At 40.4% G+C, this 288358-nt stretch overlaps 2 long non-coding RNA genes across 2 annotated transcripts; both read right to left on the bottom strand.

Annotated features, from left to right (window-relative positions):
- Nucleotides 1–61936: 61936 nt before the first annotated feature.
- On the bottom strand, nucleotides 61937–278292 carry LOC115659675. Its single transcript, XR_004002626.1, has 5 exons — nucleotides 278196–278292; nucleotides 200682–200782; nucleotides 96767–96930; nucleotides 96582–96635; nucleotides 61937–62292 (listed from the first exon to the last, which is right to left on the bottom strand). It is a non-coding gene; the product is annotated as an uncharacterized LOC115659675 (long non-coding RNA).
- LOC115659676 lies at nucleotides 87835–88953 on the bottom strand. The gene is made up of 2 exons (XR_004002627.1): nucleotides 88919–88953; nucleotides 87835–87890 (listed from the first exon to the last, which is right to left on the bottom strand). It is a non-coding gene; the product is annotated as an uncharacterized LOC115659676 (long non-coding RNA).
- Nucleotides 278293–288358: the final 10066 nt, after the last annotated feature.

Genomic DNA, 288358 nt, shown 5'->3' with positions numbered 1-288358 from the left:
TGTAAGCAAGCTAAGCTACAATGATATAAACAGGCTGAAGATCTAGGCATTAAAATTGGGGCTCAGGTAATGCATAGACTATATAAACAACCGTGAAATAAAGACATTTTGCTGCCAATGAAACTGCTGACTAATAAATGACCCAGGATTAGATCCATTCATAATACACTGCCTCATCTATTAAAATTAAATGAAACCGATCTGCTAGGAATTTTTTTTTGTTTTTTTAAGGTGGGCCAGGACTGATATACAGGTATCCTCCAAAGGTGAAATTTAATTATATCTCAAATTCAAAATGAGCAGAATCTTTGTCCTACAGAAGAATTGCAGAGGATAGGAGAAGGAATGACAAATTTAAAAACACTCCCTCTGCCTCAGCATTAGACCCTAGGCTAAGAAGAACCTGTCTACAGGTGCCACTCCAGCTTACAGACAGCATTGCCAGCCATTGCCAAGCCACTCGATACACATGATGTGCAGATACATCATCAAATTGAATCCAAGCAACTGGGGATAAAATATGTTTAAGTTAAAGAATGTACATGAGTGAGAGAATACAAACAAACAAGTTAGAAACAGAACTGAAGACAAGGCACCTGAGGTTTCAATTCAGGATGCTAAACACATTTTGGCTTGTGACAGTAATGGTCTGTAACTGATGGGAAGGACAGAAATTGCAAGGGCTCATGGGAATTCCTGTTAATTTTCCATCAGTCTTAGCTCCTCTGCATGTGACTGCTGCCACTGTGCAAACTATCGTCATGGTATAAACAAAGAAGGTAGAAGCAGAGATGGGCTTATAGCCCAGGGCCCCTGAGACCTATGGGGGAAGGGAGGGTGAAGATTGCTGGGGGAGGCAGGAATGTTGCTGCATTTAAGAGAAAGGAAAAAGCATCCTGTGGCTGGTCCTCCTTTTCCCCATGGGCCTGCTCTATTGCCCACTGAAGTCACTGAGAGTCTTTCCACTAAATTGAACGGGCATTGGAGCATGTCCTAGGACAGCTGAGCTGTCACTTCTCTTAGCATGTCCCAGCTTCTGCTTCATGGACCCATGATTCATTTACTGAGCTTGTCAAGGTTCCTTCCCTACTCTGAAGTTTAGGGTACAAATGTGGGGACCTGCATGGACACTTCTAAGCTTAATTACTAGCTTAGATCTGGTACACTGCCACCATCCAGAATTTCAGTGTCTGGAGCACTTTCTGTCCCCCCAAAACTTTCCCCTCCCTGGGTTGCCTTGAGGGACTTTACCAATTCCCTGGTGAACACAGATCCAAACCCTTTGGATCTTAAAACAAGGAGAAATTAACCATCCCCCCTCCTTTTCCCCCACCAATCCCTGGTGAGTCCAGATCCAATCCCCTTGAATCTTAAAACAAGGAAAAATCAATCAGGTTCTTAAAAAGAAAGCTTTTAATTAAAGAAAGAAAAGTAAAAATTATCTCTGTAAAATCAGGATGGAAAATACTTTACAGGGTAATCAGATTCATATAGCCCAGAGGAACCCCCTCCAGCCTTAGGTTCAAAGTTACAGCAAACAGAGGTAAAATCCTCTCAGCAAAAAAGGAACATTTACAAGTTGAGAAAACAAAAATAAGACTAACATGCCTTGCCTGGCTATTACTTACAAGTTTGAAACATGAGAGACTGATTCAGAAAGATTTGGAGAGCCTAGATTGACGTCTGGTCCCTCTTAGTCCCAAGAGCGAACAACACCCAAAACAAAGAACACAAACAAAAAACTTCCCTCCACTAAGATTTGAAAGCATCTTGTCCCCCCATTGGTCCTCTGGTCAGGTGTCAGCCAGGTTTACTGAGCTTCTTAACCCTTTACCGGTAAAAGAGACATTAACCCTTAACTATCTGTTTATGACAGAGCCATTAATGGACCCTGCCCTGGAAAGCACAGAGACCTCTGTCAAAACAGGAAGGAGGGTAACCAGGAAAGATGATCATCAATCAGGGAAACACTGACTGGACAAGGGAATCAGGAAAGTATAGGGGAAAAAACGTGGGGGAGAGGTATGAATCAATGACAGGGAGCAAACAAGAAGGGTGTAACAAGGGGAGAAGTGTGGTAGGGATGCCTGTAAATACCCAAGTACAAACTCTTGCTGTTTATGACCAGAACAGGAAGTCTTTAGCAGGTCAGCTACAGCCTGTGCTTGTAAGATCCTCATCTGAGATCCAGTCAGTTTATTTGACTGGAATTAAACAAGTTGCCCCCGTGGCAGGAATAGGAAAGACTCATTAAGTCAAGGAACTAAATGGTTATTTCCTAGACTTTGTTGCTGTTGATTTTCCTTATCATATTATATTAGGTTTGCCATCAGTCCTAATCAAACTGAATATAAAAGAAGAATTGGTTGGAAAACAATTTTCATCAGTATTTTTGTGCAATGTTGTGTCTTTCTTTGGTTCCTAGGAAATTTTGAAGGAAGCTTTCTGGATAACCCTAAAAACAGCCCGCCTGCCCACCCATAATGGAATAAAAGAAGAAATGGACAAGCTGAAAGATTAGTTTCTGATCTCAACTCTTCTGAGTACATCCAGTGTAGCTCTATGGAACTCAGTGGATTTACTGTGGCACAATGCAAATCAGAATCAGGTCCAAAATCCTATTGGAATAAAAACTATACAGTTGCAAAGAGCTATTTGGGGGAAATAAACCTTTCCGTTGGCTACTAGCCTTGGAACCTCCATTGAGAGGAACTGCCCAATTAACATATTAATGAAGGCTGGCCTCAGATGCAGTGACAGAATGATTAAGGGCAAATGATGTATATTAATGTGAGGGAAATATTCATGCATGTTGGGACTGAATGAACCATCATTCATTTAAAATCCAAACAGGAATGCAGTTTGTGCATCTTGGTCTGGTCCAGAACAGGAGGAAATTCTTAATCAGGGTGTCAAAGTTTTTTCCCCACTTTGAACTTTAGAGTACAAAAGTTGGGACCTGCATGAACACTTCTAAGCTTAATTACTAGTTTAGATCTGGTACCCTGCCACCAGCCAGAAATTCAGTGTCTGGCACACTTTCTGTTCCCCCAAAACCTTCCCTGGGGAACACAGATCCAAACCCCTTGGATCTTAAAACAAGGAGAAATTAACCATCCTCTCTCCTTTCCCCCCAGACTTTCCCCTCCCTGGGTTGCCTTGAGAGGTTTCACACAGATCCAAACTCCTTGGATCTTAAAACAAGGAGGAATTAACCATCCTCATCCCTTTCCCCATACCAATCCCTGGTGAGTTCAGACTCAATCCCCTTGGATCTTAAAACAAGGAAAATCAATCAGATTCCTAAAAAGAAAGCTTTTAATTAAAGAAAGAAAAGGTAAAAATGATCTCTGTAAAATTAGGATGGAAAATGTTTTATAGGGTACTCAGATTCATATAGACCAGGGGACCGCCCCCCCCTCCAGCCTTAGATTCAAAGTTACAGCAAACAGAGGTAAAAATCCTTCCAGCAAAAAGAAACATTTACAAGTTGAGGAAACAAACATAAAACTAATCCGCCTTGCCTGGCTATTACTTACAATTATGAAGCATGAAAGACTGATTCAGAAAGATCTGGAGAGCCTAAATGTATGTTTGGTCCCTCTTAGTCCCAAGAGCGAACAACACCCAAAACAAAGAGCACAGACAAAGACTTCCCTCCACCAAGATTTGAAAGTATCTTGTCCCCCTATTGGCCCTCTGGTCAGGTGTCAGCCAGGTTTACTGAGCTTCTTAACCCTTTATAGGTAAAAGATACATTAACCCTTAACTATCCATTTATGACACAGGGACTAAACACTTCAATTGCCAAACACCAATTAACCCTGGAACATAGACATTGGCTTGTACAATTAGACACTGAGCTGACAGGCAGTCACCCGGCTTTAGCCTGTGAGAGGATAAAGGTTGTTTTCTGCAAGGTAGAGGAAATAGTTCACTGCTTTGCAACTATGCTTTCTATAGTATTGGCCTAGATACGTTTACATGGATTAACTTGAACCTTTTGTTTATTTTCCATGTAATTGCCACCCCACAAAAAATTCCCCAAACATTAGAAACTTCTCAAATTGATGTTCAGAGCTGTTTACTGGGATAGCTATTAGGTACCTCAGAGAAGGAAACTGAACTCTGCCCTTGGAGGAGATCAGCCAGGAGTAGGTATAATGTCTGTAATTCTCCCTTCCCAAACAACGCTAGAAAAAGGCCATCAAATGTCATTGTGAGCACAGGGAGAGCCAAATAACCTGAAAAGCACGAGGTGTAGTGACAAGGCCTTTCTCTCAATACTTGGCTTCTCTCACACAAATATAAAATTATCTTCTGGCACAGGGGTTCTCAAACTTCATTGCACCGTGACCCCTTTCTGACAACAAAAATTGCTACATGACCCCAGGATGGGGGGGTGGACCGAAACCTAAGCCTGCCCTGGGCAGGGGGGGGGGCAGGGCCAAAGCCCAAGAGCTTCAGGGCCTGTAACCCTGAGCCCCGCCAGCAAGGGCTGAAGTCCTCAGGCTCGGGCTTAGGCTCTGGGCAGTGGAACTCGGACTTTGGCCCTGGGCCCTAGTAAGACTAATGCCAGCCCTCGCAACCCCATTAAAAAAAGGTCATGACCCACTTTGGAGTCACAACCCAGAGTTTGAGAACTGCTGATTTAGCAAATTCCAAAGTACATGCATGAAACACAACACCTGATGCCAGAGGACAGTTGTGTAATTCTATATATACAGAGCTGTAGGCTGGGCTGGCAAAAGATTTCTCTATCTTTATCATTCAGATCACAGCTGTTTCCTCACTGAGTAAACAAAATTTTGTCTGATCTGGGAAGGCTGAATTGTTAGCTCAAGTCACCAATATTTTCTTGAATAAAACAATGTGGGTTTCTATTCACACCATTTTCTGGTGTCTACGTAAACTTGTAATTCTGTAGTTTTACTTCTTCACTGGGACCTTGATTCCCTCCTTCCCACTGCATCGAAACAAATTTCTGGTAAGAGAATTAACCTCTTCATTCTGCCATTCTCTCTCCTTTTTTAAAAATTAAGATTCATAGGCTGATCTACTTTGAAGAACTCGTAAATGGGGCTATTCCATTTAACAAGACAGAGATATGAGTTTGCATTGTCCCCAAATCCAGTTTTGCTAAACCCTGAAGTTAAAAGCCATGTCCATCGTACACAGACTACTCCATGCAAGAGATTCCCAACAAGAATCTTGATCAATCTGAAACCCAAATGTCATAGATAATGTCTCTCTGGTTCTAACATCCTTATTTGTTTTAAAATTATATCCTCTTCTAATCTTGTTTGAGAGAATTTTAGATTCCCCCACCTGCATCATCAAAACACATTTAGTCATGAAATTATTTTACAAGATAGCAAAATCTAAGTCATTACAGTAGGCAGAAAACCATATTTAGAGATTCCAAAGACTTGTTTCAAATATTGTTTATGCTGTTGGTAAGGTCCTCTAATTGCAGACTTGCTAAGAGCCTTGGGAAACTTAGGCTATGTCTACATGATGAACCCTTTAGCGACAAAGCTGTTCTGCTACTGCCGTGCTGATAAAAGATACGCAGTGTAGCCGCTGCTTGTCAGCAAGAGAGAACTCTTCTGCCGACAAAAAACTTCCACCCCCAACGAGCAGCAAGAGCTTTGTTGGCAGGAGAGTTCTCCCTCCGACAAAGCGCTGCTCACACGGGCACTTTTTGTCGGTAAAACTTTTGTCATTCGGGGGTGTGTTTTTTTTCGCACCCCTGAATGACAAAAGTTTTACTGATGAAAGTCCAGTGTAGACAAGGCTTAGGCTCTGTCTACACTACAGCTTATGTCATTCAGGGATGTGAATCTCTCCCCCCTACCCACGAGTGACATAAGTTACACCAACATAAGCACTGGTATGCACAGCACCACGTTGATGAAAGAGCTTCCCCCTCCAACATAGCGTCTGCTGCTTGCGAAGGTGGTTTTATTGTGTCAACGGAAGAGCTCTCTCCAGTCAGCATAAAGTGTCTTCACCAGAAACACTGCAGAGGTGCAGTTGCATTGGTGCAGCTGTGCCACTGCAGCGTTGTATGCATAGACATGCCCTTACTAATTTAAGTTACGACATAGATCAAATTGTCCATCTTACTAGTTAGAGAGACCAGGTGGGTGAGGTTATTATCTTTTATTGGACCAACTTCTGCTGGTGAGAGAGACAAGCTTTTGAGCTACACTGAGTATCTTTTCCAGACCTATGGAAGAGCTTTGAGTGTCACAGCTAAATACAAAGTCAAACTGATAGTTTAACATAAGTAGTTAGCACATATTTTAAAGGTAAAGTGGCCTGTTAACACCTCTGTAGCTAGAGGGGGAAAAAGTGGGGAGTTAGTGGGTTAAAGATTGTTGTAATAAGTGAGCCATAAATCCAGTGTCTTTATTAAGACAATGATTTTTAGTGTCTAGCAAAGATATAAATTTAAGCTCGCAGGATTTTTTTTTTAAGGATGGGGACTGATCACTCTGACCTATCGCTTTGTGAAAAATGTTCACCCAGAAGTGATATGGTGTTTGTGTCTTATTTTCCTGTGAGAGTTCATTCGCTGCTACAGTGATCAACATCCTCCACAACACACCTTTCAAAATCCATGATCTCACACATGCCTATCACACCAGGTGTTGTACCTCATCCAGTGCACTACATGCCCTAATAATAACTATGTGGGTGAAACCAATCACTATTGTCTCGAATGAACTCACACAGGAACGTGACAAAAAAACCAAAAACACTATCACCGGTGGATGAACACTTTTCACAAAGCGATCACTCTGTATCTCACCTATTAGTCCTCATCTTCAAAGGAAACTGCAGAATACCTTCAAAAAATAAGCCTGGGAGCTGAAATTAATAACTTTGCTAGGTACTACAAATCATAGACTGAATGGAGACACTGGCTCATTACAACGTGTAACCCATTAAGCCCCCTTTTTGTCCTATGATTACAGGGGTGTCAACAGGCCAATTCAACTAGAATGGTCCCTTAGAATATGTGCTAACTATCTGTTCAACCTTGTATTCAGGTGTGACACATTAAGTACATTTCCAAGACCTGAGGAAGAGCTCTGTGTAGCTTGAAAGCTTGTCTCACGCACCAACAGACGTTAGACATAAAAGATATTACCTCACCCATCTTGTCTCTCTAATAACTTGGGACCGCCATGGCTACAATACCACTGCATACCTCTTTCTACTTAGTCATACAAGCCCAAATTTTCACAAACTGATCACTGATTTGGGGGCACTTCAGTTTTTGACACATTTTGGACCCAATTTTCATAAACTGGAATCAGTGAGAGCTGCAGGTGTTCATCGCTTCCGCAAATCAGGCCGAAGTCAATGGTCAAGTTCAAAAGTTTGGGGACTATGCTTAGTCTCTCTCAATAAGTCTGAAGTCCTTAATCACTATTACCCTTCTCTGTACCTTTTTCAATTCTAATATATCTTTTTTTTGAGATGGGGTGACCAGAACTGAACACAGTATTCAAAGTTTAGGTGTACCATGGATCTATAACGTATCATTATGATATTTTCTGTCTTATTATCTATCCCTTCCTAATGGTTCCTAACATTGTTAGCTTTTTTTTGTTGTTTTGGACTACGGTTGCACATTGAGCAGATGTTTTCAGAGAACTATCCACAATGACTCCAAGATATCTTTCTTGAATCATAAAAGCTCATTTAGACCTCATCATTTTGTATGTTTGGTGGCAATTATACTTTCCAATGTGCATTACTTTGCATTTATCAACATTAAATTTAATCTGCGATTTTGTTGCCCAGTCATTTTTGAGAAATCCCCGTGTAACTCTTTGCAGTCTGCTTTGGACTTGACTATCCTGAATTATTTTTTTATCATATGCAAATTTTGCCACCTCACTGTTTATCCCTCTTCCCAGAACCTTGTAAGATTTATTTTTGCCTTTTATCCCATGACTCCATATTTTGTATAAGAGCCTTTGATGGGGAACCTTGTCAAAGGCTTTCTGAAAGTCTAAGTACACTATATCCACTGGGGATCACCCTGGTCCATGTTTGTTGACCCCCTCAAAGAATCTAAGATTGGCAAGGCATGATTTCCCTTTCCAAAAGCCATGTTGACACTTCTCCAACATATCATGTTCACCTATGTATCTTATAATTCTGTTCTTTACTATAGTTTCAGACAATTTGTCTACTATTGAATTAGGCTTACTGGCCTGTAATTGCTGGTACCACCTCTAGAGTTTCTTTTAAAAATTGGTATCACAGCTATCCTCCAGTCATCTGGAACAGAGGCTGATTTCAATGATAGGTTACTTGCCACAGTTAGCAGTTTCATATTTGAGTTCTTTCAGAACTCCTGGGTGAATACCATCCGGTCCTGGTGACTTATTACTGTTTAATTTATCAATTTGTTCCAAATCCTCTTTTATGGACACCTCAATCTGGGACAGTTCCACAGACTTGCTACCTAAAAGAATGGCTCCAGTGTGGGAACCTCCATCACATCCTCTGCAGCGAAGACTGAAGCAAACGCGACTGACTGCAAAAGAAAAATAGATACGTTGTTGCAATACTGCGTGTGAAATGTGTATGCGTTAAGTGGGCAGAAAGAAAAATGGAAGTAAACTTGGCAAATAAGAGAAATATTAAACATTTGCATAACACATTGGAATCTAGATCCTGCAGTAATGAGTAGCATTGAATGTCTCGCTGGTAATTTTTCTGCAGCCAGGAAATGGGATATTTCAGTAACTATGTAAGCAACATGTATTATCATCATCAATGGGGAAGATACCACTTCATTGGTATCTATACCTGGGATGAAAGAATACCCAATCTGCAGTCCATTTAAGGATGGTTGGTAAATTGTGAGCCACTACTTTGTTGAGTCACACTGCAGGGAAATATAACTCCTGCAACAGCACATTTCTTTAGGGAGAAACATATCACAACTGAAGCATCATATAGGAATGAATACCTCTTCCCAGAGCCTCGTAAGATTTATTTTTCATTCTGCTGAACAGTCTTTAAAACCAAGGTAGGAAGAGAGCTCAACAAAAATTAAAACAAAAATTCAATATGTAAAATACACCAGGGGTGAGCGTTGAGTGCTGTGACCTTGTAGGACATGTGAGAGCCTTGCCAACAGACAGTCAGCATTTCACATCTTTGATGCAGTTCCCAGAAGCAGCAACTTTTGGAGCAGTACAGAGACAAACTCACTGAGAAGAGTCCTTACACACTGCACAGCTGATGTTTTGTATTATGTCGATTGATCTTTCAAACACTGGAAGTAAGAGCTTAGCACACAATCATGCAGGATTACTAGGTGACAAAAGACTGTGTGATAGGGTGGTGACAGCTAGAAAATATTGGCATTTAGGAACTATGGGCCTGCTCCTGTTCCTCTTGAGTCTCAGGCAAAGGTTCCATATTTTGGAAGGTGTGTGCTGTGGTGCTAATCTGCGGCATTGCTGGCCCACAGTGTGTCCTAACAGATGGGACACTCAGAGGATTGTCGCAAAAGGAACTCTGGGATTATCAGATAGGAAAGCTTTGGAAGTAGGGATGCCCTGTAAGAACCTACCTTCTGCAAATTATCCATTGGCCTGAGAAATTTGTGTTCCATGCAATAGGTAGCAATGTAATGCGTTTCAACAGCATAATGCTACAACTTTATTCTCCATCTATATAGTAGCCTCCCCTCTATAATAAAGTGGAAAATTGCTATACAGTGCACAAATACGCATCTATGTGAACTAGCAAGTTTTTCCAGCATTAAGCACAACTGTTATAATAAATAGTTTCATTGCATTTTTTTCCCCAGTGCAGATCTTAAAAAGAGTCAATGATGGCAGATATTTGCAGTAAAATATCAAAATTGAAGAGTGGTATCGACCCAATTGCCCTTACACAAACAAAATTCCAATTGATTTTAATGGGAATTTTGTTTTACATTGATTACAGGATTAGAGCCAATATTTGTGACTTTAAACTTGGATTTGAAAGTCAGAATAAAAAAGTTCCAATAAATTTGAGTATTCTGTGGTTTTCCAGGGCAATTATTCAATAAAACATTCTGTATCCAGGTTATCAGTATAGGGAAGGAGAGGTCCAATGCTTAGGACACACACCTGGGTCCTAGAATAAATTCCCCGCTCTTCTACTGACTATTTGTGTGTACTTGGCAGGTCAGTTAGCCACCTGTGCCTCAGTTCCTCATCTGTGAAATGGGGATAAGAGCACTGCCTACCTCACAAGGGTGTTGTGAGGATAAGCAATTCATTAAAAAAAAAGTGAGGTGCTAATGGGGGCCATTAAGTATCCAATATAGATAGTGACTGATATCAATGGATGAGGCCCCTAGTCAAGAAAGTTGTGTTATATACAAATTGACTTGCATATGGGAAATTGTAATAAAGGGATTTTTAAAATGAATTTATCTTAAGAGCTATTCTCACTCATTTGTCACAGGAAAAAAAAGATGTCTTCACATTGAAGACAATTCACTCAAATTAACTGTACTTTATTTTTTCAGCACATTTCATGAGTCTGCTAAAAGGATTCAGGAGAATTATGAATCTAAGAACATAAGAACGGCCATACTGGGTCAGACCAAAGGTCTGTCTAGCCCAGTATCCTGTCTTTCTATAGTGAGGAATGCTAGTGTGCCTCAGAGGGAATGAACAGAACAGGTAATCATCAAGTAATCCATTCCCTGTCACTCATTCCCAGCTTCTGGCAAATAGAGGCTAGGGACACCATCCCTGCCCATGCTGGCTAATAGCCATTGATGGACCTATCCTCCATGAACTTATCTAGTTCTTTTTTGAACCCTGTTATAGCCTTGGCCTTCACAACATCCTCTTGTAAAGAGTTCCACAGGTTGACTGTGCAGTGTGTGAAAAAATACTTCCTTTTCTTTGTTTTAAACCTGCTGCCTATTAATTTCATTTGGTGACCCCTAGTTCGTGTGTTATTTTCTTATTTACTCTCTCCACACCAGGCATGATTTTATAGACCTCAATAATATCTCCCCTTAGTTGTCTCTTTTCCAAGCTGAAAAGTCCCAGTCTTTTTAATCTCTCATATGGAAGTCATTCCATACCCCTAATAATTGTTGTTGATCCTTTCTGAACATTTTCCAATTCCAATACACCTTTTTTGGAATGAGGTGACCACATCTGCATGCAGTATTCAAAATGGGGGCACACTAGGGATTTATATAGAGGCAATATGATATTTTCTGTCTTATTATCTATCCCTTTTTTAATGGTGCCCAACATTCTATTTGCTTTTTTGACTGTTGCTGCAAACTGAGTGGATGTTTTCAGAGAAGTATCCACAATGACTCCCAGATCTCTTTCTGAGTGGTAACCACTAACTTAGACCCTATCATTTTATATGTATAGCTGGGATTATGTTTTCTAGTGTGCATGACTTTGCATTTATCAACATTGAATTTCATCTGCCATTTTGTTGCCCAGTCACCTAGTTTTGCAAGATCTTTTTGTAGCTCTTTGAATATTTATAATGAATATTTGTATACACAGGGGGAAAAAAGTGATCTCAAACACATATTACATTACTGCACTGAAATAAAGCTTGGCCCATAAAGAGCAAACATGCTTAACTTTGTGCTCATTAGAAGTGCCACTGAGTCCACTTACTAGCTATAATGTTTCTGAAGAAATTATGACTCCTATATCCCACCAAGCACAGGGGCATGTAACTTCTACATGTGAGCAGTCAATGAAAGGCATGTAAGTTTATGAATGTAGTTTAAATGTTTGTGGGATCAGAACCTATAGCTTTGTTTACTGTATTAAAATTACTGTAAGTTACAGTTTCATACTAAAGTCTTTTCCTGGAAAATATACTCTTTTTCTCCTATAGTTTTCAAACACAATATAAGGGAAGTCTCTTATTAGTTAGGGGTGTGATTCCCAGCTTCTGTATGCACACTTGTGCCCTCTCTCTGATCCAGAGTGCTAAAAATAGTAGTGTAGCCAGGGTAGCACAGACAATGGCAGCAACTGGATGAGCTGGCTGTTCTGAGTATGAACCCACAGATTTCAGCCAGGTTTGTATTTGGACTGGCTTGCCTGTGTCACTCTGCTGCTGTTCAGCCCACTGAGGCTACAATATTATTTTTAGCGTGCTAGCTCAGACGAGAGCTAGTATGAGTCTGTGTATGTGTACAGGAGCTGGGAACCACATCCCTAGCTCATGGTATAGACATAGCCTTAGATGCTATGCTATAATCACCCATAGTGATTATGTTGCATTAGCACCTAGAAGCTTCAACCAGATTGTACAGACCCCTAACACAAAGAGGCTCCAAACATACAGTGAATGACACTCCCTGCCCGTAAGTGAAAGCTACAGGGCTATTTTTATATGGTTCCCCTCATCAGAAAATGATTTCTGTAAAATCACCAGTAGTTAACTCCCTTCTTGCCCACCCTCTCCCTCATTTCTTTTTAAAATAAGGGTTTCCCCACATGGCCTGCGGCCGTGTTATCTGGGTTGGTGTTCGATAGCTTCCAAACAAGAGGCTTTCAAATGGCCATTGAGATTCTACCCCTACCTAAAGTTAAAGGAATCACTGAGTTTGATGACATTGATACTCCAAGGAGCCAAGTGAGCATCCCCATGTTCTAAAACTCCACAGATAATAAATCTTCCCTTTTTTTTCATTGCAAAGGTGCAGTTTACTGCTCCTGAACCCAGATACCTCCGTTTCCCAGGCCCCACTTTCTCCACAGCGGTTTGATGTGTATCTCTGGAAGTGGAATGATTTAATGAGCTAGTGAGCACTACTGTTTACATCCCCATAGTCCAAACTGCAGGGCTATGTAGACAAGTCGCAAGTTTACACTCATTGCGCCTGAGGATGGGGAGGAGGAAAAAGTCATTCTAAAGTCATCTTTCCATTCCCCAATTCAGGACCAGTCAGGGGCCATTGGTCCTCAGCATAATTTAGAGCAGCTTAAGGGAAGGGCTGCTCTAAGATTTGCAAATTGTGGTAGTCCCTTAGGGATTGCTGCCCTGGCTGAAGATCAGACAGTGCACATTATGCTTCTCCTCTACTCTGGGTTGACACATTCCCTAACTGGGGGAGGAGAGGGATGGGAGCATAGAACTGTCAAAGCCAGCTCTCCATCATTTGTGGATTCCATCTGTCAGACATAATTCTTCACTGCCCCTGCAGGGCAGCTTTCTGGCGGCATTGTACTACTCAGGGTACGTCTACACTACGGGATTATTCCGATTTTACATAAACCGGTTTTATAAAACAGATTGTATAAAGTCGAGTGCATGCGGCCACACTAAGCACATTAATTCGGCGGTGTGCGTCCATGGTCCGAGGCTAGCGTCGATTTCCGAAGCGTTGCACTGTGGGTAGCTATTCCGTAGCTATCCCATAGTTCCCTCAGTCTCCTCTGCCCCTTAGAATTCTGGGTTGAGTGGCTGATGGGGCAAAAATCATTGTCGCGGTTGGTTCTGGGTAAATGTCGTCAGTCATTCCTTCCTTCGGGAAAGCAACGGCAGACAATCATTTTGTGCGGTTTTTCCCTGGATTGCCCTGGCAGATGCCATAGCATGGCAACCATGGAGCCTGATCAGCTTTTTTTTTTTTTTTTTTTTTTTTTTTTTTTTTTTTTTTTTTTACAGTCACCGTATGCATACTGGATGCTGCGGACAGAGGCGATACTCCAGCGCTACAAAGCAGCATTCATTTGCTTTTGCATGATAGCAGAGATGGTTATCAGTCGGTCTGTACCGTCTGCTGTGGGTGTAACTTGGCAATGAGATGACGGTTGTCTGTCCTTCTGTACTGTCTGCTGCTATCATGGGTGCCCCTGGCTGAGATCGGCCAGGGGCGCAAAGGCAAAACTGGGAATGACTCCCCGAGTCAATCCCTCCTTTATGGTTTCTAAAAATAGAGTCAGTCCTGCCTAGAATTTGGGGCAAGTGTACTAGAGAAGCAGTGTATCAGAGAGCACAGCTGCTCCATGTCAGATCCTGCAGAAATGATGAGCTACGTGCCATTCACGGGGGGTGCCCCTGCAACAACCCCACCCATTGCTTCCCTCCTCCCCCAACCTTCCTGGGCTACCGTGGCAGTGTCTCCCCCATTTGTGTCATGAAGTTATAAAGAATGCAGGAATAAGAAACAGTGACTTGTTAGTGAGATAAAATGAGGGGGAGGCAGCCTCCAGCTGCTATGATAGTCCAGGCAGGACATTAAGCGGTGTGGGGGAGAGGAGCCCAGCATCCCGCTACTATGATAGTCCAGGCAGGACAGAATCTTTTCTTTACGCAGGAAAGGGAGGGGGCTGATGGAGCTCAGCCCCCAGTTGCTATGATGAGGACGGTTACCAGCCGTTCTTTACCATCTACTGGGAATGACCGAGAATCATTCCTATTTTCACCCAGGCGCCCCCGGCCAGCCTCACCTGAAGCCAGCCAGGAGCACTCACGAGTTGATAATAAGGACGGCTACTAGTCCTACTGCACCGTCTGCCACCGGGCAGGGGAGAGGAGTGGATACTGCTCTTCACTGCTGCAGCATCACGTCTACCAGCAGCATTCAGTAGACATAGGGTAACATTGAAAGAAGTCAAGAAACAATTTCTTTCCCTTTTCTTTCATGTGTGTGTGTGTGTGGGGGGGGAGTAAATTAACGATCTATTCCCTGAGCCACGCCGGACAATGTGTTTGAACCTACAGGCATTGGGAGCTCAGCCAAGAATGCAAATACTTTTCGGAGACTGCTAGGGACTGTGGGATAGCTGGAGTCCTCAGTACCCCCTCCCTCCCTCCATGAGCGTCCATTTGAGTCTCTGGCTTCCCGTTACACTTGTCACGCAGCACTGTGTAGCCTGTAGATTTTTTTCAAACGCTTTGGCATTTCGTCTTCTGTAACAGAGCTTTGATAGAACAGATTTGTCTCCCCATACAGCGATCAAGATCCAGTATCTCCTGTACGGTCCATGTGGAGCTCTTTTTGGATTTGGGACTGCATTGCCACTCGTGCTGATCAGAGCTCCACGCTGGGCAAACAGGAAATGAAAATCAAAATTTCGCGGGGCTTCTCCTGTTTACCTGGCCACTGCATCCAAGTTCAGATTGCTGTCCAGAGCGGTCACAGTGGTGCACTGTGGAATACCGCCCGGAGGCCAATACCGTCGATTTGCAGCCACACTAACCCTAATCCGATATGGTAATACCGATTTTAGCGCTACTCCTCTTGTCGGGGAGGAGTACAGAAACCAATTTAAAGAGCCCTTTATATTGATATAAAGGGCCTTGTAGTGTGGACAGGTACAGTGTTAAATCGGTTTAACGCTGCTAAAATCAGTTTAAACGCGTAGTGTAGACCAGGCCTCAAACTAGGGCTGAGAAGTTGAAGCCAGCCCTTCAACAGAACCATATTAAAGCTGGTCTAAATAAGTGGTTATTCCTGATTAACTCCATGTGTGGATGATCTTATCCCAGAATAGAAATGCCTTATTCCAAATTAGTTTACTCTCTTCATATAGAATAAGACACTCTTTCCTGGAAAAGGAGCATCCACACATGAAGTTAAAGCTGATTAACTATTCCCAATTAAATTCACATCCTATGTTATTCTGGATTAACTCTCAAGCACTAATTTTTCTGTATATATGCAACAATATATTATTTTATAACACAGCAGAGAGGCCACTGGGCTTCCTTGGTCCAAAAGCCAATTTTGTGTGTATGTTTGTGTGTGTGTGTAACATAAGAGTGATTTATTTTAAGATGTACAGTACACACTTCCCACAAAATTGCGGTTTTACCCTATTATAGTATGTAAGCTTAATTTTATTTTACATATTAACCTTCCTCTTTACTGTTTGATCACTGAAAAATTGTGCTTCAAACATGCATTTCAACATTTCAGTTGGAGCTGACTGGGAACTCTCTCTCCAAGAAAGACTTCAATGAAACAAAAATATTGATTTTTCTAACTTGAAAACAATTTTTTTTGCCACAATCCTCCCTCCCTTATATTTCACTTTAAAACTGAAAAAGGTCCAGGCTGCCAAAACCCAGCACATTTTCATTTTGTTGATGAAAACCCAATATTTTCAATGAAAATACAAATTCACTCATGAAAATTTCCATCTTGTTGAAAAGTTGTTAGTCAGAAACAAATCTCCACAGAAAATTTTTAACCAGCTCTAATTTCTGTGACTTAAAAAGAAATAGCAAAAAATCCTGTTTTTAAAATTCAAGTTCCAAGGAAATACATCTTTCTTAGATGTCACCAGCTTTCTACATGATCAAGAATACCTTCTAGCTGGTTGCACAGTATATGTATAGCATACTGTTTTTTTTGCTCTATTCCTCTAGTGCTTGAATATAGTTGGCAAATATGTGCTTTGCTCATTTCTACTGATTAAATTCTGAGCAAGCAAACCTTTGTCTAAAATTCGCACATGCTGTTTGTTTTCATTTTAGAAGTGTTTCGATTACAAATTATGATGAAAGGAAAGCTAGACTATCTTGAACAATATGAAATTTGGATTCATTTTCCGTTCTGACCATTAATCTTTCTGGTACCTATAGACCAATCAACTACAGCTGAACAATTTTTTCAGTTCTCAAGTATTGGTACAAACAACTTTATACTGTACATATAACCCCTGTGAAGCAGGAGTTCCCAAACGGATAGGTGTCCTACTATTAACATGCGATCTTATTGGAAGTGATACACCAAAAACCTCAAAATCTTTCAATTGCAAATAAATCAATCATTCTCATGCACTTCAGCAAGCCGGAAAATGTGTAACCAGCAAAATGCATTCTCCTGGCAGATTTCAGTTCAAAGCTCCACACCAGGGAAGCTGCTACAGGGCAGGAGCTCGCCCTGCATTCTCTGCTCTACAGAGGCTGCAGTCTGGCTTCTGCCAGTCTGGGCAGCATACAGTACATGGGAAATTCCCTCTTGTCTCTGTAAGGAAATGGTGGGATGGGAGTTGTTGGCTGGGTCTGGTGGATAAAAGCTGGGTCCAGGACTAAGGAGAGCCTACTGGCTCTACAGCAGCATAGCAGTTCACTGGCACATCTTTGCCTTCTCCCAGCAAAGGGAGCCCTTGTGCAGTTTGCCCAGCATCGCAGGCATCCAGGGACCCTGCTTGGGAGGGGCTGGAGCTACTGAAAAGCAAGAGGCCTCCTGGAGCTGAAGCTGCCTGATGCCCAGGTAAAGTCCCCCTCTGCTTCCAACCAAGAATCCCACCTCTCCACCTTTCCTGTTACATACACATTTCACTACCTACGTCCCCCCGTGTTCCAGACAGAACCCCTAACCTCATGTTCTTTGACCCTCGCATCCAAACTGTGTAAGAGAGTAAGTTTTTTTCATTGCAAATAGATGAAAGTACTGATATCACTCATTTTGCTCAGCTTCTTATGCATGCAAGGTTTGAATCAGAAATGACAATTAAGAGACCTTGTTCTGTGGAGCTCTAGGAAGACGGGCAATGGCAGAAATTTTTTTTTTTAAACAAACTGAATGAGATCATCACAGCAAATAGTGATGAGCAGCAAAATTGCCTTGGAACGTGTTCTGATGGAGTGTGAACAGTGACTGGGGAATTTGATGGTGTTTGGCAAAAATTAAAGACGTGGTGCCTAATGATAAGTTCACTCACTTCTGTAATCATTGTGAAGCACCAGCTGCAAAAAAAGGGGCAGCAAGCAGCCTGTCCATCTGAAACCTGGTTGAGCTTGTGAAGTTGGTGCATTTTATTAAAGCTTCAGAACTGAACTTGTTTGTTTTCAGTTTTGTGCAATGAAATAGAAAGTGATCATCAAAAATATCTCCTCCACGCAGAGGAGCAATGGCTATTGCATGGGAAGGTGTTCACTTGTCTCTGAATTCGGTTCTGAGCTAAAAGATTTCCTTAGTGATTTTAGTTTTGAGTATACTGATTACTTTATGGATGAAGTCTGGCTGTCAAGACTAGCCTATTTAGCTGACTTGTTCACACTTCTTAGTTCACTGGTTGCCAATTTATGGGACTGAAAACACCTATTAATGTTCATGCCAAAACAATGGCAATAAAGAAATTGCTGGTTATAAGATGAAAAGGAGGAAAGTGAAATTGCCCATCACTCCCAACACCATGGAAAATTTCCTTCTTGGAAATTCATCCTGACCTTACTAGTGACATAGAAAAACTGTTTGAAGTGAGTCATCAGTGTAACCACCTCACAACCAATGAGAATTAGATCATAGATCCATATTCAATAGAAGACACCCAGCCAGACCAAAGGAAAGGAAGAGTTAGTTGAACTGTCATGTGATGGTGGACTCAAGTTCAGTGAAGTGCTGCTCAGTGACTTTTAATGGAGAAGACATGAGTTTAGCCTCATTTCAAACAGAGCTTTGAATTTCTTGATTCCCTTGAGCACTATGTATATTGGGGATCAGGATAGAAAGACCGGTGTCTCAGAGGGCTGCAACTCACCAGTATCTAACCTGGCAAGGAAACCCCATTTTGTGAAGCAAGCACAACTTTTCATTGATGGCACCTTTTTCATTCTCACCAAGAGCTATTAAAAATGGTATTTGTCTTTATTTAAATTATCTAAAAAAGTAAGCCAAGTGAACTTTGGCTCATGTTGAACAGTAATCCAGATAAGATTGAGCAGGAACTCTGAATGTAAATTAGATAAGTTAAGAAAGATCCAGCCACTGATGTAGTTCAGCAGCATACTGAAATATATGAAGACATAATTTATGATATTTAATTGTTTCTTGTTATTTGAGTAACACAAAAGACATTAATAATGGCTGCTTGGGTTCCTTTTTATTCACTGTGTAGTAACAGGAGGTGTTTTAAAAGAATGTTGTAAATCAAACATTTTAGTCTTCCTTAGACGTTTATTTTTTTACAGAGTTTGGAAATACTTAAGCCTGTTCACAAACAGAGAAACTTGCATGTAGTACTTCCAACATCAGGTGATTAGTTGATATAAAAGATATGGGAGCCCCTGCTTTAAACTATAGTCACAGCCCCTTACCACTCAGAACATTCCCTTCTGATTTATTTAACATGATAAAAAGTTCCAATACTTTATTTAGTTTGTTTGCAGTAAGAATTGTTTCTCTTCAAACCACAGAGAAGTTACATAAGACAGTGAACAGTCTAAGAATGTTGTAAAGATACCAGGTTCAGTTTTCAAAATTAGGAATTTACAATTTTGCATACAATTTCAATTGTGCACCAAGTTTACTAGCAATATTATCCTACCTGGCTATGCAAAGCAGATAACTGTGCATGCAAATGGATAGCTGGATATGTAACTGGCTATTTGTATATGCAATAGCCCAGTTTGTGCACAAAGTCACAGCAACTGCAAGCCCAAATTAGGCTCACAATTGCTATCTCTTGCTTTATGCCTAAGGCACCAATCCAGGAAGTGATCCCTATTCAGGAAAGCACTTGTGACAGATGAGACCTGTGAAACATGCGGCTTTCAAAAAAACAAAACAAAACAAACAAAACCCTACCACCACCACCAAACAATTGTATTGAAATGTGCCAGAGAGGTACATTCTTTTGTGATAGTGACTGTTAAATGAGTTTTTGGGGTCCTGGCTTGCTGAGTTGGTTTCCTGGGAAATCCCCCCTGGAGTGAGGTTAATGCAAATTCCCAGCACTGGATATGCAAAAGCGCAGATTTTGAAGCTTCTCCACCTGAGAAGAGGGCCATTGGCTGGTGTTACCTGTTACACAAGGCTGAAGATCAAAGGCTAAAACCCTGTAAGGTGACAGCTGAAATGTTCTAAGGCTGTTCTTCTTGATGTGAAACCTGACATGAACTTGTAACCAAGACAGCAAACCCACACTCGTAGACTGACACCTACTAGAGCTCTATGTTGTAGATGAAATGACCTCTGGTAAGCTTTTAGCATACTTATAGTCTGTTTATTGTTTTGTATGTTTTCTCTGTAATGCTTTTGCCTTAAGAATATTATATTTTGCTTTGTGAAGGCTGCTTGATAACTGGCATACGCTGTTGTACCCCTGCAGAAAGAAAAAACCACACGTGCTGGACCCCAGTCAGACCTTCTGGGGAAGTCACAGCGAGATGCAGAGGAACAGCAAGCTTAAATTCCCAGTCTGCAAAGGGACAGACACAGGTCCCTGCCTGAGAGAGGTGATGGTCAGGGCACCTGAAACCTTAAATAGGTGTCCTGGAGAAGATCATGGGGGTGTCTCTCCAAGGTGCAGTTACCCCAGAAACTGTGATAGCACTTAAGTGCTTTTCTGAATTAGGGTTTCTCAGATGTTGTGCAGTATTATTGTATGCAACTGCTGTGCATCAGAAGTAACTTTGCAGTAATGGGTGAAGTAATTCTTATATTTCACTCTTGCTTTGCAGATGTATCCTGAGACCATTTCCTACATGCTTTCAAATTTGATGAAAGACGATAGAGAAGGATAAAATGGAGTTGGATTTTTGTTTTGTTTTGTTATAAATTATTGACCAGGTTCTGCTAGTCCTTTTCTAGAAATGGAAGTTACTGAACAGGAAAGTTAGTCTTTGGGCAGAAATATTGCAAAGAAAAGCAGGCATATTAATTATGTTTCTGCTGAAAAAAGTGTCAGCTGTTGAAGAGGTAAAAGAGCACTTTAAAAGTAAGTCTGCCAAAACAAAATTAGAGTTCAGCTCGGAACCGTGAAAGAAAAATTTCTCCTGGGGAGCAAGTAGGAAGAGGAAAAGACAGAAAAGGCCCAATTAAAAGTGAAGGTCTTGCAGTAAATAAATGATTAAACCTGCTTCAAAAGTGTGTAGAAACATTATTCCCTGAGATGAATATTAAGCTGCAGTACAGGAAAAGGCCCCAGTAAAATCTGTGGGAGGGAAGTTTTGTTTCATACATGGTAAGACTGAATTCCAGCTGTTGTGTAAGTGGAGCATCAAAGCATTTACATACCTGCCTTATCAGTTCTGTTAGATTTCCTAGGCATTTCTGGGACTACAGGAAGAGTTCATACCAATACCCAGAAGTAGAGGAACTGATGCTTTTTTCATTGAAATTTATTTTTGATAAAAAATGACTTTTCAAGTAACAAATATGTTTGTTTTGGTCAAAAATTTTCAAAGAAAAAAATGCAGGGTTTCAATTTTTAAGTTTCTTCCACTCCTACCCTTTTTTCATTTCACCTCCCTTCTTTTCCAGTTGGGGGGGAAGGGTGTGAGGGAATATTTTATTCTGTTGAAAAATTCTGCAGCAAATGTGAACAAAATGACAGTTTTGTTTAACCAGTTCTACCAACATCTGACCCAAGTTAACAAGATATAGATCTAAAGAATTTCACGTCTGATTAGTGGAGTGACTAAGTAAAAAGGGCAATTGGCCCTTGAGATCATAGTTTCTTATTCTGCATGATTTGGTCCAGCATGTTCTCCCTGTTATGAAGGGATGGTATATGACCTAGTTTTTGGAATGCCACCTCCAGTGTACACTAGGCATATAGCACAGAATGTCCAGAAGTGAATTCTCACTTTGAGATCTGTGAATTACATGTTTCCAAAATTTGGATGGATATATTTCAACTAATGTGACATTAATATTAGTGATGACTGAAGCAAATAATATATTTGCTGAATATTGGTTATATCTGGATATCCCAATATCAAATAAGCCAATATGTGTCAACCCTTAGTGTGCCTAATCATATACCAGAGTGTTATATCACTTTCCTAATTCTGACTGGCCAATAGAGCAGGCATCCCCCCAACTTCTGACTAGGAAGAAAAAATTTGTAGCTGATGTTCAGCACTCCTGGCCTCTGTAGATACACGAGAAGTAATAGAAGTTCTTCTACTGCTGACCTACAAATCAGCCAAAAGGCAAAACTGGGTTTCACAGGAGAATGGTGAAGAATATCATGGGCACATTGAGTCCCCTTTCTTTCCACCTCAGCCAGAAGATTTCTGCCCACCTCACTCTGTGATGCTATGCTCTTCTGACCTCTAAGGAAGGGAAGCAAGGTTGCCTCTGTCCCTCCCACTGGTTTCCAGGGAATGTGTAATCCTCCCTATTTTTCAAAGGCTTTCTGATTTATATGCTATAAATGCAACCAGATCTGAAAACCTAGTTACAATAAGGATGTCACCTAACCCACTTGCAATCATGGGTATGTATGCAGGTGAAATGGTGTTTTGTAATCAAACTGCAGATGTACAATAAAACAGTTCTAATCTCCATATTGGAACAATAATTGTATCTGCTGGGCATAGCTACACACACACACATACACACACGACTGTGGCCCTTATTCAACAAAACACTTAAGCAGATGAGTAGTCTTGCCACTGGGATTAAAATTTAGCATGTGCTTAAGTATTCTGCAGAATCAGGGCCCATGCTCGTCAGATTTTTTTCCTAGGTTATGAAGCAGACAGAGTTCAGGATAAGTTTATAAAAATTGGGGTGCTTATCCAAACTGAAAGGAATCCCATAACATTTGAACATCTTAGAGAGAAGGAAAAGGTAAAGAATATATAATGGTAAGAAAGTATCAGAGAACAAAACAAAACAATCATTAAGAGTAGGTAGATACCCAAGGAAAATAATTACAACAGCTAAAGGAGAAAGAAGAGAAGAACCTGAAAAATTAATTTTTAGTATTATAATTATAAGAAAAGTATGATTGGTGCTTAATGAGTTGCTACCAGTTGCATTATTTTAATTAGTTTATGGTGATAAGGATGAATCCAAAGTAGACAGCTGTGAAGATTTGTTATTTTAATTAGCTAAGTGTACAGACAGGAAAACCAGCATCAGACCTGATCCATTACAGCAGACTCAGCTTTAGCATGGCCAAGGGGAAAAACAACCACACCATCAAGAAGTCTGTACTAAATTGAGGGTTTTGTTGGCTACCCTGGACTTATAAAACAGCTCAAATAGGCAAGTACGTACGCAAGGGCAAAGTATTTCAGTGGGAGCAAGACGGCATATGCAACAAGCTGCTCTAGGACCAGTATTATAAAAACCTGTATATTAAACTCATGATTATTTTAGACTAGCTCATGGACATGTGTGATTGGTATAGCACGCATAGGTTTATTACACCGAAGCTGGATATATTATTGGTTGAAGTACTTGTTAAGATGTTTTGGGGTTTAGAATGAGAATAGTGTGCTTCTGCTAATAAAAAGTGCTAGCATCTCTTTGGGGTTCAAAGTGTTATGAACTGATTACAACCAACTATTCAGTGTATCTAAGGCACTCATATGTGTGTCCGCTCACCCCTTTAAAGTAAGCAGAAAGACTGCCATTGTCACTTGGATTGGGCCTCAACTGCTTCCTTGTTTATGAAGTGTGATGTCCTACCTCTTCTTCCTGATTACACCTTTCCAGGAAGAGGCAATGTCTATCTCTACTGCTCCCAAATCCAAATATCACCACAGAGATTAAGTTCTGGGCAGCTGGTAATTACTGCACCAATAGTAAAATTTTCGGCTTATCCATGGATAGGCAGGAAACCCTGTGGGCTAAATTCTGCCCTCACATGTACATCTAAGGTCAGAATTTGGCCTTGTGTTTGTAAGTAACCATTTCCAATTCAGTTCACTCCCTCATTTTAACTATAAGCATATTCATTCCTACTTAGATAAGTTATTACTCTATACAAATTATAACATGTAGACTTATGACTTAATAATTTACTTGTCTAGCTAGGGATTTTTCCTTTTAGTGCATTATAGATGAACCACAGACAAATTCAGTACTTTCTTGAATTAAGATCATCTAGCCAATCTAATTCTGAATATGTCAAGCAATGCTGTTCTTTGTGGGGACAATTTAGAATCAAGTCTGCTGCAGCAGAAGAAAGAACGTCACAAGTGTCGCTAAGATTGAATGGAAATCTATAATGGATGTCAGCACTGTTGGTAGTACAGTTCGGGTTGCTAATCTCTATTTCTATACCAAACTTTTAAAAAAAATACTTTCTACAAAAAAAAAAAAAAAAAAAAGGTCAGTTTTCCTTCACATGTGTTAAGAAAAGATTCTATGGTGTGAAGAGACTTACCTGGGGTTCAACACAGAGACAGATATACTGTAGGCCTTTCTTTTCCCACTTCTAGACCTTTGGCAACAGGGTGATTGAGACTGGCAATGGTATACAAATTCTTTATGTTACTGATTAAAATCCATCATTAAGGCATAGGCCAAAGCCCACAGATGTAAACTGAAGCCTTTCAATGGGATTTGGGTAAGGAAGAAGGTTGGTAGCAACCAACAGTTGTTACTGTTTGATGACTGGCATCCAGAGTTACAGTATCTAGCTGTTTCTCAAATATTGAGTGCCTACATTTTTGTGTAGTTTGAGTTAAATTGTACATAAAGTTGAGCGAAATCTAGGACTATTTGTAGACAGACAGCAGCTGGAAAAAGTGTTGGTTCAGATCCTCCAGTGATGTAAATCAGTGCAACACCATCGACCTCAGTGGAGCTTTATGCCAGTTTCCACATACTGAAGATCAAGCTCATATAGTCCTAGGAAGAAGTTTCTGGAAAAAAATCAAGTTTTCCATGGAGAATGGGCTAAATTCTCTCCTCTGCTGCACCAGTATGTATCCAGAATAATTCCACTGAGGTCAGGCACCAGCAGAGGAACTGAAAGTGGGACTTCATTATCAGAATTCAAGTATTAATTAAAATTAAGTTCCCAAAGAGGGGAAGGGAAATCACAGAATTTCTGATTTAGTTGTTTATAGCTAGTTGTAGAGCTGGTATTAAAATAACTATTTTGTCAGTTTCTTTTTTAATTACAATTTTGTAAATCTCTAGAAGGCTTTTAGGTTCCTTGTATGTGATATTCGAGCTTCAGTTAAATTATTCTCACATACTGCAAAACCTTACATATTATCAGAAAAGCAAAAAACATAAAAGCACTTAATTTACGTAGTGACTCAAAATTTAACTGCATTTTCCTCCCTTTCTTTTAATTATAAATCCTGTTAATTGACAATTTCAAAACCAAAAGCAAGATATTCTTAGTGTGCTTAATGTCTCCAAACAAAGGTTTCATTGCATTTGTACTCTGGAATTATGAAAACAACAAAACTCAGAAATGTACTGTGGTCTATATAATGTCTTACTAAAAAGCATCACTTTAGAGTTATTATGTAAATGTGATAAATAGGAAATTACTTTGAAATGTGCAATACACACAATGCAAAAATATAGCATCTGCATCTTATGAGCACATTATTGGAAATAGTACATACTGTAATAGCTGAAAAGGGATCTGAATCAGTTGCCCTGCACATTATGTAGTCACTTGCACCAGTGTAAACCATTCTACCACTTATATTTTGTTATGCTCATTTTACATTGATGTAAAGGATTACACATGGTGCATCGGTCCCTAATTCTCACTTTCATTTCCAAAATGGATAATTCTCACAAAACCATGGTGGCTTCATGCCATGGATGAGTCATGATATGTTGTGATACATGGGGGGCGGGGGAGGAGGGAAAAAGTAGCTCCCTTTGATGGCCACCCAGCAAGCCAGTTAGCTGTAAAATCCCTCTTGGTCTGTTCTCTGCTTGCTTTACCTGTAAAGGGTTAACAAGCCTACAGGTAAAAGAAGAGGAGTGGACACCCGACCAAAAGATCCAATGGGGAGCTAGAACTTTTTTAAATTGGGAAAGAAACTTTCCCTTTGTCTGTTGTTCTCTGGGCTGCAGAGATGGAGCAGAAATGCTGTGTAAGGCTTGAGCCAGGTATGAAAATTCATCTTCCATACCTAGAAGAAATGATTTGGATACGGAATGTTTAGTTAGACACAATCAGGTTTATTTTTTATTTTGGCTTGTGGACCTCCTTTGGGCTAACCCCAGATGATTTCATTTCCTTGAACCTTTAAGCTGAACCCCCAAGAAAGCTATTTTGGGTGCTTAATTTTTGGAATTGCTCTTTTAAAATCTAGCAACAGCCTACGTTCCAGATATACTTTTTTCCCTTTTTGCTTTTAATAAAATTTACCCTTTTTAACAATAAGATTGGATTTTGGTGTCCTAAGAGGTTTGTGCATGTTGTTTGATTAGCTGATAGCAACAGCTAATTTCCTTTGTTTTCTTTCTCAGCTCTTCCCCAGAGGGGGGAGAAAGGGCTTCAGGGTACCCCACGGAGAGGAATTCCCATGTTCTCCTTCCTGGGTTCAAAGGGGTTTTTGTTGCATTTAGGTGGTGGCAGCATTTACCAACCCAAGGTCAGAGAAAAGCTGTAACCTTGGGAGTGTAATACAATTAATTTTTAAAATCCTTGCGGGCCCCGACTTCTGCACTCGCAGTGACAGAGTGGGAATTCATCCTTGACATGTGTGCTGCTGGTACTGACCCTTAGTGGAAAGTGGACACAAGAGACATTGGAATAAGTATGGCACAGTGACTTCATGAACAAACATCTGTCTCCACCCAGTGAATGTTACACTATTATCTATTGAAATAATCTAGCCATATCACTTGACAAAAAGTTGCCTGTGTGTGATTTAAAACAAAACTTGCTTTTAAAAGTGAGCAGAATTTTACTTTTGTGCACACTATAATATATGCCTTAGACTGTAGAAGGGGGGTAACATCTGAATGTTTGGAGGTATCCTGCCTGTAAACATCTAAGTGGAGATGGGGACATGAAGCAAAATTCACATCCAGATCTTACCTTTTCCATGGGTAAAGGCATTTGGTTTAAGTTCAGTTCCAGGTCTGGGCGATCCTTATTTTGTGAGAACCGCTTCACTGATCGGATGCTCAGGAACTGATGCTGTTTTCACACTAGCGATAATCTGAAATGTCACCACTTAAATCAATGGAGTTGCACTGTGGTAAAAATGGTATCAGAATAAAATCAGACTCTTTGTATTTAATTAGGCAGGCAGGATGTGGAAACAGGTGCTGCCTATTTCTCCCAGCTGGCTTTGACAAAATGCATTGTTTTGACAGGCAAACTTGACCTCACTCATTACTTGCAGAAACTGGTGTTAATTGCATGATATTGGAAGCAATTTTCAGTAATAGTTTATGACAGGGTTTGTCAAAGAAATAGCCAACATACTGGAAAACATTATAGAAAGTCTAATAAAACGAGTAAAGAATATATTCAATGTGCACTATTGCAGGATTTTTTTTTAAAGAGGTGAATGATAGTATTAGCTAAAATATTTTATGTAAATATTTCATTTGAGAATATTTTCATGATAAGCTCCACAATTCACCTCCATCATGAATAGGTAAGATTCCACAGCTTCAAATTTCCTCCTAAACACATACTGTGAATAGCTGTTGATGCTGTTTATGTATTATCAGGCAGCAAGATTTTGGAACAACAGGGAGTGTAGATACAGTTTTTCCTTTAATCTAAACTGCTGTCAATGCCAGCCTTTTCTGGTTCATTGAAGTTTTGGCCTTGTCTAAGAATGGGAAGAGGATGAGGCTTTTAAATAGTAAGTCAAAGTGGACAATATGTAACTAGGCAGTGTTCTAGGATCCGTATTTGGGAACAGCTGGTCGGAAAGTATTTTCACTGGTCTATCAATGTAACTCTAATCCTTCTAGGTCATGAGACATCAGATTTGAAAGTCACGTGATGATCGTTAACCACTTCAGTTGCAGCATGGCTCAAACTTGCAGATGGTTAGTTACAGATGAATGAAGTATGCCACTGGAAAGCTAGGTTTCCCAGAAGTATAAAACATTCCATTCTAGTACTGGATCATGAGAAAATGGACCTTAAAATTGTCACTTCTTCCTTGATCTTGCTGTGCTTTCTTATTGTATAAAGGGAAGTGACTGTCCAGTGCAGGAGCCAAGATGGAGGAAATTACGGTAATATCCACAATACTGTAAGAGATGTTTAAATGTTGATTTGTATCATATATATTTCTATATCCCATACACACAAATTGCTCAATTAGATTTCAGCGTTTACAATGATCTAAGCGAGAGACTATACCAAAGAAATGGCATAATTTGAAAAACATGATTGGTCACACTTTATATAAAGAGTGCATTTATGAAATGTTTATAAAAAGTTAACAAATGATTAATTGTTGAATAAATGACTATTATCCAACATTTTGAGGCTATAAACCGATTGCTTATATGGGCAACTTGGGCAAAGAAATAGTCTTTACTTTTTGGGTGGTTTGAATCTCTGCTGTCCAGCTCTGCAACTTCCTCCCCCCATGAAAAATAGATGAGGAATGAAAAACACCAGAAGGTGTGTGCACTTCACTTCAACAGCACATTTCAGGTAGCTTTAGCGAACTGTGTCTTACTGGCAGGTTCAGCAGAGAATCCCAGCCATTCATCGGAAGGGGCCCCAAGCTTGAGATTAATGTTCAACAGACCTAATGCTAAGTGGACAGGAGTTTGTTAATGCAGTACACATTTGAAAATACTAGAGGAAGTTTGAGAGAGGAAGAGAAAAAAAAAAGACAGAAGAAGAAAGTGGGGCTGGAGTTTTGAGTTTTCTGGAATAAAGAATCTGTGTTCCTTCGGAGTGCATGCTTACTTAAGTCAATTAGAGCTGTGAGCACCTCTTTAAATGGATGCAGCTGTCTACTGCCCCCTCGCACGAGCGCTTTGGGATGGAGAGTGGAGAGGCTTCTGCAGCTGATGTTTGCAGGACTGTTACCTTGAGTTCTGTTCATTCATTTTCTAGCTATTCCCAGAGAAGAAGTGAAATTTTGATGCTGTCCTCCCCGCAGGCAAAGCTATGTTTGGACATTTTTGCTTGCAGAGTTTCCATCTTCATGTGGACATGGTTTTTTCTGATGTTTTTCCATGGGAGTGTTCTTTAGTGTGTGCTGCCTCCTACCATTAGTCGTGTGCTGATGCCGGGAATTAAACAGGTTGATTTTCTCTCTGTCAGTAAATCTAGGTTCTGAGTTCCTCTGTTCTAGGCTGAGGATCTGCTTAGTATGATACAACCAGAGAAGGGGTTTTTGTTTTCTCTCTTTTCTCCTGTGGGTTTTGTGGACTAACATTTTCTCTTGAGTGAGGTGTGACACCGTACGGAATCTGGGGTACACTTTAGGATATTATCAATATTGTAAAATTACAATCAGTTATGCCAGATATGCCATGTAAGGTATCTGCAGAAATGTTATAATTCACCAGGTATGATGATCTGATGTGTGTTTGTATCACCTTTGTACGGTAAGTTATACGTATGGTATGTCTGTAGTTCCAAACTTGTGCTGTGCACCTGGGTGACGCCCCACCAGACAGATTGGAATTAGCACTGCCTAGCCTGCTTGATGGCCCATCAAGAGCCATCAGCTATACAGCTGACCCATTGAGAGAAGGCAAGGGATAGACCTTATGACTCAGCAAGGCAGGCAGGGGCATGCCTATGGGCTGAACTGTAAGGCTTCAAAGCCATGTGCTGGGAAGCTTGTCTTTGGGACAAAGAAAGAACAAGCACATGGCAAGAGACTAAAAAAGGCAGCTGCATCTTCTGCTTCTTGTCTTCAGTCCTGCTTCTTACCTCTGGACTAACCTTTCTACAAATGCGGCTTTAAGCAAAGGACTGAATGACCCATCCAAGCTGTAGATGTGTTCCAGAAGGACTTTCAAGCCAGCAAATTCAGCAATTCTGCTAGGAACCTGATGGACTTTGAAGTCTTTGTATGTGTGTGACTGTTTTACCATTTATCATCTCTCCTCTTTTTTTCTTTATAATAAACCTTTAATTTTAGACACTAAAGGATTGGCTGGCACAGTGATATTTTGGGTAAGATACAAACCTATAGTGACCTGGTAACATGGCTGACCCTCTGGGGTCAGAAGAACATTTTGTATAGGTGAGCAGAGTTTGTTTTAAAATAACTTCTCCTTGTACTGGCCCTGGGTGCTGATTGGGAGACAGAGAACTGGAATGCAATAAAGGGGGCTGTATGATTTCATTTTTGCTTCTTGATAACCAGTGTGGGGGAATCAGAAGCACAGTTTGTGTCTGGTTGGGGATTTTAATTTCAGTGTTACATAGTCTTGGGAGTATCAGATCTCTCTTTTGCAGCCTGCACTGAACGTGGCATTACCAGTGAGGGCTGCCCCAGGCCCACAGGGTCACATGAGGAGTTTCTAAATAGAATGGGGATAGATCACCAGAATTGGTTTTGTCAGGTACATGAATACAGACCTGGTCGTTCACAGGAACTCTGAGAACACACTATTGGACTCGATTCAGCAGATATTTTGCACGAGTTGTCCCTTTGAAGTCATATTTTTAAAATTAGACTAGTGATTACGTTTTCCTTGTTGGGATTAGCGTGCTCAGTGCCTTAAGGGATCAAGCCCCAAATGAGAAGTACTTCCTTACTCATACTGACCATGATGAATCAATATGCAAGCAACTTGAATCGCACTACTTAAATGCTTAAAGTTAAGCACATTTTTAAGCCATTTATTGGATCAGGAGGAGAATGCTCAGTGACTTCCAGGAGTGAGCCCTTGCTTCCCCCTCTTTTTAAAAGATAAATAGAAAGCTTAAAGATAGTTCTTTTTTTTTTTTAAAGAGTGGAATTAATGCTGTTAATGTAATGCTTTGGTATCCTTGAAAGAAACCTTGAAATCTATGATCCACACCTTAGCAGATGCAAAATGTACCAGAGATCTATATGTAGAGAGAGATCAATCTATACAGCTGCACATTGATTCATTCTTTAGTGGTTTGGGGTATTGACTATTTTGATTCAATCTTAATTGGTTTACCTCTACATTATGCCAGTTTTACTTTTCATCTGAAGACGTGGCCATGAGCTAGTTTTGTTATGTTTGCTTTGACTTTGACTAATGCTTGAGCAGTATTATTTCAATTTAACCTTTTAAGAGCTAATAGCCGTTCCTTCTAGATAAGTAGATATGAATGAACTGCAAGGCTGCAAACAAGAGTGGCAATCTTAATTTTACTGGTTATTTTAGTAACCCTCATCCCTGCAATACCTGCTCAAGGTCACACATGGGACCATTATTTCTCTAAGTACAGACTTTCCCCTCCCCTCCCCTCAAAACAAGTTCCTCAGCCTCCAAGCTTCTCGTCACAGGAGTGGAATTGACTGGAATATATATGAAATGTCAGGTCCTATGGCCTGTCCTGTAATCTGTTTCACTTGGCCACCACATAGGTACAAAGGTTCACATTTCTTTAGCTTCAAAGGGACAGTGACAGGCATAGAGGCCTGCCTGTACGGATCTGACTGCAGGGGCCAGGACCTAAATGGGCAAATAATGACCTTCCATAAATGATCTGAAGGGGCTGAAAAAAAGTGGGTGGGAAGAAAAAGATCTGCAGTTCCAAAAAGGGCCAGGTTTTTTCAGTACAATTGCTTACATCTGTATGGGAGTGAGCTTATTTGGATCTGAAGGAGGATTCCAATGCCAAAGGAAATGCCCCTTTTCCTCTGTTCAGGCATATGCAAATTTGCCAAATATAATAGCTTCTCAGCTCTATGAGCTAAGATCAAGTGTCAGTAGACTCTTGACCTATCCAAGGCCATGATCAAGTGTCTTGATGTTTTTGATCTTTTGGCCTTGAGATGAAAACCTGGTCTGTCTCTCTTGGATCTTGTAATGAAAAAAATATTTAAGTTGTAAATGTAAAGACAATGGATACACAAAGTCAATTGTGAGAAGGCAATAAATGGTCTTCTGGATGACACCCCGAGGAACCTGTTTTGTAAACTGTTTATCCTGGATAATGGAATTCAGATGCATAATTTTAATTTTAGGTGTTTTTTGTTTTTGTTTTTTGTTTTTTTTAAGCAAGGTCTTGTTTTCATCTGGAATGACTGAAGTAAGAACAAGTCAAGTTAGTGAAGAGTTAAGGGACCCCAGATGTGGATCCTGGTTTTCCATGGCTCCCAGCTTCTTTCTTTTCTATCACCAGTAAATTGTACTGTGTCTGTGCAAGAAAAGCAAATGGCTTAGAACAAGAGTCTGTTTAGTAACAGTCATATCACTGTGTGAACTTGTGTATTCAGTCTTGTGTTTGTCATTGAAGAAAATTCTGGCAATTCTACAGTCCATCAGTCATTTCCCTGGAAGGTAGTACCAGTTGCAGATGGTTTACCCATACATGGCTGAAGCATCCAAGTGCTGGCTTCCACTCTCTTCCATCTTCTGCCCTACCTTTTACCTACAGCAGAGAGTAGGTGATAGGACACAGGTAGGGTAATGTAGTGGGGTGAGCACCCACTCCAGCCGGAAGGGGTTGGAAAAGCCTGGCTGGGGCTGGGGCTGAGGAAAGGAGCAAAACCCCGGCTGATTGGGGAAGTAGGCTCAGCTGGAGCCATTCCCCAATTAGTCCCAGCTGGACCCATAAGAGGCTGAGAGCCAGGGCCCAGTAGGTCTCCCTCTGCTTGTAGAGGGAGAAGGACCTGGCTGCAAGGACCTAAGCCAGACACCTAGATTGGGAGCAGGGCTAGGGAAGGGCCAGGGGAGCTGGGAGCTCCGTCCTGGAAAGGCCCAGACTCCAGGCCTGACTATAGGCTGAATAGGTGCAGGGTTGCAATGGTGCAGTCCATGGGTAGGCAGAAGCAGCAGGTCTGAAGCCCTTTGCCTGTGATGAATGGCTTATACTGCAGTCTAACCCAGTGAATGGGGGCTAGATGGAGACAGGGCAGTAGCCACAACTGAGGCAAAGTCAGGATAGTGGGTGGGGGGTTCCCCTGGGAGGAGGAACCCAGAACTGTGGGGGTACTGCTTGGGGCAGCACCCAGTTAAAGGAGCACCGGGGTCCTGGGAGGGACAGGGGGCCAGCAGTGGCAGCGAGACACCGGCTTGAAGAGGGCACTCCGGAGGCTGGATGCTAATTCCCGAGGACAACCAGCAGGCGGCGCCGCTGGGTGAGTCTGCACACGCTTACAGGTAGCCACACATTTAAAAAACACCATAGAATTAGGAATCCTTCATTGATCCATCCCAGGTCCCTTTTCCAGACCACAAAGGAGCAGGGAGTGTCTTTGTAAAATAATCTTGTGACCATCTTGGCAGTTTTTAAAAGAGGCCATAAATTTCAGCTTTTCAGTTCTTGGGAGCCAAATGTAAGCTAACATGGTCCCACAGTTTTAGAAGTGAACAGCCTCAACTCCAGTCAAATCAATGGGAGCCACAGAGGCTCCGTATCTCTGAAAAATTAGGCTCAAGGAGGTGTCTCACTTTAGGCACCATTATCCCTATCATGTGTGGATTTAAAACTTTGATTTATATCACAACCAATGCGTAAAGTGCTGTTGTGCAAACAGTTTGATAGAATATTCACTTAAGTTGATGGAAACCATTAGAGAGATTGTGGCAGAGAGAGCTTTCATTATTTCCTGTATGGTACATCAGAATAGTAGACACCACTACCAGATGTGAAGTTAATCAGTGAAAGCTCTCCCATCTAATGATCAATTACTTTGTAAGTGATGCTTGGGAATGCATTTTATTGTCATTTGAGAAAGAGACAGAGATTGAGCTGATGCTAAGGGCTAGAATGTAAGTTATGCACCTGCAACACTGCTTTGACATGGTGTTATTCTTTTGACAGAGGATAATATTATGAACTCATTTAGACCTTAGTCATCTTTGCTGCCCCTGTTCCTCTTCTGGCAGGCATCCATCAGCCACATCACTGTAATGCAACCCAATATATATAAAAGACCATCTGGACAAAAAAAAAGATACTGCTGAAACAAGTGCAAAACTCAAAGCAGCTTCCTACTTTACAGCGGGGGTGAGGGGCAAAGCAAATCCCTTAGTTCAGAGTCTTCAATTCACAATTGTTTTTGTTTTAAAATGGAGTGAGTCTTTTGTTCCCCCCATTGCCTTAAATAGATGATGTGAAAGTGAATTTTATGTGGCTCCACTGCATGAACAGTATGGAAATCCATCTTTACAGAGTGTTTTAAGGTAGGTTGGACATGAAAGCTGCTACAGAAACATTCCAACTTATTCCAAGGTTTTAGCAAGTACAATATACTGTAAAATATAAACATGTGTGTGATACTGGCCTTTCATCATCCCCTCAAATTTGGCCAGGTTAAGACTTCATCTTGAATGCTATTCTGCAGCAGCTCTCAACCTTCCCAGACTTCTGTACCCCTTTCAGGAGTCTGAATTTTCTTGTGTACCCCCAAGTTTCACCTCGTATAAACTGCTTGCTTACAAAATCAGACATAAAATTACAGAAGTTTCACAGCACACTAGTGCTGAAAAATGGCTTCCTTTCTCATTTTTACCATATAATTAGAAATAAATCAATTGGAATATTTACTTACATTTCAGTGTTTAGTATATAGAGCAGTATATACGGGTCATTGTCTGTATGAAATTTTAGTTTGTACAGACTTTGCTAGTTCTTTTTGTGTAGCCTATTGTAAAACCAGGCAAGTATATAGATGAGTTGTTGTACCACTTGGAAGACCTCTGTGTACCCTCAGGGGTACATATACCTCTGGTTGAGAACCATTACACTAGAGAACTCCTGCATCCATAAAGAGCTGTTGCCCCTTGTACATACATATGCACAGAGCCAGATGCACTACAATTATTGTACATTTTGTCTATTAGTAAAACTAGCTGAAATTTTCATAGCTCATCTTTGAAGCAGAATTCCAATGCATTACAACATACTATAAAAATATTTAATGTTTGCATAGGTATCCAATGCTGGATAATGCTGTTCTGTAGGGGAAGACCTTTCAGTGCATTTACAATATTATTTTTTTTAAAAAATCCTGAAGACAGCTAGCTAAACTAACCCTAATAATTTACTAATGGTACAGGCTGCCTGTTGCTATGTTAGCAATATTCCCAATTGTATATGTTAAGTTACTGCTTTCTAAGAATCCAGATTGTTAAATAAGTATCTGGTTAAAGAAGCCAAAAATCCTACTGTGATAACACATTGCAATTTTATTTATGTATTTATTTTTCGTAGCAGAGAAAAGCTGTGCAATGCCAAACGCACCTTTCCCCCCAGTGCATTCCATTCATTTTCTGTTTGTCAGTGTCATTAGTTTCCATCAGAAATGTCGTGCTTATAAAATCCACACTGAAAATCCAGAGTGTCGCACTTTGTTTGCTAATTTAAACAGGATCATTGTTTCCTTTTGACAGGAGCAACATCCTGGGGAGAAGTTGTCAGCTTCCCGGCCACGAACTGAAAAAGCAAACATGCCCTAATGCAGATAGTCGAAACCTGAACCTCAGCTGTACCAACTCTCTACTGTGCTGAAGTTTTGTCAGCTAGCTTTCATTTCTATTCTCTATTTCAACTGAAATCTAGTTACAGAGATGACTGTGTTGTTCTGTTCCTAAGGTTCTGTGATATCACTGACAGGCACTTGACCCTGCTGCTCCAAAGTGCTTTGATTCTACTGCTGCCTCAAGGACTTGGCCATCCAGGATACATTGTATGTTATTGTCTGTCTGCAATGTGTGCTAACCTTCCTTCTGTGCAACTGTAGTCTCAGTTGCCCAGCACGTGCCTAGCACCAAATGTTAGACACTGTGCGCACTGTGGGCCTTTTTAAAATAAAAAAATTTCTGAAGCCCCTATTCTAGAATTCTCTTTGGGGACACTCATACACACACACACACACACACACACACACTTTTTAAACAGCCGATACCCTCAAAATCCATAATAGATACTCTGCACTCCTCTCTCAGCAGGCCCTTCCATGCCCCTCACTCCCAGTGTAGCCTCACTATGCCTCTCAGGACTTCCAGGATGGGGAGGCAATGAACGCCAGATTCTTCCCACTCCAGCAGTTTTCCCTTCCCAATGGAGCCTTCCAACTGCACTGAAGCAGCAGCAGCACCACAATCAAGACTTCCGGTCCATCAGTGACCTGTTCCCAACAGATACTACTTCCTCCTCACTCGGAGGAGCAACAGGCTGTTCTCCCTATGTTACAGATTCACTGCTCTGCTGTTCCGACATCTAGGCTGAGAAAACTTATTCATAGGTAAAACTGATGTCACCTGAATATCATTTAGCTCCCTCTTCCAATTTGGAGGGATATTGCCTCTATATGGCCTGTGTCTATGAGGAAAGGATAGAAGAGAGCGGCTACTAGAGACACAGCCATACTTTCAGTATCCAACCCAGGATCCAGCTGAGGTCTGGTCCCAGGAACAGACTATTTCAAATGTCACTAGAGTATATACATCGTGGTACAAAGTCAGTGTAGGAATCTTGCTGGTGTTCAGCCCACTTTAATCCCACTACTTTCCTGTTGACTCAATACGAGGCTTGACATCAGGACTCATCTCAGGAGATTTCCCTGATCATACAGGCATCTTCAGTTCACCGACTCAATTTCACATCCATAACTACAAACACTGGGTTCTCCTAGGTGATTTTTTTGGCGTATTCTCACAGCTGGACACAGCAGTGCAATAAAACATGTGTCATGGTCTTTATCACCTACTCCAAACAGGGGGCAAGACTTTCCATCTCTACCATTGGGGTGTGTTGTCTTCCCTCAGAGACCTATGGATCTCATAGCTTTTCATATATATCTGGTGTAAATGCAGCTCATCTACTATACCAATGCAATGATGGGCATTTAGAACGTTACAGACATTTGCTGTCTTTGGCCCACATCATCCTCACAGGTCATCATGGTTAAATGATGTATGAGGTGAAGCCTGGGGTACCACAGATGGGAGGAAAACTGAATGTGAAACCAGTTGAATATGGCCTAAGGAGTTGATCAGCTCCTATACTATAGAAGTGAGGAAGACTAAGATAGCATTTGTTTCCTCCACAATATGGTTTGTAAAATCCTAACTATAGTTACAATAAGCAACCATGTTACCATTTCCAGGAGTCAGTCTGCAAAACTGTGGCAAACTTCACAACCATAGAATAGCAGATTGCACTGCATCCTCACTATAGTCTATATTAAAAATAAACTTAAAGCTGGCACAAAGTTGTTCATCTCAGCACTTATTTACAATTGTGAGGAACTCTGAGTTAGTCTAATATTTTCTCCTGTCGCCTATTTTATCTTTACTTACTTATGCTGTGCTACTGTGTGTATTGAATGCACCATCACCAGGCAGATAATCTCCCTTCAAGTGTCCCTTTTTGTTTGGTTTGCAAAGATAATGCTGTGCAAACCTCTGTCAAGAGCATCTAGCCAGCTGCTGAATGCAGAGTTATCAACTTCTAGGTAATGCCTCCCTTCTTGGTTATTAGTCTTTTATATAAAGGGAATTGTTTTGTCTTCTAAGGCAAAGAGGTCATGTAAATGGTCCTTACTCCATGAAGCAACTACCCAGGTTCTTTTAAGTAAATAAAATGAAGAACCAGATTCTGATACCCTTACCCACAATGAGTAACCCCTTAGTCCACAAGTAGTTCCCAATTACTTCAATGTATTCAGGATATAATGGTATTAGTATCTGTTTAGTAGCATTGGCAGTAGTGAGGTTCAGAGCGTAGATTCAAATAAACACTCAAAGTAGAGATGGATTAAAACTAGAATTCCCATCCCACAGGAAATCCTGAAGTTTTGAAGTTTCATGTAGTCCTACACTGGAATGAGAAGTAGGAATCTAAGAACATTTCATTGCATGAAAAGTTATCTGACATGTTTTATTTCAGCAAGGTTGAAATGTTCAACCTCATAATATAAAAGTCAAAATGGAAACAAATTTCAAATGAAATGTTTGGCCATTATTGTTTAGACAATTTCCCATAAAAAATTGACAAAAATCTGTAAATTCCATGAAATGTTTCAACTTAATCAAATTAGTATTTTCTGTTGTAAAAATATTCTGCTGGAAAATTTTTGACCGGTCTAGAGTTTCAAGGTTTATCAAAGTGTGGGTTTGTACACTTAAAACACACTCCATCACAGTCTCTGAATAAAAAACTGGTATTCTTTGAGGATTACAGATAAAGGTAACTATAGATGTAATAGACTTAAGGCAGTACACTCGATATTGGACAAAATTCTGATTATAAGTTAGTACTACATAATATCAAAACATACGTTAAATGGATTAGGAAATGCTAACTGACAGAGATCAATGGGGAATCCATCACAGAATGGGGGTGTTTCTAGTTGTGTTCCACAGGAATCAGTACTATGCCTGAAAAGAGTGGTAAATATAAAATTCACCACTAATAAAATTTGTGGATGACAAAAATAGGTGGGGTAATAAATAATGAGGAGGAAAAGGAGGCCAGACACAGTGAGCTGGGTCACTTGATCAGTGGGACCCATTCAAACAAAATAGGTTTTAACATAGCCAAATGCAAAGTTATACATCAAGGAACAAGGAGTGCAAGCCATATATACAGAATAGTGTAGTGTCACTACTTTCCATGTCATAGAGGACAGACAACTAAACATAAGCTTCCAGTGCAATGCTGTGGCAGAAAGAATAGCAGCATCCTTGGAGGTATAAACAAGGAAGTAGTGAGGAGGAGTAAGGAGGTGATTTCACTCTGCATACAACATTAGTGAGACCAATACTGGAATACAACACACAGTTTTAAGAACAATGCGGAGAAAAATGGGAGATGATGCAAGAAAAGAACCTCAACTGATTCAAGGGCTGGAGAAAATGCTTTATAGTGAGAGACTTAATGAGGTCAATCTGATTAGCTTATCAAAAAGAAAATAGAAAACTTCACCTCAGCGTACCTTCATGGGGAGAAAATATCAGACACTAAGGGGTTCTTTAATTTAGAAGAGAAAGGTACAATGAAAATGAATTGCTGGAAGCTGGAGCCATACAAATTCAAGTGAGAAAGAAGGTACACTTTTAATACTGAGGGCAAAGGGAACACCAAGGGAAGTGATAGATTCCCAATCTCTTTGGGTCTGTGAATCAAGAATGGCTGCCTTTCTGGAACATATGCTGTAATCAAACAAGTTATTGGACTCAATATACGGGGAACTCGGTGAACTTTAATGGCCTATCGTATACATGTCAGACTAGCCAATCTAATAGTCTCTTCTGGCTTCAATCTATGAATGCAAATTCACTGCCAGATTGTACAACTGTAATGTTGACTAATATCTTGCTCTTCAAGTGTTGACATTAGTTTAAAAAAGACTCCTCTCAGAGTAGTCAGCACAAGTGTGTGGGGCTCAGTCTGGCCATTAACCTCTTTAGCCTGCAAAATTGGTCTAAGTTACATGACATAAGCCTTTGATAGTCCTTACTTCCAGTCATCTTAGGAGCAGCAGTGCATTGAACACTTGCCTTCTTGCTTCTCGTTCTAGTCAGGTTTTAGTCTAACCATGCTGCACAAAATGGAGCCGACCGGCATCAGAATTGATATTTTTGTCTCAGTGTGGGGCATTGACGTACATGAAATAAGACAGAAATTTAGTACCACCCATTTATGTTGAATTAGTTGAAGGTCTGAAACCCAAATTTTTGGAGCAAAACCACCCCAAGAGTAGAAAGTCAGCCTACATTTTCAGAAGTGGCTAGTGATTTGGATGCCTGGTTTGACACACCTTAGATGAGCCTGATTTTCAGGAAGTACTACGCAACCCTCCTAATATCCGTGCTTTGGAAATCACTTGCATTTTTAACTCTCTGTTTTTGATCCATTATTCACTTTAAAATGTGAATAGTTTGGGATTATGCTGTTCTTTATTGTTTAATGAGACCACACATTAAAAATTATTAAAGCACACTGAACATATTGGGATTGAGCAGACTTTCAGTATCAGCCTCATTGCCAAGCAGATTACCATAAAACTGGCTATAAAATGATCAACCTAGAATATTTTTTGAAAAAAGGGTGGGGGGCTTATATAACAGAGGGGCTTTTCTGGGCTCATTGATTTATGATGCCCAACTACATTAAAAACCGTAGCCATGTTAGAAACGCTGTCTTATCCAGTACTCCTCTTGATCAGCAAAACCCTGCTATGCAGCACAATAAAAAATGGGCTCTCTCTAAGCATGTTCCTGTTGCCTTTGAGAGAAATCATAGCTACTACAGCAGCATTGCTTATATTAGTCTTGATTTGTTAAGGGCCTGGGTTAAAGCAAACTGAAAAACCTGAGTTACGACAAGAGACTGAGTGCTGCATGCTGGTTGCGGTTATCAGACTTCGATCTGTAAAAACGTGTACATTTCCCAACCCCACTTCTCCCTGTCTCAGGTAAACTTGGAAAAGATAGAAGGGGATATACAGCAAAAGCCTGAGGTGGGGAGAAAAAGTATAAAATATCATCTTTAATGAGGATCTAACCAATTCCTCGCTGATTGCATGAGGAAAACTTTAAAGAAGGTAGCTAGCATTTTTGGATAGCAAGTTAAACTCTATTTGATGTATAATTGAGGCAGATATGAAAGCAGGGGGGGGGAAGCAAGGGCATGGGAGGGAGGGAGAACAGCTCAGAGGACACCTGATGGGAACAGATAGCCCTCTCCCTGCTTTCCTTGGCTGAAGGGAGCAGTGTTCCCTCAGGCGACTTCCTCCTTGGCTAGGGAAGTAATGACTTGCCACGAGAGGGAACATGAAGTGGGGTCATTTAAAGGAGCTGGTGAATAGCTCTGGGGCTCACAGTCTTTCCAGCAGTATGTAACTGAGGGGGAGAAGAAAACATCTTCCTTATCAGGAGTCTACTCTGTCCCAGCTCCCCCACTTCCCACTTTCTTCCAAAGGGAGTGAGAAGGAAGAAGACCTGCAGCTGCCAACTCCCTCTCATCTCTGGAGTGAGGGACTTCTAACCAGCACACATTTATGACGACTCTTAAGAAAAATCTTACCAGGTAGGGAATCGTATTAGGTCTTTAATAAATTGCTAGGAAAGAATATCTCCTCTCCCTCCAAACACAGTTTTCATTTGTTTTGAAGTCTAGAGAGACTTTTCCCTCCATATCAAATGTATGTGGTGGCTTTTATAGGGATGGGAATGGACTTCACTGGAGATCTGTGTGTAACCCACACAGCTTCTGGGTGTGGTTTTCTGTCCCATCTAGTGGCACTGAGAATACTTAGAGAGAGTTAAATGAATCTGCATTCCAGCCTTAGCTAACAGGCCTATGGCTTTTAGTTCATGTGGTAGAGGCTCAGGCACTAAGCTCCATAGGCCCCAGGTTTGATCCCGTCCACCGAGGACCGGGGTCTGTCGATGTTACATATGCACTCTATGTGAGCAGACAAGTATGTTTTTCTGGCTATGGCCCACCTGTGGAACTCCTCCATACTATTTTTTCCTTCAGTTCTCTTTCCTTTGCTGCATCCCTTCATCACCAACTTACATGTCATCATCTCCTTAATATTGAGACCTGTGACAGTGGCTCCACAAATGGCTCAATCTACATTCTGAGCTTGAGCTACATTCACCACTGGTTACAATACCTGTCTTGTCAGACATCTCACTGGCACATGGCTAATGCACAAGATCAATTGCAATACTATTTACAAAACTGTCCATAGGTAAAAAAAATCTCAGCAAAGACCATACTAAGGAAAGCTTTTGGCTCATAGAGAACAAATCATGCAGTTAAATGCCAACTCAAAGTAAAAGCTGTGGGATTACTTAGCATTTTAAGGCTGGAGCTCTCAGTACGTTGACACAGACTGTATAGTGACCTATGTTTGATCATGCAGTGGTCTGATGAATCAATCAAAACAACCTTTCAGTTCAACAGTTTGAGAGCATAATAATCAAAATTGTGAAAGAGAACTGTTCTATTGATCTTTTGTTAATCTAATCTACCCCTTAGAACCAACCAACCTATCAGTAGACTCTTAACCCCGGCAGAATTCCTGCCCTACACCAGTGACAGCTGGGGCTGCTGTCATATTGACAATGTTCTCATTAAACATTACCATTCATTATCAAAATACAGTCTTCAAAAATGTGACAGCAAACACTTCTCATGACTTTTAACAATTATATAACCCTGACGTGACTGTCCTTCCAATTCTGCTGGAACGACAGTAAATACAAAACTCTGCATCTAGAAGGAGATACAGCTTAACTCAATTTTTTTTTTACTACCTACTATATGCTACTTTAAATATTGGAGGCTGTTACATTTTAGCTGTGCAGTGTGTTGGTAGGGAGTGTTTTATAAACATTTGATTGCAGCTAAAGAAGAAAATTTTATTTTCTCAAGACTTCATCTCAGGAACAGCACATCCAGCAGAAAAATCATGTAATGCTCATGAAGTCCTGCTCTACACAATTCACGATAGTAAAGTTGCAAAAGAGGCAGATTTGGAACATCTAATGTTCGAAACAAAAATGGAGTGTCAAATTTTTGGCCCTGCAGTGGTTTCTTTTTGCTGCTTTGGAAGGTCAAAGGAAGTTTTGCTTAGACGCTAGCTAGGAATTCCTCTTTTATAGGGGAATTGACCCCAACTGGAATAAAGTTGTCATGACCATCTATACAGGAGCTCCTGGTGTAAAAGGTGCTCTGAAGGCAGAAGGGGATTGTTGCAGCTGGTAAAGGTTAGCGCTGCGCTAACTTACTCTGTGGTAGGGGCGGCTCTAGGTATTTTGCCGCCCCAAGCACGTCAGACAGGCTGCCTTCGGTGGCTTGCCTGCAGGAGGTCCCTGGTCCCACAGATTTGGCGGCATGCCTGCGGGAGGTCTGCCGAAGTCGCGGGACCAGCGGACCCTCTGCAGGCATGGCACCAAAGGCAATCTGCCTGCCGCCCTCACGGCGACCGGCAGAGCCCCCCCCGTGGCTTGCCACCCCAGGCATGCGCTTGGCGTGCTGGTGCCTGGATCCGACCCTGCTCTGGGGACTGAACTGGTCTTTTGCATTCCTTCAATCCTAGTGTTAGCCAAGGTGATGCAATGTCACTTCCTCAGATCCTGTACCAAGCACAGCTCAGACAAACTAAAGAATCTGTTTCCATGATGGAAAAATTCTGCTTGCCAGTTTTCTCCTCCAGGTACATGAATGGTATTATGCATAGAATCAGAGGTTAGAAAAACTATATTCAATATAATTCAGTGGTCTAACTTATGATCTACTGGACTTCTCTTACATAGCTGCCATACTCCTCTTCTTTGACCAGATAATTGGAGATGCTAAACCAAGGTCCCTCCAGGAACATAGCTAAACAAAAGGACTGTCCCTACAGGAAGGGAAAAAGTAGGACAGATTCCACCATTGATTCATTTAGAAAAAAAGGGTCATAATCAATTTGGTCATCTTGTTTTATTTGAATAGAAAGTCCACTGTAAGCATTTGGTCTTTTGTGTGAGCGTGCTACATATTATGGATGATTGGGAATGAGCTTAGTTCTGGAGAACAACCAGACCTGAATTTTGAAAAATCAAGCCACCCATTGGTGACATCTTCACCAAAATGTGTTTTTTTTTTGACAAAATATCCTGTTTTGTCCAACTCAAAATGTTTTGCGTCTATGAATCTGTTACCACAGAGCAATAGTTAGGAAGGTTTTTCAGTCTCGGATGGCTAGGGCACTCACCTGTTATGTGGGAAACCCAGATTCAAGTCCACTCTTTGCCTCAGTTGTAGTTATCTGAGACAAAGAACTCTGCTCTGAATCAGGCAGAGCAAGGACTTAAACTTGGGTCTCTCAGCTTTCAGGTCAGTATCTTCACAGGCAAGTCATGGACACACACACACAGTTATCCTGAAAGTTTCAGTCCAATGCAGAATGAAAATTTTAAAGTCTCAAAAATGCTGTAAAACAGATTTGTCACCCTCTGGTCAGCTCTAGTATTTGATATATAATACCCTGCATTATGAATCCTCGTTCTCCTATGGAAGCCTGCTTTTCAAACTGTTACCTGTCGTTTTCAGTTCAAAAGAGAGCTAACATATACCTGAGAGACTGGCTCCTTTTGCAGGCTTTGCTTGACAAGCAGAATATTTTGAATAGTAGAGAATATTTAAGGACTTTCTTCCCTCTTTGTGGTCAGAGATAAAGAGCGTAATAAGTATGTTAAAAAGGGCTAATGAGTCCCAAGCAGCAAAATCCTCATCTTTGGAAGACATTTATGGAATGTAATTAGATAATTATGGCTAATTGGTACATTGGGATGAGGGAGTATGTTGGGTGTGTAAGAGCTAGCACTGTGCTGAATGTTTGGTACTTTTTCAGACACCACCGGGGGCAATATATTACTTGCCTTGTAACATTTATTGCTTGCTTGTAAAATTCCTGTGTTTTAGGTTGCAGTTTTCATGGCTTCATTCCTTTCCATTGCTCATTGGTTATTCTTCAACTGTTAGATTAAAGGACTGAGCCCCCTTAGTATTGTTCACATCTAATGCACTATGCTGCATTGGGAATTTTGACTCTTTTCCACACAGTAAGTTAATTCTATGTAATCCTGAAGAACTGAGTACATTGAGGAAAGTAAATATACATGTTGTTGAAAAACAAAACAGAGTTTGCGTCAGCTTCATACTTGAGATAGGTTACTTCCTAGCTATGGTGGTTAGTGCATTGGGAGACATAGTCAAGATTTGGCACATAGTAGGGAATTCTACTTTGTATCAGCTCGTATTACTCAATGAAGAGGCAGTTGGAACTGAGACACTGAATGAAGCAGATCTCTGAGTGATAATGAAACACCACACACTCCATGCTTTCTGCCCACCCACATAGATAGACTCTAGGACTGGAAGGGACCTCGAGAGGTCATCGAGTCCAGTCCCCTGCCCTCATGGCAGGACCAAATACTGTCTAGACCATCCCAGAGAGACATTTATCTAACCTACTCTTAAATATCTCCAGAGATGGAGATTCCACAACTTCCCTAGGCAATCTATTCCAGTGTTTAACTACCCTGACAGTTAGAAACTTTTTGCTAATGTCCAACCTAAATCTCCCTTGCTGCAGTTTAAGCCCATTGCTTCTTGTTCTATCATTGGAGGCTAAGGTGAACAAGTTTTCTCCGTCCTCCTGATGACACGCTTTTAGATACCTGAAAACTGCTATCATGTCCCCTCTCAGTCTTCTCTTTTCCAAACTAAACAAACCCAATTCTTTCAGCCTTCCTTCATAGGTCATGTTCTCAAGACCTTTAATCATTCTTGTTGCTCTTCTCTGGACCCTCTCCAATTTCTCCACATCTTTCTTGAAATGCGGTGCCCAGAACTGGACACAATACTCCAGCTGAGGCCTGACCAGCGCAGAGTAAAGCGGAAGAATGACTTCTCGTGTCTTGTTTACAACACACCTGTTAATGCATCCCAGAATCACGTTTGCTTTTTTTGCAACAGTATCACACTGTTGACTCATATTAAGCTTGTGGTCCACTATGACCCCTAGATCTCTTTCTGCCATACTCCTTCCTAGACAGTCTCTTCCCATTCTGTATGTGTGAAACTGATAGTTCCTTCCTAAGTGGAGCACTTTGCATTTGTCTTTATTGAACTTCATCCTGTTTACCTCAGACCATTTCTCCAATTTGTCCAGATCATTTTGAATTTTGACCCTGTCCTCCAAAGCAGTTGCAATCCCTCCCAGTTTGGTATCGTCCGCAAACTTAATAAGCGTACTTTCTATGCCAACATCTAAATCGTTGATGAAGATATTGAACAGAACCGGTCCCAAAACAGGCCCCTGTGGAACCCCACTTGTTATACCTTTCCAGCAGGATTGGGAGCCATTAACAACTACTCTCTGAGTACGGTTACCCAGCCAGTTATGCACCCACCTTATAGTAGCCCCATCTAAATTGTACTTTCCTAGTTTATCTATAAGAATATCATGCGAGACCGTATCAAATGCCTTACTAAAGACTAGGTATATCACATCCACTGCTTCTCCCTTATCCACAAGGCTCGTTATCCTATCAAAGAACGCTATCAGATTAGTTTGACATGATTTGTTCTTTACAAATCCATGCTGGCTATTCCCTATCACCTTACCACCTTCCAAGTGTTTGCAGATGATTTCTTTAATTACCTGCTCCATTATCTTCCCTGGCGCAGAAGTTAAACTAACTGGTCTGTAGTTTCCTGCGTTGTTTTTATTTCCCTTTTTATAGATGGGCACTATATTTGCCCCCTTCCAGTCTTCTGGAATCTCCCCCGTCTCCCATGATTTCCCAAAGATAATAGCTAGAGGCTCAGATACCTCTTCTATTAACTCCTTGAGTATTCTAGGATGCATTTCATCAGGCCCTGGTGACTTGCAGGCATCTAACTTTTCTAAGTGATTTTTTACTTGCTCTTTTTTTATTTTATCTTCTAAACCTACCCTCTTCCCGTAAGCATTCACTATATTAGACATTCCTACAGACTTCTCAGTGAAGACCGGAACAAAGAAGTCATTCAGCATCTCTGCCATTTCCAAGTCTCCCGTTACTGTTTCCCCCTCCTCACTGAGCAGTGGGCCTACCCTGTCCTTGGTCTTCCTCTTGCTTCTAATGTATTGATAAAAATTCTTCTTGTTTCCCTTTATTCCCATAGCTAGTTTGAGCTCATTTTGTGCCTTTGCCTTTCTAATCTTGCCTCTGCATTCCTGTGTTATTTGCCTATATTCATCCTTTGTAATCTGACCTAGTTTCCATTTTTTATATGACGCCTTTTTATTTTGTAGGTCACGCAAGATCTCGTGGTTAAGCCAAGGTGGTCTTTTGCCACATTTTCTATCTTTCCTAACCATCGGAATAGCTTGCTTTTGGGCCCTTAATAGTGTTCCTTTGAAAAACTGCCAACTCTCCTCAGTTGTTTTTCCCTTCAGTCTTGATTCCCATGGGACCTTACCTATCAGCTCTCTGAGCTTACCAAAATCTGCCTTCCTGAAATCCATTGTCTCTATTCTGCTGTACTCCCTTCTACCCTTCCTTAGAATTGCAAACTCTATGATTTCATGATCACTTTCACCCAAGCTTCCTTCTACTTTCAAATTCTCAACAAGTTCCTCCCTATTTGTTAAAATCAAGTCTAGAACAGCTTCCCCCCTAGTAGCTTTTTCAACTTTCTGAAATAACATGTGCATGAGGGGGGAGTAGCCAGCCATGGAGGCAACCCCTGCTGTGGATGACCATACAAGAAAGTAAGAGGTCAGCTCTTGGGCAGACACATGAGGCTCACAACTGAGTCCTTTGACACCATGTATATGTATGCAAGGCCTGCATCCTCTTCAACAAAAATGGGCCTATGTTTTGCATCAGGATTCCTGGCATCTGTACTACCATGACACTGCAGACTGCAAATTCAACAGAAGAGTCATTTACATTTTAAAGTTTTTACTCAATTAAATGTGATATTGAACACCACAGCCACAATAACGGGTCCTGCGTTACTTAGCAATGGACAATAGTCCAGTGTTTAGTGCACAAGGCTGGAACTTGGGACATCTGGCTTCAATTCCTCCACACACTTTGCATATGATCTGGTCAATTCACTTAGGCTTTGTGCCTCTATTACCCATCTGGGAACTAGGGATAATAGTACTTCCCTCCGACAGAGGTATTGCGAAGACAAATAAATTAATCATTTGATGTGCAAGTAATGTTGGGAAAACTAAGTCATTTTGTCCAGTGCACAGTGCATATTCAAAAGTCTACCCTTTTGATCTAGATGAACTGTCCACACACTCATGTAATTAACTACACAAGGGGCAGAGGTGTGGAAAATCAGGCTCTTTGTTAAGAACATAAGAATGGCCATACTAGGTCATACTGATGGTCCATCTAGCACAGTATCTGGTCTTCTGACAGTGGTTGGTACCAGAGTCTTCAGTGGGAATGAACAGAACAGGGCAATTATTGAGTCATCCATCCCCCATCATCCAGTCCCAGCTTCTAGCAGTCAGGGGCTTAGGGACACCTAGACAATGGGGTTGCACTCCTGACCATCTAATTCTTTTTTTAATCCAGTTATACTTTTAGCCTTCACCACCTCTCCTGACAGTGAGTTTCACAGGTTGTCTATGTGTTGTGTGAAGTACTTCCTTACTTTTTTTAAACTGCTGTCTTTTAATTTCATTGGGTGATCTCTGGTTCTTGTGTTTGCTGAAAGGGTAAATAACACTTCTGTATTCACTTTCTCCACACCATTCATGACTGGTTAGACCTCTGTCATATCTCCCCCTTAGTCATCTCTTTTCTAAATTTATTTATTTATAATTGGAGATATACCAATCTCCTAGAACTGGAAGGGACTTGAAAGGTCATTGAGTCCAGCTCCCTGCCTTCACTAGCAGGACCAATTTTTGCCCCAGATCCCTAAGTGGCCCCCTCAAGGATTGAACTCACAACCCTGGGTTTAGCAGGCTAATGCTCAAACCACTGAGCTATCCCTCCCCCCAGAATGAACAGTTTCAGTCTTTTTAATCTCTCCTTATACGGAAGTTGTTCCATATCCCTAATATTTTTTGCCCTTCTCTATACTTTTTCCAATATATATTTTTTGAAATGGGATGACCAGAACTGCACACAGTATTCAAGATGTGAGTACACCATGGATTTAGATAGTGTCATAAGAAGACAGAAAATATCATAATCTCTCCCTTTCCTAATGGTTTCTAAGATTCTGTGAGCTTTGATGGCTGATGCCTATTGAGCAGATATTTTCAGAGAACTCTCTGCAATGACTCCAACTAGACATATTAGCGCCCAGGGTGAGCAAGCATATTTGCGCCCTCTAGATGGGCATTTGAAAACATCTCCTGCCAGGAGCCAGTGGATCAGAAATTGCTGGGAGCCGCCCTGCCTGCTTGGTCCTCTGGCTCTCTGCACTGTGAGAACTGGGGCGCTGACTGGCCAGAAGCCCTAGCCGCCCTGCTTCCCGAGCCAAGCCACTTCTGCATGGCCAGGTGCTCCCAGTACAGTGGCTGGCACCGCTCCAAGCTGTGCCCCTGATGTGCTCTTGCTTCTTCCCCAAAAAGAAACTAGCGCCAGCCAGCGATACCCCTTGGAGCCGGTCCTTTCTTGCAGAGCCCAACTGCTATGAGATCACAGGGCATGTCCTATAACTTGAAAACCTCTGTGCTAAATGGAAAGCAGAAATCTTGGGGTGCATGTGACCCTGCATCCCCCACCCAATTTTTCCACCCCTGTGGCTTTGCGGCAGGGATGGCTACTTGCTCACCCCTCCTTGGTTACCACCCTGGACTCCTAGATCTCTTTCTTGATTGACAACAGCTAATTTTTACCCTATCATTTTGTATGTACAGTTGGGATTATGTTTTCCAATGTGCATTACTTTGCATTTATCAAAATTAAATTTAATTTGCCATTTTGTTGTCCATTCACTTAGTTTTGTAAGATTCCTTTGTGTTTCTTCATACTTAACTATCCTAGAGAATTTTGTATCATCTGCATACTTTGCCACTGCACTAATTACCCCTTTTCCCAGATCATTTATGAATATATTGAACAGCACTGGTCCCAGTACAGATCCTTGGAGACCCTGCTATTTACCTCTTTCTGTTGTGAAAATTGACCATTTATTCCTACCCTTAGGTTTCTGTTTTTTAACCAGTTACTGATCCATGTAAGAAGTTTTCCTCTTACCCCATGTTTTGCTTAAGAGCCTTTAATGAGGGATCATGTCAAAGGCTTTCTGAAAGTCCAAGTACACTATATCCACTGGATCCCCCTTGTCCACATTTTTGACCCCTTTAAAGAATTCTAATAAATTGGTGAGACATGATTTCTCCTTACAAAAGTTGTGTTGCCTGTTTCCCAACAAATTATATTGATCTACCTGTCTGATAATTCTGTTCTTTGCTATAGTGTCAAACAGTTTGCTTGATACTGTAGTTAGGCTTACTGGGCTGTAATTTCCAGGATGATCTCTAGAACCTTTAAAAAAATGGCACCACATTAGCTATCCTCTAGTCATCTGCTACAGAGGTTGATTTAAGCGATAGGTTACATAACACAGCTAGTTCTGTAATTTCATATTTGAGTTCCTTCAGAACTCTTATCTGAATACCATCTGGTCCTGTTTAATTTATTAATTTGTTCCAAAACCTCCTCTATGGACATCTCAGTCTGGGACAGTTCCTCAGACTTGTCCCCTAAAAAGAATGGCTCAGATATGGGAACCTCCCTCACATCCTCTGCAGTGAAAACCAATGCAAACCATTTATGTTTCTTCATGTTATATATGAGAGAAATAAAAGATTGAGTGGCTGTGTCATTTGTAAGAAAAAAACCCTCCACTGTATGTGAGAGAAATTTCAAATTTCAGGTGCATTAGGAAAACAAATGGAAGTGCCAGTGTCCGGCATGCATCATTACCTGCTTACCAGGCCAGGCAAGGCACAGACTGATCCTAATAACCCTTCTTTGTCTTGTAAAACACAGTCCAGACCTTTAAGCATTATTTACAGGATGGCAATCAGTGTTTAACAGAACTGCTGTTGCACTTGTTAACATCTACTGTACTGACAATTACACTGTGACAATACATTTAAACTACAGAGTAAGGTGACTGACATGAGGAGACTAAACAGATGTTTCAGAGTGGGAGGAAAAACCCATATCAGTGGAGTCAGGAAAGGAATAGAGAGAGTCAATTCATCATTTTGTTCATTTTTTTTCTATTCTCCATCTTGAGTAAAGAAGGTGGAATAGTGTTACTTCTGAAGAGCTATCATTTGCTTTGTGTCAGCAATGATACCTCCACCCAATTAGTGGAACAGATTGGCAAATCCAGTCCTCCTTTGTTAAAAGAAGAGTAATGACACTATGGGTTCTTTAGGGGTGGGGAAAGGTAAACAGCATGGGAGAAATGGGAGATGTGAAGGACATCCTGAAGAGGAAGAAGGAAGAAAGCTCACTTGATTAATATGGTTACATTCCTGGAGATTCCCCTGGGTCACAGCCTCATTTCTAGAGACCTGCTATCCAGTTTTAACACATCTGTCCATGCCAAGTACTTTGGCTTGCAACGAGTTCTACTTTGCTGCCTCCTTGCATGGAATCTGTGTGGAATTAACCTGATGAAACATAAGGCAATGTCACAGAGGCAGAAGTGGTACTGTAGTTGGGGTCTTGGGTGAGGGTAAGTTTACTGAGGAAGAAGAGGATATCAGTGAGTGGAACTGATGACAGATCCTTGAAAGACACCATGGAAGGTGGTGGGGAGAGGATGGAGTACAGAGGGCAAGGCACCAGAGAAGGCTACTCTGTTTGAATACTCTCTGCTTGCAAGTTTCCTTAACTGTCAGAACTGCATTTAATAAGAGAAAAAGTATCATACTGAATTGCTATCTTAAGCAAGTTAAAAGGTTTACTTTTGTCTCAATCTACTTGAGCCCTTCTCTAAAACTGAATCCAGCTCTAGTGGCTGACCCAGCTTTGGGGTGGCACTGTGTATATTTTCTACAGTTTTGTACCATGAGAGTGGAGATTACAAGATTAATCCAAAAATCAATTGCTGTGTTTTTAAAGCTCTTACGACAGAAGCGTCTGGAAACTCAGAGACAGAGGTTGATAGAAATATGAATTCACTTCATTTTTCATATATACAGAAGATAGGAAATTTTAAATACATTCTAAAATGTCATGTTATTTACTGCTGTAACATTGAATATATTGAGATATTCCTCAATCAAATGGCAAATCCTCTTCAAACGTAGAAACATTCTCCGGAAAAAATGTCTATTTTGAACACTTAAACAGCTTATGTCTCATTAATAGCCTTTTAGTATAATAAGATATGACAAAATATGTATTGTTCCTTTTCCCGGGAAAGGAAATAAATAGCTATAAAGCAGCTTGTGGCATTTTGTTGATATGAAGTCTAAGCAGGCCTGTCAAATAGAATAGGAGTAAGGAGGACTCCTGAACTCAGATTCTGAGCTTCATCTAAGTACACCTCTACCTCAATATAACGTTGTCCTTGGGAGCCAAAAAATCTTACTGTGTTATAGGTGAAACCCCATTATATCGAACTTGCTTTTATCCACCAGAGTGTGCAGCCCCTCCTCCCCCCGGAGCACTGCTTTACTGCGTTATATCTGAATTCGTGTTATATTGGGTTGCATTATATTGAGGTAGAGGTGTAGCATTTGTCGCAGCTTGAAAGGTTGGAGAAAAATACGAAAAAGAATCTGGTGTTGGCTGCAGACCTATCCAGTCCTGGATGCAAAGTAAAACAGTCCAAAGGCCACGCTAGCTTCCCTACACCTGCCCACAGCCCCTCAAGGATATTCCAGCAGCTAGAAATAGCCAGAGCACAGAGACAGTGGCAAAATTGATTCATGCAGCCCAGTGTCCTATGCTGGGGGCTAGGACAATGGTTTAGAATCAAAACACCACCATTGCAAAGGAAACTCCTGAACTAGAGCCTTTGTTTTAAATGAAAGTGAGGCTTTGATGAATAATTGAGATGTGTGTCCTTGCCCCCGTACTCCACTTCTGACAAGTTCTTTGCATTCCTCTCAGAGGGCACACACCACACTTTGGAAAACACTGCCAAAGGGTAATGCACAATTTAGCCATTCATAGACTCAAACTGTGGTTTGAAGACCTCAAGCTGAAGAGAATCCATCAGCAAGTGACCCATGCCCCACGCATGCAGAGGAAGGCGAAAAACCTCCAGGGCCTCTGCCAATCTGCCCCTGAGGAAAATTCCTTCCTGACCCCAAATATGGCGATCAGCTAAACCCTGAGCATGCGGGCAAGACTCACCAGCCAGCACTCAGGAAAGAATTCTCTGCAGTAATTCAGATCCCATCCCATCTAACATCCCATCACAGACCACTGGGCATACATACCTGCTGATGATCAAAGATCAATTGCCAAAATTAAGCTATCCCATCATACCATCCCTTCCATAAACTTATCAAGCTTAGTCTTAAAGCCAGATATGTCTTTTGCCCCCACTACTCCCCTTGGAAGGCTGTTCCAGAACTTCACTCCTCTAATGGTTAGAAACCTTCGTCTAATTTCAAGTCTAAACTTACTAGTGTCCAGTTTATACCCATTTGTTCTTGTGTCCAAATTGGTACTAAGCTTAAATAATTCCTCTCCCTCCCTAATATTTATCCCTCTGATATATTTATAAAGAGTAAGCATATCCCCCCTCAGCCTTCTTTTGGTTAGGCTAAACAAGCCAAGCTTTTTGAGTCTCCTTTCATAAGACAGGTTTTCCATTCCTCGGATCATCCTAGTAGCCCATCTCTGAACCTGTTTCAGTTTGAATTCATCCTTCTTAAACATGGGAGACCAGAACTGCACACAGTATTCCAGATGAGGTCTCACCAGTGCCTTATATAATGGTACTAACACCTCCTTATCTTTGCTGGAAACACCTCGCCTGATGCATCCTAAAACTGCATTAGCTTTTTTTAACGGCCATATCACATTAACGGCTCATAGTCATCCTGTGATCAACCAATACTCCAAGGTCCTTCTCCTCCTCTGTTCCTTCCAACTGATGTGTCCCCAATTTATAACTAAAATTCTTATTATTAATCCCTAAATGCATGACCTTTCACTTTTTACTATTAAATTTTATCCTATTATTATTATTCCAGTTTACAAGGTCATCCAGATCTTCCTATATGATATCCCGGTCCTTCTCTGTGTTAGCAATACCTCCCAGCTTTGTGTCATCCGCAAACTTTATTAGCACATTCATGCTTTTTGTGCCAAGGTCAGTAATAAAAAGGTTAAATAAGGTTGGTCCCAAAACTGATCCTTGAGGAACTCCATTAGTAACCTCCTTCCAGCCTGACAGTTCACCCTTCAGTACGACCCATTGGAGTCTCCCCTTTAATCAGTTCCTTATCCACCTTTTAATTTTCATATTGATCCCCATCTTTTCCAATTTAACTAATAATTCCCCTTGTGGAACCGTGTCAAATGCCTTACTGAAATCGAGGTAAATTAGATCTACTGCATTTCCTTTGTCTAAATAACCTGTCACCTTCTCAAAGAAGGAGATCAGGTTGGTTTAGCACGATCTACCTTTAGTAAAACCATGTTGTAATTTGTCCCAATTACCATTGACCTCAATGTCCTTAACTACTTTCTCCTTTAAAATTTTTTCCAAGACTTTACATACTACAGATGTCAAACTAACGGGCCTATAGTTACTCGGATCACTTTTTTTCCCTTTCTTAAAGATAGGAACTATGTTAGCAATTCTCCAGTCGTACGGTACAACCCCTGAGTTTACCGATTAATTAAAAATTCTTGCTAATAGGCTTGCAATTTCATGTGCCAGTTCCTTTAATATTCTTGGACGTGGATTATCTGGGCCCTCCGATTTTGTCCCATTAAGCTGTTCAAGTTTGGCTTCTGCCTCAGATTTGGTAATATCCACCTCCATATCCTCATTCCCATTTGTCATCCTTCCGTTATCCCTAAGCTCCTCATTAGCCTTTTTAAAGACTGAGGCAAAGTATTTATTTAGATATTGGGCTATGCCTAGGTTATCCTTAACCTCCATTCCATCCTCAGTGTTTAGCGGTCCCACTTCTTCTTTCTTTGTTTTCTTCTTATTTATATGGCTATAGAACCTTTTACTATTGGTTTTAATTCCCTTTGCAAGGTCCAACTCTACATGGCTTTTAGCCTTTCTCACTTTATCCGTACATGTTCTGACCTCACTAAAGTAGCTTTCCTTGCTAATCCCATCCTTCTTCCACTCCTTGTAGGCTTTCTGCTTTTTCTTAATCACCTCTCTGAGATGCTTGCTCATCCAGCTTGGTCTACAACTCCTGCCTATGTTTTTTTCCCCCTTTCTTGGGATTCAGGCTTCTGATAGTTTCTGCAGCTGTGACTTAAAGTAATTCCTGGCCTCCTCCGCATTTAGATCCACAAGTTCTTCAGTCCAGTCCACTCCCCTAACTAATTTCCTTAATTCTTTAAAGTTAGCCCTCTTGAAGTCAAAAACCCTAGTCCCAGATCTATTTTAGTTTATCCTTTCATCTAGTTTGAACTGAATTAGCTCATGATCACTTGAACCAAGGTTGTCCCCTACAACCATTTCTTCTATGAGGTCCTCACTACTCACCAAAACCAAATCTAAAATGCCATCCCCTCTTGTTGGTTCTTCAACTACTTGGTGAAGAAATCCATCCAGCTATCACATCCAGAAAAATCTGAGCCCTATTATTCTTGCTAGCACTTGTCCTCCAGTCTATCTCTGGGAAGTTAAAGTCTCCCATGATCACACAATTTCCATTCCATTCCATTCCATTCAGTTTTGTAAGAGAGGAGTTTGACTTCTTAGGGAAATCTGAAATTATGTCCAGGGCTGCTCGGGGGGGGGGGGCAAGAGGGGCAATTTGCCCCAGGCCCCGGGCTCCACAGGGGCCCCACGAGAGTTTTTCAGGGCCCCTGGAGCGGGGTCCTTCACTTGCTCCAGGGGGCCCGGAAAACTCTTGTGGGGCCCGGCCACAGAGCTTCTTCCGCTCCCGGTCTTTGCCAGCGGGAGGGACCTTCCGCTCCAGGGGGAAGGACCCCCCGCCCAGTGAATTACCGCCGAAGCGGGACCTGCCGCCGAAGTGCAACCTGGTCTTCGGCGGTAATTCGGCAGTGGGGGGCCCTTCTGTTCCGGGATCCACCGCCGAAGTGCCCCGAAGACCTGCAGCAGGGGTCCCCCGCCACCGAATTACTGCCGAAGAGTGGGCTGCACTTCGGCGGCGGGTCCCGCTTCGGCGGTAGTTCGCCAGCGGAGGACCCCCGCCACGGGTCTTCGGGGCACTTCGGCGGTGGGTCCCAGAACAGAAGGGTCCCCCGCCGCTGAACAGGGCCGGCTCTAGACATTTCACCGTGCGGGGGGCGCCGTGCTGCTTGCCGGTCCCGCGGCTCTGGTGTACCTCCTGCAGGCATGCCTGCGGATGCTCCACCGGAGCCGCGGGACCAGCGGACCCTCCGCAGGCACGCCTGCGGGAGGTCCACCGGAGCTGCTTGCCGCCGACGGCCCCAGGCCCCCGGAATCCTCTGGGTGGCCTTGATTATGTCTCATTATGTGCTCCACATTTAGCTAAGCTGACAGTGAAGTTTCAACAACTGGTGGGTTTCTTTCAATCTTCTTTCTCATCTGTCATCTCCCCAGATAGTCATACCATGCTTATAATCATGGTATGAGCACCTATGATTAATTTAGTCACCAGCACCATAAGACCATCCACAATATGCTCTATTAATTCTAAAACAATCATCCATTATCCTCAGTTCCCTTCAGAAGAGTTAGAAAGGAAGAAATTTAACAGTGTGAATTAACATGATCTTGAATTATTTTGTCTCAGCAACCAGATGGCCTAATTATTGGGCACTGCAACAGTATCAGTGTAAGTGTCAATGTATCAGGTTCCAAAGACCAGCATACATCAGAGTCTCTTAAACTTGGCTAGTCTATTCTCCATGGAGTCCACAGTGTTCTTGAAAAGATTAGAAAAGATGTCTGCCAACAAAGCTAACAAACATTTGATTTATTCATGCTTATGCTTTTCTCCAACTTGTTGTATCTATAGTAATACAAAAATCCATTTTCTACATTAGCTGATTATTTCCCACTGAGCGGATATAATAGAACAGGGCAACAATTTTTCAAATGAAAATTGCAAGTAGACAACTAAAGAGAGAAAAATTTGCAAGTATCACTCATATGGCACCTTCCATCTCTGATTCTCACTGATTGGCAATGAATTTAGCCTCACAACACCCTGTTAAGTGGGTAGGTATTCTCCCCATTTTACAGAAGAAAATAAAGATAGAGGATGTAAATTTTAACTTGCCCAAAGACATACAGGAAGTTTACACAGAGCCATGAATTAGAATAAACAACATGGCATGGAGACAGGGCAGACGCAGGCAGACAGGATATCAAATTTGGGATCACTGACAAAAGTAGAGGTGCTGGGTGGTGCCACGATAAGAAATTAAGTCAGAGTTGTAGGCTGGAACCTTGAAGACAAGATCTAAAAAATTAAATTTGATTTCATTGGAAGAAAGGAATCAGATCAGAGATACAAGGAGGGGATCTAGCAGTCATATTGGCCAAGGAAGAAAGTTTTGGTGGCTGAATTTTTGCTAGATTGCATTGGGAAACAGGGGTGAGGGGAAGAAATTGTGATTATCAATGTGGAAAGTGATCAAAACATAGTTGAGATGAGAGTTTTAGCTGTTGGGATAGAGAACTGTCAGATCTTCAAAATGTTGAAGTGGTGGCAAGATTTGGATGCTCTCTTGTTGACTAGGAGCTAGACTGGGATCACCAAGCAACCATTAGATAGTAACAACTAATCACTAAGCTGGGCTAGACTTTATGTGACAAAAAGGTGAACAGCTCTAGCTCATTACCAAACCATTCATTCCCCTGGGCAACCACATACAAGAAAAAACAACCCAACTCAACACATTCAGAAAGCAAATTGGACTGAAAATCAAATGCAGTAAGACAGATATGACTCTTAATATTGCCTCACCATCAACAGTATGGATAGAGGATTATGTTCTCAATAATGTAGAAACATTCACATACTCGGGCAGCACTATCAGTGAGGATAGTGGAACAAGCTGGGTCATCCAGAACAGAACCAAGGCCAGAAAAACAGCCTGGAAATCATCAAAATACAACACCAAAACCAAACTCAGTATTTATCAGAGCAGAATAGTTCAGAATGTCAAAGTATGATATATTCAAACTGTTTTCATTCCATATAACCTACCAGAAAAATTCTCCATATCTTTTGGCTCAGAACAATATCAGATCAATACCTTTTTACACACATTGCAGCCAAGAAGATGAGAGCACCATCATTACCAGCTGGTGTTGGAGATGAATTGGTCACGTGCTTCAGATTCCATCATCAGAATAGCAATAAGATGGACGCCTGAAGGCAAGTGTAAACGAGGTCACCCAAAAACAACATGGCAAAAAACTGTGGAAGCTAAGCTGAAAAACCTGATGCACCTGGAGAACCATTGAAAGACTTGTCAGAAACAGACAGGAATGGATGAGCTTCATTGCTGCCCTAAACTAACTTCTCTAGGAGTGGTCCCCCAAATTAGGGCAAAGGCACTTGGGGAAGGTTTCACTATGCTATCTATGCTGTATCTGTTTTGTAGAAAACAGTTCTTCATAGCTGTCAATCTGATATGAATTCACAAGCATCAAATATCTTAGGTAGAAATACTCCTTAGCATTTTTAGTGTCAGTTTTACATTCTAAAGAGATTGAAATAATTAATTCCCCTTGAATCATAGAATCATAGGGTTGGAAGAGACTTCAGGAGGTCATCTAGTCCTATCCCTGCTCAAAATATGACCAACCCCAATTTAATCATCCCAGCCAGGGATTTGTCAAGCCAGACATTAAAAACCTCTAAGGATGGATATTCCACCACCTCCCTAGATAACCCATTCAAGTGCTTCATCACCCTCCTAGTGAAATAGTTTTTCCTCAATATCCAACCTGGACCTCCCCCACTGCAACTTGAGACCATTACTCCTTGTTCTGCCATCTGCCACCACTGAGAACAGCCTAGCTCCATCCTCTGTGGAACCCCCCTTCAGGTAGTTGAAGGCTGCTATCAAATCCCCCCCTCACTCCTCTTCTGCAGACTAAACAAGCCCAGTTCCTTCAGCCTCTACTCACAAGTCTTGTGCCCCAGCTCTCTAATCATTTTCGTTGGCCTCCACTGGACTCTTTCCAATTTGTCCACATCCTAGAAGCAGTATTCCAGATGGGGCCTCACCAGTGCCGAATAGAGGGGAACAATCACTTCTCTCAGTCTGCTGGCAATGGTCCTACTAATGCAGCCCAATATGCCGTTAGCCTTCTTGGCAAGAAGGACACAGTGTTGACTCATATCCAGCTTCTTGTCCACTGTAATCCCTAGTTTCTTTTCTGTAGAAATGCCGCTTAGCCAGTTGGTCCCCAGCCTGTAGCAGTGCATGGGATTCTTCCATCCTAAGTGCAGGACTCTGCACTTGTCCTTGTTGAACCTCAGATTTCTTTTGGCCCAATTCTCCAATTTGTCTAGGTCACTCTAGACCCTATCCCCTACCCTCCAGGCTATATACTCTCCCCTACATCTTAGCGTCATCCATGAACTTGCTGAGGTTGCAGTTCATCCAGATTAATTAAGATGTTGAACAAAACCATCCTCAGGACTGACCCATGGGGCACTCCGCTTGATACCGCCTACCAACTCAACATCAAGCCATTGATCACTACTTGTTGAGCCTGACGATCTGGCCAGCTTTCTATCCACCTTATAGTACATTCATCCAATCCATACTTTTTAACTTGCTGGCAAGAATACTGTGGGAGACTGTATCAAAAGCTTTGGTCAAGTCAAGGTATATCACATCCACCGCTTTCCCCATATCTACAGAGCCAGTTATCTCATCATAGAAGGCAATCAGGTAGGTCAGGCATGGCTTGCCCTTTGGTGAATCCATGTTGACTGTTCCTGATCACCTTCCTCTCCTCCAAGTGCTTCAAAATGGATTCCATGAGGACTTGCTCCATGATTTTTCTAGGGACTGAGGTGAGGCTGACTGGTCTGTAGTTCCTCGGATTCTCCTCCTTCCCTTTTTTAAAGATGGGCACTATATTTGCCTTTTTCCAATTGTCCAGGACCTCCCCCGATCACCATCAAAGATAATGGCCAATGGCTCTGCAATCACATCAGCCAACTCCTTCGGCACCCTCGGATGCATTAGAGATGGACCCATGGACAACACTATGGGATAGATAAGAGTTTTCTTCAGATGTAGCAGGCCAAGACATTGAGTCACTTTCCTCCACTCTGAAGATCTGGGACTGAGGAAGAAGAGTTTCAGTGTTATGAGTTGGGGGAAAGGGTCATTTTTAGGGTAATTTTCCAACTGACTGATTGTTATTTCAAAATAGTTCCAAAACAGATATTTTGCAGTCCTGGGGGAATTTTCTTTCACTTTATACACCTTTGAAATCTGTGGGAACATTAACCGACCTTCAGCCATATTGATGCTGGTACTACCACCAATTATCCCTTTTCAGGGCGTAAAAATATTGTTGGTGTCATATTTAGATGAGAAGGTACAGAATATATGCTGTCATGGTCCACTGGATTTGTCTCAGTAAATGCTACAGCTCTTCAATTACAGACTGTGGTAGAGAATCCAAGTTTATTCATATAGGACCTGATCCAAAGCTCATTGAATCAACAGGGATATTTCAGTTGAGTTTGACGGATCAAGCCTATGGGGCCTGATCAAGTAGTCACTGAAGTAATTGGAAAGACTCACATTACCTTTGTATTAGACCCATAATACACTGCAGAACAACTGTAATGAAGGTTTCTTAGAAATTAAGCATGGTCATGAATGGAAACAGCTATAATTATGGGTCTTCAAACCTGTGAGATGAAAGATGAGCAGAATCTTCAATTCAGGAGTAAAGTGCAAGTCAAAGGAAAAGTTCAAGTTGGAAGTCTATGCAGGCATCCCTCCCACCCCTCCACCTTCCTACGATTGCATGTGATGTAAACACAGAATTGTCTAAGACTAGCACCAAAAAATCTTCTGAGAGCAGCAATGCAAGAACACAGCTTCAATTGAGTAAATAAATGTATGACATCAAAGGCAGCACACAATTAACTGCCACTGATTTTGATTGCTTTACACTTGATCATTTGAATTTTCTGCCTTATGCTTTTGAGGTGAATTACGCACAGCAACGTAACACAGCAAACATAATAATTACCTATTTTTTTCACTCAAAGAATAGTCTGAACTTAAAAGAACAGGAGAAACTAAAGTATCTACCTTCTCCCACCTCATCTTTGTAGTCATCTTTATTTTTTTATAGCTCTGGATCACCTATGATATTATCAGAGATACTCGGTGTTGGGTGTTACACTTGATAACGTGCACACTTGCTTACTACCAGGCACATTGTAAGCACTTAATGAGGGAGGATTGTCTAGTTATTCAAGAAAGGAGTTGGGAGCCAAACTAGTCACTATGATCTGAGGCAAAATACTCTCTGCCCGTTTCACCATCTGTTAAGGGGGACAATGCAGCTTCACCTCACAAGGTACTCAAGGTAATCAATGTGCAATGCCTTTTGAGCCCCTCTAATGAAAGAAGCTAAACTTTTTAGGGTGATGATAGCGGGTTTGACTGAAAGTAGACTGAAATCATATGGAACACTCATTGGCCTCACTGGGCTTTATACAGAGCCTGGAGTGAGCAAAATTAAACTTATGAGTGTCTGATGTCCGTATCATTATTCATCTCCCCACCACCTCCTACTCATATTAATGCAACAACTTTTATTGATACTTCTTTCCTGACACTCCATATTGCAGGAGCATCCACTCACAATGATATCATTTGTGCTGTCACTTTCCCAGAAGACATCATTCAAAAAGATTACCATTTATGAACGTAATGTTTGAGCAAATCAAGTCTTCTGAGGTAGTTTGCAGTAGGATTCAGCCCTAAAGCTCAGATGAATCAGTGCTTACAAAGCCAAATGCAATTTTCACATTATGAAATGTACTCTATAGTGGTGTACATTGCAGTGTGGGGATTTATCCTATTCAGAAATATCATAAAGTGCCTACATGTTTCAAAATGATAGAAATCATCTGAGAAGTATTCTAGAAGTTATACAATCATCTGCAGCACAGCTCAAATGTTTTCCCCAGATCCCAAGGGTGCAGGGTTGAAAGTGCATTGATATTCAGAATTGTGCTGAATGTTTCTCACTAGCAACATTTGCTTTGTTTGGTTTTATCACTGAGCTAATGGCATGGGAGAAAGAAGATCACTTGCTTGGTTTTTCTTTCCATTACAGTATGATTAATATTCCAGCAAGGAGAATACTTAGAGGCTTTAGATCAACACCATCAACAATGTATTTTAATCACTAGAACATATTAAACAGTTTCTTCATACCATGGAAGAAATTGCAAGGTTAAAGAGATTCTCCATATCATCTATACCCTTCACTGTTTTTGCTACTGGATCATGGTACTTCATGCAATTAGCATGTAAAAAAAATAGGCCACCATCTTTTTATTGCATATAAATGCAGAAAGATAGACAAGAAAAACATGCCCCCTTTTCCTATCCCGGTCACAACAGTAATATTTCTCCACTCACTGTCTCCAGGGTCCACAATTTCAATAATCTATTGCTAAACAGACTCAATTTTTTACCACTTCCTTCTTCCATGCTGCAAGATATTTTTCTAAAAGATGATCTGCTTGTGGGCCCAGATTCACTTGCACCCAGATCTGGAGAAAAGAGAGTCAGGGAATTGGTTGTCATCCTAGTTCCCTTCACTTCTTAAGTCTAGAGTTCACCTAAAAGGGAAAATAGAAAGTGAAAAACAAGTAAAGGAAAGATTAAAAGAAGTGAGAAACAACTTCATAAAATGTTTCCAAAAATAATCTAAAAAATTGGATCCATTTCAAGCACTGTAACCAACTTAAAAATGGAGATTTTTTTAAATCTCAACATTTTAAACTAACTTTGCACATAAAATCTGACCATTATAAATGGATTCCACCAAATTATGCTTTTGTTTTGTTCCCAGTAATTTTCGCATTTTCAGAAGTGACAGAAGGACAGGATGGAAAGGAAAGAAAAAAAAGTGAATGATTTGCAAAATATTTCAAACATTTTCAGTGTGGGGAAAAAGATCACATTTCAACAAAAGCCTGTTTGTGCAAAAAATTTAGCCAGCTGTTACACTGCAAGATCTGTCAACTGTATGTATGTAATGCCTGATTTTTTTTTAATTATTATTTTTTAAGATCTTTCCAGGAGGAAACTTGTCTAATGGGTTTTGAAGTCAAGAAGTTTTGGTTCATGGTAGGGTATGAGAAACAGGAGACACCAATTTTGTGAATAAAGAAACATTTGAGGCAAATCAAGATGCAACAACAGGTTTCTAGTTATCTGTGACAAATCATCTCTATGTAGTATTTAGATTTTCTGTGTTGAGGTGTACATTATTAATCGTTTGCCATAGTTGTATTTGTGATACAAGTGGGTGTTCCAGGCACAGAGTCCTTGAAGGATCAGACCATGTATGATCTAACTTTCTTCCTTACTCAAATGAGTCATAAATCATAGATAATCTATGGGAAAATCTCTTAAGAAGGTGTCAAAAGTGAGGTTTATCCAGATAACAGGAAGAGAAGATGGGTCTTTAGATAAACAACTTTTTAAATCTCAAATACTGCTAATAGAAAAAATATTCCTGGCAGTTTATTTCAAACAGCAAAATGGATTCATTCTTTGGACCAGAAAATGCATTTAGTATATTTTTAAAAGGTTTCACCAGTGAAAATTAAAAGAGGAAAAGACAGTGGTTATGTCAAATTATTTATTCCGGGTGAAAGATAGAACATTAAAACTTCATTTACCAGCAATGCAAGAGAGGCTGGTAAACAGGAAAAAAAAAAAAAGGACATCTTTTATACATTTGGAAAAAAATAATATTGCCTTTTGATCAAAGACAGACAATATGTTGACAGAAGATAGATATTACCCAACACTAATGTACCATGCTAAGTGTAAGAAATTGGCCCTGGAGAGATGGAAATATTAATTGGCCATGAGAGCTGAGTTGTTGGAATTAACCTTATATCCTCTCTCTTCAGGTACACCCCATACTAGAAACCTATCACTCTATTATTTCTCTGACCGATCAGAGGCAGAATAGGCAGGTTTTTTCTATATTATTAGATCATCTGGATATACTTTAACTTCAAATTAGACATCTATTTAATGATGGCCTTCATAGTTCTCATCTACTTGTTTCACTATTTATAGTTTCAATGAAATGTTCAAGTAAAACACCCATTTAAACCAAATTGAATTTAAACCAAACTATCATCTGAGGCAGTTACTGACAGGGAAAATTGGAGTCTTGGAAAGTATTTACAGGAATGCAGAGACACAGAAGTTGCCTGAGGTCCATCTAGTCCAGTAATCTGTCTCCAACAGTGACCAGCACCAGACGCTTAGGAGGAAGGCACAAGAACTGAAGTGTCTTTTCTTTAAATCAAAGTAAGACATTCTCCCTTCTGGCAGAAAACTCATGGGGTAGATGGGGGAGAGAAGTGTTCTGAAAATTTAGAATTAAAACACAGGATGCTTCTCTCTGGAAGCAGGAAGGTTTGTCCTCACATGGAGGGCAGTGGATGGGACCTTCAAGCTACCCAGAAATTCACCAGGAAATTCAGAGCCATCCCTGTAGTAGACCTTCAGCCCTCTGTGCTCTCTTTGTTGGACCATTCCCTATCTCCAAATATCCTGGCTCCAGCTAGGTCCATGCTTCCATTGGTTCCCCCTCTCAAAGGCTCTGAATCACTCTCCATTCTGACAGGCATACAAACAATAAAGCGGGAAGCTATAGCTGCAAGGAGAAACATTAACTCCTGTACAGCTTCTGAAGTTTGCTGAGTTTAAAGGGAGTATGCTACATCAAATGGCTATCCCAGCTCCCCCACCCAGATGGTGATAAAATATCTCACCCCCTCAAACCTATGGATCCTGAACCTTGCACTGGTTCTATGGAAGAGAGTAGGGTAGCAGCAAAAGATGCCACTCCCACTGCTGTGTGCATAGGGCTTTTCAAACTCTCTTTACTTTACTTTTCTGCCAATTCTTGAGATTTCTTCAAGAGTCTTATATGTGATGTCCCATCTCCTGGTGTTAGGTTCTCATGAAATTACATTTTTAAAAATGAAGCATACATTTGGAAATGTCTTGCAAAGGCAAACACTAAAAGCTCAGAAAACTAGAAGACAAAAATAGCCCTTCAAAAATCTTGAGACTGGCTTAAAAACCATGAGATTTTTTCTAAATGCTTGGGTTTCACAATACTGCTTTACTGTACAGCACCAGGGAGCATATGGGATTATGTAGCCAAAACTAGTACAATTCACATTTAGATACAGTAAAGTAGTAATTCACTAACAGGGTTTTGGAATTTAAATAGTCTAAATTATTTATTTTAGACTTAAAGTTATAAAAAGGCTGTACAGCCCCAATATCAGTAACACACGATCAAGTCTCAGCAGCACTGATTAATCATTTCAACAGGAAATCATCCAATCACCCTGTGACAAAATGGGACTGTTCTTAATGTTTTCTCTGAATACTGTGTGGGTGCCTCAGTTTCCCCTATGCATTTCTTAAGTCTCCAGTGTGCATAAATGGATGACACTCTGTATCCTGGCAACAAATGGCTGGGGCATTTGCAATGCAAGGGAATAGCTAAAGGTGAACAAAGAGATCAGGTGACCTCCTGGCCCGGGAAAGAGACAAAAGCTAGAAAGGAGCGGCTGGAGGGGGGTTTTAGTTTAGAGCTGGATGGGGACGGGAAGTGAGGGCAGATGAGGTTGTCTGGCTTGCTGGGGCCCAGAATGGACCTGGATGAGAGGTCCCATTCTCTGTACCTACAAGCTCTGTTTAAGACCGTGTTCCTGTCATCTAATAAACTTCTGTTTACTGGCTGGCCAAGAGTCATGTCTGACTGCGAAGTGGGGGTGCAGGATCCTGTGGCTTCCCCAGGACCCCACCTGGGCAGACTCACTGTGGGAAGCACATGGAGGGGCATATGCTGAATGCTCCAAGGTCAGACCCAGGAAGATGAAGCCGTGTGAGCTTCTTGCCCTGAAGATAGTCTGCTCCAAGGAAAAGGAGGCTCCCCAAAGTCCTGACTGGCTTTGTGGGGAGCAGTTCCAAAGCATCGCCCAGGAACTCTGTGACACACCCACCTACCAGTGCTTTCCACTGGTTCATCATTCTGGAAATCATGCTCTCAAGCCCTTTCCCCAAACTTCTCCAGGGAATACTTTTGCAGTGTGCCTGGAAGATCATCAAATTCTGGCTATTTCAGACTCAAAAGGAAGAGAAAGTTCCAGAGTCTCAGAGCCTTCACAGAGAACATCCTGTCAGCTGTCCCCTCTCAATGTGGGGAGGAACTAGCTCAAGTGCAACCACTAGCCACAGCTGTGGCAGTATAGCATAGGGAGAAAAGTGGGCTCTCAGGTAGGCCAATCCTAGGCCTTTTAAGGTTTTATGGTGCATAACCAACACCTTAAACTTCACCCAGAGATCTATGAGCAGCTAGGACAGATCCAAGAGTGCTGGTACTGTATTGTATCTTAACAGTGAGATGCCACACTGCACCAGCATCAATCTCTGATGTCAATCATCTTGCAAAAGTTTCCAACAGAAGAGCTCTCCATAGATTTACATATTAATTCCAAAAGCCTCTGACAAATATGTAGGAGACTCTGGGCAAAGGGAAATCAATACTTATTTTCTCCTTAATTAGAAAAAAATATTCATTTAACTTGTTTTACAATATAACACAAAATGGAAAGTATTTTTCTACTGATCTTTAGAGAGCAGAAAACAACTACTATATAGCATGTACAGAGCTCTGTAGTCACAAACCACCATAAAACAGATTAGTACATTTCTGAGGAGGCAAATATTGTGTATTCCAGTATACCAACAGGTAAACAGTGAAGAGGTTATGTGACTTGCCCCAAAACCCTTGCAGTACATCTACACAGCTCAAAACCCTGGAGGGCAGCTAGTCTCAGAGCCTGGGTCAACTGACTTGAGCTTTCAGGGCTTGTGCTGCAGGGCTAAAAACAGTAAGGTAGATGTTTAGACTTGGGCTGGAGCCCAGGCTCTAAAACCTGGAAATGGGAGAAACTTGGAGGGTCAGTGCCAGCCTGAGCCTGAACATCTACACAGCTATTTTTAGCCCTGTAGCGTGAGCCAAAGTCAGTTGACCCAGCCTCGGAAACTTGCTGCCTCATGGGTCTTTTTTTGACGCAATCCCAGAATCAGGTTTACAACAAACATGTTTCTTCCTCCAAGTCCAATGCTTAGTCCATAGGAGACATTTTATTTCTAAAAACAATTTGTAAAGTGATGAATCATCTTTGAACTGATTAAGCCATATGAGAGGAAGTGTCATTCCTGTGTTAGCCAACCCATGACTCAGGAGCTAGTCTGCAGACTCTCAGAGCAGGCATACAAGCCTCACACGAGAAACAGTAGCTCAGTTTGCTCAATGTCACTGCATACCTTGGAGCTCTCGCCTGTTTGATAGGGGTAACAGACTCCACAGGCCTCAGCCTATCCCAGTCTTACTCCTAGTCCTGCACCAGCCTAGCTCTGGGCTCCAGTCCTACTCTTGTCATCTGATTCCAGCTCTGACCCTTGGCTCTGAATGTCACTGCTCCAACCTCTAGGATAGATCACCTTCACCTCAGTTTCTGACAGTTCTCCATTGCTGCATTTTCCTGGGAGCATTATAACTGAGATCATTCTCGGTGTGTTGATGGGATTTTTATCCTTTGTTTCTTGATGTCAAAAGATACATACCATTAAATGGAAAGCTACAAGGAATTTGATACCAGCAAGTTGTGCTTCCAGCATAGTTATCTCCAGTTCACCCTCATTCTCATTCCAGAGAAGTTGTTCTACTTTAGGGCTGAGCTTAGAGCAGTAGTGAGCCTTGTGAATACTGAATGGAAATGGAATTATCCTAAGAATCCTCTCTCATCCCCCACACCTCAAAGAAGCTGATGCTGTTTTGTGGCCATAACATGACTTATTTTAAAAAGCAACGCTATCCATAGACGTCAGTGGGAAGTACTGCTAAAAAATTGATGCTATGATAAGGTCCTTAGTACAAGGGACCCTTTTTTCCATCTAAAAGAAACAAAATGCTAGAAGTCTAAATTTAGTATTACTTGTCAGTAACATTACCTCCTCAGACAGCAAATAAAATATTTAACTAATCTAGTTCTAAAAGCGTTTGATAGACCAATAATTACAGGTAATTTGAAGGATGCTAAAGAACCTCCCTCTATTCTTCTTTATTTTAAGAAAGGTATTTGTAACAACTTGCTATAGCCAAAAAAATAAGAGAAACTTTTCTTTAAACATTTGACTTAAAATAGCTCAGTATATCAGCAGTTCAAGCACTTACGTTTATTTTCTTGTTTAGTAATTAGTAACTCTATATCAATAGTTTTCAAATAGATCCAATAAAGATTTTACGGGGGAAAAAGCAAGTGATTTTTTCAATCAAACTGTTTCTAAAATGGAAATTGGGGGTTGCACTGTCTTGGTACCATGCAACACTATGTTTCATTATATGGAAACACATAGATAAGAGATGCATCTACAAATTCTTAGAGATTCAGGTAGGATAAACTTTATTGGCAATATACAGTGTTTCCAGAACACTGTTCTACAACAATTTTTTATTATTTGTGTTACCAGAGCATGTAGGAGTCCTAATCATGCTCCAGGACCCCATTATGTTAGGCTGCCCCCAAACTGCTTATATAACAAACAAAATTATCAAGACCATCTGCAATGGCACCTCTGGTAACTTCTAATAATGTTGGAAAGGAAAGCATGGACTCATATTCATAGAGAAAATGGTCAGGAGCAAGGGATATGTTTCATTGTATATTTTCATATTTAATGATGGCATTATAGCATCGTTCTTGACACAACAGACAGTATTTAAGTCTCAGTTCTGCAATCCTTACTCAGGTAGAACTCAAAGTGAGATCTGTGTGATTTCATGATCAGGCTAACTTCTGAACCAGGACTAGACTAAGGGGCAGATCCTCAGCTGGTATAAACTGGCCTAACTCCATTGAAGTCAAGTGATTTAGTGTCTTTATCCTCCCCTCTTGCCCCTCCTCAAAAAAACAAAAAACAAAAACCAATCTGAGTTATGCATGAGGTACAATATGAACTGTAGCACTACAGGAGCTCAAGGCTCTTACTAGCTCTGCCAGTGTCATATAGCCTACAGAGTAATGAGTTGTATTTAGAGGTGCCATTCCCACTACATCAAAAGCATCAATATAAATGTACCTAAGGAGAAGAGGAAATTACTTTTGCTAGCCAATAACCATGAAAAGAGAAGTCATACATTTACAGATAAATGTGGTACTTCAGTTTTGCAACTCCAATAACTTAGAAATATAAATCAACACGTTATGCAACCCCTGAGGTGAAAACTTGCGGATCATGAAAAAGCAGTGCCTCATCTGAGGTCCCCAACCATTTCTCTATACATTACCATCCCAGCATTCATGGGTTTTCTAGCCTAATATCACTTATTAGGATCCCTCACGCAGCATTTCCTTTACAAAAATTCTGAAAGAGGCAGTCACAGCATGGAGCAGCTCCCCTGCTAAACAAAGTCGACTGAGGAGAACAAATCCTGCCCACGTTTCATGATCTACACTAGCTGACTTTCTCAGACAAAGTCCAAATCAAGAGCCTTTCCCTCCTGTACTATATCTAAAATAAATTGGGGCTCATATATCTCAGATCTCCAGGCATTTTCCTTATTAGCTAACCAAACGGTCAGGCTCAGAAGAAGAGCAATGTTCATGGAGGACCTGTAGCTCTGAAACTTGTCTTCAGATATCAGGTAAAGTCCTGGGCCTGGTCTACACTGGGGGGGAGGGGAGAGGAAATTGATCTAAGATACACAACTTCAGCTAGGAGAATAGCATAGCTGAAGTCGATGTATCTTAGATCAACTTAGATTGACTTATTTCATGTCCTCGTGGTGCGGGATCGATGGCTGCTGCTCCCCCGTTGACTCCGCTTCCGTCTCTTGCCCTGGTGGAGTTCCGGAGTTGACAGGGAGTGTGTTTGGGGATCGATCACTCCCCGCTGACCCAGCGGGTAGTGTTGACATATCCCTAGTGTCAAAAGACTCAGTGCCTCCATGAGAACTAAACCAAATCAATGAAGAAAAACAAAGATATTCCTTTCTCTGGGCCTTCCTGGTCATCCCATCTCCTCTATTTTTGTGTATTAGATTGAAAGCTCTTAGGGACATGGTCTGTCTTTATTCAGTGTCACATACAGAGCATTTCATCAGCACACAGATAATTACCAAACGTGAATAGTCTTCTAAATTTCAAGTATCAGAGGGGTAGCCGTGTTAGTCTGGATCTGTAAAAGCAGCAAAGAGTCCTGTGGCACCTTATAGACTAACAGACGTCTGTTAGTCTATAAGGTGCCACAGGACTCTTTGCTGCTTCTAAATTTCAGGGGATAGTGCAAGACCAATCTTTGTGCAAATATTGGTTAGCTGAAGTCTTGTCGTTCACATAAATGACTAAGAGAGCACCGCTATGTTCCTTGTAGGTGGAAGTGGACATGAAAAGCATCAGATACAACAGTTATGTGATCTTTAGATATGCATAAAGTGTTGTAGGTGAAATGACAGATTTTGCCCTAACAAGCAGCTGGAGTGTTCAATAAGGGCTTCATCAAATGCTTATTGAAGTCAATGGAAGGCTTTTAAAAAAATTCAAGAGATTTTGTATCAGTCCCTAAGATATTTTTCTGTGATGACTATATGTAGTAACGCCGTAAGTATTGCCATACATAAGTTACGAGCATAATACTCAGTATGTGAAAGGAAAGTTTATGAATATTTTTTTCCTTGGAGAAAATAGAGTTGGTTACAGCCATGCAATATTCCTTGATCCTCCATCCACCATAGGCCCAATTTTCCAATCCACAGCAGTTAATGGAATTACACCATTGCAAAATCAGTATAACCAACTGGAGAATCATACCCCTCAGGTTCAACTACTAATATTGTAGAAGCCACTGTTTGTTGTTACATGAGTGTTCTGCAATATCTCCCACTCTCTATCCTTTTTCTGCATCTACAGGTCCAGGCTTGTCAGTTATCCCTAATATTACTCCTCACCTTTCCTTTTTTCAATGTGATTGGATCAACTACACAACCCCGTAGAAGAGAATAAGAGTTCAATGAGGACTGTAGGCCTCTTTAGGATAAGTAAATTTTGTGCCCAATCCATCTACAATGTAAATCAGTGGGAGTTTGGTAGATTACATCAATGGCTGCAGAAGTAGGTCCTATATGGGTGGAAGAGAATAGCAGAAAATTCAAACCAGATTCACTGAACTGATTGGTAAAACCACAGCAAACTTTTTCCACAAACCCGAGCCAAGTCTTGGTTAATAGTAAAGTGAAACCACTCAGGTTTCACTTAAGATTGTCTGTTTCATGTAGCAAAAATGTGATAATAACGATACTTAATTATTGTATATCAATACAGTTGCCCCCAAATGCAATAACATTCCTAAAGTTATTGTAGTTCTCGAATATCTAAATTATCCTAAGGAACTGCATTCTTTACATTTTGGATTTCAACTTCATTTTTAACTTTTGCTGTAAAACTTAAGAGTAATATTTCAATTAAACCTGTCACACTGATTCTGAATCATGTAAAGTAACCAGAAAACAGTAAGTCTACATTTGGAGATGCCAAGACGTGTTGAATTTATATTTCCCTGAACAGAAGGATGCACAAATGCAGTATAATCAATTGTCAAATCGTTTGAGAGACTGAGAAGATGGAAAAAGCTAAACACTGTTTATATACACCTGTTTTCTACAAAAGTTTCAGATACATAAAGCTGGTACAGTTTTATATAGCTACCATATGCACTTAGCATAGTATTATAACTGTGTTTTTCCCACTCATGTTAGATTTAATCAATGTAACCATCTGACTATTTTTAAGCCAATTCATGATACCCAGCCCTTTATTAACATTGATATTTGAAGGGATTTTAAATAATTATTAATATTTTCTTATGGTTAAGATACATATTACACTACTGCTGATGCCATCAAAATACTTTTTTACATAATATATTTTTATAAATAAGCTTTTATAAATGGCACCGGGGTGGGAGCTGGAAGAAAAAAAACCTGATGTGTCCTTAAAAATCAGTTAGTCTAATTTGAGAGCACAAATACAATGTTTATTGCATGGTGTAACCACAGGGTTAAAGTTGTCCGGGTGCCTTTTCATAACTGAATGCATTTGAATTTCTTTAAAGTATAACCATTTCTTTAAAGTATAACCATTACTGAATTTCTATGCAGTAATGCTTGATTTGGGAATAATTACAATGTGTTTGTAAATCCCCTCCCCCAGGTTACTAATATATACTCATTCCCATTACAGGGCCTTGAAAGAGTCCTGTATTGTTATTTTTTTGAGGTTCCATTGGAGGGCAAGTCTGGTGTCAGCAGTCATGGTATTCAAATGTCTGCCCTATCAACATTCTATAATATATACTGTAAACCTTAATATAATTGTAAAAAATAGTATTTGTCTGTTAAATCTTTTATTTATGACTGAAAAGTTATTCTAATAATTTGATATTAAAAGGAAGTCCTTCAAAGTTGTCAGATTGACCATTTTACATAGACCTTAATGCCATAGAATATTTTAAATCATGTCCTTTGAAACAAACACAGTTTTTCGTTGAGTATTTTTTCTGCTTTACCATTCTGTTCCTAACAGGTACGTTTTACCCTGTTAACTTAATTTTGGCTTGGCTAGGTAGGTAGCTTTGGTCTTTCCCTCTGTAGAAGTATTGAGCAACCGTTGACTTCAGTGGAGTACACTGAGCATGGTACATGTGTCATTACAGTAGTCCTAATGAAGTTAAAGTAACTGCCTACATGCTTAAAGTTGGGCTTTAGTACCTTGCTGGATCAGGGTCTTAACCACATTCCTGCGGATCTTTCATGCAGTAACAGGAGGGAGGATAGACAATTAGTAAAGTAGAAAATAGAAGAGTAAAGTGGGGGAACTTGTGTAGATGCACTGTGCCTCCAACAATGTTTAATTCACTTTGCCGCTGACTAGATTTCAGACTGACAGTCAAATTGACGGCATCTCTTTAATTGCAAGCCAATCTTTCCTGTTCCTTTGAATATGACGACTTAACAATTCAGCTACAGAATGACTGTTTTTAAACTTCAGAGGTATTTTGCTGTTTGACTCTTCCCCCCATAACAGTATATTAATAAAACCAGTACATAATATAAATCACTCTACTGCATTTCAAAGCTTATTTTTTTCCAGCGCACTTTGAGAAAGCTAGAAATAGTTTAAAAGTGAGAAAGGATTTAAGAGACAGGCCAGGAAATATATTGGATTTCTTTTCACTGCTCCACAAAGTAATGAAAAATATTCACTTTTGGAAGACAATTAGTTTCATAGTTTACACTGATGAATATTTATTTGGGATTATTCAAGGTTAGTAGTATAAGAAGAAACAATTATTTTTTTACAGTGAGTGAGTGGACAGAGTATAATAAATATCATAATTCCTTTTCAATAGTAGTATTCAGAGTTATGCCATATATAATATATGTGAAATAGTCATACTTGTATGACTATGTGAGATAATGGAAATTTGGATAATGAGATGTAGTATTTCAATATGGAAACCTTACATTTTGGTATGTAAAATGTGACTTTTGAAACAAATTGTCACCATATTTTAAATTATGCATCCACACCTAGATCTAATACGATAAGCACCAGGTTGTTTTAGAAATGAATTAATTTTATCTAAATGAAGTGAAAGACTAGACCGTAACCACAGCATAGGGGAAATATTTGATGTTATAAATATTAAGAAAGTAATTTATTTTAAAGAGGATAAATCCAAACTTTATTCAAATACAGAGGACAAAACAATTTAATATCCCACTAAATAAAAAGAAAGCAGATAAAGTGTTAGAAAAAAAGAAGCCTTATCCAGATTTTAGGATTTTCACAGTGGGTTGTGCAACGACTTGTTTTGTTTTGGCTTGAGCTCTGAAATGGAAGTCTACTTATTCATTTAAAAACACATCTGACTGGAGGAGATGTATGAGAATTACAGTTTCAGCTATTTGTGTCTTTTTACACAAGATATGACATTTGCATTTCTTATTACAGTGTATTGTACTTGAAATGTTAGATTAATCTTAGAAAGTACGTTAATCTTACTTAACTCTTAAAATAAAACTAAACAGAAAAAACTTTTAGACAAATGTATCATTCTCAGAATTATCTTAAACACTCCTGCAAAGATGCGAGGCAGTGTTATCTAGGAGCCTAAGCAGGGAGCAAGGGGATTTGGCATTTAAAATACCAGCTCTGCATCTGATTTATAGTGTGACATTAAACTTCCTTTTGTTCCTGAATTTTCATGCTATCCTGGGGCATGCCTAGTTCCGGGTATAAATTAGAAGAATCCCAAGGCTGCTGTAATTTAGAGTAGCTGGCACAGTCCTTAGGGAATATCTGCCAGGTAAAAATACCCTGAATGCGATGATCTTTGATCATGCCCTTTTCCCTTTCTCTGATTGGCAGGGGGACTGGTGGACAGTTATTTTGATAGCTGTCTAGTAGCTGGGGAATCCCCTTACAGAGGTACTATTTCCCTAGGGCAATTTCTGCATTCAGTATGAAGACCTGCCAAGTCATTTGGGAGAGCTGTTTACTATTCCAGGGGAAATATAAACACAAGGCACCTCTCTCTCCTCCCTCCCCCAAATCTGCAGCTGAGGGAAGTGTTCACTCAGTCGCCAGGCAGAAAAAAAAAAGTTCTAATCCTAGCTCTTCCACTACCAACTGCTATTTACAATGAGAGTTGTAATAAGCATAAATATTAAACAATAACTTACAACCCTGCTATAGAGTAGAACCATCATTCAGCCATTTTATAGATAACACAGAGTTTGCACAGTTTCACTTCAGACAAAGCAGGAATAGTACCCAAATGTCTCAAAAGACAAACCTGTCTGCCTTTTGGAAGAAAGGTGTATGGCAGTACTGTAACTAGACCATACATTGTCAACAAAGGCAGGAATAGAACCCAGAAATCCCAAGAGCCAACATTCCAGTGTTTTACATATGGTTTTATAAACAACTGACAAAGTGAGTGTTGTCTCTCCATCTGTGGGCTGGTCTACATGGGTATAGCAGCCGGCTTGCATCAGTTACTCCTATAGTTAAGAGCATATCTAGAGTTTTTGGTCATCAAAAAATCAAATAAATTGAATGGTAATTAATTCCTGATAACCTTTGTAAATACTAATCTAGATGGGGCAAACATTTGCTCCAGGACACAACCATGTGTTTTGTTCAAGGCTGAGCTTTAGGGAAGTAGATAGCTGAAGGTACCTGTAGAAGCCAGGTACAGTTACAGTCCTTATGCTCCCGAAGTTAATACTGCTTTACATCACACTCCATTGCCATTCAAGTCACTAATGTTCTCTTTGCTATCAGTGGTATGGGGTTGCTCCTGGAAACAGTAATGTCTACTTTCTTTGATGACTCACTGGTGAAGGAGCACACCCCTTCAAAGTTCACTGTTCACACTAATGGTTGCATTGGCTTCTGTAGCCATAAAGATGGTCTGACAAGGCAGAATTTCCTCTTACTTCTGCCAACATACTTCACACTTGTCCTCTAGGGACCACTGCCAGGGATGAGCCTGCCGACTGAACTGTTTTCTCGTGTGCTCTTTGATTTTCTGGCCAGCAATAGTGGGAAATGTGGTGATTGTTTTATTCTGTAAACATCCATCCATTACAAACTAATATGAAACCATTACCACACTGGCTTCACAGAACAGCCTTTGGATAGAATTTAGTTGCTACCCATCTGGGCTGTTTTCAAACAGGGGGGGAATTTCCTGTGAGATCCAGCTCTCTATAGCCTGTTTAGAATTGTGAATGAGCCAAGGCTCCATAGCATCATCAGCCAGAGTGCACAGACTATGAGTCGGTGTCCAAACTCACTCTCTTCTGGGGTTTGGCTTTATTAGACAACACAAACCTCAATCTAGCCTTCCTGTGAGCTTGGCAGTCCCTAAAGGCTTATGTCCTAGTTACTTCTCCTTAGAGAGCCATTCCCATCTCCCGATAGCCAGGAAATAAGTCACACATGCTACAATGAGTGAGCAGAATGTCTGTAGCTTTTTATTGAGTTCTAACATCTACTAACACAAGGCAAATGGTAAAAACCATCAAACCTTGTTATAGTAATGCTTACTGCTTGCTTGGTAGTAATTTACCTACCCTTTTTGGGGAAAATCTTTACTTATGCAAGTAGTCCCAGTGTCTTCTGTGGGATGACATAAATGAGTAAAATGAGTTGCATATTGATCATTGGAATTCTCCAGATAATCACTCTCAATTTATTTAAGACGCTATTTATATAGAATCTAACTTTTTTTTTTAAAATCATCTTCTTGTCTCCCATATTTTCAAATTAAATACTTTGTTTTTTTAAGAAGAAGTTATTCACAAGATTCAGACAGGTAGATGTTTCATGCTCCTGCACCTCTCTTTGAAAGTGCTCCAAAATGAAAGTGAAGTCCATCAGATAAAACTGACTAATACCAAATGATACATGGATAAGCTCAGAGGATATCATCGTTTATATTTAATAGTGGCTCTCTTTATAGAGCATGAAGCATTCACTAATGATAACAGTTTAGACTGGTGACAACTGAAAAACAAATAATTTTTGTGATATTTGCAAGATCTATTCCTACCACCATCCAAATCCATCATCTCATTTTACTCATGCAAGTGATTGCATTGAAAGCAATGGAATACTCATGTAAGTAAGGTGAGCAGAATTGTTCCACTGCATATACTCTGAAATCCTTTGTTTTCCCCATAGAATGTTTTTCAATAATTTCTGTGCATAAAGTTTGTTATGGAGTCTTTCAACAAACTTTCTGTAGCATTGTCATCATAGGCTAATAGAGTGGGATGCAGGGCTGGGCCAATTAAGGGGCCAGGGGTATAACCAGTGGATACATGATTATCCTGAAACAGTAGCCACATACCCACCATGAAAGTGTTGTACAGGGTTCTAGTCCCTATTCTATCCATAGGATGGTGTCATATTCTCTTCCCCACCACCCCATTATAGTCACCACACCATTCAGATTACTTAATTATGAATCATACTCTCTAAACCTTGACAATAGTCTCCTTTCAATTTATTGGTGGTTCTTGAATAGAGCTGGAAGAATTTTTTTCAGCTAAGAGTAAATTAACTGAAAAGTACATTTTTCAGGGCACTGAAACTTTTTGTGAATTTAGGTCAAATTCAGTGAATAGTTTTGCCTGAATTTTTTTTTCCAGTATGTTGAAGTGAACTGTATAAAAAAAACAACCCTTCAAATCTTTGTTTCAAAACCAACACTTTGCTTAGTTTCAAAATATTTTTTTAAGCATTTCATATGACCTGCAAGAAATGTTGTTTTTACTTTGTTAAGAAAAACTGAAAAAAGATTCAGTTTTGGTTTAAAAGGAACCAATCTCCTCCACCCCCAAGATCAGCCACTGAATCAAAAAAACAAAACAAAACACATCAATTATTATTTCAGTTCTACTCGAGTAATTCACACTTGTTAAAATTTAAGCAAAGTTATTGTTTTGTTGTATCAACGTTATCTAGTCAATCAAATCACTATGTAATAAGGTTGTTTATCAGTTTTTTAGTTATGCGTTAAAATGAGTGTTTGGTGGTAGACAGGGGAATTAATAGGTAGTGACATTGCAGTTTAAATCTCATCGTACCCATTCATCTGTCTGATTACACAATGAGAATTTTTCAACTTGGATTATAATACAATAGATTTTAAAGATAACATGGATTACACTAAAGCATGGTATATAAAGTTCATCATTTACTCTTCATGCTCCAGGCACCTAAACTTTATTCTTCCAAAGCCTCATTCAGACTCAGTCACTGTGACATAGCAGGAGGAAATTCCTTCCAACAGGGAGCATGGATGAAGCCCTAGCCCCACTGAAGGCCAGGATCTATGTCTCAAACCTCACCAAACACACTCAAGTACTGAAATATAGGGCTGGTCTACACTAGGGGAGGGGATCGATCTAAGATACGCAACTTCAGCTACGTGAATAGCGTAGCTGAAGTCAAAGTACCTTAGATCGAGTTACCTACTGTCCTCACGGCTTGGGATCGACGTCCGTGGCTCCCCCTGTCGACTCCGCTACTGCCGTTCACATTGGTGGAGTTCTGGAGTTGACAGGAGTGCATTCGGGGATCGATATATCGAGTCTAGATGAGATGCGATATATCGATTCCCGAGAAATCGATTGCTACCCGCCGATATGGCCAGTAGTGAAGACGTACCCATGCTCTCTCTCTCTCTCCACACACACACACAGACCTGCATTATATCTGTTAGCAAATGGGCATAAACATTTGACACAAATGTTTTGTATTTGCATCTTACTTAGGATGGAGCAGAGTGGAAAAATATGGGGTGATGATGGAGAAGCCAGCAGCAGAATTGAAGACTAATACAGAGGGACTGTAAAAGAAACCAGCAGTGCGGAGCAGAGAGAAGGTGGTCTTGTATATATGTAGGGCACCTCATTGTGCCAGTCTCATTCTTGGGAAGTGTAAATCACCACACACTCATGTATTTTGCTACTATTATTATTTTCCGAGAAGGTAAACAACAAAATTATTGGCACTGCTATATCTTTCATACTTCTCTGCCAATAAAATCAAGCTGTCTTAGCACCGTGAATCCAGATGTACATGCATCAGTGAAGCAGAAATATTAGTGGTAATAAATTAGAAGTAAGATGTAAAATTATTTCACTTTGAAATACAAGATTGTCTTAATTTTAAGATCTGAAGTGCAGATACCTTATTTTGCAGACAGTTGCGAAGTGGTCCTGTGTGGGGCATGCAATTTGATATGTGGCCCTAGGATCCTGTCCTTTTGAAAAGTCAGGTCCCAGACACATAGGACTTGCTACTTTGTATATTGTGGTACTAAGTACAATATTGTAAATTCTTGCAACAGCAGGGCTAGTTTATATATTGTGAGATCTCTAGCAACCCCCCCCATTCTATCTGCACTAATAGTGCCAGAAACCTTGCATGCTCTCCACTTTGGAAAACAAATTACATTTCAACTACCAGATTAATAACACTTATAAATAAATAAAAATCTTCAATTTACTGTTAATAGAAGACCAACTGGCAGCCTACTGTGAAGCTGGAGGTGCTGTATGTGCTGACAGAGATTGGTGATAGGTTGCTGACTCATTTTTCATTTACTTTATGGATTTTTTTAGTGTAAAAAAAGCAAAAGCAATGGTGCAGATGCCTCCTTCTGAATGTTATCTCACTCTTATAACAGAAGTCTGTAATTAAGAGTTTAATATGCAGCACATACTATCTACATCTCTCAGGATACCACTAGAAGGAAACTGGCAAATAATGATGCAAGTTTTCTAGAAGTATTCGAAGTCAATTCAATTTCCCATGTAAAGTTAATATAAGAGGTACCTTTAGGGGTATCAGCCATGTGTTTCCTGTAGGTATTTCATTTAATAAAATAGGACACATGGAAAATTGTGAACTTATCCAGTGGAAACTCTACATTTCCATTGATTTGCCTTGAAGCTATAGCTGTTTACACAGATATCAGGAATTTCTCAGCATCACATGTCATGTAACCTTATGAAGCACAATTTACAACTAATGAGCAACTATCAGCTTTGTCTGGGATTACTTGCTGACTAGGCATTTAGAAAGTGTGCAAAGTTAAAAGTGATAGCCCCCCCCCAGTTGGCTATATCAGTTAATGAAAGGAGGAAGTTGAGACATGGATCATCTTGCAGTATATTGTCTTTCGCATAAGAGCTAGTGATGTTACTGTCCATGGTAGGCCCCCTGAGGATAGAACAGCAGCACAGGAGTTCTCCTTTAGTTCTATTGTAGAGCTCTGCGGATGTATGTAGAATTTATGCATTAGCTCCGGTTGCTGTTTGTAGCTTTTAGGTCACTGACAAGTTGTCAAGGGGTAATGGGCTCTTTGTTGGAGCTGGTCATTTCCTTTATTTCCTTTCCATGTCTCTTCCCTCCCTCAGACTTTTCCTGTGCTCTTAATTTCTTTATTCTCAGTTTATTACATGGGACTTTTTTTCTACACTGTAAAGTGAGAACATTTCTTCACATAACACAAAGTCAACCTGTGGAATTTTTTGCCAGAGGATGTTGTGAAGACCAAGACTATAACAAGGTTCAAAAAAGAACTGAATAAATTCATGGAGGATAGGCCCATCAATGGCTATTGGCCAGGATGGGTAAGGATGGTGTCCCTAGCCTCTGTTTGCCAGAAACTGGGAATGAGCAGCAGGAAATGGATCACTTGATGTTCTGTTCATTCCCTCTGCAGCACCTGGCACTGGCCACTGTCAGAAGACAGGATACTGGGCTAGATGGACCTTTGGTCTGACCCAGTATGGCCGTTCTTACATTCTTATTTTAACCAAAGAGGGATTTTCTATCCAAGACATTTTGAAGGAAAATTTTTAGTCAGATCTACAAAAAAAGTCATAAAATGCAAATATTTAACATGAGTATGACAATCAGTTGTTCCCATTGAATGAAGTGTGTGTGTGTATTAAGGCGGAAGTCATCAGACTTTCATAGTGTTGCTGCATACTACTAGAATGTGTGTCATGGACCACATATATCCTCTGCTGCAACTGAATGGGCCACTTCTCTTCCAATTGAGAAACTAATAAAATCCTTGTGGTAACAGTAGTATTTATTGTGGAAATAGAAAAAATATATGTATTTGGAGTAATTTAAATGATTAACTCCTTTGACAGAGGAGTTATCACATAGTCTGTTCTAACTGTACCACCCCTCCAAGTGTTCAGTTCCTCTTTTCCCACTAGAGATGTTTCACCTTATGTTGGATAGCAGATCTGGTCCCATTAGTAGCTTCTATTACCTTTTCTTCCTTCAAGATGTGCAATGGAACTAGTTTAAAACTGTTGCAGAAACCTTGGGCAAAAATCACCACTTGTGGAAGTGGGCACAAATCCATTACAAGTAACTTGAATTTCTTACTTCCACAATTTCGCCCAAAATTTTGGGTTGTCATGAATGTTCAGTGCTTGATTTTTCAACCTTCACATTGAATTAATACTCTCTGACCATTGCACCCCTCCTCCCATATGTAAAGAAACACTGGTCTTAATTTCCAGAACCAGGCCTTCATTTTCTTGTGTGAATCTTGTGATGCTTTCCCTTGGATGTGCTACTGTGGTGCACTAACAGCTGTTCATGCAGATGATGGCATTTCAAGAACAAATTTCATTTGTATTTTAATATCAGAGGGATAGCCTGTAGTCACAAAAACAAAGAGGAGTCTAGTAGCATCTTAAAGACTAACAGATTTATTTGGGCATAAGTTTTCGTGGGTAAAACCCCCCCACTTCTTCAGATGCATCTGTTAAATCTGTTGGTCTTTAAGGTGTCACTGGATTCCTCGTTGTTTTTATCTGTTTTTTAAATGTTCAAGTATCACTCGACTGCACAAACATCTTTTTGCCCAACAATAGTATGCATACAAAAAGGAATCTGAGTAGAGGCTTCAGTGACCCCTACAATATACAATATGTCTGTATGTATTATCCACCCCCAGACAGTCAGTTGAAGAATTCATCATGGAAAAAAGGCTTAACTAATTTTTCAGGATTGCTTTCAACTTCACAACACCGTTGGGCAAACACTTTTCACAAAATGATCACTCCATATCAGACCTCTCAGTCCTCATTCTCAAAGGAGACCAGAACAACACCTTCAAAAGATGAGCCTAGGAACTTAAATTCATAACTCTGCTGGACACTAAAAGCCATGGACTTAAGAGACACACCGGGGCTCTTCACAACAATTTTAACACACCCTACTGCTGCTAAATGTTGAGTCTTCATTTCCCCATAAGTGGCCTCCAACAGCATGCAAACTGCTTATGATTAATCTGTCCCGCCTTGTTTTTAACTTGGACACTCTGGTTACTATCTGCAGACCTGAGGAAGAACTCTGAGTAATTAAAAAACGTGTACCTTCCATCAACAGAAGTTGGTCCAATAAAAGATATTACTTCATCAACCCTGGCCGTCCATATCCTGGAACCAACTTGGCTGCTATAACATAGTTTAGGAAAAAGTGACAGCTCAGCAGTTAGAATATCATATACAGCACAGAACAGAGCCAGAAATAGTCACTCCCATACAAGATTCCCCAAGCTGCCATGTTAATGTTCCTAAAATAAAGGAACGATCCCAAAGCATGTGAGGGTAGCTCATTCCCATGTCCAGTTAATCGTTTCTCTTTTTACCAAGACTGGCAATAAAGATGCCAGTTGTAAGGGTGGTTTCTTGTGATGATCAGGAATGGCACTGAGGCAGTCAATTCATTATACACAAACCATTGAAGGTCATGATTATGGATGGTGAGGCTGGAAAATACCTTCTGGATTATGTAGTTTAACTCAACAATTGAGAGAAAGGACCTTCTAGTTCTGTACATAAATTCACGTATATCCAGTCTTTCCTACAACACTAATAGGCTAATGTAAGTCTATAATAGAGTATTCTGAGAATAAAGTCACTGCAGCTGTACAGCTTAATGGAGTGGTCATTTAGTAGGAACATAAATAGGAAAAAGAGGGCAGTATATTGGGGATTTTGTTGATTAAGGAAGACCACAAATTCTGAGCTTTTAAATCTGAATTAGAGACATATCCAAGTTATTTCTTTGCACTGAATTGTACATTATTTCCAGGTAAACTGTATTACTATGCAAGTCATTCTTTGCTCACCAATGACCTGGTTCAGATTCAGACCTGTAAACTGCTGTAAAAAGTGTTGCAGAAACGTCCAGACCCACCAATGATCTTCCAGCATACACCTATGTACTGAGGCATTATGGGTGGTCAATCCAAGGTGGATTACTTCCACAGTCGTTATATGAAAATCTATACTCTCCACACCCCACAAAAAAATCCAGCAAAATGCTAATTCAAATGTAAACAAGTATATGAAGTGTGCATAGTTGTATTATGCACCATTATTGACCCACCTGCAGACTGACTGATTTGGGGTGGATTAGCACAGGGAAATACTAGAAATGGCATGAAGCTTTTGCCCAGCATTATCCCTTCATTTCATTGTCTTATGTTCCTATTTATTTTTCTTCATCAATAATGATAGTTCTGAATACTGATGAAACAATACGTGGTGCAACCTCAGGCTGTCAGCGATGCTGGGAGAATAGCAAGCTTAGGCACCCCTTATCTTAGTTTGGGTTGATTATCTGATTATCTGCATGTATGTGTGGCAACCACAGAGCCACAGGTGATTAGGAAGTTCTATGCCTGCGATGGGCAGCCTTTGGCACATGGCCTGTCAGGGAAAGCCGCTGGCAGACTGGGAAGGTTTGTTTACCTGCAGCGTCCGCAGGTTCAGCTGATCGCAGCTCCCACTGGCCGTGGTTCACCATTCCAGGCCAATGGGGGCTGCGGGAAGAGGTGGCTAGCACATCCCTTGGCCCGCACCACTTCCCACAACCCCCATTGGCCTGGAACAGCAAACCGCGGCCAGTGGCAGCTGCTATCAGCCCAACCTGCGGATGCTGAAGGTACACAAACCTTCCCTGCAGCTTTCTCTGATGGGCTGCATGCCAAAGGTTGCAGATCCCTGTCTGTACAATACTCTGCATCTTAAATTTTCATGCAAAAAGAAAAAAAAAGCTACTAAAATGGGAAAACATAATATTTTGAAATAGTTAATATGCCAGAATTGATCTTTGCTTTGTGCTGGCATTACAAAAACGAGTGATTTTTTAAGAATATTAACCTATAAAATATCTCCTCATTTCATTGTTCTTTCTATCTCAAGGAGCCTGGCTAATCACTACCCAGATTAATTTACACTGTGAGCCTTCAAGCTGGTGTAATTATCTCATTCTTCAAATTTGTATAAGGGCACAGCTGAAAGCATTAAAAGGTCACAGGAACCTGCAATATGTGGTGTTTTTCCATGAAACATTTTTTGGTGATTCTTACATTGTCACCTAGCAATATTATTGCTGAGAAAAAACAGCTTTGCAGCTATTGTCTGCTTCTCAAGGACAGGATTATGAAGAGATGTATTTCCAGAAGGATGTACCGAGGGTACAGAAAAAAGCCATTTAAACACAAACACCAAGTATCATCTAAAGCTTGTCTCTCATACTGCTCTATTTTTATTGCCAAACATTCAGTAAAGATAGGGATAGGACATTAACATTGTTTTTTTACCATACTGATCAAAATTGATTAACAGAACTACTCAGATTGTAAATGCTTTGGGACCTGGACTGTATTTTTGCTCTTCACAGCATCTAGCACAAAGTGGTTAAGGGCTGTGTCTGGGACTTCTAGATGCTACTGCAGTACAAAATAATAAACTTAATGCCTGTTGCATATATAATCCATCAAAGCTTTCCTTGAAAATTAGTAGGTAGTGGTTCAATGGCTAGATTTCCCCTCACTTACATAGCAGTTAGAACTAGTCAAAAATTTTACAAAAAGAATGCTTTTCTGTCAGAAAAATTCACACTTGTTGAAACCAGAATTTCCGGCAGAAATGTGTTAATTTCAACAAAATTTTGGTTAAAGCAACTGAAAAAGGCATTTCAACATATTTGGATATTGATTTTTTTTGTTCCGAAATTCGTTTCTTTTTTTTTATTGTATATTATAAAAAAAGAGTCAAAGCTGAAACAAGACATTGACCCTGAACAGCTCTCTCTCTCTTTTTAAAAAAGTGTTTTGTGGGAAATTTAATTGGTTTCATTTTAGAAAGAAGCCAAATTTCAGAATCACAGAATTCTCCCTGAAGCAGAAATCAGTTTCTTCATAGCTCTAAGTCCCAGTCCTGCAAAGACTTATACATATACTTAACTTTACTAATTTGAGTAGTTTTAGAAGTCAAGTCTTTGCTAAGGTTACACCAATGGTAAAGTCTCCTCTGGAAGTTGAATTCCCATATGGCTGTTTACATTCTGAATCTGTCGCCTTTACAACATGTCCACACCACAAAGGGGGCAGCTCATACCAGAGCATCTGGTCCATTATCTTTAACATTCTGTTGATGTTCAGAATTTTGTTTCTTGTCTTTTATATACAGCACAGTCATTATGCTACATTGTCTAAGCACCCCATTCAATATGACATACAAACATTCTGGAAGAGCAGCTAGTGCCGTTTGAAAAGGAGGCTGGTTGATTTGAGCACACAAATGAAAGTCAATAATATTGTTTACGAGGGAAAAAAAACCAGGTTCCCATGCAGAGAGAAAACATTTCCTGTATAAACTGAAATAACAGTTGTGAGCCTCCTGCTGGCAGGCACCATTTTGTGGAGATTGCAACATCTAAAAGGACTGTAATTGTAGGAAGCTGGCAAACAGTCTGCGTATGAGTTACCATACTGTGGGTGTCAGGAATGATGTCACACTCCAGCAAAACAACATTCTCCAGCTGGAGGCTCCTAAATGCCAATTTGAATTACGAATTTTATTTTCCAAATAGAACTCACAGTTTACACAGGAGAAGATGCATTTTTGTGCCATGATAGATATTCAGAGTGTTGTGCAGAACAAATTGGTTGCATACCTTTGTTTTTTTTAGAAAAAATTATTATATCAAATTAAAGCTTTTTTCTTCATGTTTTACACAGGTATTTCCATTAGCCTTTTATATGCAATTTATTTCAAGCTCTCCCAAGACCAATTCCCTCCACTGAGGACACTGGATGAAATTCTGTGGCCTCTGTGCTGTACAGCAGGTCACACAAAGACTGTGGGTATGTCTACACTACAGGATTATTCCGATTTTACATAAACCGGTTTTGTAAAACAGATTGTATAAAGTGGAGTACACGCGGCCACACAAAGCACATTAATTCGGTGGTGTGCGTCCATGTACCAAGGCTAGCATTGATTTCCGGAGCGTTGCACTGTGGGTAGCCCCTGCCCCTTGGAATTCTGGGTTGAGATCCCAGTGCCTGATGGGGCAAAAAACATTGTCACGGGTGGTTCTGGGTACAGCCTCACCCCTCCCTCCATGAAAGCAGCAGATAACCGTTTCGCGCCTTTTTTCCTGGGTGAACTGTGCAAACGCCAGAGCACAGCAAGCATGGACCCTCAGATCAAGCTCAGATGAAGATCGCAATCATGGACGTTGTAAACACCTTGCGCATTCTCGTGCAGTCTATGCTGAACCAGGACCTGCAAAGCCAGGCGAGGAGGAAGCAGCTACGGCAGAGCGGCGATGAGAGTGAAGAGGACACGGACGCAGAATTCTCTCAAACCGTGGGCCCCTGCGTTTTGGAGACCCTGCTGGTAATGGGGCAGGTTCTAGCCATTGAAAGCCGATTTTGGGCCCGGGAAACAAGCACAGACTGGTGGGACCGCATAGTGTTGCAGGTTTGGGACGATTTGCAGTAGCGGCGAAACTTTTGCATGCGTAAGGGCACTTTCATGGAACTTTGTGACTTGTTTTCCCCTGCCCTGAAACGCCATAATACCAAGGTGAGAGCAGCCCTCACAGTTGAGAAGTGAGTGGCAATAGCCCTCTGGAAGCTTAAAATGCCAGACAGCTATCCGTCAGTCGGGAATCAATTTGGAGTGGGAAAACCTACTGTGGGGCCTGCTGTGATGCAAGTAGCCAAAGCAATCATTAAGCTGCTGCTATGAAAGGTTGTGACTCTGGGAAACGTGCAGGTCATAGTGGATGGCTTTGCTGCAATGGGATTCCCTAACTGTGGAGGGGGGAGGCGATAGATGGAACCCATATCCCTATCTTGGCACCAGAGCACCAGGGCACCCAGGATGTAAACCGCAAGGGGTACTTTTCAATGGTGTTGCAAGCACTGGTGGATCACAAGGGACGTTTCACCAGCACCCACGTGAGATGGCCAGACAGGGTTCATGATGCTCGCGTCTTCAGGAACACTACTCTGTTTAAACGGCTCCAGCAAGTGAATTACTTCTCAGAAAAGAAAACAACAGTTGGGGATGTTGAAATGCCTGTAGTTATCCTGGGGGACCCAGCCTACTCCTTGATGCCATGGCTCATGAAGCCATACACAGGCAGCCAGGACAGTAGTCAGGAGCAGTTCAACTACAGGCTGAGCAAGTGCAGAATAGAGGTAGAATGTGCATTTGGCCATTTAAAGGCGCGCTGATGCACATTACTGACTCGCTCAGACCTCAGCCAAACCAATGTCCCCATTGTTATTGCTGCTTGTTGTGTGCTCCACAATCTCTGTGAGAGTAAGGGGGAGACCTTTATGGTGGGGTGGGAGGCTGAGGTAAATCACCTGGCTGCTGATTATGCGCAGCCAGACACTAGGGCGATTAGAAGAGCACACCACGAAGCGGTGCGCATCAGAGAAGCTTTGAAAATGAGTTTCATCACGGGCCAGGGTACAGTGTGACTGTTGTGTTTGTTTCCCCTTGATGACCCCCCCCCTTGATTGACTCTTTCCCTGTAAGCAACCCACCCTCCCCCTTTGATTACAGCTTGCTTAAGGAAATAAAGTCACTATCGTTTAAAAATCATGTATTCTTTATTAAAAAGTCATTATAAAAAGAGGGAGAGAACTGACAAAGTATCCTGGCTGTGGTTTGGGAGGAGGATAGGAGGGAAGGAAAAGGCCACTAAAAATATTTCAAAGTAATGACAGCCTTTTGGTTGGGCTGTCCACGGGGGTGGAGTGGGCCAGTGCATGAAGCCTTCCCCCACGCGTTCTTACACGTCTGGGTGAGGAAGATATGGAACATGGTGAGTGGTGAGGGTGGTTACAAAGGGGCTGCAGTGACCCTGCTGCTGTTCCTGAAGCTCCACCAGACGTTGAAGGATGTCAGTTTGATCATGCAACAGCCCCAGCGTTGCATCATGCCTCCTCTGATCTTCCTGCCGCCACTTCTCATCACATTCGTCCCTCCTGTCCTCACGTTCACTGGCATCTTTCCTGTAATTTGATACCACGTCCTTCCACTCATTCAGATGAGCTCTTTCATTGCGGGTCACTTCCATGATTTCCGAGAACATTTCCTCTCGCGTCTTTTTTTTCCTCCGCCTTATCTGAGATAGCCTTCGGGATGGAGTAGGGAAGCTTGAAAAATTTGAAGCTGCTTGAGGGATGTGAAAAAGGGAGAGAAGTATTTAAAAAGATACATTTTACAGAGCAAAGATTATACTCTTTCACAGTGAACAACACTATTCACCTTACATAGCACATGTGATTTCACTACAAGGTCGCATTTTGCATCTTAATATTGAGTGCCTGCGGCTCTGGTGTTAGAGATCTCACAGATGCAGGTCTGGGCAGCAGAATTCAGCTTGCATGTGGCCATGATAAGCCATTGTCTTTCAGCTTCTGCAGCCTTCATATACACAGTGCCCTCCTTTCCCAAATACCAAGCAAATCCCGTTCAGTGCTGCTTCTTTCCTGTTGACATGCAGCAGCAGAAACCAACCCCCCATCTAATTCTCTGGGATGATTGCTTTACCTCTCCCCCCACCTTGTGGCTGGTATCATGGAAGATCACTGCTAATCACCGCCCTTCTCCCCTCCACCACGTGGCTGGTAGCAGGGAAGATCCCTGCTAGCCAAATGCAACAAAACTCAGCGCCATTCCCCCTCTTCCCCTCCCCCCGCTTGGTTACATGCAAGGAAGGATTTCTTTTAAGCAACAGGCAAACAGCCCAGTAGGAATGGCCATCTCTGTCTCCTTAATTAAATTCCTGAATTTCAACCAGGTTACCATGAACAATATCACTCTCCTGAGGATAACACAGCGAGATAAAGAATGGATGTTGCTTGAATGCCAGCAAACACTGGGACCATACGCAACTAGACTTTGTCATGCAATGATACCAGATTACTTGCTACATGCATGGTGTGGTCAAGTGTCCTACCATGGTGGACAGAATAAGGCTGCCTTGCCCAGAAACCTTCTGCAAAGGCTTTTGGAGTACCTCCAGGAGAGCTTCATGGAAATGTCCCTGGAGAATTTCCACTCCATCCCCAGACACGTTAACCAAATTTTCCAATAACTGTACTGGCCGCAAATGCATCCCAAGTCCCCAGGGCAAATCGATCATTAAAAAACACTTGCTTTTAAACCACGTTTTATATTTACAAAGGTACACTCACCAGAGGTCACTTCCATGACTTCACTGTCTGGGCTACTGGCTTGGGAGGGCTAGGAGGGTAATTCCGTCAGGGTGAGAAAAAGCTCCTGGCTGTTGGGGAGAACGGAGTGGTGTGTGCTCTCTGCAAGCTCGTCCTCCTCTTCCTCCTCCTCATCTTCCCCGTCCACAGAATCCTCAGCCATGGCTGAGATTACCACCTCCACCTCGGAATCCATGGACAGGGGTGGGGTAGTGGTGGTGGACCCCCCTAGAATTGAATGCAGCTCAGCGTAGAAATGGCATGTTTTCGGCCCTGCCCCAGACCTTCCATTTGCTTTCTTTGGTTTTCTGGTAGGCTTGTCTGAGCTCCTTAACTTTCACTCTGCACTGTATTGAGTCCCTGGTGTGGCCTTTCTCCATCATGGCCTTGGAAATTTTTTCAAATGTTTTTTCATTTTGTCTTTTGGAACGGAGTTCTGTTAGCACAGAATCCTCTCCCCATATAGCGATCAGATCCAGTACCTCCTGTGCAGTCCATGCTGGAGCTCTTTTTCAATTCTCAGGAGACTGCATTGTTACCTGTGCTGATGAGCTATGCTTGGTCACCTGTGCTGGTGAGCTCTCCATGCTGGCCAAACAGGAAATGAAATTCAAAAGTTTGCGGGGCTTTTCCTGTCTACCTGGCCAGTGTATCCGAGTTCAGATTGCTGTCCAGAGCAGTCACAGTGGTGCACCGTGGGATACCACCCGGAGGCCAATACCGTCGATTTGCAGCCACACTAACCCTAATCCGATATGGTAATACCGATTTCAGCACTACTCCTCTCCTCAGGCAGGGATACAGAAACCGGTTTAAAGAGCCCTTTATATCGATACAAAGGGCCTCGTTGTGTGGACGGGTGCAGCGTTAAATCGGTTTAACTCTGCTAAAATTGGTATAAACACGTAGTGTAGACCAGGCCTATCAGTCCTTTCTGATCTAACATCTATGAAACTATTGTCCATAGGGACTGTTTAGATTCTTTAACTTTATAAAACAGTTACTATATTGGATATGAATGATTTTGTCATTTAAAAATTAGTTTAATCATGTAGTTTATACTTTGTCACATCATGAGGTTCTTGCTGATCTTTTACTGTTTTTACACAGCCCTTACTCTGGCATTAAGCATTTTTTGATTCGTTAGGTAGAGAGGGTACAGATAGAATAAGAACTGACCAAGCACTTCAGGATTTGGTCTATTATTTTCTGTTCGTACCTGACAAAAGAATATTTTATTATCTTTCACTGTTCTCACCCTAATCCTTCTCTTACTCCTTTCCCCTCCTCCCTCTGCCCCCCCCACCCCTTGTTGTACTACATTTAATTGAGAACCTGATCCTGCAAGATGTCAATAGTCTCAATCTCCACTGCTCTCAGTTCTCATGGAATTGAATCAGTACCTCACAGGATTGAGCCCTTGGATTATAAGATTCTCTTGGCAGAGAACCAGCTTTTAAAAACATGTCTGAAGTGCCATGTACACCTATCGATGGCACTGCAGAAATAATAAGTAAGAGCTTACTAGGTATTATTCTTTCCTGATGCATTTCAGTTACTCATAATTCATCAGAAAGTGTCTGTCTTCAAGTTGCTATTTTAAATGAAATCAATTTCTTCTTGTTAATGCAGGTTGGTGTGACACTGCATGTAAAACAGGCTACAGCTATGGAACTTTTTAGACATGTTAGTTAATAGAGCTTTCTAGTTCTTGTATAATTTGAGCGTGCAAGATATTTTTACGATTATTTCCAAGCTGTACCCTAGCACTTTCCCCCTATAAATTACTGAATGAGTGTGTCACACCCACAAGTAATTTGAATCCATTAACTATTTTTTTTTAAATTAACCCTTTAAGTGAATACAAAGAAATGCAGTCAAAGATGAGAACCAACCCATTACAAAATAAACCAAATAGTTGAACAAAATGGAGACTTAACATTTCAAATCTGCATTACAAAGTTGAGAAATACGTGAATGAAAGAATAGAGATGTATGCAATAATATGCTGTCAAAAATCTCACCTAGAACTTGCTTCATTTAATTCTTTTTTAACACCCTGACAGGCATGATGTATCATTTAGTACTTTAAAAGATTCTTCAATAAGGCAGAAAAGTGATAAACAGTTCTTTTGACCATGGCACCCAGAATAATTATGGTTATTTGCACTATTTAGCCTAAAAAGAATCGGACACTGTTCGTGGTCTGTTACTTCAGCTCCGATGTTTGATAATCTCTATGTACAAGTCATTGAAGGTCACTCAGCCTTAGAGCAATTCAAATGCACTTAGTTAGCCTTTACTGAATATTAAAGTGTAAGTGCCTCAGTTTTATTGCCACCACTCTTTTGAAAGAGGACTCTCTCAACTGCTGAAGGATGAAAAATCATTTTACTTTATATCTACTGTGGATAAAGATTTGAATAAATCCAGTTGTTCAGCTTGGACTGTAAATATGAAATACCTGTTAGGCTGAAGATTACGTTGGGGGAGCTAGAAGTTGAATTAAATACTTTGATTGATCAAACCAATTTTCCTAGCCCTACTAGACGTACTTAAGACTTATTGTGAAACAATTTTATCTTGAAAATAATCAAACTACCACATCTATGATTCTACTCAATATTTAAGGTGGCTACTTGGAGTATTTAAATGAGACTAAAAAAATCAGTTTTTATACATCAGTGTTAGTAGTGGATTTCATTATTCATCCTTAATTTTCTTTATGCAATTGTTATAACATTACTAGTTTTCGTATCTCAAACCTTTTAAAAAGTAAAGAGCATCAAGAATTATATATTCTAAAAAAAATCAGTATCAAGGTAACAGATCAAAGTCACATATTTCATTTTTACGACTGAACAACAAGACAGCATATGCTTCAGTTTAGCACAAATAAATCTTCCCGCAGTAAAGAGTGGTATAAAGAGCTGTCAGATGGGGATGTGGGCTTTCCCTCAATTTAGAGTCATTTACTTTAAGTGGAAAATTTTCAGGCCCATTATATAGAGTCTCTTTATCAAATATCTATATTCATTGGGAGATATGAGACTAACCAAAATACAAAGGTGTGATTCATTTAAACCTCAAGATTTCTTCCAGGGTGGGATTTTCAAGAATGCTCAATCTTGGCTGAAGTCTCTTCCCACTGAAGCTCACAGTGGGAACTTTATCATTGACTTCAGTTGGAGCAGAGTTAAGACACACCAAGTGCTTTTGAAAATTCCATTCTGGATGTTTATTAGTGATAGATGATCTTCCAGATAAACAGTAGACTAGAATATCTGTGTGTCTTGGGGAAGGGGTTATGCATGGAGTTTGGGGGTGGGGGCAGAGGGTGGGACTCCAACAGCCCCAGCAATTCTCCATCCCTCATCAAATATTTCACCTATTTCATCCTTTCATCACCATATTTCACCTTTCATCACATATTCTTGATCCTTCAAGAGCAGAAGTGAAAGAAAACTCATTTGCTAACCACTCCTATATCTTTAACCCATCCATTCTCTGGTTCCAACAGACCTGTCCCCTGCCTACACTTCTTTGGCTGATGGCTTGCAGACTTTGCTTCCTTGGGGCAAAGTTAGGGCAACCTGTGCTACAATCCAGCTGTGAGATAGTTTGAAGTACCAACAGGATAGTCCTTCCCAGTATTCAGTATTTTGGCACATCAGGTTTCAGTCACTGTTGGAAATCAGGAGTGGAAGGTTTTCTTAAAAAAATTTGAGAAACTTCAGAAAGATTGTGTTTAATTCTCCGAAATGAAAAAGGATCTGTGCTGAAAAGGAGGTTCATAATTTAGCAGAACAGGTTCTGTGATCATTAATACTTATCCAAGTCTTTGGGCTTCTCTGCTCCCTCCATTCTCCCATTCAAATCACTATCATCCATTATTACAAGTCCCTCTTCCACAGCCCTTCATTTCTCAACACCCAGTCAGACCACTCCACTACTAAAGTCCTTCGTGCCATAACATTTTTGGTCATAACAACCAAGTGCATCTCAGGAGATGGACTGAATTCAGATCTCACTTGCAGCAGCCTAAATTTTAATTTTAATAACTTCAGTGCAATTCCCCTCTCCCCACTTTTATAGTGGTGTTCAGAGATAATAGGATTTGGCCTTATATTTTTCCACAGTATCCGAATCAGTTTTCTATTCCTGCCTGTTCATGCTGTACTTACACATAGCCATCCTCTAACACATTGTAGATATTCTGTTTGTAACAGCATAAACCAGAGAACCATTATGATGTGCTCCTCACCCATCCCACCCACCCCACCGTTGCTGAGTTGGCTGGAATAGTACAGTGTGTAAGTCCAGGTACAATTTCACCCTGTGTGGTAGTTAACCTCATATGGGAATATAAGAGAATTCTACTTCAGTAATCAGCCATTTTAAGGGAAGAAAAGAACTGCAAGTAATTCATGGAAAACAGTCTATACATGTGATACCATGAATCTTCACATGCAGTTATAACTCATCCAAGTACTGCATAGTATTTTACAAGCAAAATATAGTTTTAATACTTAACATCTTTAGCCATGGTTTTAGTTAAATAGCATGAACTAATGGACTAAGGGTCTAAGACCATTTTGCAGGGAGCCTGTGGAAAACTTTGGGAAAGAATTAATGGACACCAAGGGCTTGACTGAACTCTAACTCCCCATGTGTATGCTGCAGGTGTGAACTAAAAAAATCCTAATTCACCTTAACATAGTCCTCTTTTAACAGGACTATATTAATTGGAATTAGGAACCTTTTAACTCATGCCTACAGTATCCACATGGTGGAGTTACAGTGCAGCACTTTGGTGAGCACTGTTATTGACACCCCAATAGTTCATACTGCAGGTCAATATAGACATAGCTTAAGAGGAACATTGGGAATGGAGTCAATATAAGTTAATGAAAACTTGGAGCCCAATCAGTAGAGATAAATAGGAACAGAGGCCAATAAAATGTGTGGCACAAGGAAACTCCATTCATAAAAAATAAATAAGCACTAGTGAGATAATCAATAGAAGCTACTGTACAAGAATAAGCAAGGGACCTGGTACTATAGAGAACTTTATTATTTTCAGATTAGAATTAACTGTGTTCTATAACTTAAATGAAAAACAAATAACCAATATGACTGGGTAAATGGAACAAACTATTGTTAATAAAAAATCTAGGTCACATGGCCATCTATCCTACCTGCATAGAGTAGGACTTCTCTATCTTATTAACAAGAAAAAGCTCTCCCTTCTTCTAAAACTGTCCCAAACAAGGCCACCTAAGAACACACTCCTTTGTGTACTGGCTATTTCACACACCGATGACACAAAATCCTAACTTCTCCAGCATGTTCCACAACTCTTCATGTGGTCTTACCTACTGTTAACTCTTTAGAGCAAGCTGGTCAACACTTCCTGGAAAATTTTTCCAATAAAAAATGGGATTTTGTGAAAAAGTATTTCATGGGAAACTGATGAGTTTTTTCAATAAGAAATTTCAGAATGAACACAGAGATTGTGTTGAATTGAAATGTTTTGGTTTTCAAAATGATAAAACATTTCCAAAATTTCAGATTTATTTTCTCTTTTCTCCACCTTTTCTTCTACTTTTGTCATGGAATGCAACAGAATGATTGGTGTCTAGCTCCAAGCCCCTCCTCCTACCCTGCCACCCACTTTCCACTTTTTCTTCCCTTTTGTCACTGTAAACTTTTCAAAGTATGCTCAAGTTGGGAAACATTTGAATGGAAAAAAGAGGAAAAGGAAAAAGTAGGGGATAGCCTAAATTACATTTGTTCTGTTATATTTAGTGGGGTCAGGGAGAAATTTTAAATTAAAGAAACCACATTTTTGAAAATTTCAAAACAATTTTTTGAATGTCATATGAGAAGTTTCAAGTGAAAGTTTTTTGCTCAGAATTCCATCACTGCCACTTTTTGATCAAATCCAGCAACCAGTTTAGGGGAGAAATCCTGGATGCATTGAAATAGATGACTAAGTCTCCCATTGACCAGGGCCAGGATTGTGCCCTGATTTTTTTCCGCAGGTTGAAATTGTGCTTTATGCTGCAGTTAATTTTCTGTAACCAACAATGTGTATACGATATCATTTCTAGAAACAGTGTTATAATTCTAGTGGTTCAGTTCTGCCCCAATTTGAATAAGATAAGCTCAAATTACAATGCTCCTTCTGAAGAGAACATTGGGTGAAAACCTAGTATTTATGATGTCTGGATCTAGATATTGGTCAGCATTTCACCCATGACAACAACTACAGCTGGCTAGACAGTAGTCAGAGAATACTATATAAAAATTTCACCATTTTAAGTATTCTTTTTCATAAAATACCTTTGATTTAGCCTTTTTTTTCCTATGCAACCATTACAAACATTGTGCAATGAACTGTAACTTCAGGGACCTCTCTTCAGACTAATTGCAGTTTTACCACTAAATTCATAGGGAGCCTCTATTTGTAGAATGTTGTATAACCACGTTTTATTTATTGTCTGTCACAAACTTCATTCTGACAAGCTAGTCCACAACAACCTTTTTAACCCATTTCTGCATAAGCCATAAGAAACTAGAACTGCAGCTACTATGACAAAAGACTCCCTTGTCTTACTACCTCAACCTGACAGTTTTTTTACCCTGGCTGCTGCAAGGCATTAAGGTGTACTCAAAATCATGATCCACTCTTATATATTTTGACAATCCTTAAGAGGTTTCTTGCTCTCTGATGGCAGAGAGTAAAATATTCACACTGTACCATTTTGCAGTTAAAGCTGCATTATTTTTTGGTGTGTTGTATACCACTTCGTTAAACTAAAGACACACTTAACCTATGATTTAGGATTAAGGGACTTTTTGTTAGGAGCTAGGGCTACCATGTGCTGTATCACTCATAAGGTTTGTTTGCTTGGAGTTCCTGAAATATTAGCTACAAACTCTGTCAACAACAATCATGGTTATTGCTAGCATCATAGACATACAAGATTTTCATTTTACTGACAGACTTGTCATATACTAGGCAGTGCTGCAATCTTTGCTGCAGGAGATTTCTATTCTGTTGTGTCACACCACCATGTGTTTTGAAACTGTTAATGAACACGCATAATATAAGATTGCACTATTAGCTTGCAAATTATAATTAGGTTATTTTTATATGAAGAATATGTGCCATCCCTTTTATCTGTTACAGATTAGGAGACATCATTCTAATTATGACAAGCTAGTCATTGATTTATGGGTTCAGAGTCTCCTGGAATGTGTCACAATGGCATGTGTTGTCCCTGAGCTCTAGAGACAGCCTTTGGCTTATCATGAGTAAAACATATCTGCTTATTGACTACGTAGGAGGATGCTTGTGGGGGTTGTCTATTCTGGTAAGGACATGGAATATGCTGCAATCATGAAATGTGCTCCTGATGATGTCCTAGCTCCAAAAGGGAAATATGGGACTGATTCAAAGCACACTGACATTAATGGGAGTCTTTCCATTGACTGGAGTGTGCTTTGAAACAGACCCTTTGTGAAAAACTGCATAGTTATCCCATTGGCCACATATTCATTGCCTTGAGAACGAGCATGCTAGACATACCTAGAATGTCTAAAATTTTTTGGAAAACAGCTCTGTGGATAAGCACCTTACCTCTTCCTGTAGAGTGCAGTTACTACCTCAATTTCTCTCTAGCATGTAGCCAATCTACAAAAAAAAAAATCACAGAGGAAAATTAAGTTTCACAAAAATAGGAGCATCTTGGGGCTTTCTGCAGCCCAGTCAAAAAAAAAAGGGGGGGAGGTGGGGCAGGGGAGAAATAAAAGAAGGTAACTTACTTCTCTCCTCTCCCTTCATATAAACAAAACCAATTGTCCGTAAATGTAGACTAATCCATCAAGCACCTGGCTCTTCAACTTGCTGGATCCTGCAGCTTGACAGCCTTGAACTCTTTCACCAGGCCACTCAGAAGGAAATGCTTCCTCTCTTCCTTCAAACAGTGCTAGTGAAAAAACAAGCCTTTTTATAATGGATCACAATTGCCTCCAGCTGGTCCACTTCCTTTCTCTTCCTGATGAAATTAAGCCCTATTAATCTCCAGCTGCAAGGGGTTTCTACACTGTACCCCAGTCACTTCATAGTGCAACAGCACTGGCACATGTTTAGCTTTTCAAATGAAGAAACAATTCCACTTTCTGGTTTACACATAGTCTGACAACCCCTCCTATCCAAAGTGAACCCATGTCATCTACATGATACCCCTCCACTTCAAAATCCACATAACCCCATAGAATGTAGTTTAAGTGATTGGTAATAAGCCAGTAATCGTACCAGACAGTAACCTGAAACTGGGTGACCTCAATATGGCAATGTTTTTTCAATAGCGGCAGACTGAATCTGGTCTGATATGACTAAAGCCCTTCTCAAACCCCCCAAACTAACTTTTATTATGCTCAAAAACAGTTGGCTAGTTTATTTATGGGCTTTTCCTATGATACTCATCATGGTAGATTCTAACCATCTAATATACATAAATCTATTCTCACAACACCCACATGATGTAGGGAACAGAGCTGAGCGAATGGCTGTAGATTGCAGTTCCTCCTGTTGCAAATTTAAAATATAAGGATCATATTCAACCAGCAAAAAAGCAGTTGAATAATGTTGCAGGCAACCTCTGCACTTAAGGGCATATTTTCAGCCTGGTCATTGAATAGCCTTAGTACAAGTATTTGCCTGGCAAGATAAAACATATTGCTAAATATTTTCATTATGGTCTTCCTGCTTTCTTCTGAGAGTACTAAAAACTTAGGATGACATCAATATTTTTATTGTCTTTTGAACACAATCAAATGGTTTGTGATACTATGAAGAAGCTTAGTGCCTCTTGAATTTGTCTCAAGCCTTTTTCCAGTTTAAGAAACCAGACTTTATTTGCATAATTAGTCAAAAGTAGTTTGTGCCTGAAAGCTGTACAACAATAGAAACAAAGTACATTGTTATTAGTTTCACATTAATGGAGCTATGGAAAATCATCAAACTAACATGAGCAGAAAGGGTGGCCTAGTTTTCCAAAGGTAAGCACACATAGAAACTTCCATCACAGTTGCTAAGATGTCTCAGAAATGTTAACAGTATCAGGCAATTAGTATTTGGCATCTGCTGCAGGTGATGCTGGAGACAACCTCATACTCCAACCAGCAGAAGCTGCTCCACTTGTTGTCGGAAGTCTAGTTTCCTCCTTTTTAATCAGCCATGTTTTAAAGTTATTTCATTTTAGCACCTTGAAATACACTTTTTGATACTTCACTCTGTCACTACTCACCCTCGTGAAAATGGGATAGGATTGCAGAATTTGAAAAATGCACAATACTCTCTGGCCTATTGAAATATTTAATTGGTGACTTGATTTTATATATTCACTATGATTTTTGTAGAACATTCTAGAATGCGGCAGAATGAAGAAAGAGAACAGCTTACCTCTGATCTGTTGATTACACATGAAAACACTTGTTTTGATATTTTGCTTACATAATCCTCTGTATTCCTCTCACTCAAGACTCTGATAATGAAAATACTACAATTAAGATGGCAGCTGAAGGCCCTTTGACCGCACCCCCCTTTCCCCAGTCATGATGGAATTGAAGTCAGAGGCTTTCAAAAGGACATCCAAAGAATAATGGACTCCATAATATCTGGCCTCATCCTATTCCCTTGTGAAAAGAGCACACAGTACTTGTGTGGGCGCTGGGAGGGGGAGGAAAGAAGAGATGGGCTCAGTTAGAATGGAATATTCTAGGCACACCCCACGTCTTTCCACAGACAGGGAATCGGAAGTCCTCTTGCGCAGAGAGAGAGAAGATGGATCAGTGCCTATCAAAAGAGAAGGAGGGAAACAGCCAGGCAGGCTGCAGAACAGAAAGAGTGGGAGACCCTGCTTGCTGGATCATTTCCCAGCCAGAGAACAAAGAAGCCAGAGACTGATATAGGGGAGATCTTTCCAGCCCAGGCTACCAAGAGCCAGTTGATAGCTGGAGGAAAGAGAAGGACTTAAAGCAGCTGAGATCACTGGAGGATTATATCCCCCCTGGCCTGATAAGAACAAACTGTGAGTCGCTGCTATAATAATTAGATTAGTTTGAAATGAACAAACCCTCTCAACATTTTGAGTTTCACCCATCACTAACTGCTTTGTTATTTATGACACTTGGGCAGCTGAAATCCATTCTTACTGACAGGCAGCTGACAGGGGGGACAACAAGCACAACAAGGCAGAAAGGCACATGCATTTGTTCAATGGCAGTCGCTCATCTGTGCTGTTATCTCTGGAGACCACAGTGCAGACCTGTAATTTTTTAAACTCAAACAAGTTATGGACGGTCTGCACTTTCCCTGCTTGTTGTGGCGGAAATAATAAGACCTTTACGAATGGGCAATATCTTGAAAAATGTTCTATATATTTCTGGGTTGATTAATCGATACTTAATTATTTAGAAGCTCTAAATGGCTATCTTTGGCTGGCACTCACACAAAATGTGTTATCTGTCAATAAAGGCCAGCAAATAAGATCTCCAGTATGAAGCACGGTATTACAGCTTGGTAAAAGCACTTACCTAATTTGCTGCACCTCACCATTTCATTTAATCAAAGGTGTTTATGTCACAGTTAATGTGATAAGAGACAGCAGAGGCCTCAACAGCAGGCTATAGACAGCATGGTCTGATAACTATAGCAAACAGACAATAAATGTTGCTTTGCAGAAACCATTTTTGAAAGCACTAATAAAATAATTTTAGGCCTTTGCAGAAATTAGTTAATTGGCTCAAACCTATTTTATTTCAGGAGTAAAATGTGGATTCCCATCGTTAATGCATTACAATTTGTTTTATTACAGTTAATTTGCAATAATTTTGAGCTGAAGCACTTCTACAGTTAGATGGCCACTGAGCTTTCTCTAAAAGCAGTTGTATAAAAAAAATCAAGGCTTTAGCTCTATTTTGCAAAAGTCCCATGAAAATGTGATTATTTTTGGATATGACAAAAAGGCCTGTTCATCCAAGCTGTGGCAAATAGGGACATCAGTTGGTAGCTTCTCCATGGAGCTGTGAGCATGGGCATGTTGTTAGTAAAGTTCATGATGTCCCTTGACACCTGTCTGTTCTGTGTCTCTAGTGCAAGTCTACCTTCAGTATGTCAGGTTGAAGCCCTTTTTTCTATTCCTCAGAACGTGCTGCTGAGGTTCTGGTTGCACTTTGCCTTATAGCTAGTCCTATATGTACATCCTATCTATGACAGTACAAAGTTGTGAGACCTCCTCTTCAGTCTCCCCCATGCACCGGCCAAAATGGTCATCTTACAGTCCAGGAGGAAGAGGAGGCTTGATGGGCAGGTCCTATGTAAATGTGAGGCCTAGTTCCATGCTCTGGTCATTTCACATCTTTGGGCAGAGTTCCTCTCAGCAGTGTCCACTGACTCCTTCCCAGAGCATGGGTGTTGTCTGGATTCTCTGCTCAATGCCCATCCAGTTTCCTTGTTTTACGACTTTGCCCTCATTCTCATTCCTGTTTTCTCATTGGTTGTCCCGTGTGTTTAATTGATACCTGACTCTGTTGCCTACCCCCAATTTAGGGGATGAACCTTTTGTTCTGGTGGGCTCAGTCTACCCTTCCAGGATGTGAAATAGATCAATCTGAGGAGAAGCTGGACATATAGCATCAGATTTTCAACATCTGGGGCACACAGCTGCATGCATACATTTGTACTTGTTTAATTTATGGATACAAAGAAAAGATGTGTATATGCTGGTCAGGTATATGTATATGAGCAATCAGTTGCTTGACTGGTTTCATCCATTCTGGAATACCTGACTTGAATGCACACATTTGGTATTTGAGGCATGCTAGGCACACACACCATTGTATGCATGTAATTAATTCTGATTTAGGGATGGAAATCAGAGAATATGTACTGTTAGACTTCTTAAAATATGGCTCATGATACCTCTTTCAGAAAATATTTTGGGGATAATAATACCTTCTTTTGTGCTTTGAGATCTATAGATGAAAAGCACTGGTAAGAACTAAGTGTTATTATTAGTTTTATTACAATGTTGCCTAGATGCCTCATATGAGACTGGATTCCCATTGTACAAGGCACTGTATAAACACTTAGGAAGAAAAAGCCCTTGTCCTAAGATCATCATCTCCAGGAATGTACCTTACAGAAAGAGATGCCCTTAAATAAAGGAAGTGTGAATAAAGTAGACCTGGCAATTTTGACTGTGGCCATTTCAGTTCTGATTCTCTCATGTGTTGTCACAAAAGGCAGAAATTGTGACACCTATAGTAGAGTGGGGAATTGAGAACAACTATTGAGTAAATATTTTAATAACTTTTTTGGTATGATTATAACTGCAGCAGCCTGATTGGATTTGTACATAATACAGAATATATAAAAGGCAACACTGAAAATTTGAGAATACTCTGAATGAAGAAAAATAAAGTTTTCCTTTTGCAGACTTGTATCTGACAGAAAAACTTTACACTTCTGTCTGCTCATTAAGATAGACTGTAATAATTGAAAGGATTCACAGGCTTGAATGATAAATTTTAGTAATAAGTGCACTGGGACTTCCTATGACCTTATCAAGTGGGGTTAGCCAGTCATTAATTCAGATAACACAATTTATTATCATAATCTTTTGCTTATGCTATTGTTGGGCAGACCATTTATCCTCATTTGCATATGGAGATTGAGATGCCATCATTTCATTAATTTTAATACTTCATCCCAGCAAGATTAACACTTTGTCTTAAATTTCCAAACAACGTATATTTGTAACTATCCATTAGTGAATTATCCTAATATTAGCAAGGGTGAATTATAATGAATAGAAATTATTAATTTAAATGAGCCAGTTATAAACTAGTAGCCAATTAATGCATACTACTACTACATACATTTCCTCCAACACATTTTTTTTATTCCTCTGACTGCTGAGATGGATGAAATCATTCCAGTAAGCATATTGTTGTAGAATTCACAGCACTGTATTGTATGGTGGAGAGGAGCAGGAACTATAAAGGCATTTTAGAGTCTTTGTCTTGCATCTTTAATTAGACTACTGCATTGGAACATTATTTGTAGTGGCCAAGGGATAGTATGAAGGAGCTTCAAAGGTCATCCTTTCCCTTCATTTGGAAGAGTCTTTAAAGGAAGAGAAATAAATGGAGACAAACTGAGAGCATAAAATTAATTGTAAAAGCTTGCTAACCTCTAATAATAGTTTAGTATCTTATAAATTGCAAGCAAAGTATTTAAGATTCATATACTTGCAATGATATATGTAGCGGAAATCATTCATTAATACTGCAAAAATAATGGAATCACAGAACTGGAAGAGCATTTAAAGCTGCCTTGTTGTATTACTAGATGGGGTTTAAGACCATATTGATCACATTCATTCACGCTCTGCATTGAACCACTTCATCATCTTGAGTTCTAGTATTGTTATTAACTCAGTTAAGTGCACTTTTCATCTTATGTATGTTGGATATAGGTGGTTGCAGAAGAACAAATCGTATTTTACTGGTAGAATTTAGATGCCAAAGTAGGAATTAAGCACTCAGCAAGAAAATGTAGAGAAGGACCTCCGTACATCAGGACTAGTGTATGTTAACTTATTAAAATGGTTGAATGGAGTCTAAATAGTAGAGTTAAAATTGAAAAGTTATTAGTTACAGGATTATTGCCTAGATTAATTAGAAAACCTAAATTCATCCCTGATGTAGCTCTAATGAAGTTTGCAGAGTCATGCTTGGAAACTTTGCCTTCTGACTGTTCGTAAGAGGACAGCAAGTAATTGAACAGTTTAGAGTTAGCCTAACAGGAGTTTGCTATTGATTTGTATATCAGTTATAATTAAGAAAACATGAAGATCCTATTTTAAATTGAATTATCCCACCAAGAAGGTGTCTGTGGGCTCAGTGCTGTCCTCTCATACACCAGTATAGGTCACTTGTAAGTCACTAAAATCAGTAGTTTTATTCTGGATTTACAGTGGTGTAACAGCGCAGAATTTGACCCACTGATAACTGGAAATATAGCAGGCACCAATTTGGCCCATGGTGCCAGTCATATCAATGAATCAATTTAGCAGGACATATAACTGAGGAGTAGGTTTTATGAATAGTATATACACCATATCTGTAGTCCTTGGAAACCAGAAAAAAATTGGGGAAATTTAAGGTAGTAGATTTAGACCAACTTTGTTCTTTGTGACTTATTTAAAACCTATGTTGTTTTCCTGTGGGAAATGGTGTTCTAAGTTTGAGTAATTACTACTATGTTCTGACCTACCTTTTTCTGTTATTAGCCATCTGTGAAGTAGTGCAGACTTTTTAATTTTAACTACACTGAATTTTGCTCAAGTTTTCCTAGCTTTAAAATTATTTCTTCTGATCTCTGTGTTTCTTTCCAGACCATTTCTCAATCCCGTCAACTCCTCTATCACAGGTTTATAAGAATATGACTCAACTAGTGGAAACAAGGGTTTGTAGAACATTTCTGAGTTGGAGACAGACACTAGCTTCTGTGACCCTAATCTTAGTATGCTCTTGTTATATTTCATTTTCACTTTGACTTCTTTTTATCACTGTCATAGTATAATTCCCAATTCTGAACCTTAGCGTCCAAAATATGGGTAACTAGCATGAATTCCCCTAAGCTTAATTACCAGCTTAGATCCTGTAGTGCTGCCACCAATCAGGACTTAGAGTAGAGTGCCTGATAAACTCTGGTCTCCCCCAAAACCTTCCCTGGGGACCCCCAACCCAAATTCCTTGAGTCTCACAACAAAGGGGAATAAACCATTTCCCTTCCCCCTCCTCCTCTCCAGGTGTTCCCTCCCTGGGCTCCTGGAGAGATATACAGATTCAAGCTCCGTGAACCTAAACAAAGGGATTCCCCCTTCTCCTTTCTTCCTCCCAGATCTTTCCCGCCGTGGGTACACTAGGAGATCGCCGTGATTCAAACTCCTTGAATCACAGAGAAATCAGGTGGGTTCTTCCCCCTTTCTCTCCCCCCTCCCTTCCCCTTCCCTGTTAAGTACAGACTCAATTCTCTTGAGCCTCAACAAGGGGAAAAATCAGACAGGTCTTAAAAGCAAAACTTTTAATAAAAGAAAAAAAGAATAAAGAAAATCACTGTAAATTCAAGATGGAATATTACAGGATCTGTCAGCTTATAGAAACTGGAGAAAAAAGCCTCCTCCAGCAGAAATACAATTTAAAATACTTTTAGCCAAATACACATTAGACCCCTACCAGCCAGATACACATTTGCAAATAAAGCAAAAACAATCAAAAAGACTAAACCGCCTTTCTACCTTTTGTACTTACTAAATTGGAATAGAAGATTAGAGAGCCTGTAGGTACGTGTGGTCACTCTCAGAGTCCAGAGAGAACAAAGCAAAACCCAAAAAACACAAACAAAGGCTTCCCTCCACCGAGATTTGAAAGTATCTTGTTTCCTGATTGGTCCCCTGGTCAGGTGTTTGGTTCCCTGTTTGTTAACCCTTTACAGGTAAAAGAGACATTAACCCGTAACTATCTGTTTATGACAATCACACATGTTCATTCTTCATTCTATGTTAGCATTATAAGAGCAAATTTGAAATCGGCTGTCATTGTTCTTTCATTTGGGAAAAAAAATCTTTATCACCTAGCAATGATTTGGTCAGCGCTCAGCCAATTCATATAGTCTATTCATCTGTAAGGCCCTGGAGGAATATGGGGTGACTAAGTAGGTCTCTGAATATGTCTAAATAGTTATCTGTATTTTTCTGTTCTTGTATAAAATATGTAGACATGAGAAGAGAAATGAGTATACGAAATATGTATATTGTGGAAGCACAGATCTGTGCGAGTGATTGTGAATCTGGTATCAGAGGGGTAGCCGTGTTTGCTGCTTTTACAGATCCAGACTAAGAGTCCTGTGGCACCTTATAGACTAACAGACGTATTGGAGTATGAGCTTTCGTGGGTGAATACCCACTTCGTTGGATGCATGTAGTGGAAATTTCCAGGGGCAGGTATATATATATGCAAGCAAGAAGCAGGCTAGAGATAACAAGGTTAATTCAATCAGGGAGGGTAAGGCCCTCTTCTAGCAGTTGAGGTGTGAAAACCAAGGGAGGAGAAACTGCTTTTGTAGATGGCAAGCCATTCACAGTCTTTGTTTAATCCTGAGCTGATGGTGTCAAATTTGCAGATGAACTAAAGCTCAGCAGTTTCTCTCTCAAGTCTCATCCTGAAGTTTTTTTGCTGCAGGATGGCCACCTTTAGATCTGCTATAGTGTGTCCAGAGAGAAACCGCTGAGCTTCAGTTCATCTGTGAATCTGGGTGCATGGAATACAGGCTCACAATGTAGCAATAAGAATATTAGAATTATCTTGTGATGCGTATTAGTAGAGTAGCTGTCCATAAAAAAAAACATTAAAGGCACTAATCTAACAAAGTTTACTTGAACACATACTATGCTTTGTTATCTATTAGCAGTAGCATTTGAGTAATAATACAACAGACCATACAGTGTAGGTACACCTGTACCTCGATATAATGCTGTCATCGGAAACCAAAAAAATCTTACCGCTTTATAGGTGAAACCATGTTATATCGAACTTGATTTGACCCGCTGGAGTGCACAGCCCCGTCCTCCTGGAGCACTGCTTTACTGTGTTATATCTGAATTTGTGTTATAACGGGTGGTGTTATAAAGGGGCAGAGCTGTACTTTAATCATGGGTTTAAATGCTAGGTTTTGGTGAGAGAGAAAGAAGCCTAATGACATTAAACTTCCAAAATAATAGGCTCAAATCACAAGGCAGAGCTGCTGTCCTCCCTGTGCCCGAGTCACTACTCTTTTCGGTTGCTGAGTAGGAGATTATTTTAAATGGATAAACAAAAGAGTTACTACTAAGATGCTCAATGCCTAGAAAAGTCTTAAATTCTGGTTATCCTAATAATAGCTTTTGCTAATTCAATCATTAGTTCAGTTGTAGAAGACATGAAAAATTAGAAGAGGCTAATGCGCTCCTGGCATTGTTTAAACAACACCTTTCAGCTTTGCATCCAACACTTATGCTGGAGCACAGTGTTCTTAACAGGTGTTTCTATGATGGACAATGAGAAGAGTCAGTATCCAGAAGTCTCGCCATTAAAAAGTGAATCAGCAGTGTAATGAAAGTTTTGCCAGGACTGTCTCCATGCCTTTTCTCCTGGTCCGGACCCATTTGCTTAAAGGGAACAAAGAAGGGGGAGAAAGAATGTATTGAAAAAGCTGTACATGACCGAGAATCACAAACAGTGAGTCAATTAAATTATGAATAGTTTATGTTGTTGTTCTGGAATTATGGTGTTCTGCATTGCTTTTGTTTATACTTTATTTTTTTAAATCAGGCAACATGCCTGCAATGAAGGAATATTTCAGTAAAGGCAAAAAGATCCTTCACAACAGTCGGACAACATAGCCCCAGGTTCTGAGAACTCCATGGAACATTATCTTCAACAGAATTGCAGCACTTCAGAGTTTTGAGGCATTCTGAATACAGACCAATGGGTAAGGTTATAAGTTGTAGGCAATAGGACACAACAGGAACAATGGGATATCATCATCTTGGGTGCATTTTAGTAAAGCTCAGCTTTGTCCTCCTTTGTCCAGGAGGAAAGGTACGAACCAGTTTGAGCCTTACTCTTTTTCTTAAACCAAACTTCCCTCTCCTAATTTCTTCCTCCTCCTCCAATTCCTTCTGCCTTTAACAGGCCTCCCCTCTACATTTGCTGTTATTTTCATCCTGCTGTCTGAGGCTTTCAGTGTGTTTGCCTTGCTCTGGTTATCTATATTATTTAACTCTCACAAGATACAGCATTGTATTTTCTTGGGTCGGAAGCATTATAGGGCACTTGCAGTGGTGGTAAGGTAAAGCATATACTCCAGTGGAACACTTGATATAATTTAAAGCCTATAATGCTGTTACAAGTTACACCTATTTCAGGTTAGCTAGTGACACTCTCTCTCTGAAATCTTGACCCCATAAAAGTCAATGGCTTTTTTGCCATTAACTTCAAGGGGGTAAAACTTTCACCCAGAATGTCAGGCATTTTGAAATGCCTTAGACTTATATCATGGTAACACATTCTGTGATAGTGGCTAGTAATGTAATGCCATGATTATTATTTAATACTATATACCAATATAGTATAAACCAAAGCCAAACAGTAACTTGCAGTACACATATGGACAGGGAAAGTAATATAGTGACACAGGTGTCATAGACAATTGTAGTTAAAAATAGGGGTGAGTTGTACATTGGAGTTAGTTGTATATTTAAGCACATATGCTGCCCAGCTTGTTCAGACTGTTCTAAACTGACTGCCATGCGTGTGACATTAGAGAATTCTGTCACTTGAACACGGGGCTTGGAGGTTTAGCCATAATTATGTAAGTCATTTTAATGTACCAGTATTTTAAACTTTTCAAGAATGGCTTGTTTGTTGGTGGGTTTTTTTTTAAAATTGCTTATGCTTCTGGTTTGGGGTTTTAATTAAAGAGGTGCTAATCCAGCTGCAAATAGTTTGGGTGGTGATAAACTTCAGGTGTTAATTGATTGTGTGAATACTTCCCATTGACACTCCTTGAATTTGGTGAAATGAATATAGGAGGAAGTACACGATATTCAGTTGCCTTTGCAAACTGCGCGCATGCACAAAATTGTGTTAGTTGCCTTTCACCTGGGTCTCATTGCCTTTCTTGTCATTTTCTCTGCCCGTGTTGGAAGCCTGTCTCTGAAACGTATTCTATGTCATGGTGTATTTATTATGCAGTTTTTATTCAGCGAAATACCCCTATGAGAAGCTTCACTTTATATTTGTGAGTGTCTTTTTGGATGAATGTAAACATCAAACCACACACGCACAAAGAGAAAACACTTGAATGCCAGCCGCTGAAGTGAAAATGTGCAAATTGGCAATCAGAGCAGAGGAACAAGGAGTATGGAGGCTTTTCAGTCCACTTTTGGCTTGTGTTGTTTGCCAGAATTTGGGACCTTGCATCCAATTGGATGAGAAATCCATCAGAGCAGACAGGTATATTCTTGTTGTAATCTCATTCATTCATGAATAATGCACACAAAGTCTTGTTTCCCTGAACACAGAAGAAACAAACAGCAGCAGTTTCCTTGTTCAGGCATCCTCAAGCATGCTACTCTGTGCTCAAGGAGTTCTCTCTCTTTGCTTCCTTTCAGGGCATGCTCACAACTCCTTTTGCTGGCTTGCCCCCCCGCCCCCAAGATACAATGCCTGCAAAAAAATATCCTTGGCCCCATGCATTTGCAACCAGGGAAGACTGTTAAGCCACCTGGTTTAGCTTTGGCCTATCATGTAACTTATTCTTTGTCATGGTCATTTCCATTGTCTATAGTTGTTTTCACTAAATAGAGGGGATCGATAGGTCCTTCTATTGAACCTAGAAGACAGAGCTTGGTGCACCAATTAGCTTTAATGAATTATATAATTATCTTTGGATCCAACACATATACCTGGATGTCAGCCCTGCTCCTTTCAGGATAACAGCCTATTTTTTTAAAAAAAAGGTACATCTACATGTAAATTAATTCAGAATCTTCTATGGGACATGATAGCATGTGTGAAGGGACACACCCTCACTCAGGAGCGGAGAAATTAATGAGCTCTTCTAGGCTCATTCAGCACTGACCAGATGTATCTGTAAGTCTTGCTCTGCTTGCAGGGTGGAAGCTTAAAAGGGGGAAATCCTGGCACAGAAAGGGGTGGGGAACAGGAAGAAGATTGCTGACCAAAAAGACAAATCAGTCAAGAGAGAGACTCTCTGGCCTCATTGCCCTAAAACAGTATGGACCAGCTATAAAACAAAGTGCTCCAAGAGGAGGGGCTGGATATAGACCCTAATTAAAGAGACTACCCGCTGATAAGCCAAGCCCCAAAAGACTGCCTAAGAGACAGATCACCTTTGCTTTACTTTACTCTGATTCCCCCTTCTCTCTCAAGGGAAAGAGAGGAAAAGGACCTCTTTAGTTGAGCTATCTCTGTGGTCAGCAGTCTCTGAGGTACAGCAGCCTTCTTCCTGTTCACCACTCCTTCCTGAAGACGGTCACAGGCCTCACTCCCCTAAAAGTGGATGGGCCAGCTATAAAGCATGGTGCTTCAAGAAGATGGGCTGGAGGTAGGCCCTAATTAGATACATTATGACAGCTGGCAAGCCAAGCCCCAGAGGGGTGACCCCAAAACACTGCCTAGAAACAGACAACTTTTGCTGTTCTTTTATTCTGATTCCCCTCTCTCTCCACGGAAAAAGAGAGAAAAGGTTCCCCAAACAAAAGAGAGGTCATCACCCATGCTACAACCAGGGGAATAAACATTATAAATAACTTGAAATGGAGTCTGTTGGGGACTCAGCAGAGAGTCCCAACCCCCACATTATGTAGAAAAATTACAAGAAGGGACACTGATTTTCTGCAGCAGAGTGTGTGTCGTTTTGAAAATAGTGCAACTGAGTGGAATTGAGAGCAGAATTTTTAACTAAATAAATTACAATTACAGATGCTTTTATTAAATTAAAAAGAATTACAGTGGGCAACCATAAAACAAGTTGCACCAGCATGAGAGATTCAACTCATTTGTGAAATGGAAATTCATTTGAATTAATAGCAACATTTCAAACTGGTCAAACATAAGGGTGCTCATTACATTGTTAATTAATGAAAAATATTATTTTGTTCTCAATACCCATCGTCAATTTCTCAATTTTATATTGAATAGGTGAGAATGATCCAGCCTTCTCTTTAGTTCTCTCAATCTTTTGAAAGAGCTGCAAATTCCATTACCTTATTCTCAAAAGCATACACAGTCATTTTACTGTACTGTTCTACTTCATGGTCTTGAGGGATTTTTCCCTTTCCAGCAACGAACCTTCTTTACTGTATATGAGAACAAAAATACTTTGATTCACCCTCCTGACATTTTTTTGCTTTGTAAGATGGTGTATTGCTACATTCCCTCGTCCTTGTACCATGGTCCAATACCCAAGAGTCTGATCCTTAGAGAGAGGCCTAATCTACACGATACAGATTTCTGCCAGCACAGCTACGTTCGTCAGGGCTGTGAAGAGGCACGATTCCTGATCAATCCAGCTGTGCTGGCAGAGCCTCTGGTGTAGATGTGGTTATACTAGGAAAATTGTCTTTTTACCGGTATAACTTGTTTCCCTCACAGGGGGCTGTTTTACTATGCAGAGTTCCCACTATAGCTGTATCCACACTAAGAGCACTTAGCAAACATTTACTACACTGGTATTCCTATGTCTCTAAAGTGGCCCTAGAACTGTTACATAGTAAATGATTAAATTCCTTTCCATTTTTTATTCCTTGCAATTATTGTTCTTAGAATGGTTTCCAAAGGTTACATGCTAGACACACAGATTTAAAGGTTAAAACCAAAGTTTTGTTGGTTCATATCTGGGAGTACCCAGTAATAAGTTGTACGGGAGAGGTCATCATTTCCTTAATAAATTCCACATAATCCCTAACCTGGACCCAGCCATCACATCACTGGGACCCTGGCACCTTCCCTTTATATGAGGTGAACGGTGGCTAGAAAAAGGGGGTTGGATGCCCACTGTATCTGATGTAGGAGCCCTGAAAACTCATTACTCATTGGGTAACTTTTCGTCAAATAATTTTCCAATCTATTTTATCCACTAACTGTATCCCTTCCGCACCAAGTACCTGCACTGGACATCTGTCATGAGTTTTCCTTACCAAGCTGCAACATTACAACCTACCCCCCCACCCATCCCAGGACCATGAGGAAGGCAACCCCCACCCCTACCTCAGCTAACATGGCAGTGAGGGTAAGATTCCTTCCCAGCACCCCAAGGAAAAGAACAACTAGCATAAGGCCCACAGTAGGAGAGACCCCAGTCCTTTTGCAAAATTCAAGGCTGATACCAGTAAAAGAGAGCCTTCCTGGGGCTATGTACCCCACTCTTCTGGGTAGCAGGAAAGGCAATACAGTGACCTTCTCTTGATCAGGCTTCAAATGGTTCCTGCCCATCCCTTTAAACTCTCCCACCTTCCCACCCTTTGTAAGGGAGCCCTTAAAGGGATAGCACTACTTTTTTTTTCCAGCAAGACAGACAAAGGCCTACCACCCCCTACACGTACATTGCAGTGGGCGTATTTTATGAGCAATATATATATGTGGGATTCACCACTTCTTCGACTCCTCCAACAGACAAATCTCCCCTACTCTACTAGAAGACATTCACTGCGATCTGCTTAATTGCCTGAAGAACAATTCAGGTTCAGAGAAATATTTTCAAAAGCTGTTATTTTTTTTCCATATGATGTTAGTGTTGCCAGGAGGCAAAGTAAAGAAGAACAAAGTTTGCTGTAGGAATGCAGGAATGTGAAAGTAAAGTCACGTAGCATTTTGGTAACTGTGATCTTAGTTCAAGAACAAAATGTTTTCACATTTTCTCCTAAACATGAGAAGGAGAGCAAATGCATTTGTCATTGGGATTAATTTGAGTGTCTTGGAAAATATTATTATTTGTATTATCATGGTACCTAACAGCCTAATCGTGGACCAGGACACCATTGTGTTGGGCACTATAGAAAAACAGGACAATACGATGGTGTCTGTTCCCAAGAGCTTACAATCTAAGTAATGGAGCAATAGCTATTCATAGAGTATATTTTAAAATGTAGTGATTTTTCTATAAACTCTGATTTGCCACCGCTACATGTGTTGAGTAATGCCTTGCTCCATGAACAAGGGAACTGCACATGCTGTCAAGTACTGTTCCACATGACTGGGGGTGGCAGAATTGGATCTATGGTTACCAAGAAAATTCCTAGAGAATTTTCTGTAATGTAGTGAACAAGAGTGGCCAAACATGGCAACAAAAAACAAGATGCAGAACCAGAATATCTGAAATTCAGTTTACTTTTTTCAGAAGAAGTTTGAAGTTATATAGCCAGCAAGCAGAATAAGGCTCAAATGGAGGATAAGGTTGCTCTTTTTAAGAGCAGATACATGTTTCTATGAAAAATTGTTGTTAATCAAATGTACCATTTTTGCTATAATCACTGTGTGATATATTCATCCATATAACAACTTAATAGTGTCTTACTTGCTATTGTACAAGCTGGTGCAATATATTCTCTGGTCTTACAGTATCTGACTATTTCCTCCACCACTTAGCTTTAAACTGTTTGTCAGATTAATTGTTTAATAAGACTGACTATTAATAAAGCAGGTATTGCATCAGAAGTGTATGTTACTGGCATATCAGTTCCTCAGTGGAGGACAGATTTACTTGGGATGCATTCTAGTGTACTACCCAGCAATGTACACGTCTTACCTGAAGGCATTCAACTCAGGAAAGTTTACAAACAATTGCAGTCTCTTTGTTAACACCTCAAGCTTATGTGCTTGATTTGGTGAATTGCCGGATAAAAATGACATGGAGTGAAATACAATATATTACAGAAAACAAGTACAGCTTTTAGGATGAAAAAAATGGCCTTATTCTGAACTCACTATATACAGTATAATACCATTGATTTCAGTAGAGCTAGTCTTCATTTACTTTTGTGTTAGAGACATAAACATCAAGGTTTCAGTGATCTATGCTGTGGCATTTAGGGGAGCTTGCAGAAGCCCACATCACAGGGAGGGACAAATCAGTACATCGGTCAGGCAGGTACAATGTCCTTAGGCTGCCCAACTTGTTTTGGGGTGTGCAATCTGCTCCATCCTTAAAATGGAACAGATTGCTTCCTTCATATGCTAGTCCCATTCCAGAGAACAATCAACGGCCTTGTCTACACTACAAAGTTTTGTCAGCAAAACCCTGCTGTTTTGCCAACAAAATAAAACCACCTCAACGAGAGGCATAAAGCTTTTTGCGGCAAAGTTGAAGTGACAAAGTGTCAGTGTAGACGTTGTTTGTTTTGTCCACATAACTGGGTTCCACAAGTATCCCACAATGCCTGCCGTGACCCTTTTTCTCACTGTTTTGATCTCTGCTGCCCTGCAGGCATGAGCCCCCCATCCCCTTTCAAAGTTCCAGGAAGTATCTGACAGTTGAGCTTGCTGCTCCATTTAGCAGACAGACTGCTGCTGCAGGGAGCAGGGGTGGGGTGGGACTGCTGCGCTGCTCAGCAGGGAGAGCCCACAGAGCTGCTGAGGATGCTGCTCTTAGCAGCTGAGGAGGCTGTGGGAGAACTCCAGAGGAAATCACAGACCCATAGGCAGGCAGGCCGGCAAAGCGGGCTGCTTCCAGAGAGACTGTTGTGTGGAGCAGAGCTGGGGGCTAATATGGGGTGGGGTGTCCCCCTCCCCCTGCCTCAGGATAGGTCAGTCACCCTGTTGTCTCCCCCACCCTAGACACACTACTCTCCTCTGCCTCCTCCCCACACATTTCGGTTGAAAAAGCAGCTGCCAATCTACTAGGATGCCCCTGGAAGGATGGGATTGGGAAACCTGTATCATGTGAGGCTGTACTTGCCCCATGAGGAATTGCAAACCATGCCCAAAACACCCTGTGACTAGTTGTACAGAGTGATAGCTACCACAGTGCACTGCTCTCTGTGTCAGTACAAGAGCTGTTAGTGTGGATGCACTCTGCAGACACAAGCAGCATAGTGTGGACATGCAACCACAGTTTTAATTAAAGCACTTTAATTAAAGTGGCATAACTTTTGCCAGCAAAACTTGGCCCCTGTGGGACCCCATCAGATACGTCCTCCCAGTCTGATAGAAAACTATAGATAACTACTCTGAGTACAGTCTTTCAACTAGTTGGGCACCCACCTTGTAGTAACTTCATCTAGACCACATTTCCCTAGTTTACTTATGACAATGTTATGCAGGACTGTGTCAAAAGCCTTATTAAAATTGAGATACCATGTCTATGCTATCCACTATATCAGCACTCTGTCTAAAAAGGAAATTAGGTTGGGTTAATGTGTTTTTTTTTTAAAACAAATCCATGCTGACTATTCTTTATAACTCTATTATTCTCTTGTTGCCTACAAATTGGTTGTTTACTAATTTGTTCCAGTATCTTTCCAGGTATTGGAGTTATGGTGACTGGTCTATAATTCCCTGTGTTTTCTTTGCTCCCCCTTTAAACTTAGGTATTACGTTTGCCCTTTTCCAGTCCTCTGGAAACTCACTTGTCCTCCATAAATTCTTGATAACTGCTAATTGTTCAAAGATTGCTTCAGTTAATTCCTTAAGTACCCCAGGATAAATATCAGGCCCCAATGACTTGAATACATCTAACTTATCTAAATATTTTTTAACCAGTTCTTTCCCTATTTTGGCTTGCATTCCGTCCCCCTTATTAATATTAATTGTGTTGAGTATCTGGTCACTGTTAAACCTTCTTAGTGAAGATTGAAGCAAAACAGGCATTAAATACCCCAAGCTTCTTGATATCATCTGTTATTAGCTCTCTTTCCTCACTTAGAGGAGAACTTACACTTTCCTTCATCTTTGTCTAGCTTCTGGTGTATTTAAAAAACAAAAACAAAAAAACAAAACAAACTCTTATTACCTTTTACGCATTAGCCTTTCGGATTTTGTCCCTACATGCTTGGGCTATCCTTTTGTGCTCCTTCTCAGCAATTAGTCCATGTTTCCAACTTTTGTAGGATTTCTTTTTGATTTTCAGGTCATTAAAGAGCTCCTGATGGAGCCCAATTGTCCTCTTCCTATTTCTTTGCATCAGAATAGTTGGCAGTTGTGCATTTAAAATTGCCTCCTTGAGAAACTGATAGCTCTCCTGAACTACTTTCTCTCTTAGCTTTTTGTCCCAGTACCAGTTCTTTGAATTTGTTAAAGCCTGCTTTTTTGAAGTCCGTTGTCATTATTTTGTTGATCTCACTTCTTCCTTTCCATAGGGTCATGAAATTGATCATTTCCTGATCACTTTCACCCAAATTGCCATTCAGTCCTTCAGAGTCGCTACCAATTCCTCTCTATTGTCAAAATGAAGTCTAAAATTGCTGTCGCCCTGGTTATTTCCTCAATTTTCTGAAGCAAAAAGTTGTTTCCAATACATTCTAAAACTTATTGGACATTTTGTGTTTTGCTGTATTACTTTTCCAAGGGATGTCTGGGAGGCTAATACCATTAATTCCAGGTCTTGTGTTTTGGATATTTCTGTTATTATTTTTCTAGAAATGCCTCATCCGCCTCCTCTTCCTGATGTGGTGGTCTACAGTAGATCCCTACCATGATGTCACCTCTATTTTTCTCTCCTTTTCTCTTTCCCAGAGAGTTTTAACTTGTCTGCCTTCATCTTCTTCTGGACCTCAGAAGAAGTACATATATTCTTGATATACAATGCAACATCTCCACCCTTTCCCTTGCTTATGCTTTGTGAAGAAGCTATACCTCTCTCTACCAATCTTCCAGTCATTAGATTTATACCACCAAGTCTCTGTGATGCTAAGTCACAATTTAGCTCTTGTACTAACATGTCCAGGTCTTCCTGCTTATTCCTCATCCCGCTTGCATTTGTGTATAGATGTCTATAATGTTGAGTAGACGCCCCTCACTGATTTTATTTTTGTTGCTACTATGACCCCTATTATAAATTTTCATGGCCCTTCCAACATCTAGCTCTCTCTTAAGGTCACTTTTTTTCTGCCTACCTGTGGGATTTTGTCACCTGACCCCTTGAACCTAAAGCCCTTCTCATTAGGTTGGTGAATCAATGCATGAAGATGTTCTTCCCCTTCTTGGTCAGGTGGACTCCATGTTTTCACCTCAGAGCTTCTTCCTGGATCATCATCCCATGGTTGAGAAAGTCAGAGCCCTCCCATTGACATCATCTGCAAAGCCATACATTCATGTCCAAGAAGGACATTTCCCTGCCTTGGCCCTTACTCTCAATTTGGAGGATGGTCAAGAACACAACCTATATCCCTGACATTGCAGAGGGGTGGGCAAGGACATGGCTCTGCCTCTTCCCATCCTCTTTCCAGTGTCCTACTCAACAATGGAAGCAAAAAGTACCTTCACTCTTTAGAGCAAAAGGAACAGATAGTTATCATGCAGGCTCCCAAGGGAGATAGGTACTTCATCACCCCTCTGGCCAGGAGTGAGAGTAGGCAAGCAGAGGCTGCACAGTCTAGTTCTGTGTTTTCATGCAAAAACTGAGCAAGTTTCATTTCCCCTCTTTATTTCTATTTATTTTTTCAGCACATCCTCCTTTTAAACCTTGTATAAAAGTTTTTCTTCTGAGATATGGGAATTGTTTTTTTGAAACTTGGCTTTGCTAAAGTCCACGTGATCTAGTTCTGTCAGAGCAAGGGTTCTTTATCATGAGCCAGTTGTTTTCGTAAGGCTGTGGATTATTGTTGCTTGGATTATTGATCACTGGGTTCTCTCTTGTTTGCAGAAATGAATAATTATAATAAAGCACAATACAAGGAAAATTTTGAAATCAAAGAAGCAAATGGCAGAGAGAAAGCTGGCCAAAGTGGGCCATCACTTAAATGTGGTTGTTCTGGCAAAACAAAGCTGTGTACTCTTAATTTAGTTGGTGTCCTTGAAATTTCTTTCCTAGGGTCTTTTACTTGAGCAATAAGTACAGGTCTCTCCTGTGGCAGGTTTTATTTTGTTGTTTCTTTTTGTTTCCCATCAAGCACAGATGGATTTGCCATGATATGATTCACATGATCACACAATACAATTATTAGAGGTATGGCTGATAAATTAATTATTATAATCACAGCCATAAAACATAGTGATTACAGTAGTTTGGGGAATATATTAATCACCCATTCCCACTTACAGATTTAAAATGTTTCATGATCCACTTGGATGTCTTAGAGGGGAAAACAGATTGACACCACATTAACAGTTGATTAACTACAGTATCTTCCAACAGCTGGAATGGCAGTTTATGGGGAAGAAGTGATCCCCATGTCCAATTCTTAGAGTTGAGATTTACAAATAAACTGACATTAAGTTAGGAAAAACCTCAGAAGGTTTAGTATTTCTTTTAAAATTCTTCCATAAACCAAACAGACAGATTTTTTTCCCCATTCTTCTTTTGTTCAAATGGGCTCCTTTCAGCTTTGAAGAGCAATTTTCCCAGTGTAACTTGGTACATTTTTCCACCTTGAAATCACTATGTGACACTGATGGGGCTCTGTGTGATGATGCCACAGAAAGGTGTGCGCGATAAATTACTGAACAGAGAAAGGAATTACAGGAATGATTCTCTGACTTCAAGAACCATGCAGGAGAGTTTCAAGAGTATGTATGCATACAGAACACACATATATTAGCTTGGCTGTAAGATTCAAAAAGAGCTTTAATGTGTCTGTATTTCAAGCGGCTTTGCTGGGACAGAACCAAAAAATGCCTTTGGTAGGCTCTAAATAATAGCACTTGCAGTGCTGTGATAATAGTTCTCTTGCACAGAAAGCAGAAGAAGAACAGGAAATGGCATAAGACCATGCGGGTGGAACTAAAGCTCTGTTTCCAAAATTACTGTGGCCAGTGCCTGGGAAGGAAGTAATCTGTTCCAGGTAAAGGTTAGTAGAAAATCAGAGAGTCACAGTCTCATTCAAGATCTACTAATCAGGGATTAAAATGGAGTATGAATGGCCTCTGAAGGTTTTGTATCCTGAAGGTCATATGTTCAACAGTAGTAGGTATGACTCACTTTGAGATAGAATTATTGTAATATTACCAACTTTTTGTTTTCTGCAGCACATAAGCTATTTACTCAACTATTGTACTAGATGTTAATGATATCGGTTCTTTGTTTGATAAGATATATTATATGTATACTGGACACACTAAATAAATCAGTATCTGGTATACAGTACCATCATCATTGTGAGCCAGAACAATAAGCTTCAATAAAGCTTTCCCTCTTGATCCCCCCCAGCAAAGCTCTTTTGTTTACAGAGCTCCTATATGCTGAGTCTGTGCTGAATTTCAAGTAGATGTGTCTGCTCTCGAAATAAATGATAAATCACAGGGCTAGAATTGTGACAGGGGATAGTTGTATGGTTAAGGCACAGGAGAGGGCTCAGGAGCTCTTGGTTCAATTCCCCAGCTTTGTCACAGACTTCCTGTAGGAATCTGGCCAAGTCAATAAATCTCTGCACCTCAGTCTTCTGGCTATACGGCAAGTACAACGATGCTTCCTTTGTTTGTCTCATCTGTCTAGGGCTAGATTGTAGCTTTGCAAGGGTCAGAAGTTATTGTGCTAGTCAAGTACCAGATTTTGACTCAACATGTTGCCCTTTTGGTCAAAGGAAAAGAAATCTTTGGCAGTACTGTACCTGGAACAGTTTACTTCTCCTCTGCACTGGCTCAGCTGCTCTGATCAGCACACTGGAGGAGGAATAGAGCCTTGGCTTTACCCAGACCCCATCCACCTACGTAGGATAGGGAGTAGCATTCCAGTGCAGGCTTCCATCTGCTCGCACTGTGGCCATCAGTAGGGGCAGTCCAGGCAGTGGCATATAGGGGTGTTCTATGCATCCTCCTTTGATAGCTCAATATTTTCATACAGCCAATGGGGGAGCAAAGTTTTATAATGCTGAAACCAAATCCATTGTTTAAAGCTCTTCTTTGTTTCCTGCAGCAAACCCCAGAGATTGAGGCAGCTGAAGGTCACTTTGAAGAAACTTAAGTCTGAAAATAGTGTGCTTCAGTTATTTGTGGTGTTTTAAAATTAGTCAGTGAGATTTGTTCTATCCTTAAAAATAATTTTTACTCGCTTGTAGCCTGAAACTGATCACACTCAGACTGCTCATTTCCATACATGACAATTTCAGTCTCTACAGAGTCAATAGACGCTGGGCATATCTGTTTCCTTATGCCTCCTAATTGATTTTCTTATCAGGGAGGCGGAGACTTATTTTGCTGAAGATCTAGAAATCAATCGCTAGGCTTTTGAAAGTTCTGATAAGCTAGCTGTTCTGATCATGAGCCAAGTAAAGGCCCCTACAGTCTTTGACCACAGATAATATTCTAACTCAGATGGGTCTGTGCATAAGGACTCAAGATTCAATGAGAACATGAGATCACAGACAGATTAATTGGTGAGCTCTTCTGAAATCAAATGCCAGAAATACCATAGTCATTTATTAGTCTTACATTAAAACAGTTTGAAAGAATTATATCATTGCTATTCACTATACTGTGGTCAGGTGTTTTACATTATTTCTAGTAAGATTTTTCAGTGGCTGATAATTCGCTCTGCGTAAAACTGAGGGTCAGATTTGCAGGCTACTAGGTGAACCTCTCTTAGGTTTCAGTAAAATAGGCTCGCACCTCCTCAGTTTCATGTTCAAGCAAACCCTAAATCTCAAAGCAACACTCAACATTAAAACATCACCTAGTATCATGTCACAACATTAAATCACTGCCAGCTGGATCAAAACAGCCTCCCGAGGAACATTTTGAGGGCCTTGGGTCGAGTTTCAAGTACGCAGTGAAACACACTTGAGGGGATTTAGATTTCATAACTAAAACTGTACAAAACGTGTGATCAGGTAACATTTAAAAACAAACCAACAAACCCAACACCACCCTCTGGAGGACGCAACTTGATATTCAAAACTCCACCCAGACACACTATTTTTCTCCCAAATTAAAGCAAATTGCTGGTTTAAGAGGTCGATCAATTGTGATTTTTCAAATAGTATTCTGTTTGTTACAACAAAATATGTTAATTAATTGACTAGAATGTGAGGGACCACTCCTGTCTATCAAACAGATTACCCTGGGGTTCTAGGTGGCCCCAGATTTGTTACAATGCAAAGAAGCTAGCGTTTGAATGGTTTGACTAATGAACCTACTGTGCAATTTAATTTACACACCAATGCAAGTTTGTCTCACATTATGTTCTCATCTCACTGGAATTCCAATCCCCAGATCAGTAGAAGATTTGCTAGTCATTATGGCCACTCCAGAAGGTGAAATTCCCTGAGTTCTCCCCCTCTTAGAACAAAACTTACAAAGGGAGCTCACAAAACTGAGTGACTGGGCGACAAAATGGCAGATGAAATTCAATGTTGATAAAATGCAAAGTAATCCACACTGGAAAACATAATCCAAACTATACTTACAAAATGATGGGGTCTAAGTTAGTTTTTACCACTCATAAAAGATCTTGGAGGCATTGTGGATAATTCTCTGAGAACATCTGCTCAATGTGCAGTGGCAGTCAAAAAAAGCTAACGGAATGTTAGGAACCATTTGGGAGAGCTAAGACAGAAAATATCATAGTGCCACTATATAAATCCATGCTGCATCCACACCTTGAATACTGCATGAAGTTCTGATCACCCCATCTCAGAAAAAGATATTAAAATTGGAAAAAAGAGTACAGAGAAAATGTTTTAAGGGTATGGAACAACTTCTGTATGAGGAGAGAGAAAAAAGACTGGGACTTTTCAGCTTGGAAAAAAGAGATGACAAAGAGGGGATATGATAAAGGTCTATAAAATCATGACAGGCGTGTAGAACATGTTATTTACTCTTTCACATAATACAAGAACCAGTGGTCACCCAATAAAGTTAATAGTCAGCAGGTTTAAAACAAACAAGAGGAAGTACTTTTTCACACAATGCACTGTCAACCTATGGAACTCATTGTGGAGGTCAAAACTATACCGGAGTTTAAAAAAAAATAACTAAATAAGTTCATGGAAGATAAGTCCATCAGTGTCTATTATCCAAGATGGGCAGGGATGCAACCTCATGCTTTCAGTGTCCTTACCCTCTGTGTGTCAGAAGCTGGGGGTGGATAACAGTGGATGGATCACTCGATGATTGCTTGTTCTATTCATTTTCCCGTGAAGCATCTGGCATTGGCCACTGTCAGAAGATAGGATACTAGTTTGGACTGATCTTTAGTCTGGCTCAGCATGGCTGTTCTTACAATCAAAGACTTTAAACAAAATGACCAAAATATTTAATTTGGAAAACACCACCTGCGCATGCACAATCAATATTTAATTAGGAGGTGTTGTAATGGGAAAGCAGGTGGGGCACTGAAGGAAGAGTTTTTGTAGATTTAATATCCAGCTTTGCAGCTCTTAAAGGGCTTTGGAGAGGAATACACTATATAGATCACTCTTATTTTTATTATGGTTGTGCTTAGAGGCCTGATAAGGGACTGTAGTCTCATTGTGCTGGGCACTATACACAGTTGTTCTAGTATTGTGAGATGCCTTTGCATGACATTTATTTTTAAAATCAGATGTCACCCCTACCTATGTTGACCAAACATTACAGCTAATAGCTAATGTCTTTCACACGTCTAGAGCCAAATTCTGGTCTCAGTTAAAATATGCAGTCCCATTGATGTCAATGGATTTAGATGGTGTAACAAAAGATACACCTGGTCCTTTGCTTTGTGCAGTCGGCACTTCAGCCCTGTTTAAGGATTAGGGATTTCTCCCAAGATCCCCAGTGGGTTAAATGACAAATCCTCCTACCACTTTGAATTTTTTGGTGCGGGGAGTTGGATGAGGGATCTGGATAATTCCATCTTTAACGCTTATTTGGACAGGAGAGCAGAGAAACTCTTGGTTTTCTTCAGTTTCCAGTGCTTCCATCAGAGGCAGTGACTCAAGTCATCACTGCCAGGATGATCACATCAATGTTGCGTATATATGGAAAGAATATCCTTCTCAGAGGGCTTTAGTCCCAGGACAATCTAGTGCCTTATTCAGGTATGCTTAATATGAATGGAGATCCTGCCCTTCTAGTATTATTCACTGAATAAATCAATTCAGCCAGGGTATGCACATACAGAAGTTCTTACAGTGACATTTGGCTGGGCATTTAGACAGGGATGCTAGAACCTGCTTCTGTAATAAAAAGTAGATAACTTTGTCTGATTAGTATTATAGAAATGGAAATTTGCCTGTTAAAATATAGTTGGTTATACTGTATTGCTCCCTAATTTCTGTCTATGATGGCATATACACAGCGGGTGTGAACTGGCATAGCTTTACTGAAGTCAATCATATCATGTGATTATACTACTGACCACAAGCTGAGAATTGAGATTCGTCGTCTTAAAACAGGCCCGTCTTTCTTTACGCATATTGCTCTAACATATTTGTTTGACTGCTGGAGGTGATGTGGACACTGTCTCATATTTGTACATGATAATTCTTCTCTTTGCTCCAAAGTTGTGGAAGATTTTGGCTAAAGTTGAGAAACAAATCAAGGCTATTATATTCCTTCTTGTTTTGGGGATTGTGTAGAAATCCCTCACCCCTCACAATGATAGACATGCTTATAACTCTTTTGGGGAGGATGAAAAACTAGCCCCATTTTGGTTAAGCAAATGCATGAAGGTATAGTGCTAGCAAGTTTCATGGTTTCCCTGAATCACACCCGGGATAAATAAGGTGTGAATAGCTTCTGGGATTACTTTGGCTTGACAGGCTATCCATAACTTCTCCTCTGAGTAAACTTCAGGTTTTGCCAGGATGTTATGTTCTCTGATGCAGATCATTTGTTATGATGGATTATATGATGTAAAAGTTGTATTTTTTCCCATCTGTCTTTATAAACAGAAATCCATCAATTATTCAGGAGTTTTAATGTAGAGATTTAAATGACTGTGCTTCATAACATGAAATCAACATGATTTCTCTTATTACAAATTTAGAGTGTGATAAAAACTTCTGATTGTATAACAGTTTATAGAACATTTCACTCCTTCATAAATAAAATAATTTAAAAATAAGATTTTGTTGGAGGAAAAATGTAGTTACATTTAACCTGATATTAAGGGATGAACGTAACAGTTATATAGCTCTTTAACCTTTGTGGTCCTTTACAAATTTGTAGGGCTAGACTGTCACTATCATTCATGCTGAGTATTAATTTACAATGTGAGTTGTCCCACAATGATACAGGACTATAGGGTGCATTTTCTTATAGTCTACTATATGGGGCAGAGCATCTGTACACCACCCCAGGAGCACCATGTGCAAGGAACCATGCCTTGTAGTGAAGAAGGTAGCTATCTACCAGTGGCTGACACCAGTAGCAGATTAATAACTTGCCTATGCTTGCAACTCTATCTATTTCTCATCCTTGCCTACTTACACGTAGAGGGATAAGTATTCAGTGCCCTATCTATCCTTAACTTCTCCCATCCAGTGGAGTTTTTTGGGGGGTGGCTGTGAAGGGGCATAAGGGATGGTCTTATTCTCCCTTTATGAGCATTCCTGTCCATATAGACCAAACTAAGATCTAGCCCTTATATGGGACCACTTGTTGAGTAAGGAACTATTCAAATATAAGTAAGAGTCACAGAAACTAATCCACACTGTAGTCGTATGCAGTAGGTAGAATACTTATCAACTCTACAAGTTCTTGTTCACTAATTAAATTCCTCAGAAGAATATGCTACCACCTCTAGTGCTCCCGTGTGTCTTCATCCAATGACAGAGGCACTGTTCATTAATATGACAAACACTGTATACAATGCAACTGCCAACTCGATAAGGCCAGGTATACTGTTGAAAACAGGACAGCTCCTCTGATGAAGCCATGATTACACACACACACACACACACTATAGAACTAACAAGATATAATGAGACACATTCCTATGAGTTTGGCTCAGGTTGTAGAAAGTGCTTTGAGATCCATGAAACTTGTACTGCAAAGTAGTGATAAATTACTGTCAGATTCATGGATTCAAAGACCAGAAAGGACCATTGCAATCATCTAGTCTGATCTCTTGTATAACACACTCCATAAACCATACCTCAAATAATTCTGTAATGGAGTTCTTTATTTACTACAGGGGCATCTATTTGTGGAAAAATCTAGGGAATATACTGCTTGGTCTGACAGCCCTCTCATGTGCTAAAAATTACAGTGCTCCCTCTTTGCGGTTTGATCTTCTGGCCAGATCACTATAGTTTTCTCCTTCTAGGGTATCAATGTCTCACTGGACAATTTGTCTTAGGCAGTCTTCCAGTCTGTATCACTTCCCTAGTGGCTAGTAGGGCAACCCAAGCCCACCCACTACTCTGTGTTCCAGCTCAAGAGCCCTACAACTAGCAGTAAAAGTCTGTTCCTACTCTGTCACTATCAGGCTTCTGCTCCACCACTCTTCTGGGTAAACTCTTTCTTCAGGACCAGGATCCCAGAGCTTCTACTCACCCCCTGGGTCTTCTCTCCCTCTCAAAGCCCAAAGAAATGACTGCTAGTTTTCACACTGCAGCCTCTCACTTCCTGACTTTATACAAGATCACTACCTACTCCTGTTCAGCTGGGCTCCATCCTTAATCAGTGCTTGTTTATCAAACTTAACTCTCCGTCAGGTGTGGCTATCAGGTTATCAAACCCCTCCCAGACCCCATTAACCTTTTTCAGGTTCATGGGGTGTGAATACCCCATCACAAATACCTAGAGTATATCTTTTACCAAAAACATCCAGTCTTGATTTTTAAAGTTGCCAGTGATGGAGAATCCACCACAACCAGCTGTAAGCAAGGGAGTTTGAGTGGGACTTCTGTTGGAGGAGAAGGTATTTGTAGCTAGTTGTAGTTGTATGTGTGGAGGCTGGTAGGGGCAGTGTGCTGGGAAAGAAGCTGAGCCCTGATTAGTGGGTGAGGCTTCTCTGACTAGGGGTCCTATAAAAGGTAGCTAGCCAGTCAGGCAGCAGTATAGACAGCTGCAGCAGCACAAAAGCCAGCAAATAGAGCTGTAAACAGGGGAGACATAAAGGCAAAGGTGGTGGAGTAGCATTGTATATCAATGATGAGGTAAAAATAAGAAGGGATGGAATACATAAGACAGAGTCTGTCTGGGAAAAAAAATCACATTGGGAAAGAAAGCTACTAGAGCCTCCCCTGAGGTAGTGCTTGGGGTGTGCTATCGACCGCTGGGATCCAATTTGGATATGGATAGAGACCCTTTTAATGATGTAAATACTAATGGGAATTGTGTGATCATGGGAGAGTTTAACCCAGATATACACTAGAGGACAAGTGCTGCTAATAATAAGGCTCAGATTTTCCTAGATGCAATAGCTGATGGATTCCGTCATCAAGTATTTGCGGAACCAACAAGAGGGGATGCCATTTTAGATTTGGTTTTGGTGAACAGCAAGGACCTCATAGAAGAAATGGTTGGAGGAGACAACCTTGGTTCAAGTGATCATGAGCTAATTCAGTTTAAACTAAAAGGAAGGATAAACAAAAATAGATCTGTGACTAGGGTTTATTTCAAAAGGGCTAACTTTAAAGAATTAAGGATATCAGTCAAATCCACTTCCCTAACTAAAGAACCTGAGGAAACTAAAGGTCGAGGAAGCCTGGAATTACTTCAAGTCAAAGTTGCAGAAACTATCAGAAGCCAGCATCCCAAGAAAGAGAAAAAAAATCATAGGCAGGAGTTGTAGACCAAGCTGGATGAGTAAACATCTCAGAGACATGATTAAGAAAAAGCAGGAAGTCTACAAGGAATGGAAGATGGGAGTGATCAGCAGAGAAAGCTACCTTATTAAGGTCAGAACATGTAGGGATAAAGTTAGAAAGGCCAAAATCCATGTAGAGTTGGACCTTGCAAACGGAATTAAAACCACTAGTAAAAGGTTCTATAGCCATATAAATAAGAAGAAAATACAGAAAGAAGAAGTGGGACTGTCATAAACAGACAGTCCAGGGTTAAATTCCTCTTTTACCTGTAAAGGGTTAAGAAGTTCACATAGCCTAGCTGACACCTGACCAGAGGAACCAATGAGGGGACAAGATGTTTTCAAAGAGAGAGGAGGGAAATCAGTCTTTGACTGTTCAGAAAAGTTTATGCTGGAGTGAAGGATCTAGGAATCAGCCATCTAACATTTCATAAAAGTAGCAAATGTTTAGAGAAGGAATGTATTAGATTATGTTTATTTTCTTTTGTGACTTCATTTTGCATAAGAGGCAGAATCAAATTGGGTTTCTTTTGTGTAACATTAAGTTTTTGCCCAGAGGGACAGCCTCTGTGTGTTGAATCTGTTGTCTGTGAGAGTAGCTTGCATGCTAATCTCTCAGAGGTATTCCTTTCACCCTTTTTCTTTAATTAAAAGTCTTTTAAGAACTGGATTAATCTTTCCTTGTTTTAAGATCCAAGGGTTCTCTGGATCTGGGCTCACCAGGAATTGGTGGGAGGTGAATCAGTCTCAATCTTGCCAGGAAAGGGGGGATAAAGACTTGGGAAATATTTAGGGGAAAGACAGTTTCCAAATGACTCTCCCATAAATGTTTGTTTAAACTATTTGATGGTAGCAGCTACTAAATCTAAACTGGTAAATAAGCTTAGGGGTTATCTCATGCAGGTCCCCACATCTGTACCCTAAAGTTCAGAGTGGGCTGACACCTTGACAGGGACCGCTAAACACTGAGGATGGAGTGGAGGTTAAGGATAATCTAGGCATGGCCCAATATCTAAACAAATACTTCGTCTCAGTCTTTAATGAGGAGCTTAGGGATAATGGTAGGATGACAAATAGGAATGAGGATATGGAGGTAGAAGCCAAACTCAAACAGCTTAATGGGACAAAATCAGGGGGCCCAGATAATCTTCATTCAAGAATATTAAAGGAATTGGCACATGAAACTGCAAGCCCATTAGCAAGAATTTTTAATGGATTTGTAAACTCAAGGGATGTACCGTATGACTGGAGAATTGCTAACATAGTTCCTCTCTTTAAGAAAGGGGAAAAAAGTGATCTGGGCAACTACAGGCCTGTCAGTTTGACATCTGTTGTATGCAAGGTCTTGGAAAAAATTTGAAGGAAAAAGTAGTCAAGGACATTGAGGTCAGTGGTAATTGGGACAAAATACAACATGGTTCTACAAAAGGCAGATCATGCCAAACCAACCTGATCTCCTTCTTTGAGAAGGTAATAGATTTCTTAGACAAAGAAAATGCAGCGGATCTAATTTACCTTGATTTCAGTAAGGCATTTGATATGGTTCTACATGGGGAATTATTTAGCTAAATTGGAAAAGATGGGGATCAAATATGAAAATTGAAAGGTGGATAAGGAACTGGTTAAAGGGAAGATTACAACGGGTCGTACTGAAAGGTAAATTGTCAGGCTGGAGGGAGATTACTAGTGGAGTTCCTCAGGGATCAGTTTTGGGACCAATCTTTTTATTACTGACCTTGGCACAAAAAGTGGGAAAGTGCTAATAAAGTTTGCGGATGACACAAAGCTGGGAGGTATTGCCAATACAGAGAAGGACCGGCATATCATACAGGAAGTATTACTGGAGTAATAGTAATCAGATGAAATTTAATAGTGAAAAGTGCAAGGTCATGCATTCAGGGATTAATTACAAGATTTTTTGTTATAAACTGGGTACTCATCAGCTGGAAGTAACAGGGAAGGAGAAGGACTTCGGAGTATTGGTTGATCATAGGATGACTATGAGCCACCATTGTGATATGGCAGTGAAAAAAGCTAATGCGGTTGTGGGATGCATCAGGTGAGGTATTTCCAGTAGAGATAAGGAGGTGTTAGTACCATTATACAAGACACTGGTGAGACCTCATCTGGAATACTGTGTGCAGTTCTGGTCTCCCATGTTTAAGGATGAATTCAAACTGAAACAGGTTCAGAGAAGGGCTACTAGGATGATCCAAGGAATGGAAAACCTGTCTTATGAAAGGAGACTCAAAGAGCTTGGCTTGTTTAGCCTAACTAAAAGAAGGCTGAGGGGAGATATGATTGCTCTCTATAAATATATCAGAGGAATAAATACCAGGGAGGGAGAGGAATTATTTAAGCTCAGAACCCAATGTGGACACAAGAACAAATGGTTATAAACTGGCTATCAGGAAGTTTAGACTTGAAATTAGATTAAGGTTTCTAACCATCAGAGAAGAGAAGTTCTGGAACAGCCTTCCAAGGGGAGCAGTGGAGGCAAAAGACATATCTGGCTTCAAGACTAAGCTTGATAAGTTTATGGAGGGGATGGTATAATGGGATAGCCTAATTTTGGCAATTAATTGATCTTTGACTACTAGTGGTAAATATGCCCAATGGCTTGTGATGGGATGTTAGATGGGGTGGGATCTGAGTTACTACAGAGAATTCTTTCCTGGATGTCTGGCTGGTGAGTCTTGCCCACATGCTCAGCATTTAGCTGATTGCCATATTTGGGGTCAGGAAGGAATTTTCCTCCAGGGCAGATTGGCAGAAGCCCGGGGAGGGGGGGGGTTTCGCCTTCCTCTGCAGCGTGGAGCATGGGTCACTTGCTAGAATATTCTCTGCACCTTGAAGTCTTTAAACCATGATTTGAGGACTTCAGTTGCTCAGACATAGGTTTGATACAGGGGTGGGTGGGTGAGATTCTGTGGCCTGCATTGTGCAGGAGGTCAGACTAGATGATCATAATGGTCCCTTCTGACCTTAAAGTCTAAGTACCCTTGGTAAATTGTTCCAATGGTTAATTACTGTTAAAAATGTACGCCTTATTTCCAGTCTGACAGAGCAGAAGCCAGAGACCAGAATACAGAAATTCTCCTAAACTTACTACTTTGAGTAGCAATTTACAGGTAGCTCCTTTGAAATAAATGTCCCTATCTGCAGAATAAGAAGTAAATATTCAGAGAGGACTAAAGGATTTAAGAATACAAATCCTATTGAGTTACATGAATAAGGAATGTTGACTCTATCCCATTAGAATGTGATGCAAGACAGAAGTAGCTAAGTGATAGACGCACGCTAACTTCTCTAACTGCTGCTGTTGCTTCTTTGTCCAGTGTCCATCTACAGTCTCATAACAATCCAAGTCCTCCAAATTTTTACCCAGGTCTCTAACCCTTGACTGAGGATTATGACAAAAATCTGGGAGCAGAATTTTAAACATTCCACTCTATAAAGTAAAGAGTGTTTTTAAAATAATAAAAAGGGAAAAGAAAATAAGTGTTTTGCTGGTCCACCACAATGGCCACTAGTGGTAGAAACAACTAATAAACAGAGAAGAATATAGGTCAATGGTTGAGATTTTCATTGCAACCTAGGTAATATAAATTCATTAATTTGAATGGAAATTATGTAATATGAATTTAATTGCCCTTGATGGCTTTGAAAAATTTCAACCAGTATTACTGTCTGATATAAAATATATTATTGAACTGATAATCTAATGATGACTTTGCAGAATCACTTAAATGAATTTTTGAATAATATAATAATTTAAACAAGAGCACTCTTGTTTCAAATGGTTTTTAATTGAGAGGTAACCACAAGAATACAATCAATTAATGAATACTATAAGTAGGTTAGTGAAAACTTTCACTCCTTTTTTTCTACCCAAACTTCCTCCTTTCCTACTTCCAAGTAAGTACTTCAGTAGTAATAAAAAAAAAACTGATCACCAATCAAATACTGATACCATTCAGTGCTCTCTGCTAGAATAATTGCATCTGAAAATGCAAGTGTATACATCCAGAGAAGTGGACCATTAAAATTACTCAAAAAATGCATTACTTTGAAAATATAGACAAGGACAACATTTTCAAAAGTGGTTGTTGATCTTGGGTGCTTTTTTTTTTTTGAATGTTGTAACCAAGACACCTTAAAAACTCCTTATTTTTCAAAAAGGGTTTAGCATCACCTTATGAAAAGCAGGCCCCTTTAAGATGTCTCAGATTGCACACCCCAAAGTTGAGGCACTCCAAATCACTACTCATTTTCTGAAAATGTTGGCCATTCCAGCTGAAGTAAAATTCAGATATGGTAGGTAGAATATTTTACCATATTTTTGGTAGCATCCAAATTACTGTATAATTTACCACCTAGAAATAACACAACCTTTTTGCACAACAGTATACTACATGTACATAAAAATAGAATATGTGAGCAAACATGAGTCCAGGATTGTTGGGGATAGTTTGAAAACTGAACACATCTGACAGATATATTTGGAACTAGGAGAATATCCTTTTTCCACCTTACATTTGTGGCTGAACATTATTGAATAAACAAAATATGTACTCCACTTGTCAACATCATAAGGGTGAGCGAAATGGTAACATGGAGATATATATGCCAGTGCTAATTGAGATCATGATGCAACAGAATCAACTTTTGATTCTATATGGAGTGGTGCCAGTCAGATCAATAACAAGTGATTGGATGTTGCCTCAAAATAAATGATATTCCAGTGCTTTTCCATCATAACAAAGTATGGATGAATGACATTCAACCTCCTTTTACTGATGTGATTGTGATTATACAGTGTCATCTGAAATACAGCCAACAAAAGTGTGACTGGGAATACTTAACCAATGACCCACAGATGTATTTTCATTTGACAGGTGGTTGAATGTGTCAAGGAGGCATTTGTAGGCATCCTGAGGGTTGAGACATGAAAATGGAATATGATACAGAATTGGTGTTGAGGATACACACTGCCACCCAAATGTAGGCAGGGTGAGGAGTTGGCTTTTCTAGCATATCCAATAATACTGTAACCATAGAAATGGCCTAAAAAGATTTACCCTTGAAGGCTTTCTGACGTTCTCTATGCATCATAGTTGCTTCATTTCTAGCCTGCACAATAAATTATGCTGTCCAATTGTTCAATGTTTGTTCTTTTAATTAGTTCTGTGGTGCTGTGTCCTTGATTACATAATTCAATACACTCTGATATTGAAGGGAGTCATGCCATATAGAGCCATTCACACTGGAAAGTTCAATAAGACTAACATGGAAAAACAATACCTGGCATCGTTCTTCAGGGTGGAAGAGCAGAGCTAGAACTGACTGATTTTCAACAAGTTCCTATTACAGTAAGGTTAAAAAAAAGACAGTTCTAGGACTGTCTGTCTCTGAAGTATTTCACTTGCAAACATTTTCATAACTGAAAAGTTATAAAAGGGTTGTGATAACAAATAATTCACCAATTTAACACTTAACTTCCCACGTAATGAGAGTTGAAGGAGAATTAGAGTTTGTCTACACAGGGACATCTAGAAAAATACATCCAAATTAATAAAATAAGTGAACTTGAAGGAGATTAGTAAAGCCTCATTAAATCTCTGTATGGACAATGTTATTCAATATTAAAGCCAGTAAATTAAGTTAAACCTAACTCAAGCCTCTAATTCTGAATGAGGATATTAACACGGGAGTTAAACATGGTTTAATTAATCCATTTCTCAGTCACATCTTTTGTTATTTTGGATTAAGTACCCTGGATGTCCTCACATAGACAAGCCCTTAGGAACTGATCTCTCAAGTAGAGAGACACTAGAATGAATTATACAACCCTCAAGAAATGAGGAAGCTGTCAGGGAGAGCCTAAATTCAGGGACTGAGACCTTATCTACACTACAAACTTAGGTTGATGGAAGCTGCCTTACGTCAGCTTAATGTATGTGACTATACTACCAGGTCCCTTCCACCTTAAGTCAACTTAATTACTTCACCTCCAAGAGAGACAAAGGGCTGAAGTCAATGTTGGTAGGTCCACAGAGAGGCAGTGTAGACACAGCTTTGTTTCAGTTGACTGAATTAGCTTTCAGGAGGTGTCCCACAATGCTGTGACTGCGCTGCTGATAGTTTTCAACTCCACTGCACAGTAGCCAGGTACACAGGAAACAGCCCTTCACCCATTAAAACCCTGGGAACTTTTGAATTTTCATTTCCTGTTTATCAGCATGGAGAGCTTGCCAGCCCATCTGGTCATGGTGGTTCAATGCTCCAAATGCACTCCAACTTGGGGTACACAGGAGGTGGTGGATCTTGTATGGGGAGAAGAGTTTGTGTAGTCACAGCTGCAAACCAGCTGGAAAAATTTAGACATCTATGAGATGATCATACAGGGCATAGGAAAAAAGGGCTACACTTAGACATGCCACAGTGCCACGTGAAAGTCAAAGAACTTCGGCAGGCGTACCAGAAGGCAAGGGAGGCAAACAGTCATTCTAGTTCTGCACTGCAGATATACCACTTCTACAATGAGCTGCATGTGTTTCTTTGTGGCAATCCCACCACTACCCTCAAAAGTAACCACTGCAGAATGGCCTGGAAACATCATTGTATCCCTTCCCCTTCCCCCAAATGTTCCAGGAGGCAGGGGGGTTGGGGAGTACAGTATCTCTTCTACTCAACAGTGGAGGAGGATACTAAGAACAAAAAGTAGCTATTCAAAGACCTTTGATGGGCAAGACTGTGTTTTTACAGACAAGCTGACTTGGTTTCTCCCCTCCCAATTTTATCATACCACATGTCCAAGGCTAAATTATTTTCCTGGTCTTTGTTTGTGTGTGTTTGGAATAAATAAAGAACATTTCATTCTTAAAACCATGACTTTTATTGCACAAATGTGGGCTTTTTTTGTGAGGGGGGAAGGTACAGGGAAACTGATGCAACAGAGGGGATGGTATGGGAAAACACATCGCAGCTAAGCAGTACACATTACTGTGTCTCATTACTGAGATGGATTTTCAAAGCCTCCCAGAGACACAAAGCTCCTTGCTGGGCTCTTCTTACTGTCCTGGTATCTGGCTGCTCAAAATCAGCAGACAACCTATCTGTCTCCAAGCCCCACTCCTGCAGAAACTTCTCTCCTTTTGCCTCACAGATATTCAGGAGTATGCAGCAGGCAATGAAAACAATTGGGATATTGCTTTCACTGAGGTCTAACCTAGTAAGCAAACTGTGCCAGTGACCCTTTCAATGTTCCAAGGCACATTTCACCACCATTCTGCATTTGCTCAGCCTAGTGTTGAACTTACTACTGTCCGGCTTCATAAGCCATGGGAGAAAGTGGGAGGCTGGGTCTCCCAGGATCACTATTGGCATTTCAATGTCGTCAATTGTTATTCTGCAATCTGGAAGAGTCTCTGCTTGCAGTTTTCTGAACAGAACTGTATTCTTATAGCCATGTTCCCATTCCCCCCTGCAACAATGTTTTGGGCCCCATGAGGCATGCCATGCCCTTCTCAAAACTCCCTGCGGCCAGTTGAACTGTGGGATAGTTACCCACAGTGCACTGCTCTCTGCATTGATGCAAATACTCCGAATGAGGATGCACTCCATCAACACAATGAGCATGAATAGAATTTTAGACCCAGGTCCAGAAAAAGTCATAATTTTTTAGCATGTGTGAGTCCCATTGAAGTAATACTAACATTTTAAGCACATGCTTAAGTGTATTGAACAAATGAGAGTTTGATTGGGCAACAAAGGGAGTGTACTTTGTTCCATGACAACCTATATTATTTTGAGAGTTATGATATTACTTCTGAAACCATAATACACAATCCAAGATGTACTCATCTCAATATGTTAGATGTATAGCTTTTTTTAAGAGACTGTATGTGTACACACATGTATATATGTTTGAACCACAAATCACATGGAAATAAATAGCTATAAGCATATCACTAGAAAGTATTATAAGCAACTCATTGAGCTGTTGGGATCATAGAATTATAGAATATCAGAGTCAGAAGAGACCTCAGGAGGTCATCTAGTCCAACCCCCCTGCTCAAAGGAGGATCAATTCTCAGACAGATTTTTGCCCCAGATCCCTAAATGGCCCCCTCAAGGATTGAATTGACAAACCTGGGTTTAGCAGGCCAGTGCTCAAACCACTGAGCTATTCCTCCCCTCTATAATCTATAACTCGAAAATAATTAACCCTCCATTAAAATATCAGTTGATTAAAATGAAGTCAAATTCTGCTGAAGGAAATATAAAGGTGCATAAACTCTGTTAAGTTGCATGTATAAGTATAGGTAGGCAGACCAAAAGAGAATTTGAAGATCAACTAGCAAAAGACCCAAAAACTATGGCAAAAATTTTCAAGTACATCAGACACAGGAAGCCTGCTATATGATCAGTGGGGCCAGTGGACAATTGAAATGTTAAAGCAACACTCAAGACAGACAGACAGACAGAGTCGTTTCAGAGAAACTAAATGGATCATTTGCACTGGTCTTCATGACAAAGAACGTGAGGGAGATTCCCACACTTGACATATTCTTTTTAGAGGACAAGTCTGAGGAACTGTCCCAGGTTGAGGTATCGATAGAGGATGTTTTGGAACAAATTGATGAATTAAATAGTAATAAGTCACCAGGACTGGATGGTATTCACCCAAGATTGCACATGTGGACAAGGATGAGCCAGTTGATATGGTATACTTGGACTTTCAGAAAGCCTTTGACAAGGTCCCTCACCAAAGGCTCTTAAGCAAAGTAAGCTGTCATGGGATAAGAGGAGAATTCATCTCACGTATCAGTAACTGGTTAAAAGATCAGAAACAAAGGAGAGAGAGAGGGGTAAATAGCAGGATCCCCAGGGATCTATACTGGGAGCAGTGCTGTTCAACATATTCATAAATGATCCAAAAAAAGGGGTAAAACATGGATGAGGCAAAGTTGCCAGAAGATTTCAAATTGCTCAAGGTAAGTCCAAAGCAGACTGAATTGTTACAAAGGGATTTCACAAAACTGAATGACTGGGTAACAAAATGGCAGATGAAATTCAATGTTGATAAATGCAAAGTAATGCACATTGGAAAACAATCCCACCTATACACACAAAATGATGTTACCACTCAAGAAAGATCTTGGAGGCATTGTGACTAGTTCTCAGAAAACATCTGCTCAATCTGCAGCAGCAAGCAAAAAAAAAAAAAAGCTAAAAATGTTAGGAACCATTAGGAAAGAGAAAGATAATAAGAAAGTAAATATCATAATACCACTATATACATCTATAGTATGCATGCAGTTCTAGTTACCCCATCTCAAAAAAAGATATATTAGGATTGAAAAGGGTTCAGAGAGGGATAACAAAGTATTAGGAGTATGGACTAGCTTCCATTTGGAGGAGAGATTAAAAAGACTGGGACTGTTCAGCTCGGAAAAGAGATGACTGATGGGGGATATGATAGAAATGTATAAAAACATGAACTGCATGGAGAAAGTAACTTATTTACTCCCTCACATAACATAAGAACCAGGGTTCACCCAATGAAATTAATCGGCAGCAGGTTTATAAGAAACATAAGGAAGTACTTCACACATCGGATAGTGAACCTGTGGAACTCATTGCTAGGGGATGTTCTGAAGGCCAAAAGTATAAGTAGGTTGAAAAAAGAATTAGACAATTTCATGGAGGATAGGTCCATCAATGGCTATTAGCCAAGAGGATCAGGTATGCAATCCCATGCTCTGGGTCTCTAGCCTCTGATTGCCAGAAGCGGGGAGTGGATATATCACTCGATATTTGCCCTTTTCTGTTCATTCCCTCTGAAGCATCTGGCAATGACCACTATTGGACGACAGGATACTGGGCTGGGTGGACCCATGGTCTTATCCAGTATGGCCATTTTTATATATTAGCCTGTTACAAACTATTTATAAATGTACCTTTGATATAAAGTGTCTGGGTGATGTGTAATACAAACACAAAAGAGATTAACCAAAACAAATCCCAACCTACATGTTGTAAGAAGCAGCAAAAAAATTGAAGTCTTTTATACAACTTGAGCTGGCTCTCCCACTTGGTTTGTATTGGAACCCAGCATACTAATGGTAAACTACTTTGCCACTCAGGTGGAAGTATTAGTTTGAAGGCCATCTGAACACTGGGTAGGCTCCTATCATTATTTCAATTACAGAAACACTTGTACTAAAAATCTTTGTTCAGATTCACTATGAAAACTGAGACTGTTCAGCAGCCTGCAACATCTTCCCTTCCTTACCTGGGGTGGACTGTCAAAGGGTTGCACAGAAAGTCTGTTATAGACACTTATTTAGGGCCAAAACCTAACTATTATTATATACAAAGAATGATATACCCGGTGCCCCTAAGTTCTTTATTTAGCCGCATTTCACTTAGCACACAACAGTTTTTATTGTGTGCCTCTGAAATAATTATGCAAATAAATCTGGTTTTTAATCTCAGAATCATCCCTACTGCAGCCAAGAGCAGTGCTGTCATGAGACAGGTGTACATTAAATGAGCAGGTGAAAAATAAATTGGACTGTGAAGAGCCGGAGGATGTTTGTCTTATTGTGAGGTATGTGCGAGTGTGCGCGTGCATCTGTCTCATACTGGTTTAGTTTTTACAAGCATTTCTGTGTGGATTAAATATGCAAGGGGAAAATTCCCAAGGAGAACGGGAAATGACACATGGAAGATTTGAGTTCTTGGAAATTCACAAATTAACAGCCAGTCACCTGGTAGGACTGTCACTTTCTTCTGAATCTAAAGTTGCTCATTAGAATAGTGACAAGAAGTGAGTCTAAAAATAAAGTTCAAAAATTGTGCCCTCAAACTGGTGGGAACAAATGAAGTTAGTGAAATAATGGAGTGACAAGGTGAGTGAGGTAATATCTTGTATTGAACTAACTTCTGTTAGTGAGAGACAAGCTTTTGAGCTTACACAGAGCTCTTCATGTGTAATAATGTCAGGTAATTCTGAAAAGAGGCTGCTTGTCCAGACTTCATTCTCAGAAATGATCTGATGGAGGTTTTGCTAAGGATTTAATTTGTTTCACAGTGTACTACTTCTAAGATGAATAAGGAAGACATTTAGTGTAGGGAGAACGGGTAGAAGCATTTCTCAAATGCATCTCCAAACATGTAACTTTATATCTGTAATAAAGGATCTGCTGCCTGCAAAATAAAATGTAATCCCAACTGCAATGGGGAATATCTGAAATACATCCACTAAACACTACATCAGAAAAAGTTTTTGTTTTCAGTCTTTTAAGTTTTCTAAGTATAAAACTGAGAAACAAATCTCCATGGATGATAAAGGCAGCTATATTTCGGGTATCCTCAAAAACAGTGATGCTTTTTTTTGGGGCGGGGGGGGGACACAACTTCAGGATAAACATCACAGAAACCTGTCACAAACAGAAAACAGACAAGAAGTCCTTTTATAATGGAGGGAGAATCTTATATGAAGTGAGGAAGAATCCCTATTTTCAGCAAGAAGCTTAGCCTAAACTCCGAGTGCCAGATACTGGCCCCAGTGAAGTCAATGGTTATATGACCAGGCCCTGATGACACAGGCTGCTTCCCTTAAGTCTAGCTGTTTAAGACTCCCATGATCCCAAGTGTCTAAAAGTGAGGCAGCTATGTTAATTTCCCACAAACATCTAAACGCTAAATATAACATAAAATAGCTCCCCCATCCCATGAAGTTCCAGATTACATCAGTAGTGCTTATTAATAAATCCATCCATGAAAGATTCATTATCGAAATAACAGTTAATTTACTGACTGTTTCTCAGAGGTTCTCAAACTTTTATACTGGTGACTCCTTTCACACAGCCTTTGGAGTGAGACCATTCTTTATAAATTAAAAACATGTTTTTACAGATTTAACAGCATTATAAATGCTAGAGGAGCAGCAGGGTTTGGGTTGGAGGCTGACAGCTCCCCCCCACCGTGTAGTAACCTTGTGACCCCGAGGGGTCACAACCCCCAGTTTGAGAACTCTTGATGTAGCTCTATATCCAGCAGAGAGGGACCATGAATGGGAAGGTTCTAATCAGCCTAAAAAGAACAGTTATACAACAATTTTCATATTCATAGAACTTTTGAAACATTAGCTATTCAATTAGTAACTCACCTTTCTGCTTTTCAAAATGTAGCACCCCAAGCAGACAAATTCTGGCTGCCCTAAGCAGATAAACAATGAGGATCAAAAGTGTGTAGAGAGATTTCCCCTCCTCACTCCATTTTGTGAATTTTTAGCTTAGCACTTCCACTTTGACTCTTCACTGCCTTGAACATTGTGTTGTTAATTGCAACTGTGCAAAGTGCGTATAAAATAGCCACACTTCTTGGCCAATCATCCCTTCAGATAAAGGTGAAGCGATACCCCTTGGTGTGAGAGGATCATTTAGTCTCTATATTCATTTCTTCACCTCTCTGCAGAATCTGCCAAACGGGTTCCAATATTCAAAAACAAATTCACTATGGAAACTTGAAGCACCAGGAGTTAGGTCTTGAACACAGCATAGGCCAGAAATACAAGAAATATTGGATTCCAAGGATCTGCCATGTCTTTCTATCAAAGATAAGACTAGTAAGAAGTCTGTCTTGACAGTGAACCCTGGCCCAAATCACAGAAGATCTCAAATTAATCCTCAATTCCTGGGAATCAGGATTTTCCAAGGAACTGCAGTAATACTAGTGTTGCAAGTGTTCACTAGCTTAGGCTTTCGGTATTATTAGCTCTTTTATAAATGTCATCAATTAATTTTCCTCAAGACAATTGTTTTTTGCTTATGTTTAGATAAAAATAATTAGAAAGATTTGTGTTTTCCCCCATTTTACAACAAAAATTGCTGTCTGGGCTAAGAACCTTTTTGCTGGCTTCCAACCTTATGACTAAGAGCTTGATCCAAAGTCCCCTGAAGTTAAAGGGAAGCCTCCCATTGATTGCAGAGCTCAGAAGTTATTAAATCCCACTTTCAAGAATCTATGTTTATTAGAATTATTTAACACTCTTAATTATAGCATCTAGACACCAATGCTATGATACTGATTTGGAGTTAATGGGTGAGAATTCTGACATTAAAACTTGTTATACACGTTAAATAATTTAATCTTAATGAATCATGAACGTTATTTACATTTTTTGTTACTTCATTAATAGTTGAGTATTTTTCTTTTAAAGCTGAACAATTATGTAAACTTACTAGTGTCTTTTATTTTATTTTGTCTTGTTGAAGGGCACAGGTTTTTAGAAGGCACATGAAAGGAGATCAAGTCAGAGATGCAGACCAGTGCTATATTATGTCAGAAAATGGTCAGACATTTAGGAGAACTGTAATGGTCTCCACTCAGGGTCTGGTTCAGAAGTCGTGGCCTAGTGGTCATGAACACAACCCTGAACTGCCAAGGGAATTGTGGGGAGGGGAACCCAAGCCCTCCCATTCCACAGAGTCCGTTCCAGGGCCCTTTGGGATACCAGTAACCTGGCAACCAAGGCTACTTAAGGCTGTCCTCCCTGGGCCTCTTCCTCTCGTCTTCCCCCCTGGGGTCACCTCAGTCTAAGGCCTTGGCCTGGTGGAAAAATCCAGATAAAAAGAAATGAGGGAGTTGCCACTGTCCAGGGCTACAGGATAATTCCCTCTCTGCTTGTATCTGTGGAGGGTCCTCTTTTCCCTCATGAAGGGCCCCTTTGGGCAGCTGCATCAGAGCCTTTAGGTTTCATGCTGCTCTAGCTATGGGCTGCAGATCTGCTCACCTACTGAACTAATTCAATGCCTTTAAATTCCTTCAGCAGACGGAGCATTTGCTGCAGGTGTGGTGGGGCGGGGCTCGCTGAGACTAAAATGAGCCCTTAAACCTTTGTTGCTCAGTGTGGGGTTTGTACATTACTAGGGCAAACAAATGAAAAAAGAAGCCAAGGGATAACTGCAAGGAAGATGGGAGTGATCCATTGTATCAAAGGTAACAGGAAGACCAAGAAGGATCAAAACTAGGCCTTCAGAGTTTGCCAGGAATTGGTTCTTCAAGCCTTTAGTGGGAGTGGTTTCAGTGGAATGGAGACTGTGAAACTCAGATTGGAGTGATTCCCTGAGTGAGCAGATGGGAGGGAGCTAATGCAACAGTTGTAAATGTTAAATGTGAAGGTGAAGGATAGGACAACAGAGGGAGAGAGAGGGTTGGCTCAAGAGGTTTTTTTTAGTATGAGGATTCAAGGGCAGTAGGGAATAAGCCAGAGGAAAAAGGAGATGTTCATGGTGAGAGTGAGGAATGGGGGGGGTGGGGGAAGGAGAGATCAAGGGAAATTAGTATGGTGGCTGGAATTAGAATTGAGGTGATTAATGGAGAGATTGGCAAGGGCTGGAGTCAAAAGTGATAAACAGGCAATGGTGGGTTGTGGGGATCCGATTCAATGTGGGTGTTGAACTTCCATTGTTTTCTGAGATTTCCTCCAGAGACAGGTAGGAGCAGAGGAAGCGGATGTGAGATGTAACTATTTACACCAGTGCACATGCATAATCCTAGTGAAAAGAATGGAATTAAACGTTTGCAGGATTGGATCCTTATGTCATTCTGGACTTATGATCTATTGATATCTATTGGCTGTAATATACATTATAATCTTTCTAGAAAGTTCCACCCATTTCTTTACTGGTTTGACTTTGTCTTTCTACCTCTTACAAGCAAACTTTCATTTAGATTCTTACTAAATTGTCCTTGCTTATCCCTGATTTTTTCTTTCTATATGACTCAAATATCACACAGTGTGTTTTTGTAAGAACCAATAGTTACCATACTTGGGATGGTTTAAAATATTTAGTGGAATTTAAGATCAGTAGAAGCAGCTCTAACTTATTCTGTACAGAAAGCCAAACAGGTGAAATCCAAGTCTTAATACATGAACTTCTGCAAGCAAATGGGATGGAATGGCTCAGAGCTGAAACTCTGGCAAGAGAAGTCATGACCATTTTAACTTGAAGTCCAATGTACATTCTTTCTTGACTTTTTATTTTTGTAACTAGCAGTTACAAAATTGTATATCCATATATAATAACCAAGCATTTGTGTTGCCTAATGGCAACTGTGTTGTTTTTTTTAAATGTAACTGAGTGGATGATTGGGAAGCGTGGGGTCTCACTTGGAGTTCTGCTCATGTCTAGGTTCTGTTACTGAAAGTGCCATTTCTCAAATATTTCACTGAGGTTCCTCAAACAATTTTACATACATGACATTTCTTTATCCTTACAAATCTATTAAATAAAGTTATTACGCACCTGCCAGGTTCCTAACGGCATTTGATCATTGACTTCCATGGCATCTTAAAATGGCACTAAAACCCACACACAAACAAGATATTACAAATATTGCTGAAATCTCAGTGAGTTAACATAATTCCAAGGCAATGTGTTTTAAGCAGGTTTCATTCATTTTGTTTCTTATAAACTCTAAGCTTTGCAAATCTTGCAACTAAAACAATAAAAATCCATGACTGTAAGCCAATCAGCGGCTAAATGTGTTAGAAGTGTCACATTTATTATTAATGTGACAACATTCTATGTAACAGCAACAGTGCAGGCAAGTAAGGGGTTGCCATGGAGATAAGTTACTCAAGATGCAGCTAAAAATACTCCCCTCCTCTCTTACTGTAATAAATATTGCATTATATGAAAGCTAACAATGATGATATCAAATGCCATCTCTCAACACATTTCCAGCTGTGAGCATTATGGCGATCTAATGGATTGCCTGATGGTCACATTGAATTTGTCATTTGTGTATATTCAACTCTTTTTTTTTTTCCTCTCTCCAAATGGGTTCATTATTACACTGTGAAATGTTGGAAGACAGCTGTTGATATTATTAGGACACAATATTACTCCCAACTCCTGTGTCATACACCAGTGTTATTTTGTGGATTTAAGCTGGTGTCATAAGAGGAAACAATAGCCAAATTGAAAAACAAACATATGGAAATGTTATAATGACTTCTGAACAAGGTGACTGGGACTTCTTAAGCCCTGGTTCGGATAGCTCTGGTTGTGCATTGTGTCCTGTGTTCATTGCACACCAGGTACCTTAAGACTGGGGGGAGGGGAATTAACTTTGGCTGTTAATCAGTGTCATAAATATTCTCAAATATTCTTTTGGAAGATCCTTTTAGTTATATCTTGGGTTTCAAGTAGCTAAGACTTTAGATGATTTATCTGAAGAAGAACAGACTTTACAACATTCAGAATAGACAAAAACAATCATCATGTTAATTGACGTCAATAGAAAATTTTTAAATCCTGATACATATAAAGTAGAACTTCTTCATGAGACTCAAACAAGCTAAAAAGGAGAAAACCTTTTTTTTCTAAAGATGAGTCACTCAACTTTAAGATGCCCCAGAAATAACACTCTTAATGCAGTAAGGAACATAAATAATCCATCCCCACTTTTGTCTTGCGATCTTGTAACTTTTAGTTACTTCTCTTCTATTATGATCTCTTGGGGATACTTTTGATGCTCACCCCTTAATCTATCTTCTTTGTAAATAAGACTGCTTCATAGGATCATTAACGTTAGAGATGGAAAAGGTCTTGTAAGTTATCCTATTTATTGCCTTGTATCAAGAACAGTTCTCTAACACACAGGCAATGCTTTTAACTACAGTGTACAAATCTCTCCCATTCAAACCAACTCTATTCAAGTCTCTCACATATATTATATGGCTTTGGGGTGCTTTTATTGTTAGTATTTTTTCAGCTGAATAATAAACCTCTTAGATTAATAATATTTATGCATGCAAAACCAAAGAAACACTCCTCAAAAATCAAAGAAGAGATCTCTTGACATTTCTTGAACTGCAGGAATATCTCAATTTGTTTAATACTGCAGTGCAAAGTGCAAACAGAAGACCAGCTCATGTAAAGAAACTGATGTTAAGTAATATTCTGCAGCGAGTGACAGATGAATTGACTTCTGGAGGTCATTGCTACTCCATTCTATACAAATGTTCTTCAGATCTACACACATTTTCTCTATTGTTTGAGCTACTAGAGTGACTCATTTTAGCCTAGTCAGCAGTCCCCCCCTCAAGCCTATTCTGTTCAAGTAGCATGATTATTCTGTCTTTTACACTTTTGTCTCTCATCACCGCTTCTTCTTCCTTCTGTTCTGACCCACTCTGCTAATGATTTTACCCATTCCTCATCCATAATTTCACCCATTATTATATAAAAAGATACAGCACCAAAATTTACATGCTAAGCTCCATTGCTCAGTCAGGCCTTAATTCAGAAAAGCACCTAAGCACATGATTAAGTTTATCCTTATTTAGAACATCCTATAAGCATATTTAAAGTTAGAATTGTGCTTAAGTGCATTCCTGAATAGAGATTCTTTTCCTCAATCTGATCTCCTTTCATTGTTGCATCCAAACCTCCTCCTTTGTCTAACTGCATTTACGTGAGTGCAGAGGTCTATTTGTTTGGACTCAATTGCTGAACTCAAGCTCAGCATACAAGCTCCACATTCTTATGTGTCTCCAATGAACTAAACCATACTCTTGGTGCCATATAAATACTACTAGTAGAAATAATTAACACATAATTTAGCTCATGGTTCAGGAAATCCTGAATTTGACACTCTCCACCATATGTATGCAGTTTGTATGCACAACGAACCTGTGGCCTATGCATGAATGAAGCTGTAGTCTGGCCCATCTAATTGAATAAACTGTTTCTTAGCAGTTTCATGCTTTGTCTTGTATAAATCTATTTATTTCAGCTTATCAAGATATAATTGTTTTCTTATTTTTTAATTACTCCATTGACTTTAGGTATGTTTACTGCAGGCTATTCAGTACTTATTTATTTTTAAATAAAAAATTGTGCTTCCTGTACGGATTTTTACAAGCATTCCAGCACCAGTAAAAGTCTATAGCTTCTTCAGAAAATGTAGCTTTATGTGGTTCTAAGTCTGTATAACACACAGACTCATTGCCTAGAAAAATCACTCTCGTTCACACCCATTAAAAAAAATCATAATCACCTCCTAATTTGGTCTAAGCATACTCACGTAAAGGATACTTTTGCTGTATTAGACATTTTTTCTAGTTTGCATCTAAGCTTGTATTTATTCTATAGCTATTTACCATATAATGAACTAGGGAAAAAAAAACAAATGCAAAATAAATGTGTTTAGTTTTAGTCCTAAAACTTCATTAAGATACTCCTTTAAAAAACAAAACAAAAACATTAAGATAGAATGACAGTTGTAAATAGCTATGCAGTCATTTAAAGTAATATTATGCGAACACTGTAGTCACAAAAATAAATTAAAAAAAAAGCCAAATGTCTAAAAGAAAGGAAATTAGACAATGGTGGTTGTAATCTAGGACTATCTTTACACCTGGTATAGGACAGTTAAAAAACACCACCACCACCACCCACCCACACACACACACACACCTCTAAATGAAAAAGCCTAGAACTAGTCAAATTTTAATTCTGACCTATTACCCCTTGCTGTTCCTCCCTTTATTGGAGCTATTTCCGCTCACTGTGACCTGAAAGGAAGATACAGCATTCGTGAGCAGATACTGGAATGCTGTGTGCAGTTTCAGTATTCACAATTTAAGAGAACCTTGATATTTTGGAGAGTCTGCAGAAAACAGCTACTAAAATGGTTTGATGGCTGAAAAATAAAACTAAAAAGGGCTGTCAATGAGAAACTTAAAGAACTCAGTCTGTTTATCTTATCAAAAAGATGATTGAGAGCTGAGTTGATCACCTTAGATAAGGACCTTCATGAGGAGAAAATACAAGATACTAAAGGGCTTTTCAGTTTAACAGAGAAAGGCATAACAAGGACCTAGCTGAAGCCAGACAAATTCAAATTAGAAATTAGGCACTACATTCTCAACCATGAATGATTAACCATTGGAACTAACTACCAAAGGAAATGGTGGAGTCTGCCTTTCTTAATGTCTTTAGATCAAGACTGGAGACCATTCTATGATGAGATAACTGGCTCTGTGGATATGGGGAAAGTGGTGGATGTGATATATCTTAACTTTAGCAAAGCTTTTGATAGTCTCCCACAGTATTCTTGCCAGCAAGTTAAAGTAGTAGGGATCCGGTGATTGACTATGAGGTGGATAGAAAGCTGGCTATATTGTTGGGTTCAACAGGCAGTGATCAATGGCTTGATGTTTAGTTGGCAGCCTGTATCAAGCAGAGTGCCCCGGGGTTGGTCCTGGGGCCAGTTTTCTTCAACATATTTAATAATGATCTGGATGATGGGATGACTTGCACTCTCAGCAAGTTTGCAGATGACACTAAGCTGGGGCGAGAGGTAGATAGGCTGGAGGGTAGGTATAGGGTCCAGAGTGACCTAGACAAATTGGAGGATTGGTCTAAAAGAAATCTGATGAGGTTCAACAAGGACAAGTGCAGATTCCTGCACTCCGAAAGTAAGAATCCCATGCACCGCTACAGGCTGGGGAGTCGACTGTCTAAGCAGCAGTGAGCCGGGAAAGGACCTGGGGATTACAGTTGATGAAAAGCTGGATATCAGTCAGCAGTGTGCCCTTGTTGCTAAGAAGGCCAATGGTATTTTGGGCTGTATTAGTGGGAGCATTGCCAGCAGATCGACGGAAGTGATTATTCCCCTCTATTTGGCACTGGTGAGGCCTCATCTGGAGTATTGTGTCCAGTTTTGGGCCCCCCACTACAGAAGGGCTGTGGACAAATTGGAGAGAGTCCAGCGGAGGGCAATGGAAATGATTAGGGGGTTGGGGTACATGATTTACGAGAAGAGGATGAGGGAACTGGGGTTATTTAATCTGCAGAAGAGAAGAGTGAGGGGGGATTTGATAGCAGCCTTCAACTACCTGAAGGGGGGTTCCACAGAGGATGGAGCTAGGCTGTTCTCAGTGGTGGCAGATGACAAAACAAGAAGCAAAGATCCCAAGTTGCAGTGAGAGAGATCTAGGTTGGATATTAGGGAATATTATTTTACTAGGAGGGTGGTGAAGCAGTGGAATGGGTTACCTAGGGAGGTGGAGGAATCTCCACCCCTAGAGGTTTTTAAGGCCCATCTTGACAAAGCCCTGGCTGGGATGATTTGGTTGGTGTTGGTCCTGCTTTGAGCAGAGGGTTGGACTAGATGAGCTCCTGAGGCCTCTTCCAACCCTAATATTCTATGATACAAAGCTAAGGATTAATGCAAGTCTTTTTCATTGACTTCCATGAGCTTTGGGGCAGGCCTTTACTTCCTGTTGTTAGAACAAGAAGTAATTTCACTCTCTCAGCCATTGTTATAGGGTAACTGTTGATAAGCATTCATTTTTAATGATGGCCACTGTAATACTGGATGGACAAAGTTATTCTGTAGAAGGAAGAACATTGCCGCACCATGGTGTTATGTCAATATATAATGATTACTTTTGATGGTTCAGTGTCATCACCTACTGAAAGAATGTTATAATGATAGCAAAGGCTCACACTGAAATATCACAATGGGTTTTTTTCCTGGCTCTCTATAACTCCTTTTAATGACCAAGTTGATTGCTATGTGCTAGCACTTGGATACCAATAATGTAAATCAATACAGTCAAACACACAGGCTTTGTGAACATCTTTTTTTGTATTTCTGACAGTGCCTGTACAGTAAATGTAATTACTTCAAGGTGTGATTTTAATCTCAGCTACTAGTAGGTTAAAATAATCCTCTTGTTTGAACCTTTCAAATCAGTACCCTGCTTTTTTGCATGACACTATGCAACAGCCAATTTTGAATTCACAAGTACACACCGAGTGAAGGCAGATGTGCCATCACTAAGAGGAATGATATATAATTATAGTGCCCCTGCAGTCCACTACCAGTAAGCCCGGCTGCAGCATGAGTCTCATTTCATGGTTGGACTAAACTTCCGTTATTACTACTTGTCAAAAGTAGTTATCACTATGATTCCCTGAGGAGACATTCTTACTGATCTAAAATGTCTTTACAGAGTGCAACATAATCATCCAGTCTGAAAAAGAACATACACATCTATTTGCCTTAGGAAATTACATGCTTGCTAACTTGGCACTGCTGCATTTAATGGCATTACCTAAAATGGTGTACAGGTGTACTTGTCACTAACACTTTCTATTAAAGTAGCAGCAACTCAAAACCCTAAAGAAAATGTAAATATATTTTGGAAAAGTGTTTTCAGGACTAAATTGCTCTAAGAACAAAACAATTACCTGTAGTCAGAACCAAACAAGTAGGGAATTGGGGGGAGGGCGGGGAAGGAGGGAAATAACCTTATTGCCATACTGTAGCTGAAGGTGCAGCTATACTAGTCTTGGGACTGTTAGCCTAACAACATGAAATGTTCACTACAAATATTAAACATAGTTATAGTGGGTGAGAACCTGGCCCCACTGAAGCCAAGGCAATGCCCTCACTTGACTTCAATGGAGCCAGGCTTTCACCCTTCATGTGGTCAAACCAATTCATAATCTCTACAACTCAGATTCAGCAAAGCACTTTACCATGTGCATAATTAACGAGGTGAGTTGTCCCAGTGACTTCAGTGGAACTATTCATCTGCCTAAGTGAGTGCACGCTGTAGTGCTTTGATAGATCAGGATCAATGATTGTTGGTCATGTGTTCCTTATCTCGATAAACTCCTTGAGCTGCAGGTATATTCACCAGCAAGGAAAGAGTTATACTCATAAGAAGAGTTATGAAAAGGACAGTGGGCTAAATTCTTCACTGGCTTACACTTCTTGCAATTATTATTATTGGGCCAGAGTATCCCCTCCTCCAGGAGAGGGCCATGGGAAACAGTTTCCTCAATATTTTTCTACCAGTAGGATTTACCCTTGCAGAAGGAGGCATTTTTAGGTTCCAGATCTTGCAGAGTCCCCAACATGTGCAGGTGGGACAGGGCCAACTGTTCAGAAGTCACAAAAGTCCATTCTAGGGATGATACTGCTTGGCTACCCCTCTGGTTCCCTAGCAGTGGGCCTGTAGTGGAGGAGCCCTGCTAGAGCTTCTCCTACAGGTGGGCCAACCCCTGAAAGGTGAGGTTTTCACAGCAAGGCATGGGCTCACAGACAGGTGAAGGATGGGGGTGCAGTTGATGAATCAATAGATAAGTGACTGAGCATAGAACTTAGGAATTATCTGTTTAATTCCATGATTGTTGGATAAAGATGGTTTCCCTGCCCCGGCCTACTGTGTTGGTATTTCTTTAAATGAGATGACTAGTTGTTCTAGTCTTTTTGAAAGAAGGGACCTAAAGCAGGAGAGGCATGATGTATGTAGTCCCTTTGAGGTCAATGGAAGTGGAGGTCAGTGCAGAATTTGGCTCATTTTGTCTAATTTACTCTTCAAGTAGGCACAACTGGTCTGAAACATACTCAAGGAAACAAAGAGAAAAGAAAAAAAAGAGACACTAAGAAGAGGATGAGACACCGAAACTTGAATTTTAGTGGGAGTTCTGCACTCAGAATGAATCTCAGGATCTGGCTCTTTGTTTACAAGCTAGACAAAATACTCATAAACTGCTCTAGCTGTCATATTGCTCCTTTTCTGCTGTTTTGTTTTTCCTCTGTGCATATGATCCAACACAAAGGGCTGTTACACAGTTCCTTGTATAAACATGAATAAAGGAACTTGCAGCTGTTAGGCCAGAATTGAGGTCTTTTAGTTTTGGATAACAGAAAGCATCTTGTAGTTTGTTCATAATGCCTGTCCTATAGTCTCAGTTAGGCTCCAGTTCATCAAAGCAGTTACACATGTGCCTAACATTAAGCACATTAGTAGTACCATTGAACTTCATGTGAGCAGTCTGCTAAGGATGCCCGAGTGCTGAGTGAACAGGGATGGGCTTAATCACGTGGTTTACAAAGTGTGTAATTCTCAAGCTTTCTCCCTAAGCTTTACCAAAAAGAAACAGGAGTCAAGGCTACATGATACCTGGTATGGTGAAGTCCCCGCCTTCCCCCCTGCCCCAATCCTATTCATTTACTGGTGCCTGGCCATTTCTGCTGACTTCGCACATAATCCAACACCTGCTGAAATTACCTGGAGACTTTATTTTGACTTCAGTAAGCTTTGGATCATATCCCTGAAGCATGATTTTAAAATCATGTTTTTTATTCCAATTAAAATTATTAAACTTTATTTTGGATTTATACTGTGATAGAAGCTCAGCACCATGTAGAACAAGGCCCTATATTAGCATAATGTCACAGAAATCAGGAGTAGCATGTACTGTTAAAGCATTTCCTTTTTATAAAAACATTACTTCAAGTTGGTGGGGAATTTTTCACCAGAATGGTTTTCTGATAGAAAATACAATTTGTACAAAATTTCAATTTTGCTGCATATTTTTGATTTTCTTGCAGAAAAAACAAACGATGATATTTTGCTTTGGCTTGATTCAGCCTGAATTGGAACATTTTGTTTTGTTGAACTGATCCAAAACATGTGTTTCATGTCAGATCAATATTTAACTGCACTGCCTATTGCGGTACATTGCCTCATGGAAGTTGTAATTCTGGTCCCAATTCTCTTTTATAGGCCAGGGTTCTTGGAACACTACATTTCTCATAATTCAATGCAAACTCCCCTCTGACCAAGCTAGGTGGTGCATCACGGGATATATAGTCCTGCTAGGACTCAGTCCATAGAATGGTGGTGGTGGGGAGAGAGGGAATTAAGTTCCTGAACTACAACTGTAATGGGGGGGTGTGTCAGTTAAAAGGGAAATGTAGATTAATTCTGAACTGACTCAAATGAAGCATTTACTGAAGGGAATAATTTCTATTTGGAATGCTGAAATGCTTTATCTTATCGAAAGTGTCATAACTAAATATTTTGACTTTTCAGAATCAAAATTGTTCAGAATCTTTCATCTTTCTTCTATGAAAAATTAAAATATTCCAATGTTTCACCCGTATTTGAATAAAAAGAAATGTTGAATTATCAGAATTTCCCATGGGACATTAATCTTATTTCTCAGCACTAGTACTTGCAGTCACAGCATAGAACAAGTTTAGTACAGTAGGGCTGAAATGCTGAACTTACTGAAGTCAATATGAGTTTTGCCATTGACTTAAACGGGGCCAGGATTTCACTTTGTCTTAAATCTAGTGACACTATCACAATGAACTTAGCAAATAGAATATCTGGAGAAAATTGTTTGTGAACCTTTATTGAAAAGGGTTTTTTTGTGTGCCCATTTTGGGTAGAAAAAGGATAAAATGCTTTGTGTCAGACATTTAGGTTCTGAAAGATGCAAGATATAAAGAGACTGCCCTGATCAAATGAGAAACAGATTCTTTACAGCAAGTCGTATTAATAAACCAAAGTGCTAGAAATGCCTACATAATTTTTTTCATGACCCAGTTGAAAGAGATAGAAATAGACATAGCAGGACAGCCATCCAGAACAAGTCACTGTTTCCGAGGAAGTAGGAAAGGGAGACTGTTGTTTATTCTGATGTTTTGTTGTCTCTCAGGCTTCTTGCTGGAGGCTAGAAAGATCCCTAGGGCCCCACCCCCACAAAAACACTCATGAAACTATCGCAGTTGGTATTTTAAATAATGCAAGTCTCGCTCTGTTTTTGTCTCTTACAGTAATTAGTGCACAACTTCCACTGAAGCCAGTAAAGTGGAATATTGGAAAAGTGAGTTTCTGGAACTCTAGAGGACAAATTCAGCCCCCCGATAAGCAAGTAAATCACCCACTGAAGTCAGTAAGAGTTCTATTTCCTTATGCCAATTATGAACTTGGTGCTAGATGCATAGTAATAAAATATTCACTAGGTGCAAAACCTCCCTTACTCACTGCTCTGAAACACAATTTGGAGTACTGCATGATGAAGGACAATTGTGAATCTGCACATATGTTTTCCACAGGATTTCAGATCACTTCCAGAGTATGTTCAGAATACTTGTATATAAATACAAGCACACCTAGGGAAGTCAGGTGATCTGGTTTCTATTGCTGGTCTTGCCACAGAGCTCCTGTCTGATCCTTTATCTTCACATAACTTAATCTCTGCCTGTGTGTCTCTGTCTGGTTTTTCTAGGACCTTAATTCAGGAAAGTACTTAAACTCGTGCTTAAATGCTCTCCTGAATTGGGGCCTATGTGCTTATATAGCCTCCATCACTATAGTAACTGAGAACCTCAAAAGCATTAATGCATCCTCACAACCTCTCTTTGAAGCAGGGAAGTATTATTTTCATTTTATCCAGTGGTACAGAGTTATGGGGAAGTGAACAGCTATTCACAGTGAGTAGTACTTGACCCCTTGACTAACCCATTGCCTTCAGTGAGACTGTTTTTGGAGTAAGAGAGTAGGAAGCTTGAGTAAATGTAACAGACTCATTGTCCCTAAATGACTTGCTCAGGGTCCACATAGGAAAGTCATAGATTCATAGAGTTTATGAGCAGAAGGGACAATTAGATCTAGTCTGACCTCCTGTATATCACAAGGCATTAAATTTCACCCAGATTGATGAAAGCATAACTTGAGTTTTCCTAAAGCATATGGCATAAACAGATGGTTAAGGGTTAATGTCTCTTTTAACTGTAAAGGGTTAAGTAGCTCAGTGAACCTGGCTGACACCTGACCAGAGGACCAATGGGGGGACAAGTTACTTCCAAATCTTGGTGGAAGGAAGTCTTTGTTTGTGCTGTTTGTTTTGTTCATTGTTCGCTCTTGGGGCTAAGAGGGACCAGATGTATACCCAGGTTTTCTTCAATCTTTCTGAATCAAACTCTTATGTTTCAAAATAGTAAGTACTAGCCAGGCAAGGTGGATTAGTCTTATGTTTGTTTTCTTAACTTATAAATGTGTATTTTGCTGGAAGGATTTTTACCTCTGTTTGCTGTAACTTTGAATCTCAGGCTGGGGGTGCGGGGGAAGTCCTTCTAGTCTATATGAATCTGAATACCCTGTAAGCATTTACCATCCTGATTTTAGAGAGATAATTTTTTACTTTTTTCATTCTTTAATTAAAAGCTTTCTTTTTAAGAACCTGATTGATTTTTCCCTGTTTTGGAATCCAAGGGATTGAGTCTAAACTCACCAGGGATTGGGGGAGGGGGAAGGAAGGGAATGGTTAATTCCTCTTTGTTTTAAGACCCAAGGAGTTTGGATCTGTATAGCTTCCCAAGGCAACCCAGGGAGAGGAAAGGAGGGGGGGGAAGGAGGGGGAATGGTTTATTTCTCCTTGTTTTAAGACCCAAGGGGTTTGGGTCTTGGGTTCCCCTGGGAAGGTTTTTGGGGGAACAGGAAGTGTGCCAAACACTATATTTTGGCTGGTGGCAGCGTACTAAATTTAAGCTAGTAATTAAACTTAAAAGTGATCATGCAGGTCCCCACTTTTTGGATGCTAAAGTTCAAAGTGGGGAAAAAACCTTGACATGGTGGCACAGCGATGGGATTGGGTTTAAGAACCAAAGCCAGTGAGTTTTTTTTTCTCTCCTTTCTAGCTACTTGGAAAGCAGTCTGAGGGCAGAAGTGTTAAGTTTTTTAACGAGGTCTTTGTTAAGAGGGGGCTCAAGCTGTGAGCCAGCAGACAGCCAGCAAAAGGCATTTACAAGTGAATTGTTTTCTCTCTTTCTACCTCTCGGACATAGCTAGTTAGAAAATCTCTGTTAACCAAGCAGTCAGTAAGCTGCAGAGGGGGTGGCTAGCTCAAGAAAGCAGGAACAATGAGTTCCAAGGAAGCCGTTAAACAGGAACTGGCAAAACTAGAAGCAGCAGAGAGAGACAACGAACATAAGAAACGGATGGAACTAATTAAGGCAGAAATAGCCAGGGAAGAAGCAGCCCACAAAAGAGAAGAACAAGCCAAAGAGGCTGCCCACAGGAGAGAGAGAGAGAAAGGAAACAAAAAGAGCTGGAGATCCAAAGGGAGGCCCACCAGCAGGCCCTGGAATTAGCAAAGGCTAAGCCAGATGTTCCAGCCAACCCTAACAACACTTCTCCAAGTACTGTTTCCCATCCCAGAAAATTCCCCACCTACAAGGCAGGTGATGACACTGAGGCCTTCTTAGAAAATTTTGAAAGAACTTGCCATGGGTACAACATCTCTACAGACCAGTACATGATAGAGCTAAGGCCACAGCTCAGTGGACCCTTAGCAGAGGCGGCGGATGAAATGCCTAAGGAACACATGAACGATTATGAACTTTTTTAAACCAAGGCCAGATTCAGAATGGGGCTAACACCTGAGCATGCCCGTCGGCAGTTCAGAGCCCTAAGGTGGAAACCAGATGTGTCATTCACCCGACATGCCTACCACATTGGAAAGAATTGGAATGCTTGGATATCAGGAGCAAATGTTAAATCTCTGGACGAGCTGTCCCTCCTAATGCAAATGGAACAGTTCTTAGAGGGTGTTCCTGAGGAAATAGAAAGGTACATTCTAGATGGGAAGCCCAAAATTGTAACCGAGGCGGGGGGAGATTGGAGCCAGATGGGTGGAAGTGGCAGAAAAGAAAAAAGCTATTAGCAAGGGAAGCGAATATCACCGGGGGCAAACAGAAAATAAACCCTATCACCCAAGGCAACCCAGGGAGGGGAAAGTCTGGGAGGGGGAAAGGTTTATTTCTCCTTGTTTTAAGACCCAAGGGGTTTGAGTCTTGGGTTCCCCAGGGAAGGTTTTTGGGGGAACAGGAAGTGTGCCAAACACTATATTTTGGCTGGTGGCAGCGTACTAAATTTAAGCTAGTAATTAAGCTTAAAAGTGATCATGCAAGTCCCCACTTTTTGGATGCTAAAGTTCAAAGTGGGGAAAAAACCTTGACAGCATATCTTCCAGAAATGCATCTAATCTGGATTTGAAGACATCTAGAGATGAAGAATCACTTCACCCCAGTAGCTAGTGCCAATGGTTAATCACCTTACCGTTAACAAGCGGTGTCTTCTTTCTAATTTGTGTTGGTGCGGCTTCAGCTTCTTGCTATTGGCTTCATGTTATGCTTTTCTTTGCTAGTTTAAAGAGCCTTTTAGTGCCCAGTATTTTCTCCCCAATGGTATACCAGGAGATTGGCAGAGCCAGGAATACAATTTCTTGGGCAAGTCGCTTCAACTATCTGAGCCTCAGTTTCCTCATCTGTAAACTGAGGATAAGAACCACCACCACCACCACCTTTATTTGCAAAGTGCTTTGAGATCTTCAGATTAAAGTGCTAAACAAGAGCTAAGTAATTTTATTATACAGACTGTAGATTATATGTTATTAAATACATTAGATTGTAATAGTGTATATAATCTGCTGTGAAATATACATGTTAAATAGTCAGTGTTCCCTTTTCATATACTTTCTAAATGCACTTTAAATACTGTAGGACTGTATCCTCCATTTTTAAAAAATATATTATTGTGTTTGATATTATAATCTTATATCTTTTAACAATCTAATCATATATAAAATAAGTTATTAGTTTGACAGCACTACACTGGAACTTAGCATGCTATGCAGCACTCTGATTCAGGGCTAGGAGAGTTTGGCAGCAGCCAATGCAGGACCTTTGACTAGTTGGCTGTGCAACACATTCATATAGATATGATCAATCCCATAAACAACTGTAATTTTTCCTAGTGTTCCCCCCCCCAGTTTAAGCAACCAAGTAATAGCTCTTTTACAAGCTGTAGAATATGGAGTAGGCTAAATCTATATTTCACAAACAAAGAAAAAGGTGAAGTGGCTATTGCAAAATGTCATAGAGGATAGACAAGTCAATGGAGTATCATTTTCCCTACTCCTAATCAATTGCAGCAACTCATAGAAGCACCCTCAGTAGATCATTCAGGAAAACAGGAGTCAACGTGCTTCGTGCCCTAACCTACCCTTGCCTTTGTCAAAAAGGAGCAGGGCAAATCGTGACCCATTCAACCAGTGAACGTGAGGGCGGGGTTTCCTGGACTGTCACAGTGTGAAATGGTACAAGAAACTTGGTCATGAGGGCTAGAGCTCTTTCTTTGCTCTCACTGTGCCAAACAGTCCTCCACCATGCAGAGGACTGTGGGAAGTTTCCAACAGGATTATCTCTTTAATATATTTTTATTATAAAACTTGGGAGATAGTAGTCCTTAGCTTGCCACTGCATGTAATATTTTCATTGCTATGCACATAAATGTAACCATTCAATTCCACAGAGCATCAGGGAAGTGGGGCAGCTAAATCTAGTATATTGCATGGAACATTTATCACTAAGTACTGCATGCAATTCCCTTTGCATTTAGGCTTACACATTTTTAAGTATTTACATGCAATTATGCCAGAATTCCCAGTTCAAAAGACTTCATGAATATATTGCGTGACTGCTGCCAAACATATTGTATCTGGTACGTCCAGCCATTCAGCAGAATGCACCTCTGGGACGCTGAATGTACCAGTACCAAGTCCATAATAGTGTTGTGATGCCTAGATTTCAATGAAAAGTTAGTGGAATAAATCCCTGTTGAAGTAGGAGCTGAGAAACAGCAAAGAAGTTGGCCACATTTAAATTAACACATCACAATATCTGAGACACCATAGTTGTTTCCTTTTCTAAATTTATGGAAAATTGTGGTAATACAAAAACCATTGTGAGGTAGCCGTTGATAGACGTTGAGTTCTTAATGGCAACCACTGTAATGACAGCTTTGTTCAGTTAACAGAATAGGTTAAAAAAATGCCACTCATCACAAATCTAACCTATCATCTTCCACAAAAGCCCTTTCATGGAACAAACCATACCTGAACGATGGAAGGCAAGGCATCAGCAGTTTCCTCTGGGAGTCAATTATCATTAGGCATACTGAAAATCATCTTTCCATTCTCTTTCCTGGTCGGAGAGGGAAGTTCAATCTCCAACCCAGGTCTCTCACTGCACTAGAAAACTTCTATCAAAAGCATGTTGGAGGCGGGATGAGTTAGTGGAGGTGATCAGGAAATGCCCCTACTGACCCGCATCTTCTCTTAAAACTGTCCATTTTCACCCTCCTCCAAAATAGTCAACTTCTCACCTACCAAAAACCCTCTCAGGATCACCTTATATCAGGGTCTCCTACCATGGGTCACAAAATCCCTCCGATATGACTTTTCCACTTTCGTTGGTGCCATCCTTAGAAAGATATCCTGACTTTGGGGTTGCGGCAGCCATAAAAATAACCATTCTGAAATGAAGGACATGTTTTAAATAGTAAATCTATGACAAAGTAAGGTATAACAACCCATTTATGTAATTTAGTACATAATTAAAAAAGTACATTAACATTTGTAGTTAAGTTATACAGCAAAAACAATTTAAATGAAGTCTGCATGAATCAAGAGGATTTGCATTTTGCAGTTGGTTGTAGTTTTAACAGCAGAAAAAAGCTAGATACGTTAGAAGAAAAAATTAGCTGTATATATATTAAAATGTGAGTTTGCAAAAAAGTCTAAATTTTAAGAAAAGCCAGAATCTTAAAAACAACATACAAAAAGGGAACCTAAGTTCTTGGCAATCAGTTCTTGGCAATGGCAATGCTGGTGTTGACGGGATAGTCTTTTGGCAGTGGACAAAGTTCAAAGATGAAGCTCTGCTACGTCAACTTCAATGGGGCCAGGATTTCATCCTGCATGTCTATGCCGGTAGAGCTATCAGATGCTTTCAATACAGCTGATCATTAGGTGATGTTCAAATGCATGTGAGCCTAAATGTAAGTAAGTATCATTCTTTTCTCTTAGAGAGATCCCAGAGGAGCATTATGGGTCTTTGTCACCTTAAGGACTCTTTCATGTGTGCTCAACAACATTCCACTTTGGGAGGGTTAACAAGGAGGCACAGGTTGAAGAGTTTCCAGTGTGTTCATGACGCTCAGTTTTCTCCACTTGGTCTCAGAGTCAAGTAGTGACTTGATGGAGGAGCACAAACCCAGAGAAGACTGACAGTATGCTGGTAGATTGCTCCCCCAATCAGGATAATAGCCCTTCTAACTTGTCCATCATTTGTTAATTGAGTTTGTAATTGGGTGCCTGCACTGGTTAGGCCTCAACTGGAGTATTGTGTCCAGTTCTGGGCACTGCATTTCAAGAAAGATGTGGAGAAATTGGAGAGGGTCCAGAGAAGAGCAACAAGAATGATTAAAGGTCTTGAGAACATGACCTATGAAGGAAGGCTGAAGGAATTGGGTTTGTTTAGTTTGGAAAAGAGAAGACTGAGAGGGAACCTGATAGCAGTTTTCAGGTATCTAAAAGGGTGTCATCAGGAGGAGGGAGAAAACTTGTTCACCTTAGCCTCCAATGATAGAACAAGAAGCAATGGGCTTAAACTGCAGCAAGGGAGATTTAGGTTGGACATTAGGAAAAAGTTCCTAACTGTCAGAGTAGTTAAACACTGGAATAAATTGCCTAGGGAGGTTGTGGAATCTCCATCTCTGGAGATATTTAAGAGTAGGTTAGATAAATGTCTGTTAGGGATGGTCTAGACAGTATTTGGTCCTGCCATGAGGGCAGGGGACTGGACTCGATGACCTCTCGAGGTCCCTTCCAGTCCTAGAGTCTATGAGTCTATAAAACACCAGCTGCTGCTAGATGATCCTAGGGCAGTAGTGACCAGACTGATCCTTTCACTAACATTATAACATACAGCCTTTATTACAATCATCCATGCCTTTGTCCAGGGCTGGCTCCAGGCACCAGCTCAGCAAGCAGGTGCGTGGGGTGGCTAAGGGGAAGGGGCAGCAGGTCAGGCTCTTCGGCGGCGGGTCCCTCGGTCCCTCTCGGAGGGTAGGACCTGCCGCCGAATTGCCACCAACGAAGGAAGTGGCATGGTGGAGTGGCTGCCGATAGCTTCTTTTTCCCCCGCCCCCGCTGCTTGGGGCGGCAAAAGCCCTGGAGCCAGCCCTGCCTTTGCTACTACTACTCTACTGAACACTGCACCTAAATTAGCCTAGAAACAAGGGGATACAGACAGCAGTGACCCTCACATTAAGAGATACTTCTTGCTGTGAGCATATGATGTTAGTGCTATGCCAGCAGGAGTTCTATGTGATTCCTTTGAACTACAAAACTCTAAATTGCTTGGAAGCTGCCTAACTGAGAGACCATCTTTATCCCCGTGTGATAATGAATTCCATCTTGTCATCTACAATATCCATAGTGTGTTGATCTTTGGGTCATGCTGAGAACCCCAAGCGTTTGGCAAGAGATTATTTGGGGATGGCTGAGGTTTGGATTTGGGATGGTTATGACATTTTTTAGAGAGATGGACTAGCAATTTAAAGGAACATGGGAGAGAAATTTAAGTTGAGGATGTGCTGACTTGAGTGGAACAAGGCTGTTGACTTTCTAACACTTCACTCCCCACTCCTGCCGTAAGTTTTGTTGTATTTTAAATTTAGTAGGTTACCTGGAGTCTTGCATAAATGTCTTCTTTTTCTATATCTGTACTGAAATTGACTTAAATTAAAATGCTGCTCCATTACAATAGCTGTTCCTTTGCTGCACAAAACAGTGCAAGTTTTCTAATATCTTCTCTCTGCTACAGCTAAACAAGGTAATGCAATTTTCCTTTGGGGATAACATTATTCTGAGAGGAAATTAATATGGCCATCACATCATATATGTGATTTTAATTTAGCAATTTTGCATATTTAACACATTGTACTAAAAAGGATTGTATGGTAGCTTTTATCTAGTGCATTGGCCTTAAGTACTGCCTTAATCAGAAGAGAAAAGAGAAGAGGTTTGTACATGTACCAGGTGTTAATGATAACAATATTATAGCTCTTAATATACTTGTTAAAATTTCTGGATTTTAAAAGGCACAGGAACAAAATTATGTCAAGATTTCAGAGTGATGTTGCTAGAAAAAAAATCTTAATGTGTTTGTAATACACCACCACTTAACATTGCATTAACATTTATAATATTAGGCCAATGCTTTATATTTTTCAGAATATTGCTGATATATGGAAAACATAATATATACTTCAAAAAACAATTCATGCTAATAGCCCATGCAATTTGAAAAATTGTCAGCTACATCACAGATTCTAGATTGCAGACACAAATTTTGAGTGTATTTATGCTATTTTAAAAAGTAATGAATGAAATAAAGTAACCAAAGTAGTCACTGGCAGTGGGAATTTGGCTGTTACGCACAGTCTTTTTTGTGTTCAGTCAGCTATTTGCAGTCTCAGGTCTATGACTCCCTTGTAGTTTGTACACGTTGCCCTCAATAACATGCTGTGCAATCCCACTCATGTCAGTGGGGCTGCATGGTGAAGGCAGAACATATTTTTGAACTATTAAGGATAAGTCTGTGACTAGCATGTACACAACTGCATGGGTGGGAGGCCTCTCCTGTCCCCAAGCCCCTGCCCCCATGGCAGCTCCCTGCCTCCACCCTAAGGTGCCCCCCCCAGCAGCTCCCCATCTCCCACCATCTGCCCTGAGGCACCCCCCCGCCCCAGCTCACCCTTGCTCTTCGCACGAGCAATCTGAGCAAGCTGTGGCTGCTTCACTTCTCCTGCCTCCCAGGCTTGTGGCGCCTAAGCTGACTGGCGCTGCAAGCCTAGGAGGAGGGAGAAGTGAAGCAGCTCACCCCTGCTCTGCCTCCTCCGCAAGCACGCCATCACTGCTTCACTTCTCCCGCCTCCCAGGCTTGCGGCGCCAATCAGCTTAAGCACTACAAGCCTGGGAGGCGGGAGAAGTGAAGCAGCCATGACGTGCTTGGGGAGGAGGTGGGCAGAAGTGAGCTGGGGTGGGGAGTTCCCCTGCATGCTTCCACCAACCCCCTTACTTGCTGCAGGCGGCCCTCCCCCCCTCCCCTGCCCCAGCTGCCTCCGCATAAATGCCGGCAGTGACTGGGGCGGCCGAAGATCCAGCCACCATGGAAGAAAATGCCGCCGCCCCCCCCCCAATCCTAGAGCCCTAGGCGACTGCCTAGGTCACCTAAATGGTTGCACTGACCCTGGTGGGAGGAGTGTTTAAGGAGCTTTCCCTTCATGTTCAATGTTCAGCTCAAGGTTCACTTGGATTTCTAGTCCCCGTACTTGGTAGAGCGCAGGGACTGCTCATTCTGTGTACCTTTGAGATCCCCATCATGCCAAAGAGGATGGGGAGGGAGGGGGTGTTGAAGACATGGCTCCTTTGGCCCAGTCCTCCCTTCAGGATGGACCCTAGTTTGTTCTGAGTGAACCCAACTGCTGGATCCAATGTGCTTCTAAGTCCCCTGGATCTGGGTAGCGACTGGTCATGGTTCCTAGCTCTGGGTCTCCCAGGAACACTCCAAGGTACAGAACCCATCTCTGACATTCTTCTTCAGCAGTGGGATCCCCAGCCTGGCTGTCAGACTCTGAACCCAGTGACTCCCTCCAAAGTTCCACCTCAGCATCGGCACACTGAGCATCTCAATTAATGCCTTCAGGGACATCATGTCAGGAAAGCAAAAAACTTAGAAAAGGAATTTAACTACTCAGTGTTGCCATCTCTGATGATTTTTGTCATGAGTCTTATGATAATCATTGTTTTCCTTAAAGATCCGGCTCTTGGAGTCAAGTGGATGTGTGATGATTTTAGCCTTCATTTTTAAAGAATAAGCAAATATCTAGCCTTCATGGCTGTGAAGAAATGTGATCCCAGTGCACCCTAAATGCGCAAAAAGCAGAAAGCAAATCTATTTTGACATAAATTTCATGATTTTAAAGCCAATCTGATGATTTCTGGTGAGACTACCTAGTGATTTTTGAATATATGAGGTTGGCAGTACTGACTACAGCAGTGGTTCTCAAACTTTCGTACTTGTGACCCCTTTCACACAGCAAGCCTGTGTGTGCAACCTCCTTATAAATTAACACTTTTTTACATATTTAACACCATTATAAATGCTGGAAGCAAAGCGGGGTATGGGGTGGAGGCTGACAGCTTGCAACCCCCCATGTAATAACCTCATGACCCCCGAGTAGTCCCAATCCCCCGTTTGAGAATCCATGGACTACAGGCTCTTTGCATTTAACAAAGCATACTAGAAAGTTATAAATCTTTGCAAAATACAAAATTATGAATGCAGCATGTCCTGGTCTGTTCTGCACCCTACTGTGAGTCCTGGGTTTCAGAAGCATCCTTATGCTATGCAGACTTTCTTGCTTCTGTGTAGAGAGCCATTCAAATAAATGTGCCTATAGAAAAGAACCAATTGTTCCAGTAAGGAAGAGCCATTCAACACTGATAGCTCCTGATTGTTCTATCAGAGCTTCTCAGAGACAGGATTTCCACTATGTGTTAAATCACCACCACAAATGATACAATCTACAAGATGCATAACACAACATGAAGGTCGCACTTTAAAGTTCACAGGACAAAAATCAACTCTCTGAAGAGTGGAGTTCACAATTTGAGACAGACATATCCCCAGTCTGTCACATGGCTGTATGAGACATGAGCTGTGTCCACCAGGGTGAAGCAACTTAAAGGACAGCATAACTTGCACAGTTCCTACCAAGACACTTGGAGTGGTACCCCTGAGGCAGAAGCTTTCCTCAAGCTCTATCCATGGGCAGTGCATCTTCCTAATGCACTTACTGCAAGGCAGTAGTTACATGCCACCATTTTAGCCCTAAATAGGTATTGCTCGGCAATTTTTCTACTACTAATGATATAATAATTCAAGCATTCAATACTGTCAAGCCAATTGTGCCCTCCACTCATGAAGCAACTTTGAGGTCAAATGGAAGGGGTATGGTGTGTCTCCCAGATGTAATAGGAGGCAGAATTTGGCTATTTGTGTTTTACACTATATGTCTTGTTTGGCGTGTGATGTGCCTCTCTAGGTTCTCGTAGACTCATAGATGTTAAGGTCAGAAGGGACCATTGTGATCATATAGTCTGACCTCCTGCACAATGCAGGCCACACAATCTCACCCAACCAATTCTATAACAAACCCCTAACCTATGTCTGAGTTATTGAAGTCTTCAAATTGTAATTTGAAGACCTCAAGCTGCAGAGAATTCTCCAGCAAGTGACCCCTGCCCCATGCTGCAGAAGAAGGCGAAAAACCTCCAGGGCCTCTGCCAATCTGCCCTGGAGGCACGGCCGGCTCCAGGCCCTAGCGCGCCAAGTGCATGCTTGGGGCAGCATGCAGCGGGGGGCGCTCTGCTGGTTGCCAGGAGGGCATGCCTGCGGGAGGTCCACCGTAGCCGCAGGACCAGCGGACCCTCCACAGGGATGCCTGCGGGAGGTCCACTGGAGCCGTGGGACTGGCGAGCGGCAGAGCACCCTCCGCAGCGTGCCGCCATGCTTGGGGTGGCGAAATGGCTAGAGCTAGCCCTGCCTGGTGAAAAATTCCTTCCCGACCCCAAATTTTAAACCAAAGTTAAACCCCAAAGTTAAACCCTGAGCATGTGGGCAAGACTCACCAGCCAGCACCCAGGAAAGAATTCTCTGTAGTAAGTCAGATCCCATCCCATCACAGACCACTGGGCATACTTATGATGACATCACTACTATTTCAGGTTCACAATCATAGGTAATATGAGATCATTGGATCCTTTTGATGTGTGCATAGGCTTACTGCGCAATTACTTTTATAGGGTCCTTCATATGTACCATCTTTCACATCTTCGATATTACTTTCAAAAGGATTGGTAATGTGTTTCTTTTTCCTTGCTACTATGATGTAATTTTTGTATGCCTGTCCTAACAACCCTAAGGGGCTGATGTTAAGAGGTGTGGAACATCTACAACTCTATCTGAAAGAAATGGGACGTGTGGGGGCTTGGCGCTTTGGATATTCAGGCCCTAACTGTAATCATTATAATCATAGGAAACAATGACAATGGCAGTGGGTAAATTACACAAGTCACTGACATTATTATAAGTAATGCCAGATATGTCTATGCCAACTCTTGTACCTTAAGAGATATGATCCTGTAAATTCTGAAATCAGAAGAGACTTATTTATAGCATTCATCTCTTGAAATCAGTATTTTAATCTTTCAGGCCAGTTAGTTCTTTGTGGAATCTACATATGCACATATTGTGCCTATTTATACCTAGCATTGTCTACTGCTTTTGTCACCAGTTTATCTCTGGGAGAATCTGGAAGAGGATTTTGGCCAGCAGTTTAACAAATACTAGGAAACAGTGCAACTGGGATGAAGGTATTAAAGGTTTTGAAGGAAATATGAATTTCATGAGGATAAGATTTTAAATAGCAAATCAGAATAAAAGTGGTTGTATGTGAGACCAAAACAAACAAAACCAAACCTTTAAGCCTCTCCATTTTGGTTATATGTTTTAGAGAAGTGCACTTGCTGCCCTACAATGTCACAAGTTAAGTCTTTGTATTTTTTTTCTGCCAAATTACCAATTATGCTACATTTCCCTGTGCCAAGTTATTTTCTACAATCATCTTTAACCCATCAGAAAAGTCTTATAGTTAGAGAGCAACATGGAGAAGATCAAATTGCTTTTAGAAGGTGAGAAATAGCAACACTCTGGCAAGCTAGAATGATTTTTAAGATCATGCTCCCATGAGTTTGCAACAGAGAGATTAGTTTAAGAGCTCTAAAAGAGATATAGAAACTTCCAATCAGGTGCCACAAAGATTGCTTTTAGGTCTTGTCTTATTTTACATCATTTCATCACTTGGTACTTTTCAAGCAAGACTAGACCCAGTGTTAAGAAGTCAATAGGAGGAGGATTGGGTCCTAAGAATATATGGCTAAATTGTGGCCATGCCAGGAGCCCTGAAGGAGGAACAGTGAATTGAGCTGCTCCTGAAGCGGATCAGAAAACAGATCATAACTCTCTAACTCTGACTTCTGGGTTCCCCTTGCACAGTGTATGTCCCCTGGAGTGCTGGCTAGTACATTGGGAAGGTGCGACCAAGGTTCTGTCCAATCCCACCTCTATGTGTTGGGACTTGGGGGATGGGGGGGGGGAAGCTGGCTGTGAAGGCTACATAGCCCCGTGCTCTTACCCAGAGTATGACAGGCTCATGAATAATGCAAACAGATGACTTAGGTCTACACTGCAGTGTAAGCCTAGGGTTAGTGCAACTCAAGTCAGCGGACCCTGGATTAGAGAACCCAGGACTTGAATATCTTTACATAATCAACCCTTGGATAAAGAATTTTCTAAGCTGAGTGTGAACCCAGGCCTTCAGTGCCCGCACAGCTATTAAGTTCAGCCAATCATATTCCGGACTTCTTAGCACCCTTCTGAAATGTGGCCGCTCTAGCCCTTTGTTTGTGGTGTAGTTTGGCAAAATGATTGTCCATGGGTCAAAGAAAGTCAGCCTCTAGGATTGTGGGACACTTTTGGCAGATTCTCAGAGCATGAATCCATGAGGGATGAGGCTACACTTCAAAGCAGCAGGGCATGAACCCTGGATGGCAGCTACACTCAGGCCTAGACCCTCTACCTCCTGTGGGGTCTTGGGACCCTGGATTAGTGAAATTTAGATTTAGATTGGGAGGGTAGATTTGAGCCTGAGTTTGAACTTTGGGCTTACACTGCAGCGTAGACAACCCCTGAACATGTTTATTATCACATTGACTAAGGGCTAGCTAAGAGTGAGGTCCTATTGTACCAGGTACTGTACAAACATAGTGCAGACACAAAGAGCTTATAGTCTAAATAATGCCCCCTTTTGCCTAAGTATGGAAGCAAACTTTGGACCAAGATAGCATAAAGGACAATTAAGTAGGGGTGGAGCTAACATGCTGTTCCACCTCCAACTTTTATGGTTCCCTCCTTGAGCACAGGAGTTTTCAGCTAGTCAGATATACATTAGGCTATGTCTATTTGTTTCTTCATATGTACATATTTATATAATGGACCAAATGTTTCTTGCCTTACTAATATCAATGGAGCTATTTGTGAGAGTAAGGCAATAGAATTTGGCCTAATAAGTGTAAGATATGCAAGAATAGGAATTTTGTGCAGGCATTGAGGTGTTTTAGAAAATTTAGCCCCATGTATTTTTCTCCTGATGTTGAGACTTACTTCTGTTGTTGTACTCGAAAAAAAAACCATAACTATTTCTGTATTCCTTACAACAAACTTTGAACAAGCTCAAAGAACTATTTGTGCCAAACCATGATAAAAAGATGATATGATTCCATTAAACAAATCAATAGTATGCTCTCACCTGGAATACCAAGTTCAGTTCTGGTCACCCTAACTCCATGAGGAATTTTTATGTTGAGATTGTATTTATTTTTATATTATACACATATACACACATACACAAACTTTAAATGAAAACATCTCACTCACGTATTTAACAACAATGGGTCCAATGCTGAGATGTTTACTCAGTAAACTATTCATCCTCCTGGGCCATCTTGACTAAAGAAATTAACATTATCAAGGGTCTTGATTCTGGAACAGGAGGGGTGGCCCAGTCAGATCATGGACAAGAACGCCCACCAGCCATAAGTGGTTCCAATTGTGTGTGATGCTGGTTCAGGGCCACCTGTTCCTGTTGGCTTGCCAGATGCCACTGGAACCAGTGCTGCTGCTGCAAGTCATTATTAGGTCTGGAAGAATTATATCCATTGTCCATCCCACCCTGACCTAACGGGTAGGACACATGAACATACAAGTTCTGGAAATAAACCATAAAACTGAATAGCATTATTTTGTGCAGAGATTATTTCAAGCAATTAACAAAAATCAAGAGAATCCTGACTCTATAAGGTTCATATACAAAGGGAAAGAGCTCGGTTTTTCTCAGCTTTTCCCTTAGGGCTTACTCCATCTCAGGGCACTAACTCCAGGAGCATCCTTCAATTCCTTCTGAGCCTGTCTCTCTGCTCCATTTTTAAGAGCACTGAAAGGAGTCAGTGGTCACAACAATTACTCTGTGGCATTCCCTTAAAGATCGATGCAGTAAGGGCAGGTAGGCATAGTCAGTCCTTTCATAGAAAAACAGGGATAACTCCCCCACACTTTTCTAGGTCTGGGTAGTGCTTACTCCAATTCCTATTACCAAGGTTACCCATGTAGTTTAAGTCACCTTTGACTTTTCCATTTTCTGGTGCCTGCCTGGATCCTAGTATAGGCTAGAACAGTCTCCGAATTTGTATATCTACCCCCTTTATGCTGCCAGGATGGCATAAATTTGCCATAGTCAGTGGGCATCCATGAGACACTTCAATGACTCAGCCATTGCAATATGGGAGATGTTCCACAGCTGAGTGCCATGTCCTGATTCTCTCCTGTGGGCAATGAGGGACTCAGAATGAGAGCTCCCATAAGGCACTATGGTAGCTCAGGAGCAGAGGTTAACATTTCTTCAAAAGGGAACCACCCCCCTCCCCGCCCCAACCACAACAAAACATTTCTATTCAGGTCAAACTAAACATTTTGTTTTGCTTTCTTGACTGAAAATCCCACTGAAATTGATCTTTTCAAATGGAAAATTTTGATTGACTAGAGCCCATTTTCCAATGGGAAAAGTTTCAAATGTTTTTGATAAGTCCTAATTAGTTGATGGTTATTAATCATAACTTGAAATAAACAGGCACACTTCTTTAAATATTCATTAGTTCACAGTTTCGTAAATTAAAAGGGCACATGCAGAGAACATTTGAAGTTTCACAATACTAGGTTATGCTATTCAAGATTTTGTCTGTGCTGAAGTCTGTAAAGCTCTGAAACATTCTTTTCTAATTGTCATCAAAGCTATACTAAAAAGTTCCATATGAACTCCAGTTGAGAAATATTACAAATCAAATTGCTTCTGCCTTGGCATTTATTCTACTAAATGCTGCAAATTGATCCATTTCTAAGGTGTAAGTATTACTCCTTTGGAATTTCATTTATTATTTGCTGGGACACAAAAGTAAAAACTGAGCCAAGAATTAATCCTGTGCCAAGTGGAAGATGAGGGAAAAGGTGAATATTTTTTCACTATGTTTATTTCTGTACTGAAGAAATATTTAGAAAAAATAATCTGCTATACTTTCTTCCTCCTCTGATTATAAAGGAGTCTTCAGATAACTGGCCTGATTCAGAAACCTCTACAGCTTTGCAAACAGAATTATCCATATCACCTCATCATTCTCCTATTTAACTCATATCCACAGCTGGTTTTGTTCTATATTTACCTGGGAAAATGTATTCCAGTTCCAGAAGAGGAAAACTTCATATTTATTTATATATAGGAGAGTTGGTCAGGAATTTTCCAGTGAAACTTTCAAATCAATAAATATCAAACTTGTTGCAAGTGAAACAGTTCACAAGAAATGGATGGTTACATGAATCTCCAGAATTTTTTTTTTGGGGGTGGGGGTGGGGGGAAGAGTTTCAAAATTGTCAACACAAAAAGGTCTCTCCTCCCCCCAGTCCAATCCAACTTTTGACAAAAAGTTTTGTTCATTTTTGCTAAAAAAAGGTTATTTTTCTGAAAGGTTGAAATCACCACATTTTGACATTATTGTAATGAAAATTTTCTATTGACCTAATTGTGAAAATGTTTTCAAATTCTCAGTTCAAACGTTTTTGAAAGTTTGACTTCCCAGCCTAATTCAAGGCAGGAAAAAATGTCAATATTCAAAACTCTCAGAGGACAGTTTTTTTTTTAAACCCAGCTCTAAAATCTAGTAATATAGTTGTTCATAACATTGTACAGGCAAGAGGAATTATGAACTTTGCCTTAAGGAGCCTGCAATCTAGATTCATCTTCTTTTGCACATATTGTTATTAAAATGTATCCTCAGAATCAGCCCCAATGCATTTAGGGTACTCTAAGAAACTCAGGTCAATGTCTAGTATAATTTTAATTATTTCCTTTCTTTCTCTGTTATAGAATATAGTAAATCTAGGGGTCAGGTGTACTATAATATTTCAGAACAGTGTCAACAATAATCAGCAATTCCAAATTGTCCTCTTCATTATCAATCGGATGTTCTCTCCATAGCTTGATCAATAGTTCCTAAGAAAGCCTCCCATTAAATTACAGCACATGCCTTATCTTGTCCCCTTTTACTGATTACCTGCAGTGGGACAGTTATCACCCTTCATTTTACTTTTCCCTCAATCACTGCAGATGCAGTTTGAGTGGGGAGGATACATTTACCTGTATAGCTTCAAGGGAAGGCTTTAGTAAGGCTCATTGAATTTTTTTCCACTAAAGAGAGTAATAAAGGAAAAAATTCCAAAGGGGTAAAAATAATTTTTATTCCATTTGATCTGAAGCAGAACAATTTTTCCATTTACAGTTGATTTTGAAACCGATTGTTGCAAGTTGTGTGCACACACACAAAAACCCAGAAAAATTATGAAAAAAACCTTTGATTTGCACATAAGAGTTGTTTGACATTTGATACAAAAGGCTTATTAGGTTTTTGGTCAGCCCAAGATTTTAGCAAGCCAATGTAGTCTGCTGGGGTGGGTAAGTCAATCAAGGCTTTTTCCTTAACACCACCACTTCCTCTTCTACTCTGGTAGTGATTCCTCAAAATACAAAGGAGACACCTTCTGAAATACTAAAAGGTAAGGGTGAAAACCTGGCTTCACAGAAGTCAATGTGAGTTTTTCCAGTGATTTCAATGAAGCTACATTTCACCTATATAGCATCAGGGAAAAGCACATGCATTTTTGCCTTTCCTTCCTGACCAGAGTGGTAAACTAAAAATCCATTCAAAACAACATCTTGTTCCTCTCATCAGCTTTTTTGGGGTCTGTAACAGAGTTTACTTCTCACCACTGGTATGCCTCCTTGTGGCTTATCTGAGGATTAGCTATCACTGATCAGACACCCCTTTCTGCAGTCACTTAGCCCGTTGTCTCAATCTCCCCCTCCAGGATTCAGGGTAGTCATAGTCTTTGTGATTTGGCCCTCAAGCCAGGTCATTTTAGTTCTCCCCTTCTGCAGGTCTGTCAATGTCTCTGTGGACAAATTGTCCCTCTGCCTTTCCAGGAAACTTTCCATTCCACTTCTCCAGGGGTTGCAAGGAGAACCCAGGCCCACGCTCTACTCTGGGTTCCAGCCCAGGGACCCTGTGCTCCACAATTATTGAGTACTTACTCCAAGTGCTACTTCCCTGGGCTTTGTCCTACTTCTTCCTCCTCCTCCGGCATCTCTGGGTTTACTACCTATCTGATCTTCCTCCACTGCCTGTAGCTACTTCCCCCTTTGGCTTTTTGTCATTTCTAACAAATCTCCCTCCTGTGAGGGAATGACTGAAAACTATTTACTCCTTCAGCCCACTTCTGTTCTCAGCTTCTTAGCTTTATAGAAGCCTTGCCTGTTTCTGCCAAGGTGAGCTTCATCCTTAATTAAGGATTATTGATCCCTGGCTCTCCTCCAGGTACAACCTATGCAGTTAATTGGCCCATTTAGCCTATCTCAACCTCTTCAGGAATTGTGTGGGGTGAAAACCCCATCGCAATGCCTGTTCCTTGTTTGTTCTTTATCTGAAAGCTTTCCTAGAGTTTATCAATTTTAAGACATACAATCTAAAGAAACAGCTGTGTGGTGAAATTATGGCATTTGAACTGCTGTGGTCCTCATTTTCTGAATATATCATGTTTTGAGTAAACAGTTTTCAGGGCTGTTCAGAGTAAATAACAGTGTCAGAGAGAATGAGGAGGAATCAACAGCAGTGGACATAAACTCTAGAAATTGCATCATCTTATTCATTATACTTTCAAGTCACATTTCCAGCCAGCTACACTTCTATTTAGCGTTGGTTGGAGTTGCATTTTTTCACAGTCCTGATGGAATCTGGTTTATTATAGTACTTGACCTCCCTTCCCTTCTCAGGAGATGCTCACTTCTTGATATAAGGCTGGAAATGCTTAGCCACTTGGGACACATGAAACTGACTGCGATTACAAGCTGAGATTCATAATATGAGATTTCCTGTTAAGTGGTTTTTCTGATGCAGTGAAACTCTTAAAACAATGTCAATGACAAAATGCCATATGAACAGCCCTGAGTGAGGAACAAACAGATTCTGTGATCATTTGTTGAATAATTGCAATTGTTCATGAATGCCTTGGCATATGTACTTCTGCAGTGAAATCACTATGAAACACATTTGAGCAGCATGTTTTATGTGCCCTAACAAATGGTTTTCTAAATTAGTTTTTTAATTTTTTTTCCATTTCCTAAGATGGCATCTAATTATACTAAATGTCTCAGTTTATTTACAAAATGTTCATAACAGTGGTGGGATTTTGCACTGCTCCCAATCCAGCAGTCCATTTAAATCATCTAGGGCCAGATTCTGTCTCGCACTTATGTAGTAATGGGGGAAAGGAAAAAGGAGTAAGAAGCCTTCCTATCTGTATTCTTGTGGGAGAAGAGAGCCCTGAAAGAATGTGAGGAAGAGACAGGTCGTTGGCTCTGCTCCCGTGACACTTCCAGGACTCTGGCCAGTGCAACCCATTAGGTGACCTAGGTGGTCGCCTTGGATGCTAGCATTTGAGGGGTGGCATTTCGGGTCCTTCAGTGGGGACCAGATCTTTGGCCACCCCGGTTGTCATCGGCATTTAGGTGAGGGAGCTGGGGCAGCGGGGTTCGAGGAAGGCCGCCTGCAGCAAGTAAGAGGGGGCGCAGTATGCAGGGGAATTGCTCCCCGCCCCAGCTCACCTCTACTCCGCCTCCTCCTCTGAGCACGCTCTGCTTCTCTCCCTCCCAGGCTTGTGGTGCCAAACAGCTGATTGGTGCTGCAAGCCTGGAAGATGGGAGAAGTGCAGTGGCAATGGCATGCTTGGGGAGGTGGTGGAGCAGAGGTGAGTTAGGGAGGACAGCTGCCGCAGAGGGCAGGGGGAACGCCTCAGGATGGAGCTACCATGGTGGGGTGCCTCAGGGCGGGGGGCAGAGAGCTGCCAGAAGGCTTGTGGGGGAGGGGGAGGCAAGATGGAAGTTTCGCCTAGGGTGTGAAATATCCTTGCACTCACCATGATTCTGGCGTCCTCTTCAGTGACACTGCCCTCCAGCTGTGCCACACTCAGTATTCCCATGCTTCCAGGGACAGCAACTTCCTTCAGTGGCAACTGAAGTCCTTTGTCCCATGGCTGCTTCACAGTCGACTCCAGAACCCTCTTCTGCCTTTACCTCAGGGCCCCAGTCTGCAGGCCCTAGCAGCCAGCCAGGAGCTCTCTTTAGCTCCCCCGGTCCCTGCTTGCAGTACTGCTTTGTCCCAGGTGCTGGTGTTCCTTCCTCCTGCTAGGAGACTGATCTTCTCCATGTCAAGATCCAGTCAGCTACTGAATGCTATTGTGCTCTGCCCTACCCTGCAGACCCTCTTATAGGAGCCTGCCACGCCATGATTGCCTACTCCACTCAGTACCTTTCTAATTAGCTGCAATCCAGCACAGGCTCCCTAGACCTTCTTTTAACCCCTTTTCTGCTAGTAAGGGGCAGCCACCTCATCACAAATTCCTATTTGTGATGCTCTGTACTTCCAGGAAACATTCTACACCCCATGTTTATCCTCATAATATGATTGTGTGGTATCCAATGCAAAGTGTGTCATGTTAGGTGTTTTTGGAAAGCTCATGATTCACTGAGCATTGTTGTTACAATAATGTTATAGTAAATGCTGTTAAAGAAATGTTATAGGTTGTAATTTCATGTATATAGTTATGAGGCTGAAAATGTGTCCTTGTGGCTTAAAACAGGCCCAGGCAAAACTCTCCAAGAGCAGAGGGGCAGTTCACACCTCATCAGGGCATGTATGGGACAAACTCAGCCCAGCCTCACAGGAACAAAGGACACTGGCCTAGGCAGCAACAAAGGATATGTTGGACTCTCGAGTGAGTTACCCCCCTTCTTTTGGTCAGTTTGGGACTACGATGAAGTAATGCTTACCTGATCCTGAAGGGGCAGGGGACAAAGCCAAGAGGGAAGAAAGAACATGATACTAGGGAGAGACATTTTCTATGCTCTTCTTCTCTCTTCCACCTGAATCTACAGACACCACCACCAAGCAACTGAAGCGCTGATCAAAGGGGACAGCCTGGCTGAAGGGCAACCAGTCAGCCTGTGGCAGAAGCATCTAAGTTTGTAAGGGCATTGAAGGTGTTGAGATCAGCTTAGAATGTGTTTTGCTTTTATTTCATTTGACCAAATCCGACTTGTATTAATGAGAAAGATTTTAAGTAATTATAAATCAAAGCATAACATTTGTTTGTTTATTCTACCTGAAGCAGTGTGTTTGGTTTGAAGCATGTCAGAGACTCCCCTTGGGGTAACAAGCCTGGTACATATAAATTTCTTTGTTAAATTGACAAACTCGTGAGCTTGCAGTGCCCAGCAGCATAACTGGACCCTGCAAGACGGAGGTTCCTAGGGTTGTGTCTGGTACCAGAGATATTGGCTAATGTAATTTGGCTGCACAATCCAAGGAGCAGCTTACATGCCAGAGGCTGTGCGTGAACAGCCCAGGAGTGGGGGTTCTCACAGCAGGGCTGGCTCCCAAAGTCAAAGATTGGAATGACCTAGCAGATCACTGGTCCAGATAACACCAAAGGGGAACGTCACAGTTAATTATTGTGATTATGAAGTGCCTTATCCATGTTTTTTCTGGTTTTCATTCACCCCAAAAGTGATAAGACATCTGGCTCTTTAATGTTCTCATCTGAACCTTTTGGTTTGGGATATTCAGCTTGCTGAATATGCAAGCTGATTACACATATTTCCTAGTGTGTAATTCACAATATGGTGGGTCTGAGATTTGAGCAGTGTTGTGTATGCTTACCCAGCTCAGTTGGATCAGTGGTTGACATTACTTCCTTTTGATTAAGAGACAGACAAGAGATGCTATTTACCATACACAAATATTTAAGAGGAACTTGCTTACTGTCAACCTTCATTAGGCTTCCAATGACTTTATTAAGCCAACCAATTCTGCACAAAAATATTTACTTGCAGGAATTCACACAGCACCACCTCCTCTACATTAAATTCTTACAGTTTAATTTTCTTATATTCTCTCTCCTGGAATATATTAAATTGACACTTGGTGCCTCATAAATGAAACAGATATTTTCAAGTTCTGTATACACTGGTCCGACCTGATGTATACTGGTGTAAATCCAGAGCCACTTCATGGAAGTCTAATTGTAATAGACATACTTGTGTCCTTACCTCGCAAGCTATACTAGATATGGCCACAACTTTGTTCACAGTTCTTGTAGGTTATAAAGTAATTTAAAGCCCAATGGGGCAGAATTAATGCATTGAAATCAAGAGTTGCAAACCTTCTCTGCAGGAAAAGACTACATTTTAGATGCCCTCATTGTGCCAATGGAACGATGACTCTGCTCTTCTCCTGCCTGTTGTATGTTCACTTGCAATAATAAAATAAAATAATAAATAGTTCTTATTAGAACTGGGAAAACTAGTCATGATGAGAATAACCAAAACAGAGTTAATGAACTGTTTGAACAATAATGGGCCATCATGTTTGGTAAAGATGGGAGCAAGGCATCACGTTCTTCTGGTTCTGACCTGGTCTGCTCTGAGCTATGCTAGCTGGCAATCCTCTCCAGGGCAAAGTCCACCAGCTGAGAACTGGCAGAGCACAGCAGCACTCTGGCCAGACCCTTTCCCACCCACTGGTATGCTGCCGTGCCAGAGCTGGAGAAGTGGTGTGGGTTACAGCACATGGGAAGAATTCTCAGCTAGCCAGATGCAGCCAGTATTCAACCCCTTTGCACCTCCTGAATAGCACAGTGGTGTTAGATTGGGGAACAGAATTTCTTCCAAAGTATGAAGAGAGCAGAGGTGCAATTAAGACAATCAGCTAGTGCAGGTCAGTGTAGCCAAAACACCCATGAAGAGCGGAAGGGAAGAATAAAACAATGTGAAAAACCAAACAAACAAACCCTCCCAAACAAAAAACCTATGATGCAGATGAGCTGAAAAGGCCTTGAGTGGAGAGAGACAGCAATCATGAGTGTTGTTCTTTTGTTAGAAATTTGCAATAGAAAGCCATGCCTAATATTTAGAATGCAGGACATTATTCTGTGCTCTAAGGATCAGGGAGTGAACTCATATAGTTAACTGACTGAGCCTTCAAATGAAAAACCTGCCAGAATAGAAACATCATTTCTTTCCTCATAAGTGAAATGAAGATGTGATTGGAAATGGCATGCTTATCCTGGATGAGAAACATTCCCAAAACCGCACATGCAAAATATATTGTGTATTATTATTAAGGACTGATTTGAAAAAAGACAAAGACAAGTGGAAGCATATGTTTAAATATGCCAGATGTATATAATACTCCCTGAGTAGCCTATTTTTCATGCATATTGTATACGCTGTTCGTTTCCTTTTAAAAAAGATAATTAAACTTACTAAATCTCTCAATATAACTAGTCACACAGGGTGAAATAATACAGAAAGGGACCCTGGAGCTAGAAAGCCAAACTCAGCACTAGTGTAACCCAACTGACTTCAAAGAAAGGTGAATTTGGCCCTTTATATACTAAAAAAACATTCAGGAAAGGAATGGCCAGATGAGAACTGAAAGAGAAACTGCCCAGTACAAATATTTGAAGGTTCTACTTGCTCCATGTCACATCTCCCACAACCCTTCTGGCCGCTTACCAGACCGCTGTGAGGGGAATCCAAGCTTGTGTGTCCCTGGCTACCTGGGTGTTTTAAGCTTAGAGTATGAATGGAGTCCAGCCACTTCCCTAAACTTGGGTTCCTTCACACATGCTCAGGGTTCAGACTTTCTATATGGCACCCCCTTCCTGAGAGCTGGAACCCACTGTCCAGCCACCTTCACCTTGGCTGCAGTGCTGACCCTTCCAATCCTCCTGTACTAAAAACACTCCTCTCCCAGAACTCCACCCCAAAGGTGTGAAGCTTTTGGTTTACAGTTTAACTTTCTGCAGTAGCTAAAAAGTCATTTTACATGCAGAGAGGCACTTTGCCCAGAGAGTTGAACACATTTGCTCTTCTACTTAATCACATACAGAACATACAAAACAGTAAGCGTCAAACTGCAGTGTCCTCCACTAGCTCACCCTTCCCTTGTTAGTCCTTGGAAGACCAGTTGTGAGTTCAATCAGGAAGGCAGGCTCCCTAGGAGATGCTACATCCCTCAGGAGATGCTACATACTGGGTTGCTTCCCCCTCATGGGCTGGAGAAAATGGCCAAAGATCCAGATAAATCAGCTCCTCCCTATTTATACTTTTTAGCTCCTTCTGTCAGGTGGTACCCTTGCAAGTGTCCTATGAGAGGCCATGCCCCTGCCAAGTGACTTCATTGCCAAGATAACCTCTCCCCAACAAACCAGTTCCCTTGGGTAGGAACTAGTCTATTATCTAGAGCAATTCCATTTAAACAGAGGGCTATTTCTCAGTTAAATCCCTGTATTACTTTGTCTTGGAACTTCTTTCCAATATGGAGTCAACATCAGTGGTGTAGTAATACAAGCAGAAGTGGATAAACTAACCTCAATATTGCCCAGATAAGAAGTGGATTTACCTGCCTTTACCCTCAGCTACACTATGGGGCAACATCACAACAGGGAAGTCAACTAGCCCCACATTCAAAATGGAGTTTTGAGCCTGTACAGATACAATCAGAGTCCCTAATATCAAACAGAATTCATACGTTTCTACAGATTCTCAAATCACACCCTGCTACTTGTATAATTGGTTGTGCAAATTAGTGCAGCAGAAGTCCTAACAAAAGTCAATGAAAATGATACTCCTGCTTCTGAAAATCCAACTCTTTGTAAGACATCTTGGGATTTTTGCCATTCTCTTGATCATGGCCAGAATTAAAGCCCTGGTGTCTATGGTGAGAGTTACAACCTTTCTGTTCCCATGAAAAATATCAAGGTCTCCATTTCTGACTGCTTCTGAATGGCCTTCTCCAGATATGCATAGTTGCCATATCACTGAATGGAATAAAAATGTCAAGACCAAATTTTATTACATTGGAAAAAAATATTTAAATTGAGTGTAGTATCTGATGTTGGGTGGGGAAAAAAAGCTCGTCTTTAAATCAATACAGCAAGATAATGTGAATTTCGGATAAAAGATATGGATTGATCTACAGATGTGAGCAGAAACTGAAGAGAGCTTTGGTCATAATGATCTGGTTCCATTGTTTCACTAGAAATATGCAAAACAAGACAAAGAGGTGGCGGAAGAAAATGGTACATTCTCAAGATTATATGATTTTTCAAAAAGATAAGTGCTTATATTTAGGAGAGCCAATATATATTAATTATTAATATTAGGGATAAGCCTGAATCAACCTCCCTCCCCTCCCCCATTGACTATTTTATAGAGGTTCAAATCTCTTTTGAGCACATCTCCGCTTGTGACACAGGTATGTGATTGTTTTGTTCTTTAATTTTATTTTTTTAGTCATCCGTCTCAATGAATAACCTCCTTATGTGATCCTACCTCTATACATCTACTAGGTACATTATTCTGACAGACAGTGCTGATGTGTTGTGTTGTCAATGGCAAGAAAGCAGCCTTTAGGAAAGGGAGGTGTCTTTAATCCTGAGCAACCCAGTAACTTTCCTTCCTAGAATGTTCTTGGGGCTAAAGATTGAACCTTCAGGGTAGGCTTCCCTTTATCTTTTCCTCCTACTTCAGCTGTGGTTCCTTTAGCATGGCAAAAAGAGTTAATTCCTTGCCTCTGCTTTGGTTTTGTGTTCACAGCAGTTCAGGGAAGTATATCATTTTGGAAAGAACTGATAGTGGGAATTAGGGAGACTGGTCATGATGCTGAATTACTTACTTGGATGAATTAAAAGGCAGGCTGGATTATTTTGGTACCTCAAAAATAACTTGGTAGTGACAGGTGATGCTCTAACAGGTCCCAGGGAGATTATCTTTTTAGGAGAAGTAAGAGTATATCAATATTATCAGAGACACGGTTCAAGGTTGTTTTGTTAAGGCTGAGCTGAATTTTGCAAGAAAATTTATGATTAGAATAGTCAGGTTTGTTAGGCAGACAGAGTGTTCTTTACCAAACAAGTATGATCTGTGAGCATCAACTGGCTGTCAGCCATTTTGTTTTAATTTCCAGGAAAGCAGCTGAGACGAAAACTCAGCCTTTCCAGGGCAACATATTGAAGGATGGCTGGAGGTAAGCCTGAGTCATCCCCCCGATCCGAACATCCCCAGGCAGGATGGACCAGCTAAAAGCCTACATTTCATATATATGGTGACAGAGAATACACCTCGAGTGCATCCTCTAGGCTGGGCATGGTCCTACAATTTCCTCCCCCATTTCCACTACCCCCATGCTTGCCAACCTCACTAGGCAGGTCTTCAGTGGCTCAGCACTCCAGCCAAGTCATACAGTCAATATGAATGAACCCCTTCCAGCATATACAAGTCCAAAATAAACAAAACAAATGTCTTCCAATCCCAGCCTCAAGCTGGACTCAGTCCCTCCTTCTTGAGGATACCTTCTCTCTTCAGCTCCTCCTGGGTTCCTTTAAATCCTGCCCTTTGCTCAGGCTTCTAAAGGAAATTTCTAAAGCCTTTTCTTGGGGTTTAGGCCACTATGCTGCTGGCCAGTGGAGGAATGTCGGTCCATCCACTACTCTAGGTCACAACCCATGGATCCTCTAAACCAGTGGCTCTCAACCTTTCCAGATTACTCTACCTCTTTCAGGAATCTGATTAGTTTTGCATACCCCCAAGTTTCACCCCACTTAAAAATACTTGACTATAAAATCAGACAAAAATACAAAGATGTCACAGCACATTCTTACTGAAAAATTACTCACTTTCTCATTTTTACCATATAATTATAAAATAAATCAATTGGAATATAAATATTGTACTTAAGTTTCAAAGTATGGAGCAGTATAAACAAATCATTCTCTGTACGAAAATTTAGTTTGCACTGACTTTGATAGTGCTTTTTATGTAGCCTGTTGTAAAACTAAACAAATATCTAGATGAGTTGATGTACTCACTGAAGATCTCTGCATATCCCCAGGGTTCATGTCTCCATGGTTAAGAAGCAATGCTCTAACCAACAACCACATACTGCTACCTCCATTTTGCTGCTGCTATGCCCTGGGCCTTTTCCCACATAACCCCTGTTGTTTCACCCATTATCTTAATGTTACACTTCTCAGGTCCAGCAAATGCAGCCCATCAAGCTCCTTTAACCAGAACACCCTTCCTTACCCCTCTGATCCTAGACAAGAACTGAGCTGTTTAGGCCCATCAGCTTCTTTTATCTGACCCGGCTAGGTTCTGATTGGCTGCTTCTATGCAGCCTCTCTGGGCAGGCCTGAAGGACCCACCTTCACTGCTTCTTTCCTGGGGAGTGGTGTGGTAGGACCATAGGGCCTCCAGCAGGAGTCATCAAAGGGCCAGCTATACCCTATCACAGTATTTATGCGTAAAGAAGGGAAGGGCACAGTTTTATAAGCCTCGGAACTCTAGTTCAGGGAAAAGTAGTCTAAGGCTTGTTTTATATGTATTAATATTGGGGAATATTAAGTTCAAGTCATCTGCTAAACCTTTGTCCTTCAACGGGTGGGAAAAAGGACAGAACTTGGGGTCCTCTACATACTGCTTCTCATTATCTCTGGTAAAGAGTTAAGGGTTTGGATTATCCACATGGTTGTCAGGGTGTTGGGATGTCCTCCGAGATGCCTTTTCATTCAGCTTTCCAAGAACTCAGTTCAAATCCAGACTGTCACTCAGGTATTTTTATTTGGCAGACAGCAACAGTACACTGAGTTGATCAGACTCAAATTCAGGGGGTAGATGCAGGATATATCACATATCCAATGTTACACAGAAACCCTCTCCCTTTACGTACATTTACACATCTCATTGCATTTGCTACTCATTGCATTACTCATTTTGGGATTGGCTTGGTTACTTTGTAGAACTCAATCCCTGTCCACATACTTTCCATATTTGACCTACTCTTTACCTCAGCTGTATGCACTCAACTTATTTTGTCCATTGTTATTTTGTTCTTGGGTGTTCCCTCCTTTTATCTTAGGTAGTTCAGAAATTCAGTCTCTTATCTCACAGACCCATTTGCCTCTCTTAGATAGCACCAACATTCTGCTGAACTATTTACCTCTCCATGCCAGTCTTCTAAGAAATGAGGTCTCCCCCATGTTTAATTGCATATGTCAAGCCTACATTCCACTGCCTTTTCTTTTTTTAATATTCATATTTGTTTTATTTGCATTCTATTTTGGGGATTTTGTGCTTGTGGACTGATTTTAAATTACAATCAGCTAAACTGAGTTACCTTTATAAAGAAATACCCATGTCATGATGCATATGTGCTTTGGCAATCCATTTATAAGACTATAGTAATTGTAACTATTTGAACTACTATTAATATTAGGTTTACAGCATGATCTTTTTCATTACAGCCTACAAGGGTTTTTCCACTGCCTGTACAGTATTGTTCACAATTTTCTGTTGCTCAGCTACTAATTGGGCAATGGAGAGCAACAGTTCTATTTTCCTTTGTAGTAAATTAGTGGTGTTAATGAATAAGGGAGGTATGGGTGCAAAGAAATTAGTCACCAGTGACTCCCTTTCAGTGTTGTCTGTCATGTCCTTTGTTATATTCTTGCAATAGGACAAGGGTCCTAGTCTGAATCAGAGACATGAGCTTCAGACAAAGTCCATCCAGCCTCCCCTGGCATGGTGGTGTCCCACTGGAAAGGTGTGGTATGCCAGAGCACATGCTCTGTCCCCAAGCCATACCACCTCCTTTACTCTCTCTGTAATGACTAGTCAGGCCCAATCACCCTCACTTGTGGTCAGGTTTATTTGTGCCAAGCACTCTTAGAACCATTTCATAGACTCATAGACTTTAAGGTCAGAAGGGACCATTATGATCATCTAGTCTGACCTCCTGCACAATGCAGGCCACAGAATCTCACCCACCCATCCCTGTATCAAACTGTGTCTGAGCCATTGAAGTCCTCAAATCATGGTTTAAAGACCTCGAGCTGCAGAGAATCCTCCAGCAAGTGACCCGTGCCCCATGCTGCAGAGGAAGGCAAAAAACCTCCAGGGCCTCTGCCAATCTGCCCTGGAGGAAAATTCCTTCCTGACCCTGAATATGGTGATCAATTAAACCCTGAGCATGTGGGCAAGACTCACCAGCCAGCAACCAGGAAAGAATTCTCTGTAGTAACTCAGATCCCACCCCATCTGACATCCCAACATAGACCATTGGGCATATTTACCGCTAATAATCAAAGATCAATTAATTGCCAAAGTTAGGTTATCCCATCATACCATCCCTTCCATAAACTTATCAAGCTTAGTCTTGAAGCCAGATATGTCTTTTGCTCCCACTAATCCCCTTGGAAGGCTATTCTAGAACTTCACTCCTCTAATGGTTGGAAACCTTTGTCTAATTTCAAGTCTAAACTTCCTGATAGCCAGTTTATATCCATTGTTCTTGTGTCCACATTGGTACTGAGCTTATAAGACTCATAGACTTTAAGGTCAGAAGGGACCATTATGATCATCTAGTCTGACTTCCTGCACAATGCAGGCCACAGAATCTCACCCATCCACTTCAATAACAAACCCCTAACCTATGTCTGAGTTACTGAAGTCCTCAAATTGTGGTTTGAAGACCTCAAGCTGCAGAGAATTCTCCAGCAAGTGACCCCTGCGCCATGCTGCAAAGGGAGGCAAAAAACCTCCAGGGCCCCTGCCAATCTGCCGTGGAGGAAAATTGCTTCCCGACCCCAAATATGGCGATCAGTTAAACCTTGAGCATGTGGGCAAGACTCACCAGCCAGCAACCAGGAAAGAATTCTCTGTAGTAACTCAGATCCCACCCAATCTAACATCCCATCACAGACCACTGGGCATACTTACTTGCTGATAATCAAAGATCAGTTGCCAAATTAATTGCCAAAATTAGGCTATCCCATCATACCATCCCCTCCATAAACTTATCAAGCTTAGTCTTGAAGCCAGATATGTCTTTTGCCCCCACTACTCCCCTTGGAAGGCTGTTCCAGAACTTCACTCCTCTAATGGTTAGAAACTTTTGTCTAATTTCAAGTCTAAATTTACTAGTGTCCAGTCTATATCCATTTGTTCTTGTGCCCAAATTGGTACTAAGCTTAAATAATTCCTCTCCCTCCCTAATATTTATCCCTCTGATATATTTATAAAGAGCAGCCATATCCCCCCCAAACCTTCTTTTGTTTAGGCTAAACAAGCGAAGCTCTTTGAGTCTCCTTTCATAAGACAAGTTTTCCATTCCTCGGATCATCCTAGTAGCCCATCTCTGAACCTGTTCCAGTTTGAATTAATCTTTCTTAACATAGGAGACCAGAACTGCACACAGTATTCCAGATGAGGTCTCACCAGTGCCTTGTATAACAGTGCTAACACCTCCTTATCTTTGCTGGAAATACCTCACCTGATGCATCCTAAAACTGCATTAACTTTTTTAACGGCCATATCACATTGGTGGCTCATAGTCATCCTATGATCAACTAATACTCCGAGGTCCTTCTTCTCCTCCGTTACTTCCAGCTGATGTGTCCCCAATTTATAACTAAAATTCTTGTTATTAATCCCTAAATGCATGACCTTGCACTTTTCACTATTAAATTTCATCCTATTACTATTCTAGTTTACAAGGTCATCCAGTTCTTCCTGTATGACATCCAGGTCCTTCTCTGTGTTAGAAATGCCTCCCAGCTTTGTGTCATCCGCAAACTTTATTAGCACATTCCCACTTTTTGTGCCAAGGTCAGTAATAGAAAGATTAAATAAGATTGGTCCCATCTGTGCTTGATTTGTTTACAGCAGGCTGTGTTTATTTCATTTCTTTGTTGTGTTTCTATTTTTGCACTGAGATAATGCTGTTTATAGATACCATTCTTTATTGTGCTCATACTGTTAATATATACTATTCTTTAAAATTAAGGACAAGCAATCATAATTGGCACAGGCCTATGCAAGGCTGCCTAAGCATTTGCTACTTTGGGGCAACTTTGTTGTATATTGAAAACTCTTAAAATTGTGACCTATCCCAGGGAATTTCCTGCTCCAGCGTGCAGTTGGGAGAGAAGTGTGCACTCAGAGTTAGTCTGCAGCCAGTCTAAAGTAGGCTGGAGTGATAGTGCTCTCTGGTTATGGGAGTAGCCTGCTTTCTCTCTCTGTCTGGTTTCTTCTGTGTTGTAACTATTTATTCTCATAGTGCAAAGCACCATAATGTCACATCACAATGAATGATAAACACAACACACAGAAGTCGTTGGCCAGGAATCTTCCTCCCCCCATTGAGGTGTTCAGACAGCCTTGAGAAGCATGTCATCCCACATTCCATCTAGTCAGCCGCGTCACTGAACCATACTCATGGTGAGTGCCCCTAGCCCTAACACCTGGCACTAGTATCTGTCAAACTCATTTCAACCATCTTCCTCTGCTCATCTGACACACATGTCCACAAATTCAAGTTCTCTTCCTCTGATCATTTTGATGATATTGAGTATTACTCTGATTATGCTGTAAATTGGGGGTGAATACCTCTTTGTAAGTTATATGTAAGGTATAGCTAAAGCACAGCAATTGCCTGTACCGTTGTAATTAAAAGGCAGAAAGCCTTTTGTGTGTGATTATTCTGAATTTGAAGAAATAAAGTAATGTTACTTTGCAACCTTCCAGGAAGAGTATTTTATTGTATCTAACTTCTCTGTTATATGTTGTGAAGCATCAGACAGGACTCTATTTCTTTTTTGTTATTTCTAAAACAAACTCTATAAAAGTCTTTGTTACTTTTGCATGTACTCCACTGTTTGTTGAAGGATAAAAATACATCTGATTTCATGGAAGTTCTCTGTCCCTGGGGACTGTAATTCTTGTCAGAATTACTTTGAAACTCTGGTTACTTGGCAAACATGGTTGGTGCAGTGTCACAACCTATAGAAAAATGTTAAACTTCAAGTCCAAAGCCAAATCCCCTTTCCTGGTGCAGTTTGAATTGAAATCCAAATAAGCAACCTCTGATAGAGATGCTAACAATAAACATAGCTGTAGTAAGCTCTTCATCAGAGATTCAGACTCTAGCAAACAGGCTCCCACAGGGCTGCAGGAAATCACTGGCTTACCCTGCTTGCTCATTACACTCTCATTCAATTTGCTTATACCTTGCTATTACTTTGCCCTGCACTGGCTCTCTTCCTGACGCTGTGTCTAGCCTTAGATCCCTCTTCAATCCTGTGCTGAATGCTTTTGTTCTTCTTGAAAAGAAGATTTGGGGACTTGGAAGAACATGCTCAGACTAAATCCAGTGTTTCTTAATATATTCTCCAAGTTCCCACATTTAGTTCCACGCAACTTCCGCTACACCCCATGTCAATCTAGTGCAGGCATTGTTGAATGCAAGAATAGTGACTTTAATTTACCTCTCCTCTCCTGATTCCCTTTACAGCACCTGTACACCAGCAGAAGGGGAAAATGGTTAAAAGACAGTGTAACTGGGACGTGGGACAAAAGGGGGAGTGAGGTATTTCTCCCTCTTTATTAACTATTGTATGAAGCAACCTAGAGTACCTACATATTCCTTTGATTCATGCAGCAGGAATGCTGTAAAATTTGGAACTAAGTTCAGATTGTGATTCATACTCAGCTCCACCCCTAGCAACGGGCATATTAAGATCCAAGATTTTTGTTTGATCCTACTTCTCTGAGCTTGATCCAAAGCTTGCTGAAGTCAATGGAAAGACTCCCATTGTATTTACTGGGCTTTGGGGCAAATCCTTATCATTTACACTCTCAAAATTAACACTCATATTTAAGAGAATTGACATCAGTGGGCTCTGGATCAGGCCTTTAATTATGGAGAACAATTTCAGAGAACATACTAGTTATTGCCTTTGTCTGTATCATCCTCCTAATATCAGCATCACACAAATGACTTTGTAAAGGCTTTGCAAACTCACAAGGATGAAAGCTGATCTACAAACCAAAATTATGTTCCAAATGTCCTGCCAGAACATCGTTCAGATAAAATATATGCATGAGGACATGAGTATTTCATATATTTCTTTATAAAGGTAGCTCAGTTTAGCTGATGATAATTTAAAATCAGTCCACAAGTTTCTACACACTTACTTGCCATTTTTACTACACCAACTGAGGATGCAAACAGACATAGACATAAATATTGTAGTAGATAAAACCTGCAGATACAGGGAAGGAATATTTCAAAAAATATATTTATCTGTCTATAACTTAGTATCGTTTGATTTCTCCCCTCCCCTTCATCCTCAAAAGGGACAAAAATGATGTTAAAACTCTAGCCAGTGCTTAACTTATCTGACTAGGGTAAAAACAGTTTATTGTTTCAAGGCTGGAGGAATAAGAAATCAATTTAATAATTTTTCATATTACAAATCTTTGCAACTAAATGTTTTTATTTTCAGAGTGTGATCAGCTATCCTAATTAATGGACATCTGAGGTGAACATTAATCTTGTCTTTTACATAACTTGCTCTTGCAGATCGTAATGACAAGGAAATACTTCTGTCGGAGAGCCAAGTAACTAGTGATCCTGCAATTCCATTGTAATGCATTTGATTTGATTCACTTGTTTGAGGAGGGTACATCTGGCATATGGAGGCAATACGTTTTATTGAAGTATGGATGGATATGAAACAGATTCAAAGCTTTTCTTGCATCATTGTTCTCATGTGTGCTGTGGAATCTTTTTCTTTTACCCTGCACATTATTTTTGGTATTTATATAGAATTAAATTAGCAACTATAAACCTACTTCATTCTAACAGTTATAGTGACTAAATACAAATAATGAAATAAAATGAGATTCAGATTTAATCTTTCTCTCTCTGTTGAATTTTAATCAGCACTGGCATGTATCACTGGCATATTAGAGAATTCATTGGTAAATTAGAAAAATTTATGGCTCTGTTTATGCATAAAAGCACATTATCTGATATTCCTTGCATACTGACATGGGAATCCTCAGACCTAAAATTAAACCTTCCTAGAAGGCAACTCCAATTCCTACCTCTGTTCAGAGTTATCCACAGTCTGTATGTATAGCTGACATTTCAAAGCAAAATACTGATTACTACTACTCAATCAGTAGGACAATGCTCTAACAATTCATTTTTCATTAAATTAACTGGATTTGTGATAAAATTTGTTCAGAATTACACTTTGATTTAAGATACATCTGCACTATGTTTTTTTTCTTTGTTTTTTTTTCATCTGTAATTTCATTCCAACCCATTTTTCCTCTCAGAATTTGGGCCTGCATTAAGACTTTTGATGCATTTGATGCAAAAAGCATTTGAGCTTTTTGAAATGTGATTGTAGCAGGTAAATGTGATACATCTAGAGAATAATATGTTCCACATTTCAGAAAAAATACCACTGTTTCCTTCTTCATATGGTACTTTAATAGATCTTCTGAGAAGGACAATGTACTGTATCTCAAAGGCTATAATGCTATTTCAGTTTGACATCTGTTCTTAGGTAATGTTATCCATCATTAGCAATGCCATTAGTGACCACTTTCAGTCCATTGTTCTCAGTTTTGAAGCTGGCCATATAGATCTCATTTTAAACAGTTAGCTCCACATGTATACCCTTTTAGGCCAGTGTACTTAGAGAGAGAGAGAGAGAGGAAAAAAAAGCTTTACTACCAATCATATTTCAATCATCCATTTTCATGTAGAAAATACAGCATGTGGGATCCCAAATGTGAGAAAATGACAAGCTCCTTTGACTACTCATTGTTATAATATTCAGCACCCTCTAATTAAGTTGTGGAAGCAAAGGCATTAGACCTGCAAAGCATGAAATCAAAGGGAACTGTTGCAAAAAGCATGCTGTTTTAAGTAAACTCGGGGTACTTTCAGCAAAAGCGTAATGTGGTTTAACTGATGCTGAAGTGTGTACTGCACTATTTAAAATAGTCACAAAAGTGTGTGGGCTTAAAACAACATGAGTTACGCACAAAAAAGGGAAGGAAATGAAAAAGTAAGAAACTTTACCATTGTTTTTACATACAATTGTTCTGATGTTTCTTAATAATCTAAGAATGATGCTATGTAGTTCTATTGCGCTTCACATAAATAAAAAAAGGTCTAATTTTCAAAGGCACTAAAGTATCCTCATTGTCATTGGTGTCACTGGGAATTATGGACGCTCAGCAACTCTGTACACCAGGCCACTTTCATTTTCTTGCCTACATATAGATTTAGATGCCTGGCTTAAAACACCTGGGAAGGGATTTTGAAAGCCACTTGGTGTTGCCTTAATTTTGCTCCTACTGAGCTCAATGAGAATTTTGCTATTTATGTCAATAGGAGCAGTTAGGCCAACACATAGTTCTATTGAAGATTAAACTTTTAATTTGAACATTTTGGACTAAGTTAATTGACTAAAGTCCAGATTCTCAAAGGTATGTAAGTGTCTAACTTCCATGGATTTTGATGAGCATTAGTTATCTAAATGCCTTTGCTTTCTGGGGGCTAATATCTCATCTGTGGATGATCCAGGAATAAAACTTAACAGTCCTGTGTTTTAGCTACATCATCATCCTTTGTCTCCTTGACATGACTATATGTTGCCAAATTCTGCCCTCATTTAAACTGATGCAATGCCATTGAAGTCAACTGGCCAAATTCATCATTGGTATAATTCTACCAACTTTGGTGAACTTGCATAAGAAGTGAATTTAGGCTAATGATCTCAGTGGGCTAATTCCAGTGGAAGGGAAGGCAAAATTTGACTCATCAGCTGCGATCATTTGAGAAACAAAGAGTTTCTGCTATTGCTCCGGATTTCATTGCTTTTATGAACAAAGTCGGTCCCTTTGTTTATTTTGGTATAAATGTTTCACGTTAGTGAAAAAAAGGAGTTTTTAAAATCTCTTTCTGTAAGTGTACAAGTTGTTCAGCCAAATTTTAGAGAGAGGATGAATCAGACAGATGATGTGAAATCTATAAGAATAAATGAGATATCAGCTGGAAAACATTAAGCTAACAGAATTTTTGATACTGCGGAGCCAAATCAAACACTTTGTATATTTTTATTTTGACAGAGAGAATTTGCCAGAGTTACAAAGGCTAATGAAAATAACAGAGATGATAGCAGATAAGCCTACTTATTTCCCATAGACATCTGGAAAATTTTTGAGTTGTTACTAGGTAAAAACAGCTGCATTGGAGCTGAAATTAAAGTTTGTATCTAACCTAAAATGGTAATGCCAACACTAAATATTACAATTTTGGATGACATTTGGGTGTCAGCTGAGTGTAATGTTCAGATAGAATTCCTTTCAGTGTAGACTATGAGAGTTTTGACATTGATTTCAGTGGGAACTAGCTTTTACACTGAGGCTATACAATGAAAATTACTATAATGTTATAAAACCTTTGATAAATTTCCCTGGGTCTGCAGGGATGGGTATTTATCCATGGTAGGTGGTAGTGGGCTTCTCATTCTGTTTCATTCATTCTTGAGATCTATTATGATGTATTCTACTCATGTTTATGAAGAGCAGTACTCTCTCCATTTATGGTTTGATTAAAATGACAGGGTCTGATCCAGAATTCACTGAAGTTTAATGGAAATCTCTCTGTTGTCTTCAATTGGCTTTAGATTAAGCTCACTAAACACAATTAGAAAAAGTTTGAAACTGCAGTATGCAATTCATCTAGTAAAATTCAGATACCAACAAAGTGTCTACAGATATCCAGATACATTTAGTACCAGAAGAGTGTGGGGGTACAGTATTCACTATCTGTTGCTATGTGCAATACCGCATATTGGGACTGATTCTCTTCTCTTACAGGTTTGACACCACTGAATCTCTTTTGACTTCAGTGGGATGGCACCTGGTTTAAAGCAGTGTAAGTAAGAGAAGAAACAAGCTTCAGGTTTCCTCATCATTAGTACTATCGCTGCCATAATATAAGGAAAAACGCCCACAGTAAAGTGGTGGGTATAAGAAGCTATTAATGAGAAGTAAAATAATAATCCTCCTACTTTCTCTGTGCTGTTTTTCATTTTCCACCTTCTGTCTTTTACTTGATTAAATCCTATCAGCTTATTAACATGACTAGTCACACACATTGACAAAGCAAATTTTGCAAACAGGAAATACAGGAAAAGCAGTGAGGAAATTTATTCTCTGTTGCAATCTGTTGCTGCCGGAGTCAGATGGAACCACACTAGGGCACTTTGGGCCATTGTTTATGCGTGTTGTATGGGGCAAGTGTTCATATAGGTCACATATGTCAACACCTTCCAGTGTTGCTCTCTCTCTTTTTCTGGTCCAGCTGGAAGAAAGAAAGAGTGGCTATTTCAAGAGAGTACGAGGTTTCTAGATTAGTTGTACAGTCTCAAAGTTGACTGAACTAGATAATGCTATGGATATGTTTGCATACTAATTTCTGTCTGGTTATCCAAGTTGTTCCTCTGAACTAGGACTGATTGAGTACTGCAAAATAGTGTTTGCAAACATTCGTTTGCATTTTGAACAGCTATTCTGTTCATTCATGTTTTGCCGCTGCTTTTTATTTACTATTCATGCACATCTGGACTATCATCATTCTGTTTGCCTGAATGTTTGGGGAATTGCTATAATATATCCACTTGATAAAGAGAGAGATGCATTCATACACAAACAAAATAATTCCTTTTGTCATTTGTTTTTCTCTAGTTCAGATAAATAAAACATTTCAATCAGGAATCAGAAATAGCATGTGGTTCAGATAAAGCACGCGCGCACACATACACACACACACACAAATTCAAATTAAATGGTTCATGAGTGATTCATAGGTTAAAATGTATTTGCATAAACTGATCATCAAGAAATAATTGCAAATCATTAGCAATTAGGATTATATTTTTACAAATGTATTCTCTAACAGAAAAAATGGGGCTAAATTATTTGGATAATTATTCACACATAATAATTCTAATATTTCTACTCTGAAACTTTGGAAGGGCTGCCCACCACTAACTAAACATGTGAACTTACTTTGGGTCTCTTTGAAGTACTGGATATATTCCCCAGGATTTATTTCATTCCATTTTAAACTTCTTGCCTGGGTTTACGTCCTTACTGGTGCCAGATGACAAACTCCTCTGCATATGGATAGATACTTTGAGAATCTGTTGTCTCTTACTATTTCCTTCTTTTTTCTATTAGAATCATCATTTTCCATCTCTAGTTTTAGCAGCTGTCACATTTTCTGTCCTGCTTTGTAAACAGTAAGTATGAATGTGGGCGATTTTATCATAATGTTCAGGTTCTCCCACCTAACACCTGCAATTTCCCTAGTACTTTTTAAATTTTCTTTTGACATCAGCTTTTGTACTTTCTCCAGGTTGTAGGAAGAAGTGGAACAAAAAATAGATCTTTAGTGTATGACTTTTAATTTGAAATTATGCTTGATCTGTGGGGGAAACTCCTGCTATATTTAGTGTAAACTTGTCCAGGTTTCAAGGAAAGAGGTGGTAGGACTCCAGGCCTTTTTGCTTCCATCTTGCTGCTTCAACTAACTGAGTCAGATAGCAATATCTCATAGTGTTGCCATTTTAGATGATTTTATCATGAGTCTCACAATATTTGGTATCGTTCTTTAAAGATTGGCTGCTAGAATCCTGTGATTACAGGGGAATTTCAGAGTTCATTTTAAGTTTCAGGATTGCAAAGAAAACCTGGAGAATGTGAACCTGAAAGGCTAAAATATACATATAAGTAGCCAAACATTTCTTATTTTAAAGATAATGATTTTTAAGTTAATCTCCTGAATTTGGGGGACTGAAGGAGTCTTGACCCTGATTTCTGAGTACTTTACAGTTAGCAATACTACCATTTCATAGGACAATTAAAGACTTACAACCATGGGCCTAGTTTGGGTGGGAGGGGGTAGGGTTCATTGCCCCCCATTCTGCAAGCCTTAGACAGGCATAGAATTTCCCCCCCCACACGTAGCACCATTGGTTTGTCTGGAGCTGCTCCCCCTCCCACAAAATATAGAATCAAATTATGCCTGTGTATAAAACAGGATCTTGATCTGTGGACTAACGGAGTGAATTTGACGGAATCTCCATATGAAGATCAGAATAGGATCTTACGTTGAACCGTCACACTTATTGTCTCAAACTTTGAAATTGAATTTGGGAATCCAGGGAGGCTAAACCAAAATTGGTGTTTGTGCAATCTGCCAATTCCTGATATAAGGTATTCTCTGATAAGCCTGATTGTCTGGCCAAAATAGGTCCAGAAGGCATTTACAACTCTAGAACTTCCTCAGAGTATCTGCACATGCAGACCACCCAGGCTTACAAATGGCAGTAAGTCCATAAGAAATTAGGGCTACTGTTTTTCTCTTTTGTGTTAAGTATTACTGAGGTTAAAAGTTTAATATGGTTATTGCTAGAATCATTCTAATATAATCCTCAGCTGAGAGTTTTGTCATGCTGTCCAGAAACGCGGCAACCAGGTACCTTTATGTGCCATGAAAGAACTTGCATATACAATTAGACACACAAATCTTGCTTGCATTGTTGTATTCAGTCCTTAACTTCTGATTTTTTTCAAAAAAACTGGTCCTGAAATTAATATTGGGAGGTCCATATTTTCATAAGAAGCCCTCACTCATAATTCTAGTTGTGAGCCTGGAATATATGAAGGCCTTGAATTACCAAAGGTATGAAATGTATAACGGGTGGGCTTATTTTGTATTGGAATAATTATATAGCACTAGAGCTATAGCGGTAGAAGCATAGAGATTATTCTTGGAGTTCAGATTCACTCTGGAGCTCAGTTATGTGAAATATCATCTGAAATAATTACTCTATTACACTGAAAAATATATACTTGCTAAGCTTTAGATAATAGTAATGATAAAAATATTTTAAAAATGTTAAGTATGTGCATATTTTAATACACTAATCTTCTAAGAGCCTGGTAAATTATAGGTTTTTTACTCTGTAAAATTCAAAGACTTTAGTTCTTTTTAAACATTAATTTGGCATTTTCTCTGATTTGAAATTGTTAATACGTGTTAACTTATATATTTATTATATCTAGTTACTGTATTATAATAGCTAAGACACATTAACAAATATATTTACAGAAGTTGTAAAGATATTGTAGAAAAAATCTGAGTTCAAGCATTCTATTTAAAGTGGATCTGAAAAGCTAATGTCCAGTCGTTCTGATACTTGTTTTCAGTAGAATAAAAAGGGCCAAGAGTTATCTTGGATAAAAAGTGATTGGTGGTGTGATAAAACTTCAAGTGGTTGCCACAATAGTGACAGTGAAAGCTAAAAACAGCCTTATTTAAAAAATCTAACAAGCCACTATTAAAACCTATTTAATTACATTTTTTAATGTAATTTTTTTAATATTTATTTTTCATTTCATTTGCAGCATTTGGGTTGAAATTAGTTGTATGTATGTGGTGAATGCTAGAAAATATCTTACTGATTTGTTTTATCCCACCTGTCTCAAAAATAGATTATATATATATTAATTGCCTAAAATGACATTTCTTACAATTTTCTTACTCTTAAATATAGTTCTTTCAAAACTCTTCAATATATTTCAAAAGGCTCTAACAAGATGTTATCTTGTTATCCAATTAGTCCTGTTTTGTTATTGAGAAATATGAAATAGGCCAAAGAGACAGAAATAACTAATACTTTTATTTTCATCTAATGAGTGTTGGCTTTTTTGTAATTAAAATGCTTCTTGTTATTTTAACTATGATAGTGTGCAAGATAAAGTTAAATTTAATGTTGACATTACTTTGCTGTCTATTCAAAGCTAATGAAATTGCTAATCAAATCCATTTCTAAACATGCTTCATTAATATTTATAATGCTAGCGAGTTTAGAAGCAAATATTGTCTTCAGAAGTAGGTCTACCTACAATGCACAACCATAAGACAAAGAAGAATAAAGGAATTTGTAATGCAGGATGTCATTTAAAAAAATTCGGTGCACATTTTACATGCTTAATGTATTGTGTAGCCTGAAATGCAAGTTGATAAATTCAGCAACTGAGCTCTGTAGGAAAAAAAGAAATATTAAGATAGTAAGCGGTCAAATGGAGAGGACTCGCAGGATGATGAGAACTGGGGAGTTGTATCATACTAGACAAAGAAAACAGTTTGAGAAACCTCAATCTGAGCATAGTAAATTTTCCAGTTCTATTCAGGAGCAAGATGCTTAAGGCTCAATCCTTCTGCTATAGAAGTCAATGGCAAAATCTCTCTACTGCATTAGGACAGCATTCTTCATTTAGGCACTATACCCCAGGGCTCTTACTCAGGTTGTATGCATTCTCTACTCAGGCAAACTCCCATTAAAGCCATTAGAGGAAAATGTCTGCAGATGCAAGCAGGTCCTGTTTAATTTCATTTCTGATGTAGTGGAAGAAACATTCTGTAATACTATCTATGTGCCATAATTTGCTCACTTATAGCTTGCTATTCCATTAGCTTCAGCGTGATTTCACAAGAATAAGTGAGGGGAGAATTTGGCCTCACGCTTTTATATACATGTTTTCATGCCTTTCCATTTAACCCCAGAATCTTTTAACGTTATTCAGTTTAAAGGCAAAAAAGTGTGTGAGAGAGAGTGGGAGAGTCCTCTAGCTGGAAATGTCTCTAAGAACATTTGTGTTTTAGATTGTTGGTTTTTGGCCCTGCAACACTATGCTGTGACCCCACAAACTAAGCATAGACTCATAAAAACTAGAGATGAAAAAGACCTATCATGTGTCCTATATGCTCTCTAATGCAGGATTATTCCTTGTAATTCATTTGCTATAACTTTATCCAGGCTATTTTTAAAAACAAAAATAGCTATTTCAATATCTTCCATTACTTGATTTGCAAGATTCTTTCACAGTCTAATAGCTTTCACTGTCAGAAAGTTCTTTCTGATATCTACTCTAAATTATCTGTCTTAATTTTATCCCCTTCATCATCATGGCAAATCCCAAAGAGGTGTAGTCTCCCTGCAAATCAAGCACCACTTGGATCATACTTTCTATCTTGGTTCATAAGATAGTCTGTTCATTTTATGACCATCATTGGTTATCATATCACAACACTGAATCTTCAGGAGATCACGATTGCTGACCATATAGCAGCGCTCCTTGGTAAGTACAGTTTGTAATTTGTTGGTTTTCTATCCTAATAATAATTCATCCCATTACTTCTCCATTTATCATACTGTACCCTAAACAATTCCTCTTTCTTGTTGATATTGAGAGTATATTTTTCAAAGAAAGTACTTGTAGATGGTTATGATGCCCACTTTTGCTGCAATGCACTACATTATGCTATACATATTTGGATTACATCATCTATCATTATAAATCAACTCCTCTAGCCCCACAAATAATTTTTGTTGCTCATCTTTGAATCTTCTCCACTTTATCATGATTAAAGTTGGTCAAAAAAAATTCCAATAAAACAGTTTTCTATCAAAAATGTCTTTTTCATCAACACTGAAGAGGTGATTTTGATGAAATTTTTGATGAGGGGGAAATCAAAATATCTTGTTTCCATTGGAAAAAACTTCAAAATGTTTTTTTCCAGTTTTCTCATATTTTGAAAATTTCAAAATGTTTCATATTGATAAGGTAAAATATTTCACATCGACTTTATACTTCCAAATGAATTTAGTTTTGACTCGTCTATTAAAAGAATTTTAATATTGCATATTATACATAATACATGAATTACGTATTTTATATATAGTATAAAAGACAAAAGCAAGCATTTCAGAATTATCAAAATTAAATGTTCATAGTTTCAAATTTTTGTTGCATAGGAAGTTTTGGCTTTTCATTCTGATTTCGAAATAAAATGAAATTTTATAATTCCCCATGGACCAATATTCTACTCATTATCTTTCTGTTTTGAGGTTTTGTGACAGGTAATTTTTTGTTTTGTTTTACACATATATAGAGTTGGTCAGTTTCTTTGCTAATTAACTCCACTGATTTAAAAGGAGTTATACCTGATAAGAATATGGACTGATATACTCACATATCAGGCCGTTATCTACACATCCCCTTTGTCTGAACTGTGTAAGGGAAATTGTTAGTGTGCATGGTGAAGGAATATTACAATAATATATCCATTATGGTTCAATAATTAAATCTTTATCACTTGGGGCCAATGAGAATATGTTAAAACCAATGGGGTATCGCTGTTTTATGTTTATGTTCAGATAGGAAGTAGGCACCATTGTAAAGAGACCAAGGGTTAAGGCTGTGTCAATAGGGATGAAGCCTAAACAGACACAGGTATGAAGTGACTGCAAAAGAAGGACAGGTGTCCAAGACTGAATGGATGATTTCAATACTGAGGTGTGTAGAAAGGGCATCTCATATTTGTGCTGTGAGACATCTCCGCATATTGTTCACCCTCAACCTGCACTGGCCTCTTCTGCTGCAATATTTCTGTGCAAGATCACATATACTTTTATCATATCCTATTACTTTCAGGCTTTATTTTAGCAAGAACCTCAGAATTTGGCCCACTAGATTTATTAGCTATGACCAAGAAGAAAAAGTGTGAATGCACTTCAAATGCCCCACAGAATTTCATTCTCAGTAAGTCTGGTGATAGTTTAGAATTTTTCATTGTTCCTATTTCTCTCTTACCTGAATGTTACTTGTTTGAATATCAGCTATATCCACATTTTTAATACATCCAAAGTGTATGTCCTAAGTGGATACACTAATTTACATTAATAAAGCTACATCTGGGGGGGAACTCTGAAATTGGTAAATTCCTATTCCAATCTGAAATTGCCAAATTCCTTCTTAATATGAGTTTGTTATCTAAATTGAACTCAGCTCTAGCATTGCCTCACCCCTCACTGATTAAGTAATGTACCACATTTGGTTAATAAAACTAGAGTTTGGCAAGGACCAGGTGACTAATTTGTTCTTCAGCCTCATTGGCTTAAAAACAGAAGGAAACTAATGATGCACTCGGTAGACACATCTCAGTTTGCACATGTTCACCCAAGGCAGTGGACATCTGTTCATGACAGATCCTACTGAGAAATGGCCTAGATAGTGCCATCTTTCATCGTAACAAGTATTGGAAATAATAATTAACTATCTTGATTTATGAATTTTGTCCTTGCTTTCCCTTGAATATTTTGTCAGCTGCTATTTACTTTATGTATTAATTAGATTTTATGTTATTTATTTGTTTATTACTGTGTTTTTAAGACAGACCCATTCTCAAAAGGTAATGTGACGTGATAGGGCACGTAACAATCACTTTACTAGGTCCTTTTTCATGGCTGACAAACTGATGAACATTTTTCCACACAATTTTGCTCCAACATTTTCACTTTGGCTCTCACTCTTCCACGTTTGTGAAATGTAAAAGCCCTAAAATTTTCCACAAATAGGCTTGTGGAATCGACTATTTTTTTAGTTTCACAAATATGAAATTTCTTTGGCAATTGTAGCTGGTAGAGACATAATAGGGAGGGACAAAGCAAAATACTGAGATTTCTATTGTTGTGAAGTGTTTGTTGAAGTAAAAGCAGCAACTGTGAACACGATCCTGCATTTTGAACTCAAGCAAACATGTCAAGAACCCTCACTGGAAACAGCTTCACTATCCCTTTTAGAAATGGGAAAACAATTGTCAACAAGCAATATAACTAGTGACCCTCACTGGAAACAGCTTCACTATCCCTTTTAGAAATGGGAAAACAATTGTCAACAAGCAATATAACTAGTGAATCCTGCCCTGATCCAGTTCAGGACTTGTCCATTATAAGCCTGCAGTCTTCATGGATTTGTTCAGTATATGAGATGTTATATTTGGTGAAGGTATTTCAAACTATGAGTGGCTCATGAACTGTTTGCTGCTAGTATTCCTTTGAATACATGATGTCAGATCTGTGTGACTGGTCACCTAAGCAACGAGGTATTCTTTCTATTCCTTGAAGGAACAGAATAATAGTTATAAACTACTCATTTCTGAAGGGATTTTTCCCCATCCAAAAAAATAAACTTTGGTGATTAAAGTAATTATAGCAATGGGACCCAATTCACCTTTCATAATCACTGTTATAAACCAGACTTCACTCTCATAAGTGTTCATAAAAATGCATAAAAGGGGGTCTGAGTATGTTAGAAATCTCTAAAATGTTCACAATTTTTTGTACTAGTTTCCTAGCTTGAGCCCTTCCTAAATTGTCCGCAGCTTCCCTCATTTCTATGAGATCTCCCTTAGGAATAAACAACACATGACTTTAATGGATATTGGAAAGATGAACAAAACAAGACATCTCTATCATAAACATTTTTGGTGAATGTTTAAAAGGAAAAGTACTTTTCAGTATAAAATGTTAACTACAACTAATCTCAGGTGCATAATTTGTTTTGACATGCTTTAATAACCTGAATATAGTCAAGTACTAGAAGATACTTTGTATGCAAAACATCGCAGGTAGTGTACACTGAGGATTTGACTCTACACAAGTGTTGCAGCTCAATTATTTCAATAGAAAACTGACTAAGATATTAACAATGTTATTTAGTAAACTTAATTCAAGAGCCAGAATTTATTTTTATTGATTTTCTGTCTTCTTTTTTGGAATTGTGCGTCACAAGTCATCTTTTTGTTCACTCTTCCTTATATTGGCAATAAAAATATATAGCGTAACTAACAATCTTTAGTTTTGACAAAGCCAACAAACAGACTCTACTTTCATTAACAAAAATATTTTACATTTCCCACATGAAGGGACAAACAAAATTATCTTTGGAGAACCGAGCAAGTTTAGAAAGATCAATGATGTTGACACATAGGAAAGGGGTCTCAGCTAAATACATGGCATCTCAGGTTTATAATGTAAAAAGGACAAAACATCTTACTCCTAACTCTAGCTATATGGCTATTAAAAAAAATAGTGACCGACATCAAACCTATTTTTGTTTTAAAGATTAGGATTTGGATAATTAAAGTTTATCAGATTACAAAGATAATTACACTTTGCCACACATTAATAGTCACAGTTTAACTTCAGGTAATGAGAACTCTCAAACGTATTTAGCCAATAATGACAGATGGGAAGGTGGTGGTTAGGGGCTTCCCTTAGTTTCACAATCATAATAAAAATGTTTACACAGTATTTATACACACATTTCATTGGACATTGGCAACAAGCCAATGAACAGTTGAGCAAACGGCCACATGAAGCTTTCTTCTCTCTCCCCTCCCCCCGCTCACACTTACACATAAAAGCAGAACTATACTTCATATAATTTTCATTTTACTGGGCAAATTTAGAAAGATCAATGATGTTGACACGTGGGAAAGAGGCAGACTGACAAAACCCTTGCAACGGAGTGATTTTAAATTGAAACAGGATTTTTATGCTGGACTGAATTCTGCTAACAAGCACTTATGGACTCTGGCTCTGACAGCTGTGTAACCACCATGCCAATACACTTCTGTCTTGTGATGACTGTGCCTAAAAGAGATATGAACATTCTTCTGTGTTCTTATCTTTGCCTATGCCCTGCTCAGTGAGGGGTGGTATACAGACAGATCTATTAGTTTCACAGCCTATTTCTTTTGCCTTTTCTCCATGTGAAAAAGACATTGTACACCCTGTGGTCGACCAGTTGGGGTTAAGCCCCATTGGCACGTTGTTACCGAACTGTGGGCAAAGGTGTGCTTAATCATTGTGTGATAAGGTATTGCCTTCACACAGAGCGCCTGCAGGCAGCTCTTATCTTTTAGATATAGTTCAACATCTTTGTTTGTTTGGAATAAACCTGCCTAGTTAGAAAGTAGAATTAACGGAGGAAAAAAATGGATACAGCATGGGCTTTCTTGTGACACAAGCCACGGCTCTCCACTAGGAGCAGTCAGAGCTGCTTTGCTACAGGGCAATGAACCACGATTGTTGCCATTTTCCCCAACTACCCGTAACCTAAAGAAGTGATGTTTCCTTCCACCCCAAAAAATCAAGAGAGAAAACCCTGATAGGTTTAAAGAAGCGAAGCACAAATCACATACTATGTGATTCACCTTAAAAACATATTTAGGTAGCAAATACATGGTCCAAACTGAAGATCTGCATTTTTGTTAGTAAAACTTAAACGAGTCCCCAGGCTGCTAACCAGTTAGGACCACACATTTTTATATCTACTTTTTTTAGATACTATTATTTCAACTTCTTGCTGTTTTTGCACCTTGCCTCTTAAAGATTTCCAACTAAGCTGATCCAAATGTGCTAAACCCTCATTTAGCAAATGCTGAGCTACCTGGACAGGAGTGGAAGTCTTATAAAAATGGCAGATTTTTGTATTCAACCATTCTGTCTGTAATGACTTTTTTTGTCCACTATTTCATTCTATTTTAACTTTTCTGGAGCAACACTGATTGACACAGCTGAGAATCAGACTACTGGTCTTCAATAAACTCACTTATAAAAATAACTTATTTCTGAATAAACTTAAAATTCAAATTTATGGCTATGACTGTATTTTTCTGTGGTTTCTCCATTATTTTAGTGCTACACCGTGGAATCTTTTCTTTGTAATAGAATAATTACACTGCACCTATGTGTACCAATCTGGAAACCATTGACATGTAGTACCCATTGAACTTAATGAGATTACTCATATGAGTAATTATTTACAGAAGCCTTAAATACTACAAATGAAACAGAATAATACAGTGAAACATTAAGGAAGCAGAAGAGCAATGTGTGTTAGCTAAAATGTTTCCATAGTATGGAGGAAAATGATACTAATTTACTAGGGCTATCAAGTGATTAAAAATTAATTGTGATTAATTGCTCAATTAAAAAAATCGCGATTAATCACACAATTAATCACACTGTTAAACGATAATAGAATACCATTTATTTAAATATTTTTGGATCTTTTCTACATTTTCAAATATATTGATTTCAATTACAACACAATACAAAGTGTACAGTGCTCACTTTATATTTATTTTGATTACAAGTATTTACACTGTAAAAAACCAAAATACATATTTTTTTTCAATTTACCTAATACAAGTACTGTAGCGCAATCCATTTATCATGAACGTTGAACTTACAAATGTAGAATTATGTACAAAAAATACTGCATTCAAAAATAAAATAAAATAATCTAAAATTTTTCAGTCCTCTTTCTTGTTCAGTCAGAAAAATAAGTTTGTTTATATTTGCAGGAGATAATGCTGCCCACTTCCTGTTTACAATGTCACCTGAAAGTGAGAACAGCTGTTCTTGTGGCATTGTTGTAGCTGGCGTTGCAAGATATTTATGTACCAGATGCATTAAAGATTCACATGTCCCTTTATGCTTCAACCACCTTCCAGGGAACATGCATCCATGCTGACGACAGTTTCTGCTCGATAACAATCCAAAGCAGAGCGGACCAAAGCATATTCATTTTCCTTATCTGAGTCAGATGCCACCAGCAGAAGGTTGATTTTCCTTTTTGGTATTTCAGGTTCTGTAGTTTCCACATCGGAGTGTTACTCTTAAGACGTCTGAAACCAAGCTCCACACCTCAGCTCTCTCAGATTTTGGAAGGGACTTCAGATTCTTAAACCTTGCATCAAGTGCTGTAGCTATTTTTAGAAATCTCACATTGGTACCTTCTTTGCGTTTTGTCAAATCTGCAGTGAAAGTGTTCTTAAAAGTATCAGAGGGTTAGCCGTGTTAGTCTGGATCTGTAAAAGCTTGTTGCTCCTATGACCCTATTGTAATTTCCCATGTCCCCCGCCACATCTGTTAAATTTGTTAAGTTCACCTTTTCCATGCTTACATCCAGGCTTTTGTCACCTGCCATCTTTGAATGTAATCTAAAGCCCTCCTCACCAGGTGGGCAATTTGGTGCATGAAGATGCTCTTCCCATTTTAGATCAGGTGCCCCATCTCTTCTGAGCAGATCTTTTTCCTAGGACAGCATCCCGCAGTTCAGGAAGCCAAACCATCTGGTTGACACCAGTTGCGCAGCCACTCAGTCATTTCCAGGACGCACGCGCCCCTGCCTGAGCCCTGACCCTCAACTGGGAGGATGGATGAGAACAGAATATGTGCCCTTGCTCCTTCACCCTCTGGACCTTCCTGTCAGAGGCGATGTCAGATGTTTTATCAAGACTCAGCCCTTATTTTAATGAGTGATGTGAATTTGTCCAAAGAATCTTTTTGGACAAGCTCTAGTCTATTATTTTGGCACCTCATGTCCCTGTTTATCAGTAGTTTGAACAGGAAATAACATATTTCAGATTTTGTGGCGTAGTAATAGTTCTATATTTGCTGTTGTATTGTTGGCGATTGGCTCTGACTTCTGAGATGCCAAGAACCTATTGGGTGATGAGTACCTTTGACTGCAATTGACTTTAAAGGAATTTGAGTGTCACCAGCACCTGACAGAAGGCTGGTTTCCTCATAGGACTGGCTCTGTACTGATCATATCTGCTCAGTCTTTTCCAGTCTCATTTAAACCAAAGCCCCTGCCCCCCTTTTTTTTCAAAACGCACTAGCTCTCTCAGTACAGTTTACCATTCTGTCTCATAGCCAAATTCAATTTTTACTATAGTCCTTTTACCATTTGCAGTGCCTCTTGAAAGGATTCCTTCCCTCCCGCCCCTATGCTCTGTTTAAATTTACAAGATCTCTCATATCTCCCAATATTAGAATGTTTGTCTCCCTAAGACTATCATAGGCCTGGAGGAGTCACATTTAATTTATTTCCTGTTTTCCCCAGATGGAATGCACGTTAGCACATGGCCTTAATGTATAGTATTCTTTCCACTTCCCTTCACATAATCTCATTGCGTGTTTCAGTGTTCTTCAATTTGGCCAAAGTCCAATAAGCCCAAAAATGATTGCATGCTGCATGAATATGTTTAATCTTGCTTTGATTTACTTCACATTTTGCATTATCCCTTTCAGTTACTGTGATGTCCCCGTAAGTAAACCCCATGCTACAAGCTTTCTTCAGTTAGAACGCTGATGCTGTAGGATACAGAATGACTTCTGGCCCTTGGAACCTTGTAGGAATTATCTTAAACCTGCTGCACATGTTATATCAGTAGAGAGGTACAATACATACCATATCAAGATGACAAATCTATTTTGTACAATACCTAAAAGATCTAGGAAAGAGGACTGAGAGATGACTGTACTTACCTTGCCATTCTCATGCATGTAGAACTCAGTTTGCCTCCATTTGGCTGCGGATCAATGGATAAATCCAGCTTGTCACTGGTGCCATTGACTTCCTTGCTCCCCTATTGATGAAAAGAGAGTAATTGGCAACACCCCTTTACAGAGAGCAGATTATTGGGCCCTTTACCTAGCCAGCTAGGCCATCTTAATTTTGAACCCTGTTTACAAGCTGGGTTGTCTGAAATGGCTACATTCACTAAAGAATGAGTAGTTTGGACATAGCTGTTCAGATATTCCTAGCATACCCATGTCAGGAGTTTAGGGTATTGGTATTATTAATTATTAGTATTATTATTGCCGCTATTACTGAACTGACTGTTCAGTTTTGCTAGAGAAAGATTAGTTTTATACAGTGCATTCTTCAGTGTATTTCTCAGCAATTTTTACAGTAATATTATGACTATAATCCAGATATCAGTTTAAGAGAAGAGGAAAAATGCACTCTTGCCCCCTTCCCCATTATTATACTACCAAAGTCATGACAGAGATCCAGTAATATGTGAGGCTTATTCAGCTGTTTCCTGATTTAGTCTGCAAGGTTCCTTCCTTCATGCAACTCTTTATATATTTATTACTTTGTCCGAATCTGTTCTATATGTCTGATTTTTTTTTTCTCCTGCCTTCTTTTTTTTTAATCCTATTTTATCATCTTCCTTATGTTTATCCTCCAGATTTCCTTTCCTGCTTTCCTTATTCTTACATCACATTTTTATAGCTGGTTGACATACTGCTTCTAAATAAGTTTTTGGGTTAGGGTTAGGGAGTCCTTTTCTCTGTTTGTGAATAACCATCCTTGATTTCCATGAACATATTCATTCTTTATTCACAATATAAGCCATGTGAACAAATTTCAGCCCATGGATTACTTTAATTCAGTGAGAATTAAGCATATGTTGAAGAGCTTTGCTGAATAGGAATGGATTAAACACATGCAGAAAGTTAATAGTGTGTTTAATTGCTTTTATATTGAGTGGGCTCCAGTTTTAGCATTTCTGCTCTGCAATGTGTCAGTAAAGCACAGAGAAAACATTTCTAGTGGTGTCACAGAGGACCCACTAACAGAAAATTCTTCATACAACAATACAGCTCATCAAACTGCAGCAAAATCAGCACAGTGTCATATACACTTCCATTAAAATCTAAAGCACATTTAAAAAAGAACAACACACCAACCAACCAAACGCAAAAGATTTACATTAGTCAACAGCAGGAGACCTGAATGCACATCGGAACTCAAAAGTTCATTTGAAACCAGATAGAATAAATTATATTCAATTAATTATTCTGTTTCACTAAACATCAATAATTACTAAATATATATATTTAGATTAACTTTTATGATATACTTATATCATATCTTCTGCCTCTCTCACACTTTCTCTGGAATTGGAAAATGCTATCACAAGCTGTATGAGTAATATCAAGAGTCTGAGTGATATAAATAGCAAGTGAAAGCTCTTTACTATTAAAGAGAAAGGCAAGGGAGCCCTTATATACATACATTACCAAAAACCAAAATACATATGAAGATACAGAATTAGCAGTTACAAAGTTCTTCCAACCGGATCTTGCATGTTCAAAGTGTTTGGAAGTTTTGCAAATAAGTGTTGTTTCTCAATGTAGGTTATATAGCACAGGTGTTTCATGGGCCAATTAGGATGGAGCTCTGTTTGTGTGCGCATATGCGTTCACACACATTCATTAAAATCTTCTCCTTGTGTCAGTAGAACATAAGAATGGCCCTACTGGGTCAGACCAAAGGTCCATCTAGCCCAGTATTCTGTCTGCCAACAGTGGCCAGTGCCAAAGGGAATGAGCAGAACAGGTAATCTTCAAGTGATCCATTCCCTGTCACTCATTCCCAGCTTTTGGCAAACAGAGGCTAGGAACACCATTCCTGCTTATCTTGGCTAATAGCAGCAAGCCCTTTCATTATTTGTAGATAAAGAGGAGAAGGAAGGAGTTGTATTGGTTTATTTGGATTGAATGGGACAAGGAGAGAGATTATTTATAGGATAGATGCAAGTTAGGCTATCCCTGAATCTCTCTCTTGTCTCTGGTGTACGTGTGAGCAATCTGAGCAGCTAACAAGGGTTAGTTTGGGACTGATTAAAACTCTTTATTATTGCCTCAGTTCAACCATCATTAAAGTCAGTAGAAAGACTAAGGCCTTGGTTAGACTGGCATTTTACAGCGCTGCAACTTTCGTGCTCAGGGGCGTGAAAAAACGCCTCCCTGAGCGCTGCAAGATACAGCGCTGTAAAGCCTCAATGTAATCATGGCTCCCAGCGCTGCAAGCTACACCCGTAGAGGATGTGGTTTACGTGAAGCACTGGGAGAGCTGGCGCTCCGACCATACTGACACTTCCGCGGCAGCGCTTTGAAATTTCCAGTGTAGCCATACCCTCAGTGGGAGATGGAGCTAGTCCTATAGCAGGAAGCCCTCTTTAACTCCTTATGCCATTTCTTCCCAGGTCCAGGTCTTAGCTCCCTGACTAGTAAAAAGTAATTGGTATGACATTCCAGTCCAAAATATATTTATAGCTATACATACACACACTTAAAGAGACTGAATTTATCATTGCATGGTGAGGGGAAGAATTCATGACAGCATGGAAAGCATGGAGGCAGTATGGCAGTCTAATTATACTGAACCCAAAATCCTGGCTTCAACATTCCAGTTCTCAAAGAATCAGTGCAGGATGCCTGGTTCTCTCAATAATGTCCTGCTCTGCATTCCTCACAGAAAGCATAGTTATTATTTTACAGTGCTGACCCGTTGGTCCACAGCTGTGAATTATGTACTCTAAAAACAATTGAAACCATGGAACCTTTGACGCTGCAAAGATCATTATTAAGACACACAATATTTTCTGCCATAAAATACATGAATTTTGTATAGAAGTAAACACCCCAGAGTCTTTCTTTGCCAACTTCCCCCTGCCCCCATATGCATGTGCATTCCCCCAGCAATGTACCAGGGCACAAACTGCATATTTTTCACACGGATGGTCTGCCAGTGACTCAGATGACAGCGAACTTTGCTTCTCTGCTTCCCACACCTCTCTCCAGTTTTAGATTTAAAAGGGAAAAAGGGACGTGATGTTTCAGTAACACTGACAGACTCTAGTCTTCAGCGGGCAGGATTGAACCTGGGACCTCTGGAGCTTAGTGCATGAGCCTCTACTGCCTGAGCTAAAAGCCATAGGCCTGGTGAGGTTCAGTCTGTTCTTGTGGGGATTGTAGAGCAGACTCATTAATCTCACTCTCTAAGTGGTTTTGGTGCCGCTGGATGGGACAGAACACCATACGCAGGAGGCAGGTGGGTTACACTTGTTCATTGGTGTAATGTAACAAATAAAAGAAAATTCACAGTTTGAATCAGTAAGAAGTTGAAGAACAGGATTACATGGTGACATTGTTTTTTCCAGCTCAGCACATGATGGTACCTTCGCCCACCAACAGAATATTTCATACAAACAGTCTTAACTCATCCTAGGAGGAAAGTATTTTTAGTTGCCATCCCGCTTGTCAAGAGGCATTGCAATTCTGACAATGCATTTAATGAATTCTCCAGTAGCTGCACGTTCAAGCTCCATCCCCTGTGTTTAAGCTGCCATGATTCTACCACCAGCATCTAGGGAAACATTTTGGTACAAAAACTCTAATGAGGAAAAAGTGCTGTCTTTTAGTAGAGCAATGCTTAATTAACAATAATTAATTAGCCAAATCCTAGAAAATCACGCTATTACCATTTGAGACAACAGCTCAGAATGGAAAAATGTTGACAGCTGGATATTTTTCTCAGTTAAAAACTAAACACATTTGGAACATACTAAAAAAAGAAAGAAAGAAAGGTGCTATTGCTAAATAAAGAGTAAATATTTTCATTCATGTAAAAATGACTTTTTGATTCTAAGATGCTCCCAAGTCTAATATTCTTAGAATATCTATACTCCGAGAAGTGATAGATGGACAAGACCTATATTAAGTCCTCCAGTCCCTGGAAGTACGGGTTTCCTTCTAACTTTATATTTCTAGTTTTTATTTTTCCTCACTTCTGTTTACTGCTTTTAACATTCCACAGTATAAAACAGGGAATAAATCCTCTAGTTTAATCTTCGCCTCTGGTTTTTTTTATATTTCTTTTAGCTCTGTAGTTGAGTAGTAACCAAACTAAAGTTCAACATATTGTAAATTAAGATAAAACTGCAGTAAAAATGCGTTATGTCTGGAATGGTAAGAAGTAGTGATAAAGGATGTTAACTATAGTTTAAAGTCTTTTAATAACTTAATCTACAAGGGCTACAAAGAATTATATGTGGACTCTATTCATGCCACATTGTTTGTTGCATGTATTCTGGTAAATCAGATTATTCAGTTGCCCTTGGGCAGGCTTGATGCATTAGTATCTGGTTCCAGGTGGAATCTAACTTTCTCCTTGAACCACTCTACTGTGCAGGAAAACAATGCGCTACATGGTGGTCCAGCCCCAGGTTGTTGCTTCAGGTGCTAAGAGAAGAGCAAGCTCTGCAGAGTCACTGTTGCTCTGTGCAGGTGATATGGGAGTGGCTGAACCATTGACTGAGGTGGGGAAGATGTGTTACTGGTAAGAAACAGGAACAAATTACTTCCCTCAGAAGCAAGTGGGGAACAGTGAGGCTCTGGATTCCTCCTGGGGAGACAGAGCTACATGCTATGCTTGCATGTGCCTCTGCTAAAGACTAAATCTAGCCCTAAATAAGAGATTGAAGTTATCACCACCCTGTGATTGTACCAGGTTGTTCTGTTTTTATCTCATCGATGTGAATTTTATATTCCATTCTCTTCACTTGGAGAAGGAGCAGGCCCAAGCTGGGCTTATAGGGTTTTCTTTCTTCTATAAATCAAGGCGAGTCCATTTATTTTGAAAGATAGCATATTAGTTTCCAGTTCTGTGAAGTTCTGTTCTAGAAAACACTTAGTCTTTTTCAAATACATTGATTTAAAATGAAGGCAAAGCTTAAGCCTAAAAGATCTAGAGAAGATCCTTCCTTATATATCGAAAGGATATCATACACCATACAACTGTCATAAGGAAAGATCCAATGTCTTTATGGTGGACAAAACTATTAGTGGATTTACCGGACTGAACAAACATACACACCAAACCAAAAAAGTACTGCAAATAGCTTGGGTATTGGGGATTTTAAATATAAAGCTAAATATATATCAAATATTCCAAGTTGTGGGCTCAGGTATGTTGATGACACATGGCTTCTAGAAGATAAATGCAGAACCAGTTATGAAAAGGACTCAGCTAAACAGAGTAAAATACAAAGGGAAAATGTACATACATTGTGATCCAGCTGCCATGGAGAAATTGTCCATGGCACAGCAACGGTAATCTGAAGACTCTGGGCCAGACATTTTAAATCACATCAAACTTGTTGCTTCAAAATTGATTCTTTTTTCCCCTCTCACAATATAGGTAGAATGTAGCTTCAAGTGTGCGTGCCCACACTTAATGACTTAAAGCCTTGATCTGTAAACACTTATGAACATGCCTAACTCTGGTCCCATCGAAGTTGATGGAACTACTCACATACTGAAATTGACAACTTATTTTGTGGCAGGATTGGGGCCTATATTTGTACTTATGATATCCAAGTGGCACTTCTTTCTTCCATTAACATCAATGGGAGCCCTCAAAGCTTAGAAACCTCCTCCCCTCCCAAAATAATTTTAAAGGCACAGTAAAACTATATTACACACTTAAACATGTTTCTCTCTTTAAAACTTATCAATTGTTTAAACATGATTTTCTATAAGGTAACGTATGGCCTGATTCAAATCCCAGAGAAATCTATGGGGATTTCCCTTGTCTTCAATGAGTTTGGATCAGGGTCACAGAGAAGGCATCCCATTATTGTTACTCTTTTGACAGTTTTCTCATAAACGTATATTTTAAAAAAATTCTAGACTAATCATCCATTGTTTAATTTAATGATGCATTATTTGGGTTATTTCAGTGAGAGCTCTTTGTTTTTCTAATAAACCCAGTAAAAATAGTCAGATATGCTGCAAAAGGTGTGTCTTCAACTAAAACAATTTTAATATGTGGAGTACTTCTCAGTCTGAAATCTGAATGTTTTTCATAATTTGCTCCAACACAACATTATCCAGTGACTCTTTAAAAAAACCAAGAATCTTTATCTGAAAAATAATGGGATTTTCAAATGTTTAGTGAGGTTCACAAATGAATTTTTGAAATTAATTAATTAATTAATAACATTGTTATTGATGTATCACCTATCATCCTGAAGGAAGTATTTTAAAATTTGATTTGTAAACTACAATATAGTCACAAACAAAAGCCATTAAAAAGATTTAAGATTTAATTTTTTTTAATGACACTTTAAACCAATATTGCATTTTCTTGGGAAATAATTTACATCTTCTAAAAAATCCAAACACTGGAATAAACAAATACAAAAAAATCTAGCCATTTCCCCACTGACACAAAAGAGTGTAGGCTGGGCCTGTTCTGTTCCTGTAATTACAGAGTAAAGGAGGAAGTCTTTTAAACTTAGCTTATTGTGAAGTAAGATTAGATGGGTCTAAACATCTAAAGACTTGTGGGTTGTTGTTTTTTTTTAAAACAAACAAAAAACAAAAAAACCCAAACAAACCTCTAAAGCTTTGTTCTCTTTGCTCAATAACTATATTTAAGAATGTTATTCATTACTGGATAGTACTGGTCACAGACTCCTAAAGGGAAAAAACACAGCTGAACCTGCATGGTTATAAGTGGCTGGCATAAACTAGTGGTGTACACAGATTCCAGTTGAAGAGTGAGAGAATTGTGAAATTCGACTGCAGGATATTAAGCCTGACATGTCAGGGGCTGCACTCAGAGAGATCAGAAAGGGTATACAGAGCAAGCAGCCCTGTAACCATAAAATCCAAGTTAAAAGTGTCTGTGTAACTAGGGCTAATATTTCTTAAATTGTGAGAGTGCCATGGGATCTTTGATGACCTAAAGTAGCCACACCAACCTTGATTTATATCCCTCTTGGGGATATAACAGTGGGGCTGGGGCAGAGATTCAATATTAATTCAGAAAGAATAGTGACATTGTGTTATTTAATGAGTCACAAACATCACTTTCTATGAGATGTGTATTCCTGGGATGGGCAGGGGCTTCCCTGCCAAGTACTAGACTAAGCTGCCTTTTCTTAGCTTCTGAGATTCACTGAGATTCACAGCACAGGGGGGAAATGGATATAAATATCAGAAATTGAGTATGAGTTCCTAACGAAATTAAAACATTTTTATTATGATACTAAAAATCATGATACTGCATTTTTGTATGGTAGAAATTCACTACAGAATATACTTTATAACTGAAGTATATTCTGGAGTCTAATAGAAATTCTTTTTATACCTACAGTAAATGACAATTTTTAAATTTAAATTTGAGAATGGATTTTCTTAAGTATGTTTTGTAAATTCCAAAATGTGTCTTTCCTTCTGGCCCACTAAACCAGGAGAAGTAGCAATGACTTTGATTGTCACTAAATAATTTGCTCCAATTTTATACTTAATGTAAACTAGTTAAAATGAATGGAGTATGCCGTGCCATGCCATGCGGTTGGTTGTTTTACTCTGGCCCACAGATCTAGGCAATTTTATTAAATATCCTTTTTAAGACTGAGATTCAGACACTGTATTTAACCTGACTCTTAATGGTAAACGAATTGCTATCCATTTCTGGGCACAAAACTGCAATGGAATGAGCACCCTAACATCACTATTCTTGCTTTCCATAATAATCAGTGTTCTAAAGTCAGAATCCAAGCTCATTGCTTGTTTTTAATGAATCTTAAGTCAGCCATCTCTAATTCAGTCTTTTCAGATGTAGAAGCATTAACCCGCTTTTTCTGAATTACCAATCACTAAGTAACTGAATGCCATTTAGGAACGACATCTCTTGGGCCCATCAAAGTGTTCAAAATCCCTTTGATGGTGTCGTCTCTTTAGCCCACACCTTCTTAGCAAAGTTTTCAGTGGGCATATAGTCTGCTATCATAATGTCAAATGCATTAGCCCACTGCTACGTTCTTAACCAGTTAATTACATTGGCTTAAGACAACCTCTGGGTTCTCCTATCAAAGCTAAATGTAGTAAACTTCTGGATGTGAATATATTTTACTTTTGTTCTGTTTATCTGACTAACTCTGACTGCTCCCTTAGAGACTTAACTGAGAAACTTTCCATCCCTCTCTACGCCTTTGATCTAAGACTGTCAGAATTTCACTTCATTTACATTTCAGACCTACTGATTAAAACCACCTCCTTTGGGTTATGAAGTATTGTTGGATGACAGAACTCGGACACACTGCTCTAACTTCCTCATTCTATTGTATTACCGCAAGAATCTTATAAACACTTTTTTTTATGCTGCTGCTGTTTGCAGGACTGTTTTGGGAAGATGATTTCTTGCTGCAAAAGTACTGACGACCTTTCCTGTTTTAGGATAATCGATATGTCCAATTCTAGGAATATCATTACAATGAAATATATTTTTAGAATTGAATATGTCCTGCCAGCTGCTGGGACGCTATTTTTCAAATGTTCTTCTGTATGTATAACAGCACATGTCTTTGTGAAGGCCTGAGTGCAGCATGACACATTCATGGAGGCTTTAATTCAGAAAGAGGAAACTCTCTGCAGCTGCCAGAAACAATCTCTCCCCTTCTGAGTAAAACCAGCCAGTGACAATAATTTGTTTATTTATTTATTTTTCCTGATGATGAGGCTTGTTGGCTGAGTATATTGTCACTTGATAGCCTCTTGAAATTCTGGTTGAACCCCCAAATTCCCTTTCCTCTTGTGAAGTTCAGTTAAGTTCTTATCAAACTTATCTAATGTCTCTTTAATTCACTAAAACACAATGGTCTGTGTTTGGCTTTGTTGTTTTTGGTTTCTTCTTGTAATGGAACAAGAGTTTTCCACAAGAGTCCTTCAGTTTCTCTGGCTTTGACAACAGATGCATCTACGTGATGAGCACCAAGATAGGAAAAATACATAACTGCAGTTGTTCTGGCAGATCAATTGTAGAGGCAGATGGTTGAGTAGCATTTAATGGAATTGCTTAAAAAAGCTTTTGCTGCTATTACCTATATGCTATGCATTGTGATTTTGCTTTTAAAATTACACCTTTTTGGAGGTCACTGAGACCTATGATACATAAATCCTGTTTTCCTTCTACTCTACCTCACTTTTAGGGCTATTGTTGCCAGTAAAACTACATATTCTTTCTTTTGACTTTCTTGAAAATCCGATCAAGGGAAAAAGTTTCCTGAAGCAAAATGAAGATCAGACATTCCCACTATTACTACTTGGTGGTTCTCCTGTTTTCTTGGACTGATCAATTTTTTTAAATTCCTTAATAGTTTTGCTATTGTTTTACTAGTATTTTTGTAGTCCATATGCTAATATCCAAAGTGATGCAATAGAAATTTGATTTTTACTTTGGTCTTAGGGAGCAAGTATTGTAGATGTATCAGGTATATTAGAAACATTTCTATTTGTTTTTTTTTCATTTTTACACTCCAGACAAGAAGGGGGATAATTATAGCACATCTATTGGTCTATTAAGTTTCTGCTGTTTTGCATGTGATGGCCAATATTTAGAGAGATAATTAAGGCTCTCTAGCATACACAGAAATAGGTGCAGGAATAAGGAATGATTTCCATAACTTCATAATCTTAGTTATTATTTGCATTAAAGTCAACAAATCTTCCCTATGCCATTGTCTTTGGGAGGGCTGTTTCCATTTAAATTTTGAATACTGATTATAGATTTTTTTCCCCTTCTCATTTTATAAGTGAAATAAGTTACTTAAATTCCTTCTTGTATTTATTTGTCCTGATCAAAGTAAAAGAAAATGAACTTGCATGACTTGGAAGTTTTCAGTACTCTTGAGGGATACATTCATTTAAGCTCCTCCCAGAGCCAGAATGGCCCCTGGTTTAGGCACAATGCATTTAAAATGGAACAGCTACTGATCAGTAAAGATAAAGAGCCAGATTATAGGATTTGGTCAGGTTAAAGCTGGAGAATCTGCCCCCCTGAGATTTCTTTGATATAGAGGGACAGATGGTGTAGAGTTGTCGTAGGGTTCCTTCTTCATCGCCATTCTTTGCCTCTGTGAGAGGGGACATAGCTGAGGAAAAGGAGTATGGCCTGGATATCAATATGTTTGTGTGATTCCTGGCTGCCAGCAATCAGTTGAGAAGCTTTGAGACTGCTTTAATTTACAGCAGAGATCAGCCCAAACCCTAGCAAACTCCAGAGTTGGGGGAGTGTAATAGTCATAAAAACATAACAATGGCTGTATTGGGTCAGACCAAAGGTCCATTTAGCCCAGTATCCTGTCTTCCAACAGTGACCAATGCCAGGTGCCCAAGAGGGAGTGAACCTAACAGGTAATGGTCAAGTGATCTCTTTCCTGCCATCCATCTCCACCCTCTGAAAAACAGAGGCTATGGACACCATTCCTTACCCATCCTGGCTAATAGCCATTAATGGATTTAACCTCCATGAATTTATCTAGTTCTCTTTCAAATGTTTTTATAGTCCTAGCCTTCACAATCTCTTCTGGCAAAGAGTTCCACAAGTTGACTGTGCGCTGTGTGAAGAAGAACTTCCTTTTATTTGTTTTAAACCTGCTGCCCATTAATTTCATTTGGTGGCCCCTTGTTCTTGTATTATGGGAATAAGTAAATAACTTTTCCTTATCTACTTTCTCCACATCACTCATGATTTTATATACCTCTATCATATCCCCCCTTAGTCTCCTCTTTTCCAAGTTGAAAAAGTCCTAGCCTCTTTAATCTCTCCTCATATGGGACCTGTTCCAAACCCCTAATCATGTTAGTTGCCCTTCTCTGAACCTTTTCTAATGCCAGTATATCTTTTTTGAGATGGGGAGACCACATCTGTACACAGTACTCAAGACGTGGGTGCACCATCAATTTATATAAAGGCAATAATATACTGTCCATTTTATTCACTATCCTCTTTTTAATGATTCCTAAATCCTGTTTGCTTTTTTGACCGCCTCTGCATGCTGCGTGGACATCTTCAAAGAACTATCCATGATGACGCCAAGATCTTTTTTCCTGATTCATTGTAGCTAAATTAGCCCCCATCATATTGTATCTATAGTTGTGTCATTTAAAAGACACATTTGTCCTCTCCCTCTCCACTTCTATCAGTCTTGGACTAAGCACAGCTCAGGTGGACCAGGGGATCTGACACGGCAGATGCTCCTGCAGTAGCTATACAGCATCGTCAAAGTGATTTAGTCTCAGGAGTGTGGCTCCCCAGATAGCAGCAGTTGCCAGAAGTTTACAATCATGTCTCTTATACTTGATGCAGAAAACTATAATACAGTAAATAATAATTATGGATCTATCACAACACACTAAATATTTGACAAGGGGATACGTAGCAATGGACATAGAACACAAACATATGTATTTAGATTACATTAAGCACCTGATTTTCTAAAGTGTGTGTATACAACTCATTGTGCATATATTGATATCTAATTTGTGAACACAATTACCATTATTGCATGCTCAATTTACCAGTTATTGTGCCAACAAGGTGTGGAAATTAGGTGCATGGGTATAGTTATGCTGTTTAAAACTTCAGGCTCCAAACAGGTTAGCTTGTTCCTAAAATACTCTGCAGTGAAACCAAGGATTGAATATGCTTGAAGGCTACCCACTCACTCTGCCCTAGCACTATAGGTGTCCCAGAACTACAGTATATATGGTAAGGAAGATGGCACTGCCCCCTCCATGTGATTACTTGTTACGTGGCTCAGTAAATTACTTTGATTTCAGTTTTATGAATCCAACACCTTTTCCGAATGTTAACTTCATATTAAAATATACTTTTAAAAAGCCTTATTTAATACCTCTTAATTATAATTAGGAGCTATTGTTGAGTTCCAATTATTGTAATAGGCATTTAATAAGAAAGATGATTAATCACCTGTATGGCTGCAAAATAGTGAATTTATTCACAGTGAACTACAGTACATGAAAGTTGTTGAGTACGGTATTGTACTGAGAAACTTTTCTTTGGAATTTACAGATTATGCCATTACATGAGTCTGAAATAAATATTTCTCCATTAGGAGCATGCATGGTATCTTAGTATATACAAACCTACTGTAGAAGGATATTGATTCCGGCATATTGCTAGTCAATTTCATTCAAAGTAGGCATACCATTTATTTGACCAATCACAATTAAAATGATGTTTTATACCCATCCATGCACAGTGCAATTAATAGACTAAAATTATGTTACTCAGCTTCACTTCTGACCCATGTCATGCTTTTCTAAACCATCATTTCAAAAGAACAACTATTAAAATCTAGGGGAAGTCACCTGAGGCCAGTTATTTTACAATACAGGATCTGAAATCCTATCAGTTGACAAGGGTAATAGACCCATTAAACTAACTGAAGAAATCCTTTGGTTCCCACTTCTTTTTTGAGGAATGAATTCTTGCAGCTGTTGAAGCTTTACAAGTTTTGCTTTAAAATGGTGATTTTAAGCAGCTAATTGTACCAGGTACCAGATGAACAGTAAAAGACTAAAGTCCTCAGGTAGTCTCAGTGAAAATGTGATTAGTAATAGACCATAGTCATATAGGCGTTTCCAACAGAAACATAGCTTTTATAGTTTTAAAGGTACTTGCAAGGAATTAGTATTCACCATCATCCTTTATTTCCTATATCTGAGACAAATACCCACTTTTTGTTTTGAATTCCTAAAACTTCCTTTTACTGTCATTTCAAAAGCCAATTTCTGCATTAATGAGGCTAAAAAAAGAAATTTTAGAACTATAGAAAAGCTTCAGAATGAACCCAAACAATTTTTTCCATAGTCTCAGCTGCATTTTTGTCAGAAACAGTGATCATAGGCAGAACATTCAAAGTTAAGGAACATTCCTGCCATATTTGGATGTGTTGCATGTTGTTACTGATTCCAGAATATATGGACAGACCACCAGACAATGGTCTGAGACATACATTGATTCAATGGAACAAGATGTTTAACTTGGAGTTTCCTTACTTTATTGGCATGTGTCAAAATGTACATTACTTACATGGAAGTTTGTGTATCTAATAGTCTTTGCTTTTAATAACAACATCTGAAGAACCTGGAGGTCTTCTATTCTTCAACAAATGGTGTAGGTGGGATATGTAGCATGTACAAATATTCTTGCTTGTTTGCTGTTCCTTATGTAATCCCATGTGATTGTATTTATCTTATTTTCTTGTTTGGTCTTTTGTGTTCAAGAATAAATTGTCTTATTATAACAGCTATAATGATGAAGGAATAATGTTGCCACATATCTACATTGTTCGGTGTAAAAATATGGGTAAGATTTGAACTTCAGGCAAGTCGCAATGAAAATTAATGGATAACTTATTTTGAAGATGCCGTTGTAAAGGTTATGGACATAAAACTACATATTAGCATTTGAGAACATGTATAAGCATATTAATGAGACTTGAATTGTGTAAATTAGCAAAAGTCAGGTTCCACTGGACTGTACCTGTTTTAACATAACAGTCTCCACCAAGAAAATAAATAAAATGATAAAAATCTATTTACTGGCCCTAGTACTATAATCCTAGCACAGGGTTATAGACCATGACACAAAAAGTTAAAAATGGAACTTGAAATAGGCTTAAAAAGTGAACAGTAGTACAAGAGCTAACATTTATTTACAAATATAGGAATACAATTGTATTTCCATAAAAGAGTCTATCATCCTCACTTTTCTGCAGGGGATTTGAAAATGCCACTCCTCTTTAGCCCATTCAATTAACCACACAGCTTGCCCTGATCTTTGCTCTGTGAAATAGAAACATAACCCTATTAGGCTAGCTACTCAGCTCTTCAGTCTACTGATGAGAGAAGTTTGGAATTTTGCTTTTGAACTCAGCAAACGTTGATCCAAATCGAAGTTTAACCTCTTTCTCATTCATCTTCCTCAAGAGAGCACCTAAAAATTGCAGTTTATGTTTCCTCAGTAACAGGCAGGATAATGTTCTATGGCACCTACCCCTTTAATTCTATAAAAGCCATTAAGGACATTCCAAATAAAATGAATGATACCATAATGGGAAACTGAAAAATAATAATAATATTTTTTAAAAAAGATGTTAATGGCTGCATTCGGCCAATCTTGTGTAGGCACTGTGACAACGTTCCTCCTCTACCTTGGAGGGTCCTTGAGAGATTTGCTCACCTCAGTGATCTTCCCCACAGTCTGGGTCAACTTCTCCTGTGTCTGATCAGGAGTTGGGAGGTTTGGAGGGAACCCGGGCCCGCCCTCTACTCCGGGTTCCAGCCCAGGGCCCTGTGGATCGCAACTTTCTATAGTGCCCCCTGTAACAGCTGCATGACAGCTACAACTCCCTGGGCTACTTCCCCATGGCCTCCTCCAAACACCTTCTTTATCCTCACCACAGGACCTTCCTCCTGGTGTCTGATAACGCTTGCACTCCTTAGTCCTCTAGTAGCACACCCTCTCACTCTCAGCTCCTTGTACCTCTTGCTCCCAGCTCCTCACATGCACTTCCTCTCCTCTGGCTTCTTCCTCCCTGACTGGAGTGAGCTCCTCTTTAAACCCAGGTGCCCTGATTAGCCTGCCTTGATTGGCTGCAGGTGTTCTAATCAACCTGTCTGCCTTAATTGGTTCTAGCAGGTTCCTGATTACTCTAGTGCAGCCCCTGCTCTGGTCACTCAGGGAACAGAAAACTACTCACCCAGTGACCAGTATATTTGCCCTCTACCAAACTCCTGTACCCCACTGACCTAGGTCTGTCACAGCACATACTAATGGATTTGTCCCATGGCAATGTGTAAATACCTCACTAATAAAATTCAATACTAAACATGATTAATATGAAATGGAAACACATCTAACAGTTTGGTGAATTCCTGATAGTTAGATAAAGGTAACATAAGTTACATGTCTCTTCTTTCTGCACAAATAAATGATACATGTTCAATAGAAAGTTGTGCCAGGTGAAAGCCTAGGATGAGCAAAGCTAGAACTTCTAAAATCTGTCTTAGGAAAACCTTTAACCAGTCAAAAGTGTGCAGGTGAAAAAACAATGGAACAAATGGGAGCAAAGAGGACGGTTTCCAACTCCATGTTTATGGAGATTTTCATATTATTAATTATTATGTATTAATATTATGGTAGGGTCCAGAGATTCCATTCAGGATCAGGTGCTGCAAAAATATATGTCTTAAAAAAGAGAGAATCTAATCCTGCTAACTTCAAAATCCCGAATCAGAGTCCTTATTTATTGCAATGGTTTACTTTGACTGCTTCATTCACATGAAATTGGACTAGATCAGGGTAACAAGGGTTCATGACCTGATATCAGAGACAGTTGATGGTAGAAAATGGAAATTGCTTTGCTGCAAGTGAAGGAGATCATGATCTATCATTCTGAGAGTTCTGAGAACTAGAAAGGTATTTATAGCTTCCATTGTTATCTGAAATTATATAAATGTGTTTAATATTAATGTTCTTATCTTACCTTTAGCATTTGTGGGAGTACTTAATAGCAGAAGTCATCTTCCCTGCCTCCCTAATAAAACATGGTTCTGTAAAGGTTCTGTAAAACTAAGGGTTTTTGTTTTTTTCTTCCGTTCCATTCCTGCAGTCAGAACGCAGAACACAGCAAAGCTCAGAGATCTGACCCTCATTCTCTGAGATTCTTTTTTTAAATCAAGCAAATAAAAACACCCCAACTGAATACAAACATGGGTGTCTCCATAGTTCTATCAGGCTGCCTATACTGAGGTTCAAAAGGAATAGTTTACTACTAATTAATTTGAATGTTAAAGGCTAAATTATTTGCCAGTGCAAATGAGTGTAGGTTCAAGTTTTAATCCAGAATATTCTAAAGGATTTAGGCCCTGATCCTGAAATGAGATGCAAATAGGCAGGTGCCTGTGCTTGCACAAAGCCCTGATGAAGTCAATGGGTTACAAGCATTATGACCGAGGCTTTAAATATTGCAAGAAAGTTGATGCAGATTAAAGAAATCTTCACATTTCCATTTATGTATAATATAAACAAACTTGAAAAAGTATGTTAGGAAACATAAGTAAGAAGTTTCTTGTTATAGCAGACTCTTCCTTTCTGAGACATGTCAATTGCTACTATTCAATTTGTGCCAATGACATATTATTTAAATGCTCAGACATCTATGTGCTAATCTGAATTTCTATAGGATTTAATCTTTTTTCCACATTCATATCTCATGGTGGGGCCTATGGTATATTCAACTTTGCACAATCAACAGCAATTTCTCCTCATTACTGTCCCAGTTTTCCTAGCCCATATTATTCTTTAACTTCAAAAATTATGTTACCTTCCTTTCAATGCTATTCTTAACCACAAAGACAGAAGGCATCAGAGTGATTAATGCTGGGACGTTTTCCTCAAAAATGAGTTATTCCCCCAAATACATCAGTACAGCATGTATGCTTCCAAAGAAATTAGAAAGGAAAATGATGAGTTTGACTTAACTGCTTTCCAGTTATACACACATACCCTCATTTTCTTGAGCCTACATTTTTCCCCACTGAAGACAATAGATTATATAAGAAACACAGGATCAGACCATTTTGGTGTATTGTCCACAGATTAAACTGGCACAGTAAATCTTATGATCTATTCAAACTCTCATATTAATACAAAGGATATTCAAATTACAATGGTGATTCGTCTTACAAAAATGGGTTTATAAATTGTGCCTAGCTTGCATGATACACACAGGTGGAATTTGCTGATCAAACACCAAATAAAAATTGTTTACAGGTTACAAAAATAACTTGTAACAAAAATATATTGGTTGGCACACTGCAGGTGAAGTGCTAAAAGTACATGATTTTCTGTGAGCGTGAATCTGAAAAGCACAGAGCACTCTGAAAACTCAAGGGGACTATTCATGTGCTTAACGCGAAGCATGTTATTAAGTGCTTTGCTGACTTGTGGCCATAATCACATATGTTGCGGTGGTAGCCATTTGATGAAGAAGCTTTTATCATCTGCATTTGCGCTTTGTTCACTAATCCACGTCACCCGGGACTTTCTACTATTCCAAAGCTCAGAGCAGCTTCAAATACACCATAAACCTACTACTGGTTATTATTCTTTGTATTACAGTAGCAGCTAAAGGGACCAACCAAGATCAAGCCTCAGCGTGCTAGCTACATTACAAATACAACTGCTGCAACTCCACCCTTGCACGTCTCATCTGGTAATTAACATTCATGTGTCTGTTGATTTACACCCCATTCATTTTTTCCTGTATTGTAGATATATCCTTTCATTTTCAAATGGAACATAGTAAATGAAAAGGTTAAGTCTAAATTTGATTGAAGTTTCCTGATTTGCCCCTAATCTGTGCACAAATGGAAAGTAATATCTGCAGTCAGTATTGATTTCCATTGCTGTCCAGTAAACATTTTGTAAAGATGACTATTTCTTGTTCTGTACTATACTTTTCAAAGTTGTGTATAAAATCGGTGTTTTGTACTATGTGGGTGACTACAGATGTGCTAGTTAATGACTGATATTCTTGCTTATCACTGATATACCAGAAGGCTATTGCTCTTCCCTTCACTCTGTTATTAATAACCTTATTAGGAATGCAAATCAATGTCCACTATATAAAATGAAAAAAAAAAAAAACAGAAATCAATGGATGTCCTGTTGTACATGGTTTAGATTCAGATTTTTTCTAAGTGCCACAGGTTCATACCAAACCTTGAATATTAAATTAACTTGAGTTGGTTAGTATATTTATAGTTTATAAACCTCCAATATATTTTAAAGGTAGACTAGTAAAAGAGTTGTTTTAAACAAACTCAAACAGTGCACTAAAAATAAACTACCAAAATAGAGGAACACATGTAAATCACTGATTACGCTAGTAAAAAACTGAGTCCTGGTATTGGTTATTACATACATTCATTCCCTATTCCAAATGGGAAAAAACAGTTGTTTTAGAGTTCAATACATTCTAAATCAAGGTTTGTTTTATAACTTTAGAAACCAGGATCAGAATCACTAGTCTCTTCAATGTTTACTTTACTTCCTTCTATAATTTTTGTTATTTACATAGGCTCTTAGTAATCTTCAAAATTATAAGTAAAATAGTGAGGGCCTATTTCTGTAAATGACAGTCCATTTTTGATCGCTTCCAGTCATGTGATGATAGTATAGTAATGAAGGTAACCATGGAGCTTACTGATTTGATCTCTTCAGCTAAACTAATGGCTAAATTCTAGATCTCATTTATTTAAAGTTGTTCAGCTAACAGTCATTTTGATAATACCTCCAATCCTTCAACTCTAACATCAAGATGTAGACTACTCAGTGGAAATCAATCTTCCTGCACTTAAGATAGAATACTAGTTACTTACCGTCTCAATGTCTGATTATACCATTCACCACAGTATTTGGATCAGAAATATGTAAATTAGTGAGAATACAGTAAGAAAAGGCCTGAATCTTTTCCTAAAACTCTAGCCAAATGGAACACAGCTATCTTCTGAGTTTCAAAAAGGCATACATAACATCTTGCACAATATTCATTTTCACATGCCTCACCACTTCTTGGTTAAGGCTCAGACTAGAGAAGGAAGTGGCAAAATATCATGACAAGGGCTGTTTTCATCACCTCAGCTGAAAGTAAGAATCTGAAAATATTACAGATTGAGATAGTTTGGATAAGATTCAGAAAATGCCCCTCAATGTAGTTTACTACTATCTGACTGACTTGAGGTTTGCCCATTTTAAATGTGAACTCTTGTAATATAGAACAATTCAGAACTATCGTTATCTAAAGTTTGTTGGTCCTGCAGTGGTAACACTGGAACATTCTGATGTTTACTTTGCGAATACACTGCTTTCCATAACTTTTGGACTGAAATAGAATAATGTTTTTGCATGTCTGGAGCACTGGTGGCAGGGTGCTCCTGCTGGGTGGGTGCAATCCTGCATGCTGGGTGCCATCCTGCACGCTATCTTCTCCCAGTGACCCTTCTCAACTGTTGCCATCATCAGGTGGTTCTTCAATGGTTCAGCTCTCCAGGTAAGTCATACACTGTTTAAATTGGATGAATAGGTGAATGCCTTCCAGGGTGATAAACGTTCAGAAGGGACTATCACCATGCTCTTGTTGTCTGTAGCTCTTTCTCTGGGCTCAGTTCTCAGCCCCTTCTGTACTAGCTTTAAGTCTGTCTCTGCCCTGTTAGGGAGCACTGCCTTCAGAGTTTTCTCCCTGGAGACCATTTGTCCTCAGCAGTTCTCTGGTGTCCTAGCTCTCCAGTCAGGTTATTCCTTAACTTCAGTTCCCTTTCAGGGTAATAAATTCCAGCAAATGGTTGGTCCTCTCCAGGGTCTTCAGCCCTGTCTCTGGGCCTGTATAAATTCCAGCCCTTTGCTTAGGCTCCAAAACTAAACTGGTCCTCTTCTCAGGCTTTGGCCATTTCACCAGTGACTGTTAAGGGGACGCAGGCATGCCCACTACTCCACGTCCCAACTCAGGCCCCCTACAAACAGCAACTACTGCTTCCATTAGTAGTTGCTGGTGCTGCATTCCCTGGGCTGCTTCCCATATAGCCACTCTCTCTTCAGCATTTACACAAGGCTAACGTTCTCAACTCTTCTTCTTCTTCCTCACTGAATCCCAGTGCCACCAGAACCCATCTTCTGGCTCTCCCTTGAGCTCCAATGACCAAAGAACACTCTATTCTGCTCCTCTGGTCCCATCCAGGAACTGAGCCTGCTGGGCACTGATTGGGTTGCATCCCTGTAGCCTTTTTAGGCAGGTCTGGAGGACCCACCTTCACTGCTCCTTTCCTGGAGTGGGGTGTGGTAGGAACAAAAGATCTCCAGCAGGGGACCTCAAAGGGCCTGTGTAATGCTCCCTCCCCTTCCTGGTCAGAGGGAGGTTATTCAGGCTAGTCCTATGGGGTCAGGACCAGAGTCTGTAAGACAGGCAAATAGTTATTACTGAGCTTTAACCTGGACTGGGTCACCTCAGGTGGTCAGCCCTTACCTACAGTCTATCAGGGCTGACTTGGCCTGGGCGGAGCTCAGGCAGCTACCAAGCAAATAGTCTTTCTGGGCTGGCTTTAGCCTGAGTGGAGCTCAGGCAGCTAGTAAGCAAACAGTCTCTAAGGTGAGTGGTGAAGGAGCTTCTATTCTGGGCTACAGCCTCCTTGCACCAGGTATGGGGTCTGCCACCCAGGGTGGGGTTGGCAGGGGGATGCAGGCCCACCCTACTCCACTGCGTGCCAGCCCAGGGCCCTGGCAGGGGCAACACGCTGACAGAGCCACGCCAGGTCCTGCAGGCGGCTGCTCCTGGGCTACTTCCTGTCTCCCTGGGGTTTGGTACCTGCAGCCTCCAGGCCTCTTCCGGCTCTTTGGGGTAAAACGGCAGCAAGTACTCCGGGCCAGTCACCGGGGGATCAGGAACAGCCAGGCGCAGGTTCCTCTCGGGGCCTCTGGAGAACAGGCCGAGCGTCGTCCTCCATTGCAGGCTCTCCCTCAACTGAGCTGCTGGGCCAGCATTTTATACGTCCGGCCCTGCCCCAGTACTTCCGGCAAGGGGGGCAGGGTGATCTAGGCTCCGCCCTCTGAAGGGTATCTAATGCTCCCTCTCCTTCCGGGTCGGAGGGAGGCCACTCAGCCTCACTACAGCCTGGTACACCTCATCACATATAGGGTTGCCATCCCTCTAGGATAGTCCTGGAGTCTCCAGGAATTAAAGATTAATCTTTAATTAAAGATTATGCCATGTGATAAAACCTCCAGGAATACATCCAACCAAAATTGGCAACCCTAATCACACACCTTCAGAGAGAGACCGTACATTCATTTCATTTGGGACAACTGAAATATACCATCTTTTCATTTTGAAAGTGAATTTTTTTTTAATAACTTCAAAATGTTTGTTAAAGACCTATTGCTATATTCATACAAATGTATCTTTCTGTTACACCCTCAACATATGGAAGATATGTGTTTTGCACTAACTATTGTTCAAGGCCAAAGCTTGTCCTAAATTGTCAGGCAACAACATTGCAATGTAAGTACAATGAGTCAGTGACCCAAAACGGGAGAAGGCAGCAGAGAGGAAGGGTGAGTATCTGGGGATCTTTTTATCCCTCATTTTCCTCCTCTCTTTCATCATCAGAATTGTCCCCAGAAGAGAAGTGATGGATGAAGGAGTACAGGGAAAGAAGCTATACTCTATCTTTCTTTGATGTGCTCTGGTGTTCCACACAGAGCTTTCCCAACACAAGATTACAAAGGAAGTCTATGATTGAGCCAGGAATAGAATTTATGTGACTGAATTCAGGTTCTATGTTTTTCCCACAAGATCATCCTTCTAGTGCCATGTAAATATAGGATCTGATCTGTGGCCTCTCAGGTAGAAATACTCCATTTTCTTTTGCATTGGTATTACTAAAGGCCTGTATATTACCAGTCAAAACAACCATCTCAATGAAGATCCTGGCAGATATTTTATTAACATCGGAAAAAGGATCAATTATTATATCCAGTTGGAAAGACGTCATAACCATCTTTACTGAATAGTTAAACAAAAGTAAGGTTAATATTTAAACGTGAAAGAGTTGCTGCAGACATGAACAGAAAGATGGAAACCTTCAAATGAACATGCAAAGTATTTTCTTATAGTGAGTTCACAGCAACAGACCCTTTAGCATAATTTTGAGATAATTTGAGTGGTTTCCCAATTTTTATTTTTCCACACACAACTTCTTACTTCTCTTCTTCTTGTTTACTTTTCCTATAGTTGATTATGTGCAATGAAATTTTACTACTAACGTTTCAGCTGTGGCAAATTTATTGTACATTGGTGATTTGTTTTGCTTGTCTATTTTCTATTTTTATTGGGTTCTTTTAATCAACATAAACATCTGAAAATATAAAGATGTTCTTTCTAATAATATAAAGAGAAACTTCCATTAGTAGCCACTGGGCATTTGGGGCCTGATTGGACTATCATTTAATACTAGTGCAATTCCATTGACTTAGTGAAGCTATTCCTAATACTTAATAGTGCAAGAGGAAAAAAATCAGATCCTTCGTCTGTAATCTCAGTTCCTCTGGTTTAACATTCAGAGTAGATACATAAATTGTTTAATGTATTGTAACACAACCCCTTTATTTCATTGACTATAAAGCCCAGGAAATACAGAGGTTCATGGGCTATGAAATAAAGGCTCATAAAAGTGCCATGAAATGTGCAATTATCTGTCACGGTGGCCTTCAAAACATCCCCAGGGTGAACAGACCCGGGGTATTTTGTCAATTTCAAATGAAATCAAAATTCTTCACAGATCATGTTGATAGCACATAAGGATGAAAAGATACATAAAATACAAACGGCAGAAGTGTTTGAATTTAGCAAACAACCAACTGCTCATAAAATAATACCATGTAACTAGTTTATGAGAAGAGTAGCTCTCTCAGAGCTTTCTAATGGCTGAAAGCCAATGACTCCATAAACAATAGGTTTAATTAAGGAGAATTACTGCTACCAAACATCTGATAATGGATACTTGTCACTTCCAGTACTCCTTAATTTTCTCCCCCAAACCAAATGAGATTATTGCTTGGAAGATATGAATGAATCATACAGGGAACTGTAAGATGACCCCCCTGCTTCCAGAACACAGATTTTTTTTTTATCAGAGTGCACTCAAAAGGGGGAGGGGAGGAGTCATTTGCTGATATTTAAGCTAATTTCATGCCACCCAGCCATCTAATTTTGGTGGGGAGGCGGAATTGGCACGCTACCATTCAATTACAAGTTGGACAAAAACTAGTGAATTGGTATTTTAATGACTTCAGCTTCTGAACACAATTTCTTTTTCTTTCTTATCCTCAACTCACTTGCACGTTCTTATAACTCCCTCGCCTTAACTGTCAGCTGAATATTTCCCTGAAGACATAACCGTCTGGAAGCTCATCATCTTTTATCTATCACTGTGGAGCTGTCTGTCAGCATCTGTCTTCACACTTTGCCTGTTTCTAAATTTCTTTTAAAAATATGGTCTAGACAAACTTCTTTGGCATTGTGTTTCTCTCAACATTTCACCTGATGCTGTGCTGTCTTGCATCAAGGAAATTTGCAATTCAGCCAATAGCAGTAGATGAATGTTTCATGGATTTTTAACAAAGTTTCCATCTTTCTTCATAGTTTCACAGCTTTACATTCAGGTTCATTTAATTATATTCATATAAAATATTATTGATAAAAGCTTTGTTGCACAATTTATATTATATCTGACTGGTAGTAGTCAAAAGGCTGTTCAGCTCAGTTCAAGTGAAGAGATTTTTCCACTTAAAAATGATCGATTTGTTTGACTGAAGGTGGCTTTACAAGGGCAAATGTTTCTAGAAAATGTTTCAAATGAAGGTGCTCTTAATTTGAGATGTGATCAACAGTGAAACATATTACTGAGCAAATGGTTAGATTTTACAAGCCTAAATCACACTAGTAAGCACTGACCTACAAGAATAGTGTCACAGGAATTAATGCTACCACCCATTTAGGGGTTGCACAATCAAGTCCAAAATCTGCAGGATTTTGTGCATGTATATACACTTATAAAATATAGATGTAGATACCAGAATAGATAGATCTGTTCAAAGTAATTCTTTAACACTGCAAATGCCAGATATGGTGGCTAACCGCCACACTTTTTAATGTTAGCTAACAATGCTTGCCGATTTCTTTTTAACAAGATGTTATTGATACATGGAACAGAAGATAGTATATAGAGAAAAAAATCATTAGAGGCCTGTTCCAAAGCCCATTGAAATCAATGGAAATTTTCCACTGATTTTTATGGGAATTGCATTATAGAGTCTTGTCCTACAGACAATCTCTTGAATCGAACATTAAAATTTCACCTAATCTGATGAAATAGAGGGAACTGGAATCCAAAAGCACAGTCAGCATTGCATAAAAGTTACATTTACAATGCTGATATTTAGATTCATGCCAGTACATCAGTAAAAACTACACTACTAAAACAGAACTCTATGTGTGAACACACACGTGATACATACATGCACAGGAACAAAATCTCAGCCTAACTCCCTCCTCTAGAAAACAAAAGCACGCTCTGGATTAGTGGCAATCACAGTCTGTCCAATGGATTGGAATATGATTTGCATTATTTTAAACTACATCCTGGTTGGATTACTAACGAAGGCTGGCAAAACAGACAAGTTAACCAATAGCTAACCATCTCTGTGAAGCAGCTGGGCAACTACTTTTAAAGTGGGAAGGACTGTAAAATATATTTACATCTAAATGTCTTACTACAAAGATGGGTCAGATGGTTCCACAGATACTGGAAAGTGAAAGAAGCATCCAAGAAACCAGAAAACGTTCAGGGGATGGTGCAGTCTTTATATAAAAAAAAAAGTACAAAGTTCTATTTTATTACAAGTTAGCTACACTTTTTTGGCATAGCCTATCTAAATTTCCTGGTGATGCATAATTTTAGAAGATTAGAGAGGGTTGCATCTGACATATAGGTAACATTCTATGGTAAAGACCCAAAGTTGGAAAAAAACTTAATATAAGTAGTATCCATTTCCTGTGAACAAACTGAATTAGATATTTGTTATCCACAGAACATTTACATGGAGTTTTAAGATATTTAGTGACTTCCAAAGGGGTGATATTCTGTAACAGAGAAACCTCACTTTAGTCTCTAGAATGAGTTGAGAGTCTCTCCCATAACTGACATTTCATGGCTGCAACTGGGCTAGAATACTGCATGACTAGGACCTCACTCTAAGACACCTTTCTATATACATTTGTGACAGTTACAGTAGCCAGCCCACTAACCTTCCTTTGCTAGAACCTCTACTGGCTTTCCTCAGAAGATGTTTCCTTTCTTATAGGATTTTCCCAGCATGTCTGTCAAAGGCTGGTCCTTTAAATATGGCAAAGCCAAGCAGCTGACACAGTTAAATAATTATTTGGTAACTAGTTGCTGCTTGCTAAATATCTTTTTCTGCTACAGATGGTAGTATTAACTCCTGTTCTGAGTCTCTCCCTCTCCCCCCCAATTTTTCATTTATTTTTCCTGAGGAGATAGCATATTCTCCTACCATACCAATGAAGAACATATTACACTTGTTTAGCTAACAAATTAATTCATCTTGAAAAAATATTACGCCAAAGAAGATCAGAATGAATAAGAACTATTCACCGGAAACAAGACAATCAAGTGAGAAAAATGGCTCAATAAGACACTTCTAATCATATTGGTAAAATTCTCAAAACACTCCTCAAGCCATGGTGATCAGGCTTTATTCTTCATTTCTCGGTAGAGTTCAGACGGAGATAAAATCCACACTCCTTCCAACCCAGATACAAGCTAGAGGGTATGGTCTCTCTGAAACTGCCACTCCATCCTGCATTTTATTTAGCTTATCTAAACATCTGTAAGTGTTTCTTGTGTTTATTACACCAGGGAATAGAAGCTACAGTGGTTCCCCGATTATCACTTTCTAGCAATGGGTGAAAATCAAGTGTGTGCGTGTGTGAGAGATCTCTCAGCAGCTTCTGATACCAGCACAAGGCTGTTGAGCTTTGCCAATATAACTTCTGTGTTGAGAGGACTACTGGGCAGGTCATGTAATTCCACTCAGCATCCCCTGTCAAAAAATGTGTGTAGCATCTCCTTATAGCAATTGACCTTAGGACCATCTGATGGGAGGAATGGACATGGTAGTGAAAATGCTACATAGAAGAAACATGTTGCCACCTGCATCTTATTCTTTTTAGCACAGCCCTAATATCATGCCCTACACTATGCTTCACCATGCCACAAAAAGCAGGATACCTCTTTCTAATTCCCATGCTACATCCAAGACCAAGATAGCAGCCTCACATGTATGTTGGTTTATAAATATCCACATACCTATCATTCCAAGATCCTTCTTCTGTTGCCAGATGAGAACTGCCAATTGGTGAACAATCTTTTTTGAAAAAGGCCAGCATATTAACCAGCTACTTACAGAAACAGTGAAGGATTTGAATACTATTATAGCTATACTATTACCTGACAAATGCTCTGTAACTAGTCAACACTATAGTTACAGAAGCCAGTTTGGGCATGTGTGCTGTATGTTACCTAGCATCCTTCCCCACATTCCCCACAGGCTGTTATAATAAATATAGTGTAGAATTGTTACTGTTTCACTCTTTTTAAGTTTGTAACCTAGTTTTGTTTTGATTTTAAGACTGCTCCATGTAAAAGGGAGGCTTCAGGCCAGAGGTGTAGCGAGCGCCCTCTGTACCCTCCGACCGGAGGGGGCCCCACAAGGAAGGGGGCCCCTAAAAGTGGCAAAAAAATGTAAGGTATAACTAGGTAAGTAACATTTATTGACGCTATTGCACAATCCATGTCGGTTTTACTGACAAAACCGTGAAGTCATTATGATACATCATAATGCTATTGGCTATATCAGTTGTCTGTCTGTCAGTTTCGAATTTTAGTTGGACCCATTCAAAGAATGTGTATTTGCGTTCATAATGACGGTCGGCGGATAAATGTTATTAATTTAGTTGTTTAATTTTTAATCGTTTCCAACGCTGAAGCATGCTTTGTGATGTCTAACAGAATGTATAAGAGCGGAGCTAGTAAACGAAAGGCAGCAAAAGATGCCGAGAAGGAACTTGAGAAAATGCCAAAGTTGTCAACGTATTTTGCGCTGCAATCCAACTTACAGGTAAAGGCACGTGAAACGGACAGCGCTAGCAGTGACGAATCGTACCCAGAAGTATCCAGAAGTGCTTCAAGTGAGGTCGAAGGTGAAGCCAGTTGTTCTACCAAACAAACTGACTGATGATCCAGTGGATTGGCCGTCTATAATATCGGACAGGCAAGTGTGTGACATTGTTGCACGTGGCCCACTGCAGCAGAATGAAAGTTACGGATTTCCATTTAACGAGGAAAGACGGAGGTTCACAAGTACTCATTTCTGTCAAACCATGGCAAATGGCAAGAAAATAAGACGTTCATTGTTAATGTACTCAGTTCAGAAAGATGCCATTTTTTGTTTCTGTTGTAAATTATTTGGCACTGGCGACATACCGCTACGTCATGGAACATCTGCTTGGAAAGCACTGTCAAAAAGACTTCAACAGCATGAAACAGGCAAAGGTCATCAAGACTGTATGGTGAAATGGTTTGACCTTCGGTCAGGCATAGTAAACCGTACATCTATTGACCAACTCGAATTGCAGGCTTTTCTGAAAGAAAGATATTTCTGGAGAAATTTTGTCAAATGCATGCTTGATGTCGTTATTTTCTTGTCCAAAAGAAACTTGGCATTTCGAGGAAGTAATGAAAAGCTCGGCGATCCTTCGAATGGCAACTTTTTGGGACTGTTTGAATTGCTTGCAAAGTATGATACTGTCCTCAGCAAACTTTTACAGAGGATTAAGAAGGCAGAGACACACGTTCAGTACCTCAGTCCACAGATCCAAAATAAGCTGATTCAACTTGTTGCCAGTAACATTCAAGAGGCCAACATAGTGCAGCTTAAAAAAGCAAAATATTATTCAGTTATTTTGGACTGTACTCCCGACGTGTCACATGAAGAACAGATGTCTGTGGTGTTACGCTTTGTTGAATGCAACGGTGAAGACTGTGTCAATATTCGTGAAGCGTTTGTTGGTTTTCTTAATGTTCATGATACAACTGGCGAGGGCTTATTGGAAGCGTTTCTTGAAAAGGCAAACAACTTAGGAATAGACATTGCTGACATGAGAGGCCAAGCTTATGATAACAGCGCAAATATGAGAGGAAAGAATAAAGGAGTTCAAGCCCGCATGCTAGAAATAAATAACCGTGCCTTGTATGTACCATGTGGAGCTCACACTTGGAATCTTGTGATCTCAGACGCGGCAAAGTCATCTAAATATGCCATTGACTTTTTCGGTCTGATTAACAGAATATACGTTATCTTTTCTTCTTCACCTTCACGTTGGGATATACTTCAGGAACATATACCAATATCTGTTAAAGGGTTATCGGACACTCGTTGGGAGTTGAGAATTGATGCTGTGAAGCCATTGCGTTATCACCTTGAAGAATTGTCCAATGCTTTGTCATCTTTGCGAGAATATGCGCTCGAAAAGAAAGATGGCAATACAGCAACAGAAGCCGGTGCGCTTTTAGACCATGTTACTATGTGGCTTTTTGTTCTGACTGTGTACACGTGGTACAATATACTGTTTCACGTCAATAAAACCAGCAAATTAATTCAGTCACCAGATGTGTCAATTGACGTACTGCAGGCAGAAGTCGGTGCTACAATGAAGTTTTTGGAAGACTATCGAAATACAGGATATAACTCTGTGGTCACAAATGCACATGAAATAGGAGAGCATATGGGTATTGAGCAGGTGTTTCCAGAAACCAGGGCGCGACGTAAGAAGAGAATGTTTGATTACGAATGTGCTGATGATTCGAGTCATTTTTCTGCCGAAGAAAAATTCAAATCGCAGTTCTTTCTTGTTCTCACTGATCAGGCCATATCTTCTGTTTCGTTGCGATTTGACCAACTCGTGGAGTGGTATAAGTTGTTTGGATTTCTGTACAACGCTAACAGCCTGAAGCAGTGTCACAGAGAAAATGAACTGGAGAATCACAGCAAAAATTTTGAAAGAAAAATTGGAGACATTGATGCCAATGAACTCATAATGGAATTGAATCGTTTTATTTATGTCATCGAGAAAGAGAGAGGACTTGTCACAGCAAACAATTTTTTAATGTACATATACAAGAACAGCCTTCAGGAGATATATCCGAATCTTTGCATTTGCATCAGAATTCTTCTGACCCCACCAGTTACTGTCGCTGGTGCTGAAAGGAGCTTCAGCAGAATGAAACTGATCAAGAATATCCTGTGCTCAACCATGACAGATGACAGGCTTTCTGCGCTTGCAGTTATCTCAATCGAAAACAAGATTGCCAGATCTCTGGACTATGACACATTGGTTAACCAATTTGCAGAGAACAAGGATCGAAAGAAGCACTTTGCGTAAATACGGAATACATGTACACTGTTGGCCTATGTATACATAATATGAACCCTGTATATTGTATAAAATAAATACCGCATTCCAGTTTCTGCATTGTAAGGGGCCCTGGACATATGTTCGGAGGGGGCCACGTTCTTTGTTGCTACAGCCCTGCTTCAGCCCCCGGCTGCCCCCTTTAAAACCCTGTATTCCTAAGGGATGAGACAGCAACCATGCTGACCTTTTTGCAGCAGTTTTCATCTCCCGCCACGGCTACTGCCGCCATAAAGCACTGTTCCCTTCATTCGGCAAGCCAGGCAAGCCAGCTAACTCCTCTCCCCCGACTTAAAGGTGCGGGGCAGGCAAATGCCAGACTCCTGAATCCTTGTTAACGACTGTTTAATCTATATCCAAAACAAAGTCTTATTATTTCCATTGATATTATAGAAAATTTATGTTCACACTCTTTATTTGTATCATACTTCTGAACTGATTTGTCTCTGGAATTTTTTTTTCAGGATTTTTTATTATTTTCAATCCCTTTTTCAAGTTGCTTTCCAGCAGTGGGATGTTCTCTCTCCCTTCAGGTTTCCAGACATCTCAAGTCTAGATTTGCTACTTGAAATATGCAGCATATGGAGTGGACATGGATGTTGCATCCGCATCAGAACTGGGTGAGTACTGGAAAAAACACTATATAGGATCTAATTTCATTTTGAAACTAATTCATACATATTGTATGTTCCTTTTTGTGTTCTCTTTACAGTAATATCCTATCAAATCCTATCACATTAGCATGCCTGCTAGTAAAATGTATTTTTCATCACAGATTTAAACTGATTATTTATGATCATATAATCAGGAAATAAACGTTGTGCCTGATTGTCTACAGCCACTTTCTGCCACTCAGATGATGCAAAGGGCTGGAAACCAGTTCCAAATACCCAATACAGATTTTCCCTATTAAAGGGGAACTCCCAACTGGTGAATCTGCATCACAGCTGGACCTTGCACCTTCCCCTGACACCCCTTCCATCTTTTCCTGTTTTGAGCAAAGATCTAACCTAATATAGCAAAACAAATTCAATTTCACATTGCAAGTACAAAATACCAGTTCTTGAATTGAACAGTTTGTGAAATTGAATCTGTGAAATAAGTTTGTTTAACCCATTGGTTCAATGTGTGCTGTCTCCCCTACTCTAGTGACTGGTTCACATAAGAGGATGAGAGCCTATTACTGCTACTATCTAATGGAGTTAATCCTTTAGCTCAAGTGATAGTGGTCTACAATTGAATACTCTATTATCTGAGTTCAAACTGATGATGTAGTAAATACACACAATTTCCAGTGAATCAAACATCTGTATGCCTTACACCAGACTGAAAATTAAAAATAGCGTGTATAGTGCAGAAGTTACAAGTGAACTTGGCATTTGGAATGTATCTTGTCTGTCTTTTAATATTTCCTTCTTAGATTAAGCAGGAAGATAATGAGTGATGCTGAAAACAATGTTGGTCTCAGGCAGATGAACATTAACTTAGTAAAAGACTCAAAGGATAACACACCGTTTGGCCCAAGCAGCATTCAGCAGAAAGAGATAGAAAGATCAGCATTTAAAAAATAAAATGATGTGCAGCCACAGGACTTGAGGATATTAATGTTCTTGGTTCTGCAGTAGATAATGGAAATGGTAAAATAGACACAGACAAGGAAGTTCCAACAGGCAGAGCTCTACTGCAGCTAACTCAGATCACTCTGAATGCATCACACTGGGATATAGACAGTTAACTTCCTAAGATGGGCCGCTACTGGGTCTTAAAGCCATAAACCTCTACAGCCATAAGTAAATTTGAAGATTCTTACATGTGATCAAAAATCCTTGCCACCCTTCCTTCCACACAGTCACATCCTTAAGTCACATCTGGAAGAACAGAGCAGGGACTATGAAATAACATGGAAAGTTGAGACGGGCTGTCCAGTGGTCTGCTCAACCCCATTAACAGGAACAATTGATGAAAATAATCACTTTAAAGATAGAGGAAGAACTCAATAAGTGTTGGGTGGCTTAGAGGTGCACAAAAAGTTTGCAACAAACCTGGACAAGCTTGGTCCAGGTCCATTGAAGGGTACAAAAGCTGTCCGGAGTTTTAAGGTGAGACCTGCCTCCAAACCATCTTTGCTCCACAGAGCTGCTCGCTTCCACAAACGAAGCTTCTTACCTTTGAAAATCTTGTGAGGCATGACCCCTGTTTGTCCATTGCTAAGCTCCTGGCCTGTTAGGTACCTACCAGGCTCTACAACTTCCCTTCGGTATTTTCAAGGGGTGCTGAACAATCACTCCACTGTCTTTTTATGTGGCAGGCCTGCTTCCTCACCCCAACACTGAAGATGGGCCCCTTAGGGTGTGACTAGAAGTCATCTCCTCTCAGTGACTGAATGAGTCTAGGGGTATGTGAGACCCATACAAAGGAGTCTCTAGTGTCCCTAAAATCCCTGATCAAGAATTTAGGACTGCATGCCCACTTAGAGACTTACCCCTCCCTCAAGAGAAAAGGCAAGAGCAGGAGCTATGGAAGATTTGAGGGCAGAGGGGCACCAGACCTTGTTGATGAAAATAATATTTTATAGAATCAGACAGCCCCTATGGTGTTCTATGCTATTTTAGATGAGACAAGCAGTTTTGGACAGGGGTTGGTTTTGATGTTGTATGTCCCTGTGATCCCCAAATTCTAAGTGAACAGGACTGGTTGATGCCCTGCAGACTTGTATGAACCGAAGCAAAAAATAGTTGTGTGTCACTCTTAGCAAGGTTCTCTTTTCCTGCATGCTTTCTTGTCACTGAGTTTAATTAAACTGGCTCTAATTTGTGGGCTTACATGTTCTTTGTCTCAGAAAAGGAGATGGCTTTCAAGCTGTACAAAAATGGGTCAATTCTGCCTTCAAATACTTGAATACAACTTCCGTTTAAGTCAAGGGCATTCTACCTTTGCAACTCTGGGTGAAATTGGGTCCGCTGAATACGTTTGCATAAATTGTTTATTTAAATTAGTAATAAGACAAATTTATAATCAATTCATATACATACAGGTATACAATTCAAATGAGGATTGGCCTATGGAAGTGTGTTATAAGCATAATCATTCAGGTTTCAGTAAAATATATGTTTATTACTCCTAATTAGTCCATTTAATCATTGTTGGGTACATAACAAATGTCCTTTATTTTAAAGTAAAATCTTATTCATTGAAATTCAAAGGGAAATGAGCAGGAAACATTATCTGCTGTGATATCTCTCATAATTAATACACTTATTCATTGTAAAGTGCAGTTATATTACACATTATTATAAAGTGAAGATTAATTCATTGGAATTTAAAGACATTGGACTATTACCCAGAACAAAATACTTCTAGGAAATAAAGACTTTACCAGGTGCATACCTAGGAAAACAAAGAAATTTTTTGGATAAAATACAAATTTATTCAAGAGCAGAAAATCAAATATATTTCATACTCTACAACTCCTAAACATCTCTCCTCACTGCACACAGGTAAAGAGAATGGTTGCATAAAAAGACAAGAATATCCATCTTAACATGATGGTTTCAAGCATAATTAAATCTTGCCTCTTGTTTTAGCACAGAAGTTGTCATCTTTTTATGGTTGGAGTCCTTGTTTTGTAATGGGCCAACATGTCAGGCCTCCCAACATGCCTGATTTAATACCCTGATGTCACCTATTTTAGTCTCATTCTTTTTCCTGTCCTGTTTCTCTCATTGTTTTCTCTTTTCTGATATAGTTTTCTGGTTCTGCTTTCCATATTTCACTCTTTCCTTTGCAGTCTTCCCTTCTCTCCTCTGCTTTCCCTTTTTGATCAGGTCTCTTTCCTTCCCCTCTAATTCTATCTCCCCTGCAAAGTTTTGGATTGTCTCCATCCTCATGCTGTAACCCTATTTCGTTTCCTCTCCCTACTCATATCCCCTCTACTATCTCTCACTCCCAATGGTGGTTCCCCATCCTGTATCTTTCTTTCCTGCTTGGTTATTTCTCCCCCGCCCCCCAAGTATTGTCTACACAAGCTCAGCCACTGTAGGGCCCAGAGCTGATCAAATTTTCAATGAGAATAATTTGTGATGAATTATTTCTGTTCATGAATTATCCACCAACAGGTCATGACGTCTATGAATTCATTTCTTCTACTAAGGCTGTGTTCAGGACTTGGCCACTGAGTATTCACTGTTTACTCTTCACAATTCCTGCCATAGGATTGGTCAGCTAAGTCAAGTAGCATTGTTTCAACACCTGATTGATAACCTATGCTTTTTTAAAAGGATATGCTCCTTCTGTTTGTAGATTATCTATAGATATTTATGTATGCTAACATCCATGACATACCTGTGAACATTACGTGGGGAAAAAACGTTATTCACCAGCATCCACAAACAAGGAAATAAATGTAGGAGTTATTTGCAAGATGTGTCTGAATACTTGTTACTCAGAATCAGTCAGGTCAGCATGGAGTGACAATAGATAGTGGGTGTCCTTAAGTTACCTCTTGAAGTTTACTGTTAGATCGGGATAGGCAACCTGTGGCACGTGAGCTGATTTTCAGCGGTACTCACACTGCCTAGGTCCTGGCCACCAGTGGGGGGCTCTGCATTTTAATTTAACTTTAAATGAAGCTTCTTAAACATTTTAAAAACCTTATTTACTTTACATACAACAATAATTTTGTTATATATTATAGACTTAGAAAAAGAGACCTTCTAAAAATGTTTAAATGTATTACTGGCACACAAAACCATTTATTCACTCTAATTTAAAAAGACTCGGCACGCCACTTCTGAAAGGCTGCCGACTCCTGTGTTAGATAATAGATAGCATTAATGGTACAGCAGGTATTCTCTACTCTAACTTTTTTAAATATCTTGAATATGGGAGTAAAAGGTTTACATCTTATTCCACTGTACACAGGGCCAGAATTTGGCTCATAGTCATATGTATTTTCATCAACTTAAATGGCCATTTACTCTCCTGCATCAAAAGTTACGCTGTGTGTCCTGGAGCCAGTTATGGGGCTCTGACTTTGGGGTGCAGCCCAGTCTTGACACTGTCTGTTACAGGTACCCCCCTATTCCATTTTGTTTCTTACAGCTGTCCCCATACTCCATTTTGTTTTTGTTCTCCTCCTGTGGCCGTCCTGCCCTGGCTGTTAAGTTGTTTACCAGGGCCATTGCCCTTCTCAAAGGGATGGCCACAAGTGCTGTGTGCTAAATGGGACCACTGTCCTGTTCAAAGGGTTAGTCCTGTTTTCACCTCGTTGAACCTGGGCTCGGTGTAGGGCAGGCAATGTCCAGAGCTGCAAGACCTATTGTGTTTTGAAGATCCTGGGCATGAGTCATAGGCCTCATGTGCTTTTGAGTCACCTATTGCACAGGACTCTGCCCAGACATGTTTCTGTGCTCACCTGCAGTCTTTTTCCCTGTGCCTCCTCCCCTGTGGCAGAGGGAGCCTATCAGGATTACTGGTGGGAAGCTGCCTGAGTTTGCCTTTAAAAACAGACATTTTTGAAACAAACATCAGAAAGGTTCCTGCATTGCTGCCTGGTCTGATCAGCCAGGAGTTCTGGGGGGTCCTTTCTCCGCTCTTGTTTTATTTTTGAGCTTACCCCCGGTTTTTTAACCCCCCCCACCACGAAGAACGAATTGTTACCTGAGAGATCTCCTGATTATCGAGATCATACGAGCCTTCTGATGTTCTTGCTGCTTCTGCCTTTGCTGCTGCCTTGGGGATTGGTAAGAATCCCTCTGTGAAACTTTCCCTACTTATATTTTATTATTTTAGCTGCTGGCTCTGTTTTCCCAGCACACAGACTCAAGCTAAACCTTGGTCTGTGTCTTAAAACCTCTCAAACTCTGCGGTGCTTTGCTGCTAAAAATAAGTTTGTGCCGCTGCTAAGCTCTGCTCCTGTGGGCTTTGCCTCGGGGCTCCCTGCTTTCAGCTGTATCCCTTGGCTTCAGCCACCATCCCTTGGCTTCCTTGGGAGCTGTATCCTGGGCACATACCACTCTGCCCTCTGTGACTTCCCCATAGCATAAGGTGCACCATAGGTTTTGTTTTTTTAGTTTAATAAGTCATAGTTTGTTAAGATTGTAGAGCTTGTAAGTTCATCTGCCTTGTTATCGTTTACTGTTTTGTTGCTCCGTATAGTTGCTTGTTATAGTTTTGCTTAGAATTGTGATATTTGTTGTTTTGCCTAGTGGTTGGTTAAGATAGATAAGGTTTTTGCTGCTTCAAATTCGTCTTCCCGCTGTCCCAATTTCTCCCTCAACTTTCCCGTGTCTGTTTTTCCCCCGCTCCAATCTCAGCCTCTGTGTGCTCCTCCGTGTCTCCCTGTTATAACTCCTTGCTGCTTCCCCCTCCCCCGCGTCTGCATCACCCTCCGAACTCCCCAAACCCCTTGCGGCTTCTCCCCGTGAAACTTCCCAAACCCTTTGCCGCTTTTTTCCCTTTGTTTTTGGTGTCCGCTTGTTGCTTAAACCTCTCTCTAGCCCTTCTCCGCTGCCCCTCCCCTACCGAAGATCAACATCACGCTGCTCCATTGTCCTTACCCTGCAGGGCTTCAGAGTCTCTCACTGCTTCCAGCCGCACTCTCCTCTCATCAGTTGCCACTAATCATTCACTTCCTCCCGCTCCTGTTCCTTGACCCAGCACAAATTAAGTCATTAACTTTCTTTTATACCGTTACATTGCATAAGTTCACTTATATTCACATTTTACTTGTAATTACAACACCCCATTGGTTGCTTCCACTTTTCTAATATACTTTGTATTTGCATTGATACCATTGTGTTACATTGTGTATAAGGCCACCAACCACTTAATACATTCTATCTAAAATTGTTGAGCATTTTATATAGAAGCTACCATTTTATTTTGCATTTCTTTTGATACGCTTATTGACTGTACTGTACCCCATTGTGCTGAACCCCACTTACTGTACCCCACTGTTAGAATTCCCTACACTGTTCAATAAGAACCCCCCCATCATTGTCTATTGTAAACACCCTATACACCCCATCCCATCATATTTCATCGTTAAATTCCCACCACTTCCTTTTCCCTTTAATAAAGAAATTAATCGGCACCCCACCTGTGTGGTAATTGCTCCCCAAGATCCCATATACCTGCTGGCAGGGACAGACACCTTTTAGAGCTGCTGCTGCTAGGCAGCGGTAAATTGTGCCTCTGATGTAGTGCACTTAATGGACTTCCGTGCCAATGGATGGAGAACAGATATAACAGAAGTCCATAATGCCCTCTCTCACCCCTAACATGTCCCCTACATTACAGGAAAGGGGGACAGGATTCTGTATAGTGTAGTCATATGCAGGAGAAAGATTGTTTATGCTATCAGGAATTTGAACAAGATTATAGGCACTTTGTACTATCTGAGTGATGCAAAGAGCCATGTCCCACCCAAGAATCTGGCCCCAAGTTTTAAATATCTTAGTCTGGAAACTATCATTCTCTCTGAAGAGGAAAATGCTTGATACTCTCAATTTTTCAGTGTTTGTTGAAAAATACTATTAAATGCATAGAAACCCCCCCATTAACATTACAGCTTAAACGTGGAGGATAGATGTGTGTGTAAGAAGCATTCACTATATGCTGGTACCTGCAATTTTATGCAATTTTAAGACAAATTGCTGAGCCAAGGTTATAGGACAAAATTTAAATTCTGCTATAGCAACTAATCAGTCCCTTTAGCTACAAAATGCCTGTTTCCATATCAGTATCCATTCCACATGATTGTTAATGGAGACAGGCATTGAAGCTTATACACTTACAGAACCCCCAACACCTCAGCTCGCCATGAGTCCATAGCAATAGTTGAAGAATACATGAGTAGCTAAAGAAGTTATAAACAGAGCTATCTCACCATGACATTTATAAGTTCAGCAGGCACTTCAACTGCCAGCATTTTTAGTTCTGATATTCCGTTTGATCTCCAACTCAAGCACTGCTAATATACAGTAATACCATTCATGAATCCAATGCTAGGATAGTAAAATATTCTATTTAACTGCATTTTTTCCATTTGAAAAAACTCACAGTATCCCTGATTTGTGCAATTATCATTTCTCAAATTGTTTTGTCAGAAAAAAGGAAAGGACCATAACAGCCTGTTTCCAATATCATATGCTGTACTGTGTTCTTTGGGCATCAGATGTGAAATGAGAGTTTAGTGGTCAGACTGGCTGTGAATCTAGATGCTGAGATGAGAGATTCAGGCCGTTTAAGCAGCTGAGTTCTTTAGTATCCACAAATTAAATAGAAATCTACAGAAAACTCTCTTGGAACAGGATAGTTCAAGACATTAATAATGAGAGATTACGCTGTCACCTTTATGTCATTCTAATTCAAACATATCCCAGGTCAATAGTGACCAGAATTTGCTACTGTCAGTGGGCTGACATGAGGTTGGCACACTCAGTCCAGTCCTTAGTGACATCACTACCCAAATCAATTAGTGCCATTGCCATCATTTTAGCAGAAAGGTCAAAATTAGGACAAGCATGGAGCCTGAGCTACTTCCTTATGCATCAAGAATATATATCCATCCAAGTCAGGGAGGAGAAAAAAAGTGGATCCAATCCTTAGCTTTGACTGATGAAGGAAGTAGAGTGTTGAAGAGGTATCATTGGGAATCCCCATTCCTGGGCTCTCCAGGTGCAGGGCAAACTTATCATAAATTAGATCATCTTGAGGACTTCTCAGTATCAGCTGTTAATGGTTCCCATGGGAAGTTACACTATCTGGGGAAGGCTGGAGTGTTGGGATGCCTGGGCCACACACCCTTTAACTCAGCCAACCCTCTCTATGTTGGAAGGTGGAAGGGCACCTACACAAGGACAGTAACTGTCCTCCAGCAGACAATTACACTAACGTTAACTTCAAACCACTTGAGCAGTGGCAGAATGAATAATATAGCAAGGCATTATGGGGAAAGGAGTACTGCCACAGACCAGATCTGTGCTGTAGATAAGCAGAGGACTTGAAACTTCAGAACTATCAATCCAATACTTTCCATGAGAAAAGAACTCACAAATTAAAAATCATGGGCCAAAGAGAGACTTTCTGGCAGAATCACAATATCAGCTGCCAACACCTATGTATTTTCACCTGAGGCAGAAGAATCAATATGACATGAGGTATGGTGCCATCTCTTTCTACAGCTAAGGGGTGGTGGCAAACATCCACATTTCTGCCAAAAATTGCTTTTACCACAGATGCACAGATCTTTACAATCTGGCATTCACTTATGACTGTTAAAGGGGCAAAGCATCAAGCAATGAATTATTTGAAGTGATTTAAAAGACAGCTGGAAGCTGAGGAGACTTCAAAAAGTAGCTGATCATTATTAATTAATATGGTATTCATTAGTATGCTATTAAATAGTGGTGGAGGCATTTGGCATTATTTGAGGTAGAATGCAATTCTATAATAATTTCTCTGTAATTTAAGTGTACTGTAAGAATATTTATTGTAGTCTTCTACTAGCCTACCATTAGCACAGATTATCTTAACCTAACACTAAGCATCTATGATTTTTCAAAGATACTATGGCTAGCCTATATACTATGCTTGCTTTCTCTCAACACAAAAGAAACAGACCACAGCTATACACTGGTCCCCTGATCCAAGGACATTCCCAACTGCTACATCACAAACTGAAGATTTGGTACATAAAACTTTGGGAAGGAAACACCCCTTCTGTTCCAGTCCATAAAATTCTTAGATGCCGACATTTAACATGTCAACAAAATTCCACAGACAATCCTACGAGAATCCTCAGGCTGCAGATGTCTACAATAAAGATATTGTTTGCATACTGCACAATACACTGTCAGCATTAACTCCACATCCCAGGCCTTTGTGAGATTTTTATGCATCCTTGAAATTTTGTTAGACACTAACAATTCACTCATTCCATGGTCTCACAAACATATGTTTGCTATATAAGCTTCATTCCCCTATCACCCTTAAACCGTATTTTTTTGGTTAATAAAGCTGAACTGAAGAACTTAATATACTAACTAATACAAAACAGGTTTTTTTTTTAACCTTAAGAGAATATACAGAATACAGTTCTGTATATAATTAAACATCACAAGCAAATAGAAGTATATTTTAAAATAAAATGCAGTACCCTAAATACAATACCCTGCTCTAGGGCCTGATCTGGTGAAGTGCTCAACTGGAATGAGAGTTGAAGGCACTCAGCACCTTGAAGGACTGGGCCCGGGCCCTTACTGGTACTTGTTTATCAACATCTGCATTTGCTCTCCCTTGTCACCCTTGTGGGAAAAACAAAGTACTCAGGCTTGGAATGTAAAACGCATCTTTAACACTGAGTCCTAAAGCTATTACTTAGAGCCACATCTTTGCACAGGGATCCTTAGGGAGGAAAATTTAAGGAAACTATGAGGACGACCTCACAATCTCTTCTGTCAAAGAGGCAGGCTTTGCATCCTCCTATAAAATACACAAGGGGCTTAGTCCCTAAGCCCCACGTATGGATACTCTGAGATCCTCAGTATCTGTAGAGTGAGCCAGTCCGTCAACGCTAGCTCTTGGGCCTCCTGCATCACTTTGGCTTCCTGGGCATGTCGCTGAACTGCCAGATAGGCTTAAATCTGTAGCTGTCCTTACAGTCTTTTCATCTTTATACACAAAGTGATTTTTCACAATACAAAAGGGTTCTGCTGGTCAGGTAATACAGCTCTCCACAGCTTTCTTCCGTATGGATTCCTTAGAACTGCAGCACCTCTGCGACAAAGTCCACTTCACGGCTCGGGATGGATGAGCACCCAAAAGACTGCCCCTTTTGCATGGTTCAGCAGGGCAAAATTTGGAATTTTTCCCACTTATGTAACAGAGTATTTGCCTTTATATAAGATGGGGGCAGAGGAAGGGAGCAGAGATACTGTCACACATTAAATATCATTCCTTTACCCCAGATCTTAGTGGCTGCAATTATATGCATTGCAAAGTAAGCAAGCTGATCTCCAGGTTTGCGAATGAAATTCAGTTAATAGAGGGAGGAAAAAAAAACCTCATTTTAAATCGAGCTCTGTGGTACATGAACCTTACAATACATGAAATACTGCTACATTTAAAATTCAGTGTAGGTGTTTATAATTAAGTTGTTTTAATTGTATTAGAATTAGGTTTTATAGTTTCTTTTTTTGTCTCCACTGGACAGATGATGAAAATTGGAAAAATAACATAGGTTAAGAGGCAGATGCTGCATTAGGAATGGATGAGCCAGTTTGAATACAATAAAAGCCAAGCCTCTTGTCTTCACCCAAAATGTCAACCAAATAGAAAATGGACCTACAAATAGAGTTGGGCAAAGGTTTTTGGGCAAAACTTTTTTTTGGTTAACCAAAACATTAAACTAATTAAATTTGCTGAGTTGCCTCCTAGGTGAGGGAGGGGGAAAAACCCCTCCCACACCACCATCCACACCCACACCCCGAACCTAAGAAAAAACAAACGTAATTTTTGGGAAACATTTTCAAAATGAAATGTTTTGATTTTTCAATTTGAAATTACTTTTTGTTTTGAAATTTACTTCAATTAAAAATGAAAACGTTCAGAAAGAGTTCAAACAAAATTAAGTGTTTTGTTTCAGGTCAAACAAAATGTTTATTTCAACCTAAAACTTTACTTCTTGGTTCAATTTTTTTTTAACAGAACACTCAGCAAACTGAAAAATCAGTTACCTGCATAACTCTGCCTACTACAGAAAGCAGGCTTAAGTTTGTCAGTTTCCGACCATGAGTACATTTGTGTAATTAATATGCAATGAGATTATACTGCAAAATTCAGATATGGATCCAACTCACGCCATATAGTATCTGGACAATAGAAGATAAAGACAAGGCAACCTGAACTGTAACATTTGGATTGGTGTTTCCAAGATTAAAAGTTTTCTTCAGGCCTTATCTGTCTGACATGTTTATTCTCTGTGAGCCAGATCTTGTGAGGAACTGGACACTTAGCTCTCATGGAAATCAATGAAACTGCTCAAACGTTGCAGGGTGGGGCCTATAAAAAAACAGCAGCTTGACCAAGTGAGCTATGCATCATAGTGAAAGCAGAGATCTCCCTTCTAATCTAGTATGAGACAACACTGACTGTTGGTTTAATCAATTAATTTACCCTTTCTGCCTCAGTTTCTTCATATCTAAGGTGGGGACAATATTTGCCTAGCACCTCATCAGGATCTGTAATGATTAGTGCACTACATAAAACCTGCATTTCATCTAAAGGCACAGACAGCCTCCATTTACACAAGCAGCTGCACTTGGATTCTCCTGCGGCTACAGACAGTGACTAAACTTGCGCCTAACTTGAAGCATTTGAGTAGTCTTTAAGAATACAAGTCAATAGGACTCTCCTGCACAATGTTAGCGGCAGTTTAAATACCTTGCTAGATATGGGCCTTAAACAACTTGTTATTTATGATCTCTCCATATTAATGATGGACCCAAAATCCAGATGCGGATTTCAGCTTCACTCCCTCTGACTTTGGCAAGATTATGATTCAGTTTTGCTTTGTCCTTCTATGTTCCTTTCCCTCCCGCACTTTAATTTTGTTTGGGACATCTGCTTCTTCTGAGCCAGCTAGGTAGCCCAGCAGCAAACGAATGTGATGTTAAATGACCCACAACCACCAGTAGCCAATCACCTCTGTCATTTCCTTTCCGAGAGAAGAAAAATCTAAGAACAAGCTTTCTTGTGAGAAAGCAAGGACTTTGCCATTTAAATCTACCAGATGTGTTTGTCTTGTGGCATTAGCGCATTGTTTTTTTTAAGTTTATTGTTTTTTAGTGCTGCTTCACAAGTTACTGGAGGACTACTCTGCAGAAACCTGCCCACAGAGGTACTTTGGCATTTAGTATTCCTAAATGAAGGCCTATTTTATAGCTATTAAAATACGATCTCATGTCTTTACTTCAATTGCATCTGGTCACCTTTTTATTTATTTATTTTTTTAAAATACTCCAGCAGTGGTCAAAAGTGCCAAGTTGTTTAACTCATTAAGTTTAAATAAATTGGAACGTTGTTCTCCTAAAAAGTATTGTTTATGAACGAAAGAGTTATTGTCAAGTTGGAGAATAAGTTTTTAATACTGGCACAACATAGAAAATTTAAATTCTAAATCATAATTGAATTTAAGGGTACAAAAGAAAAACAAATCAGCAGCGGAATGTTGTAGGAGGCAATATGTAAATTATAGCTGAAACATCTTCACTTTTGATGTAAAATATACTTTTCAGCAGAAAATGTTAATTAGAAGACAAATGTTTACTTTTTCCTGAGAAAATTCTTTCCTTCATGATCTGACAAATCCTATTTTACTGTCAATGTACACAGAGGATTATTCTTAGAACTGGATGCAAAAAGTTAATTTTATTTGTTACAATGACATATGTTTCTTTTCAGCACCATAGTTCAGATTCTGATCTTGTTTACACCAGTTCAAATCCAGAGTAACGCCTTGTTATCAGTGGAGCTATGCTGCATTTACACGACTGTAAGAAAGATCAGAATCTTGTCCCATCTAGCAAGCTTAGACTTGAGTAGCCTTAACTTGTTCTCCTTTTTTATTGAAGGGGTAATAAAACAGTTCACAGCTTCTCTTTGGTATGTCTCTAACCTTGGAGATTTCATATTTTCTATTTTAGACCAACACTATGTGCTTTTAACTTGAACCGTCAAACTTGTCTGTGGAGAGAGGAAAGCTGCTAGGCTACAAGTTTTCAAGACCATATCCGTCGTCTGGGATTTTCTACTTCTCAATACTACTATAGAAATGACTGGTGGGAAGATTAATAATGTGGGAGTTCCCTCTAAAAAACTACACCTCATGTTGGATAAATTTATAACTTCTTATTTAGTCCAGACTTTATATGACTTTATGAAACTACAACTCCATTCCCTCAATTTTTTCAGGGTCATGTCTTATTGCCTTTCTGTGTTGTGCAGCATTTCACAATCTTACAACAGGAAACTCTGATGAAAACAATTGTAGTCTGCATGTATCCACCCATCCATCATTTTTGAACCATTACCCCAGACATATTTGCATCTTGATGCTGATCCTACTAAATCTTAACTATGTTTGGAAGCAGTATTAATTATGTTCAGCTTCTTTTTCAACAAATGTACTCATGATTTATCTGATGGACTTTACTCAAAGGATGATCAGGAATGCTTTGTTGTTGTTGTAGTCAAGTAATCAAGTGCTTCTTGCTTCAGAACATGCATGGTGGCAGCATAAAGTACTGATCTGTAGCGAGGTTAAAAGAGAAATTGGATCCTACCACTGTCACATGAGGGTAAGAAGTGGCCTGCATGACCTAAAAAGTTCATGAGAGGGACTCCACAGAGACCACATGCCAGAAGTGAGAAAGTCTCAAGTCACCCTTTCAGGGATAGAATCATAGGACAGGAAGGGACTTGGACAGGTCATCCAGTCCAGTCCCCTGCACTTATGGCAGAACTAAGTATTATCTAGATCATCCCAGACAAGTGTTTGTCTAACCTGCTCTTAAAATCTCCAATGATGGAGATTCCACAACCTCTCTTGGCAATTTATTCCAGTGCTTAACCACCTCAACAGGAAGTTTTTCCCTAATGTCCAACCTAAACTGCCTTGCTGCACACGAAGCCCATTGCTTCTTGTCTGATCCTCAGAGGTTACGGAGAAAAGACAGTTACTCACCTTTGTAACTGTTGTTCTTCAAGATGTGTTGCTCATATCCATTCCAGTTAGGTGTGCACGCCGCGCGTGCACGTTCATCGGAAGACTTTTACCCTAGCAACTCCAGTGGGCTGGCAGGTCGCACCCTAGAGTGGCGCCGCCATGGTGCCCGATATATACCCCTGCCGGCCCACCCACTCCTCAGTTCTTTCTTGCCAGCTACTCCGACAGTGGGGAAGGAGGGCAGGTGTGGAATAGATACGAGCAACACATCTCGAAGAACAACAGTTACAAAGGTGAGTAACCGTCTTTTCTTCTTCAAGTGATTGCTCATATCCATTCCAGTTAGGTGAATCCCAAGCCTTTCCTAGGCGGTGGGGTCGGAGTGAGAAGTCACGGCATGGAGCACTGCAGAGCCGAAGGCTGCATCATCTCTGGACTGCTGGACCAGGGCATAATGGGAAGCGAAGGTGTGGACGGAGGACCAGGTCACCGCCCTACAAATCTCCTGGATGGGCACGTGGGCGAGGAAAGCCATCGATGATGCTTGTGCCCTGGTGGAGTACGCAGTCACACGGCCCGTAGGGGTGTGAGCCAAGTCATAACAGGTCCTGATACAGGACGTCACCCACGAGGAGATCCTCTGTGAGGAAATGGGTAGTCCTTTGATTTGGTCCGCTACCGCCACGAAGAGCTGGGGGGATTTGCGGAACGGTTTGGTCCTCTCCACATAAAACGCGAGTGCCCGGCGGACATCAAGCGAGTGGAGTTGTTGCTCCCTGCGGTATGAACGGGGCTTTGGGAAAAAAACGGGGAGAAAGATCTCCTGGTTGACATGAAAGGCTGAGACCACCTTGGGGAGAAAGGCAGGGTGTGGCCTCAGCTGCACCTTGTCTTTATGGAAGACCGTATACGGGGGATCTACCGTGAGGGCCCGGAGTTCTGACACCCGTCTGACTGAGGTGATGGCCACCAGGAAAGCAGTTTTCCAGAAGAGAGAGAGCAGGAAGCAAGTTGCTAACGGCTCAGATGGAGGACCCATGAGCCGAGTCAGAACCAGGTTGAGATCCCAGGTAGGGGCAGGGGGTCGAACCTGGGGGTAGAGACATTCTAATCCTTTTAGGAATCTGGTCACCATAGGGTGAGAGAAAACCGAACGGCCATCTCCCCCCGGATGAAAGGTGGAGATAGCCGCCAGGTGAACCCGAAGGGACGATATCGCCAGGCCCTGCTGCTTAAGGAACCAGATGTAATCTAGAATATTGGCTATAGAAACCTCCATAGGGAGGAAACCCCTCTCCGTGCACCAACAGGAGAAACGCTTCCACTTGGCCGAATACATCGCTCTAGTGGAAGGTTTCCTGCTGCCCAGGAGTACTTGACGTACCGGGGTAGAGCACCATAGTTCCGACCTGGTCAGCCACGCAGGAGCCACGCCGTGAGGTGCAGAGACTGGAGGTCCAGGTGACAGAGCCTGCCGTGGTCCTGGGTGATCAGGTCTAGGTGAAGGGGCAGAGGGACTGGGTCGGCTAGAGACAGGTTCAGCAATATCGGATACCAATGTTGCCTGGGCCACACTGGAGCTATCATAATCAAGCGGGCCCTGTCCCTGAGCACCTTCAAAAGGACCTTGTGGATAAGTGGGAATGGAGTGAACACGTAGAACAGGTGCATCGTCCATGGAATAAGAAAGGCATCCGCTACTGACCCTGGTTCCCGGCCTTGAAAGGAGCAGAACATCTGGCATTTCCTGTTCCCTCTGGACGCGAAGAGGTCCATCTGGGGACAACCCCACCTCTGGAAGAGTGAGAGGGCGATGTCCGGGCGAAGAGACCATTCGTGGAAAGGAAAGATCTGCTCAGACGGTCTGCCAGCATGTTCCGTACTCCGGGAAGAAAGGATGCCATGAGGTGAATGGAGTGTGCTATACAAAAGTCCCAGAGCCGCATCGCCTCCTGACATAGGGGAGAGGATCTCGTGCCGCCCTGCTTGTTGATATAGTACATGGTCGTCATGTTGTCGGTGAATACCGAGACACAGCGACCTTGAAGCTGATGGGAGAACGCTTGGCAAGCAAGGCGGACCGCTCTCAACTCCCGTATGTTGATGTGGAGGGCCACCTCCTGAGGAGACCACTGGCCCTGTGTCCTCAGGGTTCCAAAGTGGGCCCCCCAACTCAGGTCTGAGGCATCCGTTGTTAGGGATACCAAGGGCTGGGGCGGATGAAACGGGAGTCCCGCACACACTACGGACTGGTCTAGCCACCACCAGAGGGAATCCAGTACCTCCTAGGGGACGGTGATAACCGCATCCAGCAGATGCCTGGCTGGACAGTATTGGCTGATAAGCCAGGACTGGAAGGGCCTCATACGAAGCTGCGCATAACCCGTAACGAAGGTGCAGGCCGCCATGTGGCCTAAGAGGGTTAGGCACGTCCTTATAGAGGTCAAGGGAGCCGCCTGTAGACGCCGAATGATGGCCGACAGCATCTGAAATCCTGGACAACGGCAGAACGGCCCTGGCCAAGGTGGAGTCCAGAATGGCCCCGATGAACTCTATCCTCTGCATGGGAAGCAGAGTGGACTTGTCCACACTGAGAATAAGGCCCAAATCTCATAGACTCATAGGTCAGAAAGGACCAATATGATCATCTAGTCTGACCTCCTGCACAAGGCAGGCCACAGAACCCTACCCATCCACTTTTATACAACCCCTAATCCAGGACTGAGTTATTGAAATCCTCAAAACTGGTTTGAAGACCTCAAACTGCAGAGAATCCACCAGCAAGTGACCCATGCCCCACGCTGCAGAGGAAGGTGAAAAACCTCCAGGGCCCCTGCCAATCCGCCCTGGAGGAAAATTCCTTCCCGACCCCAAATATGGCGATCAGCTAAACCCTGAGCATGTGGGCAAGACTCACCAGCCAGCACCCAAGAAGGAATTCTCTGCAGTAACTCAGTTCCCATCCCATCCAACATCTCCCCGCAGACAACTGAGCAGACTTATCTGGTGATAATCCAAGATCAATTGCCCAAATTAAACTATCCTATCATAACATCCCCTCCATATATTTATCAAGCTTAGTCTTGAAGCCAGATAAGTCTTTTGCCCCCACTACTTCCCTCGGAAGGCTGTTCCAAAACTTCACTCCCCTAATGGTTAGAAACCTTCGTCTAATTTCAAGTCTAAACTTCCTAATGTCCAGTTTGTACCCATTCGTCCTTGTGCCTACATTAGAACTAAACTTAAATAATTCCTCTCCCTCCCTAATGTTAACGCCCCTGATATATTTGGCCAGGCTAAACAAGCCAAGCTCTTTGAGTCTCCTTTCATAAGGCAGGTTTTCCATTCCTCGGATCATCCTAGTAGCCCGTCTCTGGACCTGTTCCAGTTTGAATTCATCCTTCTTGAACATGGGACACCAGAACTGCACACAATATTCCAGATGGGGTCTCACCAGCGCCTTATATAATGGTACTAACACCTCCTTATCCCTGCTGGAAATACCTCGCCTAATGCATCCTAAAATCGCATTTGCTTTTTTAACAGCCGTATCACATTGGCAGCTCATAGTCATCCTGCTATCGACCAATACCCCAAGGCCCTTCTCCTCCTCCGTCGCTTCCAACTGATGCGTCCCCAACGTATATCTAAAATTCTTATTATTAATCCCTAAGTGCATGACTTTGCACTTTTCACTATTGTATTTCATCCTATTACTCTTACTCCAGTTTACAAGGTGGTCCAGATCTTCCTGAATAGTATCCCTGTCCTTCTCCGTGTTAGCAATACCCCCCAACTTTGTGTCATCTGCAAACTTTATTAGCACATTCCCGCTCTTTGTGCCAAGGTCAGTAATAAAAAGGTTAAATAAGATCGGTCCCAAAACCGATCCTTGAGGGACTCCACTAGTAACCTCCTTCCAGCCTGACAGTTCACCCTTCAATACGACCCGCTGGAGTCTCCCCTTTAACCAGTTCCTTATCTACCTTACAACTTTCATATTCATCTCCATCTTTTCCAATTTAACTAACAGTTCCCCATGCGGAACCGTGTCAAACGCCTTACTGAAATCGAGGTAAATTAGATCTACCACATTTCCTTTATCTAAGTAATCCGTCACCTTCTCAAAAAAGGAGATCAGATTGGTTTGGCACGATCTACCTTTAGTAAATCCATGTTGCAATTCATCCCAATTACCATTGACCTCTATGTCCTTGACTACTTTCTCCCTTAAAATTTTTTCCAAGACCTTACATACTACAGACGTCAAGCTAACAGGCCTATAATTACCCGGATCACTTTTATTCCCTTTCTTAAAAATAGGGACTACGTTAGCAATCCTCCAGTCATACAGCACAACCCCCGAGTTTATTGACTGCTTAAAAATTATCGCTAACGGGTTCGCAATTTCATGCGCCAGTTCCTTTAATATCCTCGGATGGAGATTGTCCGGGCCCTCCGATTTTGTCCCATCAAGCTGTTCAAGTTTGGCCTCTACCTCAGTTGCGGTAATATCCACCTCCATATCCACATTCCCACTTATTATCCCTCCATCATCGCTAAACTCCTCACTAGTCTTATTAAAAACTGAGGCAAAGTACTTATTTAGATATTGGGCCATGCCTAGGTTGTCCTTTACCTCCATTCCATCCTCAGTGTATAGTGGCCCCACTTCTTCTTTCTTTGTTTTCTTCTTGTTTATGTGGCTGTAGAACCTTTTACTATTGGTTTTGATTCCCTTTGCAAGGTCCAGTTCAATGCGGCTTTTAGCCTTCCTCACTTTATCCCTACATGTTTTGACCTCACCAAGGTAGCTTCCCTTGCTAATCTCGCCTTTCTTCCACTCCCTGTAAGCTTTCTGCTTTTTCCTAATCCCCTCTCTGAGTTGCTTGCTCATCCAGCTTGGCCTACAACTCCTGCCCATGTTTTTTTTCCCCTTTCTTGGGATGCAGGCTTCCGACAATTTCCGCAGCTGCGACTTAAAGTAATTCCAGGCCTCCTCCGCATTTAAATCCGCAAGTTCCTCCGTCCAATCCACTTCCATAACTAATTTCCTTAACTCTTTAAAATTAGCCCTCGAGAAATCGAAAACCCTAATCCGAGATCTACATTTGTTTATCCTTCCATCTAGTTTGAACTGAATCAGCTCATGATCACTCGAACCAAGGTTATCCCCTACCACCATTTCTTCTACGAGGTCCTCACTGCTCACGAAAACCAAATCTAAAATGGCATCCCCTCTCGTAGGTACTTCAACTACTTGATGAAGAAATCCATCCGCTATCACATCCAGAAAAATCTGACCCCTATTATTCTTGCAAGCACTTGTCCTCCAGTCTATATCCGGGAAGTTGAAGTCTCCCATAATCACACATTTCCCCTTTGTGTTTACTTCATTAAAGACATTAAAGAGGTCTCTATCCATATCCAAATCAGATCTGGGCGGTTTATAGCACACCCCAAGCACTATCTCAGGGGAAGCTCTAGTTGCTTTTTTACCCAGTGTGATTTTTGCCCAGACAGACTCTGTCTTATCCATTCCATCGCTTCTTATTTCATTACAGTTAATCTCATCATTGATGTACAAGGCTACTCCACCACCTTTGCCTTTCTTCCTGTCTTTTCTAAACAGCACATAGCCTTCAATACCTGTACTCCAGTCATGAGTACTATTTCACCAGGTTTCTGTTATCCCTATAATATCCAGTTTCACTTCCTGCACCAGTAGCTCCAGTTCCTCCATCTTGTTACCTAGGCTCCTCGCATTAGTGTACAGACATTTTAATTTTTGGCGTTTAGCGTCAATGACATTCTTTCCCCCGTCGTGCACAGACCTTCTACCACCAGTATCACCCGTTAATCTGGTTTCTACTCCACTATTCCTCCTTGGATCAATTATTTGGTCCGCAAGGGTATCCCCTCTCATGTTGTTTACTTCCCTCTCCAGGTTATATTCTGGCGTGGAGATCTCCTGAACATCTCCCAACCATCTCCCCCAACTTCCTAGTTTAAAGCTCTCTTGATGAGGTTGGCGAGCCTCCATCCTAGAATTCTATTTCCTTCCTTACTTAGATGAAGTCCATCCTGAGCGAACAGCTGTCTGTCCGTAAACGCTTCCCAATGACCGTACATCCCAAAGCTCTCCTTGTAACACCAACGCCTGAGCCATCTGTTGATCACCATAATCTTGTCACTCCTTCGTCGCCCTGCCCTAGGAACCGGCAGAATCCCACTGAAGATCACCTGAGCCTCGATTTCTTTGAGCGTCTTCCCCAGTCTGGCATAATCCTCCTTGATACAGGCTAGCGAGTCACTAGCCGTATCATTCGTTCCCACATGAAGGACAATCAACGGATTCTTTCCCGCTCCCGCTAGGATCCTATTCAGCCTCAGGTCCACATCCTGTATCTTAGCCCCTGGCAGACAGCACACCCTTCTGTTCTCCCGATCAGGTCTAGTTACAGGCCTGTCTATTCTTCTCAGTAAAGAGTCTCCAATCACGTAGACTTGCCTTTTCCTGGCGACAGTGTGATTCTCCGGTCTATCCCCCACACCAGCTTGCCGCAAATCCTCTCGATTTGTATTTGCCCTTACAATCCTCCTAGGGCTCATACTTGGTGCCGCCTCCATTGACTCCTCCCCTCCTTCTGCAGGACTAGCTGCTCGTCTCTTTTTCCTTGCCCTCTCTCCTTCAGCAGCCTGCTGTGCTCCATCTTCATTTCCCAACTCAGCAAACCTGTTCCTGAGTTCTATTTCTCCATCGCTGGCCCGTCTTTTCCTCTGCCTGGTTCTCCTAGTCACATGCTTTCACCGTCCACTTTCCTCACCCAGCAGCCCCTCCTCAGAGTACTTTGGTCCTGCTTCTATCCGCTCGTCTGAGCTTATCCCCTGCGCCTCATCATGTCTGTGTTCCATCATCTGCTCAAACCCCCTTCTAAACTCAGCCAGAGTTTCCACCTGCATCTCCAGTACTCTTATCTTTTCTTCCAGCAGCTCTATCAGGCGGCACTTCATGCAGACAAAACTCCTTTCAGGTGCCCCCTCCAGGACCATGTACATGCCACAGCTACCGCATCCGGTCATACTCAGCATGTCTCTACCTGCTGCCTCTGCCTCCATCATGCCGTTCCATCTCTGTGCCTGGCAGTCCATGCCTCACGCCGTTCCACAGGCCACCAATGAGCACTGGACCCCTGTCCCTTTCCGTGTCTGCCTTCCTGGTTTCTCTGCCTCGGTCTCCCCTGTGACCTCCCCCTGGGAACTCCCACTGGAACTCCCCTGTTAGCAGCTCTGTTCGCTGGCTCCTGTGCCGCTGCCTGAGTGCCTGGCTCCTTATATAGGACCCCTACTCAGGTAAGCCCCGCCCCCAACTCAGGGCTCAGCCTCGCTCCCAGCACACAGCCCCTAGCAGCCTGCACACACACTCACTCACACACAAACTCCACAATACAATCCACAAACTACAAACTACAAAAACCTGCTCCTCCAACAGAACTCCCACTGGAACTCCCCTGTTAGCAGCTCTGTTCACTGGCTCCAAAGAGTCTGCTGACCGTGCGGACGTGGTTGAGGACCTGCGACTCTGACGTGCATCGAATCAGCCAGTCGTCGAGGTAGGGGAATACGTGTATGAGACTGGTCAAAGATGGGCAACGACGACAGCCATGCATTTCGTGAATACCCTCGGGGCCGTGGAGAGGCCAAATGGGAGGACCACAAATTGATAATGGTGGCGGTCGATCACGAACCGAAGGAAACGTCTGTGTTGTGGGAAAATGGCTATATGAAAATAAGCGTCCTGCATGTCGAGGGCGACGTACCAGTCTCCAGGATCCAGAGATGGGATAATGGTCCCCAAGGATACCATGCGGAACTTCAACTTCACCATATATTTGTTGAGTTCCCACAGGTCGAGAATGGGTCTGAGGCCTCCCTTGGCTTTGGGGATCAGAAAGTAGCGGGAATAAAACCCCTTGCCCTTTTCGTTCTCTAGAACCGCCTCTATGGCTCCTTTGTCGAGGAGCATCCGCACCTCCTGAAGGAGAAATTGCTTGTGAGAGGGGTCCCTGAAGAGGGACGAGGGTGGCAGGTGGGAGGGAGGGTGCGAAATAAATTGCAGACGGTATCCCGTTTGCACCATGCGTAAGACCCAACGGTCGGATGTTATTTCGGTCCACACAGGGAGGAAGAACGAAAGGCGGTTGGAAAACGGAGGGGATGGATCTGTGGAGGAAACTGGTACAGCGTCCTGGGGTGCACCTTCAAAACGAAGGTTTTGGGCCAGGTGGGGCTTTAGAGGAGCTCTGATTCTGTCCCCCTTGGTTGCCCGATTGTCTGCGCCAACCATTCCTGCTTCGGCACCTACTGAAGTCTTGACGCTGGTGGTACTGGGGATAGGGCCGGCGCTGCTGCTGCTGAGGCCGGAAGGGTCTGCGCTGTGTCCCGCGCGTGTGCATCCCTAGTGAGCACATGATGACCCTATTGTCTTTCAGGCTTTTCAGCCTGGGGTTAGTCTTCTCTGAAAACAGGCCATGACCTTCAAACGGGAGATCCTGGATGGTGTGTTGGAGCTCCAGAGGAAGGCCAGAAACCTGTAGCCAGGAGAGGTGGCGCATGATAACCCCAGAGTTCTGGCGGCCGAGTCCACCACGTCCAAGGACGCCTGCAATCAAGTTCTCGCGACCTTCTTGCCTTCATCAAGAATCGCTGCGAATTCTTGATGCGCATCCTGAGACAACAACTCCTTGAACTTATCCGCCGCTACTCAGGAGTTATAGGCATAGCGGCTAAGAAGTGCCTGTTGGTTAGAGACCCTGAGCTGGAGGGCGCCCGCTGAGTAGACCTTCCGGCCTAGCAGGTCCATGTGCCTCGCCTCCTTGGACTTCGGTGCTGGGGCCTGCTGCCCATGGCGCTCCCTCTCGTTCACAGACTGCACTATGAGGGAGCACGGGGGTGGGTGGACATGCAGGTACTCATACCCTTTAGAGGGTGCCATATACTTGCGCTCTATCCCGCGTGCAGCAGGAGGGATAGAGGCCAGTGACTGCCAGATGGTATTAGCATTGGCTTGAATAGTCTTAATGAAGGGAAGGGTGACTCTGGTGGAAGCATCCACTGAGAGAATGCTCACCACAGGATCTTCGATTTCCGAGACCTCCTCAGCCTGCAAGTTCATGTTTTGTGCTACACGTCTGAGGAGGTCCTGGTGCGCCCTGAGGTCGAGTGGGGGGGGGGGACTGGAGGATGACGTTCCCGCCACTGCCTCATTGGGGGAGGACGATGAGGAGACCCCCGGTAGGAGCAGGTCCACGGGGGGCTCCGTCTGTACCAATGCCTCTGATCCTGGAGGGAGCTCAGGGTCCTGCTGGTTAGACCGGTCTTCCCCCGTTGGAGAAGGGGGAGGGCAAGACAACAAGGCCTCCAGAGCCTGGCGCTCAGATATCGCTGGTTGCGGTGGAATGTGCTGAGGGCCCTGGGCTTGATGGTACGCCCAGGGTGTCCAGAAGCCCCACTGTTGCGGTTCCTGATTCTGCGGAGGGGGGTCTTGGAAGAGGGCTGCGGGTCTGTCCGCGTCCAGAGCGTACATGCTGTCTGCCTGCGATGAGACAGACGGCTGCCGGGACGGCCATGGTGGGGCCGAACGTGGCTGATAGGGCTCCCTCGGCCTCGACGTCGAAGACCTCCTCGGTGCCGGTGACCGGTACCGGGAATCGTACCGGTGCCGGGATCGGGACCGGGACCTGCCACCAGCGCAGTGCCGGGAGGTCGACCGGGACCTGCCGCGGCGCGGTGCCGGGAGGTCGACCGGGGTGCTGACCGCTGATGAGAACAGCTCCTGGAGTCTCGGTGCCAGTAGCGGCGACTCGATCCAGACCGGTGCTGGGAGTAGCGAGACCGTCTGGAAGATGACCAGTGCCACGAATACGACCGGTACCGCCGAGGGGAGCGGTGCCAGGACTGCGAGCGGCGCCTGGAGCGAGAACGTCCACGGTGCCGGGACCTCGAAGGGGATCGGTGCCGGCTGGGCGAGTCCGGAGATGGCGCTCGCATTGTCACAGGCTTGTCTCTAGATAAAACCCACACCAGGGGCACCGGGGGTTGAGGCAGGGTGGTTTCAGTGAGAGCAATTAGGTCCTGCGCCGAAGCAAATGTCTCTGGCGTCGAAGGGACCAACAGCTCAACCCCGGATCTTATAGGGGAGCTATGAGGGACCGGATTCGACGGACCTCTGGGGCCCAGAGTCGACGGAATCCCTGTTGGTGGAGCCGCGGCAGAGGTAGGTGCCGGGTGCTCCGCTCAAGTCTGCGAGGATGGAGTGGCAGACGTCGAGGGCCTTGCATCAAGTCCCGGTGCTGGGGAAGGTCGGTGCCGGCGCGGAGCCGGCGCTCTGCATCGGGGCCACAGGGTTAAGTGCCGCTTCCATTAGGAGAGTCCTTAACCTCTGGTCCCTCTCCTTCTTTGTCCTAGGCTTAAAAGCCTTACAGATGTGGCACTTATCTGAAATGTGCGATTCCCCCAGGCACTTCAGACAGGCGTCGTGGGGATCGCTCGTTGGCATCGGCTTCTTGCAGGCCGAGCACTGTTTGAACCCCAGCGAACCAGGCATGGGCCCGGTGCTGGGTGCGGGGAAGGGCTAAAGCCCAAGCCCGCTAACTAAGTATATACAGCTATGCTAAAAGTTAACAATAACGAAAAATCCAACTACAATTTACAACTATCTACAACTATGAGAACAATGAAACAAAGGAGAGCTAGGGACGTGGAGGACAGCTATGCCGCGCTCCACACTTCCAATGACCGACACGGCGGTAAGAAGGAACTGAGGAGCGGGTGGGCCGGCAGGGATATATATCGGGCGCCATGCCAGCACCACTCTAGGGGGCGACCTGCCGGCCCACTGGAGTTGTTAGGGTAAAAGTCTTCCGACGAACATGCACGCGCAGCGCGCACACCTAACTGGAATGGATATGAGCAATCACTCGAAGAACAATTTTTCTCCCTCCTCCTTGTAACAACCTTTTATGTACTTGAAAACTGTTATGTTTCCCTCAGTCTTCTCTTCTCCAGACTAAACTTTTTTTTTTTCAATCTTCTCTCAGATGTCATATTTTCTAGACCTTTAATCTTCTCTGGACTTTCTCCAATTTGTCCACATCTTTTCTGAAATGTGGTGTCCAGAACTGGACACAATACTCCAGTTCAGGCCTAATCAGCATGGAGTAGAGTGGAAGAATTACTTTCTCAACAGTGTTACACTGTTGACTCATATTTAGCTTGTGATCCACTATGACCCACCCTCCCCCAGATCCCTTTCCGCAATACTCCTTCCTAGGCAGTCATTTCCCATTTTGTATGTGTGCTATTGATTCTTCCCTCCTAAGTGGAGTAATTTGCATTTGTCCTTATTGAATGTCATCCTATTTACTTCAGACCAGTTTGTCCCTATCATTTTGAATGTGAATTCTATCCTCCAAAGCACTTGCATCCCTTCCCAGCTTGGTATCACCCGCAAACTTTATGAGTACTCTCTATGCTATTTTCCCAATCATTGATGAAGATATTGAATAGAATCAGACCCAGAATTGATCCCTGTGGGACTCCACTTGACATGCCCTTCCAGCTTGACTGTAGAACCACTGATAACTGGTTGGAAAACCATTCCCAGAAAGTAGTTATACACCCACCTTATAGTAGCTCCATCTAGGTTGTATTTCTCTAGTTTGTTTATGAGAGGCTCATGCAAGACAGTATCAAAAGTCTTACTAAAGTCAAGATATACCAAACCTACCACTTACCCATTCCACAAGGCTTGTTATCCTGTCAAAGAAAGCTATTAGGTTGGTTTGACATGATTTGTTCTTGACAAATCTATGTTGAATATTACTTCATCTTCTAGGTGTTTGCAAATTGATTGCTAAATTATTTTTCTGAGTAATGATGTTAAACTGACTGGTCTGTAAGTCCCTAGGTTGTCCTTATTTCCCTTTTTATAGTTGGGCACTATATTGGCCTTTTCCAGTCCTCTGGAATCTCTCCCATCCTCTATGACATTTGGAAGATAATCACTAATGGTTCAGATATCTCCTCAGTCAGCTCTGAGTATTCTAGGATGTATTTCATTAGGCTCTGGTGACTTGAAGACATCTAACTTGTCTAAGTAATTTTTAACTTGTTCTTTCCCTATTTTAGCTTCTGAGCCTACCTCAGTTTTACTGTCATTCACTATGTTTGATGCCCAATTGCTACTAACTTTTTTAGTGAAAACTGAAACAAAAGAGTCATTTACCACTTCTGCCATTTCCACATTTTCTGTTATTCCCCCCCTTCATTGAGTAATGGGCCAACCCCGTACTTGATCTTCCTCGTGCTGCTAATGTATTTGTAGAATATTTTCTTGTTATCCTTTATGTCTCTAGCTAGTCGAGTTTCATTTTGTGTCTTGGCCTTTCTAATTTTTTCCTATACATTTGTGTTTATATTCCTCCTTTGTAATTTGACCTTGTTTCCACTTTTTGTATAACTCCTTTTTGAGTTTCAGATCATTAAAGATCTCCTGCTAATGCAGGGTGGTCTTTTGCCATACTTCCTGTCTTTCCTAAGCAGTGGGACAGTTTGCTCTTGGCCCCTTAATAATGTCTCTTTGAAAAACTGCCAACTCTCAAGATGTTTTTCCCCTTAGACTTGGTTCCCATGGAATCTTACCTACCAACTGCCTGAGTTTGTTAAAGTCTTCCTTCTTGAAATCTATTATCTTTATTATGCACTTTCCCCTCCTACCATTCCTTAGAATAATGAACTCTTATCATTTCATGATCACTTTCACCCAAGCTGCCGTCCACTTTCAAATTCTCAACCAGGTTTGCCCTATTTGTCAAAATCAAATCTAGAACAGTTTCTCCCCTAGTAGCTTTCTCCACCTTCTGAAATAAAAATTTGTCTCCAATACATTCAAGAACTTATTGGATAATCTGTGCCCTGCCATATTATTTTCTCAAGAGATGTCTGGGTAGTTGAAGTTCCCCATCAACACCAAGTCCTGTGCTTAGGATGATTTGTTAATTGTTTAAAAAAAAGCCTCACCCACCTCTTCTTCCTGTAGTAAACCCCTACCACTACATCATCCTTGGGTCTTTTTACCCGTCTCCTTTTTCTCCTTTTTACCCGTCTCCTATTTCTCTTTTTACCCGTCTCCTATTTCTATCTTAACTTCAATCTAGGTATATACATTTTTTTATATATATAAGGCAACACTTCTTTCAACAGAATAAGCAGGAAGGTTATGCTAACAGCCTTAAAACACAGTTATACCAATTCTACTTAAAATGGTACATGGAGTATCAATCCACTGCTTTGAGATCTTTCAGTCTTTGCATTTTTAAAGGTCTTTTGGAAAGCATTCTCCATCTTCTACTCCTTGCTTTTAAACACACTTTTGACTACCTTAGAATAAAATGTCCTAAATAGCTCAACTTCAATTCTATTTATGTCCTGCAGACTTTCTTTTCTGAACAAGTAGTTCTAACAGCCAGTGGAGCAGCACTGATGGTCAGGGTTCTGGAGAATATGATTATTGTCACTGATTTACACTCAGAATTCTTAGGGTCAAAGAGACAATATAATTCATCCTCTAAAATTACATCTACATGTACTAAAATGAAATTTTACAAGACCAAAACAGATGAACAGGTCAGGTAGGTTTAGGCTAATGAGAAATAAAATTGTTCTAATAAGTAACCTAACTTTGCCTGAAGGATTTAGCTCTCCTTTAATGGATTCACACCTTCAAATGGGATCTAATGTTGCTGGGCACAAGAAGCTTTTGCCATTTATAGTACTCTTCTCGGGGTTGATTGCATCTTTCACAAGTTAATTCCCTACTAAATGCTGCCTGAAATAATTGAATTTTAATGTTTTCCGAATCTCCATCTAAAGAGTACTATGAGTATAATGGCAACATTTTTTCCACTCGACTCCTTTGCAGCATTGTGGGTATTCTGCTTTCCCCTCTCCCGCCATTGCGATATAGTTATTTGTGATTATCAGATACTAATGTGCTAAATACTTGTGCCGATGTCATATTATTCAGTGAGTCTTGGATCATGGTGATTTGTCTTAACGTTCAAATGAGCCAGATGGTTGTTTCATTGCATATGTTTTCATGGTATTTGTTCCTTATTTATGTATTGATGATAGGGAGTCTTGTGCTCTTTATGAAATGCTTATACTGAGGTCTGGAAGGAATATCTGGGAAAGAACAAACTTAGTTGTGGGCTTCATCGTGCGGTAATGCCTTAAGCAGAGAAGTGAGTGGACAGCAATAGGAGGAATATATTACTGACCACCTGAAGAGGATGGTGACAGTGATTGTGAAATGCCCAGGGAGATCAGAGAGACTACAAAAAACAGAAAATCCAATAATTATGGGGGATTCCAACTATCCCCATATTGACTGGGAACTTGTCACCTCAGGGTGGGATGCAGAGATAAATTTTTAGACATCACTAATGACTGCTTCTTGGAGCAGTTAAAGGGGCAATTCTTGATTTGTTCCTAAGTGGCACGCAGGCTCTGGCCCAAGAGGTGAATATAGCCTAACTGATTGGTGATAAAGATCTTAATGCAGTGGTGGGCAGCCTGCCAGTCAGGGTAATCTGCTGGCGAGCCACAATACAGTGTTTACATTGACCATTCACAGGCAGGGCCACCCGCAGCACCCAGGGGCCATGATTCACTGTTCCTGGCCAACGGAAGCTGCGGGAAGCGGCAGCCAGCACGTCCTTGCAGCGCAGCTTACCTTGACTGGCCGCATGCGACCTGCGGGCCACAGGTTGCCCACCACTGCCTTAATGTAATTAAATTTGAAATATGGTGGAGAAATACAAAAGAAACACCCCACCAGGGCCGGCTCTAGCTATTTCGCTGCCCCAAGCATGGCAGCACGCCACGGGGGGCGCTCTGCCACTTGCTGGTCCCGCAGCTCCGGTGGATCTCCCGCAGACATGTCTGCAGATGCTCCATCGGAGCTGCGGGACCAGTGGACCCTCTGCAGGCACACCTGCGGGAGGTCCACTGGAGCCACCTGCTGCCCTCCCGGCAACCGGCAGAGCGCCCCCCGCGGCATGCCGCCCCAAGCACGTGATTGGCGCGCTGGGGCCTGGAGCTGGCCCTGCACCCCACAGTAGCATTTATCACGAGAAAGGAGAAATGCATAAAATGAGGAGGCTAATTAAATGGAAATTGAAAGGAAAGTCACAAGGATGAAATGTCTTCAAGCTGCATGTAAACTTTTTAAAAACACCATAATAAAGGCTCGAACTGTATATATACAGCAAATTAAACAACACAAAAATAGTAAGAGGACCAAAAAAGTGCCACTGTAGGTAAACAGAACAAAAAGTGGTTAAAGATGAAGAGCCTCTTAAAAATTGGAAGTCAAATCCTACTGAGGAAAATAGAAAGGAAAAAACTCTGTCAAATATAAAAGTATCATTTAGACAAGCCAAAAAATAATTTGAAGAGCAACTAGAAAAAGACACACCAACCATAAATTTCTTTTTAAGTAAATCAGAAGCAGGAAGCCTATCAAACTATCAGTGGGACCACTGGACAATCAAGGTACGAAAGGAGCATTCAGGAAAGACAAGGCCATTGAGGAAAACCAAAATTAATTCTTTGCATCACTGCAGAGGACATGAAGGAGATTCCCAAACCATAGCTATTCCTTGTAGGTGACAAATTTGAGGACTTGTCCCAGACTGAAATGTCAAGAGGTGGTTTTGGAACAAATTAAACAGTAATAAGTCACCAGAACCAGATGGTATTCACCGAACAGTTCTAAAGGCATTTAAATATGAAACTGCAGAACTACTAACTGTGGAATGTAACCTATCACTTAAATCAACCTCTGTATCAAATGACTGGTGGATAGCTAATGTGATGCCATTTTTTTAAAGAGAGTCTCCAGAGATGATCCTGGCAATTACAGGCTAGTAAGTCTAACTTCCAAACCATTCAAATTCATTGAGACTATAGTAAAGAACGGAATTATGAGACACAGATTAACATGATTTGTTGGGAAAAGAGTCAACATGACTTTTGTAGAGGGAAATCATGCCTCACCAATCTATTGCAACTCTTTGAGGAGGTCAATAAACATGTGGACAATGGTGATTTAGTGGACACTGTTTATATGGACTTTCAGAAAACCTTTGACAAAGTCCCTCACCAAAGGCTCTTAAGAAAACTAAGCAGTCATGGGATAAGACTGAATGTCCTCTCATGTATCAGCAACTGGTTACAAAACAGGAAACAAAGGGTAGGAATAAATGGTCGGTTTTCACAGTGGTGAGAGGTAAATAGCAGAACTCCCCCAAGGACCTGTACTGTTTGACAGATTCATAATCATTAGGGAAAAGGGGTAAACAGTGAAGTGGCAAAGTTTGCAGACAATAAAAAATTAAGATCATTAAGTCCAAAGTAGACTGCAAAGAGTAACAAAGGGATCTCTCAAAACTGAATGACTGGGCAACAAAATGGCAGATGAAATTCATTGTTGATAAATGCAAATTAATGGACATTGGAAAACATTATCCCAAATTGATAGGGTCTAATTTAGCTATTACCACTCAAGAAAGATCTTGGTGTCATTGTGGACAGTTCTCTAAAAATATCCACTCAGCGTGCAACGGCAGTCAAAAATGCTAACAGAATGTTAGGAACCATTAGGAAAGGGATAGATAATAAGACAGAAAATATAATAATGCCACTACGTAAATCCATTGCATACCCATACCTTTAATACTGCATGAAGTTCTGGTTGCCCCCATCTACAAAAAAAATAAGATTTGGGAAAAGATAAATTGTCCTGTTTCATTCATTCTCTCTGAAGCATCTGGCAACAGCCACTATCAGAAGACTGGGTATTGGGCTTGATGGACCATTGGTCTGACCCAGTATGACCATTCTTATGTTCTGAAAGCCTCCTGGGAAGAAAGAGACTCTGCAAAAATGATTAGCCTAGCAGATTCAAGGAAAAGGGGCTGAAAATTAAGTATTCTGTGAGGAGCATGAGTCCAGGGATACAATGATAGTTTGTGCATTTCCATGATCAGTAGGTACAGGAGGCTACTTTTTACTTCAGATAGCACAGTACTTAAAATGTGTTCTCACATCTGTTGCGAACTGTGTTTATTTGCCTTGCTCCTCTCTTGCTCACTATGCCAAGTATAGTATAATTGCAAAGTGGCATTTCTGAAGAGGCAGAGTTAACATCCTTTGCAAGTAAATCATGGTTTGGTTTGAAAGACTCTCAAGACTTTTGTTTTTTCTCCCCATTTAGTTGGCAAGAAATTCTTGCCTATAGGGACAGAATTTACTGTAAGTACCTGACATTTACATTTTTTTTTTTTGGAGCGAGCGAGAGCGCCAAGATGAAGTAGAGACTGAACTTGACAGTTTCAAAAACATTACTGGAAGCATTTTTCTTGTTACATACTCAGATCCTTCTTTAAAACAGGATTCAGATGTAAAATTGCTAATGCAAACAATAGGAGTACTTGAAGGAGTTTCAAAGGCTATTTAATGCACTCTCAAAGGAGCACTAGGAAACTTTTAGTCATTATTGTGGGTGCTACCTTAAGCTAAGGACTTCGTCATGCTTAACGTTATTTTATTAATAATGTGCATGTTTTCAATGTGACTGTGTAACACTTTAAATGTTTATTTTTCACAAGAAAAGGATTTTTTTTGTTATTTTTATTTGTTTGTGAATTTAGTTCTCCAGAAGGTGCTAGACTGACAGTTCTGGGGAAAGAAGTTATCCATTCACTCAAAGCAGAGTATAACTCACATAAATAATGAAACTTACTTTCATTGCGGAAATGGTTTGTCCAACACCCTCAACCCATCTGATAGTATTTGTGAACATCCACCCAGTTCCACAAATGGTATTGGATGGGATTCTGTTTATATAGCACTAACCCAAACCTCCATGCAACCTTATTTATGTTGTTTCACAAAGTGCTTAAGGACCAGATTCCCATACTCACATGCTGCAAAGTATAACACCCCAAAGTCACTGCCAATCAGTCCTGGGGAAAATTCCTTTGCAGCCCCACATATAGTGATCAGCTAGGCCCTGAGCATGTGATCAAAAACTAGCCAGACAAGCCCCTGAGAGAGAGAGAATGCTTGGTGCCACCTCAGAGCCCTGGCCCTCATTATCTGATGTCCCCTCTCCAGCTGCAGCTATCCCTGATGCTTCAGAGGAAGGAGCTAAACCTTCCACAATGCATGATGCCTGCAGGTGGCAACTGAAACCCTGAAGCATGAGCTTTTGGGAATACAAGACATAAACTTGAAGTGAGCCCCAGGGCTTTTGAGCCCTACCCTACCGTCACAAGCAACCCTATCATACGAGCAAACTCATAAATTTGTCCAACTCTCTCTAAACGGTTAGCCCCAACGACGCCTATTGGGATGCTGTTCCAGAATCTCACCCATCTGATGGTTAGGCACCATCTTCTAATTTGCAGCCTGAAATTGTTCATGGCCAGTTTATATCTATTTGTTCTTGTGTTCACATTGTCATTTAGTTTAAATAACTACACTCTCTCTCTCATATACACAAACACACAGAAACCCCAGTATGGGTGACAGATATTTCAACCATATGCAATGCAATTCGGGAATTATATTCTACTTCAGGGGTAAGCAATCTATGGCACACGTGCTGAAGGCAGATGCGAGCTGATTTTCAGTGGCACTCACACTACCCGGTCCTGGCCACCGGTCCGGGGGGCGCTGCATTTTAATTTAATTTTAAATGAAGCTTCTAAACGTTTTGAAACCTTATTTACTTTACATACAACAATAGTTTAGTTATATATTATAGACTTCTAGAAAGAGACCTTCTATAAAGGTTAAAATATATTACTAGCACGTGAAACCTTAAATTAGAGTGAATAAATGAAGACTCAGCACACCACTTCTAAAAGGTTGCCAACCCCTGTTCTACTTCAAGGGGTAGAGTTACCACAGCTCCTAAAGGAACTAAAAACAGTTGAGGGTGATTACAGTAGGTCACTTAGACTGTAAATTGCTCCAGAAAAGTATCACCCCAAGGTGGTTTGCATATTATTTGCTCAAACAGGTAACGGAGGCCCAAGGAAACAAAGAAAGAGCTTTTGGTATAAAATGCTGAGTTTAAACAGCCTCAGGGCCTTCTTTCTGATCCAGCAAATGGGCATGACCTTTTGTCCAAGGGTGTGTGTATGGGGGGGCTCCCAGCCCTTGCTGAACTGTTCAAAGGATTTTGCCCTGCCAAGATGCCATAGGAATGCTGAGTTACTGCTGGTACCTTTAGTATGCATGTAGATCTCTTTATTTTTACTATGGTTTCTTTGTATGCATTTGTCTTTAAATAAACTTGCTTACTTTGCAATGAGTGTGCAGTCATTGGTAATGACACTTCCATTGTCCTTGGAGAGAAACTAGGGAGCAAGGGGGCTAAACATGTGTCAGACCTGCTTGGTATGATCACAGCAAGGAGCAGGGTGGGGACTATAGCCTAAAACCCCTGGTCAGAAGGGAGTGGGATACAGGTCCCTGCACAGAGAGGTGAAGGCTAGAGACCTGAGAACTGAGTGACTGTTCTTGAACAGATAACTGAGGGGGGTAGGTAAAAGATGCCCTGAACTCTGATGGGAATGAGCATTACTGGAAAGTTGGACCAAATTGTGATGCGACACTTTAGATAGAATAGATGAGAGCCTGCGGGCCAAATCATAGTCCATCATGGCTATTTTGCACAACTTTGGCTCAAAGCAACCTTAAAGATAGCTTTAACTGGCTATTGGGGGATTCCCCAGCTGTAAGGGAATTCTTAGATAGCATAGAGTTGGCGTAGCTAGTTCTTCATAGGCCCTGACACAAGGGGTGTTTTGGTGATGTGGCCCAGGGAAGGGAGTTTAGCTGGAGTACTGCAGCATTCTGGCACTCCCCGGTGTTGGAACAGCCTCATGGGAGAGGAATCAATCGCAGAGTAAGGCAGAGTGTGATGTAAAGTAGTGTAATGTCACCTACGACCTCCACAGCTGCCCTGGGGGCATCCCGGGCAGGGTTGAGAATTCGGTCCTTTACACTGACTCTGCTAATAGCTAAGGAAATTTAACTGGGTGTAATTTATACTGTCCCACTTCTCAGCATGCAGGTTATATCCACTTGGACACTCTCACACTTTGGCAAAGCATGGAGGTGAGTAGTTCTAGGAGAATATCCAAGAAACTAAGGGTGTGCAAAGAGGTTGAAGTGTCACTTTATCACTTCTGAATTTGGCCTCTGATCTATACTTTTATCTAGTGTCAGAGCCCTAATCATGTAACTGGACTTCGTACATGTCCTGGTTCAGGAAGGAACTCAAGCATCTGAGTAGTCCTATTGACTTCTGAATCAGAGCAATTGAGAGCTCATAGGATACAGCCGTGCTTTTTCAGTCATGCTGTGTCAGTTAGCATGTATTCAAATCCCACTGCTTTTCTTCTTATGCACTAGATAATTTACAACTGGTGCCTTACATAAAAAATAGGAAACTAAGCTTAGCAGAATGGGCTCCTGCTGAAGGTTCCCATGCCATATACACTGAACAAATTACATATTGATCATTTAATTATTAACCTACATGTCTGATGGTATTTTAGTTGCATTGTCCTCATGCTTGTCACAGGCAATCAGATGGTGAGCTACTTCAGAGCTGAATGCAGTATTGTCATAATAATTATTTTTTATTCAGTAAAACATGTTAAGTCCTAGTGCTGATACTGGATACTACTGCACAGCAAATAGTAAAAGAAATATGAAATTAGATTGCAATTTTCTTGAATTCTAGTAGAAATAAACATCTTTTCCAAACCTCCTTTGTTCTCATTTCAGTCGTCTGTGACCTAGTTAAAACTCATGGGCCAGATTAAATTACTTACTTTATTCCAAGAGGTTCTGTTTTAGGTTTGAGAGTAATATTCTCAGCTGAGATAATGAGAAAATAGCACAGGAGAAGCTGTCAAACTGTACTTAAATTAAGTGAACTGATTTTCATGACATGTTTTAAAAATATATGATATGTTATATGTACATGTTACTGTAACTCACATTACAGGTTAATATCATACCTCTTTTGTGAGTCTACACTTAAATTGTAGGCTTTCAGGGGCAGGGAGAGCTTTTTGTTCAGCAAAAGCAGCAAAGAGTCCTGTGGCACTTTATAGACTAACAGACATATTGGAGCATGAGCTTTCATGGGTGAATGTCCACTTCATCGGATGCATTGCCTAGCACAATGGGATCCTAGCCCATGAGTAGGGCTGCTAGGCACCACAGTAATATAAATACTAACACAAAAGAGCGCTTGCGTATGGTTTCAGATCTGTACTGAGTGTCTCCGTTTGTTTCCTTAGTTAAACTGAAAGACTCAAGAAGAGACAGTTAACTCTGGAAGGTGGGCTGTACCCAATACCACAGCATTCAAATATGAGCCCAGGGCTGCGGGAGGCCGTGCAAATGTAAACAAATTATCTGGTGGCCTGCCAGCAGATTACCCCAACAGGTTGCAGGTTGCCCACCATTTGCCTAAAGAGAACAAAATAGGGGCCAGTAATATGGGGGTTTTGCAGGTTTTTAGAAGAGAAATGAGTGGATGCAGCTATAAGAATGAGTTATAGTCGATTTTTTTTTAACAATATGAAATTGTTTTAATGGTTAGAGAGCTGGATCCTCAGCTGGAGTAAACCAGCCCAAAGTCAATAGAACAACACTAATTTACACCAACGGAAGACTGGGACTATCGCTTTAAGAAGTCAGTGTTAACATGTAAAACAGCGCTAATGCTTACACCTATACACAAAACATCAACAAATCTTAAAGCAACCTGCCCTCATTTACAACTTGCTCTCATTTCCTTCAACTCTTCTTCTCTCACTCTCAGTGACACGCTTATACCACTTCCTACTATTCCCACATCCCAAGTAACCTCTCACTTGCCCTTTAAAAATTCTTCCTTAAAGCCTACTACATTTGCCGAACTTTCCAAAGTTTATCTCTTCTTACACTATCTGCTTTGTTGGTTCGATTGCTCTTCTGTTTATTCATCAGAGTCACACTAGAAACATCTTGAGGCATGGACCTCATCTTCTGATATGTTTGCCATAATGCACACCTGCTTGGCACTCTAAATATAAAGCTACATTGCCTCTCTCCCCATCAACGGTAATAATGAATGCAAGCAGGCACAGACAGAAATGACATCCATGTTGAAAATACATTTTCAGAGAAATGTCCTGATAAAAAGATATTTATTCTTAATAGTGTGTTGGTGATAATGTCACAGCAGTGATGAGTAGCATTCTCTTCTATGGATAGCCTCATGGAGCTAACTGAACTACTCAGGTAAGTAAGTGCTGCTCAGTGTAAGGGTAACAGAACCATACCCTCTTGAAAGTTAGATCTCTAGGGACATCAGAAATATCCAGTAGTAGTCTGAGATTGGGAGGGTAACTTCAGGTCTTGGCATCCTGAATCTCAGAGTTGATTCAGCCCATCTCCTTTTATAAACTCCCTCTTTATGCAATTTGATATTTTCTAGAATAATAATTTTACAGTTTTATCATGAACGTTTAATTCTCAGGTGTTGCATATTAAAGATGTAATTCAGGTAATTTGAAGTGTGGAAAGACATGATTATGAAAAAGATGGGGAGAATAATACTAGATAGTTCTTATCAAAAAGTTTTCATCCATAGAGCTCAAAGTACTTTACAAAGAAGGCATTTAGCTCCATTTTACAGATGGTGAAATTAAGACAAAAAGGTGAGACTATGTCCTGAAGTCAGAAGAGTGTAGTTCGGCAGAACAACATTTAGCTTTGGAAGAGAGCCCTGCAGAAACAGTAACAGCATTTACATACTGAAAATAGCAAGTGTCTAAGCAAATAGTATGGAAAGCATAATATTGTTTAAGAAATGAAACCTAGTGACTTTGATTGTATGTGACTGTTCTTCTGTGTAGTTATGTTTAAAAGCTAGTTGTCTGTTTTGATTGTGCCTTCTTATTTCAGACATAAATGGTATCAACACCTTGATATTTCAGTGCTTTGCTTTGGTCTGTGCACATATAAATTGTACAATATTCAACACATTGAAAATTCATAGAATTTATTAAGGCATAGGCTTACTGGATGCCTTCTATTACTCACCTCATTTATGCAAGTTTTCTAAGCCTGGTTACAACAGCTGGCTGCACTAAGGTCAACATCCCCCAAATAATAACGCTGAACTATATTAACTGTACAAATAAGATTGTAGCCGTGGACTCCATTGGGGAAGAGGGGCATCAAGTTAAGGAGAAAATTATCAGATCTGCAAGGCAGATATCAATTCCCACATTCTGCTCTCCTTGCATACACAGAAAAGCTACATGAGCCGGAAGAGCTATGCGAATATGAGAAGGGAATTCTACCTTGAAGTTTGATCCTCCAATATTTACTTACTTCCCTCCTGCTCCCACCCAAGAAAGCATCAACGGGTGTTTCATTCGCAACTTAGTGTGGGACTAAATAATAACATTTAAACAATGCCTGGACTACACCTGAATTCAGAAAGTTTGATACCTAAGTGCTATTATTTGTGTTCACAAAGAATGCAAGAAGGCCCCTTTTAGAAGTTGAGCCATTTATCACCCCCATTGAGCAAGGTTCTCATCTCACAGCAGCATTGCATATCTCCACCCTGTTCATCATCAACTTTTATTAATAAATAAGGCCCCACTGAGAATAGGGCCCCATCGTATTAGGTGCTGTTCAGAAATAGTAAGAGCAATTGCAATCTAGAATGCAGCAGGAAGATAGATGGAAAAAAAGTAGCATTGTTCCTATTTTATAGATGGGGAACAGACCCAGAGGGTGAAATCCCAGCTCCCTTGATTTCAATGAGAGTTTTATCATTGATTTCAGTGGAACCGGGATTTCACCCAGAAAGATTAAATAACTTGTCCAATGTCACACAAGGAGCCTATGATATTCCTGTGAATCTGACCCAGATCTCCTGAGTCCCAGGTCAGTGCCTTAATTGCAAGACCATCATGCTTCCTTTCAGAGCAAGTTATAGGTACATAGGCAACATATTTATGGTTTGTTCTCTTATAAAGCCAAATATAGCCTATGTCAGTAAGTTATACTTACAGGATATTTTCCTGTATTTTATCACTGGAGCATGATACTCTTTTTTTCCACAATTATTCCTCAGCAGGTTTAGCATGTGCTTAAAACTCGGGGGGAGGGGGCACTTAGCTTAGAGTGGCTGACTCATAATCCCAGGAGGCAGCCTCACAAGGAATGAGAGAAACAGATGTTCTCCATCTTCGCCCACTTGTGAAGTGTTCGTTTAACACCCTCACCGTACACATGCTGCAAACTGTAATCATGCCCTGTCTTTTTGTATTCTGGATTGACATGTTAGCATTCCATAAGTTCAGCTCTTAGGACTAAGTTCTCATGGCAAAATCACATACTGGGCTTGAACCTGCATACCTTGTGCTCCCCAAACTCTTTGGGAAACCAGTGTAATTTTTGAGCGAGCAAGAAATATATACTAGGTAAAAAACAGTTCAAAAATTCTCTGATGGAACGCTTTTCTGTCAAAAAATGCTGCTTTGATGGAATTTAAACGTTCTGCAGGAATGTGTAGATTCTGTCAAAGTTTTCAGTGGAAACCAGGCATGCAAGCTGGCCACAGAACTTGCTTGCCTGGTTCTCTGCCATTCAGACTCTTTGGGCGGCCCAACTCCACATAGTAGCTTGCTGCCTGGAGAATGCATGAGAGAAGAGGCAGCTATCTAAGTAGCTGGAAGCAATCCAATAATTTCTGTTTCAGGTCTCCTGAAACAGACGTTCCAGAATTTTTTTTCCCCCATTAAAAATGTCTGACTTTTCATCCCAAAATGGAAACAAATTTTCTATGGAAGGAAAATTCCATTCTCTGACCAGCCATAATAATAGGTTCCTTGGGACTCAGTAACGTCAGTTGTGGTTGCATATTAAGAGGAGAATATGGGTTGTATTTTAGTGCAGTCTAACAAAGAGAGGCGACAAGTTGGTTACCTTGGCATTATGGCTGTGGTGTGTCAACAAGTAAAGGAGTGGGTACAGCAATGTAATAAACTACACGGTAGTGTTTAAACAACTGAAGTCTACAAATAGTCTGTGTTGACAGAGCAGAAGACAGGAGCGGGACCTCGCCCGGTCACAGCATGCTATTAAATTGGAGCCCTCTTCTGCAAGTCAGGTCTAAAGAATACATTTTAATAATACGGTATTAATTTAGCATCGCACAGTGCTTTACATAGTCAAATCACTTAAAATGATGTCTCTATATATTGGCTCAAATTTAAAGCATTAATGAAACTCTCAAACAATAATTTACCATTGACATTTGTCCATTCTAAAAAGTTATCCACACAGAGATCCATAGTACCAGGCATGAGGTTATAGTGTAACTGTGAGGGAGTGAGACATGTTTCTAAGACAGCACTGCTATCGGAGATTAAGAGCCAGTTCAAGTTTCCCTAATTTGTCACTGTACATTGTCTGAATCTGGTTAGAGGCTTTACCAGGATACCACTCAGTTTGATCTGATTTTCTAATGTGCTGCTGTGAGGTTTGAACTATCAAGACTGATTTAATATTTTACAGTGAGATATGATGGAATTGTTCCAATTCTTACTCATTCTGTCCATTAATATTTTTTAGACTTCAGAATGAAACTGCCATATCCCATTTTACTTGTGCATTTCTCTACCTTCTGATTTCTATTGCTCTATTTATCTACTTATTGTTTCCTTTGCTCATAAAGTAAATGCCTTTTTCTGGAGAAGAGAATAATCATGAAAACATCCTCTTTCTAGACTTAGGCAGGTATAATATAATGTAAAATAATGCAGTTACAAGAAATACCTGTTACTTCATAACTTGCTTATAAAAGTAAAGAAAACCACTGAGTTCTGCAGTTCCCATACTCCTGCAAATAACCAATAGCTCAGTGGTTAGATGGAAGACCTAGGATTGAGTCCCTGCCCTAGCAAATAAGTGTCTTCCAGGTGTATGAAAGGCAAGATCTACCTGATATCTCACATCAAAGGTGAGAGTCCTAACCACTGGACTATTGGTGGACAAATCTCTTGTTCTTCCCTCAGAGATTTCATCCTGGACCTTCCAAATCTTCCCAATAAAATCCCTCATCAAAAATGAATGTTTATGCAAAATATTTCGGTTTCAACACTAACAGCATTTTTAACAGAAAAAGAGTTTTGTCAAAATGCTTAAAAAAAACAGTCCCACCCCCAGCTCTATTGTTTAGGCCTTCAGCTAAACTAAACTCTACCTCTTGAAGGGTAACAAACATCCACAATAGAACAGGTGACCTGGCCATAGAGTACAACAAAATAACTACATCTTCAGCGAGATCCAACTTCCATAGTGAGGACCCCAAACAGTCCCAGTGACTTGTGTTCAGTGACCAAACTCTAGCAATGAAAGAATCCTGACTAAACCTATTCAGCCTTATCTTCAGCCACTGTGATCCCAGTCTCTCTGCCTACATTATGACAACACAGATTAAACCGTCTCTCCTAGAATCTTCAGTTTCAGTCTCTGATCAGATGTTCACCCTGGGCTTCTAGAAATTTCTACTACATTGCCCACAGTCAATTTATTCATGTAGTACTCCCCCAAACAAAATCCCCTGAGCCCCATCAAAAAATAAATGAACATTTCCTGCATCTAGGCTTTCTATAAACAATGCCACTGCACTATTCATTACTCAAGGCTAGCCTGAAAACAGCCAAACAGCAAATTCTGCTCTCTTCAGGTCACTATTGTGAGGAAGTGAAGATGTTTATATAATCTGCTCTCCTTCCCAGCATGCCTTGTGGTAGCCTACAGCACCCAGGCATCCTTTTGAACTGCAAGTTCCAAGGCATCTTACTGCCAAGGGCAGAGAAGAGCTCAGCTGGAGGCCTGCTTTCAAGAGTCAGCATACTCTATTACACAATCTTTTCTTTCTGAGAGTGTAGGAAGTTTTTCCCCAAAACAAAGGGTGTCTATTTGTATGAAAGGCAAGAACTGGTTTTCTCTCCAAAACACCAATAATGAAGGATAAGTTTCTACTGAATTTCATCCCCCCAATGGTATTCTGATAATTTCCTATTGGAATACTGTAACACTGTCCTCATAGGATGCACACTAGCAAGTTACGGGTTATTACTGTCAATGACCAAGGATACTAGCTATAAAGACCTTTGGCAAGGAAATTTGTGACTGGGTGAAACAGACACTTAGGACCCAATCCTGTAAATAATTACTCCGCTGTAAAGCAACCCGTGCATAATCTCATCAAGTTCAAAACTGCACATATGCAGGTGCTTTTACAAGATTAGATAGTAGTGACTGTAATATAAATACCTAGATTATACAGTGAAACTCATTTATTTCAGATTTCACTAGCAACCCAGAACAAAGCCCAAGCTCAGTAGGTTTGCTGAGATTCCTGAACCTTTTGGCAAACCTGGATGAAGTTACAAATGTTAGCTGAACTTTATGAAATCCTAACTCACATAAGATTAAAGGAATGAGGACTCACATAGCCAGAACTCAAGAAAAAAATAGTTGGGTTTGGTCCATGCATGAGTTGTTTGAAACTGAAATTTGGAGAAATACAACACTCTCAAATCAAAACCTAAAGAGAGGAATCCCTGGGAACCAACATGGACAAGGGTTACACAATGTAAATATTGGCCTAGTGGTCCAGCAGAAAAATTAGAAAGTGTTGGAATTTATTCAACTACATGAAATGTGATATCTTCTACTCCTGCAATGCTCACATACAATTACTGCCAAGAGTGCGGTTTTGCTACTAAAACAGCTCTATAAATTGGACCCATTAAAGAATGAATGGAAAAGTTGCTTGGCAATGTTTTTTCACAGTTGGATCCCCAGTCATCTCCAGCCTTTATATTTCCAGTACATTTAGAAATCTGTTAGCCTTGTGCATATTTTCTTTTAATTTTAAGGTCAGGATTTGAAGGCCTGTCTTTAGGCTCCCACATTTAAACTGTTCCACTGGAATTCTACACTCAGGGTGTTTTATTGTGGAAATGCTTGATTTAGTTTTTGAAAGGCAGTCTCTCAAGAATTGATTTTTTTATTTCATTTTGCTTTTAATCTCTGCCAGATTTTCCTTGCTGCATAGAAAGGGGCATCTGTAGGCTCCAGCTGCATAAACTCAACACTAAGTTAATTCTAGTAGGAAAATGAAGTTATGCCATTATGTGCGTAACTGGTTATTATAGATGAGTGCTGAAGTGCTTTATGCACCACAGGTATTACCAGAATATTTATGAGTATATAGGAGCCAGCTGACACCTGAAAAAGTTGTGCCTGGACATCCGTATCCAAACATTATCAGATTAGAATTTAGCCTGTAAGGTCTTTTGGATAACAACTTTGTGTTCTTGTGTTAGTCTGCAAAGAGCAACCGAGACTATGGTGCAGCAGGAATAGAAAATAAAATGCATGGGTAAAACCCTTCACTTTTAACCAGATTAAGCCAATAATTTGCTAACCATTTGAGGGGAAGCTTGTAATCAATTTTTATCCATCTTGCATCACCTTTTGCACTTTCATGTGCAACATGACTCAAGTGTGCAAAGGTTTCCAGGATCTTGATTTAAACAAGATACCACAATGAAGAATCAGACAGTAAAGAAGGGAGGAGAAAAGGGAGGACAAGAGTTGCACCTAATTGTCATGCAGTCAGCTGTGCACACAATAGTATTTTGTATTACAGAGGCACACCAGTGTCCACAGTTAAAGCTGATTTAATTTGTACTTAAAACAGGATTAAAGTCCTCCTGTTTCACACTTAAATGTTGGATTTAATCTTCAAATTTAACACACTCTTCAGAAGCCAACTGATTTTCCATAATACTTTCTTGGTCAAAGATTCAATAACTTTGCCAAAAGAAAGATTTTAAAATGCCAGCCCTCAGCCCCCCTCCCTTTTAATTTCTTGTAAGACTATCACATTTTTTCCAGACTCCTGCAATTTAACCACCATGATAATGCCCCAAAGTGTGTGCATACTTATACACATTTACATCAGATGGACGGTAATTTTTACAATTTAAGCTTGAACAGAAGTAGAGTTATTTCTTCTTTACACCCTAGCTCTGATAGAAAGAGAAGCAGAGAATAATCAAATTCCAGCATCTATTCCCTATCTTCATACCAGCTCCTCCATATACACACTAACTCTGAAGATCCAGAGAGGCAGGCTGGGCAGCAGGTAGCATGAGGTAGGAGAGAGGCAGTGCTATAGGGAAGCAAGGGGAGAAGCTGAGATGAAGGGAGATGGAAATAGGGGAGCGTGGGAACTGATTGTGTATACAATAAGGCATCAACCCACACACTTGATTCTCCTTGTGAAACAGCCTTGGGTGGGTGTAGAACGCAAGTAGAAAAACCCTTGGGAATCCTTCAGAACAAAGAGCAACTCCCATGGTGCTACTGTTGGAAGGACTGAGATTCCACCTTCATATGCACTAAGTCATTGGATATCCATGGGTATTCAAGCAAGGTTGTTAAATATGGAGTCTATAGTTGGGAGGAGCATGGCCATGAACAGCGCATTGAGATGACTCAGTGCTGACCAGAATGATCTTAAGGGGGAGAAGCCAACTTTCTTGGGGCCGAGGCATCAAGGAGAACCACTATGCTATCAATGTCAATGTATCCGCACACAGACATTAGGGTCCTCACAGTGCTGCGCCTTGACTTACCAGGAAGCCAGAGCAGAGGCACTACAGGGAGCCATTTATACAGTGATGCTTTGGTGCATATCCCATGGTACTGATTCCTTTGTGTCTTTGTGCACCAGGGAGAAACATAATGAGAACTCCAGTCTCTATATAATGAGGTATCAGTGCACAGGGACTAGGCTCTCCATTCTCCCAGGTTCTTTCACAATTTTCCTCCACACAGGCCTGATTTGGGCCCCCCCCCCCTTGCATCAGAAAGGACACAACACCACAGATACCATCATCACTATTACAAATTTTTCCCACTGCTCAAAGGATGTAGAATGGAACAAGACAGAGTGGTGAGCACTTTTCATGACTATTCAGAGAAGTAAATAAGAAATTTTGTTTTGTTTGAAGTTTACATGTTATTTGCAAATGTTCATATGAACAAAATATTGCTCAAAGTGCTGAACAAGACAAAATTCCTATGGTCACAAAACAGCATTCATTCTGAGAGTGAAGGAGAAAAGCATGCAACACCATGTAGCATTTAGAAATAATGAGTCATGAAAAAGTTGATGAGAACAGTCATGAAAGCAGCAATATGCCAAAATTTTCAATAAAAGATTATTATAAAAAAGTGAATACCTTCAAAAATATCAACATTTGTTTGCAAATAGACAAGAGGCCAGATTTTGCTGATATGATTATTGGTTTCAAACAGCTCCTCCAGCTCTATTGTGGCATGTAGATATGTTCCCAAATGGATTCAGAGATGACAATGAATTTTAGATCTATAGTACTGTAGCCTGTCTTCTCTCAGATTGAATTTCATACTCAGAAGTCCACTCTGACTCCTATTGAAATAAATCACAAAACTCCTGTTGGCTTTACTGAAAACAGGCCAAGCCCCTTTGTTTGTTTCCCACTTTATATGTAAATTTCTTCATTAAATGATCAGTATATAAATTATGAGCCAGAGCCTCAGTTGGTGTAAGTCAGCATAGATCCACTGACCAGTCAGTCTGCACTAACTGAAGATCCATCCTTAGATTTGCAAAATGTTTGTCACCTTTCAAAATAGGCAAAAATAAGGCGGTAGAAGAACAGATGTTGAACATTGCCAAGTACAGACAAGGGACATTTGTTGTAGCATGCTTTTAAACCTGGTTGCTACAGCTTTTCAGAGGTCTTAAGATAGTGTTCTCAGCTGGGCAATGCTGCCCCCATAACAAAAAATGTCATGAGTTCCGGCTGCTTTGGCATTCAGGGAGCATGCTTGCCCTCAGCGGGTTTCACAGATCCTACTGCGATTGTACTGTGATAAGGGCCCTCCACCCCCAAGATGTAGGGAGCCCTATATAGGACACACAGCCCCTGGCATAGTGCAAAGACAGTCTTGTTACAAGTTGTCTCACAAACACATGCACACATCAATAGACTTGGTACATTATGAATGGGAAGTCTAAACTACCTAACCTGATAGAGTGAGTAACCCAATGATTAGCCAGATCTATGCACCTTTAGACCATATTTGATTTCACAATCTAAAACAGCAGTGGGAATTTGAAAATAAGGGGAGGAAAGAGGGAGAGAGGTGAACTACCACTTTTGAATGCATTCACTGGGTGAGACCTAGAATTTTAAAGAGTGGCACTTAATTATTGTATTTCTACTACATATAGAAGGGAAGGGGCAAAATGTCCTTGTTAATAAAAAGTCATTGAACAATCAAGATAGACATGTTTCCTATTCAGCAACTCAAATACTAGAGGACTCTCTGATACAGAAATCTGGGAATTAAAATCTTCCTGAGTATAACTCAAGGGTTTATTTACCCTAACCTATAGAAGAAAAGTTTGCCCAGAATGCCAGTTATCTACTAATCAGAAAGGAAATCTGCCAAACAGAATGCTTGCCTATTTTTTCTGCGTATTTGCAAGGAATAGACATGATCATCACAGGCACTTGGAACAAACACAAATAATCAACCTTTATTACTGTAATTATTCAGGTGAAAAGATTGCAATTTAAGAGCTCATGATGTGTATTAACAGTCTATTTATGCTTTTAGTAATCTCAAGTATGCTCATCCACTTTTACTCCATTGCATTTTAGATAGATGACACTGGCCTTAAATGAAGCACCCTCTCAGTACTGTTTCATTTTCTAATCTATTTATCACAATAATAAAATGAAAAAACTTTATGAAATAGCAAAATGAAATTAATGAGCAAAGCACTCCAGGGGAAAACACAAATGGAATCCAAAATACAAGCTCAGATTCTGATCCATACTTAGTAAACCACAGGAGGGGTGATGCAAAGCTCTCCTTGTGCCTTCCCAATCCTGGGGCCGTCCAGCTGACAGACCTGTCCTCAATACATTTTAGGCTGCCACAGAACTATTCTATTTGACATCAGTTGACGATGTGGCAATAAAGACTATTCTAGCAGCCAGAGATTGCTGGTTTCTATGGACAGTCTGGCCATGTCCTCATTTCCCCAGTCCTGGCTCCTGTGCCAGGGTGTGGAGTAGGGTTTATTCTGACAAGTCTAGACAGTAGGCACGGATATTATCACTCAGCCTATTAAGCCAGCTTTAGTACTGTTTTGGGTTGCCAAAGAAGTTGGGAACAAGTGTATTAGAGGACTGGACCACTTAACCTAACAAAAATATATACAAAATTAAATACACACGATGCAGATCACTATGGGACAGCTAGAAAGAGCAGCACTGGACAGATGGGTGATAGAAATATTCAGGGAATACAAAAAATATACAATTTGTTTATTTTTGGAGAGGGCTAGGTAGCCAACACTCCTTTGGAATGCAACTATTCATGTTTAAGGTGAAGAGGATTTGGTCCTTTGTATTGCTCCTCAATACAATATTTGGCTGCATGTCTTATTCAAGAAAGTCAATTGTCCATTCATACTACATGGTAACAGGCAACAGTTTATTGGCTTGGCCAGTGTCCAGATTTCCAGAATCTTGCTTCCAGTGAGGGTAATCCTAATTTGAATGGGTCTAGTTACATGAGGAAGACAATAGGAATTGGGCCAATTTGAAAATATTCAAAATGCTTTCTCAATACAATTTTAATTTATTAAATGAAAAATTGTACCATAATAAGAGTATCTCTATTTCTCTTTTTTTGTAGTTATACATTGATTTTTTGTGTAATATGTTTGTAGGACTGAGGATCTTTCTTTGTATCCTTTGACTATCTACCATTGGTATTTGCCTTAATATACTGTTTTCTGATCTTATTATCTCACTTCCAACATTAGTAACCTTGTTCATAAGGTACATCAAAAACACTTACTGGGTCAGATTGCTTTCTGCATTTTAATGTGAACTGTAATAATTACAAAATATGTACAGGGGAAAAAGACTAACCTACACATGTTGAATAGAAATGTGATTCATGGGCGTATCCCTCTCATTCTCTAAATAAGCTGCATTTGTTGGGGGCTATCACATGAAAGGAGACACACATTAGTTCATAAGTCTGTAGGCTACTGGCCTGTGTCTCTGGCCCAGAAGGGATTGATCTCTCTCACACACCCTTTTTTTTCCCAGGCACTGTCTAAATTAGCTGCACTGAGAACCTAGAGCAAACCCCAAAATAGAAAAATTAAACATCTACCTTTCTCCTGACCCAGGGCCTTCCTTCTTCTGGCAGCTCTCCCCCATCCTGCTATACACTTCCTGCCTGAGACATCTCCTGCTTCAAACCCCCACCTCCTTCCTGCAGCTCCACTCTTTAAACTACAGTCATACAGCCTTTATAGGAATCAAGTGCTGATCAGGCAATCCCCTCTACCAAGCACAAACACCTGTTCTTGAAGTGGTTCTGCCTCAGAACAGGGCTGGCTGCCACTTAAAGGGGCAGACCAGTGTGTTACAAAATCACACAATTACAACATACTGTATGTTGTGTCCTGCCCCTGCACTGTACTATCCTGTAACTTTTGATCTGCACAGGCAGGACCCCAGTGCTGCATTGCTTTTACAAATGTGAGAAGTTACTTATATTCACAATGTACATATGTTAAAGCACTTTTACAGCTAAATTTAAGGACTAATTCTTGCTTTGAATATCACATACTACAGATGTCAGTCATCAAAATATTTAGAGAACTAATGACAAAGGCAATAATAATAATAATCACTAATTACATTATGGAGCCTTTAAAAATAATATGTCTCAAATAGAAATTAGAACTGGGAAAAAATCCCAGATCATGTAGTCAATTCTCACTACCACATGGCTATTTATCAGTGCATACAGGATAGTGTGGGGTTTAGCTAGTTTAGTTCTTCATCCAAATGAGTGCCTGTAGTTGATAATTAAAATGAGGCTTGGTATTAGAGCTGGGCAACTAACTGACTTTTCAGTTTGAGGGCAATTCTGGAGAAAAATGGGGTTGGGTCTAACTGAATTTGCAAGTTCCCCCCAAAATTAGTAAATTAAAAAAGTTCATTTCCAGTCAAACTAAACATTTTGTTCTACCTGAAACATTTTCTTTCTGGACATTTTTAATAGGTTACATTCACAAAATGTGTGTGATGCTACTTCCCTTATAAGCTTTTAGCTCATAGGTTAGGGAACTCAGCTGGGGCATAACAGACAGTCATTTAATTCCCTCCATCTGTGGAATAACAGGGTTCTACATTGGAAGAGAATGTCCCAGCCAGTAGGCTATAGGATATTCTGAAATGGGTGTCTTAATATCTCCTGCTGAAATTCTTCCATTGTGTATAAACAAACAGTAATTGGAGGAGAGATGTGAAAGTGGGTCTCCCCTGGGCTACTGCAGAGTCTGTGGTTGGTCTTCTTCAGTCTCTTTTGCTGAAGCTGTTCTGCTTTGTGTAAGTGATTAAATAATAATGAATTTAACTGTCATCCCTCCAAAGAGAGAGGATGACCTTACAGCCTAGTGGTTAGGGCACTCTCCTCAGCAGTGGTAAGGCCCAAGTTTGTGTACCTGTTTTAATGATTATTTATTTATCCACACTGGAGTAACTTCAACAGGAGAGACTGGGTGAAATCATGGCAGCGAGAAGAGCACCCCTGTGGGGAGGCTAGCCCCTAGCTCCGCCCCTTTTGCCTGTTCCTGCTCCCCTTCAGCAATTGCAAACAGAACTGAAGATATACCAACCCCACTGTGCCCCTCTAATCTAGTATTCTGTTGTTCAAGTTACATTAGTTGTGCCTGCCAATAACTGAGGGTGCAAGATTACTGCTGCAAAAATAGAGTCAGTTTCTAAAATCTGAACTTTGCTCTTTCTCCCTTTCTGTGTACATCAGTCCTTTTGATGTCTTAATTATTTTGTTATTACTTTCTGAATTCAGTCCAATTTGTTGACTTTCTTATGATATCTGAGTTGACCAGAAGCAAATGCTGTATTCTTGGTGTAGCATCATCGTCCCATACAGAGAGGGACTAACACCTTCCTCAACCTCCTCTGTGTATAAAGCTCACAATTACATAAGCTTTTTTTTTTTTCTGCTGTCATAGTTAATGTCTACTGAAGGATCATGGATAAACATTATAAAGGTGCCTAAGGGTCACATTTAAATAGGTAGTCACCTAAAGATGTACATAGGTGTACAGATTTTCAAAAACACCATTGAAATCTAAGGAGTTAGGTGACAATGCACATTTGAAAATCCAACTAGGCATGTATCTGCACTTTTTAGGCACCCAAATTGTTAATATATAGGCCTGTTTGTTAGCCTGGGATAGACTTTTGGGTTTGATTTTTGATACTCTTATATCCTTACAAAGGTGTGTGAACAAAGACACTCTGTGTTACTTCTGCCCAGCCAGATAGGTTTGTTAGTATAATGAGAAAAGATAAGGGATAGAGCTAAAACGTTGCTAGATATGGTGGGGGTGAAATATACAAGCATGCACTGGAAGGTTGCCTGGCTCCTCTCTCAAACCCAGGTCAAGCAACCAGTCAGGAGGGGCAAGGGGAATGGGGAGATGGTGTAAGAAACACTAAAAGCCAAAAAAAGAACAGGAGTACTTGTGGCACCTTAGAGACTAACAAATTTACTTCAGCATGAGCTTTCGTGAGCTACAGCTCACTTCTTCGGATGCATAGAATGGAACACAGAGATAGGAGATATTTATACATACAGAGAACATGAAAAGGTGGAAGTACGCATACCAACTGGAAGAGTCCAATCAATTGAGATGAGCTATCACCAGCAGGAGAAAAAAAACTTTTGAAGTGATAATTACTCTGAAAACTAAAAGCCAAAGAAATGCCTGTCCCTGTCCAAAGCACAACCTCACTCCTTACCCTTCCCCCATGGGATCCAAAAGAGGTAGTACCAAAACCCCAGACTCACTACCTTCCGTTACAGAAATGTAAAGGGTGGTGCCAAGGGCATGCACTACAAGTACAATTATGCCTGCTAAGGGGGTGGGAGGGACGACTGGAACACTGGGAAAAAGCTCTGGAGCATCAGAGCTATCAGCATGCTTGGTTGAAACTAACCCCAATAAACATCACATTGCCTGAACTTCAGACTTCTGTCTTCTGTCTGTGTGACCAGAACCAGGGGTGAAGGGAAAGCCCCCCTAACACAAATACCTGTAAACATCTGGGTACAGGTGAATTAGAAGCATAAGTCTAATGTTCAAAAATTATGTAGGACCCTTTGCAAATGGGACTTTGATGTTTCTGAAAATTGTATTTACATATCTTACTTGCTGACTGCTATTACTGCATTTCTTTTACGTGATTTTTGCTCTTGAGCATCAGCCTTCCATTGTATATCTGTGCTTTAATTTAGTTTGCATTTTCCAGGTTAAATCTCATTTTATTATTTCCTGCAGATAACTCTAATCTTGATCTCCTATATCCTTTGTGTAGTTTGCATCACTCCCAGTGTAGCCCATGCAAATGCTTTTATTATTATAGGAGTTTGTCCTTCAGAAATTAAGATATGTTTGGTAATGTTTGTTTTAATAAGTGTTGCCAAATCCCATGGGTTTGAGCTTGACTAGTTCAAGGGACAAAGTAATGATGTTGAAAATGATTCCAGTGTGTCAGCTGAGTAGCATTCTTATTAATCAATCTTCAAAGCATGCTAAGAATGTTAAAATCTGGTAATACTTAGTCTATAATTAACACTACTGACTGGGTTCATATATTTCCTTTAAGGCAAAATAACCATTCATGGACTTTCTAATTTGGAGACTTTTTAAAATTTACCAAACAATAATTTGTAAAAAATAATATTTCCAAAACTGAAGTCCTTTTTACTGAATTCATAATATGAATTTTAAGGCTCTTAAAAAACAAGATAAATCAGAAGTATTATTTGTTGTGATAATGAGGAAGTGAGTTGCATATTTACAACCTGATCAAAATCATTCTATTGACTTTGATACACTTTAGATCAGTCCTCTACTATATATCCTAGATAAAAACTACATTAATAACTACATTAATAAAATGAGTTAAGGATGAGAGCATATATCAGAAATTTAGGGTGAGATGTATTACAGGATACTGTAATTAGAGCTGGGCAAAGCTTGGAATGTCCATGTCAAGAACATTCTAACATTTCAAAACTGCATGGCAGGTCTGCTGACCCCATATGCCCAGGCTTTCCAGCAGCCCACCAGGAAAGGATCTATTAGAACCTTTCTTGTGTTTGGGTAGATGTAAGGATGCAAGGGTGGAGGTCTTTGATTTTGGCTCCTCTGTAACACAAGGCTATGAAAGTCCTAATACATTACTGCTACTCTCCCATCACCACCAAGAGACACAGACGAAGCCTCACCTCACTCACCTTGGAAGGTCAGGCCCCACAGGCAACACTATCAGGACACACAAGGCCAGGGCACCTAATTGGCTCACACCTACCACTTAAATCGGGAAGCTATATGGGTTATCTGACCAACTGTGCAAACACCCTGTTGTTGCTGCTGTATTGGACCCTGACCTTTGTTTCTCTTCTGCGATCTACATCCAACCTGTTCTTGATTCCAGTCTCACTCCTGCTCCATACCTTGCTTCTGACTATTCCTATGCTTGATTCCTGATGCCAAATCTTGCTCTGACTATTAGACCGTACTGCCTTTTCCTAAGAGCAGAAGTTTGTTGAAACTGAAATGTTTCTGCCAAACATTTTGGTTTAGATGAATCATCATTTAAAAAAAAAAATCAGGAAATTTCTGTAATTATCCCTAAATCAAACATTATAGACCTAAGGAATTCAGTGTTAAGATTAAATATAAAGAAATCCAAAGACTTTAAGGTACAACAATATGCAGTTAGGCCACCTGACCAAACTAACTCTGACCCTGTATTGACACCCTGCAATATCCATATGATTAAGGCACTTTAGTCAGTGTGGTTCCAGGTTAGTTTTAATTATTTTAAACAATATATTAGATTGCCACCTTCATGGTGTCAGATTTGACTACTGTCATAAACAGATGGTTAAGGGTTAATGCCTCTTTTACCTGTAAAGGGTTAAAAAGTTCACCTAGCCTAACTAACACCTGACCAGAGGAACCAATAGGGGAACAAGACATTTCAAAAGGAAGGAAGTAAGTTTTTCCTTTGTTCGAGAGTTTCAGTTTCAGCTGGAGTGAAAAAGATCAAGGAACCAGCCTCTGATCAGAGTAGTAAGTTTTAGAAAGGAATAAATAGGTTTATGTTTATTTCTTTGTAGCCTGTCTTATGCAAATTGAGGTAGAATCAAATTGGATATTTGAGGGTTTTTTGTGTGTGTGTGTAACTAAATTTGTGCCCAGGGGAACATCCTCTGTGTTTTGAATCTGTTGTCTGTAAGAGTAGCTGGTATGCTAATCTCTCCCAGAGGGTTTTCTTTTACCTTTCTTTTCTTTAATTAAAAGACTTTTTTCTTAATACCTGATTGATTTTTCCTTGGTTTTTTAGATCCAAAGGGATTGGATCTGGACTCACCAGGGATTGGTGGGGGGAAAGGGGGGGGGATAGTTAATTTCTCCTTATTTTAAGATCCAAGGGGTTTGGATCTGTGTTCACCAGAGAATTGGTGAAGTCCCTCAAGACTACCCAGGGAAAAAGAGGGTACTTGGGGGTGGTGGCAGTGATACCAGATCTAAGCTAGTAATTAAGCTTAGACATGTCCATGCAGGTCCCCACATCTGTACCCTAAAGTTCAGAGTGGGGAAGGAACCTTGACAACTACACTAACTGTGTTCTCCTCAACTGCCATAGAGCTGAGACAACACCACCTTATCCCCAGCTAATCCCAACCAAACTCCCACTCCGGCTAGCAGGCTGCATATTGTCAAAAACTGAAGTGATTCTGGTGCTTTTTGGTGATAAATATTGGGACAAAGTAAGCCCCGACCTAACTCCACTAAAACATGTTTGAATCCTGCAAACACAAGACTGCTTACATGAGCAAAGCCATTCACAAGTGTAGTTATGGAACTGGACCCTCAGAGGGGTGAATTAACATGGGAGTATGAAATTATCAGCATTCATTAGAAAAAAAATCAGGTCATCCTAGTGGTAATTTTTTTAAAGGCCAGTTTGTCTCCTTGAATTCAAATTTGCACCCACAGTTTTTTTGCAGGTACAATTAATAGCTTTTAGACACCCAATAGGTACTTAATTGCCCACTATATGAGATACATAAGCATTTAAGTAATGTTAATTTTACCCACAGGTATTTGCATCTGTAATTTTGCTGGTCCAAAAAGGGAGGCCAAATTGGGGCCATCTGGAAAATTAGCTCTAGGGCCAAGATTAGGATTGACTTCTCTCCAGATTTTTCTCAGGCTAGTCCCTTTTTTGAGGCAGTAGTCCAGGGAAATCCATACGGGTGCTTAGGACACACTTCCAGATCTCTAGTTTTAGAGGCTCAGGATCATTTTGGACATTCCTCTTTTTTTTGTACCCCAAAGGTGCAGTCTTATCCCAGAGCCATAAAAAGGATTTGCATGTTGCGATGCTGAGTATTGTGGTACCTAACTCTGACTTCTTAAAAAAAAAAAAATCACAGGAGCCTCAGTTAGATGCCTTGGCTTCCTATACAATGAATTGGAAGAGAAAGAGGTCTAAATGCAATCCATAATACCAGCATGGCATGCTATTGCTTAAACTAGCCAATGGAAGATGCTAATCAGAGGGGTATGGGCTAAGCCCCAACCCTCTGAGAAAGGCACTTCCCTCTACTTGTGATCCATACACTAGGGGAAGATAGGCATTCTGCCACCTACCATAAGTCATCTGTGAGCCTGAAACAAAACCGCAGCAGGGGAGGGAAAAGGACTGTACTCACCAAGCATGTAGAGGACCCCTAGTTTAAGTCCCCCATTTCTCTGTAGGAGGAGAAAGGAGTTGATCAGGGCTCAGCCATTTCTCAGGTGAGTACTCTAACCACTAGTCTATAGAGTCATTCTAACTTCTTCACTGCATTAATATTTAATTATTCTGTTGTTTAATCAAAGTGAAACAACTTCAATAGGAGAGACTGAAGGAGCACCACCTCAGAATATCCCACAGCCTAGTGACTAGATAACTCACTTAAGAGTTGACTCAGCTCTGGTCAATCCCTTCTGTCCCTCAAAATTTGAAGCAGGTGCAGGAAGTTGTCTTCAACAGCATAAGTAACCTAACCTGTGGGCTAAAGGTTATAAGGGAGGCCCTCTGTCTTGTCTCCTCCTCCCCACCCGAGCTGAACTCCGCTGAAGGATCCTGATATGGTAGGAGGCTTCTGTGGATGCCAACTGGATCAGGTATCCCCATGCAACGTAGGCAGTCAAATGTCCATTTTCCCTAGGTTATAAATCCGTCTGGGGCTTAGGCAGGAGACAGGCATCTGGGTGCCTAGAGTGAGGCTTCAGCGTGCATGCCCAGAGGCAAAAAGTATTAGGCTCCTACAGGGTTAGGCGGCAACCAAGAGTTGGTTTTGTGGCTAAAATCAGATCTTAGGCACCCAAATAGCTTTGTGGATCACATCCTGTGTCTGTCTTTGGGTAGAACAGACAATTGCATTATTTACCCTGTTGTACTGAAATGTTTAATCAGAAATAAACCGCTGGGATGTAAGGATTTCTGTATTCTTTCTTTTAACAGTATCCTGGTGAGCACCATACGATAAGCAGCCATAAATAAAGTCATTTTTACATAATCTATCATAAACATTTAAAATTCATTCATTAATCATAACAGCAGTGTGCTCGTTCCTACTGATCAACTATTAATGACTTCAGAACTCAGAAAGCGAGGGTTTCTTCTGCTGCTCAGGGAAGATTATTCCATGCTATATTGTAACACCTTCAAGATTGAGGCTTGCTTTCTGGAAAAGTAAGTTTCTTAAACTAAGTTCTGACCTTCCGGAGCTTACAGAGACAGGGTATTTCACAAATTTTGGAAACACACACAAGAATCTGTTACCCACTGATCTGAGATGTCTCAAACTCAGCCATTATGAATTATGTTCTTAAAGGGACAACTCCCAATAATGAAAATAAACAGTAGAAATATAAGAATAAATTAATAATATCAAAATGCACATCTAAATACACTCATTTGAATAATTACCTTTTATTCCATGATCTTCATATTATTGAGGATGAACATCCAAATGTAAAGATACAATATTTAAGTTGGAGAATTAAGGTCTTAAGTTAAATTACTATTAAAATCTTAATGTTTGGCACTCATGGCAGAATATCAATTATTCCACCAAGTCTTCAATATGATAATGAAGTGTCTATTTGTATTTGTGCAACTAGAGCCATGTGAATCAACTGGTTTTTCCTCAGTATTGAGAGAAACCCAAAATTTCCATGAGAATCTCTATGAATACTGATGTATTTGTTTGAAAAAGAAGTTTCACAATTTCTGCTGGTGACGGCAGCATTTCACTGTGCACATGGAAGAATATCATAAGCAGTAACATTTTCATGAATTGGTCCAATTGATTAGCTTTTGATTTTTGAAGTAAAAGAACAAAAATATCAATGAAAACCCCATAAAAAGTTACATTTTTTGTGTAACATTATTACTATTATTGCTGGTTTTATTTCTGCTAAAGACTCCTTCCATAGTCTAGTAATATATAAAAGAAGCATTAATGATTCTATATTAGGAAATCATAATGGGGCTGTAGAAGGATCATGGCAGAGTTGAACTGCTATGGTTCTAGTGTGTTGAGTAATGGTATTCAGAGGTCCCTTGTTGTGGGATTCCTCAATAGATCTGGGTAAGTAACTGATTTTTCCATCAAATTTGGAAAAATGTAATTGGGTCAGGTAAAACTGAAAATTTAGCAAGTCAAAAAAGCCATCAAAAATTTTGTTTTTTGGTCACATGAAACATTTTGTTTGACCCAGGCTTGATTTACAAAACAGCAGGAGTCCATGGCAGCTGCCTTATAACCTTTAACTCAGTAGTTAGGACATGCATCCAGGATAGGGGAGAGATGGTTCAATTCTCCCACACTGCCTGATGTGGACAAGGGATTTGAACTTGTCTCCCTTCATCAGTGAGGGCACTCACCCATAGGCTATGGGGCATTTTGGGACTGGTCTCTCTCAGTCTTTCCTGTTGAAACTGTTCTACTGTGTATAAATAAATGTCAGGCTAGAGGGAGAATTAGAATAACTCTTTAGCCTAGTGGTCAGGGCACTCTTCAGGGAGATCCTGCTGATCCAAAGGCTACTTTAATTATTTATGCATAGGGGTTAGGACACACTCTTGCAATGTGGGACACCCAGATTCAAATTCCTCTACACATCACACAGAGGAAGGAATTGAAACTCTGTTTCCTATATTTGAGTGAACACAGTCACCACTGTGCTAACGGTTATAAGGTAGGAGATGCATCTTCTTCTTCCATCCATTTTACAAATGGCACCTGATGCCTTGTTAAAAAAAAAAAAAAAAAAGACCAAAACTATTTGGCTAATTCATGTTAAATTAATTAATAGTTTTGGGACACCCAAAACTGCCTTTTTAAGGCAAATAAACTTTGTCCAAAAAATTTCAGCCAGTTCTATTCGGGCACGCATGCATCCCAGCCATTGGACCACATGGAGAGGTTGTAAGTAGGACATGGAATAATGTATGCATAGCCCAGGAGTTTAAAGGGGTTGATCCAGGCACAATGAAGTCAGGGGAAATAGGTGTTTTCAATGGCTACAGTCTCTAATCAGAAAGTGAATCATAGCAGATCTTGTCAGTAAAAGTATAGAGACCAACTTTTAGAGTAAAATCTAAAAACTAATCATGTATTTGAAAAACAGGCACCTACCATGACAGGGTGGTGCTCCCCACTGGCTGAGTCATTTGGGGTGGATGATTCAATGTAATTTCCAAAACATTAATTATGTTATGGGTTCACCATGAATATTTTTTAACCTTTTTAGTTTTGTTTCTGTAGAATTAAAAGACACATTCCAGTGACAAATCATCTTATCTGATCTAGATAAAAAGAAAGAAAAAAATATGATTCTTGCAGAGGAGATTTGTAACAACAAACAATTGCTATTTGCAAAGAAAAACACCTCTTCGGAAAATAACATAATGATGGTTATTATGGGCTTTTACAAAAGAGGCGATATTGCCTAAAACAAGAAGGTGAGCAACCTTCCCTGAGAACCCCCTCTCCTATGCTGAGAAACAGAAACCTACAAAAGCTGTTGGAGAAATCTGTTAGAAGAATTATTATGGTTTCATTTACCTAGTATTTTGGTTTAATTGAGAGAGAATTTTATACAGTGTGTTAAGACATCTCTATATGTTTTTTGTGTCTCTGTATATGTTCCAATTACTTGA

Source organism: Gopherus evgoodei, chromosome 11 (genome assembly GCF_007399415.2).
Source record: "Gopherus evgoodei ecotype Sinaloan lineage chromosome 11, rGopEvg1_v1.p, whole genome shotgun sequence".
Lineage (NCBI taxonomy): Eukaryota > Metazoa > Chordata > Testudines > Testudinidae > Gopherus > Gopherus evgoodei.
The sequence above is the reverse complement of the archived record's forward strand: the minus strand, read 5'-3'. Positions and strand labels throughout refer to the sequence as shown.